The sequence below is a fragment of the Sceloporus occidentalis genome, unplaced genomic scaffold (genome assembly GCF_023333645.1).
Source record: "Sceloporus occidentalis isolate IW3139 unplaced genomic scaffold, rSceOcc1.0.p SCAF_5, whole genome shotgun sequence".
Classification (NCBI taxonomy): domain Eukaryota; kingdom Metazoa; phylum Chordata; class Lepidosauria; order Squamata; family Phrynosomatidae; genus Sceloporus; species Sceloporus occidentalis.
In genome coordinates this window covers 183,332,004-183,574,479 of record NW_028316985.1, presented here as the reverse complement: position 1 = coordinate 183,574,479, position 242,476 = coordinate 183,332,004, and the positions used below count along the sequence as shown (strand labels likewise).

The window sequence follows — 242,476 nt, the reverse complement described above, 5'->3', positions numbered from 1 at the left end:
CCCCAGACTCTACAACATTTAAGTGGTGTCAGACTGAATTATTTCTACAGTGTAGATGCACCTTGAATCCCTTCCGCATCAGACCAAAATGTCCATCTTCTTCCACAGAGAAAATTACAAATACATGAGATACCAAAAGGATCCTGGCAAGTGTTTGTAAGGTGTGACCTAAGTTAGCGGCTGAGGATTTCAATCTTGAAAGCTACCAGTCCAGTCCACCAGTTGCCCCTAAAAGAAATCATAAAGGCAAGAGACGTTTTGCAGAAGTTGTTGCCAGGTTTATTTTCTAAAGAAACAGTCTTTGAGATACACTGAGGAAAAATGACAAAGAAGGTCTCTTCTCTAATGCTCATCTCTTTAGACAAACTCCCTCCGCATCTGCTTCAGATCCCCTTCCTACTCAAATTTATGCTGATGATGCGTGGTATTAAAAATAATCCCTGTGACAATTCAGAAGCAGCTTTAGGGACCTGAGCTTGTCTCGGCACCAAATTGGCTCAATTATTGTGTGCGACTGAGGTTTCGGTTGGGGAGGAGGAGTGCAAGAGAGGGAATAAACAACCCTGGCCATGATGCGGGTGGTGGCATTACGTCGGTGGTGGGAAGAGAAGCCAGGAAGGGTATAAATAGGCAGGTGGTCCAGCCTGGTGCCAGATGCAAACAACTGGAGGCAGCAGCAGCAGCAAACCTTGCAAGACCACCACCATCATGCCTGCAACATCCACCCCAGTTTACTTCTTCTGCCTCCTTGCCTTTGCTTCAGCTTGCTACATCCAGAACTGTCCTCGAGGAGGGAAGAGAGCATACCCAGACACCGAGATCCGACAGGTACCACAGAGGCTGGCTTGATGCATATGTCTGCATGAGAGAGAGAGAGAGAATGAATGAATGAATGAATGAATGAATGAATGAATGAATGAATCTTATTTTATATTTTGGTGCCACTGCTAAAAAGAAAAAGCTGCATCCAACTCCTTTTATCTTTTCCTGGTCAGTGGTCAATGCTAAACCTAGAAGATACTTCCAATTGTTGGCTTCCATGTGGGATTGGGGTGGGAGAAATTGCTCCTGATTTAAATCCAAACTTGCAGGGAACTATCTGGGATCCTGAACAGTGTTGCCAACAAGCCTTAGAGATATTCCCCAGAATGTTTTACCAAAATCCCCGGAATTCCCCAATATTTATTATTATTATTCAGTCAACCTCCCCGGAAAGAAATTAATTAAATTCCCAGATTCCGTGGAATTCCTCGGAAGTTGGCAACACTGATCCTGAACCTGTTTTGCAGGACTGGTTTAACCACCTCAAACAGGTGCAGATTCTTGTATCTGAGGAAAAGAGGCATTGGGGAAAATAAATGAGGAACCCGCATGGGATACGAAAAGAGAGAGGTGCCAACATGAGAAAATCAGATAAAGGTAGAATGGGAATAATATAAATAAATCTTGTTGGTAGAAAAGTTTAGAAGCGATTATATTAAGTAATGATAAAAAATTTGGATAATGGAAAGTTTATCATGGTAATTCTAAAGACAATCTGATTGCTGTTGTATTGTAATGTTACCTGTCTAAAAACAAATGGTGTTTGTACTGTGTTTGGAAAATGAATAAAAGAATCATGTCAAATTATCTATCTATCTATCTATCTATCTATCTATCTATCTATCTGGACAGACAGACAGACAGACAGACAGAGATATATATATGTGCAGATTCTGTTAAGTGTTTTTTTTTCCTTGTATGTTTTTTCTATATAGCAAATTAGTGTCTGTTTGTATATTTGTGGTTTTTCTGTACCATTTCAGGACCACCATGACTCAATGGTATGGGATTCTAGGATTTGTAGCTTTGTGAGATATTTAGCCTTCCCTGTCAGCTGTGGTGCCCCACCAAACTACAAATCCCAGAATCCCACAGCATGGAGCAATGGAAGTTAAAGTGGTGTCAAACTGCTTAATTTCTGCAGTGTGGTAGCAGCCCTCCAACCATAATGGCCACCAGCCTCTGCAAGCAGTGGAGGACTGTTCTTCCGTCAGTCAGGGCACAGTAGGCTGTTGTTTCCATCCTCTTCCTGACAGTGATCTCAAATGCAACAGCTGGAAGCAAATCTCTCTTCCAACTCCTCCTTGCATCAGAGATCGCTGCTGGGAAGGAGACAGAAGCATCAGTCTCAGGTGCCCCAGTCAACAGGAGAACTGACCACTGTCGCTTGCAGTGGCTGGTGGTCAGTTAAGGTAGAACTGGGGGGCTTTTACAATCTTGGCAATAGTGCCAGGATCATGAATCAGTTACGGATCCCTAACACTCGGTTACAAATCTGTAATTGCAGTACAGTTGACCCACCATATCCACAGATATTTTATCCACGGATTCAACCATCCATGGTTTGAAAATATTCCAGAAGAATACAAATTCCAAACAGTAACCTTGATTTTGCCATTTTATATAAGGGACACCATTTGACTAAGCCCTTGTATTTAATGCAACTTGAGCATTCATGGATTTTGGTATCCAAGGGGGGTCCTGGAACCAAACCCCAGCAGATATCAAAGGTCCCACTGTCCTGAATGCCAATCCAAATGCTATGCCACACAATAGATGGAAGAGAGCCAGCCTGGTATAATGCTTTGAGCATTGGACATGACTCTGGAGACCAGGGTTCAAATCCTTTGGAAACCTATTGCATGACTTACGGGAAGTCCTGCTCTCTCAAAATGCAATCTTGATAACATTGCTGATATTATTATTTTTTTACCAAACTTTGTGCATGTCTTCTTGATGTTCTAGTTATTGAAACTCCAACCCACCCACTCCCACGCTCACCTCCTTTTGTTCTGTTAAAGTGTGCCCCTTGACTTGAGACTTGACTCAAAAGTATCTTGCAAGGCTTTAGAAATAGTGGGACGGAAAGAAGGGACTCTCCCAAAGATCTTAGAGCTCTAATGGGTTCATAAATGGATATATGGTCCTTCAAATGGCTTGTCAACTTATGGCAACTCCATGAATTATGGGGGTTTCCCAGGCAAGGAATCCTCAGAGGTGTTTTTGCTAGTTCCTTCCTCTGAAATATAGCCTCCATCACCTGGTATCCATTGATGGTCTCCCGTCCTGGTACTAATCAGCCAGATCAGGTGTCTTTAAAGTATTTAGGCAGTTCCTGGATGCTACCATTCACCCTTCCTCCCAATACTTTATTTTTCCGTTTAGTGTATTCCTTGTGGCCCTGGAAACAAGGGGAACTGCTTTGGCCCCAGCATCTGCTGCGGAGAGGAGCTGGGCTGTTACTTTGGCACCTCCGAAACCCTGCGTTGCCTGGAAGAGAATTATCTGCCTTCTCCTTGTGAGACTGGAGGGAGACCTTGCGGTGCAGGTGGGAGATGCGCTGCATCCGGCATTTGCTGCAATGATGGTAAGCAATGGGGGGGGGGACACATCTATTCATTTAATTTATATCCCACCTTTCTCCCAATAAGGGACCCAAGGCAATTGATAACAAGGTTAAAGCGACATGCAATGAAAATCTTGGGCCCAGATCCCGCATTGTCAGGCAGAACTATGATGATGAAGGGCTATTGAAGGCAATTGCACTGTTTGGGAACAGCCACCAAGAAAGACTTCTCATATGTCCTCACCAGATGGATGGGGTTTGGGGAAAGTGTTTCCCTGATAATCTTAAAACATATGTGGGCTCAAAGCTGGGAGATATGGCCTTTCAGAGAGTCTGGACCTATCCCATATAGAGCTTTATAAGTCACAGCAAGCAGTTTGACTTGTGCTTGGAAATTAACCATCAGCCAATGAAGCTGCTTCAACAAAGAAGTCACACATTCTCTTTAAAACCAGCCCTGGTCAGCATAGTCTATCACTCAAACCACTACACCATGCTGGGTCTCAACATACACATATATATGACCTTTCTTTTTGGTCATTGTGTAGTTGGTATTCTCGTCTTCTTTCCAGAATAATAGAAGCCCTCCCCGCAATCCATAATTTCACTGTCCTTCTGCTTAAGGACCCTTCTGTGGCCAGTGGAAAGCAGAAGGGATCAAAGAAGCACCCGGCTGTGTCCCTGTTAGCCAGATGCAAAATGATGACATCCTCTGAGATCTCCAAAGGTCCCCAGAAGATCTCAGCAAATGATACTAGAGGTCTGCCCCCAGCTATAGCACAGAGCCAGTCATTTTTCCAATCCTACTCAGTTGTTATGGAAGAAGAGACTATTAGAGTAAACTGATCAGTCGAAGAGTGATGAGAAGGGTGATGGTTCTATATATGTAATTGTAACTTTGCTTGGCCATGTAGGATTTTGACCAATTTTGTGCAGAACAGTGATTTTGAGCATAATCTACTACAGGTTGAGTCTCCCAAATCTGAATGCTTGGGACCAGATGTGTTTTGGATTTTGGGGAAGAGCTGGTTTGGGGGTTTCTTTGGATCTTGGACTATTTCCATATACATAATGAGATATCTTGGAGATGGGATCCAGGTTTAAACATGAAATACGTTTATGTTTCATATACACCTTATACACATAGTCTGAAGATAATTTTATACATCATATTTTTAATAATCTTGTGCATAAAACAAAGTTTGTGTACTCTATAATCTGAACCATCAGGAAACAATGGTGCCACTATTTCAGCCACACATGTTGACAATTTTGGATTTGGGAATATTTTGGATTTAAAAATTCTGGATGAGGGAGACTCAGCCTGTAATATCTTATCCCAAGATGGACCTTTTTGAATAAAAACATGTTTTTTGAACAACAACAAAAAAAAAACCCTGTCTTTTTGTATAAACAATTCTCCACTCCAAAAGCATCCAAAATGTGAAAAATCATTTTTAAAAATGTGCAAAATCTCAGCCATTCAGGAAAAAATCTTTTGAAATTATTCATCCTAAATGGTGTCAACCCAAAGATATTCCCCACAGACTCAATGTGTTTACCTTCTGGTACCTTGCCGATTAAAATATCCTTGTTCTGGGTTTCTTTCTTCTCAAGAGAGCTGCACCGCTGATGCCGCCTGCGTGGATGAGAACGGTGAAAGAAGTCGGGGATCCTCCGAAAAGAACCTGACAGTGATGGACAGCTCAACTGGAGACCTGCTCCTCAAACTGATGCACATGGCGAATGCAAACAGGCAACAACAGCAGGGCAAACAGCAGTTTTACTGAGGCTACTAATGCAGAGTTGGTCTGGAATGGCTTGTTATAGTTCTTTTGCATTTCTCCATGCCCTCTGAAAAAGAAATAGAAGGAGGTATCAGTGATATACAGAAGGAGCCATTTGTGAGTAAAATATAAATACACAGCAAATAATAAAAGTCTGTTAATGGCATGGTGTGGTGAAATCTGTTCTCTGTCACTGATGTGTGGAAGCGTGGCACCTTTCAGATTTGTGGGTATAAAGAATGTGGGGAGAAATGCTGGGTTTATTCTTGAGCAAAACTTCAACTTTGTTGTTGTAACGTAGGAAAAAGTAGAGAGATGGTCAATGATGCAGCAAGCAGAAACAGGGCATCATAGAGGGCCATCCAGTCCAACCCCTTGCCATGCAGGAATAGCCCCGAAACAGATGGCCATCCAGCCTCTGTTTGAAACCCTCCAAAGAAGGAGACTCCACTACTCTCTGAGGCATCATATATCCACAGCTATTACACTCAGAAAGTTTTTTCTAATGTTTAGCTGGAATCTCTTTTCCTGTACTTTGAATAAATTGCTCTGGGTCCTACTCTCTGGAGCAGCAGAAAACAAGCTTGCTCCCTCCTTAATATGACATCCCTGCAAAATATCTAAATATCTCACAAAACTACAGTTCCCAGAAATCCATAGCATTGAGCAAGGGCAGTTAAAGTGGTCTCAAACTAGATTACGTCTGCAGTGTGTTTTGGACCAAAGTCTGCAGAGCAGCAGAAAACTATAAAGTAGATAGGCATTCCAGCCCTTTTCCCAATGGGCTCAGCATCGTCACACAGGCAATGGAAGAACTGAGCCCCCAAACTAATTCTACGCAGACTATCCCTCAGTAAACAAATTCCCCATTACTGGATGTATGAGGAGCCTGAGTTGAGGTGCACCACCATAGGCTGAGTCCTATGGAAGCCTCCCAAGGGTTATATAGTGCAGAAGCAAACAAAGAAAATCAAAGTATGTATGGTAAGTGTAACCCATCTCCCCTCCTCCCCACAATAATAATGGGAATTGTGCAAGCACCTTGGCGACAAAGAAAAATTATCTCCCCCCCCCCAAGTCCATTCACAACCTTCCCATCTTTTCCTAGGACTTTATCACACAGGGAGGGGCGTCCTTATCCCATCCAAAAAGCGCGAGTGAAAGTGATCGTGTGAAAGGTGTTCTCACTACATCACGCTGATCCTGTCATGTCCTGTTGGTGCATTAATGGGATGTTCCAATAATACCAAATAATGGGAAATGAGGGGGCAATACCACTTCATACACAGGACAATTCTACTTCCTTCACCGGAGCAGCGTGATGTAGTGAGAAAGCCTTTCGCACGATCACTTTCACTCATGCTTTCTGAATGAGATATTGTCTGGATAAGCATGATTAAGCGGGAAAGTACTTGCTGGGCTCCTATGAGAAGCATAGTATAGGGACAGGACAATGATATCCCATCCCCATATGAGAAAGTAGCTAGCCTTGAACTGCAAAGCAAATCCAAATGTATCCAACAAGGTCATTAATACAAATGAACGCTTTCATTCTACTGCACAGCTGGTAATGTTTGGCTACGATGCCAAGGAGGACTCTAAAACCCATCTGCCTGGTAGCAGAGGTCCAAACCATGACACATAGAATGAACAGTCGCATGGCATATATATATATATCCACAGCAGAATTTGGAAAAATTACATTCTGACTTTACCTTCCAGAACTAGGATTCTGGAATCTGGAATCCAAATGGTGAATATTCCAAACTCTGAATCACAAAACTGACTTAAAATAGTTTCTATCTGTGAAACATGATCCTGAGAGCGGGGAAGGGGTAGGACATTTTTGATTAAATTCTCAGGACTGCACCAACTACAATTCCCAACGCTGCACAACTGAATGAAAAAACAAAGGTGAAAATGATCCAAATGTGAAATGCACATCTGTATATGTAATGAAAAATGTATGTGTGCAATATACAATGGCACCGTGTGTACAATAGAAATGCAAGCACACTTCTGCTTCTACAAGCTTCAACTGAATATGGACATCCATTTTGGGTAAAAATATCCAGCCACTTACGTAAAGGAACCTGCTGTTGGAAAATGTGAGAGACAGTAGTGGGTCTCTCAAGCAAAGTAAGGAACAACAACCGCATCCATCCAAACACAACCAGGGTCTAACAGAGAAAAGAAACAAGCTTAGTGGGTTTTTTGGTAAAATAGATAAAAGTCACTTTACTTACAATAGTGGTTCATAATCAAATGCAAAAGCTAATGGAGGAGAGAGAAGAAAAATGATTTCAGTTAGAGAGATGCAGAAAAAGAGCAAGTGTGGTAAAGCAGACAAAAGAGTTTATCACACTGGGGCTAATTTTGGCATTAAAGAGAGATTAAAGCGCATTTAAAGCATCCTGCAAATAAAGAAAAAATGGTGAGCAATTGGGCGAAGGATTATCACACGTAATTGCACAAATAAAGTGATATCGGAAATGCATTGTCTCTGAAATCCCAAAAGTAAAAAGATGCGTGTTAATGCTTCTTTGTGACCACTTTAATGGCAGGCTTTGTGTGATGTCATGAGAAATCATTTCACGTAATTACGCTATTTTTCAGGGATATTCACAGGATAAACTCCCAATCTCCTTCGTGTGATAAACTCCAAAGAGGAAATGAGTAAACACGTAAACTAGCAGTCAGTGGGTTGTTGTTGTTGTCGTTGTTGTTGTTGTTGTTGTGTGCCTTCAAGTCATCACCACCTTATGGCAAATCTTTTTTGTGTGAGATTGATTCAGAGCAGGTTTGCCATTGCCTTCCTTTTGGGCTGAGAGAAGATGATTTGCCCAGGTTCACCCAGTAGGTTTCCATGGCTGAGTCAGGATCCGAACCCAGGTCTCCAAGGATCCTAGTCCAATACTCATACCATTGCACCATGCTGAGTACAGGCATGAAAATGGTGCAAACTCTTAACATTTATGCAGGAGTAAGTTGCTAACAGGATGCCAGGTACAATTAAACTGCCAGCACAAGCTTCTGTGGGGTGGTATTCCACAAAAGCCACCCTAAAATTTCAGGCTCATGGCATGAATTAGAAGGAGGCAGAATGGTGTAGTGGTTTGAGGGTTGCACTATGACTCTGGAGAACAGGGTTCGAATCCCTGCTTGGTCATAAAAGCCACTTGGTGACCCTGAGCAAATCAGACACTCTCAGCCTCTGAGGATGGCAATGGCAAACTCCCTCTGGACAAACTCTGCTAAGAAAACCTTTGATAGGGTCGCCATAAGTCAGAAATACCTTGAAGACACACCACCACCACCACAACAACAATAACAAAGCATGAATTAGACCAAGGGGGAGTTTTGGACCAGAGGCTGACGGTTGGTAAATTCTGGCCTGAAGTTTTATAACAGTAAGGCTCTTGCTCTGCTGTTCTAGGAGGCAGAAATCTGGAGCAAAGATGCTAAATTAGAATAGAAGATACTCTAAACTAGGTTTTGGAAGACTCCCTCCAGCAAACCGCCTGCCATAGCACTTGGGCTGCCAGTGATTGCTGTCAGGGTTTTGTCTGCCTTATTTTCTACTACAGTGGCCCTTCCGCTTTCGTGGACTTGAAATCTGCGTCCCTCACCCATTCGTGAGCAGCAAACGGGGGAGTGGAGAGACAAAATAAGGTGCACCCCCACAGCGGGTACCCAGGGGTGCCCATAAGAACGCACCACCATTCAAGCCAATAGGGTTTGAAAATCAGCAAGTTTCCGTTTTTGCAGTGGGTTCCGGAACGGATCCCCGACAAAAACGGAGGAGCAACTGTATTAGCTTCGGCTGAATGAAAATACACCCAGAGAGTGGCCAAAACCCTACATCAGTGGTTCCCAAACTTTGGTCCTCTGGGTATTTTGGGACTTTAGTTCCCAGAAGCCCCAGCCAACTTGGCCAACAGCCAAGAATTCTGGGCACTGGAGTCCAAAACATCTGGAGAATCACAGTTTTGGGAAACGTTGTCCCTCCAGATGTTTTGGACTTCAGCTTCCACAATTCCTTACTGTTGGCCAAGCCAGTTGGGGCTTCTGGAAACTGAAGTCCAAAACATCTGGACGATCAAAGTTTGGGGACCACTGCCCTACATCAGTGTGGTGTAGATCTCTTCTGTTCCCTCTCTGCCACCTGGGTGGCTCTGTATGTCCATCTAGTGACTAGGAGAGGGCAGGGGTGACCAGTATTGTCCATCTGGGCTTCTGCAACTTGATATAGGAAGATGACCGAGGAGATCCAGAAGGATGGCTGCTTCTTCATCATACCCTCCAGCATCTCACAGATGAAAACCAGGATTCATGCAGCTGAGCAACATCGCATGAAAGCTAGAAATCAGGAAGAACAGATAAATTAAGGTTGACAAAAAAACCACAATGATAGGTACCTCTTAAGGAATATGACTTGGCACACAACAACAACTAATAGCAGTGAAGATATGGGGACTGGCCAAAGAAATGCCAGGCTAAAAGTTTATATTCTGGTCTAATGGTGTGTGTGTGGGGGGGGGGGGGGGTAAATACTACTTACTGTTGCAGGAAGGAAAGGATGCAGGAAAAACCACAAGAAGGAAGCTTTCAATTAAGATTGCAGGGGACCTATTGCTGAATAAGATATAGTTCTGAATAAACATAATAGAAACTAACCAAGAAAACCTGTCATAAATTTGCCTTAGGGACACCATAAGCCAGAAATGACTTTAAGGCACCCAGCAGCAACAAAAAGTGCTGCATGTTGCCTCCTTTTTCATTCTTCTTCCACCTGAATATGGAAAAGCAATGGACCAGAGAATCATTATTATTGTTATTATTATTAACTGACGTCAAACTGAGTTTAACTTATGGTGAGAGTGAGAGACCTCCAAGTCATCCTCAACAGCCCTGCTCAGGTCTTACAGACTTAGGAGTTTATCAGACCGAGTTTATCCCATGCAGAAACAGGATTTAAAATGTGAAAATCCTGCAAAAGTGGCATCGTTTTCACATGATGTTGCGCATTAATGCACACACAAAGTGGACAAATCCCATAAAAGTGGGATCGTTTTCACACAACATTGGGGGCATTGAGCATTACTCCGGCATTAACCTGCACAGAAAGAGAACAAAATTGGCTGCTTTTTACTTTCAGGATTCTCTTGAAAGTAAAAAGCGGCTGATTTTATCCACTTCCTGTGGGGGTTATTTTCATGTTAATGCTCAGTGCGCCCAATGACTCTGAAAACAATCCCACTTTTGCGGGATCTTTCCGGGATTTAAATCCCGTTTCTGCATGGGATTTAGGCACTTAGCCTCCTGTGTGATAAGCTCCTTAGACCAGTGGCTTCTTCGATTAATTCTCTCCATCTGAAATGTGGTCTTCCTTTTTTCCTAGTGCTTTCTACCTTACCAAGCATTATCGTCTTGTCTAGTGAGTCCTGTCTTCCCGTGATTATGGTCAAGGTATGACAGCCTCACTTTAGTCATCTTGGCTTCTAGAGAAAGTTCAGAACGGATTTGCTCAAGGACCCATTTATTGGTCTTTTTTAGTAGTTCTTGGTATCCGAAGAACTCTTCTCTAGCACAAATTACAAGTTAGTTGCTTCTCTTCCTATCTGCTTCCGTCACTGTCCAGCTTTCACAACCATACATAGCAATGGGAAATACAATGACATGGACAATCCCGACCATACTGTGACGCATACGTCCATATTCACATGTATCATACATAGTATGGTACAAGGAAAACTTTGGAAATGTTACCTTTTTTCAGCTGTAACTTCTACAACTCCTCAACCACAATAGTTCTGAGAATTATACAGTAGGAGTTATTTTTAAGTTGCTTTTCCAAGCTGTGGAAACAATCCTTTAGACAACTGGTAGCAATTGATCGCAACCAGTTGCCCAACCAGATAATTGGTTGAGCAACTGGTAGCCCTCCAAATGTTGCCAGACCCCAGTTTCCTTTTGCCATAAGCAGTACAGCCAAAGGTGAGGAATGATGAGAGCCTGAGTCCAATAATAATGCTTTAAAGTGTTTAAAACACTTTTATCTTTTTTTAACTATATTTCATTCTTTTAACATACAATCTGTTTTAATATTGTAATAATTTAATTCTATTTTAATGTATCACTTTGGTATCTTTTTAATTGTACTACTTTTTAATATTGTAAGCCACTCTGAGTCCCAGTCCTGGGAAAAGGGAGGGATACAAATTAATACTAATACTAATACTAATAATATGTAGGGCCACAGCATGCACACGCCTTCATCTCATGATGAGCTCTTGACCTGATCTTTTTTTATCCTCCTCTGGCTAAGAATGAAGGATTTATGTTCTCCAGCACAATAGCATTTCCCCCCAGTAATTGACCCATTTCAGCCTTAGAAATGAATCTCCTTCCCTCCCAAAGGTTGTTCTGACCAGAATAGTTAGTGCCCCCCCCCCCCACTTTATCTTTCCTTCTTGGTTTCAGGGAAGAAAAGAGAGCCTCCATAAAGTGGAGTCAGACCGAAACACAATGGTATCGAAAAAGAAAGAACAGTAGCTACTGAAAGGGGCTGTGCTCTGCTCTTCATGATATCTGCGCACTTCACACCAATTTCATTTCATTAGTCATTTGGATCTAATATTAGTGTCATTTAAAACAGCCAGAGAGAAATGAAAGTCTCAGATTATATTTTCCTCTGCAAACTGTCTTGGGAGACTTTGGCTGGAATTTGGAGTACGTTGCTTTACAGGAGCAGCTGGGCATTTTCATCGGGTGCAGGATATCTGGATACAGTTCAGTGGAAACCTCATGGTACTTCTGTGCCTTGCGCCAAAACTAAGGTGTAATTCTAGGCTTTCCCAAAAGTTATTTCGTTGCCAGACACTGACATACAGGGTTCAATTTTCCGCTCAGTCTGGGAAACCCACAAGTCACATTCTCTCAGCCTCAGAGGAAGGCAATGGTAAAACCCCTCTGAACAAATACCAGGTGCTGTAGGTTATATTTCAGGGGACAGGGCTAGCAAAACCATCTCTGAGGATCTCTTGCCTAAGAAAACTCTATGAAATTCATGGGGTCACCATAAGTCAACAGGCAAATTGAAGGCACATACACACATAGCCTAACGAAGAGATCTGATGCCAGCTCTGAGTTGCACTCCAACTCATGTTCCTCATATGATAGAGTCCCCTTAGGATCATCATAACTTAAAAGCACACAACAGCAGCAGCAGCAACATCAAAATTTTACCCAGATTTTATCCCTTGGCTGACAATCAAAGTACCCATCAATGGACATATGGGGAACATGAGTTGCGGTGTAACTCAGAACTGGCATCTGATTTCTTCATCATGTGCCTTCAACTTGCCTGATGACTTATGGTGTCCCCATGAATTTCATAGAGTTTCCTTAGGCAAGAGATCCTCAGAGATGGTTTTGCTAGTCCTATCCCCTGAAATATAGCCTACATCACCTGGTATTTGTTCACGGTCTCCCATTCAGGTACTAACCAGGCAGATCTGCTTAGCTTCCAAGATCAGACTGGAACTGGTGCCTTTAGGATATTTAGGCAGCCCAGGCTGGGTCAGGGAGTCAAGATATCTGGCCAGATCTTATAATAACTGGATCTGTAATTAGATTTAAGTCTCAAGATGGAGATGGATTGCAAGGTGGAAGAATCAGCCAGAGGATGGATGGTATCACCTGCTCAGTGTTTCCTAGCTATTTAATGTGAGGTGCATAAGACATAACCATTCATTGCCATTTTAAAAGTAAAGGAAGCAGTGTTGGTCCATAAGGGGAAAAATCTGGCTGGAATTCATTATGACAGCTATGACTAGGATTACACATCTGTAAGTGATTCCTATTAATAGAATCCTAGAGTTGGAAGAGACCTCAAGGGCCATCCAGTCTAACTTTATGGCTTCCATACCATGATATAAGAGTTGAAAGAGAGTACTTGAAGGTGATATGAGAGTTGAGAGAGAATACTCAAAAGCCGCCAAAAGTGGTGGTCCATCGACCAGTGCTGAGACATTGGTTGCTAGGCCCCAAAGAGTTTCCAGGAAAGCAAGAAACAGTTGTAGCCAATGACTACCTCTACACCGCAGAATGAATGCAGTTTGACACTGCTTTAACTGCCATGGCTCAATGCTATGGAAATCTGGGATTTGCAGCTTTGTGAAATATTTAGCCTTCTCTGTCAGAGAGATCTGGTGCCGCACCAAACTGCAAATCCCAGGATTTCATAGGATGGAGCAGAGCCAATTAAAGCGGGGCCAAACTGCATTGTTCCTGCAGTGCAGATTGGACCTAAGAAGTGTTAAAGGGGTCAGATGGACATCCTGCATGGGTGCTTTAGGCATGGATTCCTGCCTTGTGGTTGGATTAGATGGCCCTTGAGTTCCCTTCCAAACTCTATGGTTTTATGATTCTATGAAGTAAGAAACACTCACCACTGCACTCCATTGTTCACATACCATTCAGCCTTGATGGGGATGGCAGCACGGCTTGGCTCACTCACTTGATGCGTCTGTGCTGGAGCTCTCTGTGCAATAAGGATCGACGGATCCTGCTTTATACATGCTTGTGTTTCTGTGCCTAATGGAGATGTGTTCATGCGGTGGCTGGTATACGTGGAAGACTTACCAATGGAGCAATCGGTTGCCCTTGTGACCTCCTTCCTCTCCCATGATCTTCTGCTTCCATCATTCATCAAGCAACAGACATATTCTGCTAATGTCTCTTTTCATTAGTCATCTTTTAAAAAAATAATCTTTATAATGTAATGTCAACCAGTCAACCCTTCTTATCGTCCAGAGCAAGAAAGATTGTTTCTTTGACCTCTCTGCATTGTCTATTGTGTCTTGCTTAAGTGCCAAATCTTAAAGCAAAAGAAGGGAGGTGGCAAAGGCCACCTTCCAGATGATGAATCAGAGCTAGTGGCCAATTAAGTCAGTCAAAGGCAGGAGGCGGCAATATTGCTCATCTGCCATATTCATTACAGTTGAGAGTTTTGGGTTATCTTCTGCAGCTGTTATCTTTGTGAAGAGGTTTATTGGCTCTAACAAAGGTCAGACAAGGAGCAATAGGTACAATGGCCTAGATATGAGTCCTGTCTTGTTTCATTAATAGCTGATATTACTCATCTGTATTCATCTTGGGAGACTTATCTTAGGAGAAGAATTACTTACCTCCGGCAGCTACTGGTGACTCCAAGTCCAGCGCGGTGGTGAATCTGCTCTAGTTTTCCTTCTGAAATTTATTTCATTAATTTTTATTGAATTCTATATATTATTGAATATACATAAATATATATACATGTATATATACAGCATGGTGTAGTGGTTTGAGCACTGGACTATGAGCATTGAACTCTGGAGACCATTGTTCCATTCCCCTCTTGCCCATGGAAAACCATTGAATGGCCTTTGGTAAGTCACAATCTCTCAGTCCCAGAAAACCCTGTGATACGGTCGTCATAAATTGGAAACGATTTGAAGACACACAATCTTCTTCTTGGCTTTACTTTGCGAACGAAGGTTCAGGAAGGACTGATCCATGCTTATCTACGAGCGCGTTGATGACGTTGGATGTATCCTTCGAGCCTGTGCAATGGATTTTTCTGATGGAGCGCAGCGTGCACAGAACTGGCCTCACCCTTTAAACGAGAGGTTTATCTGCTGAGGCCTTGACAAGCATGGACGGTGGCAGCGAGGTCCTCGGGACGTAGGTTTGATTAGAGTTTCCTTCTCTCAGATGGTTGACCTTACAGGGTTAGATGAGCACCATCTGCCCGGGTTTGGGATTAGAGTTTTCCTTCTCCTAAGATGGTTGCCATCAGGCTAGAGAGCCCATCCTGCCCTTTGGCGCTCTTGGTCAGACCCTTCGGTTGTGACCTGTCTGGCATGGGAGGCCCTGCCGGTGGCTATTATACCACTGCTAGCATAGCTCACAACTTCATTAGGGTACCCAAGCCTCTCCCCACACAGTCAGAGCATAGCTGGAGGGGAATAGGAGGCCGGAAGATGACAGTGAAGGAGGGAGGCGCCTCTTCCTTCAGGCTAGCCCTGGTGGAGCTGGGCCTGCCTGATCACTCCCTCTCAGGCCGGAAGATGACAGTGAAGGAGGGAGGCGCCTCTTCCTTCAGGCTAGCCCTGGTGGAGCTGGGCCTGCCTGATCACTCCCTCTCAGGCCGGAAGATGACAGTGAAGGAGGGAGGAGCCTCTTCCTTCAGGCTAGCCCTGGTGGAGCTGGGCCTGCCTGATCACTCCCTCTCAGGCCGGAAGATGACAGTGAAGGAGGGAGGAGCCTCTTCCTTCAGGCTAGAGACACACAATAACAAATATCTATATCTATATCTAAAATCACATGATAACATTTTCAAAAATCCCCTTCTTCTTCTTTCCCTTATTGCAATCACTTGATAGTGGTTTTGGTGACTCCTTGAATCCTTAATTATTTTCCTATTCTTCTATATATACTGTTATTCTACATCTTTCTTTCTATATTACTTACAGTTGGTATCACTGTATTATTCTTCACTTCTTACAGTCAATAATTTCTCTTCTCTTACCCCTGATATTCATATTATTCACTTCTTTCTTTACTTTATCCAACCGTAAATACAGGTTTATATATTGCATCTATATCTATACCTGGTGACTCCAAGTTCAATCTCATGGTGAATCTGCTCCGGCTTTCTACCTGAAATTTAAAGCAGCTGTTGAGTGCTAAGAAAGGTTTATCATTTTGGATAGCAATTTTAACGTTCAAAGTAAAACCTAGACCAGATTCCCTGCCTGATGACATTAGACTGCCAAGCACTCCTCCTACTTACTTTCCCCAACTCTTTAGACCACACTTATATGAAAATGAACAGAGCCAGTCAATGGTTTGGAGCTCCTGGCTTAGAAATTTCTGCAGTTTTGATTGTAAATGGGTATGGGACTGGTCATATGCAACCATAACAATGATTTTATGTAATTAAGGGCCTGAACAGACAGGCCAAAATAAAGCTGCTTCAGGCCACTTTGGAGGTATGCTGTTTAAATGATACACACATCTTAAAAGGCCAGAAGCTGTGCCTCAGTCCTTAGGACGGGAACATGGCTTTGATGCAGCTACCGGCTTCTTAGGACATATGCATCATTTAAACAGCATACCTCAAAAGTGGTCTGAAGCAGCTTTATTTTGGCCTGTCTGTTCAGGCCCATAGACTGGCATCTCATTATTGTTTTATGCATGCCTAGGTTCCTAGGCTGGCTTCAGGGCTAGCAGTGTGCTGGGCAGGACTCAATCCAGCTTCAGAAAATGATGCTTGGAGATGTTTTTTCCTGCCTGTTTGTAAACCACCACCACCCTAAATTTCCAGGACACTCTTATGTTTTTTATTTATGCAATCTGTTGGATAGTCAGAATGAAATTGTTATACTTAAAGTAAAAAGTGTTTGCTACATTATGTGTAAGATACATCTTCAAATGGTTAATAGTCTTTAATGTTAATGATGTCTTTGATGGCAGAGATTAACCATGCTCCATGTTTTGATTATTATATTCATTATTTATATACAATGGATCCTTGTTATCCATTGGAGTTTAGTTCCAGGATCCGCAATGGATGACAAAATCCATGGACGCTGAAGTCCCGTTAAACATAATGGCATAGCAAAATGGTGGCTCTTATATAAAATGAAAAATCAAGGTTTGCTACTTGGAATTTATACTTTTTGGAATATTTTCAAGCCGAGGATACTTGTGGATAAAAAAATCTGTGGATAAAGAGGGCCAACTGTACTGGTCAATGACCTAAATAAATTGTTGTTGTTATGTTTGTCATATAGCTCCTTGAAGAAAGGCTTAACAGTATCCACAGTCTTTTTATCTAATTAAAGACCATAGCTAGAATCCTATCCTAGGTTAGTCCCAACTAGAATAAAACCATCACCCTTCTGAACCTCTGCTATTCTGCCGGCCTCCATACAATATAAGTACTGTACACTGGTGAAGTTTTATATTCCACAAGTGTCAAAGAAGACCTAGCCATTGCTAACACAAATGAAATATACACCAATTCCCTTTGTAAAGATGTTTAGGTCCTTGTTTCTCACTCTTGTGCACCATCTACTGGTCCAGCAAAAGGATACATCCTTCTGTACATAAAAACACTTAGCAGATAAACAAATACTTCCACAACTTATACAACCAGGGACTTTATATTATTCAATAAAATAGTATCTCCTTCCTTTCAGTTTAGGAGCAGTTGTTTAAATGATGCTATAACATCATTTTACAATTCTAATATAGTTTATTGTTTTATATTGTTGTCTTGTGCCCACATTTCCAACTTATGGCAACTCTAAGGCAAACCTGTCATGGGGTTTTCTTAGCAAGATTGGTTCAGAGAGGGGTTTCCTATTGCCTTCTCCTGAGGCTGAGAGCGTGTGACTTGGCCAAAGTCACCAGTGATGTTCCATGGCCAAGTAGGGATTCGAACCCCGGTCTTCAGAGTCATAGCTGAAAGTTCAAACCATTATACAATGCTGGCTGTAGAATTATAGTTTAGCTTGTAATAACTTACTTATCACATGATTGGATCCACTTCATTTTGACTGGCTTGCTGGCTAGGGCATCTGGGAATTGCAGTCAACCACAGATGGCACCCTTTCGATGTTTTATGCACATGTAAGCTCCTTTACACATCCAATTGTAACGTTATGACTGCCCACACTTGCAGCCAGTGCGGTGTAGAGGTTTGAGTGTTGGACTATGACTCTGGAAACTAGGGTTCAATTCCCAGCTTGGCCATGAAACCCACTGGGTGACCATGGGCAAGAAGTCACATTCTCTCAGCCTCAGGGGAAGGCAAGGGCAAACCTCCTCTGAACAAATTTTGCCAAGACAACCTTAAGGCATTAAGAGCTGTCATCAGTTGGAAAGGACTTGAAGGCACACAACGTCAACCATCTTTTTTGTACCATCTGTATTCAGCTCATGGTTGCATAAGCAGAGTTCTGCCAGCATAACTTTGGAGCATGCAGCTGCAAATTCTTGGATATTACATAATTATTCATCAATGCTTTCAATGTACTGTTTGATTCACTGGCATTGTGGACACAGCAAATACTCTTTCAGTTACACAATGGGTTGCACAGTGTTAGTATCCATCTAAAGGGTGGTTCAGTGCAACCACCACTTATCTAGGTCATACCTTCCAACAGTCCCAATTTGGCAAGGACAGTCATGCTTAATCCTTTGTTGTCATCCCTCTGTTTCAGCTGCTTTTAAATGTCCTAGTTTCTCTCTCTTCCTCACACTTTCCTCCTTTGTCCTCAGCTTACTCCAGCTGCTGCAAGCAGAGTTTGAAGGGCAAAAGTAGTCTGCACTCGATTAACACAATAAAGGGGAGAGGAGTGCGCAGAATTGTATCCTTCCCAACAGACTCAGGCAAAAGCAAATTGCTGTAGTTTTTCCTAGCTTTTCTGTTTTTCCTCATTCATAACCTTTGCCATCTTGACCACAGTCTAATGTTGCTTGGCCACATGTAACATATCCTCACGCCTGCTCTGGTTTCCATTTTGAAATATCGGGATATATGTTATGTGAATGTTGATTTACATTACGCAGACATGATGCAAGATCTTGGCTAACATGTGGAGGGTACATGATTCCTATCCCTGCTTTGTAGATTAAGCCAGAGCGTAAAAAGGAAAGGCAACAGCTACCAAACATGGATGTCCTCCTCCTAAATTATAGTCGGCGCTCTTCAAAAATGCCAAATTAAGACCTTTGTCCCAGGCCATTGGTTAACACACTGAACGCTGCCATCCATTCCAGATTTCCTGACAGCCCAAATCAAAGTATTAACATCCTCTTCCTTCACCCTTGGTGACATCAAAAACTTCTTCAATTAAGGTGAATTACTGGCCTTTGATACATCTTCTACCCAAGTTGGGTGGAGCGGGGGGCAAATGTGACAAGAGAAAATTATCCATATTTAGTTGATCTCACGCCTGCGACCTTGGCTTATTAAATGAGACATTTGACGTGAAAAGCAATGTGTTGTATGTTTTAAGAGAAATGCGTAAGAAGGGTGATGGCACGGAGGAGCAGGCCTGTCCATCAGTATATATATACCTGTCATCATCCAGGCAAAAACCTGAAGAGGTTCTCCATTGCCATTCCTCAGAAGAAGCCACTGGCAAAGACTGGGACCATGTCGCACACTACGCTGGCCTTCTGCTTGCTTTGGCTCCTGGCTCTCTCTTCCGCTTGCTACATCCAGAACTGCCCCATCGGAGGGAAGCGCTCCATTCTGGACATGGAAGTCCGAAAGGTAAGACATAAAAGATGGGGTGGCTTTTAAGATGTGAGAAGAAAGAGGTCCAGGAGTTAGAGAGACAAGTATATTTAAGCCACTTATGTGGCCGTCTTTCGGAAATAAAAGCTCCACAGGTGGCTGAGGCTGCTGGCACACTATAGAATTAATGCAGTTTGATGCTGCTTTAAATGTCTCCATCCTATGGCTTCCTGGGATTTGTAGTTTGCTGTGGCACCAAAGTTCTCTGACAGAGAAGACTAAATAGCTCACTAAACTACAAATCCCATAGCATTGAGCCATGTGAGATAAAGATGTCTCCAACTGCATCAATTCCGCAGTCTAGAAGCAGTCCAAGTAAGAAAAAGTGCTCAGGTTCCCTTTGTGGCCACAGATGTTTGAGTTAGTCTCTTCCAGGCTGAATTTATTGGTGCCCCTTGTGTAAAATAAGATGCATCTGTAAATCTAAATAAAGCAGTTCTGGAGAGATCTGGAGAGAGCCAGCATGGTTTGAATACTGGATTAGGGTCCCTTTCACACTACACAGTTATAGTGGTATATTTTACCTTAACTGCCATGGCTACATCCTATGAAATCCTGGGATTTGTAGAACAGAGAGGGGGTATTTATAAGTCTCAGTAAAATTAAGCCATAACAGAATATCGTGCAATAATTGTGTAGTGTGAAAGGGCCCTTAGGAACCGGTGACACTAGATTTTGAATCACTGCTCACCGTTAGCTTTACTTTAAGCTACTTTGGGCATTTTTGGAGAAAAGGAGAGACACAAGTTAATTAACGGTGGTGTGTTGATGAGAATAACAAGTCAGAGTCTGCATCTACACCGCAGAATAAATGCGGTTTGACGCCACTTTAACTGCCATGGCTCCATCCTATGGAATCCAGAGATTTGTAGTTGTTGCAGCACCAGAGCTTCTCTGACAGAGAAGGTTAAATATCTCACAAAACCACAGTTCCTAATATTCCATAGCATTGAGCCATGGCAGTTAAAGTGACGCCAAACTGCATTATTTCTTTTTTTTTTTTTTTTAAATCTTTATTTGAAATATAAAAGACAAATATACATATATGTACAAAAAGACATATATACAAACATAAGTCAAAAATAACACATAATTATACCAATTATTCATCTTACTATCCACCAACTTCCAAATCTCCCTTCCAATACCAGATTACATATATTCCACAAGAGGTTCACTCAAAACTAATAAAAAGAAAAACCCTCCATTGACTACATCATTTTGATTTAAAAAATAACACCAATAATTGCGAAAAGAGGAAAACATTAATAAATAAAAAAGCAAAATTTTTAAATTGCTGGCGTATGCCTATAAAGTACTTATTATATACATATATTCAAATATTGATCTACATGATACCATTCTTCTATCACATTTTCCATCGCCTTATCCTGCAAAGCGGCTGTTAACAAATCAAGATTTCTTGTTTCTTTCAACTTAGATAACCAAACTTCTATTTTTGGACATTGTGGATTTTTCCAACATTGTGCAAATAATAATCTAGCTAATGTAATCATATATAAGATTATCCTAGAGTATTTCTTCTCTATCACATTATCTAATTTATTAGTCATATTAAGCAAAAATAATAACGGATCCAAAGGGATATTGGTACATAATATCTCCACCATTTTCTCATGAATATTTTTCCAGTATTCTATAGATATTGAACAAGCCCACCATATATGAAAGAAAGTGCCTTCTTTAACCCCACATTTCCAACATTTAACGCATCCTGTTTTATAAATCTTATTAATCTTGGTAGGAGTCATATACCACCTGAATAGCATCTTCATATAATTCTCCTTATAATTTTGACAGGCGGTAAATTTTTTTGTTACCCTCCAGGATTTTTCCCAGTCTTCCAATTTGATAGGGCTCCCCACATCTTGAGCCCATCTTATCATTGAGTGTTTTATGATCTCATTCTCTAAGTCCCTTTCTTTAAGAGCTTTATAATACTTTGACATATGTTTCCCTTTTTTATCTTCAACAATGTTATCCAATACGTTCTTCACAGTAGTAAAACCCATTTTATCTGAGTCAGTTTTAAATCTACTACATAATTGGAAATACAAATACCAATCAATCTCGAATCCCAATGAACTTAATTGTTCCCTGGTTTTCATGACCAATACCCTTTTATTATTCATTTCTAATAAATCTCCATATTTTAACCATTCTGTCGAATTAGCCTTGGTCCTATTATAGAAAGCTTCTTGGGGAGATACCCAATAAGGCAATTTAACATAGTACATTTTTTTAATTCTGTTCCATACCCATAACAGGGGCCTTCTAATAAAATGATGTCCAAACTCTCTGTTTTCATTACTTTTTCCAAACCATAAATAAGCGTGTAAACCATATCTCAAGTCACAGCTTTCTAAATTCAGCATTTTATCATTAGTTAAGGAAATCCAATTCTCTAACCAACATAAACATGCAGCAAAATAATATAGTTTGAGATTTGGGAGTGCACAACCCCCTCTTTCCCAATCATCTGTCAAAATTTTCCATTTTACTCTAGCGCGTTTCCCTTCCCACAAAAATTTAGAGAGTTCCTTCTGCCATGTTGCAAAAAAGTTTTCAGCTGAAATAATCGGGAGATTTAGAAAGAGATATATAAATCTTGGGAGAATATTCATTTTTATGGCAGCTATTCTACCAGAAAGAGAAAGGTGCAGCTTAGACCAAGTAATCAAATCACTTTTAATATTCTTCCAAAGTTTACCATAATTATTAGGAAACAGATCAATATTCCTATTAGTCAGGTATATTCCTAAATATTTTGCTTTTTTACTCACTTTAAAACCTGATAAATTAGTTAACACACAGTCCTCCTCAGCTGAAAGATTTTTGGTTATAAATGTGGTTTTTGCCTGATTAATTTTTAAGCCTGAATAGCCTGCAAAGATCTCTAATGTCTTTTTAAGGTGTTCAACACAATATAGCGGATCTTCCAAAAAGCAAATTAAGTCGTCCGCAAATGCCCTTACTTTATACGTGAAATTTTTGATTTTTACTCCCTTTATTAAAGAGTCCTCTCTGATTATATTAAGCAGGACTTCAAAAGCCATAATAAATAAAATAGGAGACAAAGGACATCCCTGTCTAGTGCCACGTTCAATACTGAAAGCTTCTGTTTTTTCATTATTCACAAGGAGTTGAGCTCTTTGTTTCTGATATATTGAGGAGATCCACGTATACATATTTGGCCCCAAATTTATATTATTCAACAATTCAAGTAAAAAAGGCCAACTTAGCCTATCAAAAGCTTTTTCCTCGTCTATTAATAATAATGCTAATTTTTTATCATTGTGACGCTCGAAATAATCTATAATATTTATTACCACCCTCACATTATCTTTAATCTGACGTTTAGGAAGGAACCCACATTGGTCCTCGTGGATGTGATTGACTAATACTTTCTTGAGTCTTTCCGCCAGCACCTTGGTATAAATTTTGTAGTCTGAGTTAGTTAGGGAGATTGGCCTATAATTACCTAATTCAGATTTGTTAACCTCGCTTTTGGAAATTAAAGTGATTGTCGCATCTTTCCAAGAATCAGGTATACCATTTATATGGATATCATTTATGGTCTCTTTTAAATAAGGGACCAGGATCTCTTCCATCTTTTTATAGTAGGTCATTGATAACCCATCAGGTCCGGGGGCTTTATCAGTTTTCATACTCCTAATTACAGAGGAAATTTCTTCTGCTGTAATCTCTAAGTCTAGGTAATTCCTTTCAAATTCATTCAATTTCATCATTTTTTGTTTCTTAATATAATCCTTAATATTCTCTCTTTTACCCTGATCAAATTCAAAGTTACCATAAATTCCTTCATAATAGTTCTTAAACAATTTCTTAATGTCCTCTTGATGTGTATAGGTTTTACCTGAATGCTTAATTTCCGTTATAATTCTATTATCCCTCAATTTTCTTAACTTAGAGGCTAATAACTTCCCAGCTTTATCTCCACTCTCAAAATATTTTTGTCTCACATAGAGTAGCTTTTTCTTTACCTCCTCAATTTCCAATACTTTCAGATCTTGCTTAATTGCTTCAACTTTAATTTTTAGATTTTTATCACCACTAAGTTTCCAGTGTTTCTCAATCTCTTCTAAAGCTTCTTTTAGATCTATAATCCTTTTAAGATTTTTCTTCCTTTTTTCCGAATTTAATTGAATTAAAATACCCCGTATAACCGCCTTGCTAGCATCCCATAAAATATTACTTCTAATGTTCTCCGTCTTATTTTCTTTGAAATATAATTTCAGCGATTGCTTAACCTTCTCATTAACGACCTCATCATTCAATAGATCCCTTGGTAGTTTCCAAAAATATTCTGTTCTTTTTTCAAAAAGTCTCATATTTAATAGATTGTGGTCAGAGAGAGTGTTTGGTTCAATATCCATGGCTTGGATATAAGGAAGAATCTTTTTGGACGCTAACATAAGATCAATTCTAGACCACGAATCGTGTACCTCTGAGTAGTAAGTATAGTTTTTACTTTCTTGATATTTGTACCTCCAAATATCTTCCATCTCGTAATCATCTTTAAGACAAAAAAAAGACTTAGGTAATCTACCTTGATTTTTCTTAATCATATTATTTCTATTTGATTTCCTATCAACCTCTGGACAAATCACAGCATTAAAGTCTCCCAGCATAAGGACATTTTCATAGTCAATTTGCTTCAGGTCTTTATGTAATCTTGCATAAAAGTTATCTTTATTATCGCTTGGGCCATAAACTCCGACAACCAAAGCTGTCATACCCTTTAACTTAACTTCTACGGCTACATACGATCCATTATTATCCTTGAAAATCTCTTTTGATTCTAATTTTTTATTAACAAAGATTGCGATTCCTCTTCTCTTACCATCCAATAAAGAACAAAAACAGCTCCCTAACTTGGGATTTCTTAAAAGTCGTTCTTCCTTCTTTTTAATTTTAATTTCCTGTATACAGATTATATCTCCCTTAAGTTTTTCCAATGCATGAAATACACGGCTTCTTTTAAATTTTGAATTAATTCCTTTAACATTCCACGAAATGATTTTTATCGCCATTTTAGATAATACTTACTAATCAAATAATGACCAGCAAAGGAAAAAAGTAGAAGGGAAAAAAATTTTTTTTATTAGAAAAGTAAAATTACTTATCAACTCAACACAATTCCTTCTTACAGTCTTCTGAGAGCTTCTTTTGGAGAATTAGTTAATTAAATCAAGAATTGAAGATCTAAAAAGTACTTCCTTTAAGTCTCTTATTATTCCTTCTTAAAAGGTTCCTAATAAGTTTCCACTTGTTTCCAATGTGCCTATTTCTTTATTATCCTGACTCTCTTGATCTTTAGTGTTCTCTAGATCGTTTCCTCTGCTACTTCCCTCTTTAGGTTCAGTATTACATACTTCGTTTGGTCTCCATTCTCTCATCCGGAACCGATTAGGTCCAAAATCACCTTTGTTTTCTTTAGAGTCCTTTCTTAATCTTTCTTCCATCTCTTTGGCTCTATCAATATTGTCAATCTTGTGTCTTTTCTGACGATAAGTGAAGGAGAGACCTTCAAGTCTCTCCCACCTAAAGTCAATACCTAGGTTCTTCAAAATATTAACCAAGGTCCTGTATTTTTGACGAGACAACATAACAGCCGGCGGAATATCCTTAAATATCTTAGCTTCTTTATCCTCTATGATCAATTTATTATTGTAACTGTTGTGAATTATTATATCTCTAATCCTGGATCGTACACAACATACCACAATGTCTCTTGGCAAATTCTTATCCTTTGCTTGGCTAGATTGTATTCTGAAGATTTTATCTATCTCCCATTCTGTCCTTTCCAAAGAGAAACCTATAAATTCAGCTAAAGACGGAACAATACGTTCAAACTGCATTATTTCTGCAGTGCAGATGCAGCCAACTTCAGCTGTCAACGTTTGCACAACCAAATGCCCGACTGTGCAAACCAGCCTGGGATGAAATCACATTTCCTTACTGTTTGTGTTTCCCACCAGTGCCTCTCTTGTGGTCCTAGAAACCGGGGCCATTGCTTTGGACCCAACATCTGTTGTGGAGAAGAGCTGGGCTGCTATTTTGGCACAGCGGAAACCATGAGATGCCAAGAGGAAAGCTTCCTGCCAACCCCTTGCGAGTCTGGAAGGAAACCATGTGGCAACAATGGAGGAACCTGCGCAGCATCCGGCATCTGCTGCAACAATGGTGAGACCTTCCTGGTGTCCCATAGCATCCTAAAGATACTTATGTATTTACTTACTTTCTCATTATCCTGGCTTTCTCCCAATCCTGAGGCAGATCAGACCATAGACTGAACAAATATACAGCTAAACACAGAATAAAAGAACAGTTTATTGGGTAGGTGTGGTTGTTGTTCAGCTTCTGCCTTGCCAATTGATTACTCTGCTTGAGAGATCCATTACTATCCCTGACATTTTTCAACAGTAGTGGTTTGAGTGTTGGACTACAACTCTGGAGACCAGGGTTCGAATCCCTGCTTGGCCACGAAATCCAGTGGGTGACTTTGGCCAAGTTAGAAGCTCACATGGAGACCAGATGTCTTAACCGCAAAGGAGGACAAGGCACCTGAACATATAGGACATTCAAGAAAAATGTAGGGCATTACAAAACAAAAGCTACGAACACTAATATAAATATAAATTTACTTCATTTTGGCTTATTTACAACTATATTACAAATACTATATTTTATTATGTATTCAGCCATATTTTTGGGATGACCTTATCTTCATTAAAATGCCTTATTGGCCTGCAATATACTGATAAATCTCCCAGCAAGGCAAAGGCTTAACATTGTACTTTACCAGCAACAAACCACTTGACTGAATCTACATTTAAATTATTCCTTTCGTTTGTGCATTATGCTGAAATTAAAGGGAGGGGGACTTTCAACATTTGCATGGCACTTTTTAGTCATGCTCAAAATGGAGGACAATTTGGGAATTCCTCCTGGACAGAAGGCCAAAATGTAGAATATGTCCCAGAACTGTCACTTTTGTAAGTTTTTTATTGTATTTTTCTAAGTTTTTACTTGTCATTTTTTTGACTGTAAGTCACTTTGCATCCCATTTTGGGGGAAAAGCGGGATACAAATTAATATAAGGAAGGAAGGAAGGAAGGAAGGACAGACATCTGGTCAACCTGGATGCTCTCAGCTTCAGATGAAAGCAATGGCAAATCCTCTCTGAGCAAATCTACGAGGAAAACCCCAGGATAGGGTAGCCTTAAGTCAGAAATGGGAACGCACACAACAACAAAGTACCATATGTACTCGACTACAAGTTGACCTCATGTATAAGTCGAGGGCAGGTTTTAGGGCCATAATTATGGGTTTTGAAATGATCCGTGGATAAATCGAGGCTAAAACTTAGCAGGATATAAAGTATGAAGTAAAGGGAAATAAAGCAGTTCTGGATAGATCTGATCTGGAGAGAGCCAGCATGGTTTGAATACTGGATTAGGGTCCCTTTCACACTACACACAGTTATAGTGCTGTGTAATAGAGAACTAATATATATATATATATATATATATATATATATATTAAATTGATAGGAGATTCGATTCATTGGTTTTGCACCTACTTCTCTCACTGATTGCAAGTAGTTGCAAAACCAGTGAATCAAATCTTCTATCAATGTTATAAATTACGTGCCCATAAGTCACACCACAAACGCAAAGGCAGTGCTGAGAGAGGTGGGTCTACCAAAAACGGAGGAGGATGGTAAACACCCCCCTGCTATTGGTCCCTCTCCTCCAAAACGACGTGATTCAGAGCCATCGTTCCTAGTTGTCCGGTGCTTTTTGCGTTTGTCTCGCTTTATCACAACAGAAATCAATCAAAGTAGGATCAGAACTGGTTTCAAACGGGAATAACAGTCATGTATCCCGATCAGCGATTCGCTTTAAATCATAGTGGGAACGCACCCAAAGTCAAATACTGCTGCATACAAAGTCTCAAGCATGTTTTCTTTCTGTTTCAGAGGGCTGCATGATAGACTCAGAGTGTGATCAAGACTGAGAAGATTCAAGGAACGGGAACCATGGAAAAGTGCTTTTAGATTACGAACTTGTGGGCAACCACTGCGTCTCGAAGGGATGTGTCTTTCCATTGCAAATATGTCTTTTGGGGAAAGTGGCAAAGACACATTTGCAAAATAAAACATGTACAACAAAAGCCTGTAATACGTGGTGTTTTGGCTTCCCAATAAAGTTACTTAAAGATCAATTGCAAATGCAAGTGTCCTTGTGGTTAACAAAGTCATAGATGGAAGGGTTGTATGTTACTTTTATGTGCTTTGTTGTTTGTGTGTACAGCGCTGTGTAAATCTACAGCGCTATATAAATACATAAATAAATAACATTTTTTTTAAAAAAAGCAATACTTCAAGATTGCCATGAAGATCTTTTAAACTTTTAAAAGATATATCTATATCTATATTTTAAAATATTCAGGGTTGGCCATTTAACAAATAAAAGCAAAAATCCATCAGTGATACCTTTTATTGACCAACCAAAATGCACAAAATACTTGTTGCAAGCTTTCTAAGCTCCATGGGCTTCTTCTTCAGGCAAGACGTTACAAACCAAACAGGAGAAGAAGATGGGAGATGTCATAGAATCATAGAGTTGGAAGAGACCCCAAGAAGGGCCATCCAGTCCAACCCCATTCTGCCATGCAGGAAATCCCAATCAAAGCATCCCTGACAGATGGCCATCCAGACTCTGTTTAAAGACCTCCAAAGAAGGAGACTCCACCACAATCTCCAAGGGAATTTGTTCCACTGTCGAACAGCCCTTACTCTCAGGAAGTTCCTCCTGATGTTGAGGCGGAATCTCTTTTCCTGGAGCTTGCATCCATTGTTCCGGATCCTGTTCTCTGGAGCAGCAGAAACCAAGCTTGCTCCCTCCTCAATATGACATCCCTTCAAGTATTTAAACAAGGCTATCATATCACCTGTTAACCTTCTCTTCTCCAGGCTAAACATCCCCAGCTCTCTAAGGCATTCCTCATAGGGCATGGCTTCCAGTCCAGACCCTTCACCATTTTAGTCGCTCTCCTTTGGACACGCTCCAGTTTCTCAATGTCCTTTTTGAATTGTGGCGCCCAGAACTGGACACAATATTCAAGGTGGGGCCAGACAAAGCAGAATACAGTGGCACTGTTACTTCCCTTGATCTAGACACTATACTTCTATTGATGCAGCCTAAAATCGCATTGGCCTTTTTAGCCGCCGCATTGCACTGTTGACTCATGTTCAACTTGTGGTCTACTTGGACTCCCAGATCCCTTTCACACGTAGTTTCATTCAGCCAGGTGTCCCCCATCCTATATCTGTGCATTTCATTTTTCCGCCCTAAGTGCAATACCTTACATTTCTCTGTGTTGAATTTCATTTTGTTAGCTTTGGCCCAGTTTTCTAGTCTGTTCAGGTCATTTTGAATCTGGATCCTGTCCTCTGGAGTATTAGCTACTCCTCCTAGTTTTGTGTCCTCTGCAAATTTGACAAGTGTGCCTTCTGTTCCTTCATCCAAGTCATTGATACAGGTATTGATCAATGGGTCCACAACCAACTCCAACTCCCAGAATTCCATAGCCCTGATCAAGAAAAGAGTTTAAAAGTGGTGTCAAACCGGGTTATTTCTCCAGTGTGGAAGCAGCCCAAGTCTCCATAGTTTTTGCCTCAGGAACATTTAGGTAGCTCTTGAGGTAAAAACATGCGAATAATTCAGCCTAAATTTAAATAAACAAATAAATAAATAAATAATAATAATTTTTTATTCTTCTTATAACGTCTTCTGGGGATTCTGAGAGCTGCAATCCCCAAAAGTAAGTAAGTTAGTAAATAAATCAATAATATTAAATAAATAAACCCTCCACTGTTAGGGAACTACATTTCCCATCGCCCCTCAGTACTACTTCCGGTGCCTTGAATGAAGGCGGAAAAACTTGTCTCCCGTTCCTCCTTTTCGCACTCGAAAGAGGGTTAGGGGACTACACTTCCCAAGGTGCTCCTCTTCTACTTCCGGCCGTACTTCCGCTCTAATCAAGGACAGAAAGACTACGTTTCCCGTCGTGCCCAGGCACCACTTCCGGTGCTCTGTCGCACTTCCGCCCTCCCAGCCACCGAGATGCTGAGGGGCTTCTTGGCCACTTCGGGCCCATCCGCCGCCTTCTTAGGCCGGGCTTCTCCGCTCCTGGCGGTGCCTTCTCGGGGCCGCAAGTCCCGCTCGGACCCTCCGGCCAAGTCCAAGGCCGGAAGGGTCAAAACGCCGCCCTTGGTCGACGCAGCCGAGATGCTGGTGGTCAACGAGCGCTACCGCCAATACAGACGGACCGTCAGCGCCATCCGGTGAGGGGAGTGGGCCACAGGGCTGTCAATCACTCCAGTCGGCCAATCAGAAGGCCGCGTCGGTCGCTGGAGGCGGAGCAAGCTGGGCAGTGTGCTCTTTGAGGGATTTTGGACTTCAGCTCCCAGAATCCCAGGCTATTGGCCTTCGTGGCTGAGGATTCTGGGAAATGAAGTCCAAAATATTTTAACTCCTTTTCATCCTGGAGAGAAGTGACCAGTGGGGTGTCCAGTGGGGCTCTGTCCTGGGCCCAGTGCTATTAGCATCTTTATCAATGACCTGGATGTCAGAACTGGGAGCATTCTTATCAAGATCAAGATTCAGAATGACCTGAGCAGACTAGAAGGCTGGGCCAAAGCTAACAAAATGCACTTCATTCAATAGGGAGAAATGTAAGGTATTGCACTTAGGGCAGAGAAATGAAATGCACAGATATAGGATGCTCTGAGGTCAGGCCCCACTGGAATATTGTGTCCAGTTCTGGGCAGACAATTCAAAAAGGACATTGAGAAACTGGAGCCATGTGTCCAAAGGAGGGTGACTAAAACGGTGAAGGATTTGGAAACCATGCCTTATGAGGAGCGACTTAGGGAGCTGGGTATTTTTACCCTGGAGAAGAGTAAGTTAAGAGGTGATTAGGTAACCCTAGTTAAATATTTGAGGGGGTGTCATATTGAGTATGGAGCAAGTTTGTTTTCTGCTGCTCCAGAGAATAGGACACAGAGCAAAGGATGGTAGTTATAGGAAAAGAGATTCCACTTAAACATTATTAAGAGGAACCTCCTGACGGTAAGAGCTGTTTGAGAGTGGAACACGCATCCCAGGAGAGTGAGGGAGTCTCCTTCTTTGGAGGTCTTTAAACAGAGGCTGGATGGCCATCTGTCAATGGGATGCTTTGATAGAGAGTCCCTGCATGGCAGAAGGGAGTTGGACTGGATCAGGGCCCTTGCAGTCTCTTCCAATTCTATGATTTTAATATAATACACTAGACAAGTGTCATTTTCATCAGCTACTGTCAGCTTGTTTCAAGGTGCACTCATATCCAAGTAGTGCACTGCTGTGGACAGTTCCAGCAAGGCAATTGCAAAAGGATTATCCGCATCCCTAAAAGGAGGAGGGCATGGGGAACCTAAGGGAACTGAAATGCTGGGTAGTAGAGAGAATGAGGCTCCTCTTATATTTTGTAGATTTAGGTGTTTCGTGCCCCTTTCCCCTCTGTTCTGTTGTGGTCTGTGAATGTTTTCACAAGAGTGCTCCACAGAGATTTCCCCCTCTTGGGGCTGGATGTTTGAATTGACATGGGATGCATGAGAACTTTGTCGCTTTGGCTCTGTAAGGAAGATAATGCTTGCAAAGGGCGGTGATACTCCTTTAACATCCCTTTATGTCATTTTTGTAGAGCCGAGTTCAAAGAAGACTTCCTGCGGAAACAGTATGAGGAGAAATTTGGGCACGTGTGGAAGCAAAGAGAGGAAGCTGCGGCGGAGGAACATCGGCGGCTGATGGCATGGAATGACGCGGAAAACAAGCGCCTCCAGGAACGCAGGTGGGAACAGGGCTATTCAAGTCTCTGTCCAAGAGGGACGTGTCTAGATCTGCTCCCCAAACAGTTCACATTCCTTGGAGGGTTTTGTATTGGTCATCAAGAAATATTATCTATTTTGGATACGGAACATCTTGTTTATTTATGGAGGCAAAGCAATAATCCTCAAAAAAATAGTGACCCATCTTCTGTTGTGTAGAAGTATAAGCTTGAGCTATTCTAAATTGTGCTTTGTGGTCTTCAAAAAAGATGTCATGGCTAGCATATTTTTATCATGAAAAGGATAGTGCGTACTATTCCTTTTTGTGTTTCTACCCCAGGGAGGAGCGTCTTCGAAAGGAAGAAACTGCTGAGAGAGAACGCCGGCTGAGAGGAGCAGAGTACCAGGCAACCCTTATGGAGGAATTCATTAAGGAGAAGGAGAAAGAGGTGCTCCAGTTACAGGTAAGGACGCTTGTGTGCTGCAGACTGTGCTCCTTCTTTCATAAACAATCTCTTACTGCTTCCAGCTTGTTATTTGCCATCAAGTTGATTTTGACATGCGGTGACCCTATGAATGGGAGACCTGGATGAGCCCTGGTCATCAACTGCTCTCCTCAGTTCCTGCAAACTGCAGGTAGAGTGTGAACTCCAAGGTTTTCATGGCCGGCCTCCATAGTTTTCTGTGGGTTTTTTGGGGCTGTGTGGCCGTGTTCTGGAAGAATTTATTCCTCATGTTTCGGCTGCAACTATGGCTGGCATCTTCAGAGGGTGGTGACATGGAAGTGTGTGGAGCATATATACCTGTGGGACCCTTGTTTGGGATGAAGTGGCTTAAGTGTTAATGGTGGACTTAGTTTGTGTGTTGTACTGTCTTGGTTCAACACCAAAATCAAGATTCAAGACAAGCAAATGAACAGCATCCAGGCTCAAGGGGTTTCCCTGAAGACAATGAATTACCAATTAAATGGACACAAATTCCCCTTGCGTATCCTCCACACAACACACCTCTAGGCTGGGTACAACACACTGACTTCACCATTTACATGTAAACCACTTCCTCCCAACCAAGGGTCCCACAGGTGTATATACTCCACACACTTCCCTCTGAAGATGCCAGCCACAGTTGCAGCCAAAACACCAGGAATAAATCCCAGAACACAGCCACACGGCCCAAAAAACCCACAGAAAATGACGAGTGGGTTGATTGAATCTACCTCTTTTCCACTTCACCAAACATTATCAGCTTTTCCAGTGAGTCACATCATCTCATGATCATAAAATTTTAGAGTTGGAAGGGATCACAAGGACTGTCTAGTCATATCCCCTACCATGCAGAAATATGCAACTGAAGCCCTCCTGAAAAATGCCCATCCAACCTCTAGTTAAAGAATCCAAAGATGGAAAGTCTACCACACTCCAAGGCAATCTGTTCCACTGTTGAACAGTTAAAAAAACTGTCCTCATATTTCAATGGAATCTCTTTTCTTGTAATTAGAATCTGTTGGTTTGTGTTCGACTAGGATGTGGTGCTGTTCTTTAAGCCTTGTATGTGGTGTTTCAATGAATTTTAATGTTTTTAAAGCTGAATGTTTTAACTTTATAAATTGTTTTATCACTTTTCAAATAAATCCTATATATATTATTAATACCTTTGTATAGTTTTAATCTGTATTGTTTTTAGATATGTTGTTAGCCTTCCTGACAGAGAGGTAATGCCAAAGTGGACTGCTCCCAGTGGTTAGATGCAAAAATACTGTGGCCACTCTAGGTGGTTTGTCTGTTTGTTTGTTGTTGTTTTGTTTTGTTTTTAAAGAGGATCACTATATAAAAGGAGAGGATTCAGATGAGAATAGCTGGCATTTGATTGATGTCCTGTTTCATTATTATTTTAGAAAGCTACTGGGTCTAGAGTTGGTTAAATTTGAGAGAGGAGAGAAGATATCCCCAAAGACCACTCTTCAAATACTGATACAGCCAAGATGAATGTTTGATGTCCGTAATACTGAGCATATCATTGTGACTTTTTAAATCACTTGTCTTAATATAACTCTTCGTTTCCTTCTCTTCTTGATGCAGGAAGATGCCAAGAGCTTCATCACTCCTGAGAACCTGGATGAGCGGATCGAGGAGTGTCTGAACAATCCACGCAACTACAATTATGCCATCGATAAAGAAGGAAGGGTAGCCAAACGAAGCATTTTGCCTTAGGAACTCTGAGGGAGGGACTTACATTTCTGAAATAACCTCTCCTAGCACGGTTGGTCATCCTTTCAACCCAAGCACAGGACTCCTGTTCCCTTTTGAGTGAACAAGGAATATCATCAAAAAGCCTGCCTTGAGATAACGAAGTGGTGTATATTTTGGGGCCTTGCATGTCCAGAACTTTGCAACTCCTTAAAGAGGGATTGCTGCTTTTTTCCAAAAATAAATAAATGGATTTTGTTTAGAATTTTGACTCGCCGTGTCTCAGGTTTGTGATGCCCTGTTCTTGCATTCACAACTATTTCTTCTACCTATTTGAGGTTGTTTTCCCCCCTAGATGTGAACAGATCGTGGTTTTGGTTCCTTTGTGATATGGGTAATGAACCTATTTTCTGCATTTACGGAGCCATCCTATAATACAGATTCTTTGAATGGCTCATAAATGAAATTGTTGTTGTTGTGTGCCTTCAAGTCGTTTTCGAGTTATGGAAGCCCTAAGGCTATCATGCGGGTTTCTTGGCAAATTTCTTCAGAGGGGGTTTGCTATTGTAATCCTCTGAGGCTGACAGAGTGTGACTTAGTGAACCTAATGAACATATAAAAGCACAACTGCCCTGAAATACCATCTTCATTCAACAGAGCCTCTGGAGGAACCCTGTGAGATCCCAGGGGATGCTTCAATGCTCTGTGCATGCTCTGGGATTTCTGAGGGATCCTTTGCTGCCACCGCTCCTTTCTTTACTTCCCACTGTCCACTGTATGTCCATTTTATGTGGTTGCATTGCGTAAAAAAAAGATGACTTTTTTTTTTGCAATGGTTACGATCATTGGTTGTTACGGAAGGAAGTATTTCCTACCTCTTTCTTCAATGATTAAAAAATGACATATGCAAGCATTATGCTGGTGTATGTAACGAACAGGATTCATTATTGCTAAACTCACTAGTGAGATGGTAACAGCTACAACAAAATAGCAATAGCACTCAATTATCTGTAATGTCAAAAAGCAATCAAACTAAATGCCAGCTGAATAGTCCCAGGACAAGTGTTCAAAAGTTTGGCTTTTTGCTACTACAGAGAAGGTTGCTTTCCTGTTCCGAACTCTCATTTCCCTTGCCAAGATGGGTTTCCATTGATGGGCCATGCGAAGAAAAGAATTGCGTGCAAGATTCCACTGGGAAGAGAAAAGAAAGGACATTATCTCTGTCACACTGGGGAGTCCATACTGAAAATTGTTTCTGGTCAACTTTAAAATTTTGAAGAGTAGCCAAAGACACAACTAATGATGCTCAAACAATGATCCCTGACATTCAGCTATGGGACTTAGGTCTATGTAATCTGCACTACAGAATCTGCTGCATCTGCACTACAGAAATAAGGCAGTTTGACACCTCCTTACCTGCCATGGCTCGATGCTATAGAATCTTGGGATTTGTAGTTTGTTATGGCATCAGAGGTCTCTTGACAGAGAAGGCTAAACAAAACTACAAATCCTGGAATGTCATAGCATTGAGCCATGGCAGTTAAAGTAGTGCCAAACTGCATTATTTCTGCAATGCAGAGGCAGCCTTCGTGGCCTTATGTTACATGTGGAAAATTGAACTGGGTAGTGTCACAACATCTAGGGGCTGTTGTGATGTTGCATTGTACAGGCATCCATTGCACAAAGGTAGCTAGTGGAGTGACAGATGGACCATAGCGCAATGGGCACCTGGACACTGTCTAGATCGTGCCAGGAATGCCCAATGTACATCTGAAGTACCTGATGTGCATTGGCACATTCTTGCCAGTGCCCAGACACACATCTTTGCAATTCACTAACAGGATTTTGTTGTGTTTCTGTGACATAGCTACAGACTATGTATATAAGACCTAGAAAGTGACGTAGGATTTTGGCCAATCTATTTATGAGCTGAAAAGACAAAAACATTTTTGGCATATTGGGTACTCATAAGTCTTCCTTAGGGGACCACTTGAAATAAAAACTTCAGAAATTTCTGAGCCTCGAACTCCAAATCCATTTACTAGGAGAAGAAAAACACATGAAAACATTCTCCCATTAAACAGATTTGGAGTTCCCAGCTCAGAATTTTCCAATGTTTTGGTTTTAAGTGGGTATCTTTAGACTATAACCATACTGCTCAAAGTATCTGATGTGTGCAACCAGCAAATCTTTTCCTCCTATGTGCTGGTACCATATTTGTCCTCCTTGGCCACAATTGCTTGTTTTTCTTTCTTGGAAACATGCCATGGAAAAGCACCTGACAACTCACAGACTGGCACTGGTCCACAGACCACCACTTCGAGTAGCGTTGGGCTATAGGCAATGTAATACAATAATAATGTTCTGTAATGCAATGTCTTTTCCTGAGGATGGCATTAGGGACGCCCATAAGCCAAAACATATTAGGCTCTTATAAATAAAAATAAAAATAATCCCATCCTTTGGGCATCTTGAGGTATTTCTGGTATGGGTTTCCTTGGATATGCCCCCAGATTTTGCTTCCCCCCACCCTCCTTTTTACCTTTTTGCAGTGCAAACTTCAGTATCTTCCATATTAAGACAATAATCTTCCTCTCCCTTCTCTCTCTGCCAATATAATCATGCCTGATAAAGAGTTCTGCAAAACTCTAAAGCTTGCCCATTACTTAGTGACTTTTGAATTGGCCTGATAAGGATACAAGGGGGGTGCTGGAAAATTCTTCTCCCAACCCATTTCCCAAAATCTGAACATAATTTCATTGCTGTGTCTTGAAAGAGGATTCTTTTGTATTGCAAATTGCCAATTTGCAATTGAATCTGAATTTTTCAGGTCACTGATAGAACCAGGTCAACGAAAAGTGTGAAATTTTCAAGTGCTGAACTTCGGTCCGTCATTGAAGTTCCTGTTTCGGCAGAAGAAAACTCCAAAGGGAAATCCATGAATATATGATGCAAACACTGAGTGACAAGTGACCATCATGCGAAGAAGTGGTGTCTCAACCGGCAGTAATGTATTCCTTATTGTCCCCTTGGAAGCTGCAGGGAGCTGAAACTAGGTTGTGAGAAGCAACACTCTGACATTCCCTCTTCAACACAATCCTTAAGGGGACAGGAGCCTTGTCCCTTAATTCATTTGGAAACCCTACAAGAAGAAGAAGAAGAAGCAGGTATTGATATCTCTATACAGCAGAGTTGGCAAAGGGAATATCCTGAGCCTAAAAAACACATGGGGGGGGATTAGATTGAGCAGCAATCCCCCATGTTCTCTAGATAGCCTGAGGTTCCTTTTCCAATAACTTCTTAAAGATTAAAGAGGACTTTGTGAGAGATGTAGAAGCTTTTCCCTTTGCTGCATTGTGCGGACTTTCGTACGCATGACTATTCAGTATTTACCTGTTTGGTGCAAACTGTCAGCAGTCGGAGGAGCCTACTTCCTTTGCAAAAAGGCTGCTCCGTCTTCCCTCTTGGCAAACCCAGCCTCCTCCTGGAAGGAGAACAAATGAGCTTTTTTATCTTTTTAATGGTATTATATTTTTAAGCAAATGATCTTTTTAAATATTGCAATAGTTCAATCCCATTTTAATTGTCACTTTTGGAAGTTCGCAGTTGTATTTTTGTACGTCTTCGGACTTTGGGTCCCAATTTTGGGAGAAAAGCCGGACACAAATTAATATAATGGTGTAATATCATATATAAACACAATTCCTCAAAAGAGCAAAGACTCCGCAAAGAGTCTGTTCTGGTATCAAAAGAAAAGGGAGAAGAACAAAAAAGTGTGATACTTTTAGGACAATTTATCTCAGCAGAATCTTTTGTGGAGTCAATTGCAGTCTGTTTATTCAAGTGCATCTGAAGAACAACTCATGATCTGTATCTGAAACAAACTGGCAGCCTTACAGGTGCCATAATTCCAGCATGGAGTTTGATATCAAAGTCCCGTCAGAAGCAAAAGGGCTCCCCCCCATTACAGTAACAGCACACTTTTGAATATCTTATTCCAATACGTTTTGCATTATTCTGGGCCAGCTGATTTAATAGGCAACGTACATCCCTACTGAAGGCTTTTGAGACCGAGGGCAAAGTGGTTGTAATCTGGAAAATATTTAAGACCACTAGTTGACACATATTGTTGTTATGTGCCTTCAGTTCATTCCTAACTTATTGCAACCACATCATGGAGTGAAGTTGAAGGCTTTCATGGCGGGCATCCATAGTTTTTTGTGGGTTTTTCAGGCTATGTGGCCATGTGGTAAAAGAGTTTATTCCTGACGTTTCACCAGCATCTGTGGCTGGCATCTTCAGAGAATGCATCCTCTGAAGACGTCAGCCACAGATCTTGGCGAAACATCAGGAATAAACTCTTCTAGAACATGGCCACATCGCTCGAAAAAAACCCACAAAAAACTACATCATGGAGTGTTTTTGTTGTTGTTCTTGCTGCAAGATTTGTTTCGGGGGGGGGGGTTTGCTTTTGCCTTCCTATGAGACTGAGGGAGTGTGACGTGCCCACATGGGTTTCTATGGTTGAGTGGGGATTCGAACCCTCATCCCCAGAATCGTAGTCCAAGACCCAAACCATTACACCATGCTGGCTCTTAGTTGATACATGAACACATACTGTACAAATCTAGACCCACCTCAGTCGATATTGATCTCTTGCCCCCACGTGGACAGTTCTGGATATAGCATGGCTCCTCTCCCGATTCTTCCTCCTGAGCCAGAGATAGGAAGAAAAGAGACATGAAGATGATTGCAAATACCATCTTTCTCATCATGGTGGACTTGGAAGACTCAGGCGTGCCCTCAGAGACCGGCCTGTTCCTCCAAAGGCTCTTCCAGATTCTCAATTATATCCATCTCTGTATTTGTACCCTTCTGTGGGACCTAATGCCTCTATGGCCACATCAACCAAACTGTTTGAGCTCCTCTTCCACTGTCATGCTAGGCTGCTTTAGAAAAGGAAGGATCAAATTAATTTAGTGTGGCGAGAGACAGGTTCTTCTTTCCAGTCAATCTGTTTAAGATATTCCTTGGAGGTAAAGTCAACCGGAGATATGCAGCATGTGACGGAGATGCAGATGACGTGGGGCTAGAAAGGGCAGTTCATCCTCACCCAGAACGTTTACGGTTTATTCTTAGTTTTTTGCTGGGCGTCCCAGCAGTCTTTGGGACTTCCCCCTTTGGAACATTTCCCCATCCAATGGGTTCTAATAATCCTGGTACCATATGAAGTCAAAGGCTTTCATGGCTGGCATCCATAGTTTTTTGTGGGTTTTTCAGCATGTCAACATTCTCTGTCGGCGAAACGTCAGGAATAAACTCTTCGAGAACTTGGTCACATAGCCCAAAAACTTTGATATCAGACTCCATGCTGGAAGACACCTGAATAGACTAGAAAGCTGGGCCAAAGCTAACAAAATGAAATTGGACATGGAGAAATGTAAGGTACTGCACTTAAGGTGGAAAAACGAAATGCACAGATATAGGATGGGGGACACCTGGCTTAAGGAGACAACATGTGAAAGGGATCTGGGAGTCCAAGTAGACCACAAGTTGAACATGAGTCAACAGTGCGATGCGGCAGCTAACAAGGCCAATGCGATTTTAGGCTGCATCAATAGAAGTATAGTGTCTAGATCAAGCAAAGTAATAGTGCCACTGTATTCTGCTTTGGTCAGGCCCCACCTGGAATACTATGTCCAGTTCTGGGCTCCATAATTCGAAAAGGACATTGAGAAACTGGAGCGTGTCCAAAGGCGGGTGACTAAAATGGTGAAGGGTATGGAAACCATGTCCTATGAGGAAGGACTCAAGGAGCTGGTGATATTTAACCGGTTGAAGAGGAGGTTAAATAGAAGTTTATCGTTCTGGGGAGGGGAGGCAGCGGGGAACGCTGTATATCGCACAGCGAGAACGCTGACGATGAGAGTTTCCTTTCTGTTCTGGGAACGTTCCCCAGGGCCGATTTTCAGGAACACTTTCTCAAGTGTTCTCGAAAATCAGCCCTCTGGAACTCTTCCAGAACAGAAGGAGAATGCTCAGCAGTGACGTTCTCACTGTGCGACATACAGCGTTCCCCACTGCCTCCCGTTCCAGGAACGGTCCCTTTAAGAACGTTCAGGGGCCGTTCTAAGCTATATGTGATAAACTTCGTGATATGATAACCCTGTTTAAATACTCGAAGGAATGTCATATTGAGGAGGGAGCTGACTTGTTTACTGCTGCTCCAGAGACTAGGACCCGGAACAATGGATGCAAGCTCCAGGAAAAGAGATTCCACCTCAACATTAGGAAGAACCTTCTGACAGTAAGGGCTATTCGACAGTGGAAGACACTTCTCCCTTGGAGTGTAGTGGAGTCTCCTTTCTTAGAGGTCTTTAAGCAGAGGATGGCCATCTGTTGGGGATGCTTTGATTGGGATTTCCTGCATGGCAGAATGGGGTTCAACTGGATGGCCCTTGCGGTCTCATCCAACACTGTGATTCTATGACTCTAAGAGATGCCTTGTCACATAGTACCAGAAAAGGCATCCCAGTGGGTTAATTAATTCCCTTATTAAATTCAGTTGTGGAGCAATTTAGATAACAGTGCCTCCTGGTCCTTATCTTGGGTCATCCCATAGTTTTACTCTACCATCAGAATCCATCTCTTTCTTCATATTTGCTTTCTTTGCTGCTGGATACAACTGGACCTACAAAAAAACCCAGTTAACTGTAATGCATTCCTACTTTTTCGGAATAGTAATGGCATAATAACAGCCCTTTGGCAAGTAAGAGAATGGCTGGCATTGTCATTACCATTTTCTGTGTAAGTAACATTTACTCATTGTGCTTAAGGGGCAAAAATGCTTGAAGCGACATTGTGAGACGATTCCCACTTGCCCCCAAATTTAGGCCATTTAAAAACCATTTTAGATAGATCTAAAAAAAAGGAATGGGAACACAATGAGTACATAACAAGTAAATAACAATGGCAGCGATTCTCTATCATGGTCTATGTTGCGTAATTTCACATATAATTAACTACGTAGCAGAAGCAGTAAGAAACCCTGTTAATGAATTGCAAAGATGGCTATCAAGACACTGACAAGAGTCCGTGATGTGTATCAGGACTGATGCACATCAGTCCTATTGTTCATTTGTGCTAATAGAGCATTGGTCCCAATACATATCAGTCACTTTGCTGGCTCTTGTACATAGTAATGTCTGAGCAGCCCCTTATTTCACCCCAGATGCTGCCAAAGTACTTAATTCTATTTCCTGTAAATATACATCCACTTGTTTGTATGTGGCTTTCAGTCACCCGTTGACAATATACACTCCTACTGAAGGCTTGGATGCGCATCAGTCTCATTGTGCATCAGGACACCAGCTAGGTAAGTGACAATGTACATTAGTGGAGTCTAATGCACATGAAGACACTGTTGCTGGTGTCTTATTGGACATCTTCATAACTCACTCACAGGTTTTCTTAGTGTTACCTAAATTACAGGGGTCCCAACAGGGCACCCACAAATTGTACTCAATGTGGAAATTAATTTAGCTCAATAATTTAGTAGCCAGAGGGCTAGGGAAACTCCTGGCTCGGAACTTGCTCCCCAGAACATATAACAAATCCATACGCAGAGAACCCCCAAAGCAGATTCCAAATGAATGTATTTTATTTATACAAAAAGAATCAACTTGCATGCAAACACTCTCATACATACACACAAGAATGAACAAAGCAAAGGTATTTGCAGATAGCAAATTGCAGGGTTCCTATGTAGCAATACCATCCTGATCCTGAAGCATGACTCCAGGCTCAGAGATACTGGGATGAGGCTGGCTCAGCAGCCAACTATGGAACCTGGGTGGCTGACTACTGAGGCACCTGGTCAAAATCAAACAGAGTTTCTGCTCAGTTTCAGACTAGACAGATTTGCTGTTATCTAAGCACATATTTTATAGGCTTAAGGGACTTTTCTCAGGTGCAATATTCCATAACAACCTGACAATTGGCATGAATGCTGATAGACAGAAGGAGTTTCCTTCCCAAAAGGATGTTCCCTTTGGCTGCTATATGTCAACCATCTCCCAGTCCAGCTCACTGCTCCCTTCCCACAGTGAAGGGATTATGCTGACTCTGATCTTGAGAGATCCCATCATGGCTAAGTCCCTTGGGTTTCTCCCATACTGAGCCATCCGGATCAACCTAGTAGAGCTATCTTCCTGAGCTGGGGATCCCTCATTTGGGATAGTTACCTGAGAAATCCCTTTTTTGATATCAAAGGCTACAGAGGGGTGACTGAGAGCTGGATCTTGGACAACATTAGTTTCTCTCCTACGTAGCTAAGTATACGTGAAGTTATGCAACACTGATGAATGGTTTCCATACTTGGGTCTTCAAAGTATTTTGGACTTTTAACTCCCAGAAGTATCTGTCAGCTTGGCCAACAGTCGGGAATACAGGGAGATGAAATCCAAAACATTTAGAGGACCAGTGTTTGGGAAGCAATGCTGTAGACCATGATAGAGGATTCTGGCCAATAATAACAACAGCTATAGTGGGAAGGAGCTCCTTGGACACCCAGCAAAAGCGTTCAGGTGATGGAAAACAGAGCTTTCTAGTCGTCCCACATCATCCTCTTCATATAATACTATAAAACAGTTCTCCCACCGTTCCTGTGGTCTTCGGACTCGCGTTCTTCACTTATGGACGAGGGACAAACGGAGGGGGAATGAATGGGGTGCATGCCAAGAGTGCACCCCTGCACACCCCTGCATGCCCATGCCTAGATTCAAGCCAATGAGACTTGAATATACGCGAAACTCCAGAATGGCTCTCGCATAAAAAAGGAAGGGTGACTATCAATATTATTATTATTATTATTTGCTTCTCCTCACAGCTCAAGGCCGGCTACAACATAGTTAAAACACAATCATTACTTAAAACACATATTTTGGCTCAGTCTTATCACAAGGAATATCTTCAGCAGATTTCCTTAAGAGAAAAATGTGCTTAACTCTGTGATTCTTTTTGTCCCACATGCTAAATTAATTTGATTCTTCCTTTTCCAAATCAGCCTAGCATGAGAAGACCTAATGTTTTCCTGGTTGACATGACCAAAGAGACGTGACGTTGCCTAGAAATATAAATTTTGGAGGACCTCTAGTAAGGAGATGAGTAAAGAAGGCAAATTGGAAGAGGAAACAGAAGACCTGGCTTCTCCTTGGGTGCAACTCTGAGTTTTTCATGTAACAATGAGGAAGACAGTCCTTGTCCTTTGCTCCCTGGCTCTTCTCTCCTTGTTTGTTTCTCCAGGTGCAACGGATCACCATTGTCACGCCAACGGTCTAGTTGTTATTGAATAACGCACCTGAGAAAAGTCTCTTAAGCCCATCAGTTCTGAAAATCCTGCCCTTAAAACCCATTTCTGGTCTGGCAATAAATATATGTGCCCAGACAACAGCAAATCTGTCTAGTCTGAATCTGGACAAACACTCGGTTTGATTTTGACTTGGTGCCTCAGTAGTCAGCCACCCAGGTTCCATAGTTGGCTGCTGAGCCATCTTCATCCCAGTATCCTTGAGACTGGAGTCATGCTTCAGGATCAGTATTGCCACTTAGGAACCCTGTAATTTGCTATCTGCAAATGCCTTTACTTTCTTAGTTCTTGTGTGTATGTGTGAGAGTGTTTGCATGCAAGCTGATACTTTTTGTATAAATAAAATACATTCATTTGCAATCTGCTTTGGGGGTTCTCTGGGTTTGGAACTGTTATATGTTCTGGGGCAGACTGCATCTACATTGCAGCATCAATGCAGTTTGATATTGCTTTAACTGCTATGGTTCAATGCTATGGAGTTCTGGGGTTTGTAGTTTTTGTGAGCTATTTGGCCTTCTCCGTCAGAGAGCTCTGGTGCCCCACCAAACTACCAATCCCAGGATTCCATAGCATTGAGCCAGGGCAGTAAAAGCAGTGTCGAACTGCATTAATTTAGTAGTGTGACAGTCATGCAAACCTCCATGTTGACCTTGGTGCCACAACGTCTGGCTAAATGTTTGGATTTGTCTTTTTCCTCCTTCCATCCCCTGTTTTGGCCTCACCAACCCTGAGGAGCATTCTGGAGAATGTGAAAGTTGTGTAGAGACTTTGGTTGATTTTAGTAAAGACATTTCCATCAAGTGGAGTTAGGATTTATTTTATTATTAATTCTTTCTTTTCTCTCATGGTCCGGCACATTTTATTTTTCAAAATGTGTTTAAACCTAGAAATGGTGATGTATGCTGAGGGATGCCTTTTGGACACAAATGCATACAAATGGGTGTATGTAGCAAAATACGACGTTTTATTCAACATCCTGGGGTTGTGCAATCATCTACAGAAAATTCCTCACGGTCTACGCAAATACATTTCTGCTGCTACTGAAGTTAACGTTTACATACTGAGAAAAACAGGTAGAAGCTGCTACAGCGTTCATGAAACGTTTGCAACTGGTTGGATATATAGCCTTTACAAAAAAGGAACACATAAAGTCGGTGAAAGACGAGGCCTCTCCTTAGGCACACAACATTTGGAAAGCACACAAAGAGGAGTCATTTTTTCTTCTGAAGTTGTCTTGCGAGCATGTCAGCCTGTTAAAAGAAATGAGAGTGGCACACAATCAATGGGCTAGCTCCTTTTCCCAGAATGCCATAGGAGGGGGTAGACAAAATGGTACTCTCCAGATTAGTTTGGTTTGAAAGCCCCGCATTCCTCACCAATGGCTATACCGGCTAGGGCTGCTTGAACTTGTAGTCCAATATCTTAAGAATGGCCTTTTAACAACAACAACAACAACAACAACAACAACAATTTATTTATATGCCGCCCCTCCCGCAGGACCCCCTGTGGATACCAAAATCCATGGATGCGCAAGTCCCATTAAATACAGTGGCATAGTAGAATGGTGTTCCCTATATAAAATGGCAAAATCAAGGTTTGCTTTTTGAAATTTATATTTTTGGAATGTTTTCTATCTGTGGATGATGGAATCTGTGGTTAAAAAAATCTATGAATATGGAGGCCCAACTATAATGTCACAACGTGAAGGCCCCAAAGCGGTGGCTCATGGATATAGCTACAGAGTCTGCAAAATGCTTCAACAAATGTGTATTCTGTCTCCTGCAATGAGATTTCCCTTCAGTCCCCAAATTTCTTGCACTGGAAGAAGTGGGTCATTGAAAACAATTCACACCTTGAACTCTTGGCTGTGTCTGTGTTTCCCTCGGTCACTTTGGCTCTCCCTTTTCTTTTGATGCCTAAACTGTGTTTCTAAATGCTTAGTGGAAGTTTAAGTTACTGTAATGGCAGAAATTGGGGAACTGATGGGGGGAAAATAACCGGGGCAGAATTGTTATTTGGGGTGCCATTGGCCTCAGTCACACACACTCCATAGCTACACCCCTGTAGTGGTTCCCAGATATCTACAATGTCCCCCATGTCTGAATTGGCATCAGTTGCCTTCCCTGAGCCCAGCTGAATGGCAACATACCCAAAGATGGGAAGATCCAGACTGATCTCTCTTCTAGAGATGTTCTCAACCTGAGCGGTGGCTCCCCATTGCTTACCAGGAGGGTCTTCACTATTTGTCTCTTGGGATCTTCACGTAAGTGCAGTCTTCTCCAGCACAAAGTTTGATGTTTTCGGATACCTAGATTAATAGGGAAAGGAGGAGGAGGGAAATGATAGCATCCACCACTGCCACCACCTCTGGGGATGGGGAAGAAACATCATGCAAAACGTGAGTAACCATGCTTAGCTGTTGCGGTTAAGGATGTGTAGCCATCTGATGAAGCCCAAAGGACTGGACTGGGAACCCCAAGGCTTACTATTCCCAAGCCCTGCTTTAAACCAATGATATCAATGTAAAGAGCAAACCCAGGGTACCTCTGCTGCTGGTGGAGATTCTATGTCTCTCTTGCCTCCGGGGTTCCAGCGATGAGACCAATGCTGGGCTCTTGACAGATGCAGACCAACAGTGACCAGAAGGCAGAGGAAAAGTGAGACGGACCTCCTCTGGAACGCCATGGTGTTTCTGAGAGCCCCAATGTTTTAGGGAAGTCTGAAAGGAAAGACAGAGAGAATTGAAAAGCTCAACAAATTTATTTATTTATTTATTTATTTATTTATTTATTTATTTATTTATTTATTTATTGCACTTACATCCCACCTTCTCTGAAAATGGGATCCAAGGTGGCTTATGAGGTTTTCTAGTACTGCATTATTTTCTAGTATTGTGCCATCTCCATGGCCAGCTGAATGTCCATCAGTGGAAATGTGGACCTCTAGACAAGACCCATGATGCCACCCAACCATTCTGGTCATCTGGAGAGGTTCTGTTCCTTCTCCCATCAAAGTGTAATGAATCCATCGCTTCCCCTGCCCAGCTGCCTATCCCTATCCCACCCTTTGTGATATTTCTCTGTGTAAGAATATTTTGAGCCTCAGGGTTTTCTTAAAAGAAAAAAAGGAAAGTCTAACACACATTTTTGTTCAAGTGCACAAAGTGCAAAAGGAATTGCTAATTCTCCTTCAGCAGTCCCACAGAAAGAAGCAAACTGTGGAAGGTGCAACAATCCTATCCCATCTCATCTCCTGCTGATCTGTTGGACTGTAACCTCTGCCATTTCCAGCCCATGCTGACTGAGGGTGATGGGAGTTGTAGTTCAGCCCAACTCCAGGAGCCCTGATGGTGCATGGTTAAATGCCTGTACTGCAGGCACTCACCCATAAACCATAAAGTTGCGAGTTCAAGACCAGAAAAAGGGCTGAAGCTCAACTCAGGCTTGCATCCTTCCGAGGAGGTGGCTAAAATGATTCCCCAGATTGTTGGGGGCAATTAGCTTACAGTTGTAAACCGCTTAGACACTGCTTAGGTGGTATGAAGCAATATATAAATGAAGCTTGCTTGTTTGTTTGTTTTGTGGAAGACTGGACTGGACTGTTGGACATGTACCAGAGAAACAAGTCAAGATCTACATTCAGCTACATTCAGCTGAGTCCTCATGAGAAAGATAGAGTGGAATTTTTGTACAGATATAGGCAAACAGCTACATCCTTCTCTTATGAGCTCCACAAACAACCAGTTACTTTATTTGTATCCTATTTCCCCCAAAAAAGTGGGACTGAAATCATCCTCCAATAATGGTGACCAATAATGGGAACTGTAGTCCAACATTTGGAAGACCCTAGGCCTCTCCGTACCCATTCTTTCTCCTCCATGGAGAATCGATTACTCCATAGCCAAAACAGGAGAATTCCAGGGACATTTTCATGTAACTGCAATTGTTAGAATCTGACCATTGTTCTTCTTGCTTATCAGTTTACCCTCCTAAACTTCAACTGTACACATCTCAGGACAAGAACCTGATTTGTTTAGTTCGTGTCTATTGGTAAAACTATCCAAATAACAAAGAAACCAACATCAAATTTTAAGTAGCAACAAAGGGACTCTCTTTGCTAAGAATGCATGAATCGGGTACCAATAGCTCATGTCAGCTGCCTGATCAATGTTTGTTGTTGTCTGCCTTCAAGTCCACTCTGACTTATGGCAACTCTTCCTCTGCCTTTCTCTGAGGCTGAGATACTGTGACATTCTCAAAGTCACCCAGTGGGATTCGAACTCTGGTCTTCCATTGCTCTGATCACTGAACCCCACTGGCTTCCTTTTATCAGAATCCTTACAGCTTAAAAAAAGATCCTTGCAAATAGTACACCGCTTGTTCTTTTCCTCCTTGCCAATGAAGCTCTGTGTAAAAACACACAGCGTTTAAGCAGCACTACATACTGACTAGAAATCGTTCATATAACTGAGCATGGGATTACCAGGGCAAACGGCAGCCCACCGATGACAAATAAACTATAATGAGAAAAAACAATGATATTGTATGTTTGTATGACTATTTAATTGTTATGACTGTCGAATAATAAATGACTTATTAAAAAAGGAAGAAAAACCAATGGTTTTTATGTTAATAGGAAGTCAATGTATGGTGAAGGTTGGGTGCATATCTATGGGAATGTATATGATAATAGTGTGGAAGAGGAAGAAGGAAAGAATATAATGGATAAAGAATGGATCCCATAAAGAATGAATAAATGAATAAAGAGGAAGATTTGGAGGATGATGAAGGAAAGAGATGGACATCGGGAAATTGAATAAGGAAGATTCGAAAGGACAGAGAAAAGACAATGAAATCTTCCAGAAGAAGAGGAAAATAAGAAATAAGTAAAAGAATGAAATAAGAGATAACATGGAGATTGGTGTAAATGAATATAAGTGTTACTTTTTAAAAATATATGCAATAAAATTAACAATTTTAAACAGTTGTGCTAGATAGTCTCCTTGGTTGAGAAAATCTGCAGTCAATTTCAATGGCTCAAATAAAGACAAGTTTTACCCACTTCTATCTATTTTTTTCTGGTGTGAAAAAGGACCCTAGCACTGCCTCTGAGATATAATAACAGGCATATACAGCATCTTTGCAATTAGCTTCTTTCGAATACATTCCCCCTCCAGAACAACTTTGTGCAATTTTTGCACTCAGCTTGCAAATAATGAAGCTGTCCACATTTCTTGCAAGACACTAAGTGAGAAGAAAAGCATAAGGAAAAGTCTACTCACCTCGACTGAGTTGCTTTGCTCTTTGCCTTCCTCTGTCCTGGAATTCTACTGATACTCAGTCCATGTGTTCTGAGCATTTATGCTACTCCTTGAGCACTTTGGTGCAAGCCACTGGTTTTCCAATTGGCTGAGGCTGCATGCTGACGTTCTCTGCTGCTGCATCATACTATAGGGATGGCAACCTGCCTTTCCAGGTCACACAATATATATACCCAAGTCCTTTCCATGCCAGCATCCTTTGAAGATGCCAGCCACAGATGCTGGTGAAACGTCAGGAATAAACTCTTCTAGAACATGGTCACATAGCCCGAAAAACCCATATCATGGAGTGTTTTTGTTGTTGTTGTTCTTGCTGCAAGATTTGTTCTGGGGGGCTGCTTTGGCCTTCCTCTGAGGCTGAGGGAGTGTGATGTGCCCACATGGGTTTCTATGGTTGAGTGGGGATTCGAACCCTGGTCTCCCCGAATTGTAGTCCAACACCCCTCTGGCTTTTAGTTGATACATGAACATATACAAATCTAGACCCACCTCAGTCGATATTGATCTCTTGCCCCCACGTGGACAGTTCTGGATATAGCATGGCTCCTCTCCCGATTCTTCCTCCTGAGCCAGAGATAGGAAGAAAAGAGACATGAAGATGATTGCAAATACCATCTTTCTCATCATGGTGGACTTGGAAGACTCAGAGGTGCCCTCAGAGACTGTTCCTCCAAAGGCTCTTCCAGATTCTTGGTTATATCAAGTTATCGTCTGTAGACCATGATAGAGGATTCTGGCCAATAATAACAACAGCTATAGTGGGAAGGAGCTCCTTGGACACCCAGCAAAAGCGTTCAGGTGATGGAAAACAGAGCTTTCTAGTCGTCCCACATCATCCTCTTCATATAATACTATAAAACAGTTCTCCCACCGTTCCTGTGGTCTTCGGACTCGCGTTCTTCGCTTATGGACGAGGGACAAACGGAGGGGGAATGAATGGGGTGCATGCCAAGAGTGCACCCCTGCACACCCCTGCATGCCCATGCCTAGATTCAAGCCAATGAGACTTGAATATACGCGAAACTCCAGAATGGCTCTCGCATAAAAAAGGAAGGGTGACTATCAATATTATTATTATTATTATTTGCTTCTCCTCACAGCTCAAGGCCGGCTACAACATAGTTAAAACACAATCATTACTTAAAACACATATTTTGGCTCAGTCTTATCACAAGGAATATCTTCAGCAGATTTCCTTAAGAGAAAAATGTGCTTAACTCTGTGATTCTTTTTGTCCCACATGCTAAATTAATTTGATTCTTCCTTTTCCAAATCAGCCTAGCATGAGAAGACCTAATGTTTTCCTGGTTGACATGACCAAAGAGACGTGACGTTGCCTAGAAATATAAATTTTGGAGGACCTCTAGTAAGGAGATGAGTAAAGAAGGCAAATTGGAAGAGGAAACAGAAGACCTGGCTTCTCCTTGGGTGCAACTCTGAGTTTTTCATGTAACAATGAGGAAGACAGTCCTTGTCCTTTGCTCCCTGGCTCTTCTCTCCTTGTTTGTTTCTCCAGGTGCCAACGGTGTTTATCACACTGAGGTTTTTACAGCTCAGATCAGGGGTGACTCCTGGTTCAGCTATGCGAATGTGTTATCACACTTGGTTGCCCTTCCATTGCCCTTCTGAATCGCGGGGGAATCGAATCCAAGGCAAGTCATGTGATGCGGATTCATGCAAATCGGAGTGAGTGCAAATTGTATTACCACACCGGTGCATACCATGTGGATTCAACTATTCAAATTGGCACCCTTGTGCATGCTCAGTGGGGGTCTGAACACATTGTGACCTTGTATGTTTCTGGGTTGAAAAGGGGTGCAAGTTCTTGTTCCGTTTCACGTAATTGTGTGATTGCGTGAATATTTGCCTCGTGAATATTTCTGTGTCTTCTTCATCCCCCTTTTTTATTTTCCCTTCCATTTCAGCAATTTCAACACATAGATAGATAGACAGACAGACAGACAGACAGACAGACAGACAGACAGACAGACAGACATACATATCTGTATATTCACATTCATGCCCATAGACACATATATATATATACAGTATTCCAAAAAAAATAAAAAATGAGTTGCCCTGAAAGTTGCCCTGAAAGTGAAAGGACCACCGAAAGGAAATGGGGGGAAATTGCAGTGCCGCATCATGGGAAATTTGCAACCGGGGGGTTGCGGTGGTGTACCAGAGCAGAAGCAAAGTTGCGTTCCACACCAGACCAATTCGGAGTGAAATCAAAGTGAGCTTGGAAGCGATTTCTGTGAATTCGCTTGTTACCAATTTCACCAAAATGAAGGGTCACTTTGGAATCACTGCGGAAGTGCCACGGAAGGAGCTGCCATAGAAAGGAATCGCGTCTGATAACATATTCACGTTATGATGTGAATTCACATCGTGGACCCACAGTCATGTCAGATCTGAGCTGCAAAAACCTCTGTGTGATAAACACCTCCGTCACGCGTGTGAGGATAGCACTGATCAAGAACAATGCTATGTTGAAAACTGCCTTCCTGGAGGAAAGAAATCAATTGTGGACGAAGTGGGTATATCACATTTCTCTGTTTCTGAAAGTAACGTATGTACCATTGAAGTTGCCTGTTGTCTCATGACTCCATGGATTTCACAGGGATTTCTCAGGCAAGGAATCCTTAGAAGTGCCTTGTCTTTCCTTGTTGTTGTTGTGTGCCTTCAAGTCATTTCTGATTTATGGCAACCCTAAGGCCAACCTATCCTGGGGTTTTCGTGTCAAGATTTGTTCAGAAGAGGTTTGCCATTGCCTTGCCCTGAGGCTGAGAGCTTGTGACTCACCCAAAGTCACCCAGTGGGTTTCATGGCCAAAGCTGGGAATCGAACCCTGGTCTCTGGAGTCACTGTGCAAAACTCAAACCACTACTGGCTCTACGCTGCCTTCTTCTTCTAATACACACACACACACACACACACACACACACACACACACACAGTTAGTTAGTTCCTGGTATTTCCTGGTGGTCTCCTTCCAACCCTGTTTAGCTGCCAAGAGCCCAGAGAATACAGTTAGTGCCTTCTAGGTATTTAGTCCTCTGTCTGTGTGTATAAATGTATATATTGGTGTTTTATTTTAAAGCCTGAGCAATTTGACCAATGCGTACATTTCAATGTTGTACCTACATTGTTTACTAAGTAAGTGGCAAAATCATACTCTCCAACTGTCCTGCTTTTACAAGGACAGTCCCAATTAATCCGCTGCCATCCCACTTTTCCAGCTCCTTTTAAAATGTCCTGGTTTTTCTCTCCTCCTTCCACTTTCCCCTTTTGTCTTTGGTTTCCTTCAATCGCTGCAAACTGAGTTCAAACTGCAAATGCAGTTTGCACTCAGGCTGCATCCTCACTGCAGAAATAATCCAGTTTGACACCGCTTTAACTGCCATGGCTCAATGCTATCAAATTTTTTGATTTGTGATTTTTCTGAGACATTTAGCCTTCTCTGTCAGAGAGTTCATAAGAAGGAGTCATGACAGTTAAAGCAGGGTCAACCTGGATCATTTCTGCAATGGGGATGCAGCCCCAGTTAAATCAGGGTGCATCTATCAGTAGAAATAGTGCAGTTTGACCCCAAATTAAATTGCTATAACATCCTCATGGGATTTGTAGTTTTCAAGGTCTTTAGCCTTCTTTGCCAAAGAGTGCTGGTGCCCCACAAAAACTACAAATCACAGGATTCTGTATGAAAGGGACAGTTAAAATGTATTATTTCTACATTTTATTCTACTTATGTTCACAATGAACATTGTGAACACAACTCCTTCATGATGGAGTTACTTACTGCAAGGTTAGAAATTTAAAGACTGAACGGAAAATTAATTGGGGGGGGGATTCCATAGGATGGAGTGGTGTCAAAATGCATTATTTCTATAGTGCAGGCCTTGTCTGCATGGGCCGAAAGGCCTGTTCCACCTCCGTTCTGGCAGTGTCCCCTTCGGACGATGGATGGCATATACTCCAATTTTAGTGTGAACAGTCTGGAAAAGTCTGGCACATTCAACACCAGAACAGTCATAGAATCATAGAATGGTAGAACTGGAAGAGATCACAAGGGCCATCCAGTCCAACCCCATTCTGCCATGCAGGAACTCTCCATCAAAGCATCCCCAACAGATGGCCATCCTCTGCTTAAAGACCTCCAAGGAATGAGACTCCACTACACTCCGAGGAAGGAGTGTGTTCCACTGTCGAACAGCCCTTACTTTCAGGAAGTTCCTCCTAATGTTGAGGTGGAATCTCTTTTCCTGTAGCTTGCATCCATTTCTCCTGGTCCTAGTCTCTGGAGTAGCAGAAAACAAGCTTGCTCCCTCCTCAATATGTAAGTATTTAAACAGGGCTATCATCTCTTAACCTTCTCTTGTCCAGGCTAAACATCCCCAGCTCCCTAAGGCGTTCCTCATAGGGACCTTGAAACGGTGGTACATGCTCTGGTAACCTCTCGCTTAGATTTCTGTAATGCGCTCTACATGGGGCTACCCTTGTACCAAGCCCGGAAGCTTCAATTAGTACAAAATATGGCAGCCAGATTGGTCACCGGTGCATCCAGGTTTAACCATATATAACCTATTTTGAAAGATCTTCACTGGCTGCCTATTCGCTTCCAAGCACAATACAAGGTGTTGGTTATTACCTATAAAGCCCTATATGGCTTGGGCCCGAGTTACTTGAGGGACCGCATCTCCCCATATAATCCTCCCCGCAAACTCAGGACGTCCGGGAAGAACCTGTTGGAAATACCATCTTCCAAGTATGTTGCCACATCCCAGATGGCTTTTTCATTAGCAGCCCCGAGGATCTGGAATAGTCTTCCTGATGAGCTCCGTCTTATGACCCTCCTGGAATCATTTAAAAACCTTTCCCTTTTGTCAAGCCTTCGCCCCTGAAGTATGAAGCTTGTATCTCTGATGCCATCGATTCTCTGCCCACCCTGGATATGCATGTTGTATGATTGTCTTTAGAGTTTTTGTACTATTGGATTTTATTTATGAGATTGTTTGTAATGGTTTTTAATAGTCTGTAACCCCACTTCGATCCTATGGGAGAGGCGGGGAAACATAAATAAAATTTATTATTATTATTATTATTATTATTATTATTATTATCAGGGCTTCATGGTTCCCAGACCCTGCACCATTTCAGTCACCCTCCTTTGGACACATGGCTCCAGTTTCTCAATGTCCTTTTTGAATTGTGGTGCCCAGAACTGTGGTATGTTATTCTGTGCCTTCAAGTCGCTTCTGACTTACGGCGACCCTAAAGCAATCCTTTAGGGGTTTTCTTGGCAAGATTTGTTCAGAGGAGTTTTCCCATTGCCTTCTCCTGAGGCTGAGAGCATGTCACTTGCCCAAGGTCATCCAGTGGGTTTATATGGCCAAGCAGGGAACTGAACCCTGGTCTCCAGAGTTGTAGTCCAACACTCAAACCACTACACCTTCAAATGAATGTTAAAAACACGTGAAGATGCAGAGTAAAAGGCTGAGAGAGTGTGACTTGCCAAAGATCTTCCAAGAAGATCCAGAGAGCCAACTAGGGTTGGTGTCACCCGGTGTAGTAAAGCATGGTGTCACCCCCCATTGACCATCTCTTATACCATCCCATACATAATCCTTAATTATATTTTTTTGTGCTAATGTTAGGCCTGGTACAGACGGGCCCTTTGTGGTGCGCCCATGACGTGCTAGGGTTGTTTCCACACACCCCGCAAGCCTAGCACGTCATGGGCGCGCTGCAGCTCTGCTGCACCATGTAGATAGTGCGCACAACAATGATGTGATAGCAGCACAGCATCCAAACGGGGCTGCGTCACTGGCATGTCATCACACCATCGCTGGCGCTTTGGCGCAGTGGAAGTTCACCGCAAAAAAGGAGCCACTTTCCATGTGCTTGATCTGCTGTAACTGCATTCTATGGGGTCCTAGAGTTAACAAGGAAATCAGTAAAATGTAGAGTAGTCAATATGATCAGGTGTTAGATTATATTTTGGAATTACAATATCATACGCACAGCCGAAATGTGTTTACATATACAAGGGGCCCTTTGTATATGCAGGAGATCTGTTCTGGACACATACACATAACCCTTGTGTATGGCAAAAAACATGGAACCCGAAGTCCCGTTTATTTCATTGGCCATGTGCTCCCTGCGCATGCCATTCTCACATCCGGTTGCCATATAGCAGACAAAGGGAGATTCCTTTTCTGTCTGAGAGCATTCATGCCGATTGTCTGGTTGTTATTGAATATTGCACCTGAGAAAAGTCAGGTGCTAAAAATCCTGCCCTTAAGACCCATTTCTTGGTATAAAAATATGTGCGCAGACAACAGCAAATCTGTCTAGTCTGAAACTGGGCAGAAACTCTGTTTGATTTTGTCTCTGCGCCTCAGTAGTCAGCCACCCAGGTTCCATAGTTGGCTGCTGAGCCATCTTCATCCCAGTATCCTTGAGACTGGAGTCATGCTTCAGGATCAGTATTGCCACTTAGGAACCCTGTAATTTGCTATCTGCAAATGCCTTTACTTTCTTAGTTCTTGTGTGTATGTGTGAGAGTGTTTGCTTGCAAGTTGGTTCTTTTTGTATAAATAAAATACATTCATTTGGAATCTGCTTTAGGGGTTCTCTGGGTTTGGAACTGTTATATGTTCTGGAGAACAAGCTCCCAGCCAGGAGTTTCCCTAGCCCTCTGGCTACTAAATTATTAAGCTAAATTAATTTCCCCATTGAGTACAATTTGTGGGTGTCCTGTTGGGACCCCTGTAATTTAGGTAACACTAAGAAAACCGTGTGGGGGAATTGCGAAGATGTGTAACAAGACACCAGCAACAGTGTCCTCATGTGCATCAGGCTCCAATCCACTGGGTTTCCATGGCTGAGAAGTGAATCAAACCTCGATACAGTCTCATAGTCCAATGTTCAAACCACTACATCTTGTTGGTATACGTCTGGGAGATTGTAAATGGCCATTTTTAATAGAAGTGCTCTTGAAGAACGATTGTGCTATACTGAGCCTTACAGGAGGCTCAGGCTGCATCTACATTGCAGCATTAATGCAGTTTCATACTGCTTTAACTGCCATGGTTCAATGCTATGGAGTTCTAGTGTTTGTAGTTTTTGTGAGCTATTTGGCCTTCTCCGTCAGAGAGCTCTGGTGCCCCACCAAACTACCAATCCCAGGATTCCATAGCATTGAGCCAGGGCAGTAAAAGCAGTGTCGAACTGCATTAATTTAGTAGTGTGACAGTCATGCAAACCTCCATGTTGACCTTGGTGCCACAACGTCTGGCTAAATGTTTGGATTTGTCTTTTTCCTCCTTCCATCCCCTGTTTTGGCCTCACCAACCCTGAGGAGCATTCTGGAGAATGTGAAAGTTGTGTAGAGACTTTGGTTGATTTTAGTAAAGACATTTCCATCGAGTGGAGTTAGGATTTATTTTATTATTAATTCTTTCTTTTCTCTCATGGTCCGGCACATTTTATTTTTCAAAATGTGTTTAAACCTAGAAATGGAATTGTATGCTGAGGGATGCCTTTTGGACACAAATGCATACAAATGGGTGTATGTAGCAAAATACAACGTTTTATTCAACATCCTGGGGTTGTGCAATCATCTACAGAGAATTCCTCACAGTCTACGCAAATACATTTCTGCTGCTACTGAAGTTAACGTTTACATACTGAGAAAAACAGGTAGAAGCTGCTACAGCGTTCATGAAACGTTTGCAACTGGTTGGATATATAGCCTTTACAAAAAAGGAACACATAAAGTCGGTGAAAGACGAGGCCTCTCCTTAGGCACACAACATTTGGAAAGCACACAAAGAGGAGTCATTTTTTCTTCTGAAGTTGTCTTGCGAGCATGTCAGCCTGTTAAAAGAAATGAGAGTGGCACACAATCAATGGGCTAGCTCCTTTTCCCAGAATGCCATAGGAGGGGGTAGACAAAATGGTACTCTCCAGATTAGTTTGGTTTGAAAGCCCCGCATTCCTCACCAATGGCTATACCGGCTAGGGCTGCTTGAACTTGTAGTCCAATATCTTAAGAATGGCCTTTTAACAACAACAACAACAACAACAACAACAATTTATTTATATGCCGCCCCTCCCGCAGGACCCCCTGTGGATACCAAAATCCATGGATGCGCAAGTCCCATTAAATACAGTGGCATAGTAGAATGGTGTTCCCTATATAAAATGGCAAAATCAAGGTTTGCTTTTTGAAATTTATATTTTTGGAATGTTTTCTATCTGTGGACGATGGAATCTGTGGTTAAAAAAATCTATGAATATGGAGGCCCAACTATAATGTCACAACGTGAAGGCCCCAAAGCGGTGGCTCATGGATATAGCTACAGAGTCTGCAAAATGCTTCAACAAATGTGTATTCTGTCTCCTGCAATGAGATTTCCCTTCAGTCCCCAAATTTCTTGCACTGGAGGAAGTGGGTCATTGAAAACAATTCACACCTTGAACTCTTGGCTGTGTCTGTGTTTCCCTCGGTCACTTTGGCTCTCCCTTTTCTTTTGATGCCTAAACTGTGGTTCTAAATGCTTAGCGGAAGTTTAAGTTACGGTAATGGCAGAAATTTGGAAACTGATGGGGGGAAAAATCACAGAGGCAGAATTGTTATTTGGGGTGCCATTGGCCCCATTCACACACACTCCATAGCTACACCCCTGTAGTGGTTCCCAGATATCTACAATGCCCCCCATGTTTGGGTCGGCACTAGCTGTCTTCCGTGAGCCCAGCTGAATGGCATCATCATCATCATCATCATCATCATCATCATCATCATCATCATCATCATCCCATTCCCTTCCCTCATTAAAACAAACAACACAATAATTCCAATATAGTAATAATTATAATAAAAGACAATTAAAATTGCTTAAAGCAATCAAAGATAGGGAGCAGAACATCTTGGGGGAGTCACTAAAATAGACCATATCATACTGTATCAGTGGGAGCGAATATGTTAGTTACTCAGGAAACACCTTTCGGAAGAGATCTGTCTTGACAGCCTTTTTAAAGCTGTCAAAATTAGTGATATGTCGGATCTCTTCCGATAGGCCATTCCATAATTTGGGAGTGGCAGATGAAAAAGCCCTCTGGTTGACCATAGCCAACCTGGTCTTTGTTGGAGTACATTTTTCCCAGACAACCTGAGTGTGTGGGGTGGATTATATGGAAGGAGGCGATCCCACAAGTAGGCTGGATCCAAGCCATGAAGGGCTTTAAAGGTACCCAACATACCCAAAGATGGGAAGATCCAGACTGATCTCTCTTCTAGAGATGTTCTCAACCTGAGTGGTGGCTCCCCATTGCTTACCAGGAGGGTCTTCACAATTTTATCTCTTGGGATCTTCAGGTAAGTGCAGTCTTCTCCATCACAAAGCTTGATGTCTTCGGATACCTGGATTAATAGGGAAAGGAGGAGGAGGAAAATGATAGCAACCACCACCTCTGGGGATGGGAAAGCAAAATCATGCAAAACGTGGGAAACTATGCTTAGCTGTCGCGGTTAAGCATGTGTAGCCATCCGATGAAGCCCAATGGGCTGGATTGGGAACCCCAAGGCTTACTATTCCCAAGCCCTGTTTTAGACCAATGATATCAATGTAAAGAGCAAACCCAGTGTGCCTCTGGACTCTGTGCTGCTGGTGGCGACTCTATTTCTCTCTTGCCTCCAGGGTACCAGCCATGGGACCAATGCTGGGCTCTTGACAGATGCAGGCCAACAGTGACCAGAAGGCAGAGGAAAAGCGAGAAGGACCTCCTCTGGAATGCCATGGTGTTTCTGAGAGCCCCAGTGTTTTAGGGAAGTCTGAAAGGAAAGACAGAGAGAATTGAAAAGCTCAACAAATTTATTTATTTAGTGCACTTATAACCCTCCTTTCTCTGAAAATGGGATCCAAGGTGTCTTACAAGGTCTAACCCATGCATTATTTTCTAGTATTGTGCCATCTCCATGGCCAGCTGAATGTCCATCAGTGGAAATGTGGACCGCTAGGCAAGAACCATGATGCAGCCCAACCATTCTGATCATCTGGAGAGGTTCTGTTCCTTCTCCCATCAAAGTGTAATGAATCCGTCGCTTCCCCTGTCCAGCTGCCTATCCCTATCCCACCCTTTGTGATATTTCTCTGTGTAAGAATATTTTGAGCCTCAGGGTTTTCTTAAAAGAAAAAAAGGAAAGTCTAACTCAGTTTTTTGTATAAGTGCACAAAGTGCAAAAGGGAATTGATAATTCTCCTTCAGCAGTCCCACAGAAAGAAGCAAATTGGGGAAGGCTGCATAAATGTGCAACAATCCTGTCCCATCTCATCTCCTGCTGATGTGTTGGACTGTCACCTCTGCCATTTCCATCCCATGCTGACTGAGGGTGATGGGTGTTGTACTTCAACCCTACTCCAAGGTGCCAGGTTGTTGAAGACTGGACCAGACTGTTGGACATGTACCAGAGAAACAAGTCAAGACCTACATTCAGCTACATTCAGCTGAGCCCTCATAAGAAAGATAGAGTGGATTTTTTGTAGCTATATAGACAAACAGCTACATCCTTCTCTTATGAGCTCCACAAACAACCAATTACTTTATTTGTATCCAATTTCCCTCCCAAAAGTGGGACTCAAATCATCCTCCAATAATGGTGACCAATAATGGGAACTGTAGTCCAACATTTGGAAGACCCTAGGCCTCTCTGTACCCATTCTTTCTCCTCCATGGAGAATCGATTACTCCATAGCCAAAACAGGAGTATCCCAGGGACATTTTCATGTAACTGCAATTGTTACAATCCATCCATTGTTCCTCATGCTTATCAGTTTACCCTGCTAAACTTCAACTGTACACATCTCAGGACAAGAACCTGATTTGTTTAGTTCGTGTCTATTGGTAAAACTATCCAAATAACAAAGAAACCAACATCAAATTTTAAGTAGCAACAAAGGGACTCTCTTTGCTAAGAATGCATGAATCGGGTACCAATAGCTCATGTCAGCTGCCTGATCAATGTTTGTTGTTGTCTGCCTTCAAGTCCACTCCGACTTATGGCAACTCTTCCTCTGCCTTTCTCTGAGGCTGAGATACTGTGACATTCTCAAAGTCACCCAGTGGGATTCGAACTCTGGTCTTCCATTGCTCTGATCACTGAACCCCACTGGCTTCCTTTTATCAGAATCCTTACAGCTTAAAAAAAGATCCTTGCAAATAGTACACCGCTTGTTCTTTTCCTCCTTGCCAATGAAGCTCTGTGTAAAAACACACAGCATTTAAGCAGCACTATGCACTGTGAAGAAATCATTCATAAAACCGAGCATGGGATTACCAGGGCAAACGGCATCCCACTGATGCCAAATACACTGTGGAAAAAGTTGTCTACATCATCTCACTACTCCTTGGTTGAGAAAATTTGCAGTCAGTTTCAATGGCTCAAATAAGAACAAGTTTTACCCACTTCCGTCTATTTTTTTCAGTGTGAAAAAGGACCCTAGCACTGCCTCTGAGATATAATAACAGGCATATACAGCATCTTTGCAATTAGCTTCTTTCGAATACATTCCCCTCTGAAATAACTTTGTGCAGTTTTTGCACTTAGCATGCAAATACAGTAATGAAGCTGTCCACATTTTTTGCAAGACACTAAGTGCGAAGAAAAGCATAAGGAAAAGTCTACTCACCTCGACTGAGTTGCTTTGCTCTTTGCCTTCTTCTGTCCTGGAATTCCACTGATGCTCAATCCATTTGCTCTGAGTATTTATGCTACTCCTTGAGCACTTCGGTGCAAGCCACTGGTTTTCCAATTGGCCGAGGCTGCATGCTGACGTTCTCTGCTGCATCATATTATAGGGATGGCAACTGGAGACACCCAAGTTACACCGAAGGCCCCCCCTCACCCAGACTAGACTGCGTTTGTCTATTTTCTGACCTTTTGGCTTGCACTAAACTTGGGAACTCTTCAGTGAAAAATGCAAAACTCAAGTAATATTGCTGGCTTTTTAAAAAACCCATTTATCTGATCCTGTTCAGCAGTTGCAGTTGGCCCTCCTTTACACAGATTTTTTTTTTTAATCCACAGATTCAAGCGTCCAAGGCTTGGAAACATTTTTTAAAAATATATAAATTCCAAAAAGGAAACCTAGATTTTGTCTTTTTATGTAAGGGACACCATCTTATTACGCCACGGTATTTAATGGGACTTGAGCATCCATGGATTTTGGTACCCACAGAGGGGTCCTAAAACCAAACTCCAGCGGATACCCAGAATCCACTGTATAAATTGTTTCTGGTACATTTTTGCAAACTAGAAAACCTTCCTCATAGGACATGGTTTCCAGACCCTTCACCATTTTAGTCTCTCTCCTTTGGACACACTCCGGTTTCTCCACATCCTTTTTGAATTGTGGTGCCCAGAACTGGACACAGTATTCCAGGTGGGGCCTGACCAGAGCAGAATACAGTGGCACTATTACTTCCCTTGATCTATTCTAGACACTATACTTCTATTGATGCAGCCTAAAATTGCATTGGCCTTTTTAGCTGCCGCATCGCACTGTTGACTCATGTTCAACTTGTGGTCTGCTTGGACTCCCAGATCCCTTTCACACATAGAAGTCTCTCATTCAACCAGATGTCCCCCATGCCATATCTGTGCATTTTGTTTTTCCATCACTAGTACATCTCTGCAGTTGATTCAAAATGAAGAAGAGGTTTGGTCTCCAGCATATCTCTCACAATGAAGAGGAGGCTATTGATGTCCATCTTCTGGGAGGGGAGGTGGTGCATCTGTTCTAAGCTGTAGTCCAAACTTTGAAGGATCTATCCCAAGAGCTGGAGCTTACCTGCAAAATAGTTTCTACATGTTGGACAGCTCTTAAGAAGGCCAGACTACAGGTGGATTGACACTGCAGCAATAATGCAATTTGACACCACTTTAACTGCCACTGTTCCTTCCTAATTTGGTGAGAGAAGGCTAAAAACTGGTAAAACTACAGATCTCAAGAGTCCATAGGATGGAGCCACAGCACTTAAAGCAGTATTAAACCTTTTTTACAGCATAGACACACCTTGAAACCAACAGCAGATTTTCTACCTCAGTGCAATAATGGGAAATGTTTTTGTTTTTGTTTTGTTTTTTTAATGTCACAAACACTTCCAGACAACATCTGTTAGCTTCCATCATATATAACATATATACAATAGTAACAAAACATTTGAAAGAAAGAAGGTGGCAGCATGAGCTTTTGTAGATTTAAATCTACTTCCTCAGATGCATTTGAGAAGCCAGTAACATTATATGCAGAAGACAGAAAACGAATCAGACGCTGGCTGTGACTTAGCAAATGCATCTGAGGAAGTAGACTGTAGTTGAGGAACGCTCATGCTGCCAATTTCTTTCTTTCAGTTAGTCTCAAAGGTGCTACAAGATCTCTTTACATACTGATTCTACAGACTAACACAGCTATGTCATGGGAGCTGAACTCCAAAACATTTGGAGGACCAAAGGTTGGGAATCAGACCAAACTCCTACCATGCAGCAATGCACAACTGCTAGCTGTTGTTGCTGTGTGCCTTCAAGTCATTTTTGACTTATGGCAACCCTAAGATGAACCTATCATGGGGTTTTCTTGGAATTATTTGTTCAAAGTAGGTTTGCCATTGCCTTCCTTTGAGGCTGAGAGTATGTGACTTGCCCAAGGTCACCCAGTGGGTTTCCATGGCTGAGCTGGGAATCGAACCCTGGTCTCCAGAACCGTGGTTCACCATTCATACCACTATGCCATGATGGCTCTCCTAGTTTGTGATAGTCCCTAAGTATTACAAAGTTCTCCATCTTACCTTCATCTGTCATCTTCTTTTTATAGTTCTTAATTTTTCAGTCCTTGGAAGCTACGCCCCCCCGCCCCCCCAATTTTCTGTTCTGTTTGGACTTGCCCATTCATTCATCCAGAAATCTTTGACCAATGATATTACAGTTGGCCCTCCACATTTATGGCTTTGACCATTTTGGATTTGATTATTTGTGGTTTAGATTAATATGTTCTCTCTAGGAATCTCTAGGTCCTCCGGCGCAGCTCTACCAGATGCTGACCATAGACTTGTGCTGGAGAACCTAGACGTTCTTCAAGAAAACAGTTCTCTAGGCATTTGTAGGTCCTCTATGATCAACTTCTGGCTGATGTTGACCATAGCGTTGCACTGGAGGCCCTGGAGATTCCCAGAGAAATGTTCTCTTAGGGGAAAGAATAGTGGTTTTTTATTTGTGGTTTGTCCACATTCATGGGGGTCCTTCATCCTTAGCCCCAGTGAAGGTGAAGGGACCACTGTATTGTAAAGGAGAAGGACATTGCTGCTTTTGGATCATTCCACAAGTAAAAATTCAAACCCTCTTAAGTGCAGAACCATCTGGGAAATCTGCAAAAGGACTTTGGAGGTGAAGGAAGCAGAGGAGAGGAGAGATTTTAGGATTTTGTTTCTGCCCAGCTGAAATCCCTGCGGTATTTCTCTGCATTCATGAAGAAAACCCAGAGATCTTAGAATGGAGAAGCTCATTATAAATGCTAAGCCATGCCAATTAATTAACAGCTGGAAGGGATACTGAGATCGCCCAAGATGAAAGGCATAGCAGAAACAAAAGGCGATTAGCTATATTTCTGAATGCAAATCAGCTGCTTGGAGATCGTGGCGATGGATTGAAGTTACCAGCATTTCCTGGGCATCTCAGTTCAATCTGGAAGGATCAAAGTCAGGGAAAAGAACCTCTTTCTCCAAAATAGAAAACTTGCAAATCAAAGTTTAAATAAGGCCGCAACTAATTTTATCCCTCCTTGTATCTTACGGCCTTTGGGTTGTATACACACAGGGCTTTTTAATTGAATGACGCTATTGAGAAATGAAGGGGAATGTATACAAAAGGGCAGCCGAGCTAAAAACAAATTGGATCACTGGTCCAGGGCTACGCAACTCCTCATTTCCTCCGGTGTCGCTGTAAACAATCTAACAAGTCGAGCGCTTGGGAAGTGCTAAGTAAACAGATGCCAGTCCAAACTGGAGACTTTAATGAGACTCGGGCCCTGTTTCAACTTGCAAAGTTATCACCAAACAGGTCAAAGTTTCGACCAGTCGTAATTGTGCTAAGCAAACAGCTGGGATGTTTTGTTTTGTTGACTGTTGTTCAGAATTTATGCCAAACAACATCAGGGGCAAGGTGTTCATGTCGCACATAGCTTTGTTCTTGCTGCATCCAAGCACACATTTAATTTTCAGTCCTCGGCTGGAGAAGACAATGACATTATATGCAGAAAAGCGAAAACGGATCAGACGCAGGGCGTGACTTAGCAAAGTTAGAAACACTTGCTTTGACTTTCATTCTTTCGCCAGTGGGAGACTTCTGCAAACAATAGGCCGGCCCTGCTGTGAGACGCAATGGATCGGCTGTATCACTGGGCAGATGCTATTAGAGAGGTTCGAAGCTTTCTCCACTCCCCATTGCACAAAAAGCAAAGGTGCCTGTCCCGAGTTCACTTTTTAACCCGATCTGTGCTAATGTTAGGAGCTTGAATACTGATATGGGTGATTTTGATTGCCACCTCATTTGTTTGTTGTTAACTGCTTTCAAGTCAACCTTGACTTAAGGTGAGACTTTGACTATGAATGAGAGACCTCCAAGTCCCCCTTTTATTAACCGTCCTGCTCAGGTCTTGCAGACTCAGGGCTGTGGCTTTCCTGATTGAGTCTTTTTGTTGTTGTGTGTCTTCAAGTCACTTCCGACTTATGGTGACCCCAAGGCGACCCTATCATAGTGTCTTCTTGGTGAGTTTCTTCAGAGGGGGTTTGCCATTGCCATCATCCATATTTGAAGAGGTGTCACATTGAGGATGGAGCAAGTTGTTTTCTGCTGCTCCAGAGACTAGGGCAGTGATGGTGAACCTTTTAGGGGCCGAGTGCCCAAAGTGCAACCCAAAACCCACTTATTAATTGCAAAGTGCCATGTCCCTTTGAGCTTCTAGTAACAAACTAGAAGAGGGTTCCGAGTGCCATCTCTGGCACGCATGCCATAGGTTCGCCATCACTGGACTAGGGCATGGAGCAATGGATGCAAGCTACAGGAAAAGAGATTCCAGCTCAACATTAGGAGGAACTTCCTGACAGTAATGGAAGACACTCCCTTAGAGAGTGGCAGAGTCTCCCTCCTTGGAGGTCTTTAAGCAGAGGCTGGGTGGCCATCTCTCAGGAGTGCTTTGATTGTGAGTTCCTGCACGGCAGGGGGTTGGACTGGATGGCTCTTGTTGTCTCTTCCAACTCTATGGTTCTATGACCCTCTGAGGTTGAGAGAGTGTGACCTGCTCAAGATCACCCGGTGGGTTTCTGTGGCCCAGCTGGAATCTGTAACCCTGATCTCCCAGTGTCTTAGCCCAATGCTCAAACCACTCCACCATACTGGCCCTCTATCCCTCCATTGAGTCTATCCATCTGGAACAAGGTGGTCCTTTTTTCCTACTGCCCTCTACTTTGCTAAGAATTATTATCTTTTCATGTGAGTCATGCCTTATGATATAGCCAAAGTATTACAGCCTCAGTTTAGTTATCTTGGCTTCTAGGGAAGAGGCCAGGCTTGATTTTGCTCTAGGACACATTTATTGATCCTTTTGGGCAGTCCAGAGTATCTGCAGAACACTCCTCCAGCACCACTTTTCAAATGAGTTGATTTTCTATGTGGAGTTGAAGGCTTTCATGGCTGGCATCCATAGTTTTTTGTGGGTTTTTCAGGCTCTGTGGCCATGTTCTAGAGGAGTGTATTCCTGACGTTTCACCAGCATCTTCTCTGAAGATGCCAGCCACAGATGCTGGCAAAACGTCAGGAAGAAACTCTTCTAGAACATGGACACAGAGCCCGAAAAACCCACAAAAACTAGAGTTGATTTTCTTTCTATCAACTTCCCTCACTGTCCAGCTTTCACACCCATAGATAGCAACAGGAAATACGATTGCATGGACCATCCGGACTTCAGTATTTAATTATATATCTTTACCCCTCAGGATCTTGTCTAGTCCCTTCACAGCTGCCTTTCCAAGTCTTAATCTTCTTTGGATTTCTTGACTGCAGTCTCTGATTCAAGACTGAGCCAAGGAGTGAAAAATCTTGAACTATTTCAATGTCTTTATAGTCAGAAAAGCCCCGGTTCCCCTGTCAGGCAGATAGCGGACTGACCAAGATAGTCAAAGGTCCGGAGACCAAGCCTTATGAGCAACAGCTGGATATATTTAACTTGGAGAAGAGAAACCTGAGAGGTGACGTGGAAGCCATGTTTAAATATCTGAAGGGATGTCATGGAGAAGATGGAGTGAGGTTGTTTTCTGCTGCTCCAGGGAGTAAGACCCATACCAATGGATTCTAAGTACTTGGAAGTGGATTCTGACTAAATATTAGGAAGAACCTCCTGATGGTAGAATTCAAAGACATAGTGATGAATGAGTTGGTTATATGTGTGACTAGCAACAGAAAAACAAAACTTGTGGATATGGTGATGAGGTGACATGTTTAGTTTTTACAAGTCATAGAGGAACAAAGGCAGAAGGAAAGATGTTGCCTAAAGCCAAGGTGAATAGGTAACCATATGAATGGTGGAGGGAGTTATTGGAATATAGTGTGGTGCTGGCTGGGAACCAGAAAGGAAATGTGATAAACTTGGCAAGAGAGCCCTCATAAATAGCCAGAGTGTTAACTAGTATTATAATATATGTAATGTGCCAGGAAACCGTTGTCTGTGTTCAGTCCACTGTCGATGGACTGGAACTTGTGGATATAGTCTAATTATGCTATTTCCCTTTCTGTTCTTCTGCTGGTTCAAGGACTGCTGTTTGGAGGTCCATGATGGAATGTCCAGCAAGATGGAAGTGTTCGGCAACTGGTTTTTGTGTATTCCTTATGTCTGATTTATGTCCATTTATCTTCTGATGCAGAGACTGGCCCAATGTAGAGTGCTGAAAGGCATTGTTGATAGAGGATGGCATATGGCATATTAGGGGATGAGCAAGTGAAAGTCCCTCTAATATTATGATTAGGTCCTGTGATGACATTTCCTGACTAGATGGGTGGCCAGAGTTGGCATCTGGGTGAGTGGCAAGGTCTTGTATGCATCTTCCAATCCATGTTGCATGTCCTCCTGTAGGTGAGTAACTTTGTGATTGGGAGGTTGTCTATAGGAAGGTAAAATCCTGCAAGGGCAGTGTTATTGTTCAGTCTGAGTTGTCTCAGTTAGGAGCTATATGTGACCACTAATGGGGTTCTGCCATTTCCCGTCTTTAGTTTGTTCTGTAATAGATCAGTCCTGGGTACAAGTCTTGCCCTCCTGGTGATAATTGTTGTTAAAGTGTGGAAAAGTCAAGTGATACTGAAAGTATTGGTCCCTGGACTTGTGTTAGTCCCTGAACCATTGGTCCCTGCTAAGTTTTTAGGAAAGAAAGAAAAAAATGTAGCCAATGGGTACAAATATGGTCTTGGCCCTGGTACATTGGGGAGAAAATATTTGCTTGTCCTCCACTTGGAATAGACTACGTTGGAAGGTGGTAGACTCTCCTTGACTGGACGCTTTTAAAGAGAGGTTGGATGGCCACCCTTCAGGGCCCCCTAAATGTAGATTCCTGCATTAGCAGCAGGCTGGATGCAATTACTCTGGAAGTACCTTTCAATTCTATAGTTCTATGGTTTTATGATAAAGTGATACATTGACGGAACACAAGTTGCTTAGAGGAAAGTGCAGTCCCTGGTTTGTTGGCAGGGCATGATGAAGCCACAAGATTAAGACCATAATCCATGAACTATAAAATGCAGCTTGCTGGATTCTATAACACAATGTTAATTGAGATGCCAGTGACATTTTAATCAGCCTTGGCTTGCAAATGCAGCTTTACTGGCATAGGCCAGCAGGACAACAAAATGCCATGAGATCTCTTGTGTGGAAGGCAGAGACTCAGCCTATCAAATAGCATCCATTTTATAGATGTCAGGGTTTGGTTTGACCATCCATCCGTTAAGAGGCTCTCTTAGGAGGTGCTTATTCAGTACACAGGGAGGGAATCTGGTAGTCTAAAAATGCTGCCAAATCATGATGGAAACATCTAGTCTTCCATTTTCCCCTCATTGTCTTTCAGTATGCTCTATCATTAGACCAAAGATCACCCCTGTGCAGGGTTCCTCTGCTTGTTATAAATCAAACATTAAAGGGATGTTTTAGGCAGGTAGCTGGGAGGCCACTCCAGTGCAGGAAAACTAGCCATGCCATGTAAGGACCATATTTGGAGAACCTGTTGGCTGAGCATGAGGGAAGCCGAGGTACATAGCCAGGATAGATCAATTAATAATCCCTTCACTGATAGAAGTGATGGTAGGGGATAAACATTGGGCTTACACATGAATACAAGTCCAATATTACCTTCTTCTTAGACTCCTTTGACAAGGGACATTCATGCTGACCATCTAGCCATTTACAGACTTCCAATTCTACTCTTATAGAATCATAGATTCATAGGATCGTTGAGCTGGAAGAGACCACAAGGGCCATCCAGTCCAACCCCATTCTGCCATGCAGGAAATCACAATCAAAGCATCCCCATTGACAGATGGCCATCCAGCCTCTGATTAAAGACCTCGAAGGAAGGAGACTCCACTACCCTCCGAGGAAGGAGTGTGTTCCACTGTCTTCCCTCCTGGGAACTTCACCTTAATCCCAAAACTGCCCTGGGATATGTCTTGTCCTATAAAAGTGCCTGCCAAAATATCACCAATATAGTCTCAGTTAAGGTTAGACGGACACCCTGCCAGTATCTTCCTTGCCTCCTCAGCATTGCTGGACCCACAGACAGCTGCTGAGTGATTTCATTTTACAGAATTCCCAATTGGACCAGCTAGGACCATGGACTGCTAAATGGCCAAATGAATGGGTCCTTGAGCAAATCAAGCCTGAACTCTCCCTTGAAGCCAAAATGACTACTGAAATTGTTGTACTTTGGACACATCATGAGCTGACATGACTTACTAGAAAAGATGGTAGAATTCAAAAACGTAGCTGCATTAGTCTGGAAAATCAGTATACAAAAGGATCATGTAGCACTTTTGAGACTACCTAAGAAAAGTTGGTAGCGTGAGCTTTCATAGACTTGAGCTCGATTAATCAGATCTGATGTTCTTTCAGGGAACCAAGAAGGGAGTGAAAAAGTGACAGTCTCCCTTATTGGGAATTCCAAAATCTGAAATACTCCAAAATCTGAAATTGTTTGCATGGTGATAACTGAGATAGTGACACCTTTGCTTTCAGTATACACAAACTTTGTTTCCTGCAAAAAATATTGTATATAGAATTACCATCAGACTATGAGTGTAAGGTGTATATGAAACATAAATGAATTTCATGTTTAGACTTGGGTCCCATCTCCAAGATATCTCATTATGTATATGAAAGTATTCCAAATCTGAAAAACTGCGAAATCCAAAACACTCTGGTCCCAAGTGTTTAGGATGGAGACTCAACCCATATTAGGTTGACTCCTCTCAAGGACACAGAGGAATAATCACCAAAGTGAGGAAGTACAAGAAATATTTTCTTTGGAAAGCCCTTCATGATCACGTTTCTTCCCCGAAAAGAAGTTTTAACATCCATGCCTGACACAGACACAGTATGCTTTGAAAGCTTGTGTAATGATTTTGAACCTTTTGGTTGGCCTAATATAAGTTATCACTACAATATGTTTATTTGGGATTTTGCTAAATTTTGTTGCATGGTTATTTCTTTTGATTCAAAGATGCTAAATTCTGCTGCATTCAGAGGGAGCACACCGACTAGGATTCACTCCCCAATGAAGTTAAAACAATTTGAAATTGGCTGTCATTGGCACATTTTGCCTTTTACAACACCTAAATGAATTGCCAGGTTGGCAAGGTTCCCCAAGACATTCTTGCAAAGAAGCTTATAAAATGTGGGCTAGACAAGGTAACTGTTACATAGATTTGTAATGGGTTGACTGGCCGAACCCAATGCAATTTTAGGCTGCATCAATAGAAGTATAGTGTCTAGATCTAGGGAAATAATAATGTCACTCTATTCTGCTTTGGTCAGGCCTCACCTGAAATACTGTGTTCAGTTCTGGGCAAAACAATTCAAAAAGGATGTCCAGAAGAGGAAAACCAAAATGGTGAAGGGTTTGGAAACTATGCCCTGGAATCCTCATCCAACATTTAAACCACTGCACCACTGCTTGGTCTCATAGAAAGCCCTTGCAAAGTCCAAAAGGATAATTTGGCACCTAAGAAGTAGTGGGTATTGTTCTGGGCTTCTCCCCTCCATCACATATGAAACTAGAATTATGTGTTTTCAAGGGGGAGTGAGTTAATTATCTCATATATTCTTACAAGCAAGTTCTTCAACCCATGCACCTTGCCACTTTCTCACCCTCCCCCCCCCCCCCCATGATTAAAGTTACATCGTTGTAGAAGAAATAGTCGGGCAACTTTAAAAAAAAAAGAAAAGCATTTACTTGGTCAACAAAAAATAAATACATGATATTAAGACATTCAGAATGAGGCAGAATGGAGTTACAGCTACTGAAACAAACAGAAGGGAGAAGCAGCTTTGTCTGGGACTGCGCTGGCAGCCCTGTTATATTCAAGTGGCAGATCCGCAGGGAAGTGCAGGCAGGGGTGAGCGAGTCGTTTTTTGGCACGTGAGGCTTTGCCTCTCAAGCGAAAACACCAACTGTGCTCACTTGTAACTGCAACACCATTGCTCAAACAAAAGAACAGAAGGTTCAGTTTAGGTAGCATACAATACACAAAACACACTTTTGCTTAACTGCGTAGCTTCATTATGGGCAGACGTTTATACTGGGCAGAAGGATAACCTGGCAAGGATTTGTCCCAGGTTATAGAATGAAGGTGAGGATAGTGCTAGCTGATAAGAGCTGCACCACTGGGCCTGGTGTAAGAAGACATCTCTGTCACAAAACCTCTTTTATATATATCCCACCCCCCACCCCTCCACCCTGCTTACAGCTTGTAGATTTTATTGTTGAATATGTCAACTTGACTTACACTGTGCAAGTCATATCAGTGACACATTCAGCCTGGTAGTTTTTGAAGTAGCAGCCTTAGTTAGTCTCTTGCAGCATAAAGAGGAAGAAGGGGAAAGGAGGATGGGGGGAAGGAATGCAGCAGCACCTTTAAGACTGACTGGTTTTTACTTTTGCATGAGCTGCAGTGGATATAACCCCACTTCTTAAAATGCTTACAGAGTAAGCATTCAGCATAACTACTCTGATTGGCAGTAACTCCTGGAGCCCAGGCCTGGTGCCCAAGATGACAGTGTGCCAGAGAATGGACCTGCGACCTCATGAACGCTAAACTTATCTTTTTCCTTTTGCTAATGTATGAAACAATTCCTCTTATTGATTACTTAACAGAGCATGCAACTGATGTTTGCCTTCTTGGAAGAACCACATGGGAGGCTTCCTTTACATGGACACTAACCAAAGGAAAGGCAACTACACTGAATGGCAACATGAACTGGGATCTAAGAAGGCAATCACTCTGATTCTGTTTATGTGTAATAAGGCTGCACATGTTCAATTCAATCTGATACTATAGTAAGAAATCAAGGGGAATCAGACTGGTTGTGGATGTGGCCACTTCTCTTCCTACTTGCACAATTCAGCTTGCTCCCTCAAAATGGCTCTTAGGCAACTAATCATAGGAGCTGCTGAGTGCTGGGCACAAGAGAATTTACAGAGTGCATGGAACCACACACCCACCTACACACACAAAGGCACTTGACACTGCTTGGGGTCACATCCAGTCTTGGGTAAGTCCAGCCTGCTTAAGAAAATTACATGGGCCCTATCCTTGGCAACAGGACTCTGTTGCAGACTCAGCATTCTTTGGCAAGGGTGGATACAGCTAAAATTTGGCTCTCGTGGTGTCTTTTGTGAGGACGATTGAATCGATGGGCAAGGTTTATTCGCTTGCAGGCAAACTCTTGTTTGATCTGACAGCTAAGCACATTTCAAAACAGGGACAGACCAGAGTTTTGAGAGGAGTAGCGAAGTCCTATCATCAGAAGACACCAGCAGGTTTAACAGAAAGTCAATATTTATCATACACCTGGGGAGGGTACAGAGTTGATCATGCAACTTTAGAAGAAGGGTGGCCCTGGTAAACACCAACAGCCTGTGTGACATACAGGTTTCCTGGCATTGTTCAGGCTAAAAACAAAAGAATCCTGCTATAGGGTAACCTAGACCAACATTTTGTTCCTATGAAAAGCTCACCAGGAGCACCTTTGGTCTGATGTATCCCAGAAACTGTTTTTACAAAGGCACACTCCCTCCAACACTGAACGTGATATTTAGTCAATCTGATTCATAGCCACTGCTAGCTTCCCTAACTTCCACAATGGTTCAAACTGCATAGATTTCCCCTTATTCCTTCACTCTCAGGTGCACTGGCATTGCTAAAAACAGGAATAACCCACCTGCTCTCTGTTAAATTTGTCCATCAGATATTTTTCATGGCATGAATGGGCTAATGGCTATAAATAGCCTTTAGTATTAGAGGCTGTGAAGTAGACCTTTTGTCTGATTCAGTACGACTCCTCTTAGGTGTTCAAATGTATCTGGCATATTTTGTCTAGGTTCAAAACAATTAGACACATCTAGTTTCAGCAACATATTGATAAATTTGTGAGTTGTTAAGAGCCGAGTATGCTAATGCATTTATTTTTTAAATAATATCCTGCACAGTTTGCAGATGGAAGAATGTTAGTTGTGGGCAAACATATCTCCCAAAGTTCACCTGGGATTGCCTGCATTTTCTTTTTAGGTCTATGGCACATGCAACTCTCTATCAGAGACAAGTTATTAACATTGGTAGACTATGTATGTTAAACTGTCATTCCAACCTGCATCTGTGTATAGTCATTCATGTTGACCCAAGCTGACAAGAAAAATGTGAGATACTCAGGATAATCCTGGAGCTAAATTCCTACAACCAGACTCCTCACATACCAGCAAGGTAATGGCTATTCATATATTATCAAGATCTGTATCATGTCAATCTGTCTCATATATGCCTATATCCCTATGTGATATATTAACATACAGGTTCATGAGGATGGCAAGTGATCTCTCTACTAGTCCATCACTGCCACCAAGGCACCTGCCTCCAAATCATGGGTGTTCTTTATCCCTTCTTCTTCCATCTTTCTGATCTGAAATTCATGTCCTTTCTACAGTGAGCTCCTGGCCAAGTAGTTCAAAAAGGAGATGGAAGTAAAGTGAGTTAAACATACACATATAAAGAAAGTTGCTCTTACAAAAAGGGGGTGTGGAGAGAAGAGGACCAAGCAAGAATGCAGAAAGGGGCACAGAAATTATCATTTGCTGGAAATAAAGCAGATTTGTTTTGCAAAGATTTTTAAATCTCCCTCCTACCCAACCCATTCCTCCAAAGATAAAGAAACTAGGGCCCTATCCAACAACATGAGTAGCAGGATTGTGCCCCATTTCCATTTAATATTTAAGGGCTTTGCACAGAAGGTTCCTGCAGGCTGTGCCTCTCCCAAACACCTACAGCAAAGATAAGAACCATGTGGTACTCCAGATGACATCATACTGCAACTCCCAGAATTCCTCACTATCAGTTATGTTGGCTAAGACTACAGGGACTTTAGTTCAGCATCATCTGGAGGACTGCCTCTAACCTCTGATCTGGAGGGGAAAGGAGGGCTTCAAGGTGTGGTTTATACTGTATTAGTATAAGTGAGAGGAGTGGTATAGCTGTGAATCAGAGCTGTCAAATAGGAGGCAAGGGAAAGAGAAAAAGAAATGAAGATGATGAAGGGGACATCAGGGACCATTATACTTCCTCTCTCTTCTTCTGACAAGCTGGGGATGCTGTCAGCTGCTGTTCTGACCAGGGATGAGAAGAATACTGGTGGCTGTACAGTCTGTCAGTCATAGGGAGAGTCATGAAAGGAGGAGACAGTGTGTGGACAGGATATTGTATTTATCCCATCCTTGGAAAGCTGCTATAGAAGGAAACAAGGACGGAGAAGTAAGAGGCAGCCAAAAACTTTCCCAGGAAATAAAGTCTTTCTCAGGGAGAGGAGGTCAAGGATGAGCTCTTTAGCAGGCTTTCTCAGTGGCCTTTCCCCAGCTTGCCTGGATCTTTCCTTCTATAGAGCAATTCTGAAGAGCTTGGTGAGGTTGTTCTCCATCTCAGAAATGTCCTGCTTGCCACACCTGTAAAGACTCTGTAAACCAGTCAGGAAAGAACTTGGTCTCAGTCAGGAAGGAACTGGGACTCAACCCTGAGAGAGTCCTCTGTCTGGCCACTCTAGTTGTCCTGACTGGTACTCTGTCATTCATGCAGGCAGTCCCCATCTCCTTCTGTCCATCTGGTTATTCCAGGAAAATATATATATATTTAAGTTCCCTAGCAAAACAAAAAGAGTTACTGCTCTTGAGATCCAAGTTGCCCCCGTCCTTTGTGAGGCTACAAGCTCCTTTGTTAGGCAGAGAGAACTGAATTTCTAAAGATACCCTCCATGTTTTTTGCACTAGGAAACAATTTTTAGATGCTGTTTTGTTAAAACATGCCAAATGTAGTCCATTTTTAAAAAGAAAAATGCTTTACCTTTGTTAAAGGTAAACAAATGTAAAATATTTTTCTAACATATTTGAACTACAAATGGCCAGAAGGAGGAGGGGTCCTGCCTGCATGAATGTCCCTCCAAAATCACCTGAACTGGGAACAGCCACATCTTGACAAAATGTAGACTTGGGACTAACATCAGCTTAATTCCCCCACTCCTGTATGATTTTTAACACATTTGCCTGATGAAGAAGCCAGTGGAGCTTCAAAAGCTTGCAAGTTGTTTTTTGTGCATTTTGGTTGGCCTAATAAAGTACCACTGTTTTGTGAATTTTGAATATGAAAAATGGCAACTCTTGTCAAGTTCCTCTCAGCACATTCAGGTAGCTTTAACCATTGCATTTCTATGTCTGGCAGCCAACAATTCACATCTGGAAGGAAACGCACTGTGGAATGATATGGGTATAGTTGCTTGAGCATCACAGGAAATATGGAGGAAGATCTGTTGCCCTTCTTGGTAGAAGATTTCTACTGAACATTACATGTGGCCTCAGTGCTAGCTGAGGTCCAAGGGAACAGACAGAGGGACAGCAAAACAACTGAAATAGATACAACTTAGTTATTAAGCAGATGGACAAAGCAGGAAGCAGCTTAGCTGGACTTAGGCACTGGAGAGTGCCATTAGAAAAGCTGCTGGTAAAAACTGAGAGTAAGCGAAGCATCAAAGTGATGCGTGGCTTTGCTATTCATAAAACACACAAAATAATCTTTGTGGCTGAGCGAAGACTGACCAAGCTCTCCCCCACAATAGGAAATCCTAATACTGTGTCCTCCATCTACAGGAGTTGGTTGTTTGGACACCCGCTTAACACCCAGAACCCCATGGGGCTCTAGTACAGAGTGGGTGCCACATCTTTTGAAATGGGGAGGAACTGTCTGTGTGCAGAGATACTGGAAGAAAGGCAATAGAGACAGCTTTCCTCCTCTTATTCAAAACCTCTGATAAATATACTTATAAAACAAACAAACTGGAAAATATTAAACCACTTTTCCATGGGCTGGGGTGGTGGTGCTTGTCTTAAAAATAGCATTCATGAGCCATTAAAAAAAAAGAAACAGCTGATATGAACAATCGCATTTGGTTTTTTAAAAAAGGCTTTACTCCCTCAAGGAAAAAAAAAATAGATTTACAAAACAAAAACAGCTTGCATCAACTCTCCAGGAGAGAGATTTGACAATATTAATCCAAATATCACGCTATTTAATTCCCCAATAAAACATTGGAAAAAAAGTGCCTACAATCTCTTTCTAACACTTTTGCTACATATAAAATCTCCAGCTAATAGGAATCTTATGGTACCAACCCTCTAGAACGGTTAAGATATATACACTTTGGGGGGAGGGGGGCAGGGGATATTAACAAACAGAATATTACAAAGTATTAAAGAAGGCAACTCTTCTGTTGTGTGATGTTCGCATTCACTTGAAGTTGGCGTAATCTGAAAAGGCGTCAATATATTCCTGAACCACCTTGTAACAGAATTCGTACTGTTCCTGGGGATTAGACAGAAGAGAAAGGACCAAATTAGTGAAAGAATTAATTGTCATTTATCAAACACACTGGAATGCAATATACCCATCTGCCTGTTAAAGACAGAATAACTAAAACTGTATGTATGAATTTAACAGTTCCTATTTATTCCATTTGTATCTCGTCTTTCTCCTGAAATGGGACCCAACATAGGGCTCATCCAGAAGATGAAAAGATAAAACGTCTCTGGAAGTAACAAGAATTTCCAGGTTTTTTTCTTTTTAATTTTACCTGTATCCCAGGTTTGCATTCAAACTCTTCTGGGAAATATCCCGGGTTTCCCGCCCCCGACCTGTGTTTTTTCTCCTTCTCTAACTGATGATGTGTCATATTGTTAATTGATTCTAGCCATAAAGATGGATGGGCTTAGGTATTGGACAGTCCCTCTCAAGGTTGTGATATGATGGATTTCAATCTGCAAGGTCTTAGTATGACAGAAGGTTCTCCATCCCATTTCCTCCCTTTGCTACAGGAAGTATGAAGAAAGAGACACAATACATGTGAAGAAGGCTCACCTAGTGCCTACAGGACAGAATTATACTACAAAGCAAAACCCACTCATACTCTCTTTTTGGGGTTAAAGCCTACCAGTGTTTGGACCATGTGTGGCCTCTGTAACCTCAAGCTCTTCACCGTCTGAAAGACATCCAGAATCCCTTCAGCCTTGACTCTTTCTAAGACAGTGCCCAGAGCACAGAAGGTGCCTGTTCGTCCTGCTCCAGCGCTGGGGGGGAAGACAAAGAAAGTAAATGAGCAACAAAGTCTTTCTCATCACTCAAGTGATCCCAGCTACAGATGGAAGAATTGTGCAATTCCACATGGGAGCCACAATGGAGTTAAAGCTCTTTCATGTGAGAAAGTCTCTTAAATGAGCCGGTGAAAATGCTGTTCCATTTAAGGATAGAAAGGTTAGGTCAAAACTGATTATTGAACCATAATCTTACCATACCCTATCAAAAATAAAATAAAATACAATATGGCAGATAAGCATTGATAACTGCCTACTGGGAGTCATAGTAGACTATTTATTTATGCTTCTATGTCTGTTACATTGCCTTTCTCCCAGTCTCCCTGGGCAAGAAGGTCTTTGTCGACCAGCAAAAGGGAATGCAGGGAGGGGATCAGACTAGGCCCCCCATGGAAGGGAATTCCCACAGTGTGGAAGCAACCATTGAGAAGGCTCTCTCCCATCTCCTCATCAAATGGGCCTGTGATGGTGGAGCAAATGCAGTCTTGCCTTCTTTAGTCAAATGCAAGCCTTTCCTGTCCTCTGTTTTGTAGACTCTTGGTGTCCAAATGAAGACTTTAAAAAAATTCCCCATATGTTTTACTTTGCAATCCTACAATGTTTCCAACACATTTGCCTCTTCTACTTTTATTTATTTTGAGTTTTATTTTATATTTTTATCGAGTCCTGGTGGCAAAGTGGTTAAATGCCTGTACTGCAGCCACTCACTCACTCACTATTGCAAGTACAATACCAGCCAAAGGCTCAAGCTTGACTCAGGCTTGCATCCTTGCAAGGTTGCTAAAATGAGTACCCAGCTTGTTGGGGGTAATTAGCTTATACATTGTAAACCGCTTAGGGAATGCTTAAGTGCACTGATAAGCGGTATAGAAAGGTACTTGCTATTGCTATATTTAATTTTTAGATGCACTGAATTTTTTAGTTATTGGGCAGTATTCTGATGCTGAAAAAAGTAAATAAACCAATAATGCTATTCAGGGTTTCTTTACAAACCCTGAGGGAAAATGCAAAGTGACCTCACGAAGCTGGTGGCATTTTCACATAATATACTCCTTGCCACTCCAAATACTTCTAGTAGAGCGAGTCTTGCCACTTCCCACTTCCTGGAAATGTGGATGATAATGGGCCAGTAACTCAGGTGGGGTTGTGCATAGTCTGTTTAGTTACCTGCAGTGCACAGTGATTGGATGGTTTCCAGACTGTTGCTGTTGCTTCTGCACAGCTGCAATAATGTTGATCATTCCTTTCCCGTCGGTGGGGATGCCAACCTCTGGCCACCCATGGAAGTGGAACTGCCGGATCTGTCGGCTTTTGTTTTCCTAGTCAGACAATATTTAAAAACATTCAGAAAAGACTACATATGAAATTGAGACATATACTCATCCCCTAAACCCCATTACTCTAGACCCAAAGGAAACAGATCAGTAGGCTCATGGTCTACTAGTAGCAGCTATATCTCATTCCGCCCCCAACTACATTCTGTACAATGTTCTTTCCTTGTAAGAAAGGCAGTTGTAAGGCTGCTATCATACTGAGATGCATTATCAATACAAACAGGGGCAAGAAACTATGGAATGTTGTCCAAGTATAAGAACTGGAATATATAGTAAGGGAAGTGCTTGCCTATGGTGTACAGATACTCCTTGAATAGATGGACCTAAAGGGAATGGTGACTGGAAGAGACTGGGAGACAAGCCCTATGAACTATAGTCATATGAACTACTCAATTTCTCCTGAATAGTGGAAAACAAAATGATTGCATCAATGGCAATTATCCCATAATTTTACAAGTATGGGGTTTTTAAAGTGCAGAACACACATAAGGGAACTGCCTTGTACATGGTAAATAGCCAAGAAAAGGATACTACAAATGCTGTACGGCAGATGAGTACCAAAATGGAAGAAGCAGTATTAGGAGAGCATGACAGTGAAGAGCAGAATCACACATCCTGGAGTATCAAGAACCATCATCATTTTTACTTAACCCCAGCACACCTCAGTGTGGTCTCCCAACACTTACCCTCGTATTCGTCACTAGAAGGTCCCGCACCGTGTAGCTTTCACACTCCTCCTCTTTCTTCAGCTCCACAGTAATATCAACATAGGACACAGACCCATCAGAAGGCCAATACTGGGCACACTTTTCCTAATCAGGCAGAAAATTGATAGGGTAAGAAGGGTAACAAAGATCCATTAACTGCTAGAAGACAAAGCACAAGATCTTCCTGACTTCCTTTCTTATGAGCCCCACTTCTTTCAGAATGGGAAACTTTACTAGCAAAAACAAACAAAAAACAAAACCTGACTAAAAATGTGGACCAAATTTGGACTGGTTTAAATCCCACACCAACTGCTTGCCAAATATATACAAGGCCAGACACTTTGAGTGGATTAACAAGACAGAAAAATTCCCATCTCTTATTCTAAAGTCACAATTTAGGTTTCCCTGACTATTATGGTAATGCTTGGGGATCAAAAAATTACTCAGGTGTGCCCTTGACTTCTTTTCTTTCTTGGATCCTCCCCTTAACATTTGCCTCCACATATATGGACAATTTTGCGGGTGGGGAGAAAGTCTCATACTAATTATTTTCCTGGCCAACAATATTTGTTGATGAGATTTTTGGCTAGTAAGATTATCCAGATGATGGCATTTGGAAACTGTACTGATGCCATCTTCTAGTACAGGAATGGGAGGAGAACCTCTCTCTTCTAGAGTGCCATCAAGAAAACTTCCAGGGACGCAAGACAGTAGTGCCATGGCCACTCTGTTCTCTAACATATTCACAGAGCCCCTTTCTATGTATAACAGTTAAGGATTGGGGAGGCCAGGAGGAAGAACTATTACCCCTACTCAAGAGTTGGGAAAAGAAGCCATTGTTGGTACTGAAGAGGGAACAGCTCAGCTGCTGCTGATCTGAGGCCAAGAGATTTCCCCACCCTGGGGACAGAAGGCAGAGTCTGAGAAAGAAATTGGCAGGCTGAGTGGGAAAGCCCCACAGGTCATATGTGGCCCACAGACCAGAGGTTTCCCATATCTGCTTTAGTGTTAGGCTCTAGCAAGTAGATGGAGTTTCCTAAGTGTATATACAACCCAGTTCTTTGGCCTAACCAACAAAACCTGTCCTTTCACAGCAAACTCTTCCCTATTCTGAGAAGGTTACTGACTCATTTTAAAAAGTCTTGGCCATATAGTGAAGTTGAAAACAAAGATCTGGAGGGTGGATCTAAGCCCTCAGAGGTCTATTAACTGTATGCAGTACTTACCCCCATTTAAGCTCCTGCTGGCTGAAAAGATATTATGAACTTATCAAGCTGCCTTATTTACTTGTTGGATCCCTGGTCCATTCATCCTTACAGTATCTACATACACTTCAACATCTCAGATCTTTCTCAGGCCTGCTACCTGGAATTATTTTTAGTAAGGATTCTAGGAACTGAAGTCAAGACTTTATGCAGACAAAGTATGTGCCAGCTGTGCCCTCCAAGGGCAGTACAGGGCTATATTTTTTTTGTTACCAGGTGCCTCCTATCCATTAAGCAGTGGAAAGAAACCTTTGCCTCTCTAGATGTTGTTGGACTACAATCCCATCATCCTTGATCACAGATTACGCAGGATAGGTCAAAATGAAGGTGGTATGCAACAATGTTTGGAGGGCTGTAAGCTCTCTACCCTTCATTCAACAAATATAGCAACTCCAGTGCTGAGCAAGAGTGAAATTTTGGGAATTCAGAAATCCCATGGGATTGACATTCAGGCCTGGGTATATAATGAATTGCTTAGCACTTTGGAATGTAACTTATCAAGTTATTAAATGTAAGCTTTTATATGGTTTCCTTCGAGACACCTTAAGGGGCTAAATCATCAGAACTGCACCATGAAAGCCAGTTGCTTCCCTAATTTCCTAGATTGCTCACCTGACCCCTTTCTTCCAGTTCAGTCAACATAACAATGGAACAGGATTTCCATTCCCAGATCATCCGCCAGAAGTCCTCTATTGTGTGCTGGAGTGGACCTTGGCTGGCTATGTAGGAGTCCTTCTGACGATAGCCCTGGAATTTCAAGACTTGGTTACTGGGATACAGGATGCAACAACAATGAAAACACCAAAAAACCAGAACAGCTATTGCTTAGCTTAACAGAGATCACTGATAGATTGGTCCGTCCTCGAAGGCTGATGGAACCCACTAGGTTCCAAGAAGCCCTAGGGGGTCTTATGGTTGGCAATGCCAGTGATTCTGTCGAAGCTCAGGTTAAGATGTGGAATAACAATCTTACCAGAGCCACAGACACGATCGCTCCCAAGTGTCCTTTCCAACCTGCTCAAAGCTGCAATCCTTGGCTAACCGAAGATCTTAAACAAATGAAGGGGGACAACAACTAGAGCGCGATTGGCAGAGATCTCAACTCATATCTTCCTTAGGTCCTATCAAGTGGCGATAGATGCCAGCTAAGAAATCTTTCTATTCTGCATCTATCGCATTTGTGAAATCTCATCCAGCTGAGCTGTTCAGGGTGGTGAGGAAATTAACTCAACCATCCCCCACCCAGAACCCTCTATTAGATCCAACTAAAGCCAGCTGTGATGCCTTCAATGAGTATTTCACAGATAAAATCATTCGGATAAGAGCTGACTTGGATGCCAACCTTAAGACTGAAGCAATTAGAGAGGCATCCAGTGCCTTTGCCATTACTGTCAGACTGGATCAATTTGAGTCAGTAGGTACTGATGATGTGGGCAAGCTCCTTAGTAGTATGAAAAAGACGACTTGCCCTCTCAACTCTTGCCCAACTTGGCTGGCCATTCAAGGGGGGACAGAGTCAGGCCAATCTTGGCAAATATAATCAATACATCTTTCAGGAAGGGCACCCTGCCTTCTTGCCTTAAAGAGGCAGTGGTTAGATCATTGTTAAAGAAACCATCCCTGGACCCCCTCAATAGATACAACTATAGGCCAGTCTCTTTGTTACCATTCTTGAGCAAGGTGATTGAGAGGGCAGCTGCCAATCAACTATAAGCTGTCTTGGAGGAAATTGATTTTCTGGATCCATTTCAAACCGGGTTCAGGATGGGATACGGAGTTGAGATTGCCATGGTCGCTTTAGTCGATAATCTCCATCTGGGCATCGACTGGGGAAGTGTGACCCTGTTGGTGCTCTTGGACCTCTCAGTGGCCTTCAATATCATCGACCATAGTATCCTTTTGGAACGCCTGGAGGAGTTGGGTATCGGAGGCACTGCTTTATAGTGGTTCCGTTCCTACCTCTCAGGAAGATTCCAGATGCTGGCGCTGGGAGACAGTTCCTCCTCTAAAAGAGAGCTAAAATTTGGCATCCTCCAGGGCGCCATCCTGTCTCCCATGCTGTTTAACATTTACATGAAGCTGCTGTGCAAGATCATCCGGAGTCATGGGGTGGGGTGTTATCAGTACGCTGATGACACCCAAATATATTTTTCTATGTCTCTGACTGATGCAGTGACTAAGGATGGCATCTCTCCTCTGAATGCCTGTCTTGGGGCAGTAATGGATTGGATAGGGGAAAACTGACTCAAGCTGAATCCAGGTAAGACGGAGGTACTTGCTACTGGAAACCCAAACCCAGGTATGGAGTTATGTCAGCCAGTTCTAGACAAGGTCACACTTCCCCTGAAGGACTCTGTCTGCAGCTTGGGGGTGATCCTTGACTCTTTGCTCCAGCTGTCAGCGCAGGTGGATGCGACAGTCAGGAGCACTTGCTACCAGCTTCGGCTGATACGCCAGCTGTGCCCCTTCCTGGAGCCAGAGGACCTTGAAACAGTAGTACATGCACTGGTAACCTCTCCATTGGACTTCTGTAATGCGCTTTACTTGGGGCTACCTCTTTGCCAAGTTCGGCAACTCAAGATGGTACAAAACATGGCAGCAAGACTAATCACAGGTACTTCTCAGAACGATCATACAACACATGTTCTGAAGTCCCTTCATTGGCTGCCAATCAGTTTCCGGGCAAGGTACAAAGTGTTGGTGATTACCTTTAAAGTCCTACATGGCTTGGGTCTAGAATACTTAAGGGAACACCTTCTTCCATACTGTCTGTCCCGCACATTGAGGTCCTCAAGTAAGAACTTACTTCAGCCAAAAAAAGCTAGGCTAACATCTGTTACCCAAAGGGTCTTCTCTGTTGCTGCACCAAAGTTGTGGAACGACCTGCCGGAAGAGATCCGCCATATCTCCACTCTTACAGACTTCAAAAAGGCTCTTAAAATGGATCTCTTTCGGCAGGCCTTCCCAACCTAGTTAACTCTAGCTTCCTCCCTTGTGTAGGTTTATGAATATGATCTCAATTTTCTGATGTATGTCTTTCCACCCACCAAATTGTTTTTAATTTTAACCTAATGCTGTATTGCATTTTATTGTTTTTAAACTGATTGTTTAATTCTAGTTTTAATATTGGGGAGGGGGTTGGGAAGGGACCATTTAGTATTTTATTGTAATGTATTTTTACTGTTGTAACCCGTCCGGATTCCTAGTGATTGGGCAGGCTATAAATAAATAGTTTCATTTTTGAGGATACAGCTTCCTTTTTTCTCTCTCCATCTACTTCAGAAATTGATACAAAGGAAAAGCAGCGATACCATTTGGAATGTGGTCAGCTGATGGGATATTGAATACTCAGATAAATTGATTTAGATTCTTGAAAAGCAAATCAGGAAGTAAGGATTCCAACACATATTGTGTGTTGATGCTGTATTCAACACCTGTGCAGATTGGCACAACACAGGGATGATTACACACTTACTCCAATCCAAATCACTCTAGAATAAGCAGCCCTATTATTTACAGATTATCACAAATATGGATTAAAATTTCCACCCTACCTATCTGCTCACCTCTTTTATAAAGGAACTCAGATTTCAGGGAAATAATGTATGTGAAGGGGGTAGATAACTCTTCTGTCTTTTTCAGCAAGTAAAACAAATTGGGCTAATAAGGCAGACTGTATTTTCAAAACAACGAGCAGAGCTAAGAAACCTCATTTCCATACACTTCTAATAAAAACCAGGTATCCACAGCAACAATGCCTTCCTTATCATTGGAATGTCTTCTGCATAAAGTCCACTGAAGTGAAAGGGAATGGGCAAAAACACAGATGGACTGTATCATTAAGTTAGCTATGGAAAAGGTTTGCAGGTTTGAGTTTTTTGTTTTTACTAAGGAAAAGCAATTCTCTATATCATCCTGTATAATAGGAAGATAGTACAAAGTACGCCAAAAGTAAATCTTCCCAACACTGGGAGAACAGATTCAGGTCTGCCAGGTTAGAATGATACTATAGGGGGAAAAAATCCTTCCTGCTTACAGAAAGACGGTATGTCTAAGGAAAACAGTACAGTTGGCCCTTCTTATACACTGATTTTTATACATGGATTCAAGCAGCCAGTTTGAAAATGTTCAAAAAAAGTATAAATTTCAAATATCAAACCTTGATTATCCATTTTGTATAAGGGACACCATTTTGCTATGTCATTATATTTAATGGGACTTGAACATACATGGGGGATCTTAGAACCAAACCCCAGCGTATAACAAGGGTCCACTGTACTGAATATAATTTTCTGCATACTGCCTTGAATGGACTGTCAGACTTGTAGCCACACCTGCAATTTTTGAGACACAGTCCAGGGAAAGCTCTCCTACTTAATTCTACTGAATGCATAAATTAACTCCAACAGAATAGCTAAATCAGGGCAGGGGATTTTAGCTGGTTCCATAGACCTGACCTATCCATCATATACAGACCTATCTTCTTGCATTGTTCTCCCTCAAATTTCTCTTAAACTCATGAACTGGAGAAATGCAATGAGAAAATTGTTTGGTGACAACAGCTTTAGCAGCAAAGAGCTTTTATTCACCACAACAAGACAGAGAGTTACCAAAAAAATCTTGAAAAGGGTTCAACTCCAAATCTTTCACTCTATGACAAAGTTTGAACTGAGTTAGTTATGGCAGACTCTGAGAAGTGGTGAAGGTCACGGAAGGATAAATAGCCACTCACGTCAATAAAGGAAGCATTCACGTAATCAGTGTTTTCTTCACCCCGCTTTACTGGAATGATCACCCGGTTGAACTCATCTACAGGCAAACAAGGTAGCAATTTTAGAAATATTTGGCAATATGCATTTAGGTCTGACATGCTGGTACTCAGAAGAGATGAGTTTCTACAGCAATATCTAAAGGGGAAATGTACAACTACAAGCATTCAACCAGTCTAGCTTTATATATATGGTCCCCCACATTCCAATGTTGAAATTAATAAATAGTTTGTAGGTCAATGTTGAAAGGATGTAACTAACTCATTTATTCTCATATAACTGGAAGTCTTGATTCAGTTAAGTAACATGAACGTCCTTCTTCCCGCTTATTCTACTGAAATCACAAAATTCTTGATTTTTCCCTTCCTTACACATTAACACACTCATGTTTTTACTTTCTCCATCCATTCCAGTTACTGACAATACAAAGCTCCTTTGAAGAGTTCTGCCAAATGCTGATATTGCCACCCCAACAAAGATGCCCTTTTCTGGCTTGGCTTTTCTCAGCCATGCAGAACACTCACATGGAATTATCTGGAGCACCCGGTTCTTCTTCATGTTGGCTGGCAAGTTGCCTGTTCTCATCTTATCATTTTGAATTTTGATTGAGGTTAGTTTCTGCAGAAAGAGGTGGGAAGAATTTAAGCCACAAAAGAAACTTTAAGTGCAGATTCAGATGATAAAAAATGTAGAGATACATATGTGTGGTAAGGCACTGGGCCAGCACATGAATTCACACATCTAACCACAAACTTGTTTTACCAGCGCCAATTCTTCCGGGGAAAAAAAAGTTGAAATCATCATAGCCAACAATTACATAGATGAAATGCTCCTCCCTCTTTTTCACTCCCCACAACCTCCAATCCTTTCCATGATCACAGAATTGTGAAGACCAACAGAAATCCAGATTGCTCTCTTCCTGAATAAAAGGCTATTTTCACTTCCATTCTTAGCAGACTATGCAAAAGTTTGTCACATAGACAAACTGTATGTAGATAAGTGCATACAAAGAAATTAGCTCCAGGTGGCTGCTTTAAGTAGTGTGGGGCTAGGAACCACTAAAAGGAGGACGTATGGACTGAAAGGTCCAGACCTTTTCCAAACAGCAATACCAGAACCTAACAGGCATCATACACTTCCAAGTATGTAAAATTCCAGCTGTGTAGTCTCTGAATCACCACTGCCATAGTTCTGTCTGCACATGTTACTATCCACTGATTTATGCTAGGTGGCATGAATCACACTGGTCACTAGATGTTCCTGGATTGAATGATTCTCTGCTGAATCTATGCCTTCAATTCAATGGGAAGGCAGCTTCAGAACCTTTTCTGTAAATAATGCTATGACAATTACGGCTAAAAGAAAATAAATTCATTTTCTGTGATGGATAAAAGTCAGTATCAGGATTGGTACAGATGCCTCATAGATACAAGCCTTCCTCATAACGTAGTACAGGAAATGTACTAATGTACTACAGCTGCCACCTACCTTAAATTCTTCTTCCAATCCATTGCTGCTGGTCCCTGGGATTTTGTTATAAATCTTCTGGAGGTGGATCTCTAGTGATGTCACCTCCAGTTCTGTGTCTCCATACAAATAATGCTCCAAAAGAGCTTGATAGATGAACACATACTGCATCTGAAAGGGCGGGTGGGCGGGGAGAGACAGAGACAAATCTATTATTTTCCTCCATATTCAAATAAGACACTATTTAACCTTGTGTACTACAATAAAATCCCTTGAACTGTTAACAACACTGGATTTTTCCTATTGCAATCACAGTTCATTGTGATGTATAAAAATGTCCCTCAACAAAGGGAGTGTTTGTGTTTGCAGAATCAATTGTGTTTCACCCAGACACTGCATACTAGAGAACACAGGATAAACAAAACAGAACAAAACCAACAGTGACTAATGACTTTTTTTATCCTACTGAGTTGCAATTTCTTCCTCAAATGAAAGGATATTGTTGGGTCCTGTAGCTCTTCTGAATGTGGTTTGCCCCTTAAATCCACCAGATTTTTTTTGTCCTATATAACATTTTTATGTTACATTTATTTTGTCCTGTTACATTGCCTGGAGAAGAAAAATACCCCATATTTCAAGATTTCAATTGGTTTCTGAGTGATAGTTTTGGCCTCAGGTGTTCTTCCAGCCTCTGTTTAAAAAACTCAAAAGAAGGAGACTCCACCACTGTCTGAGGGAGTGTGTTTCACTGTCAAACAGCTCTTACTGCCAGGAGGTTCCTCCTAATGTTGATCTCTTTTTCTGTAGCTTGCATCCATTGGTCTAGGCCCTATTCTCTGGAGCAGCAGAAAGCAAGCTTGCTCCATCCTCAATATGACACCCCTTCAAATACTTAAACAGGACTATCATATAGTAATTCCCAGGCACACATCTACTTCATCAACTGAGGTGTATCTGTATATGAACCCAGAAAATCAGGACAAAGTTGGAAAATTTTTCACCTCTGATTTTAAGAGGCATGTTCTACTTGGTACCCAAGGGCAGACACTTTTGGTTTTGGCTTCGATGATCAACAAACAGACATGTGATTAGCAAGAGCCAACATAAAATTTGGGTTTGATAGTTGCTTCTTTGCAAAAGTTAAAGCAGAAGGAGTGGGAGAAGATAGGATAGCAAATCTTGCCTTCTGCTCCAAACTAAATCCCTGCTGTCTGAAAAACATGATCTGACAACTGCCAAAGTGAGAGCGTGGAAGAGGCCAAAGGCCTAGAACAATGCTTTAAACCAGTGGTTCTCAACCTTCCTAATGGCGTGACCCTTTATTATAGTTCCTCATGTTGTGGTGACCCCCAGCCATAAAATTATTTTCATTGCTATATGCAAATATGTGTTTTCTGATGGTCTTAGGTGACCCCTATGAAAGGGTCATTTGACCCCCAAAGGGGTCCCGACCCACAGATTGGGAACCACTGCTTTAAACAAAAGGCTTCTTTATGGGAGGGGGAGGAGAGAACACAGGGGAATCAATCCTCCCCAAATTCCACTGAAATGTCTGAGAAAAACATCAAGACCACATAATTAAAGCTATGTGTTTTCATGCACACATATAATCTATTTTAGGTGCGTTTACAAACAATAAACTGGAATGCATAGAAATACAAGTTTGAGTCCACAAATGGTGCCGTTTATTCTCTAGTACTAGAAACTTACATCAGTCTGTACCATCTGGCAGCGCTGTGCCCGGATGCGGCTTACAAACCCGTAAACATCCACCTTTCTCTCACTGTTCATCATGTCCAGCATGGCGTCAATGACAATAAAAGTGCCTGTTCGGCCCACACCAGCACTGGACGGGGGGAAGAGAGAGATGTAGAGTTAGAGAGAGAGAAGAGGGAGAGAGAATGGGTCTCTAGTCAGTCAGTCCCAGCAGGCAGTTTAAGCAAAGGGAACTGCACCTGCTGTATCACTCTATGCAGGTGGCAGACAAAGTGCATGTTTAATTAAGAAAATCAAAAATCTGGGTTCAAGTATCTGTTTGCTGATTCATCCTTTCCAAGAGGTGGTTCATGGATCAGTGCCAGTCTATGAGGTATCAGCTGTCAGTCTATGGCAAATTTCCAGGAAAGAAAGAAATAACCAATGAACACAAATACATTACTGGTCCCTAGCACATTAGAGGAGAAAATAGGCTATCATCCATGTCAGACAGCCAGAGAAGCACTGTTCTAGAGTATATAATAGGAGGTGCTAGGAAAGTGGTAGGAATGCATTCTAGCACTTTGTTTCCCAATCTGGCACCATGGTTTAGACCAGAAAGAAGGATATCCTTCCATAGTGGTGACTATGACCCTCATACTTCAGGGATTTTAGGAGTTCATCCTTCTACAAGGATGTCTGTTGACTCCTGGCTGATATCAGGTTCTGTGGCTCTCTTGCATTTATGCTGAACTAGGTTAAACAATTTATTTAGGGCTTTGTTTTTATGAAGCACTTAGATCTTTTCAATAGGCTTCCAGAAAAACTAAATGACTCAGGTCCACAGAATCCAAAAGACCGTATCTCCCTATCTAAATCTGCCCATGCTTAAGATCTCCAATGGAGGGTTTTCTCTCAGTCCCACAATCCTCATAGGCACATCTTGAGGTTTTTACTTGTTTTTTTTAACAGAATTGTTGTTTAATTGTTGTTGACAGAAAAGGAACGGGGAAGGAGAAGGAAAATTATGTTAAGCTTCTGGGGAAAACCCCTATTGCTTGGACAGCCACAAGGCAGCTTGCTTCCTTAGGATATGGTGAAAGAGACTACTAGGGAAGATATCTCTCAGTGGTAGTTCTGCTTACTGAAGAAGCTGGGGAAAAGCACTTATCTCAGCACAGCCTCCCTCGCTGGGCCAGAAATTGTGAGATGGATCCCAGACTGACCTGCAGTGTACAACGATGGGCCCTGCGTACTGGGGGTTACATGCCTTCACTTTCTTCAGGAACTTCAGCATCCCAATGGGAGTGAAAGGGACCCCAAAATCGGGCCAGCTAGTGAAGTGGAATTGTGTCACCAGGCGCTGAGGCTTTTTGTTGGTGACATCGCCTACCTGGGTGAAAGGGCAAGAAGACAGAATGAATGTTAACTGTTAATCATCAGAAATCCAGAACCACATCATCGCTATGAATCCCTTCATTCATTACCTCTTGTCATGAAGTGCATTAATGTTGTTGTTATGGTGGTGATGTGCCTTCAAGTTAACTCGGAATTATGGCAAATCTATCCTAGGGTTTTCTTGCCTAGATTTATTCATAGGAGGTTTGCCAATGCCCTTCTCTAAAGCTCAGAGTGTGTATCCAAAGTCACCCAGTAGGTTTCCACAGCTGAATGGGCAACCAAATCCCACTATCCCAGAGTCCTGGTCTAACACTCAAACTGCTACACCATGCTGGTTCAAAGCCCACTGTAGTGACAGGTGAGACTGGGGTCAGACAGGAAAGTGGTATCAAAAGCAGAGATCAATCTTTTTCCTAGTGCAATCTATCTTGCTTTTTTTTTTTAAAGTAAAATGTGCCTCCTCTTTCCTGAGCAATGTCATTATCTCAACATGGAATCCAGCTTGTCAAATGCTGACTATGAGGTGGACCAGCCTGTATGTGGGTTGTACATCTTCAATATTTGGGAGCAGGAGGAGAAGAGAAAAGTGCTACATGAACAAATTCTCCTTTATTTTAAAAAAGAAATTCCATCCAGAACAACAACAACCAAAAAACCCCCCTAGATTCTGAATCCCAACATAACCATCCCAACCCTAGTGATCCCAAGTTTCTACATTCTGAAATGAACACATATGTATTTAAAAGTGGGTAAGTCTGACACTAGTCAAGACAGAGGTTTCTGCTGTGGGCCAAGAGAAAGGAATGCAATACCTGCTGAATGCAGAATTTCCGCACTGTGTAGTCAACCAGGACTGTGACATCTTCCACAGATACTCTGATGTTTCCATAGGTCCAGCAGCCCTGATCTGGCCAGTACTGAGCACATTTACACTACAGAGATACCATGTGAGAAAAGAATTTTAAAAAATTGGACTGATTTTCTTCTCTCTTTTTTTTTTTACAACAAATTAAATCATTTCTACTTTGTTCAGTCCAATTTAAAATTTAGATTGCACATTTTAAATTCAGTATTACATTTTGAGCTTAACTGACTGTAGTGTTCTATTTGCCAGTTGGACAGTTTTTATCTCCCCCAAACATATACCTATAGCTAGCTGTTCTAATCACATTTATTCTTTATAAATGCTGCACACTCTTTTCTGAGACAGTGGATAAATGGTGGGTATTTAAAAATAAAGAAATAAGTAAGTAAATAGACCATGGGAGAAGGAATTGGGTTTGTTGAAAGACAGATTCTGCAGGGGGTGCCACAATTAGAAGCTTCTACATACTTTTCAACCAAATGCATTTGCTGAGCAGTAAATGTAAAGCTGTCATACGTATTTCTTTACAAATATAATTTATTTCCCCCCTTTCTTCCACCACAAAAAAGAATTTTCCCTCACTTATTATGCTTAATGAAACAGAAGGGTGCCATTGTCTCTGGTATCTCCTAGATAACAGGTGTGCCAATGCCAATGTGAAGGAGCACAACTTCATCAATAGACACATCATTTTGGCTCCACATATATCTCGCTTTCACGCTGATCTCTATCTGGTTGCTACAGTATTAGGCATTCACTTGCCTCTTTCCTTTCTTTCAAGTTGGTCACCATGACAATTGTTGCTGTATTTTGCTCCCAAATCATTCTCCAGAAGTCATTCACAGTTTCTTCTTTTGGTCCTAAAAGACCCCCCCCCCAAAAAAAAAACAAAACAAAAAAAACAAAAAAACAAAACAGTTAACATTATGGAATTTGAAAGAAATCAGTGAAGATTAGCAATTTCCTCCAGTTTCATGAATATATGAAGCTGCTCAGCATTGTCCACTCACACTGGCAACTGCTCTCAAAAGTTCTCAGGCAGCCATGTTTTGCAGCCTTGCCTATTAAAATTCTTTAAGTGTGGATACCTTTATATATGCAAAGTACAAGCTCTCGGATTCAAACCCAAGAAAAACAAAAACAGAAAGAAAGATATGACATTTCTCCCACAAGTCTAAGTGTTACAACCTCTGCTCAACTGATGAAGTTCAGAAGCATAGCACCTTGTAGCACAGACGGAGTGAAAGCTTTGCAGTGGGTTTCATATAACAGTTCAATTTTCAGTAACAATCTTTGCCTTTTTCTAATATATTTCAGCAATCACTCTCCTTCATATGCTCAAACCTTCCTCTTAAAACTTTCTGAGCATCAACCACCTTCCATTTCCCAAGTCCAGAAGATTTTGGAAGACACACTTGTTCTGTTCTAACAGTAGGCTGGCACACAACTTGAAAGGCAATCCCCTATTCACTCAAGTATAAATCGTGGGAAGTTAAACTGCAGTTTTCCTGACCAAAGAAAGAACTTCAATGAACCCCCATGATTCAGTTCTTATAGTATTCTACTGCTAATATCCAGGAAACACTTACTTAAACAATTTATTTCTCAAGTTGGCTGCAAACATAGCAAACAACTTGAAAAGAAAGCAACACTTAAAATTTACAGATAATTCTTATTCAGTTTAGTGTCTTCTAGCCTTTTGACACTGCAGTACCAAAATTGAAAATGAAATTAATGCAATTACCTTGGGCTGCAATGAACTTGTTCTTCTCTTGGTACCCCTGTCAAGACAAAAACAAGAAAGGAATGAGGTGCATGGCTTCCAAATTTTCTTATTCTGGATGAGAAAGGGTGTCCCAACACATTATGAGAGGATTTTATTCCTTCTCCCCAACCCCACATTTTGGATTTTCTTTAAAAAACAATGTTTTGCAGAGAAGTATTTCTCACAAACTGAGAAAGTGACACCACTTCCATAATGGGCCATTATGTGAGTGGTATGTTGCAATACAAAGAGCCAGCATGGTGGAAGTGCTTAGCCCACGGATAAGCAGTATAGAAATGTACTTGCTAATGCTGTTGCTGTAAGAAAACCCCATGACAGGCTCACCTTAGTATTGCCATAAATCAGAAATGACTTGAAGGCACAGAACAAGTAAATGTTTCAATATAATCCTGGCCACAGTGAAAGGAGGGAAAACTGTAAAGTAACAATGCCTGGCAAACCAGACCTATTGCCTGAGAATGTTCTACTGTACATAGAACATAATGATTCTTAAGATTTGAAAGAAATGCCAGATTCTGTTAATATGACATTTGCCATGCATACAGAACATCTGAGCCACTGAGCTTAAAGGAAGAGACAAGAACTGGAAGGAAAGAAAAATGACAACTCTCCTCCTATTCCCTCAACAGATACTGTACTTACATTAATGAATGAGGCATTGATGTAATCAGAGTCTGGAACCCCTTCAAGCGGTGTCAGATGAACCCTGGAATGATCATCTAAGGAAGGAAGGAAAGAAAGACTAAGTAACCCATTGAAACAAACACACTAACATACATACATTTCAGGGCAACTTTTAAACTGAAGGACTCCATTAAGTTGAAATATCCCAAATGAAATTGAATCTTGGCAGAAAAGTATCCAGACCTGAGTAAACATCACAGGGAAACTAAAGAAATGGGATTCTATTCTGAAGTCTGCCAAATGCTCACTGTAGGAAGGGGTACTTTGGACAAATAGTTTTATGCTCTGGTGTGGGAAAGTTTATTTGTCTTCTCCTTGCAGAAGTAGTATGGTTGTCTCATCCCTAAACTTACCTTCCCCTTTCTCCAGATCACCAACTTTGGATAGGATAGGAATTGATAAAAGATGCCAGGCACAGTACATGTTCATTGTATAATGCCTGGCACCTTTTATCCCTTGCTATCCTTTCCGAAGTTGGTGAAAGGGATTGATCACAGATGAGACAGAGGCCACAGAACTTTTGCAAAGGATAGAGAATAACTTGTATTGACATCGGAGCTGTCAGCATTATTCTTCATGGTACTGTTTCCATCCTGATGCTGCGGTAGTGATTTGCTTTTTCTACTGCCTTAACTAAATGCTTATACAGATCTTAGGGTGGTTACCATGCACATCATAAAGTGCATCATGCATTCTACTTGTAGGCACAGAGGGGCCAGATATTTTCCCACAGATCTGGCTATCCTGCTCTCTGATGCCAAAATCAGTGCACTGGAAAGCTAGCTTAGTATGCTTTCTTCCAGACCACAAGTACATCAGCTTCTGGATATGGAAACATTAGTCACACGAAGGTGTCATCTTTGGGATAGAGTTAGGTGCCAGTGTTTTATTCTGGCCACAGCTGAGTCCTCTTTCTCCCCTGGGACAGACGTAGCCCAGGCATGCATGGGAGGCATCCTGGGAGGTGGGCATTAATACGGACCTTCTAGCAAGCAGCTGCTGTTGTGAACAAGTGTGTCTTTTGTCTATAAACTCTTTCTCCCTACTCAACAATTTGTGATCATAGAATCATAGTATCACAGAGTTGGAAGAGACTGCAAGGGCCATCCGGTCCAACCCCCTGCCATGCAGGAAATCTAATGTTCTTTTCCCTTCAGTTTTTAATATGAAGAGATGTTCCCATATATGGGGATTACTGTTCGTATTCTTGCATTTCAGAAACTGTTCCTCCTCTTCAGCACCTCCCTCAGATTGTGCCACTCACTCTCGTTATTCCTCTTGCCACCCACAGGCTACATATCTCCTAGGCAACCCCTTCTCCTCCAATCGTCACTGCATCAACTTTTCCTTCTTGGCACAAAGTAGTGAGAACAGTGAAAAGCTGACAGACATCAGGCTAAAGCATCAGTTCAGCACCTTGACAGTCATGGCATGTACTTACTGGAAGGCACAGCCTCCTTTATAAATGAGGTAATACACTGGAGACTTTCATTAGAAAGCCTTGGCTTCTGCCACAGTTAATGCAACTAACGAGAAACCTAGGGTACCTTTAGCTTAAGAGAATGGTCAGACTAATGTATAGGTTGCTGCCACACAAGCAGAATGAAACAAGAGCTATATGCAGCCCTGTTGCTCCTTCAACAGGCAGACTATGAACTGTATCAGTCACCAAAAGCATCTGAGGAAGCAGACTGAAGTCTACGAAAGCTCATGCTACCAACTTCTTTCTTTCAGTTAGTCTCAAAGGTGCTACATGATCTCTCTACATACTGATTCTATAGACTAACAGGGCTGTATCTTTGATTTGTATCAGGCACAATGGGCTTCTCTTAGTCAGGCTCAGCCAGGATCCAAAGGTGAAGCCTTGCAGCCTGTGTCGATGCAATCCACTTGGGTTTGAATAGTGGGGAGGGAAGGGATAATGTCCTTTGAGATGCCAGGATGATGATTCTGTTGCAACATTTAGGCAGCTTATCATTTTCTCTTGACATAGCCTAACTACCAGGCAGAATCTCGGTATGAATAACAACCAGATTCTGGCCTTTCAGGTCAACCTAAACATTTTCCTGAGCTTTCCCAGCCCTGCCACACCTGAATCTCCACCACCAACTCCTCTCTGTTCCATCAGCATTGTGCACTGTAAATCTGCAGTCTGTTTTCATCCAACCCAGTCCTGATCATCTAAACGAGCCTGAAAGCCTCTGGACACAGTCTGTAGAACCCATTTTTGCACAGTTATTGTCACTGCTTGGCTACACATTTTTTTTATTTAAGAGTGGAAGTTTTTTATAATACAGCTATAGTGAGAACTATCAGAGGGCATGGGAAAGGGCATCAACGCTGGGTGCCAATACTTACAAGGCAAGATGTTGACATATCTGTTCTTCTCCTTGTTTTCTTCCTTAGAGGCAGCTTCACAGGTAGCCTGGATGGGGCATGCTGGGAGAGCCTAGAAGGATGGAGAGACAATGAAGAGATGGAGAACATAAGGCAGCACCCAGTACAACCACTCATCAATGGTTATGCACTACTGTCTGTTTACCACAGCCCATCCAAAAGCCCCAAGGAATGAACTGCCACTCCTGCAGGATTTCAATTCACCCTTTTTCTTGCCAAATGGCACAATTCCTATTAGGCTGACATAACCCAAAAAAATCAAGTATAAAATTGAAAAGCAGTAGTACTGAAGATTCATATTTTAAAATATACTTAAAAGGTTCAACAGTAAAGTCATTTCCCTCAGAGGCCTTGGCATTTGGTAAAGTGGAGAAAATATTCGCTACTTTTTCAGTGGTTGGTGTTCTGATCTGGCAAAAGGTGGCTTTAAATGCTCATTTCTACACAAGGATGAGACTCTCCATTAAAATCTTAAACTTTTACACAGGGGCTCAAGTTATTTTTGGAGGAATAGCTCCAAGACATTCCTCTAGAGCAGTTTGCATCCAATTAAAGAGAAGAGAAAATATTCAATGGGTGAATGAATGTTACCACCTGATCACAGATCTTCAGTCAATCCTATCAATTCTTTGCAAATGGATTAAGAAGGAATTACACAACATTATGCCACAAAGCAACACAAGGTGGCAGCAAAGCCTCCTTCAGCACAAGTTTAAATCCTATGAGTCAAGTCAGAGGAGACTGGCCTCAGTACAAACCTTTTAAAATAGGCAAAACCCAAAATAATGAATTACAAGTGAATTATGAAAGTGAAAATTCAAGAACAGCAGGGGGAAAAACACCCTGTTTAGAGCATTAAAAAGGAAAGGGCGAGGAAACAAAAAAGAGCAAGAGGAATGAAAATATAAGGAAGAAAACATCTCCTTTAGCAAGCTGAGGCCTTAAGCTTCCCATAGAGTGCAAGATGGAGCCAGAAATTAAAATCCAGATCCAGATTTGAACTTGAAGGATCATGATTTGGGGTCAATATGGAGGATCTCCAGGCTCTATGGATGTAACTTGAATCCAGATGTTTCTTCAAAACCTTTCATAGTCGGGCACTGTTTACACTGGCACAATTGTTAAAAAGGATGGAAGAGAAATTGAGGACTAGGATCAGATCTTCAGTTGGCATCAAGCTCACTTAGTGCCTTCTTGTGAGTTACTAACTCTTAGCAATTGTTGGCTTCAAGAGTGAGAGTGTTCCAAAATCCATTTTGGTGTATCTTATCTTTATTAGACTACTCAAAAGGCCACAAAACTGTGTGCAAGTATGTGTACATCCTTGTGTGTTTTGTGTAAGACCATTTGCGACCATTTATTTTGTGTGTAACCATTTACTTTGCTTGAAGACTGTAAATAAAATTGATTGACTGATTTAAAAAGGAGAGAATTATAGAGCCCTTGTATACTGAAGGAATCCCCAAAATATTTTACTAATTACTCAGTGCACTGAGTTTCCCAGTCAAGTAGATACATTTATCACCATTTCACAGATGGTTGATTATTATTATTATTATTATTATTATTATTATTTCCTGCTTTTCTCCCAATACAGGGGCTCAAGGCGGCTGTGTGATGGTTACAATTCCAGTAGTCTAATTATTCACATATAATCATCTTGGATTCCTAGCAGTACAGTTAACATGAAATCCCAAGCAAACTCCAGCACAGCACAGATCCTATTCCTAGAGTATGGCAACAGGACAAACAAATAGTCGTGCGACAAGCTATAGACTAACAAATTCATTGTCACAGGTGCTTTTGCGGACATTCATATAGTTCAAGTTACAGCTAAGAATCTAAGAAAACCTGAAGGGTAGAATTCAAGTGAAAGATGAATCAAGCTCCCAAATGTTGGTCAGGTTGAGATCAATAATGCAGGAACAGATTTCCACCAGCAAAACAGGAAGAGGGTGTGAAGGAGCCTGGAAGGGGTCCCAAGGAGCAGGGTCAACTGAGGACAAGGCAGCAGCATTGTTGCTCTAGAAAGATTTGACTGGGTGGTGGAGCACAGCAGGGACGCAAGAGTTAAGCCTCAGACATTTCAGCACAAGGCAACACCCATTCCTGTCACTTCCTAGATTTTCAAATGTAAGCCAGAAACATTTTTTAAGAAATGCTCATGTTTATCCTGCAACTGGTACAGGGAGGCAAGACAGAGCAGATCACTTTACTGCCTTATGTGTACTATACAAGTCTTGAGTTCTGTACTACAAGCAGCAAACTGGAATGTTTTTGTACATTATGAAGGACAAATCTTACAATCCATATTGTCATATTATCGTATATATCTTTAGTTGACTTTAAGAATTAACGTAGCAGAGCTGGTAAACTACAGGAGATCTCTAGTTACTTATGTGTTTTATTTTGGAGCTCTAGAGAAGAAACTGAGAAGAAGAGAAACAACTGCCTGGACTGGTATGGGCTTGATTTGATATAGTTGGCAGTCTACCTTTGTAAACAATCTTTTCTGTTTTTAGCATAACCTCAAAATGTAACAGGAATGCATAGAGCAGCTGGGTGTGGGGAGAAAAGCAGGTTAGTAAAAGGAAAGCACTCACGTTAAATTCCTCGCGGAAAAGTTTGTTGTCATCTGCCATTCGCCGATTAATTTCCTCCTCTAGTTTATCAACAGGCAGAGGTGGGTACTTTCTGTTGGTACTGGGAGATCTGGCAAGCAATGGCATGCTCTGAGGCTCTGCATCACAAATACAAAGAACAACATGATCTTTATTTTGTTATGAAGGACTATGGCCCTTTCCACATGGTTTCCTTTACATCTCACAAAGAGAACCCAGGAGTCACCTCTTTAAACCAACTAAACACAATCATAAAAAAGATCAGGAGTACAGTAGTGTTTACAGAGTAATCATGAATGTATAAATGCACTAATATGAGAGCCAGAATTTTGTAGCAGTCTGAGTGTTGGATTACCACTCTGGAGACCAGGGTTTGACTCCTGGCTTGGCCATGTAAAAACCCATGGGTTACCTTGGGCAAGTCACACTCTCTCAGCCTCAAAGGATGGCAACAACAAACCCCCTCTGAAGAAACTTGCCAAGAAAACCCTGTGATAGGTTTGCCTTAAAGTCACCTTAACAAGACACTTTAGAACACTATAAATTGACCAGTTGATGGTATCACGAAAAGGAACATACAATTCACAATGTGGTTATGCAATAAAATAATGATCAATATGATATGAGCATATAGTATGATCAAATGATCAATAACACTAGAGTATTAGTATTATCACACATCTAATCTTGCATAAAGACCCAAAGCTCATAATATACCCAAAGCTCTGAAAAGTTCTACTGCATCCTAATTCAACTGCACACAACGAGTTCCTGGCTAGCTGTGCAAAGAAATGATCCAGAAGGACATCACTTAATGCATAGGAAAAGAGAGGCAGTAAGGAAATGGGGTACTGCAGTCCTAACTGGCCCAATAAGACAGGGATGGGTAACTGAGTTGGGGGCAGGGCTTAAGAGACTGCCATCTCTCAAATAACAACAAATGATCTGCAAAAGAAAATAAAACAGAAAAGCAGTTGGCTTTTTTAATGTACAGTTGGCCCTCCACTTTTGCAGCTTTTGACTTTTGTAGATTTGATTACTTGTGGTTTTGATTAAAATGTTCTCTCTAGGAATCTCTAAGTACTCTTGCGCAATTTTGCTGGAGGTTGACTATAGAGTTGTGCTGGAAGACCTAGAAGATCCTAGAGAAAACACTTCTCTAGGTATTTGTAGATCCTCAAGCATGATTCTCACAGATGTTGACCACAGAGTTGCACTGGAGGACCAGGAGATTCCCAGAGAGGTGTTCTCTTAGGGAAAAACAATAGTATTTGTTTTATTTGCCATTTTCCCACATTCACGGGGGTCCTTCACTTCTAACCCCAGTGAATGTAGAGGGACGAGCGTATATAGCAAGGAGGAACTACAGCATATCTTAGTGGCCTCCAATTCACCCTTTATTGGGACCAGAAAAAGAATGGTTTGAGGAATCTGTGAGCCACAAAAACAGCCTTGAGGGGAAGGGGTGCATGTGGTCCCATGACTTCACTTTGCCCATCCTAGTAATAAGAGGTAGCTGTATGATTGGCTCATATTCAGTAGTTTTCTGAATTTAAACACCAGTGCAAATTTGTAGGGCATAAAGAGGCCATTTATCCACCCAATCTTTCTAGAAAATGATGTACTAACAGAAGTGGAAAGAGGGACATTTTTTGATTTCAGCTTATGGGCTAGACTCACCCATGTCATCTGTCCGACCATTCGACAAGTGAAAGGAATTGGAATGACTCCCAGCTTGTTTGTACTTTTTGAACCTATGAGTAAAAAGGTACAAAAGAGTAGATTAGGCAATTATCTAACATGTATATAATCTCAAAGTAGTTTGTTTCTTTGTTTACTATCCTACCTATCTTCTCCCAAATATTTCCCCTCAGGGATCTAAACATGATACTTCACCAGCGTATGCCACCAAAAGTCTTAATAAGTCATTAGGCCTGCTGGCAAGAAATTTTTAACAAATCAATTAAGCCTGGGATAGTAAGCTATCTCTGGGACCGCCTTCTCCCCTACAATCCTCCCCGCGCACTCCGCTCCTCTGGGAGAGGCCTACTTCAGCCACAAAAATCTAGGCTTTCAACTACCTCCCAGAGGGCATTTTCCATCATCGCCCCCAGACTGTGGAACGGCCTGCCGGATGAGAGCCGTCTGCTTACATCCTTAGACAGCTTTAAAAAGGCTGTTAAGACGAATCTGTTCCAGCAGGCCTTCCCAGAATAGAGAACCCGGCCTCAGAAAAAACGTCTGGGAATAAGATACTGCCGCTCCCATTGATGGTTTGCTGATGTGATGTTGTTGACCTTTTGGTCAGTTTTTAATTTGTATGTTTTTCGTTGTTTTTTGCTTGTTTTTAATTCTGCATTGGATTTAATATTTTTTTAAGGAGGGGAGGGCACCAGGGATTTTATATGTGCTGTATTTTTAACTTTGTTAGCCGCCCCGATTGTTCTCAGAGGGGCGGGATACAAATTATTATTATTATTATTATTATTATTATTATTATTATTATTATTATTATCCCAGACAAAGGTTTATATCATATTCCAAATCCTGGGATATTTATTATGTATAAGCTTGACATTATGTTTGAGACAGAATGCGTGAAGGATATTAAAAGCAAGCCTATTACCATCACATCCTTAAGACAGAACATTCATTTCCTCAAACTGCATTCTTATACAGACTAGAAACCCAGCGGGACTTACTTTCAAGCTAACACACATAGGACTGTATTTGCAGGAGCTCAGAAGGTGAGAACGATCCCCGAACCTTCCAAGGGTTGGGACATTCACTTTCAGAAGAGGAAATTTAATTGATTAAATCCTAGTTCCTCCTCATAAATCCACTATGCAACTGTCATCTTTGCACAGTTGGCAAGGGGGTGCAAAGCAAGGAGTACATGCCGTTTGGAGTCACTGCTTTGGTAATATGAGAAAAGTTTCTCTTCATGCCAAGTACCAGCTGCACCTCAATGCAGATGGTACTAAGGCACTGATGCCAGACTGTGTTGGCAAACTAGCCAGGCCATGGTTATGGCCCAAGAAGCAAGCAGAAAAATCCAGCTCAAGCAAGATGGTTTCTCAGAGGTTGCTCAGGCCAGGGTCATCACAGGAAGAAGAGAGAAAGCTGTGTGCTACGTCTTTTTAGAATAGCCGTGGCTGCTCTACCTGTTTGTTTGTCTCCCCGCTGCCTCTTTCTAGGCAGGTAAGTGGGAAGCAAGGCTGATAGTATCTGGCTTCACTTTTCCTTAACATACTCAGATGTACTCTCTCCTACTTACTGCTGTTGCTGTTAGTTGCCTTTGAGTTGGCTTTGACTCATGGTAACCCTGTGAATGAGAGATCTCCATGTCTCCTTATTTTCAACTTCTCTGTTCAAGTCCTACAGGATGAGGCCTGTGACCTCCCTGATTGAATCCATCCATCTGGCATGTGGTCTTCCTCTCTTTCTAATGCCTTCTGTTCAACTGTGTATCTTTTGCACTTTAATTTTTCTTCTAGTTCTTTCACAGCTGTCCTCCCCATTCTTAAGTCCTCTTCCGATTTCTTCACTGCAGTATACACCCTGATCAATGTTTAATCCAAGAAATCTTTAAATATTTTGATTTCTTCATTATCTAGGTTGAATTTATGTAAAACCTCCATGGTCATTATTTCTGTTTTCTTTAGGTGTAGGAATAGGCTTGGCTTTTTACTTTCTTCTTTGACTTCCTTTAGTAATTGTTCCAAGTCTATGATGTTTTCCACTAGTAGTATGTTGTCATTTGCATGTTTTAGATTGTTGATGTTCCTTTCTCCTATCTTAATTCCTCCTTCTACCGAGTCTAAGCCTGTTCTGCGTACAAGTTGAACAGATAGGGTGATAAAATACATCCCTGCGCAACCCCTTTACCAATATTAAATAATAATAATAATAATAATAATAATTATTATTATTATTATTATTTATACCCCACTCTTCAGCCAAGGCTATCAGAGTGGCTTACAATTTGTAAATGAGACACCACTGTTTCCTACTCACTACCCCAGTAGAAAAACATCCTAGAATGCCTCAACTGTTTTGCAACCCAATCACAGAAGAGATAGAAGGAAGGAAGGTAACAGCCAAGGAATCTAGTAGTTGTGTCAGATTAAGTTGATGGCTACATATTTAAATCTAATAAATAGGTTAAGGCTGAAGCCCTAAAAGAAACACGCTGTTTAGCCAAAGCCCAAGAAAGAGAACTGAGAGGTTTCTCAAGTACTACTTACCTTAACATGTACAGGACAATAATAATAAATACTATGACTAGCAAGGAAGATAATGCCACCATAACAGCTATGATGGGCGTCTCATCTAAAAGGGAGAGAAAAGATTTTGGAGGGCTCATTCCAGAAATCGTGAAATCAAGTATTTCAAAACACTTATATTTTGTGCCCTTGCAACAGGACCAAATTTCTGGTTGCCAAGTACCAGTCCTCTATGAAACTGAATCCCTTGCCTCCCACACCTAGGATATATTGGCAGAAGCCCAATCAGAGTGTGTTTTTCCCAGCAAGTAGCCCAGTGCCCTTAGGTACAAAAAACACATGAAGAAGTGCTAGTCTTTTGCAAAGTGGCCATCCCAGGCAAATTATTTAGACCTCTTGTATTTCAACAGCTCAGTCATCCCTTTGCATAACAAACACTGAAGCCTAGACTTTAAGCTCATAAAAGAACCTGAAATGGGAAACGTCACAGAAAATTCTCCACTGTCATCTGACTGATGACATCTTTGAGACCATTGGCTGAACTGAAACCAGCATTTACAGTGGCTCAGCAAAGTGACTGGGCAAGTGCCCCAGGGACTCCTATCCTCATTTCTGAAATCTGGGGGTCACAGTGGTGGAGACCTTTTACTTATGGAAACTGTCAGCACTCATATGTCTGCCTTAGCAGTCAGATTCCTACTTGCTTGTATGAGAAATTCTGATTTATTTCAGTCACAAGATTCTGTCCTCCTGCTACCAATCCTTTATATACTGATAATAGCTAATGCAGATATCTCTTTAGGAGAAATTCAGTTTACTGAAAGATGTATGCCTGAATAGTATTTAAGAAAGTGTACATGCCACCCATGCAAGCCTACGTGTACATGTTGGCTCATTTATCTCTGGATTCCTTTTATATAAATAACCTGTCACTCTCTGATGCTTTCCCATTGTGTTGTGATTAAAAAAAAATAACTTCTCACTATTTCAATTGTGCTCAGCTGGTATGAATGAGGCTCTTAGGTTACATCTACACTGTAGAAACAATACAGTTTGACAGCATTTTAAGTGCTGTAGCTCCATCCTGTAGAGTACTGGGATTTGTAGTTTTGCAATGTTTTTAGCCTTCTCTGCCAAAGAGTGCCATCAGTGCCTCATGAAATTACAAATCCCAGGGTTCTGTAAAATGGAGCCTTGGCAGTTAAAGTGGTGCTGAACTGCATTATTTCTAAGTCCCATAACCCCACATGCCTGGCTGTTTTGTAATGGTAAGAAGAGTAGCTGAACAGATCCACACTAAAGAAAATTAAGGTGGCCTAAAGATTGTTTGTTGAAATACTTTCTCTTCAAACACATTGACAAGGATGGCTTTTCTTATGATGGAAACTATAACTTTCTTAGTTGTGCTGATGAGAACATAAGAAACTCAAGAAAGGGGAGAGCCCAACAGTATAAGTCAGTGGTTCTCAAACAAAAGTGGTTCTCATGCACTTCTGTTTAGTATTTTAGCAATTTAGTCAAGTACTGGTACAGTAACTACTGTTGTCAGTTAAATTAATTTTGCCTAATTATGGTTGTTACTTTTTGTAAATGAGTACATGATTGTAATTTTCATGTTATTCTTTGGTTTGTGCAATTTCAGTTCATTATATTATGTGTACTTAGTTTCTGTATGTTCTCTAATTATTTTTTGTTCATCTGTTCTATTATATTTGGTACCTACATGGTTTCCCCCTTGTTTGTTAGGCATATCCACTTTCTGAGACCCTCCTGTGTTTCTTTGGTCTCAAACATTTTACCTTTGTGATCCCCTTTACATCAACATGCAGATATCAAAAAACAAAACAAAACAAAAACAAAAAAAACCCAATATAGTAGTATATTAATACAAAAATATCATTATTCTTTATTAATGTTCACACATCCATATATATTCATATTTTAATATCTTATAAGGAAATATATTTCCGCTTCCTCCTCCTCCTTCAGACATAGGCTCCAAGCACCCTCCTTGCCTTTCTCTTCCCCTCTAGGACAGAAAATGTTTGGGAAGAGGAAAGGGAAAAGGAGGGATCAGGGTCACTAAGCCTCTTGCCCCCCTTGAGAAACTAATGTGCCTCCCCTTGTGGTCCCACATCACAATGTGTGAGCCACTGTGAATCTCCAAAAATCCCTCAATAAGCCTCTTCCTGGCTTCTGTAATAGACCCTAGCAAGCATCCTAAGCCAGTGATGGAGAACCTTTTAGAGACTGAGTAGGCATTCCTACACTGGGTGTTACCTGGTGCTAGGGAGGGGGGGGGCATCCACCTTCTGGGTCAGGACTTCTGTCTTCTAGGGGCGGGACTTCCCCAGAGACAGCTAAAGGCCCAGGAAGGCAAGGGGAAGAGGAGTGCCTTCCGTCTTTCCACATGCCCTCAGAAATGGCTTCACGTGCCAGAGAAGGCAAGCATGCCATAGGTTTGCCATGATCTCAGAATTTTGTAGTACATCTTCAAACCATTAAGTTTTACTTGTACACAAGAAGCAGGGCATAGGTTAAAGGGGGTTAATATATATATATATATATATATATATATATATATATATATATATGAGAGATATTCTGACCACTTACCTCATGTCCAACACACATACTCACACTTTCTTTCACTCACACAGACACACAGCAGGCATCATTTTAAAAAGGCAGTTACCTCCTGCTAGAACCCAAAGGCTGCAGAATGAGGTTGCAGAATGGATAGTACCACTTCAAGATGCAGGTGAAGGATCACATTTTTAATGGCTCTACATGGTTTTAAAAGCCCTCCCTGCAAGAAGCAGAATTATACAATAGGCAGTACAGTTCTACCCTGGTTTTATGGTCTAGCTTTCTACTTGCAGGTGTGTCCCTCCCCCTCCAAAAAATACATTAGATAGTATACAAAAATGTGATACCCTCATCTGTTGTGGTTCAGTCCATTTTACCTCCTTAGGACTTTATCACCCTATTCTACAGATGAAGCTTAAGCAGCAAATATCCCATCAATTATTAGTTACTGCCTTCAGCCATCTCTGTGCATGCTCATTCATAATAATTTTCTTTTTAAAAAGCAACAGTTGTCATTTATAGAGTGCTTTACATCTCTAAGGCATTCCACATATGCTCCCATAGATCCAAAGCACACTGTAGAAATAATCTAGTTTGAGACTGCTTTATCTGACTGTCTCAATGCTAGGGAATTCTGGGCCTTCTCTTAGCCTCCTCTGTTGCCACAAGAGCTACAATTCCCAAAATTCCCTAGCACTGAGCTGTGGCAGTCAAAGCGGTCTCCAACTGGATTATTTCTGCAGTATGTTTGGGACTATAATCCTCTGAACACCTTTTAAAGAATTTAGTAGTCTCATTCCTCATCTTTTAAATTGACTGACAGGAGACACTGAACGAGACAAAAAGGGCCTCCTTAGGAACACTCAAGCAAAAGTGAATGGCATTTAGGCCATCACTGACCAATTTGTTATGGATTCCGTAATGCCAGGGTGGAGAATAAATAGGTGAGTGGAGATTTTACGTTGCAGATCAGAAGGTAGATTTGAATCTATTGACAAATCTCTGGATGATTTACAGTACCATCAGCAAGATCTTGGAATCACCATTGTTTTAAGCAGCAGACACCTCCTCACCTGTAATTATACTGCTGAAATTAGTCTGGGGTCAGCAGGAATATATTTTTGTATGTATTGCAAGTCTATGAGAAGGGAAAACTGTGAGTTATCTATAATGGTGGGACTTTGCCTTCAGCAGGTGCTGATCAAGATGGAGTCTACATCCAAAGTACTGTATCTAGAGCTGGGATACTTGCTGAAGAACACCAGGGTAGATGAATCTTGTTCTCATCTAGTCAGAGACATACAGTGAGTCCTTGGTATCTGCTAGGGTTTGGTTCCAGGACCCTCATGGATACCAAAATCTGTGGATATTCAAGTCCCACTGAATACAATGGATAGTAAAATGGTGTTTGCGGATGAAGAATTCATGGATATGGATGGCTGACTGTATTTTTTTGTTCTTAAGGAAGAATTCACATTCAAGATCACATAATGAAGTGAATATCCCAAGAGTGTGTTTTTAATTGCAAATGACACAGACAGACAGACACATACACAGAGGAAGGTCAGGGAGATGCACGGATAGGGATTAAGGAGTAGACCATGCCATCCTACCTTGGAGCTCTTTTGAAGAGGAATGTACTCTACAATAGATTAGTGCTCACCTACACCACACAAAAGCATACACCAACAAGATGTGCTCTCCCCATTCTTTGCACTACCTTGAATCTCTTATTTCTAGTTCCTTTTGTGATCACATTCTTACAGGCTGCTGCTGTGACCTATTTGGGGGTTAACCACATGTCTGAACTAGTGGTTTACACACTATTAAACAAAATAATGCTCAATGTCATTTTACAAGATAAAGTTGATTAGCTGTTGACTGGCAGAACAGACATGTTAAGATCAAAAAATACATTTATTTATGACTGCATTTATATTCTGCCTCTCTTTCAAAAACACAAGAATTATTATCTGATTCATCTCAACAGTACTTTAAAGACGGAGAGGCTGAGAGAGAAGCAACCAATTAACTTCACTGTTGAATAGGGATTTTGAACCCAGGTTCAAAAGTCTGTCTGCATTATGTAAAAGAAAAAGAAAAAGAAAAAAAGAATAACCAGACAGAATGCTAACATCAAGAAGAAGGAAAACTAGATATGTTAAAGGGGAACCATATCAACCATCAAATCTGAGATTTCTTCCTTGGTAGAGAATAAGTGAGATGCCTGACTTAATCTCTTCTCTGATGCAGTCCAATGAGTTGGTGGAGGTTGGGAGTACGAGTTGGCTGCCATTTCATCTCTCCAAAGATTTCTTTCACACACGATTTAAGATTCCAGGCAAGCCAACGTTACATGCTGAGACTGTACAATGCAAGGTTGTCTGGTGCATACTTAAAGCAGTTGCAACCACATTTTCCTACATGTTTTCTGTGAAAGGGAAAAAACAACAACCCACAGGCCCTAAGCAAACCCTTTGCAAACCCACAGCAGACAGTAGTGGTGCACACAGAGCACGTCTCCCATCCTTTGAAATATGCAACAGGTTTACAAATGAGCCGTGGGCTGGCTGCTTGCGCCCTTGAGAGCCGATGGGTTTGTACCTTGCCCTAGCCTGGAAAGAGGAAGGCAAAAGAGAGAATAGGCGGGAGAGGGTGGGAGAGAAATGACAGCAGGCAGAAAATAAGAGAGGAACACGAAGAAAGCAGTTGGGAGCTCACCATTCTGCTTCCTGTCTGTGGCTAACTGTTGCCATGGAAAAAGCACCGGCTCTGAATCAGACGTGTCAAAAAGCGAAGGTATAAAACCTCAAGGCTTCACATCTCTATTCCAGCTGCATCCCCTGGAAGGGCTGCTGTCAAAGATTCTTGCCTTGCTGATGGTTCCTTTCCATAACTTGCTAACAATGTATGCAGCTGCTATGGCCACAGCACAGGAAACAATTTGCCACAAGCAATGACTCTCGCTCAGTGCAACTGCCTGCAGCATCAGGCTATCCGTATATTCTCAGAATCCCCACCTCTGACATAAAAGGCAAGTGTAAAGTTTTTCCAGGCAAAGCATTCTCTGAAGATGCCAGCCACAGATGCTGGCGAAACGTCAGAAAGAAACTCTGCTAGAACATGGCCACATAGCCCGAAAAACCCACAAAAACCTACAAAAGGCAAGGCTTTCTATCACGCTTCTTCAGGTTCAGGAGACTGGCAATCAATTTGCAGTGTAACTCAGTATTGTGAATTCTAGCTCACCGTATATACTTGACTGTAAGTTGACCTCATGTACAAGTCGTGGGCAGGTTTGGGGCCAAAATTATGGATTTTGATATGACAGGCTTAACTGTTTGGGCTTATCCTAAAGGCTGGATGGATGAGAGGAGACGGAGGTCTGTGCTTCCAGGACACATTACGCTCTTGCCTTTCACTAGGGGATGGTTCCCTTTTTTATTAGAGTTAAAGTACAGTCTTTACATTAACCCTTTGGTAAGTCGACCCAGGTTTTTGGGGTCAATTTTTTGACTAAAATTTCTAGATTTATACACAAGTATATACAGTAGTGTTTAAGACCAGTGTGCCCAGTGTTGTGACTGTTTAATAATAATAATAATAGATTTTATTTGTATACCGCTTTTCCACAGATCAAAGCGGTTTACAGCCATAGAAAACCATTACAACCATAAAAAACCGTTACAAAACATCTCTAGATAAAAACCAATTATACAAAATTTAAAACACAGTCATACAGCAAGGTAAGGCAGGGAATCAATGGCATCAACATACACAACTTCATTTATCAGGGGAGAAGGCTTGACAAAAAAGGAAGGTTCTAAGTCTTTTAAAAAATGTTTCTAGGGGGGTAGTCAAACGGAGCTCCTCGGGAAGGCTATTCCAGATTTGCGGGGCCATCACTGAAAAGGCCATCTGGGATGTAGAAACATGTTTGGAAGATGGAATTTCCATACGATTCTTCCTGGATGTTCTGAGTTTGCGGGGCGGATTATATGGGGAGATGTGGTCCCTCAAGTAACTCGGGCCCAAGCCATGTAGGGCTTTATAGGTAATAACCACCTTGTATTGCGCTCGGAAGTGAATAGGCAACCAGTGAAGATCTTTTAAAATAGGTGTTATATGGTCAAACTTAGATGTACCGGTGACCAGTCTGGCTGCCATATTTTGTACTAACTGAAGCTTCCAGGCTTGGTACAAGAGTAGCCCCATGTAGAGCACATTACAGAAATCTAGACGAGAGGTTACCAGATCATGTACCACAGTTTCAAGGTCCTTTTGGCCCAGGTAGGGTCACAGTTGGCGTATCAACCGAAGTTGATAGCAAGCACTTCTGACCATTGCATCTACTTGAGATGACAACTGCAGGGACAAGTCCAGAAGTACTCCTAGACTACGAACTTCGTCCTTCAGGGGAAGTGTGACCCCGTTCAGGACAGGTAGATAAATTTCCTTCCAGTGTCCAGTGCTTGTCCAGTGTTGTGACTGTGGCTCCTTCTCACCAGTGTAAGCAACTGTACAAATCAAGAAACCTGCAATGCTGGTTTATTCAGTGAATTGGAATTCCTCATTTGTCATTCCCAAACAAGCTAGAAACTTGAAGCCCAAATCAACTCTGTTGTCAGATTCAAGCATATTAGAAAGCAACATGCTAAGAATCCCAGGTTTGTTTCACTAAACAAACCAGTGTTAAGAGTTCAAAGGGATCTTGTAGCACCTTTGAGACTAACTGAAAGAAAGAAACTGGCAGCATGAGCTTTCCTAGATTCAAGTCCACAAAAGTTTATGCTGCCAGATTCTCTCTGTTATTGTAACAGGTGCTGCAAGATCCCTTTGCACACTGATTTTCCAGACTAACATGATAATGTCTTTGAATTCTACCATCAGTGTTAGCATGATTCTGGTTTCTTTAACTACTCCCATAGGAAAGGAAAACCAAGTAAAAGTGATCAGGAAGTGAATGCTATCATTCTACTCCCTGCTATTTATAGTCATTCTGACTTATCATTTATATATGAAGCAGACAGGCATGTGTCACAGAACTGGTTACTCTGAGTAGAGGATCCAACTACCCTCCTGAATTTCCTGCCCAGGGAGCCCTATGCTCTCTCTACCATCATAAAACATTTTTAGATATAAAAATGTTAGTTACAGCTTCCTGTAACTAGTACAGCTGCAAAATGACAACAGTTGCACAGTTGGGTATATACAGCACAGATCAGCTAGATATAAATCCATTCTAGAACACAGTTTAAATAAGCCCACATTTATAAGACAACAAATGTGAGTTCATATTGTCATCTGTGGCTGCTCTTAAATCATGGCTTGTAAGCAAAAGATGGGTTTGCATATTACAAGACAGATTTCAGTAAAGCAAACAATGGTATGGCATACAAATGTGGTCATTTCTCCCCCCCCACCTTTTTTTTTGGGGGGGGGGAGATATTCCAAGTTTGCCAAGCATCAGCTATATGTGAAAACAGTTTCATGAATCCACATACAAAAAACAGGAAGACTGAACATCTGTGACAAGATACTGTTTAATGCTCTTCAAAAACTTCCCACAGATGGAGGAAAGGCAAAGCAATATTTCCTATATAAAGAGGAAAGAAGTATCAATGGGTAAATAGACTGGTTACTGTTACAATGCGCAGAGAGGAAACTGGTAGTGGGTTTATAAGAGCCTATTTAAAAACATGGCTAGCCTACTTGTCCCCGCACAACTATCATTTGTGACCTAAAAAGAGACAATATTTATTTTGTAAAGCTTTCCTATCTGGTGGTCTAGAGGAGACTCTTGCTTGCTGGAAGCAAGAAGACACATTTGTATTCGTAGCATGCAACCAACCACATACATGGTTTTGCATGAATCAGTACTGCAACTATTCAGGCTGAGCTGGTGGGGTGGAAGGGGGTGAGACATTTTGCAAACTCCCTCCATCCCTGTCCTAAAACAGTCATGAGAACCACTTGCCAGCCAGCTGACACATGCTTACTGCTTCCTCTGCAAAGTTACTCAGCCACAGACCACATTGCTTGGGTGGAGTGTGGGAACGGGGAATTCTACTACCAGGTGTATTCTGTTTGGACATCTCAGCTGAATAGGCTGCATTGACACTAACAGGCAGGACAGCAGAGGCAGGGCCAAAAACAACAGCAACCCATCACTGTCAAGCAGTTCTGTTTTATAAAAAAGAAGGACTGCAAACTACCTTGTGTTTCTCCTCCACTACTGGGTGTTGCATGCATGCGCACATGCACACACACAAAGAAAGAGAGTTACTTGCTTCTTGCTAGTAACTGTAGTGATTACAATATAGGTACTGTAAGCACAATCACCAAAACATCAGGTTAAAATATGTATCTGTACAGTGGTCCCTTCACCTTTGCTGGGGTTAAGGGTGAAGGACCCCCATGAATGTGGAAAAAATGTAAGTAAAACCCCCCACAATTCTTCTTACCAAAGAAAACACCAGGTCCTCCAGTGCAATTCTATGGTCAACATCTGTCAGAGGTTGATCACAGATTCATGCTGGAGGACCTACAAATGCCTACAGAAGTTTTTCTCTCTCTAGGAATATTTAAGTTCTCCATCACAGCTCTATGGTCAACTTCTGGCAGAGTTGTAGTAGAGGACCTGGAGATTCCTAGAGAGAACGTATTAATCAAAATTGCAAATAATCAAATCCGCAAAAGTCAGAGCCGCAATTGTGGAGGGCCAACTGTATAGTTGTCTAAAAATTCCAGAGTGTAAGATTACCACATTGTTTCCTTTTTTTAAAAAAAATGCTCTGAAATATAAAAGCGGGGAGAAGATATCCAGAAATGGACTGCATGCAGTTTGTGAGAAAAAAGTGCAACCTGCCTCCCTCCAATTTTGAATGAGCTAAAGCAGAAGCTAGGGAATTATTTCAGCCCCTCAAATGCAACTCCCAAGGTGAAGAGGACAGGAAAAGGCTGGGGACTGAGAGAAGACTTACATCTTTGTAATTAAGAAGGAAATCTATTTTAAAACCCAAGTACACCAACCACAACCTCTATCTTCAAGTAACTTCCAGCAATCTTCCAGTATATGGAAATCTAAGGAAGCAGTCTCTTTCCAGAGTTCAGCACAAAACGAATCCACAACACTGAATAATGGCATCCTTTTGTATTATTTTCCAACTGTCTGGGGTCTTGGAAATCTTGCTGTGAGAGTCAGGACTACATTCCGACCATTGTCACGACACTGGCACACTGATCTATCCCCTCTAGTTCTCAATAAAAGAAACTCACTGAAGAACATCAGGCTGATTAGAAGAAAACAGCAGGTGAAATTAATTATACAGAGCAAAAGGCAAAATACAGCTTTTGCACAGCAAGTTACTCCTTCGTTGTTTAAAACAAGCTGGCATGACGTAGTGGATAGAAGGTTGGCAGTGCTCAAGAGGGAGACCTGGGTTCAAATGCCTCATCCACATAACTAGGGTTGTTGTGAGGATAAGACTAATTACACATTTGCATCCTACCTTTCCACCAACTTTCAAGGCGGCAAACAATGTAATAAAGGGGCAAAACAGACCAGCAGCTTCAGCTGGCTTTGGGGTGGTGTGGCCTTCAAATGACGCCTGCCCTGATGCTGCTCCCAAGCAGGCATCACACTGCTTGCTTGACCCAATGGTGGTGTGCAGTGTGTGGTTGTTGCGGCCCCAATCCAGCATTCAAAGGGGCGGCATCAAGCCACCCCTATATGGATGTATGTTTCAACCCAAAAATACAATGAAGTAGCAAAGTGGAATGAACTAAAGCATTCTGCTCTAAGACCCTTGAAGCAGCAGCTAGATGCAAATGTCAAATGAGGTCTGCAATAGGGCACAAGAGCCTCAAGAAATGCTGATGTATTGAAGAAAATATAATTTCACAATCAAGGGCAAAAGCACCACAGTTTACCAGAGAACATACAATGCAAGAATGCTAGATCACAATAAAATCCACCATTCCAAGCCAACCAATTGCCTCTGAAACCTGAGCATGACAGCATCCTCTCACTTGTGTTCCCCAGCAACTGGTATAATGAGGCATTCTGTTTCTAATATTGGAGGTAGCATATGGTCATTCTGACTTGTATCTATCAACACTATTTCCTCAAGAAATTTGCCCAATTCTTGTTCAAAATTGTCCATGTTGGCAGGCATCATTGTACATGTAAAAGAAGAATGGCTTACCTCGTCTGGTATCACTATTATCTGTAAAAAAAAAAAAAAAAGGGGGGGGGGGGAGGGAGACACAAATATAGTCAGAATGTGAGCCCTCCTGGATCTGACTGAAATTTTTATCTATTCCAACATCCTGTTTCCAATTATGGTGACCAGGTGGGTATGGGAAATGGATCATGAAGGCAAACAGCCCTTTCCTAGGGTAGTTGCACTGTCATTGTTGTTAACTGCCCTCGAGTCAACTTCAACTCAAGGCGACACCATGAAAGAGACACCCCCAAGACACCTTATCCTCTACTTCTCTGCTTAGGTCCTGCAGGGTCAGGGTTTCCTTCGTTGAGTCTATCCATTTGGTGTGTGATCTACTTCTTTTCCTATTGCCCTCCACCATCTTTAGCATTATAGTATTTTCTATACTGCCTTCTCATGATGTGGCCAAAGCATGACAGTCTCAGTTTAGTTACCTTGGCTTCAAGGGAGACTTTTTTTACTATGGAGGCCAAAATGACAAACAAATGGGTCCTACAACAGATCAAGCCTGAACTCTCCCTTCATATCTGCTCATTCAGACCTTAAGTGTCCACAGGAATTCAAAAATGTGGCTGGTTTTTTGTGTTTTCATACACATAGATTCTTATGTGCTTATGTCTGCCTGTTTCTGTCATGTAAATCCCTATTCATATGGTTTTTAAAAAATCAAGAATTGTTAACACATATTTTCTACTTCCACTTCTCCCTCTTGCTTTGCTCTCCTTGCCCAAAACTGGGGAGAACCTTTTCATTTCTGACTCTTTTCCATTCATGTTGGTTATATCTTTTGATAAGTTCAAATGTTTTATTGTGTCTTGGGAAACCTATGCTGACAAAGGCTGGAAATCTCTAGCTTGGAAGTGGAAAGAAAGAAAACGTAAAGAAATATGCTTACCTGGGTCTCTGGTTATCTCAGCTAAAAAAAAAATGTGCATGGGAACATTAGTTAATAATAATCATCAGAATATGACATCATCTCAGTTTCCTTATAGACTTCCCCCATTTTCCATAAGTACATTTTGTTTTATCTTAAACATTTTTGATAAACAGCCATTCTCAAAATATCTTTGGGACCCATTTTAATGGGTCTGGGGGCAATCTGCACAAACTGCAAACCATGCAATAAAACTCAGCGCATCAAAAGCTAAATTGATTATCTACTCCAATTTTCTAGAACAAAGCGGGAGCAATGTAATCATCTCATATTTTTGCATGCTACAGATAGGGACGATGAAAGTACAAGGTATATAACATCTGATAAAATTCCAAGACCGAAATAGTTTGGTAAACAGATCTTAGCTAACTGAACTAAGTCAGATGCTACTCACAGAAGCCATCAAATACACACAATATCTCATTGATTATATTATCATATGAATAGGAGCAATTGAAATATAACAAAGCTCTTCCATACTTGAGGTGTCAAAAACTTTTGGAGTTGATACTGCCGTTGTGGTGTTGGCCTCCAAAGGAACCAGGTCGGTATCTACAGGAGTTGTTTGTGGAACAGAGGATGTGGCATTTTGTGGAAAGGAAGTGGTCCCAGAAGTGAGCACAGCTGGCTTTGCAGTCGTAGCCTCTGTGCCTTTTGAAGTGATGGTTGTGGCAGCAGTGAGTTCAGTGGCCTTTGGCATAGTATAGTTCTGTACCACAGTGGGAGTCACAGTTGGAAAAGTTGCATTTCTACTGACTGGACTTGTGGGCTTCCTGATGCTTGGCTGTGTCCTGGCAATTTTCACAGAACTTGTGGGCCAGGAAGAGTTGATCGAGGGCCGTACTAGAAATAAAAGAACAACAACAACAGAATTGCCAGAATATGCTACCTGTTCAAAGAACATCATGCTTGTTCTACAAAAGTGAAAAAGTTCCATTTCAGAGAATATGAGCAGATTTGTTTTCAGCATAGCAAATAAGCTAACAAGTCAAACAAATAAGCCCAGAACTGAGCACGCAGTTTTTCAGTATCATGTTGTCTACAATGAGTATGTAAAGATCTAATCTGAGCCAAAGGTTTCAAACATCAACCTCCTATTTCTATGGCTTATCTCTCTCCCTGCAAAATAACAAAATACCCCCCACCCATACACATCTTTCTTCTTTTTCTCATGTCTAGAACTCCTTGTCCTCATATTTTACAGAGCTGTATAAGAATACAAAAAAATTATTTACTGATTTAAAGTATTTCTGTATTGTCTACCAGCCCACAAGGGCTCACTTCCCTTTTATAAAGTTGCTCTGCCTGAGGTCACATAAACCGTTGCTTCCTTACAACATCATACTACACTGGTGCTTTCATACCCACTGGCATCCCTTGATCTATGAAGTCACTTTAACTTTGCCCCATCACCAAGCCCTGGCACAGGAGCATGGGGTGAGTTAGCTGCTTCCTTGTTCCTTAGGACCATTGAGCGGGATGTTTTTAAAGCCTCTTTAACTCAGCAGTGCTAAAGAGGATTGCTGAGATAAGGGAGAGCTTAAAGCCTCCCACCACTTCCTGGCACCACTATGTATGAGAACCATAAAGGGTCCTATACAGCTCAGATCCAGGTTATCTGAAAGGCCATATTCTCCCATATGAGCCTGTCCATGTTTTAAGACCTTTTGGAGAGGCCATCCTTTCTGCCTCTACACCACCCTTATAGTTATATCTGGTGGAAATATGGAAGAGACAGGCTGCTCCCAGGTTCTGGAACTCCCTTCCAAGACATTTTGACTGGTGCCTTCCTTGCTGTTCTAAGCATATAATGAACAGGCTGATGGCTATTCTAAACTTATTTTCACATATTATGATCATGTATGTTCTGCCTATGTGTTTGTGCCAATGTTTATCTACTCCTATGGACATAGGGTACACTCTTCTGAACAATACCTGGGAATACTGGCATTTTTATATACTAAAAATTTTAATTTGGTAAAAAGTACCCTAGGCCAGGGCCAAGGCTTTCAATTGAAGGTTTTTTTAAAACCTGCCTGGATAAATAATTTACTTGAATTAAGATTAAATCCAATCCAAACTACATGTGTGTGTGTGCAAAATAACAACACTTCAAACTCACTGTCCAATCACATTACATTAGGACAGAGTATGCTAACAGAACAGATACAACAAAAGAACACAAAACCATGCCAGGCATTTAAAAATTTTTTTACTGTCTGTTCACATATTATTTAAGGTGCAAAGTTAAGAAAATACCTAAAGTATATAACAATGCCTATCAAAGGCTCACACACATAAGGGAACCAGAGTACTCTGATCCAGATATAAGGTGCCCAAATCTCCTAACCACACTGAGGAGAAAGGGAGCAATGTACCAGCTTGGTTGCAAATCCTTCTTTTTCCATGATTTGCTTTAACATGTCTTAACAAGAGGGTCTGTAATGGTGTGAACTATATGATTATAAAGCCATGGTTATCAGGGCAATCTTGGTGTTAAGGATCTGAGAGTGAAGTTTGGTAAATACAGGATCAGGCAACATATTCCTGACCCCCTAACTATGGTTAAAGGATTCTGCTGAGCTTCTGCAAAAAGCATTCCAGGAGAACATGTCAGTGCCTTACCTGTGGCCATGCTGGCAGATCCTAGGCACGTCAGGTAGCTGCTGAGCAGAATGATGAGAAAGCATGAACCCATGTTGGCTTGGAGATGAAAAAGAGAGACAAAACACAAAAGAAAGGGTTCATTAACAATCCAAGGAAAAGAAGAAGAACCTAACCACTGATATCTATCATGTGTTCCAAACTTAAAAGCAATTGTTACCAAAAGCACTATTTACACTAGTTTGTCATTCAGAGCAATTACACAAACACTCTAAACAGCTCATTGTTAAAATGCACAAATAAAACCTCCCTATTTTATTCTTAAATCTAATACCTGAGACACTGAATTCTTAGGAGAGGTTGAAGAAGCACAGAAGGCCTGTAAAGATACATTAGTATGGAAGGGGAATGAGGGTTGTGTTGATGGAATTCACTGGCAGCTCAGCAGGTCATAAAGACTAAGCTTGTGAAGTAGTGTAACTTTAAAGGCATTTCTGTGCTTGTAGGGCAGAGTACACATGCTAAATCTTCAGTTCAATTCCCCACCCCCAGCTATGAACTCAAGAGATCGTTTTAGGCAAGGTATATCTCTTAATCTTGCCTCTCTTGTCTCTAATGTGGAGAATAAGAAATATAAGCATATTGTGAAGGGCTATTGCAGGGTTGTGATTCCTGCATCCACACCTCAAGTGTCAGTCACATCATTCAACTGTCTAGCAAGGTTTTGAACTAGATACAAAACTGGTTTACAGCAGCTGAGGATAAGAAGGTATTTGCCAGTTTGATGCTCTGGCCAATAAGAGTTGAAAGGCTATAATAACGTATACTGCAAGGTCGATCGCCTGGATCTCCTACTCTTTCGGATTCCAACATTCACAAAAATGTGGTACAAAAGATCTGGAAAGCGCCAGTTTGCCTACTCCTACTGTCACCCAGATATACATTTCATAGAATCATAGAATCATAGAATCATAGAATCATAGAGTTGGAAGAGACCACTAGGGCCATCCAGTCCAACCCCCTGCCATGCAGGAAATCCAATTCAAAGCATCCCTGACAGATGGCCATCCAGCCTCTGTTTAAAGACCTCCAAGGAAGGAGACTCTATCACCCTCCGAGGGAGTGCATTCCACTGTCGAACAGCCCTTACTGTCAGGAAGTTCCTCCTAATGTTCAGGTGGAATCTCTTTTCCTGTAGCTTGCATCCATTGTTCCGGGTCCTGTTCTCTGGAGCAACAGAGAACAAGCTTGCTCCCTCTTCAATATGACATCCTTTCAAATATTTAAACAGGGCTATCATATCACCTCTTAACCTTCTTTTCTCCAGGCTAAACATCCCCAGCTCCCTAAGTCGTTCCTCATAGGGCATGGTTTCCAGACCCTTCACCATTTTTGTCGCCCTCCTTTGGACACGCTCCAGTTTCTCAATGTCCTTTCTGAATTGTGGCGCCCAGAACTGGACACAATATTCTAGGTGGGGCCTGACCAAAGCAGAATACAGTGGCACTATTACTTCTCTTGATCTAGACACTATACTTCTATTGATGCAGCCTAAAATAGCATTGGCCTTTTTAGCTGCCGCATCACACTGTTCACTCATGTTCTACTTGTTTCCACAGCCAAAATCAAGTTACAGTAGTTGGTATATCTTCTTGCTTTTTAAAAGAGACTCAGTCTTACAAAATTTGAGAGCCACCGTATGACCACAGACTATTGAGGTCCGCCAGCAAAATAAAATTTCAGGTGGCTCCCCACAGGAGGCAAGTCAAGGATGGAGGGCAAGTTACATAACAATATGGCATTTGGGATCTTTTAGTCTTTTAAGTCTTCCCCACAAGTTTCATCAACTTCTTTCTCTAGTCTAGAGAACTCCCTGACGGGTCAACTACAACACTGTCAAAACAGCACATCTGTGGTTAAAACTAAGGCACTTTTCCTGTTATTGTGCTTTGTTTCTGTCTATTTCAACCAGGCCCTTCCCAGACTCCAGACACATGGACAAGAATGAAGTCATAAGAATCCCCAGCTTAATGTCCCAGTTAAAAGGTCCTCCAAGATGCAACCAAACAGCTTTCTTTCTTTTAAAGAAAGAAAGAAAAAAAATAAGGAAACTGTCTAATGGGAGATGCTAGGGCCAAACTAGATGCAATGCTACACACATCATTGGGAAGCCGGCCAGGATGGTTGTTTAACAGCAGGCATGGGTGGGTCAGTTTCCAGCATGAAGACTACAGTGCTTGGGGAAGGGAAGTTTAACCCTTCCATCCTCAGATTGACCTTAAGGGGAAAAATCTAACCCGCTTCCCTCAACTGGCCCTAGGGAAAACCAGTAAGTAAAGAAGAATTTAACCTTTGTGCTGTGTATAATGCAGTCTTGATGATAAAAACCAAGCCCATCCATGCCTGCTATTAAACAGTCACCCTGAGACATGAAGGAGAAAAATTCAGAAAATGACCTAAAGGAGCTGGAAAGCCCTGTTGAAGGGAACTGTTTGCTTAGACATATAAAATGTAAGTTTCTAGTGACTTCGCGTTAAGTTAAACATGTTTAAAACATTCTGAGCCATGTTCCCAAATATCTAGACATATTCTACTGATATGACAGTATCTAGAACATCAGAAGAGGTTAACGAAAAACAAGTGTGATGTACATAGTTAGGAAACTATGCTTCCTTCATATCAGTGATTTTGTTCATATGTCACAGTCTTTTGCTGTTGAACTGCTGCCAGTGCATGTTTTTGTAAGAATCCAATGTAACTTGGTAATAATCTTATGTAACAGGGCTGTGTTGTTAAACTGCTGAGTTCAATTTACTATCAGACTCCTTGCATGAACATAAAAGGGTTTCTAAAAATTCCCTTCACATTCTTTCTAATGACTTGTTGAGCATCACATCTCATTTTGCTCTTAAAGATGACCACATCAGGACTTAGTTAGACCAATAATGGAAGCATGGATTCTTAGAACTACTATGTAGAATATGCTATGGATGCCTTGGACTTATTTTCCTGTGTGATAAGTCACTTCTTATGTTTTTGGAGATCTGGGATGACTTCAAAGTCACATATATATGTAAACATAGCCAGCTGCTTGACAGATCTTCTGCAATCTTCAGTCTATTGACAAGCAGTTCAAAGGTCCACCAAAATGCAAGTTTAACACAGCAAGATATGTTTACATACATACAAGCAAGGGAGTTACATTTTCTTTGATAGCAGTAACCAGAAACACCCCCAGCCCAATTTTAAAGAGATTATATCAAGTAAATATACAACAATTCTCCAAAATACATAATGGAATCCTCCGTTAGAGAAATTGACTCATTGGAAATCAACCTCTCTGGGGTCTGTTCAACACACTGGAGAATCTTAACACTCAGAATATAACTCCACAGAAAAGAGAAAAACATTATAAGCACTATCTATTCATAAAAATAATTACAATTCTTTGTTCCCCTGACAGAGATGCACAACCATCCTTGATATTTCTAAACTCTAAAATGCCCACATCAGGTTTGGACATACCTAGAGTGATTTTTGTTGTGTTTCTTTGGATGGTAGACTCCAAAGGCCATACCACAAACTCCCTCCCTTGCTTTTTTTTGGAAACTCCTACCATGTTTGCACTACGTCATGGCCAGCTGCTATTCCAAGAAATAAATGACTCCACAACACCCTAAACGTAGTCAGTCTTGTCTGACTTTGGAAGCTAAGCTGGGCTAGACCTGGTTAGTACTTACATAGGAGGCCACCATGGATCTCCATATCGGTCTAGGAATGAAAACTGCCTGAAGAGAGTGTAGTTGACATCATGGGACTAGATTGGTGTGTTTATGTATAATCCATATGTGTCTAAAACCAGTAGGTATTGTGCCATGGTTCTTATAATTCAGTCTACTGTGTACAAGAAACAAATCAAAAGAAATACAAGGATGACTAAACAAAGGAAAAGCCAGAACAATCACATTATGCCTGAACTATGGAAGGACACTGCTGTTATATTTTGTATTCTATGGTTTGAAGCTGTCAGAGATTATTTCTTGTATTCAGGAGCCCTGGTGGCACAGTGGTTAAATGCCTGTACTGCAGCCACACACTCACAAAAACTAGAACGTTGTGAGTTCAATCCCAGCCAGGGGCTCAGGGTCAACTCAGCCTTGCATCCTTCTCTAGCTTGCTAAAATGAGTACCCAGCTTGTTGGGGGCAATGAGCTTACACATTGTAAATTGCTTAGGAAGTGATTCAGTGCACTGATAAGTGGTATAGAAATGTACTTGCTATTGCTATTGTACTTCATTGCTATAATCAATCCACGCTGATGTGCCTTCATGTCTGAATATGTGGGGTTACACTGGACGGACTTGACGGCTGACATCCTTGCAGAGTATTTTCTCTACATCTGTACCACTGGCAATGATATCACACCTATGCAGCACCTGACAAACAAGATCAAATAGGCAAGCAAACTAAATGGTTTATTTCAGATTTCACCCCTCCCCAGGATTTTTAATGAGAGGTTTTACTCTCTTCCTGACAGAGAATCTGTAGCGGGGTACAGACCACAGAAAAAGGGCGGTCTGCTGGCACCTTGTTTTGCTACACGGGGAAGTCGCAGTGGACAAACCGTGTGGCTTCCTCACGCAGCAAAAAGAACCCGCAAAAAGCAGGTTCTTTCTGCGGCGCCCTTGTGATGCCACAGTGCGCCAATGGCATATTCGCGAAATCACAAGGGGCGTGACGTGCGGATGCTAAGCGTCCATTGCATCACAACGGCGGCACCTGTGTGTACAGGGCGTCGCCATTTTTACACCCTCGTCACGTGCTAGGGGTGAGGCACGTATGGGCAGTGCGCCCTCGGCCAACCCCTAGAACGTGACGAGGGCGCCCTATAGGCCTGTCTGTCCAGGACCTGTGTCTTCAAAAAGGGTATAGCTTCCTTCAGTTTAAGGATAGTGAGGTGGGACCACTTTTGTGGCATCACCCAAGGGTGAAGAAGCTTCTGTAATGAAAAGGGATGAGTACAGCCAGCACCCCACATTTGCAGCTTTGACTTTTCAGCTTTGAGTATTCAAGGATTTGATTAATATGTTCTCTCCAGGTATCTCTACTTCCTCCAGCGCAATTCTATGGGGAACCTATGCCAGACGTCATGCTTGAGGACCTAGAGATCCCTAGAGAGAATTATTTCTCTAGGCATCTGTAGGTCCTCCAGCACAATTCTATGGTTAACTTCTGGCAGATGTTGACCAAGAAGTTTCACTGGAGGATCTAGAAATTTCTAGAGAGGTGTTCTCTCAGGTCAAAAAAGATTGTGTTCTTTTTTATTTGTGGTTTTTCCACTTTCATAGGTGACTTGCCACCCTAATCCCAACAAATGTGGGGCTCCCACTGTACTCTTTAAAAAAAACAACACCAACCTCATATGGTGTAGCTTTGCATTTATAAAGATGTTCTTGTCATATGCAAACTGTTCTGGGTTCTGATGTTTGCCTCCTTTCAAGCAGAATGTGAGATCTAGACGAATCTCTTGATTATGGCAGTATAGCAATAATAGATGCCAGTTAAATAACAGAATTATTTCAGGCTGATAACCAAGTCAGTAATCAAGGTAATATGGAGTTCCTTATTTATGTAGGGAACAGTTGAATGTTGTTGTGTTTTTACAAGAAGGAATAGCCCAGAGGCAATGGAATCCAGTTCTTCATTCTAATCTACATTCTAATCTACACACAGCAGAACAATTTTACTGTTTCTAGCAATAGCATCAAAAAGACAACTATATAATGAAAATACTCAATTTTAATATTTATATTAAGATACTGAATATTACAAAGGAGTTTATCACACAGGAGGAATTTCTCTTAATTTTGAATGAAAAGAAAGTGAGGCCAGAACGCATTCACTAGTTCAGCAAATTTACGTGAATTCGAACTGCATTCGAACTGACTTCCCAATGCCCGAAAATAGCTTGCCATTGCCCAAAATTGTGTGTGGTAGTCTATCACGCAATAACGTTAAACTCTATGATTGCGTTCAGGTTGCCAATGGATTATACTCCCAATTTCCCTTGTCTGATAAACTCCAAACAGTGCTACCCTCAACTGAGGATAGGATTTTCCCTCCAATAGCCCTAAAAGTGGAAGAAAAACCATCTGAAAATGAAGTGGTCATACTGGTGATGACCCTGGGGCTTGCAGGGGAGAAAAATGGCCTATGCCCCTTCCGTAGTTACCCTCCTGTGCTCCAAACAAAGCCACAGTGCAATTTCATCTCTTCCTGTATTTGCCTCCCCTTCCTTTCTTTCTTACTGCTGACAGATTATATAGTCCTTTGGACATGGAACTCTGTTTCATTATCATTTTGCAACGCAAAATATGCACTGACAGGGCACTATTGTTAGCAGCTGTAGCTTCAGTTCAGTTTGTTGTATATATTTGTTAACAGTAGAATGGTGTGTACATTATTCATCTAGAAGCTGCAGTGTACTCAGCACTTCCCAGGTCCACAACTAATAACCCCAAAATGGATATATGGGCCTCCTGTTTTCCTGTTTCCCCCTTTTTATCTCAGCAATCTTACCAGCACTACCTCGGAGAACCAGATCCAATTTCTCCACCTTGTTTTTAACCTCAGAAATTTTAGCTCTTTCCTTCACATTTTCCTCCTTGCTTAACTGTATGCGGCCCTACCCAGAACCTGTATCTCATACCCCAAGAGGAATCCTTGGAGACCTCTTTCTCCCTTCCTACCCATACCTTTAACCTCAGTCCCTGGAGGACTCTTCCCCCCATTTTCACATCTTTTTTAATCCTGAGAGATCAAGTGTGCTTTAACCTTCTTTTTTCTCATCCTTACCTCTCTTTCAGGCATTTTGGCAAGAGTCACTTAGGGAGCCCTCTTTCATTTTCTAGTCCTTTTGAGCTATGGTATCTCATCCCATTTCATTGGTTTCTAGAAAACCCGTTAGGATAAGCCATGAAAACGAACTCCACCAGTTGGAAGACCAAACACAAAAAAGCAAAACACAACAACAAAACCTCTCAACATTCTTGAGATTTTGAGGTGTCTATAGTGATGTCCTGATGAAAGATGTTGTTGTGTGCCTTCAAGTCATTTCAGACCTATGCCAATTCTAAGGCAAACCTATTACTGGGTTTTGTTGGCAATATTTATTTAGAGGGAGCTTTCCTTAGCCTTCTCTAAGGCTGAGAGAGTGTGACTTGCCCAAGATTACCAGGATTCAAATCCCTGTTTGGCCATGGAAACCCAGTGGGTTTCCATGGCCAAACAGGGATTTGATTCCTGGTCTCCAGAGTTGTAGTCCGACATTCAAATTGGCTCTCTTGATGAGTTATGACAAGACTCCTGTTTTGTTTTTGCAATTTTGACTTGAAACTCAACACTGCAACTTGGACAATAATCCAAAAGCCTGTGTCAATTCTGGAGGCATCTAGCAGAGGGCCCTGGTGAGTTAAGGCTGCCACATACATGTAGATATTCTCTTTTATTATTATAGATGTGAAAAGGAGTCTACAGTCCACCTGTACAAATTATCTTCAGAAGAGCACTTCTTTCTTAAAAAGAATGCTAAAATGTGCTAAGTGAAATCTATGCTGTGATCATTCTGGCAGATCTTAAAAAATCTGATGAGACACCAAGGAAAACAACAAATTAACTGTATACAGGCTGGAATAAAAAGTTTATAAGATTTTTCCAGTCCTCTTTGGAAGTGTCCTGGAAGAGGTCGAAAAGGATCTGGACACTCTACAACATTATGATGATTTCATGCTCCCCAAAAAGGAAAAGGAAAAAACATTTTCATCTTTATTTTAACTCTTAAGGATACCAAGAAAAATTTCTAGACTGACTATTTTTGAAGATGGGGGAGGAGAGTTGGCAAAGGGTACATTCTTACTTAATAGACATTTTAGGTAATGCAGTAAAGTGACTCAAGTCCCTTTTTGGCTAACTAGTTGGCTAATACAGCCCTGACATATTTTAAAATTACATCAGTTTTAAACACAGCTGCCTGCTCTGACAGCCCCCTTGACATGAACATTTTAAGAAGCCATTGCCTCTTGGTGGAAATTATAAACTACACAAAGCAGATAGATGGGCTTGAGGTGAGGAAAGGACTTACAATTCAAAAAGGAGATAGTAACACAGAGACATTTTTCCAACGTTCTGGTGACAGTCATAACACAGATGCAAAAACCTAGGCTGTGGTTGCGTATTGCAAGATGACAACAAACATCAAGTGGAAACTAACTAGAAGTTCTGATACAGATTATTAAAGCCCTTAGGGATCCTCTGCTTAAGGAAAAATGGTCAATACTGTTGTAGGACTGCAAAAAAATAATTTGGGGCACAAGATGACAAAACTCAATTGGTAAAAAAAAAAAGAAGATAACTGCTAATTAAAACTGATCTTTTGCCAGCTAATGGTAGAACATGACAGAGGTCTCTGACTATTTCAGCATTAACACTTAAGGTACAGCATCATCACACTCTGGACTTCTCTCTACTTGGCACATTCTTCTAAGGTACTGCTGTTATGTTTTACCACTCAATGATGAAAGAGGAGAAATGCTCATAATGCAATAAACATATGCATAATGTTTGGCTAGCTACAGCATCCTGTGTGCTTTACAGAGTAACACTCTTAGTACCATTCTTCAGGATTTAAGGAAGGGGGGGATGAGAGATTATTGCAAGATCCCTTTTAAAAAAATAAAATTCAACAATACACACCAGCAAGACTATACAGGAAAAGTGCAGTGGTTTGTTTCTTCAAGAACACTGCCAGGTTATTTGACATTTGTATTTTGACTTGGAAATTCTATCAGCTGCTTCCAGATGTTGTTCCTCAAGCATACACCCTTTCGCTCTGCTCAGAAGCACTACTTTTGAAAAAGGATTTTGAAAGCTTAGTGTAAATTATTTTAAAAGCTTAGCGTAACTGAATATTGAAACTGCTTCCAAATTGCCAAAATACAAAATCTGATAAGCCTCAGGTGGATGAGGACTTGAATCAAAGGGTAGAAACTGCAAGGAAGCAGATTTGGACAAACTTTCAGGGGGAAAAAAACATTTAAACCATGTTGCTCAGAGACAGAACAGACTGCCTCAGGAGATGGGTTCTCCTTTGCTGGAGATATTTAAGTAGAGGTTGGATGGCCATATCTTAGAAATGCTGCTGCTGCGTTTTGTATTGCAGAATCTGCAATGAGAAAGGGCCTCAATGAGATGAGCTCTATAGTGCCTTCCAGCTCTATGATTCTATGCCCAAATCTCACTGTTGTAAACCAGTCTCTTGTTTACACACAAGTCAGAACCACAGTTGTTTACTGGTGTGTGGAAAGCAAATTTACCTGCTGTAACTACTGTGCTTTAGTCACTTAAGGTAGTAGTTTTCATCAAAGTACCACAGCATAATGCTTTGAATGTTCCAAGTGACCATATACATTTTGTAGTTGTGATACCCACTAATCTATCACCCTGTAAATTGTGAGCATTATTAGTTATGACAGATGGGGTGAGCTGTAAGGAGCTCACCTAAGACCATTTAGTGAAGCCATGGGTAGAGATAGAGTTCTGACTTTCAACCTTCAGAGAATCTCTGTGTCTGCTACACTATTCTCTATCCTTTTAACTACTCTCCCCAAATACGGGAAGTATGATATATTTGTACGTTTAAAGGTGCTAGATCTCATTGCACTTGATTGCGACCTATGGAGGCCTCAACATAAGAATGACTTCAATGGAGGGACGTGTGAAGAGAAGCTGGGCCAGCCTGGTTAGAGCTATCAGTCACAGCTAAGGAAATGCTGTGAAGGAGGGTCTGTGGGATGTGTGCATGGGATACAAACTATGGGTTTTGTCTGTAAAAAGGGAAAAGGTGGAAGAGATATATCATGGGTACAAATAAGATTTTTGACTTTCAACTTTCAGAGAATCTGTGTCTGTTCCACTGTCCTGTGTCTTTTGAATTTCCCTCTCCCAGTAAAAATACACCTAACAGTGGCCCGGAACAGCCAGGCCTTTGCGGTGCCCTCGTCACATACGAGGGTTGCCTGGTGGGTGGAGCGCCCACATGCCCGGCAACCCTTGCATGTCATGGATGTGCCGCAGCTGCAGCACGCCCACCAGACGGGGCATGTAACGGCAACATCGCAGCTGCGCCGTATCCAGACGGGGGTGCGCATGGCTGCGATGTCACTGCGCTGTCTCTGGCGGTTTGAGGCGTTGCAATGGCGCCGCAAAAAGCAGCAGCTTCCGGGCGCACCTTTTTTGCTCCACAGCAGCACCATGCAATTTGGTTGCTGCAGCACTCCTGCCAAGCAAAGAGAGGTGCCGAGGAGGCACTTCTTTTTGGTGTTCTGTACCATGCCAGTGATACCTTTATTGGCCAACCCTCTCCCAGTAGATTATATTAGAAGAAATCTGCTTAATGTGAACCAGAAGGTTTGGGGACTGAATGGCATCTGACTCTAGATTTCTCAAATCTTATCTAAACTCATGTCCAGCATTTATTTAAAAACAAAAGGTATATTTCCAATCCTCAGTATTATGAAGACTTCTTTGAAAATGTGATCATCAAATCCTTTGGAAGATTAGGCCCATACATTTGATTAGCATCCTGGTAAAATTGAGGAGCAGTTGTGATGGGAAAGGAACAGGATGCAAAGGTCACCACAAAGCACACACTGCACTGGGTGTTCCTGAAGCAGACAACCCACATCCCAGTCTTCCCCGCTTTGGGATACCAACTGGCCCTCACCCATTCTGAAGTCTTTTGTAGCAGAAATGAAAGCAATTTTGCACACTATTAATTTAGAAACCCACTGCACTCCTTGCTCGTTCTTTTGGATATGCCATTCAGTGCTTTAGGACAAAGATACCTAAAGGACTGTCAGCCACCACAGGAACCTCCCTGCTCTGGGGTAATTGAACTTCCACATTTCTTCTGAAGTTTAGAGGGTAGGCCTCTTCTTATTGTGGCATCAAAAATTTGGAATTAATCTCCTTGTCTCCTATTTCAAAGATGACCCACTACTATCTATAGAACCTATTTTGTGTATGTATGTGTGGCCTTCAAAGTTGCTAGCTGACTTATGGCGACCTTATGCCTTTCATAGGGCTTTATTAGGCAAGGAATATTCTGAGATGGTTTTGCCAGTTCCTTTTTTTTTTAATATAGCCTATACAGCACAGATGTATTTTTCAGGCTCTTTCTAGACCTCTTCTTTTTAGAGCTTTACTCCTATCCTGTGGTGTTTTAGTGACAGCTCTGCTTTTGCTGATAAAAGTTTAATTTTATAAACCATTTGGAGGAGAAACAAGGGGGTATTAATTCCAATAAATAATTAAATAAAGAGGCACAGATCCCTCCTCAGCATTTCTATATTCCTCAGCATGCTTGGAGGTTTTGTAACCTTTCTTTTTATTGTTAATCCTTTAGTACACTTTATATGTGCATCGAAATGGATTGGTGCCAAATCCCTGCTTGGGTCTTTCTGGCTTAGAGACAGCCTTTGATGTGTTGCCCATAATCGTCCTTTAACTCCCCTGACCCATTTTTTGCAGTTAAACAAAAAGGATGAGTCATAATGACACTCTTTAGCATTTTTTGTGGGGGGCGGGGGAACAGAAGAACATGCATACAATTCTCCAGTATTTCCGGACATTTTGCATTCACAACCAAGGTTACAACCCTCTGCTGACTTGTGTATTTAATTTTAATACAAAGAGCTTTCTGAACAGGCCACCAGTGACTATGAACATCTGCACCTTTAACCAAGTTGTCTCTAGTTACCCAGGATTTAGTTACTATTTCCTTCTGTGTAATTCAACCACCTGTACATTTCTACACTGGTAAGGCTGAAAGGATTAGGAAGTTCTAACTGAGAGGGGCAGGCAATCCTAAGACATGCATCCCAATGCATCCCAAAGCTTGACCAGTGGAGGTCCCTTCAGAGTTGGCAGAGAAACAAAGGTTCCCATGCCGCTAAGCCATCTTAAAAACATTTCATTTTTACAGCAGAAGAGCACCAGTGTGGTGTATTGGTTTGAGCATTGGACTATGACTCGAGATCAGGATTTGATTCCCTGCTTGGCCATGGAAACCCACTACATGATCTTGGGCAACTAACACACTCTGTATACCCCACGCTGTATTTTGGGGACCTCATATTTCATCTCCTATCTGGAAACAGCATGTTTTTGACAGACTGATGGCCTTTCAGGAATACTAGCTCAGGTTCTCGGGTGAAAAGGAGGTACTTGTTATAGGAAACCCAAGCCCAGGTATGGAATTATGTCAGCCAGTTCTGGATGGGGTCACACTTCCCCTGAAAGACTCTGTCCGCAGCTTAGGGGTGCTCCTTGACTCGTCGCTTCACCTGACAGCTCAGGTAGATGCGACAGTCAGGAGCACTTGTTATCAGTTTCGGCTGATACGCCAGCTGCGCCCCTTCCTGGAGCAGGGAGACCTTGAAACAGTTGTACATGCGCTGGTCACCTCTCGATTGGACTTCTGTAATGCGCTGTATATGGGGCTACCCTTGTGCCAAGTTCAGAAACTTCAACTTGTACAAAATATGGCAGCCAGGTTAATTACAGGTACTCGTCGTACCAATCACATAACACCGGTTTTGAAATCCCTTCACTGGCTGCCAATTAGTTTCCGGGCAAGGTACAAGGTGTTGGTGATTACCTTCAAAGCCCTACATGGCTTGGGTCCAGAATACTTAAGAGATCACCTACTTCCATACTGTCCGTCCCGCACTCTAAGGTCCTTGGGGAAGAATCTACTTCAGCCAATAAAATCTAGGCTAACTTCAGTCACCCAGAGGGCCTTTTCCATCGCAGCTCCGAAGCTATGGAATGACCTGCCGAAGGAGATCCGTGACATTTCTACTCTTACAGCCTTTAAGAAGGCTCTTAAAACGGATCTCTTCCGGCAGGCCTTCCCTACCTAGTTCTACTCCCCATTTACTGTGACTTATGTCACTCTGTCCACCAATTCTTCTCTTAAATTTAATGAGAAGAATTAAATTAAAATTAATTAAAATAAAATCCTTGCCTCAAGAAGAAGAGCCCTCCCTCCATGACATCATCATCAGACCTGGGAGGGAATGAAAAAGAGAGGCCCAACTTCCATCAGGCCTAACTATGAATGTACTCACTTCGCTCTCTGTAATTTTGTTGTATTTTATTTATTTATTGTATTTTATTTTATTATCTTTATTTTTACTGTTGTAACCCACCTGGATTCCTTGTGATTGGGCGGGCTATAAATAAATTATTATTATTATTATTATTATTATTATTATTATTATTATTATTATTATTATTATTATGTCCTGACTGAGAAATGTGCACATCAGTTAATATGGCCCTCAAATCTAAATGGGTGTACATTGAACCCTCCATATCCACTGTGATCAGGGGCACAAGACCCCATGAATATGGAAAAAACACAAATAACACCCCCCACTATTTTTTTTAACCTGGAAAAACACCTCTTCAGGAATCTGTAGGTCCTTCAGCACAACTCTATGGTCAACATCTGCCAGAAGTTGAACATAAAATCACACATATAAACATTAAAGCTAAGAGAAGACTGAGAACTGTTGTGGTATAGTGGTTTGAGTGTTGGGACTAGGGTTCCAGAAAATCAGGGTTCAAATCTCTGCTCATCCATGGAAACATACTGCTTGACTTTGGGCAAAGTTACACTTTCTCAGCCTTAGAAGAAGGTTATAGCAAATCTCCTCAGACTAAATCTTGCCATGAAAACTCCAGTGAAAAAGTTGACTTAAGTCAGAGTTGACTTGAAGGCACGTAAAAACAATCAACTTTCCCCATCTTAAGGACGAGGTTAGACTATTGCACCTGTTGAATTTCTGTATGATGCAAAAGCACCAGAGGGTGCAGAAGCTTCTAAAAGGAAAAAAGGTGCATATTCTAACAAATGTTGTATCTTTTCCACTTGTGTAGTTTTTCTTGATATGTACAACCTATTCTAGTCTCTGATGTTTGCTTCCATTCTAGCAGAATGTGAGCCTTGGGTGAATCTTTTGATGATGGTAGTATAGCAACACCAGTCACCAGTTATAACATGACAACAACAACAGAAGACAGTTTGCTCTTTCAGCACCTCTCAAACCATAATACAAGAACATGTTCCAATGAATTGGGAGTTGTTTTTAAGGCAAAAGATGCTTCACTTTGACTCCACAGATCTATCCTGTTTGGGGAGAAAGGCTCCTCACTTCCTTGTGCCAGCAGTTGTCGCAAAGCCGCAGAGCATACGCAGAGAAGCAGTCAGCGGATCATCTCTGTTTTGTTGCCACAGCAACTGTTCAGAAGTAACAGGCTGCTAATTATGATGCTGGGAAATCACAATTCAATAATTAAGATACCACCATCCCAGGCGGCACCAAGGAACACATTTTGATATGTGAGCCGGAGGGTTTTGCCATGATAGCAAGAGCATCTCAAGATGTGCAGCCATGACAATCGCTTACCCTGACTAATGAGGAATGGGACATGTGCATCCTTCACAAGGCAGCATGATATATATCTCTACTGGTCAGGGCAGGGGCTTTAAGTCTTAGCTTATTTTAATTATTAGCCTCAAAATTGTTATTGCCACTTCTAACTTGACTAGGGCTCCATCAACATTGCATAAATAATGCAGTCTGACATCACTTTAACTGCTGTGTTTCACTGTTATGGAATTTGGGGATTAGGAGTTTTGTGAGATATTTAGTCTTCTCTGTCAGAGCACTCTGGTGCCATAACAAATGACAGATCCGAGGAATCCATAGCATTTAGCCATGGCAGTTAAAGCGCTATCATATTGCATTAATTCTGCAGTGTGGCAGCAGCCTTGGAAAAAAGGCAAGGTTTGTTTTTAGTCAGTTGACCGGTGCTAGAGATGCAGGAAATTCCTTATAACATGGAATTCTTGCTGTTATTGTTGTTGTGTGCCTTCAAGTTGTTTCCTACTTATGACAAACCTAAAGTGACCTTATCATTTCTTGCGGCTAACAACGTGTAACTTGCTCTAGGTCACCCAGTGGGTTTCCATGGCTGAGCAGGGAATCGAACTCTGGTCATAGTCCAACACTCAAACCATTACATCATGCTGGCTCTTGTAACATGTGTAGTGAGTGGTCACTGGCTGCTACTCTATCTCCAGACACAAGTCAAAGTGTTTGTTATGACCTAGGACTCATTCACACTACACACTTATGGTGATATTATTCCACTTTAATTGCCATGGCTCCATCCTATGGAATCCTGGGATTGGCAGCTGAAGGAGGGACATTTAGACTGCTCAGCCAGGGAACTTACCAGGCTACCGAGTCATGACAGTTGTGGAACAATAGCACTATAACTGTATAATACAAATGGGCCCTCAGAAAGTGTTTGTTATGCAGCCAATCTATTTAAATGATTGTATTCTCCCTTAAATTCCAGGTAGCCTCATTTCTTCTTCTTATTATTATTATTATTGGAGGGAGGAAAGAAGCTCTTCTCTCAGTCCTATCACCCTCTAAGGTATGTTGGACTGGGTCCAAGAAAAGGATCTCCGATGAGCACTCCCAAGTTCTGGGACACCCCTGCCAAACGTTCGCCTGCCACTTCTTATCATCCTTCTGTTAGCAAGCAAATATATATTTTTTAAAATCAGGCCAGGCACTGGCACCTAAAGTGGGATGTTGCTGAAGTGGTGATTTTCTTCCTTGAGAGACATTTTTAATAGGTTCTAGGTAGGACTGGGAAGGGCAGGTATGGAAGAACTGGACAAGATCCTAAAGTGCAAAGATATAACTTAGTGACTTAGGGTGCTCGGTATGTTTAACTTGGAAAAGGAACCATTAAGAGGTGACGTGATAGCCCTGTTTAAGTATTTGAAGGGGTATCACAATAAGGATGAAGCAAGCTTCTTTTCTGCTGCTCTAAAGAATAGGACCCAGAAGAATAGTTGCAAGCTACAGGAAAAGAGGAAGAACTTTCTGACAGTAAGAGTTACTCAGCAGTGGAAGATACTGGGAGTGCTTGGGTTGTGTTCCTGCATTTCAATTGCTATTCTTTTTTTCTTTTTGTTACCACTAAGCCTTTTCAAAACACTACAATCTCTTGAGTGAGTTGCAACTCTTACTTAAATATTGCACTATTTTGCCAGAACACAACACCTCTAAATTAGATATCTAAGATTAAAGGGCTTTCAAGGTGCCGAAGAAAGTGTATACAAAATACTGACATGTTCTAAACACAAAGGAGTGAATACAGTCCCAAAGCTGAATACACCATTTATGGATTATGAGAACACACTGCAATGTAGGATACCTCAGGCATTCATGATTAGACTCAGAAATGAATTTTCCTGCAAGCAATGCTTTGAAGTTTACGAATAATTTCAGCTCTCAAATTGGAATTCAACATGAGGTAACACCTGATATATGCATCCACCTATGATTGTAGTGCATAATGTGAGCAAAGATAATATCCATGGATGTGTTTTCTGTATTATAGTATTCACTAATTATGGTGGCATGTGTATATAAGCAATAATTATTGCATCCCATGATTGCTTAAGATTTCTTTATTCCAAGTCAATTTAAGAAATTTAGGATCTCAACATGTTCAGTAGCAGGGGCACTGAAGATTTTAACTAGGGTGCAGAAAGCAGGAAGAGGCAATCTATTGCTAGCTATGGTTGGAGAAACTAGTTCATGGGGAATAAGGATGACAATGGATACTATCCATAATGGGTTTATATTAACTCCAGCAATAGAGGAAGTACAGTGGGCCCTTGTTTTTTGTTGGGGTTTGGTTCCAGGACCCCCTGTGGATAACAAAATCCATGGATACTCAAGTCTCATTAAATACAATGCAAAAGGAAAATGGTGTATCTAATATAAAATGGAAAATCAAGGTTTCCTATCTGGAATTTATTCTTTTCTGAATATTTTCAAGCCATGGATGCTTGAATCCGTAGATTAAAACATCAGTGAATAAGGAGGGCAGACTGTATGCCTCTGGGCAGCAGTTGCTGGGGAACACAAGAGAGAGGACACAACTGTGCTCATTTTCTGGTTGCAAGTTTCCCACATACATCTGGTTGGCCCCCCAAAAAACAAAATATCAGACAAAATATGCCTTTCTTGTGATCCAGTATGTTTCTTTCCAAGTTTTTAGAGCTTCTTCCCACCCAGATCCATTTTCTCTGTTCTCTTGGCATGACTACAAACATACATTAGGACTCCCCACTACCAAATGAAGAAGATCTCTGCTTGTTCCCAGGCTTCACTGCTGTATTCCTATTCTTATGGATCTGTAGACCACAGTTAAGAGTTGGACAAAGTCATCCATGTTGAGTTTAATGGATGTGTGGAGACTTGGAACCCAATACTTCACACAAGCCCATTCCAGTCCTATAGAACTCATCAAGAAGCATCTATATATGCGAGGATTCAGTGCCATAAAAGAACAATTAAATTTGCTCAGTCATGGCTAGTTTCCGAAATCTGTCTCTCTGCTCAGTGAAAGGAAACAGCAACAGCCTTTGTGGAATGATCTGGTTGTTCCCAAGATGACAAAGGGAGGCACATTCAAAATCAACACCTTTCTCTTTTAGAACCGAAACTGCTGCTTACAGTAGCAATTGCAGGGAAGAGGAGGAGAAATGCAGAGAAACAGAAAACAAGGCAGGTTTGGACAAAGCTACCCATTGAAACACTGAGGAACTGAAAAAAACATCATATGATGAGAAAGAGGTTAAAATGCCCAGCACCACTTTAAACAGGGTGCCATTTAGACAGGCATTTAAAAAAAAAACTTTAAGCAATGTGCCAAACCCATGGGAAAACACTGTTAAACCCACTGTAACTCTTCGACTCCCAGCAAAAAGTCACAAGATCCACTATTAACATCAAGTCAACCAATTAGCACTTTAATTATTGAAGGAAATGACTCCACAGATTAAGGTAGACAACTAGACAGTTTGCTTGCAACTGAGAGCCACACTTTCTCTGCCAAATCCAGAAAAATGGGAATTTAACAAGTAGCTACAAAGGGTTTAAACAGACTCTACAGCAGTCATTTCCAAACCACGTTCTTGTAACCAGAACTTCATTAGAAGCTCCTTAATCAGAATTATAAAGACTGTGGACAAGCTTCACGTATTCCTCTACAATAAAGTGCCACATTGGGACATGTGACTACCCACATGAACCAAGCATCCACATTATAATCTGTCCTGCAATCCTCTCCAACATACTGGGATGCCTGAGGGCACAAACAGATGTGGAAATTATTAAGCACAGATGCCTTTCCATCATACTGCTTCCCTATGGCTGCAACAATCCCCACCACCAAAGAGTCTCTTTTGGAATTAAGCTTGGTCCAACCTACATGTAGTTCTCCTCTTTCCAGCTTCTCTGCCATACTTGAGGTAACAGTTTCCTTTTTATTTGCCAATATGGTCATCCCACCATCTGTCTCCTACAATCTATCTTTATTTGCTGTTTAGTTATGTAGCTTTTGGACAGAGAATACAGTATCCATCTGCAGTGCTTACAACAACTGACTTTCATATTATTCCTCTTGAGGTAAAATGTGGACACAGAGCACTTATACTACTGTAAAACAGCCATTTGCAGGGAGAGGTTAATATGACTTAAGACATGAGTATGCAAAGAGATCTTGTAGTACCTTTGAGACTAACTGAGCAAAAACCATAGCATTAGCTTTCATAGATTTAGTCTACTTTCTCTGACTTAGAACTTCTTTCTTTCTGCTGGTCTCAAAGGTAGTACAGAATCCCTTTGCATACTGATATTCTAGTATGGCTATCTTTCTGAATTCTGCAAGACACAAGGTACACCTTGTAAGATGTACCATATATATGGTCCCCATGAAAGGAACTAACTAAGCACAGCTGTGGGGAAGGAAGCAACAAAGAGACTGATACAGCTCTATTTACCTTAAGCTCAAAAACGAAAAGTATAAGAATCAAATTTTTCTTGACCCCAAGAATAAATCCATTTCTGCCTAAGTTAAAATTAGGTTGCACTTGGGCCAAGCTTCTGCAAGAATGTGGCCAACTTCCTTCCAGAAACTTGGCACTTGTAAGCGGAGGAATAAACAACTCTCTGGCCACAGCCAAGGTCACAACTTCTTTGCCACCAAGCCAATCTGACCTCCTCATGCTATATCCAATACCTTAAGAGACAGATCCCAAGGCAATCTACATTTTGCTAATATTTTGGAGGCAGATTTATTTTTGTGTCTCTAGCACAGTCTGCTGCTTGTTCAGTTTCCTCTATATCCTCCTTTATATTCTAAAACCCTATCATAGTAGGTGTACAGTGGTATAAATGCTGCCAGCAAAGTTGTCTTTGCTTTAGGTAACCATAAACATTGCATTCCCAAAGGTTTTGAGTTCACCTGAAATCTCATGAATAAGTAAAACAAATGTTGGCACACACTAAGATTATTTTCAGTTACACAGGAAGCAGCCCAAACCATTTTCTTCTTGAGCTAAGAAGGTTCAATGAAGAAGAAAGAACATGTCTAGAAAAACAGGTGCCATGCTCAACTGATTGGAGGGAGACGCTACTCTTCCCCCGAGGAAATGTCTTATCTTTCAGGTGGCGAAACAGAAGGACTACCTTTTTTGGCAAAGTATTTTGGAGACAGCCAGCCAAAATAAAGCTGCTTCGAGTCACAGTGAAGGTATGGTATTTCAATGATGCATGCATCCTAAAAGTCCAGAAGCCACACCAAAGCCATGCTCCAGTCTGGAGCGTGGCTTTGGTGTGACTTCTGGACTCTTAGGATGCATGCATCATTGAAATACCATACCTCCACTGTGACTCGAAGCAGCTTTATTTTGGCTGTCTGTAACAGGCCAGAATTTGCTGATGAAGACCACTGATGACAACTGTGCTCACCAATATATATATATATTTGAAAATTGTATTTTCTTGTTGGTATGTTTAATTGTGAAAGATGTTGGCTATAATTTTGGTCAACTAAACCTTATCTGGCTCCACATTTCAATTCTAAAATCTGGAAATAGCCTGTCCACTTGCAGGAGCAAGTGTACATATAGTCTTTTTATGAATTGGGCTTTCTATTACTTCCAGAAATGTCCTAAACTTTTCTGGTATATCCGATTACATTTAAAAATATATAAAGGCTTAAAAGAGCACTTGGTCATCTTTGGCAGATGAATGTATGGGAATGTATGAATGGGACAATGCCTAACAGGTACTTAATTTAAATTTACTGTAAGCAGAGCTTAGAATGGCATCATTGTATCTCTTTGCTTTATACAAAGCTTTTATCCTACAAACCATGAGGGAGCTGGAGTGGCTTTCGTCCAAAAGGGGTTGATCCTTCCTTTCTCCAGTAAACTGGTTCTGTCTATTGTAAATGGCAGATATTTAAGGGAGGGGCTTTTCTTTTTTAAAAGGGTCTTTATGTGCCAGATAACTTCCTCTCTGGCACAAGAAATCATGCGTGATCTTCCTTTATATTCCTCATCCTTTAACCTTAAATACTTTCTCTTTCCCTTTACCATAAATAATCTGTGCCTCAGATTCATTTACACTTGTCATTCCACACCTAATTGACTGATACTACCATAAGGTTTCATCTTATCCAGAATGATTAGGGATTTTTACACAATAACAGGCTATTACCTAAAATATAGCTAAAAATGAATATGGGGGGGGGGGGGATAAATCTTTGAAGGTTTATTAAATTCTCTATAAAATATTATCCATAGATTTGCCATCAACAAATCATAGCACAAGGGTACTGCAGCAGAAAATGCCATTTATGACTTGCATAAATTCATTAGTGTGGATGGCCAGACTGACAAAACAAGACTAAAAAATAACCCAGCAGTGAAACTGAGAGGAAGCCGGCAGACCATGCTGCCTTCATTTAGCTTTCTGAAGATCTTATAAATAAGATTATTCTCAAGATTAGGAGGGGAATGAAATGAGGTCAGAATGTGGCCCATGGGCCCTTTGATTTTATTAACACAACATCTACAAGCAAAACATAAGACACTCTTTCAGTTGTGTTTGGCTGCTGCAGCCCCATTTTCAGTGAGAGCTAACCCTATAATTGGATGCTAAGCCTTGCCAGCGATTTTTGCAAAACTATGGGTTTGAATGTAAATGAAATATAACCGTGTTTGGATTTCACTGTCCATAATTCATAACCACAGTGCTTCCTTCCTTAACCAGTAGTTTCACTATGCTGTTTACAAATGGGACTTTTGGCTTTGAATGACTCTGAGAGTACTAATGAATAGAAATGTCTGCTGTAGATTTAAAGGGATAGACTGGAAGCCAGCAGAAGAATACCAGCTGAGTACACGGCTCCTGGAAGTAGTAGGTTGTGACACAGCCCAGCAGCTACACAATTCAGTGCCATTGCATACAGGAGATGGCATAATCAGAAAGTGAGGAAGTCCCAGGATTTGATACTAGGAAATTTATTCTCCAGATCTACCATCAAGACATACACTTGGACGAAGAGTTTCCAAAGAGGCAGCAGTCTTAGTCTGTTCCAATTCTTTTGGAGATGAACAATGGCACATTTCCAACTCACTTGTCAGAAGGGAAGAAAGATGCTGGATTTTTAATGAGTTGGCAAGTGTGGGAACAGAGTTCAGTGAAATTTCTGCAGGGTAGAAACTACTGGATGTTTTAGGGCACAGAGTGTAGTGGATACAGGAAAGTAGAGGCAATTTTAAAAGGTTATCGTTTTCCCCCGCAGCAGATTTTATTCCTGAGCTACAGAACTTGTACTCCTAGATCCAACATGATGGGAGTTATTATTTGAGTTATTCCCAAAGGCCTGCTATCCTCATAATTAGGATTAGTTACCAACGCATCCTGGATTTTCTTAGCTGTCGTATGAGAGAAACAGATCAGGTTTGCTGCCCTGTCATTAGGTACACTCTGTCTGTATTTAGTGTCAACACTACTAGGTATAGCACTTGAAAAATCAGGTTGCTGCCCAAAGGGCATATGACCCATGGCTGTCCAACTGGTTAAGAGAAGAATGATCATCCTTTACTTGAGGCACATTAGCAATACTGGAATTTGCAAAACAGAGGCTGAAGGAGATAGCATTCCCATTTCTACCATTCCACCTGGCTCTCAGAGATATACTACTATTGAAAACAGCTACCTACCATGATTAATAACAATGAATAGATCTGTGTTTTATCAATTTTCTAAAAAAAAGTAAATAAATCTAAATCACTTGCCAACAGCACCTTTTAAGGAAACGGCAGATGTTGTGTGCTGAATGAAATCTCTCTTTTTGCGTGTTTTCAACATGCCATAAATAACTCCCTTGTATCAGGGAGCCCTAGTATTGTGAAATAAGAATCTTCCCAAAGTTGTAGTTCCCTATTAGTTTTATTTTTTATAGGAAGTTGGGGGGAGGGGAAGACTGTCAATGTATGTTTACAAACACATAGATAGGCAGACACCTTTACCAGCCTCTCCCTTGCCACAAGGGAGCTAAATCTCAAACATTTCTAAGAACAACCGGTGTGAAATTCAAAACTGGAATGTCTTTTTTGGTACTTCAGTCTTTGTTGTTCTTGTTGTTATGTGCCTTCAACTAGTTTCTGACTTACAGTGACCCCAAGGCAACTCTATCACAGAGTTTTATTGGCATCATTTGTTCAGAGGGAGAGTTCGCATTTGCTTCCCTCTGAGGCTGAGAGAGTGTGACTTGCCTAAAGACATCCAGTGGGTTTTCAAGACTGAGCAGGGATTTGGTCTCCAAAACTGTAGTCCAATGCTCAAACAAATACATCACACTGGCTCCACATTTCAGTCTTAATGTCTTTAAAAGGGGCATCAGATCTATTAACACTAGAGGCTTTTCTATTTCTTCCTTCAGGTCTCTTGCTATACATAAAATTCTTCAGGACTGTCTATTAATTAAAACACTGATTGTCCAATTAAAAAGTAAAGAGTGTAAGAATAATTAAAGTAGAGTAGTTCCCACTGTTATACTGCACTCATACACACACACAAAAAGTCAGAGTTATAATTCTGGAAACAGAAAATATTCTGTTTTTGTGCGGGTATCGGTTATGTAGACTTAATTCAGTTTTGACACCTCAAAAATGAATGTAGGGCAGATTTCATTCAACACTTTTATTTTCTTTGCTTTTTCCTAGTCAGAAGCAGTGTACTTCTGAATATCAAATACTGAGGCCATCTTAGAGTAAATGCTTGTAGGCACATGTCTCTAAGTAAGCCAGGACACCAGAATGCTGAATTAGACGTATCATTGTTTCAATGGTACTAACTCTATGCTTGGCGTTAGCTGACTGATCCTAAAGTAGTGTGTGTTCAGAACTGGGAGAGGGGCCAAATCCTACTTGTATTTCCTTTGCTAATAGTGTTGGTAAGCCTTCATAAGATAAACATTCTCAAGATGAAACATACAAATGACCTATGTTTCAAAGTGCTTCCCATCCCAGCATGTCTGAATTTCTTCTACTGGGAAATTGCAGCAGCATGCAATCTTACTCTGTAGCACAGTGGGCCCTTGATATCCGCTGGGGGTTGGTGTCAGGATTCCCCCATGGACACAAAACTCCATGGCTGGCTGTAGTAGGTCCCAATCAAGAACTGTGATAACCAAACACTTAGAGTAAGTGCTTCATGAGAGGAGCATATGAAGGGGGCTTAATTACTTTTGTGCTGCTGTGATGTAATGAGATGTGGTACTGGAGAAGAGTGCTGAGAATGCCATGAACAGCCAAAAAGACAAACAAATGGATCCTAGAACAGATCAAGTCTGAAATCTCCTTGGAAGCCAAGATGATAAAGTTGAGGTTGTTGTACTTTGGTCATATCATGAGAATGAATTACTCATTGGAAAAGACAATGCTAGGAAAGATGGAAGGTGGTAGAAGAAAGAGGAAGACTGCATGCCAGATGGCTAGACTCAACCAATGAGGACGCAGGCCTGAGCCTACAGGACCTAAGCAGAACAGAGGAGGACAGGGGGACTTGGAGAGGCCTCATCCACAGAGTCACCTTGAGTAGGGGTCAACGCAAGAGCAGTTAACAACAACATTGCTTTTGACAATAATGGACTATTGAAATATTCAGTATTTTCAATGCTATGTTGTATTTTATATGCAAAACATTCTGCCTGTCTGTCTACCTACACTTTCTATCCTGCTAGCCCATTTCTTAAGATTATATCAACATGACATCCAAATAATTCACCTGAGTATCACAAAATCCGTGGTTCCTGCTTTTGTTTTCCCTTACTTCACTAGTGGCAAGAAATAAGATAACTGTGTTTAGGGTGCAACTGTCTGTGGAGAGTATACTCTCAACTTTCCCTATGTAAAATTAAAGCTTTTATATATTTGTATTTCATAAATATGACTAATAGAACAATTTTATATAGTAATTGGGTTAAGCATGAAACTTAAAATAAATTTAGGTTTGATATGAAATTAAAGATTGTATATATTTCTTTTTTTATATATGAAAACATTTGTTTCCCCGGGGGCGGGGAATCCAAAGCAAAGCCAAAAAATACTTTTCCCTTCCATGGCTCCAAACTTTTCAGAAATTTTGCATCTCTAGATAGAGGCATTTATGAAATGCAGCTTCAACTAATGATGCAATTACTTCTGGAATTTTCTGGAAAATGTGGAATTCATGAAACATGAAACTCACATAGTGAATGGAATGGGAGCAGCTAATATTGTATGAATATTAAAGCTAAACAATAGGGTCATAATTAATACCTGCATGATAGACCATCGGCAGCCCAAATAAATAACTCTGGGCTTTCAAAGAAAAGCAGAATCTATTGAGACGGATCAATTAACTCATGAAACTTAATCAATGCTAGTTTTTTAAAATCTTGAAGTAATGAGGAAAAGAAAGACAAAATGTGACCAAGTTACCTTGCAGTACCCCACTGTTCTGTCTGGTGTCCTGAATGAGAACTGTCAGGCAGGCAGCCAAAACAATGCTGTTCTGCAAGCCATTCCATGTTTGAAATTGCTTTTTAAAACTGTCCCAAAACTGGATTCTAGAGTTGTTTTAGACTGCTTTTAAGAGTTTTTAAAGGGTATTTTAACTTGCTTTTTAAATGTTTTTATTTTTGTACACTGGGACCTTGCTATCTGCTGGGTTTTGCTTCCAGAACCTCTGTTGATACTCAAGTCCCATTAAATACAATGGCATAGTAAAATGGTGTCCCTTATATAAAATGGTCAAACATGGGCGGGTTACAGACCGCCATGAAAGTATGCGCAGAGCGCGTACTAGGGTTAGGAAGGGGCGGTGCTTCCGCACCCCCTAACCCTAGCACGCGCTCCGCGTGCGCAAAATAGCGGTGGCTGTTCCACACGGCCACCACCATGATGGCGTGACAAACGCACCGCCTCCAAACGAGGCGGCGCGGACATGACTCCATCGCTCCGCGTGAGGGCGCTTAACGTGCCCTTTCCGCGGAGCAGGAAGGAGCTCCAAAACGGAGCTCCTTCCTGGTTTGCGTTGCTGGGCGCAGCCTTCAGACGGCTGTGCCCAGCAACGCAAGGGAGAAAGGGGCTAAGCGGCCCCTTTCTTCTCCTCCCCACCACCGCGGGGTGTCCTTGGGGCTTGAAGCCCCAAGGACACCCCTTTCCAGGCTGCGGGGGAGTGCCCTTTTGCCGCTTCCCCGCGGCCCGGAAAGCAGCGGATCGGGGCCTCGGAGGCTGCCGGTCTGGCAGCTGAGGCCCCGATACACCGGGGAAAGGCGCACCTACAGGCCGCCCCAAAGGGGTGGTCTGTAACACGCCTTTGTTTGCTTTTTGGAATGAATATATATATATGAATATGTTCAAGCCATGGATGGTCGAATCTGTAGATAAAAAAATCCATAGATATGGAGAGTTGACTGTATGGATTTAATTGTGGGTTGAGAGGCGATATAGAAATAACTTTAAATGAATTTCATGTTCTCTTTTAAATGTGACAAGCTATTATTTACTACTATGGAGTATCTAAATCTGATACTGACTTCAAAAGAATAATGATTTAAAAAATGTCCACCTATGTATAGAAATTTAAAACATTTTCCTAGCTATGTTTACTGACAGTAGGGGAAACAGCCTAAAACTAGAGGAAGATTTTAACTCCATTTTTTTCTAATTCACTCTATGGACAGCATCAGTAGACATTTCAAATACCTCATATCAAATATACAGTTGGCCCTTCTTATACACGGATTTTTTATACACGGATTTAAGCATACACGGTTTGAAAATGTTCAAAAAAAGTGTAAATTTCAGATACCAAACCTTGATTTTCCATTGGGACACCATTTTGCTATACCATTATATTTAATGGGACTTGAGCATACACGGATTTTGTTATACATGGGGGAATCTTGGAATCAAACCCCAGCGTATAACAAGGGTCCACTGTATTCAGAAAACATGATGCTATCAAACTCCAAAGGTGAGAGTAAGTATATACTGTTAAGTATATCAGCCCTGCAAGGAGTGCAAGGCTCTATACCTATCAATTTATTTATTTTTAAATATGAACAGCATGTCAAACAACTATCAACCTGTGACTCCCAGAATGAAAATAACACTTGGGGGGTGAATAAATGGATACGGTGGGAAACATTTATTGAAGCCACTAACAATATGAAGTTTCTCTAATTTGTATTTACTTTTTGTTCAGCTGCTAATGGAGAAATACCTTATACACAGTAGGACAGACAGAAGAATGTATCTGCAAAGCACTGGAGGAAGAAAGCCAGGGCTTCTTGTACCACATCCCAGTCTCATACAATGCAATTCAGACAAACACATGGGAACACATACTTCAGTGAACCCCCACCTTTAAAAAGCTGATTACAGCTGCCCAATATAAATAGATGCATATCTATTCTTTTATTATTAAACTTTATGAAAAGACATTTTCAGATATTTCAAGTTCTCCAAGGAAAAACATAGTAAGAGAAAGGTCACCAAAACATTTTCTACTCCCAGATCACCAGATACAGATCCTAGGAATATGTATATGGAATCTAACTATGGGAACGACATTGGCTCTCACAAACTCCACTATGGGAATACCATCCTAGCCTAGTGTTTCCTTTGGTAGAGATGGGGCTGTCCTTTATATCTTTGGTGGGGAAACATGGCAAGTATGGGTTCACAACAGTGATAAATTTTAGTGCAGTGTTTGTGAGCCACAGCTAGTAGCAATGGTGAGGCATAGGATATTATTGGGATTCCTCTTCTCTGTGATGCTAGGTAGTTGGAAACTGAGTGAGTCTATCACATGTACTCTTATACTGTACATGGATACAGGAAAATGAAATGGACTTAAGATAGCTTCTTGTCCACATTGCCAGCTGGAGAAACAACAATATCTCATAATTTAGAAGTGGGTATAAATCTAGCAGAGTTATGTACTTTTCTACTCCTTCCATTCCAGACTGGAAGCTGGGATCAGGCAAGCGTGAGCAGGCCCAAGGGTGTGTGTCAGGGGGGCCTTTATTCTTCACAATGTGCCCGTGGCAGTCTGGCAGTCACAAGAGAGTCAATAAAACTCATGAAAGGGCCTTTCATACCACATCCAGTGTACAAGGAAAAGGGAGAGGGGAACGTCAAATGACCCAGTTTAAGGCGCAGCTATTAGCAACAGGCTTTAACTCTTCTCATCCCAGATTACCCTCTTTGAAATTCACAGCTTCAAAGGTTAAAAAATGATGCTTCCTTTGCTGGAAAATTACTGGGTTTTGTCCAACCGCAGCTAGCTGCATTTTTTAAAAAAATGATACACAGGAGGTCTGTGAAATGGTACATGAAACAAGTGTGCATGCTTACTTTTGCTCATGAGGAAGGAGTGCAATTGCCTCATATTGTTTCCTACATTTGAGGGTAAGTACTCAAACTGGAGTCTCACACATGTGATCCTGGAATGCTATGCAGTGCATGGATATTATCAGAAAGCCACAGGCTTACCATGTTTGATGTCCACTAGCAGCATTGTTGCTTCTCAAATGCTAAAGAGTATGATATATGCTATCAAACTAAAAAGCAGGCATTATGATAGGATATGGACAGCTCAAGAGTGGGCTATGAAACATTTTCCATCCCCAGATCACCAGACCCTAGGAATGGGGATATGGAATCTAACCATGGGAACAACACTGGCTTCCACCACCCACATCTATCGCAAATGATTTCACTGGAGGGCCAAATTTACATGAAGCAATTCCAACAATGGGATCATTGCAGGGGGTTTCTATCAGTATATCACAGTCAATTGCATCATCAGTCAAGAGGAGATCAGAATGGCACTCCGGAAGAACAATGGATATAAAAATGAAATGAAGTTTCAGATGAATAAATATACATATTACACTGGACCCTTGTTATCCGCTGGGGTTTGGTTCCAGGAACCCCCGTGAATAACTAAATTTGTGTATGCTCAAGTCCCATTAAATACAATGGCATAGCAAAATGGTGTCCCTTATATAAAATGGAAAAATCAAGGTTTGATACTTGAAATTTATACTTGTTTTTGAATATTTTCAAGCCATGGATGTTTGAATCTGTGTATAAAAAAAATCTGTGGATAAGGAGGGCCAATTGTACTAACAAAAAACGGTGTATTTTAGGAGTGGGTGTGTTTTAGGTGGCTTCTTGGAGCACAAAACAGTCCCCAAATATTAAACAGAGTTTGCAGGGGGTTTGTGGCATGCTAGAGGATCCTGGGGTGCTCTTCATCTTTTGGAACTTGAAATATTTCTTCACTGCTTATAGTGCTAGCTTCCAGAATTTTTCTGCAAACTGCATGGAATCTAAAGTAGTTTTGCAGGCCAACCTAACATTGTATTCTGGCTTTTTCCATAAAAATTTATAACTGGAAGAGGCAACTGAAAAATAAGTTCATGAACAGTACAGCGGGAAACACTAAGAGTTAGGCAACAACAAAAAAGAGAAATATAAGAAAGGCTCTGGCAGAGAAGCAAAGCTGAGAGAAGAGCCAATTTATGTTTACAACAAAGAAGCTGCACAAAGCAACAGATGAGTTTTGGTACCATTAGGTTGTCCAACTAACCTACATTTCCTTTTACTATGTCACTGAAAGGACAACAATGAACCCCCCCCCCCAAATTTCCCTACATCTAAAAGCTACACTTGCATAAAGTATCTTTTTGTGTTTACCCAGATCGTAGTAATTTAAAATCTTGTAGCATCTTTGTTCCCTTGACCCATTTATAAACCCTTACAACCATACAAAATCACAGAACTGGAAAGCCATTCAAGATGGCCTGAAAGTATAGGATGATACCCACAACATCCAAAGTGGCAGGAGAAATATCCTCCCTCAAGCTTTTCCTTTTCTTTTAGTGTTAGTTAACAGTGAAACAGAATCAGGAGACTGGACACAAATGCTTCAGGAGCTCCCATTGTGAACAAAATATGTATGGCAGCTATTATAAACAGGCAGCAGTTTAAAAGATTTGTTTTAAGAAAATTTTGATTCAACCCCAGTTTGTGTTGAGGAAACTTCCTGCTTGGTTTCTGTGAAGTCATCTGTTAAAATGTGGAGTGCTTACAAACAGTGTTGCTGTTGTTTTGTTTTTTTAACAGAGATATGCCCAGATATCCTAAAATACCACATCCTCCAACTGTCTTGTTTTGGCAGGGACAGTCTGGAATAATCTCTTTCATCCCACTTTTTCAGCTGCTTTCAAAATGTCCCAGTTTCAATCTCCTTCCACTTTCTCCTCAGTTTACCATACTTCAACTGATGCAAACTGAATTCAATGTCTTTTAATTTTCCCCTTCCTGTATGGTTATTAATATCTTGACTTTTGAAGGAGCCAGTAGAGCTTCAAAAGCTTGCAATGTCTACATTGTACATTCTGGTTGGCCAAGAATATTGCCTTTCTCTATAGACTCAGGCAAAAGCTTATGGCTACTGCCCCTCCCAGTTTATGTTCTCTTGCCCATTAGTAACATTTGCTATCTGGACACCATTTGATATTGCTTGTCCTCATGTGTTCCAGTTTTCATAAATAAAATATTGGATGGTACAGAAAATTCTTTCTGGTGTTAGAGGCAAGCACAATAATATTGCTCCAATACTGCAGGGTGCGATTCCCAGCTCAGTCATGAAACCCACTGAAACAGAGCAATTACAGTTGGAATATGAATTACATGGGATTATATGCATGGGATTATTTTACATGGAATTATACTACTGTACATGGGATTATACCAAATGCACAGATTGCTAAAAGTGTTCAAATAAAGGAGAGCTAGTGTGGCATATTGGTTTGAGTGTTGGATTACGACTCTGGAGACTGGGGTGCGATTCTCACCTCAACCATGAAACTCACTGGGTGACTTTGGGCAAGCCACATACTTTCAGCCTCAGGGAGAGACAATGGCAAACCACCTCTGAACAAATCTTGCCAAGAAAACCTAATGATAAATTTGCCTTAGGGTCGCCATAAGCCAGAAATGACTTGAAGGCACCCAACAACTCAATAATATTATGACATTTTTAATACCATTGCAATAGAAGCGGTGTCAGTAGAAGAGAAATTTACCCATTTATTTATTCAGGTCAGCATACAGAGTTGTACCACAAGACTGCGAGACAATAAATTTGATGGCTGAGCAAGGAATGTTAAGACTCATCTCCTTAGTCTTAACCTGACCCTCTACCACAATGTCTCTTACTTAACAGTTAATTTTAACACTTGCCAAGTATCTACTGCACAACTTTGAGTATCGAAACAGACTGAAAAGCTGATGTTTCCTTTATGTCTCAAATGATCCCAGGATTTGTCCAAACATGTTGTCATCACAAGGGAGAGGAAAGTGGGGCTTACAAGCAACTGAGGGCCCAGCACTTAAAAAAATAATAATTGGGGGGGGGGGGAGTTTTATCCTCAAAGTATGTCTAAATCCAAGGGGGTGTGGGGGCATTTTAGTCACTTTCTGACTGCCCTCCTTGACTATTTGAGAACCAGGAGAAGTTCTTTTTTTCTGAACACGAAGTTACTCTAAAGTTGACTTCTTAGTTATTATCCGTTGGATAAAGGGCCTCTCCTAGCAATAGGAATAATAAGTACATTTCTATATTGCTTCTCTTTCTAAGAGGCTTACAATCTGTAAGCCAATTGTCCCCAACAAGCTTGGGACTCATTTTACTGACCTATGAAAGGATGGAAGGCCGAGTCAACCTTGGAGCCCTGGGATCGAACTCACAACCTTGTGGCTGAAGTAATGGCATTCTCCTAGGTCCAAAATGGCACAGAGAAGGTCCAAAATGTGGTGAAATTGCCCCCACACCACCCAGGAGAGACATTTAGGACCCCCCAAATGTAAGGAGGGCAAGAGGTATAGTCTTCCAAAACCTCCAAGGGTGGCTATCAAAGTCCCCTAAACCCCAATGCTTCTCACTACTACCTTATCCATTTGGGCTACAAGGCTAGTCAGAAAGGACTCAAGCTGGAAAAACAAGAGTAGGTGCCTCCTATAAAAATGTCTTCTGTAGTCCAAGGGACCTATTATATTTAATGTAAATCCACATCTATGAAATATTGAAGCATGGTAGGTATGATATTTTCAAGCTTTTGTTCTGTAAATTATGGAAAGCTGGCCCACCTTACACTGAACTAATCGATTTTCACATCCACTGGGAGTCTATTCGTAGCTCTGCTTCCGGACAAACACATACGAATGCAAACTCAGTAGAAAGCATCACATCTGTTTCTCTGATTGGAAACATTCAGATTACATCTGAATTATTTTATTTAGCATAATTTATCCAACTCCCATGATCAGCTTGGTTAAGATAGTATGCCTGCATTCTGGAAGTATCTGGCAGCAATACACAGGAGAAAGGAAGTACTGCAACCAAATAAATCATACATGATTATACATTTCTATGACACTTTATTTCACTATATTTGAACACAGCAACCTACAGAATTCTATGTATGTGAGAAACGAACAAAAACAAGTCCTATTATTCCATGACTTTTATCACAAAAAAAGAGGAGACCCTACAAAGCTAACAAGGGCTTCAGTTAGCTGGCAGGAGCGTGTGGTGTCACGTTCTCAGAAAGTCCCTTTGACAAGGCTTGGCCCAAATGAGGTCCCCTGGGACTGGTTTGCTTGGAAAGGGCAACAGCTCTAATGGGATTCTCAGCTTTATGTGCGGAGAGTGAGAAGACAGGGGAGTAATTTGACTAGATCACCGTCTCATAAAATTATGGAACTGGGGGAAATTTTGACAAGATGCTGTAGGTGCTCTCAGAAAATGGCTACCACAGGAGGGGAGACCTGGCCACCCACAAAATGGCATCATGGCCATAAAATATCAGTTTCTCAAAGGACAAACCAGTGAGGTCAAAAGTAAAACCATTTGCCCGCCAACAAAAGTAAAACACAAGAGATGAGGAAGCCAACAACTACTCTTTTGAATCACAGCTTTCAGCTCCACAAAAGGCAAACTGACGAGGCTCAGAAACAAGGAACGTGGCCAAGAAACTGAGTATGCATCAGAGGCGGGAATCCCAAATATCAGATATTTGACCCCAGTATACGTAATAAAACATGATTTTACTGAAAGCAACTGGTGACGCTCAGAGGAATACTGTCATGCCTCCAGAGCATCTTTGATGCTCTTGAGACATATATTTAGTTGACATTATATTAGGCTTTCTGTGTATCAGTTTAGGAGGGGAAATAGAGATCTACAGCTTTAAGAAAGACAAGGATTGTGGGAAATTCCAGGGTCTTCATTAACACAAAGAGCCATTTAATTTTAACCATAAAATAGGATGTCAACATCTCCATCCGTCTTCCTACCCATCTGAAATGCGGTAATAAGCCATTCCAAAGCAGGCTACCGGACAGTTGTGTGTTGCATGCCTCCAAGTCGTTTCCAATTTATGGCAACCCTAAGGCGGATCTATCATTGGGTTTTCCTGGCCAGATTTGTTCAGAGGAGGTTTGCCATTGCCTTCCCCTGAGGCTGAGAGCATGTGACTTACCTAAGGTCACCTAGTGGGTTTCATGGTTCAGCTGGAAATAGAACCCTGGTCTCCAGAGTCATAGTCCAACACTCAAATCACTATGCCATGCTGGCTCTCCATTACTGAACACTTTTAGTGACCTGTGCATTTGGTGTAACTCCATATACTGTGTTTCCCTGAAAATAAGACACTGTTTTATATTTATTTTTCCTTAAGAAGACACACTATGGCTTATTTTCAGGGGATGTCTTGTTTGTATTAAGTATGGTACAACAATCTACATTTATTCAAATACAGTTAAGTTGTCTTCTTCCGAAACATTGTCATAACTCTCCAAACGCAGAATTCAATCCTGAATTTCTTGCGACTCCATTTATTTGGAACCACTGGCCTCAATCTTTCTGCTCCCTTCCCGTCCCCTTCTGTTCTAGGCCTATCACTATGTCTTATTTTCTAGGTATGGCTTATATTGCACAAATGCTTAGAAATCCTACTACAGCTTATTTTATGGGTATGTCTTATTTTGGGGGAAACAAGGTAGTATAATTCCACATAAGATAATTCCATACATATCTGTTGTTGTTGTTAACCACCCTTGTGTCGAACTTAACCCATGGTGATCCTGCTGAGACATCTCCAAGGCCCATGGAAACCTGCCAGGTGACCTGGGGCAAATCACATTCTCTCAAATTATCCTTGGAAGCTGAGAGAGTGTGACCTGCCCAGGGTCGCTCAGTGGTTTTATATGGCCGAGCTGTGATTCAAACCCTAGTCTCGAGAATCATAGTCCAACATTCAAACCACTACACCATGCTGGCTCTCTAGGTTCACCTTAGGGTCACCACAAGTGGGAAATGACTTGCAGGCACACAACAACAACATCCTGAGAGCCATTTTGGCTGAGTGGCAGAGTATAAATATTCAAAATAAATAAATAAATAGCCCCCTTATGACTCTCCTACAAACTGGGACACAGTGTGAATAAATGTTCTTGAACAACTACAAAAAGAGGACTCCAATGCCATACAGGGGACAGCATTCTTTCCAGACTCTTTCCATTATATACTACAGATCACAAAGCTTTTCCACGTGAAAAAGGACAAGAGATTTTAATAGCAATTCCACATTAACACAGTACAATAAGGCACACTGAGACATTACACAGCTTGTGTTCTTCAAGATGCAATCTGGGGTGCATCTAATTCATCACCTCTTCATCTAGATTCACCTTAGGTTACCATATGACTTGAAGACACCCCAACACCACCACAATGCCATCCTGAGAGCCATTTTGACTGAAGGGCAGGATATAAATAATCTAAATAAATAAATAAATAAATAAATAAAGAGCTACCTTATGACTTCCCCACAAACTGACTAAATGTTTTTGAACAACTGCAGGGGACAGCAGTCCTACCAGACTCTTTCCAAAATACACTTCACAAAGCTTTTTCGACAAGAGATTCCACATTACAGTAAACCATACTGAGACATTCATTACACAGCTTGTGTTCTTCAAGATGCAATCGGGGAGCATCTAATTCATCATCTCTTCATTTACAATGACCTCATGTTAAAAGTAATGGATCTGAAGAACACGTTTTCCTAACTAATTTTCCAGGGATCACCCTCATGCAGACAGCTCCAAATGAATGCATCACTTTCCACATAAGGAAAGTGACAATGGGATGGTGGGAGGTGGATCTAGACCCTCCCTTGTTCAAATACCAAAGAAATCAAGGTGAGTTAACTCCTGAAATACAGCAAAAGATGGCTTGGAATGAACATTTTTCTGCATTCAGAGGCTGGAATTGCTTCTTGTTCTGTTAACTTGTATGTTTTTAACTGATGCATGTTGTTGTTCCCCGCCTTGATCCATGGGGAGATACAGGTAATAAATAAATAATAATAATAATAATAATAATTATTATTATTATTATTACCACCTCATTTTTGAAGCCTAGTTCTTGGGTACTATTCCTTTTCCTTTTGATCAAACTTCAAAAACAAACAGGCATTTTAATTATTCTAAAAACCTCCTGAAAGCAGCTTTTTCATAGAATCATAGAGTTGGAAGAGACCACAAGGGTCATCCAGTCCAACCCCCTGCCATGCAGGAACCCACAATCAAAGCATCTCTGACAGATGGCCATCCAGCCTCTGCTGAAGGGCCTCAGCCGCTTAAAGACATCTTGGCCACAGAAGCACAGAGAAACACAATGAGGCTAAGGGAGAGTAGTTACAAGCTGATGAAGCAGAATGTGAGACATGCTTAAACATCTGTGGTCTGAAGTGTACCAAAGGTAGTGGTGGGGAACCCAGGACCACATGCATGCAAAGAGCTTCTGATACATGTATATTTCACCCGCTCAACAGAATTCACACCCACACAACATAATCCATCAGAACATCTAACAATCTGTCAGGGGATGGGACGACGACGACGACAATATGCAGAACAAATTCTGTGTTTCCTACAAAGTTCTTTCCTACACACTTTTTAAAAACTGAATTTGGGAAACAGAAACAGTCTTAACAGGGGCTTTTACTGCATAAAGCAAATGTTGGAAGTTATAAATCCAGATTCAACCAGGCAACCAGCCATCCCTTTCAAAATGCTATCAGAAGTAGCATGAGTGCGATTCCAGCCATTGATCCTTTTCTTTGCCCTGTCAGTCAGCAAATCACTCACCAGAAGTTAAAGGGAATGCACGCAAATTTTACACATAACCCTATATGCTTAGCATTTCAGTTCTACTTTCAATTGCTGCTTCAGACAATGTCTGAATCTGGGGAAAACATCCTGATCAATTTTCTGTTAATATACTGAAACCAGGTAATGCAATACTGTTGGTTGGATCGAGATTTCTAGATGGTCATGATATTTATTCTAGTTTAGATTGAGAAATTATTTCACAGAGGAAAAGTTTCAAACACATTTTGGTGCCAGCACAAAGTAACCCCTTTCCCTTCCTTCCCCTCCTGCCTGCAGTACTTGAGCTGCCATGAACCAGGTCCAGAGGATTCCCAGCCTTCTAGAGTAGATTTTTAGGATGTATAGAATTCGGCAGTGCAAAGGGAAGACTTCCTGACTCTCCTTGATTTCAGCTGTGGATCATGCCCATTGTTTCTTGAAGAGAAGATTTTGCATAGGAAGGCCCTGAGGAATATCCCTGTAGAATTTAAAACTAACATATTTATGGATCACTCTTAAAGAAACAGGTATGCCGCAACACTAGATTGTCCTAATGCATAACCTATACTCAGCACAAGAGGCTATTGTTAGGACAAAATATGAAGATTGAATTGGTTTCAAATGGCAAGAGAGTCAGGCAGCGCTGCATTTTATCACCCTGTTTAACTTGTATATATCATATCATACGTAAAGCAGGATAAGTGCTTTGAAACTGCGAAAATTGAAAGAAGGTATGACAACAATTTAAAATCTGCAGATGACATCATACTACTAGCAGAAAGTAGCAAAGACTTGGAACAATTACCGAAGCACGTCAGAAAGTACAGTGGGCCCGCATTTTACATGGGCGTGCCATATGCGGCTTTCAGCATATGCTGAAAGCCATGCTGGAAGAGCCTGTCGCGCATCCTGGAAGAACTAATGGGGTGCGTACCCACAGCATGCACACGAGCCCCATTACTTCCTATGGGGCTCCAGCATACGCTGATTTCCCCTTATGTAGAGGGATCCGGAAGGGGATGGCCCATTGTACAAAGGAAGGTTTGACCACAGATAATTATACATAACTTTAAAGAAGACGATGAAGACATTGGAAACAGTACGAAATTTTCCATACCTTGGCTCAATCATTAAAGACAATGGAGAGTGCAGTCAAAACTAGGACTTGAAAGGGCAGCTATTAAGGAACCAGACAAGATCCTGAAGTCTAAAGGTCTATCATTGAACACTAAAGTTAGGATTCTCCATGCCATCATATTTCCCAATTCTCTATATGTTTGTAGAAACTGGGCAGTAAAGAAAGCTGTTAGGAAGAACATTTGAAATATGGTGCTAGAGCAGAGTTCTACAAATACTGTAGACTACTAAAAAGAGCAACATATGGGTTCTAGACCAAATTAAGCCTGAGGACTCCCCAAAAGCCAAGATGACTAAACTCAGGCTGTGGCACTGTGGCCACATCATGAGAAGAAACGATTCACTAGAACAGACAATAATGCTTGGTAATGTAGAAGACAGCAGAAAAAGAGGAAAACCTGAGTAGGGCTGTTGATGATAAGATGACTTGGAGGTCTCTCATTTATGGGATTGTCATAAATCAAAGTAGATGTGACAGCAGATTCCCCTTTATTATTGTGCATGGTGACCAACTATTTAAATTAAGTGTCATGAGTTCGGATGCACATTAGCCCATATCGGTAGATGTAATAACCCAGTTTTTTAGTAAATTAAGAAGCACAGAAAGAAACTGTCTAATTAAAAAGACTGTATGTACAGTGCTGTGCACATTTACAGCACTCTATAAATAAAGGTTAATAATAATAATAACTGTAGGCTCCAAAGCATAGGAGCCTAAAAGCTGAATAGCTAACGATAGGCACTGAAGGGTATTCTGGGTATGACCCAACCAGAGAATATGTCAGTGGAACTACTTTCACACCAGGCTTGAGATCTTCACTTTATAGTGTAGGGCAGGGAAAGAGTTCTCACTGAAACTCCAGAACAAAGAAGTGGTACAAGTGGTCCTCCAGATGTTGTTAGTCTACCAGCACTAACCAGCATAGCCTATGGTGAGAGATTACAAAATCTGCACTCTGATAATGTCTGGAAGACCACATATTCCTTACATCTGTCCTAGAGTCACTGCCACCCTGTCCCCCAATGGACTGGACATCTATTTTCTCCTAACCTTTGTGACAGAGTGTCGAGCTACAATCTGTGTGAATAGAAAATCAGAAGCCATTTGCCTTCGCAATAAATTTTGTAACCCAGTCTGCAGTTCTAGAAAAGTTAGGTGAATAAGAGCTAAGGGCCAATCTCTGCATCAATGTGGATGGTTTTACATCCACATGTGCCTTTTTGAAAGTGTTTATTTAACCTGCTACATGAAGAATGCTCCATCGGTTGCAGTGCCTTGTATTTCTGTCTTTTATTTCCTGCCCCTGGGCTATATTTGTACAGCCCTATAGTATGAAAAGATCATAGTACTTCAAAGAGTTCATCACAGAAGACTGAGTCTATGGGCACGGACTGCTTACATTTCTGTCTCTCAGGCACTCGATCAAACATTCAGTATTATTAACACAAGTCCTATTTCGCTGGCAGAAATTTTGTTCCAGTTTGCAAGCTAATCAAGGACTATTGTCACAACCATTTTTGCAACCACTTTTTTCAATGAATGAATCGAGGGGAGGCAACAAGCTAACACCTCTTCCCTTACTGATTTTAAACTACCTGCCTCAAAAGTAAAGGGTCTTGGAAAAAAATATGTCTAGTGTCCCATGAACTGGTCAATTCAAACAACTACCATCAGCAACTTCCATGATCACAGTAAATGGAGAAATGGACACCATCATGAAAAGGTGCTGTCAGCAAATTTCACACTCATTTGTGTGCATGTGTGGGGCTGAGAAAAATATTAAATTGCCAAGTCTCTACAAAAGTAGGCTTCACAAACTTGCTTGGGGGGAAAAGGAACACATATATAAATCAAAGCATGACTCTGTGAAAACACCTGTAAATAATACTTTACAGAAAATGGCCACATTTTGCATAAGGTAGAGGCAACACATGGAAGAGCTAGGAGTTTCTGTTCCATGTGGTGTAAAGATTCTTATTTTATGGAAGTGTGACATTTTAGCTATTCAAGCTACAGACAACATAGCCTGAGGTATTTGAAAGCATTTCCATCTCATTATGACCCATGTAATTCAGTGGGCACACTTTCCACTCAAATTTATGTATATGTTCCTACATACTTGGTGCAGTGAGAAATGCTTACATATTTTAATACAAATTTGATGCTATCTTTCTTCCTTACCTTAATTACCACAGACACGTCATCCATTCAGCAGACATTTGGATCCCATAAAAGGTTCACGTTCTGGCTCCTGTAAAAGGGAAATACTTTTTTTTCCAGTTGAGCTAAAAATTCACCATGCAGTTTATTTAGGCCAGATATGAATGACCAATACTAAGCCAATCCACATTCTCTTTGTCTACTGCCCTAGTGCAAATACTGACAGCTATAAGCAACATATAGCATGAGAAGGAGAACCTTCTAGGTTCTATTTCTTATTTTATTCTGAAACATGCACCAGAAAATGCCTGTTTGTGTTGTAACTGCAATGGAATACTAGTTTAACAATCTCCAAAAAATGGGAGGTGTGAAAAATATGAGTCATTGGAACCCTTCATAGAAAATTACTTTAAGTGCCCCCCCTTCCTTAAAAATAAACACATCTCACAAATTCATTATTATTGGTCATGACAGTTTCAATGACCTAGGCTGGCAAATATGAGAATCATATCATGTCATTCTTCCAACAGCCCCATTAGGGAGGTTGGCTAAGAGAGTTGCCCAAGACAATGCAAGTAAACATCATGAGATTATGAATAGTACCACATGAGCCAGTTTACATATAACACTACACTGGCTTGCACAGCAAAAAAATAACATATGGGATTTAATAATTTTTGTAGTATGAGTGAGCCCCGTAATAGGCTTTTGGAGTACATTAACACTAGAAATCATTATTCTTAATTGAAGTGACACTCTATGAACATGATTATCCAATTACAATATCTGGGTGTTAGATCTGTTTTCTGGAAGACTCTCATTTCAAACTAGTGAATTACTGAGCATCCCACTATATAATGCAGAAGTATTAGCTCTTACATAAAATACATCACTCTTCAACAAAGGTTCTAGGTTTGTTTACAAAACACATGCAACACATGAGAACAATGAAAGAGAAGATTATAGCTACAGGAGAAAGACTTTGAAAAGGACCTCTTTGATCTGGGCCAGAAAGTAAGAATGAAAGAAATAGAGGGAGGGAGGGCAGACACTGTAGGAAAGCCTTTGCAAGGAGCTAATTTCATTGTTAGGCCACCATAACTGAAAATCCCCTCTCTCTGGTTGCCATCCATCTCATTGCCAATGGGAGCAGCACCTAAAGGAGAATGCTGGCACAATATAAAGGAAGACGGAGGCTGCATCTGCACTGCAAAAATAATCCAGTTTGACACCGCTTTAACTGCCATGGGTCCATGCTGTGGAATCCTGGAATTGTAGTTTGTTGTGGCACCAGAGCTTTCTGAAAGAGAAGGCAAAATATCTGACAAAACTACAAATCCCACAATTTCATAGCATGGAGCCATGGAGCAATTAAAGAAGTGTCAAACTGGATTATTTCTGCAGTGCAGATGCAGCTTGATGGCAAAGCAAGTGTTTCTTCAGCTCCCTGGGTGCCAGGCCTCTGCATTTGCTTACTGCAGGTGTAACTTCTCTCACGAGCACCGGGTTTTAAGAATACAAAATTGGCAACACCTGAAGAAACACACTGTGCCCTCACCGTCTTTATCACCATGCTGGCATGTGATTGAGAATCTGCAGGAAAAATAATAATAGTAATAATAATAATAATAATAATAATAATAATAATAATAATTTATATCCTGCCTCTCTACAAAATGCAATTGGGGCGGCTTACAAGATTAAAATATACAGTCTGAACCCTTAACACACCCTCTTAAGTGATGTGTTTAGGAGTCAGGTGGGCATGGCCATTACTGGAGGAACAGTGTGGCTCTTTGCTCTGATCTAAGGAGCACATGCTCATGATCTTAAACTCTCTTGGAGTGTGATGGAGTCTGTGATGGAGTCTCCTTCTAGGGCAGTTTTGAGGCTGGATGGCCATCTGTCAGAGATACTCTGATTGTGAGTTCCTGCATGACAGAATGGGGTTGGATTTGATGGTCTTTGAGGTCTCTTCCAACTCTAAGATTCTATGATTCCCATCCTAATGGACACTGGTCTCATTTATGTGACTTTTGGTGACATCATAGAATGTGCAAGAAAAGTCTGTCCACCCTCCAAAAACACTCCTGCAGCATTATATAATTCCCCATTGTAATAAATAGGGAAAGAGGGATTTACTTACATTGGCTATTGCTAATGATTAAATTTTGGGTGTGACTTCCTGTGGCAGTTTCTGGTCATGCCCATTCCCACCATCAAAACATACAAACGCTTGCAGAATACCGAGCTTTAAAAGCTTGCCTCAGTCTGTTCCCTCTCGGTATTCGGTCTGCTCCCTCCTCTTCCAGAATTAGCTCCACTCCCCCTCTTCCTCTGATCTGCCAAGGAGATCAGACACAAGAGATCCCACTTGCACGTTGTGTACAGAACTAACAAGCGTGCTCTGAACTAGTACATGACAGCCTGCCAGAGAGAATCAGGGCTGTTTGCTTACTGATATTTCTTGCCGTCTCCACATGAGAGAGACTTCCAAGCAAAGCAAGCAGGGGAAACTGTGCATCAAAGAAAACTGCCACTACCTAGGGGCATAGAAAAAGATACAAAAATAAGATGGAGAGAAGTGAGAATAGATACAAACAAAAATATTTAATTGCTTCCTTTTAGTGCCAGTTTCCTTTGGCTCAGAATAATCATTTATATCCCTTTTCAATGTGCCCCTTCATTCAACTTGTGAAATATGCAGCTGCAATGCTCAGCTATTTGTTGAACCGGAACTAGGCCTCTCTCAGAACAGACTGTGGATACATGACAAAGGAGGAAGCAGAACCCGTATCCCTTTGAGTCCAAGTCCAACATACTGTCCGCTAAATGAAACCATATGCATGGCTGCAAAAATGCAGCAAGGCTGCAAAAAAGTAGGCTGGTCCCAAAACACTCCTTCACACAGTTCAGAAGTAACAACAAAACAAAACAAAAAGCCCAGTTTCTAGCCCATTAACTTAAATGTTAAGTCTCAAAGGGGTGCGCTTTAAATGGAGACAATCTTCAATGAATTTCATAAATCAGAAAAACTGATGAACAATAATTTGTAGTGCCACCCCCCCCCCCCCAAATGATTTGATAAGCACATTTCTACAGCACAACTTTATGGGGATCTGAAGGTCTGGGGGAAAGCAACAAGAACAAATTAGAAACCTCCTCCCTTCCCAAGGAGAATTCTATTTCCCCCTCAAAGTCTTTGCCCTCTCCCCAAAAATATTGCAAAAAATGAGTTACTGGATTATTTTCTTCTAGAATCACGAATATGTCCATCTACTAACTCAATTATTAAAAGCTATGTAACATGAGGTCATTTATGTAAAGACTATGTACAGTCAGCTTTCTGTATCCACAAAACCTGGGCTTGAAAATATTTTTTAAAATACATACATTCCAAAAAGCAAACCCTGATTTTACCATTTTACCCTAATGTCCTGGAGTCCTAATGCAACGCTGGCTCCAATAAAAAGACATTTATCCAGAGAGTTGCCACTGCCTTCTTCTGCGGCTGGGAAGTGTAACTTGCCCAAGGTTACCCAGGGGTTTCCATGAGTGGGGATTAGAACAGTGATCTCCCAGAGTCCCAGTCCAACATTCAAACTACTACACCACACACCATTCCATAAATCAATAATCAGATCAAAGAAGCAGACTGGGTACCTCATACCAACATACAAGTACTAAAAAAAGATTTGTACAAGCTAAATTGTACAAAGTGGACGGGCTCAGTTTTTGCTCACCATTATCCTGAAACTCTTCCAATTGATTTATACTGTAGGTGATATATTTATTTTTGTCTTGTTCTGATAGTTTAGAAAGTTACTATGACTTCTTTAAAACTGATTGACTACAATTTTAATTGCCTGAATGTAGTCTACTTTTTAATTATCCACAGTTTGGGTTACATTTATAATATATTCACAAAATACGCCCAGAAATCAGAAAACTGAGCCACAAAATAGGACAAAAGGTCTTTGGATCAGGGTTCATAGGAATGCTACAGCTCTAGATGAAGTGTCTAGAGATGTAAGTTTTAGCCAGAAGTCATGCACAATACATATCCACAGACGGAAAGGGACCTACCTCAAGCAAAACTCCAGATGTTGGACACAGCTGCAGCTTCTCACTTTAAATCACCATTGGACATATGCGCGCAACTAATGTTTCCTTAAGGCATGTCCCCACATTTAAGAATTCTGTCTTTTGTTATGAATGTATGCATGTAATTACAATGTTCTACGCAGAACTGATTAAAGACCTAGGTTAAAAACCCAGGCTAAATGGATATTGTCTCAATTTAACTTATCCAGAACAAAGAACGTGCTTAAAAGGTGCTCTAACAACTCTAATCTAAAAAACTAGTCCCCACATTGATGATGCAAGGATATAGTCCCCAGCTACTCTGAAGAGAGATTTATTTCAGTCTTTTCATATCATACAGCCTTACTACTATTACTAAAAGAAGATGGCTATGTATTTTGCGACCCATTCATCAGTGTAGATATTTTACCCACCTCAAGAATTAGGAGTGAATCACTTCAAAGTAGAAAATGTACAAAAGGAATTAATCTTAATCAAAAAGAAAGAGAAAGACAGAGACAGATCAACACTCAATAAGACTTATGAGACAATTCATAAAATTGTGTGTGTACACAAGTTGGTTGCCATAACTATTATGTATGGGGTCACTCGCTCAAATAGACAATACACACAAAGAATCTAGTAAGGCTATGGGTGTCCAATCTATGGCAACATATTTTTAATTATTAATTTCACATGTCAGGATTGAGAGATGGAATAGTAAAGTCAGGATTGTCCATGCCATCATATTTCCCATGTCTATGTATGGTTGTGAGAGCTGGAAAGTGAAAAAAACTGGTAAGAAGAGAATCAACTGACTTGAAATGTGGACTTGGAATAAGGTTATCAAAAAAGGCCAGTTAATGGGTCCTAGAGCACATCAATCCTGAACTCTCCCTAAAAGCCAAGATGACTAAACTGAGACTGTGGTACTTTAGACGTATCTGAGAAGACATGACTCACTGGGGGAAAAAACATTTGGCAAGGTAAAAGGCAATAGGACTACATTGCAGATACAGTAGATAGATTCAGTCATGGAAACCACAGCTGCCCTGAGTCTGCAAGACCTGAGCAGGGCTGTGGATGATAGGGTGCGTTGGAGAGCTCTCATTCATGTGGGTAGGATTGCCATTTCCCACTTTTGGGCAGGACTTTCCCAGGTTTTAGACCTTTGGGAAGGTGCCGTCCTGGCTTTTCAGGTTTCCTGGGTTTTGGCTGCTGTGGCGGCCAAAACCCAATGCAAGGCTTCCTTCTCCCTCGGCTCCGTCCCAGACGGCGCGGAGCTGAAGGAGAAGGCAGCCTCGTGGGCCTCCTTCTCCTTCGGCTCCGCACTGCCCCCGGGACAGAGCCGAGGGAGAAGGAAGCTTTGTCGCAGCGAGACCTCCTTTTCCTTCGGCTCCGCACCGCCCACAACAAGCCAAGGGACCTGGCCGGCTAGCTAGGCCCCCGGAGAAGGCCGCTACCGCAGCAAAGGTCTTCTCTGGTAGCTCGAGAGCCACACAGGGCCTGGCTGGTTGGCTAGGCCCCCAGAAAAGGCCGCTACCGTGGCAAAGGCCTCCTCCAGCGGCTCTAGGGCCATGAGGGGCCTGGCCGGCTGGCTAGGCCACCAGAGAAGGCCACTGCCTTGGCAAAGGCCTTCTCTGGTAGCTCAAGAGCCATGAGGGACCTGGCCGGCAGGCTAGGCCCTCAGAGAAGGCAGCTGCCACGGCAAAGGCCTTCTCCGGCGGCGGGAGAGCAGTGTGGGGCCTAGCCGGCTGACTAGGCCCCACAAAAGGAGGCCACCATGGCAAGGCCTTCTCTGGGGGCAGCGAGACCGCCACAGGCTGCAGCAACTAGTTGGCAGCATGAGCTTTCCTGACTAAAGTCCACTTCCTCAGATGCATCAGTCTCACAGGTACGATCTCGATATCTTTGAATTCTACTGTTGCGTACCCTTTTTCAATAATTAATGTTTTTGGATTGTAGTTGATTGTGTCCTCAATTTTTCTTGAATGTCCTACATTTACAGGCAAATTTTGTCATACATTTTACCCTACATTTTTTCTATGTTTTGTCCCGGTTTGGTGGTGGCAAATTATGGCAACCCTACATGGGGGTCACCATAAGTCAAAGTCAACTTGATAGCAGTTAATAACAACAAGGATGTACTACTTAAAGCAATGTTTAATTTAATGAATTAATTCCCAAAGGCAAGTGGTGGCCACTAACTTAAATGGATTTTAACACAGATTTGAAAAGCCATGGGGGAAAGGACTGTCAAGAAATATTAGTCAGACTAACTAAATGGAAAGTGAGTGTTAGAAGCCTGAATAGGTTTGAAAAACAGCTGGGGGGGGGGAGCAGGTAAAAACTGTTCCCTTGTTTACCATGTTTTGGATTTTAAACTACAATTAGAAATGGCAGGTTCTTCCAGTACAGGCTGAAGAATGCTAACTTGCCACTTCCTTACTAGTTAACATGCTTGCATTCACAAATCGACTGACAAGGCTGAGGTCTGGTTGGGCACCACTAATTTTAAATGCACCTATGCTATCCTGAGCTTTGTGCTTCAAGAAATCTAAAGCATTTCTGGACTATGTGCAATTTCAGGACTGTATCCTAAGAGATTTGTACTGGTTTGGCTTAACTTTTCTCTTTCAGCCTAACCAGTTCAACTGGCTTTGGATGACTGTTTTTAATCTATAGCATGTAATTAATTTAGGGCACTCTGTGGCCTTAAAGGATGCAGCAAAATAGCAGACAAAAATTCTTTCAACAGCTATTTAGCGGTGGTAAGAAATCTTTATAGTTAGAATGATTGTTGTTGTTGTTGTTACCTGCCCTTGAGTCGACTCTGATTCATGGAGACTTGTGGATGAGACATCTCCAAGAATCCCTGTCTTCTACTGCCTTGCCCAGATCCTGCAAGCCCTTGCCCATAACCCTCCTGATCAAGTCTATCCATCTAGTTTGTGGTCTTCGTCTCTTTCTTCATCCCTTTACCTTTCCTAGCATTATTGTTTTTTCTAGTGGTCCATGTCTTCTGTTCAAGAATCCATCTATTTGTCTTCTTGGCTGTCCACAGTATCCTAAGTACTCTTCTCAGCAGCACATTTCAAATGAGTTGGTTTTCTTTCTGCCAGCTACCTTCACTGTCCAACTCTCACATCTGTACATGGTAATTGGGAACACAATGGCATGGACAATTCTGAATTTAGTGCTCAGTTGTATGTCTTTGCTCTTCAGTATATTTTCCAGTATAGAGTACAGTGGAACTATACTTTGAGAGAAATAGCAGGTGATGGATGCTCCAGTTCCCAAAGCCTGGTGTAATGTCAAGGTTTATTTCTTGTGCTTTCCAAATGTGGAAACACATCATTCAGAGCAAGCTAACAGTGTGCACAGCAAGCTTCCCTTTGTACCCAGCCTCTTCCCTCCAGCCAGCTCATCACTTTGTATTCTTGGTAACGGGATGATGTGCAGCTATTGGGGTATGGAGGATATTGCTGATGGCAGCCCGAATGGATGATGAACAGACAGTTCCTAGCATCCTGAGTTCTAAAAGCCAGATTCAATTTCTACATAGTGGGCAGTCTACTTTAACCCTTTTGCTGTCACACTGTGTATTGAGGTAATCATGACAAGGTGACAGCATCAAGCTAGCAGGATTTTGGTCCAAGGGAAAATTGTTGTTTTTTCTCTGTGACTTTCAGGTCCCACCTATAAAACTCTTGTTACCCTTTCCTTTTAATCTTCCATCCATCCAGTTTGAGGAGCATTTTCTCTGCATCCTGCCCCCAGACAAGCCAAATCCTGTGATAAGAAAATACCAGGCAGCCTGTATACTTTATGCAAGATAACTGTTTGTGTGTGTGTGCGCATGCCTTCTAGTCGGCCGACAACTTATGGCAACCCCATGAATTTCATAGGGTTTTCTTAGGCAAGGAATACTCAAGAGGTAGTTTTGTCAGAGAACCTTCTCAGTGGCTGCTCTTACCTTTTGGAACTCTTTCCCTCAAGAGGCCAGGCTGGCCCCTTCCCTGCTCTCCTTTTGCCAACTGGTAAAAACATTTGTCTTCAAGAAGGCTTTTAAGAGGTGACTGCATCCAGGGAGGCTTCTTGTTGGGGTGTTTGCTTGTGCATGTCTTTAATGGTTTAATTTTTTAAACTTAGTATGCTCTTAATGGTTTTATATTTTTAACTTGTTACATTAATGTGATGTTTTTAAAATCTGTACTGTTTTTAAACATGTTCTGTGAGCCAACTTGGGTCCAGCTTAGGAGAAGGGTGGCATATAAATGATAATTGGTTCCCTCCTCTGAAACATAGCCTACAGCACCTGGTATTTGTCGGTGCTCTCCTATCCAAGTACTAACTAGGACTGACCCTGCTTAGCTTCCAAGAACAGACAGGATCTGGTGCATTGAACAGTACACTGCCCTAATTAAATTTCTCTTTACTGAGTATGCTCCTGGTTTTGCTAGTTGCAGAAACTTAACAGAAGTCTCATCTCATTAGAAAACGCTGTTTGCCATGTCACCAGCACTTTAGACTTCAGACTCCATTGTCCATATACTTTGAAGCATATTTGTATATCCATAAGCAATGGATGTGCATTTTAAAGAAAGGAAATACAGTACACATTCCAAAAACTGAGATTCTGTTCAGGAAGAATTCTCTGTCTAGTAGTATATTCTATGCTTCAAAGAAGTCCATTATGTATACAATTCCTGTTGAAGAGCTGCCTTCAGGTGGATGCAGAAATTGGTAATGCCATGAAGGAGCTTTGAACTAATTTTAATGAACTAGATTTTTTAATTTTCAAATATTTTCCCACAAGCTTTATATTACAGAGGATGTAATATATTATGTATATTATGTATGTGCTTCCTGAAGTCATCTGTGAATCTATGGGTCTGTCTGCCATTTATGGGAGATGCTATGCTCTCCTAAGTAGACCATGGATTCAACTACTGTAGTATTTTTGCTTCTCCACAAGGAGATTAATCTCTCAGAACTTCAGGAGTATTAGTCTAGTATTTCTAGACTACTCACTGATTAGTCACATTGACTCAAGCCAGACTGGGAAGCTTATAAAGTCAGGGAAGTCATTAAATGAACAGTAGGTGTTTGCTGGTAGGTGAAAATTCTTAAGTGCCAAAACTAACTTGCTACCTACCTGCACTATGTTTATAGAACAGCCAGGGATAACAAGGAATGGTCATTACAAGAACTAGTTGTATGATGGGACAAAAAGAGACAAACCTGCAAGTAAAAACAAAAAAGATCCCTCTATAATTTTACCAAAGTTTCATGCTGCTAAAGTACACCATTTATTTTGCAGAAAGTCTGAAAATGCTATCTCACCTAGACTAGACCTACTGAAACAATGGGGTATGCATAAATCCTGATTTACCATTCAACTAACCATTCAGTGGGTCTACACTAGTTGAGTCTAGCAATGGAATTTAGGCCAAATAGCCTCATTATACCTACCATTATTAAGACCAAGTTTAAAATTACTTTTTTGAAGATTAAACAGCATAGTTTTATTCATAACATAGAGTTTTTAATGTCCTAACAATTTTTATTCTGGTCCATTGTGCACACCAAGGAACTCAGAAGAGAATGCAAGGGGCTGGCCTGTTTTATCTTCACAGCCACTAAGGAAAGAATGTCACCCAGAGATAAGGAGGTCACACAGTTAGCTTTATGAAACTCAGCTACAACTCCCAACACAGGGACATACAGGACTTCACCTCCAACAGCCTATGGGAAGATGCAGCAAAACAACGTAAGTTATTTCAAAATTACTACGACAATAATCAAATAGTTCCTGAAGTAAAAGAGAAGACTTCACAGAAAGTAAGCCCTACAATGAAAACAGAGTTGGGGAACACACTCCTTTCACTCCTTAAGACATGAACAAATGTAGATAAAGGATTGTCCTCTTTTGGAAGGGAGAGCGCCATCTCTCTGAAATGCTAGACAGGATGAGTAGTAGCAGGCCCCATCTCCCCTTGGCCCCAAGCACCCCAGCCCTCCAGTCCCTCATTGCCACCAAATTTAATGTTATACTGGCCAACAAATTAATCAAGCCCATCACACTCTGAAGGGCCACTGGTTATGCAACACCACAATAAATGAGATGAAGATGTGGGACTACAAGAATAGCACAAAGAAAAATAGATATCCAGTGCTCAGAAGTATTTATATGTAATCTTTTCTAGCATAGTAGCTTCTTACACTTTCAGTGCATAAAATGATGGGGAACAGCCATTTCACATGTGGTGATATGTTGGGCCCTACTTCATCTCTTGATACATAGCAGATCCTAAGTGTGAGAACTCAGAAGTCCTTCAACACCATAACATATCACAACTGGCAGGCATTTCCCTGAGAAATAAGGAGACAGAATCATAGAATTATTGAGTCAGAAAGAACCATTGGTCATCTATCCCAATCTCCCGCCATAATGAAACCAAGAACTAAAACATTCCTGAGAGATGGCCATCCAACCTCTGTTTAAAAACCTCCAAGGGAGGAGATTCCACCACAGTACTCTCTGAGGTAGTCTATCCCACTGTTGAACAGCTAACAGGACATTCTTCCTAATGTTTAGTGACAATCTCTTTTCTTATAATTTGAACCCACTGGTGCATGTTCCAGGAGGTCGTCAATTAAAAACCAGAAAAAATAAATATCTGTACCTTTTTTGAGCAGTAGCAGTGCTCTATTAGCACATTACTCCATTTTATTTTATTAGCTGCCATTTGGAAGAAAAGTCAGGGCAGGAGACAAATAAAATACAAAGTAAGACTGTTTGGTTGTTTTAACAGGATCCCAGTTTCGCAGTGGTAACTTATCAAACATGATGCCCTCCAGTTGTAGTGGATGATAGTTCCATGATTTCTGGCCAACACGGTCAATTCTTGGCATGTTTGAAAATGTAAATTGCACTAGGCATGGATTTCACATCAGTTTTGCATATGTTAAATCATATGCAAAACTGTTTTATTCTGTCGCATTCCATTCTGTTTCCACACGAGGCTTCATTTTTCAAAAATGAAAAAAGAATCCCATTTAAACTGAAATATTTCCTCCAAAACTATGCTGCTGCTACTTTTTTAAAGCAGAGAACTGAATCATAAAATTTTAAGTGCACAATCCAAAGGAATCAATTAGTCCAGGAAGTGGTTGGCTCACTTAAATATGTACACCATGCGAAATTCTCTCCAGTTTATACCTTTCTGAGGTTTATACTATTGTTGCCAAAAATATTTATAAACTGACTTTGCACACTCTGATAGTTATGCTCTTTTCCAAGGTTCTCACCTGCCATAACCTCCCCTCTGTCATGATCTTATAGGTCAGTGATGGTGACCCTTTTAGAGACCAAGCGACCAAATTCAAAGGCATTCCCACACTGGGTATTACTCAGTGCCGGGGGGTGGGACTTCTGGGGGACGGGACTTCTGCCTTCTGGGGGCAGGATTTCTACCTCCCGGGGGAAGGACTTCAGGGGTGGGACTTCCCCGGATACAGCTCAAAGGCCAGGAGGGCAAGGGGAAGAGAAGGAAAAGGTGTGTGCCATTCCTCCTCCTCCCCTGCCGCCCTCCTGTGCTTTTAGCTGTCTCCAGAGAGGCAGCTAAAGGCATGGGAGGACAGGGGAAGAGGAAGAACAAGCATGCGCCTGTTCCTACTCTTCCCCTGCACTCCCATCTCTCCGTGTGCCCTCAGAAATGGCTTCACATGTCTGAGAGGGCACGCGTGCCATAGGTTTACCACCATGGTTATACGTTATAAGTGGTTCAAGCAAGGCACCCATCTTCCGTCCTTCCCTCTTTTTAACACTTGTTAAACAGCAAGCCATTTTTAATTTTTTTAAATTTTGTTGGCACTTAGTAGTTCAGTTTATCATTACCGAGATAACTATGTTTAATTTAAAAATCTCATTAAGTACCATATGCTTATTAAATTCCTTCCACTTGGTTGAACAAGAAAGAAAAGATGATGTGACCCACTGCACTGTTTTGACTCCCATCTCTATCCCAGTTGGTCACTGTAAGAATAAGTACATAACTTTAAAAAACAGTATCTAAGTTGCCCTTTGTATTAGTGGCTCTCAACCACTGAAATCTTATATCTCACCAATCACTCTGTCAAAGAATGTGAGTATCACCACGATAGAAAAAAACACCAATTTTTCCTAAGGACATTAAAATGTTTATAGGAATTATGTAATTCTATTTATAATTTAGCATTATATCTTGGTGGACAATAGAAGGGAGGGTATGGAGAAACATTAGTACAGTGTCCCCTTGGTATCCGCCACTGGGGTTTGGTTCTAGGACCCCTCCCCATGGATACCAAAATCTGTGGATGCTCAAATCCCATTATATACAATGATATAGTGAAATGGTATCCCTTATATAAAATGGCAAAAGCAAGGTTTGCTTTTGGAATTTATATTGTTTTTAAAATATGTTCAAGCTATGGATGGTTGAATCCATGGATAAAAAAAAATCTATGAATACAGAGGACAAACTGCAGTATGACAGGTTACCAATGGATAACTGTGACAGGTAGATCAGTAGGAGATGACACATCACCTTTGCAGGATGACATAGGAAAACAGCAAAATTATTGTTATGAAAAGCCAGTGTTTTCTGGACTACTATTTTGTGTTCTACTACTGATACATATTAGAAAGCTGGGCCAAAACTAACAAAATATATTTCAACAGGGGGAAATGTAGGATTCTATGCTTGAACAATGAAAATGAAGTACAGAGATATAGGATGGATTACACCTGGCTTGACAGCAATACATGCAAAAAGGAACTAGGTATCTTAGTGGGCCACAGGCTGAACATAATTCAGCAATGTGATGCAGCAACTAAGAAATCCAATGCAATTCTAGGCTACATGAATGTGAATATAGTGTCTAGATCGAGGGAAGTAGTAGTAGTGTCAATATATTCTGCTTTGGTCAGGCTTCACCTGAAATACTGTGTCCAGAGGAGGACAACTAAAATGGTGAAAGGTCTGGAAACCATCAAGCCCTATGAGGAGCAGCTTAAGGAGCTGGGTCTATTTAGCCTGGGGAAGAGAAGGTTAAGGGATGACATAATAGCCATGTTTCAATCATTGAAGGGGTGTCATGTTGAAGATGGAGCAAGCTTTTTTCCCCTGCCGCTCCAGAGTCTAGGACACAGAGCAATGGCTTCAAGCTACAGGAAAAGAGATTCTACCTAAACATTAGGAAAACCTTCCTGATGTTAAGAGCTTTTGGAGAGTGGAACATGCTGCCTCAGAGAGTGGTGGAGTCTACTTCTTTGGAAGTGTTTAAACAGAGGCTGTATGACCATCTGTTGGGAGCACAATGAATCTGTATGCCTGCATGTCAAAGGGTTGGATTGGATGGCCCTTCAGATTGTAAATTTGGGATTAGGGGTGGTCTTTTTAAAATAATAAGTACAGCACCTAGAAATTTTATTGGAATTTAGATAAACGTCCATATGGTACACAAAAGGAAAGTGGGTAATTAAACTTTAATGGGCTTTTGAGGTCTCTCATGACCACTGCTGAAGACAAAATGCTGCATTAGATGGAACACTGCTCTGATCCGCAGAACCGTTCTTGTATGCTATTACATCAGGCTCTTTTATGCATTTCCTCTGAACTTTCCATAACTGACTGCTGTCAAAGACAGGATGTTTAGCTGGAAGGATCATAGTTCTGACCCATGAGATGCAGTTCTATTTTTGACCTAATTCCATTGTTTAAGAGCTATGTGCTTCCCTTCTGTATTCTTCCATTTCCACACCAGATCTTCACAAGTTTTGGCTGTTCCTATATCCATTCTGTGATCCCCTATATTTTGAAAACCAAGACTTTCTCCCTAAATTCAAGCTGAGTCCTTATACTACACCATTATTAAAGCAGTACTGAAATCATAGGCTGGGGTTGGCCCTTACCATAATGTGAAAGGAAGTTGTGTTATTAAAAATGCTGGTCAACTTATTATAAAATGAAAATAAAATGCATGTTACATGTACATATAGCAATCAAATTTGTTTGCAACAACATGACTAGCTTCTCTAGCAACCTTATGGGATGCAGTGGCTTAGTGGTTAAGATACCAATCCTGACAATTGGAAGATTGGCAGTTTGAGACCTGAGTGCTGCATGATGGGATGAGCTCCTGTCACTAGTCCCAGCTTCTGCCAACCTAGCTGTTCGAAAGCATGCAAATGCAAGTAGTTAGATAGGTACCACCTCAGTGGGAAGGTAATGGCGTTTGGTGCAGTCATGCTGGCCACATGACCCCCAGAGTCATCCTTGAGCAATGCTGGCTCTTTGGCTTACTAACGGATATGAGCACCCTCTACAGACATTCATGTCAAGGGACTACCTTTACCTTTAACCATATGGATAAGCTTCTAGGTTAGCAATTTACACTGCCAGAATTGACCTACAAACAGAAGGTTTCCTTATGTTAGTAGAGGGGTTGCCGATTCTGCTGGAAGAACTGCTCAGGTGTTACTTTTCCCTGGTACTTCTCCCTGTCTCTCAGTTGAACACACCACCACACACACTGTTATGAAGGGTCGCCTCACTGTCCACTACAGTTCCCCTGGAGCATATGTCAGCAGAAAACTTGTCTCCCCTGGCTTCCACTTGTGGGATCTTCCATTTTATGGAGTTCTGTTCCATGCAACTCTGGATCCAAAATGAAGTCTGCATAATTTTTCATGAAAAGCCACATTCTCTGTTACATCAAAACTCAGGCAATGTACAGCTGCTTAATTACGCCCATATTCCAGGTTTTGGGTGGAGAGACCCGAAGGCAGGGACCCATTCAAAATGTTTGAATTATGCAACTGTTTAATTGTATCTCCCACTTAACTATGTGCAATTAATTATTATTATTCTGTTTAATTAATTACAATTTTATACCTGTTTTTCCTAACCTAGGTTAGTGGTAATCATATGAGCAGGTTAGGTGAACTGACACTTGTCACTTAGGGCATTTCATGGTGGTAGGAGAATTCAATTTCTCCTCCTTCCAAACTCTCTAATCCAATTCTCTCTTGGACACTACATCACTGCTTATAAAGCCAAATAGGTTAAAATCCTGTTTCATTAACATTCAGAGGTATCAAATCATGCCCTTTTCAAAATCTGGATTCTAAGATGATATTCAGCATCTTCTGAATAGGTTGTTCTCCCTCTAAATCATATGCACAGTTTCAAATACTCTTATATCCAACCCAGTTTTTTAGAGGCACAAGTGGCTTTCATCCAAAGCACCACTCATTAGCTGAAATGGTGCCCCAATTGTGTCTCCTCTTGGGCAGAGATAGTCCACCTGAAATTATCCATGGATTGGTGCCTTCTGGTTTGGACTACTCCAAAGTTTTGTACATTTTGCTGCTTTTGAACATCGTTACTAACGCCAGTTACTGAACAATGTTTTTCACTAACTGGAACCAGACACATGGAACAAATTATGAAAGTTTAGAAATAGCTACAGAAAATTGCTCCTGGAAAGGAACTGGCAGATAGAGTTCTGGTTTTAACTTGCCATGCCTTTAGCAGCTTGGCACCAAGGCAGCAGCTCTAACATGAGCTTGGCTGGCCATTAACGGCAGAGTCTGAAAGCAGGCAGATTGTGACAGGGTCCTTTTAGGGCACCTGCCTTTTGAACTCCTCAGAGATAGTCACCTGGTAGTGTCTGTATACTTCTTGTGGTGAAAAATGAACATCTTCCTTTTTTTTGCTTTTATGCTGGATTTTTACCATCTGCTATGATCTGTTTACTTTGTCTGATTTTTCTTACATACTTCCATTTTATTTTTTGTTTTATCTACAAACTGTCCTGGAAGCTGGAGAGTAACCAATACATTTTTGAAAGGTAAACAATCTTCCTCTTTCCCCATACTGTCCGCCAAGTGGAAGTTTAGTTCTCAAGCAACACAAGTTTACTCTAAGGTTCCCTGCTACTCTGTTGCCTGACTTTTCCCGTAAAACCAAATATGGCGTTTACTGCTTTATTTCCTGCATTAATGTACTAATCCTATGAGAAGGACACAGCCAAGTGTGTGTGGCAGCAGTCATAAGGCAGAGCTGTTTCAATGTTCGGTTCCTAAAACTTCTCAGTTCCTATTTCCCAACTACTTCTACCTATAAAAGGCTTGGCTCAGATCTCCTTGTCAACCTATAAATCTTAGTTTTATTTATTGACCTCTCCCCTCCACTCCTCCCTTATGCTTGTGAGCATTTTGGAAGGCATGTCACTGTAGAACAGAGATGGGAAACATCTGAGCGTCCAGGGACCCTCTTGAGATATCCTTAAAAATGGAGAGGGCAAATATAGCTAACTACACCCCCAGAATGCAATTCTGTCCCCCTTGTATTTTTTTATTTTTATGTTTAGGTCAACCTTAACATACTTGTGATGTCTCACTACACTACAGAAAGCCTAAGCAGAAGGACTATGAGACTGACAGGTTTTATTCAAACACATAATGTGCATATCATTCTCGCCTCTTAATAATAAACTTAGGCCCTATACAGATTGGCCTGAAAGGCCGGCCTGTGGGTGGAGTCAGGGTGCAACGTCCTGATGATGCACACCCCAGGGCAACATGGTGCTGCGTGCTGCTCCAGATGGCACGCAGCATCATGATGCACCTCCGGCACTGCACCCAGATGACACAGCACCAAAGGGCCGCCATACAGCCACGCTGCCATGGGTATAGCACCCTTTGGAGGACGCAAAAAGGAGTTGCTTTTTGTAGCTCCTTTTTGCACCCTCCAAAGATCAGATCAGAGCCACGGCATGAGGTTGCCGTGGCCCAATCCGGCCAAGAAAGAGGCAGCCTCCCACCGCCCCTTAGGGGCAATCTGTATAGCCCCTTAGTTCTCCTGTGCCAACAGGAATAAAGTCAGAATAAACTGAGAAACAAATGGAAGGTTATATAATGTATGGTGCACCCGCGCTATAGGCGGGCACTCCAGATGTGGCGACAGGGGAAAGACTGGTGCGCACGCCCGCGGCACACACACTCTCCTGTGCTGCAAGCACAAGCCCCATTCAATTGAATGGGACTTGAGCATGCACATTTTTCGGCTTATACGGGGGGGGGGGAGGGGGCAGGCGGAACGGATCCTCCACGTAAACCAAGAGACCACTGTAACTTATAGGTTACTCAATTTTAAAAAGGTAAATTCCAAAGATTAAATGTAACATGTTGTCAAAAGTCCCACCTGGCTACATCTCAGCCTAACTGAATCAAGAATGTCTAGATGAAGAAAGAGGAAACTGAAAATCTGCAGAATTAAAAGAAAAGTCAGTAGCAACAGACACACACACACACACACACACACAATCTTTGGATCAGAGTAGTACAAAAGAGTGATCTAAAGAAGCTTCTCATACTTTCAAGCAAACATTTTAAAAGGACAAAGACAGATTTGTAAGTAATTTTTAAAAAGATGCCCTTTAGAAAAGGGTAATTCTTGCACCCATTTGAACAGCATTAACATATTTCTGTTGCTGTGTGCCTCCAAATCATTTCAGACTTATGGTGACCCTAAGACAACCTTTCATAGGGTCTTCTTGGCAAGAAGCTTCAGAGGGGGTTTGCCATTGCCATCCTCTGAGGCTGAGAGAGTGTGACTTACCCAGGGCATTTACATGGCCAAGTCAGGATTTGAATCCTGATCTCCAGAGCTGGAGTCCAATACTCAAACCACTACACCATGCACTAGCTCTCAGTGAGAGTGAGTAAGTAAGTAAATAAATAAATTAATTAAATAAATTGACTTATTTACATCTATTTTAATAGATGCCTTACTGACAAGTTGGGAAATCTAGGCCAGTGCAGGGAGACAGGAGGATGTACCCAGTTTATTACAATCGATATCTAAAGTTATTAATGTCAAAAGCAAAAGAAAGCTGGCAAATGTTACTGGCAAGCTCAGTGCAGCTGTGAGCAGAGCTTCACCTGCCAACAATGACAAAACTCAAGCAAAAGCCAGCAAGGGGATTTGAGGATATCTAAGACATAGAAGAGCAGGGTACAGTACTGTGCACTTGTGCCTTTGTGGTGGAAATAAGCAGGGGGAAGCAGTCAGAAAAGTCCTCCAAAGCATATTGCTACAGCCATCTGCTCAGAAATGACAACTATAATGCGGCCTTTATATATTCTTCAACCACCCTGAAAACAACTCTCCTTCTAAATCCTTGGCCTAAGACAAGTTATTAAGGATGAAGTAAGTGACAGTTTATTCAAGCAGATGGATTCATTCTAAACTCATTGGTCTCTAGTTCAGTGATGTTAGAGGGTTGCCACCACATCCTTCCTCCCACACACATGTATGACAACCTATAAACTCCAAAGGTTCTGCAGTATTAAAAGGATATTTAACTCATCATTTTGATTGTTTCTTCAGGGATTGATTTGCTGATTTTTTTTTGCAACATTCCTGAGTAGTCATCCCCAAATTAGAACTTACCTAAATTAAATGTGTGTGTCTACAAGATCATCTATTATTCTCTAAACTTTGCATGATTTTTTAAAATTTTACATAAAGTACTGCAAACCACTCAGCCAGATCAAGCTTTAATGCAGGGGTGAGGATTGTGTATCCTCCAGATGTTGCTGAACTACAACTTCCATCAGCCCTAGGAGAATAGCCAATGGTGAGGGAAGTTAGAAGTTCCAGTCCAAAAACATCTAAAGGGCTACAAGTTGCCACCCCTGCTTTAAAGCAGCTGTCATAAACCTGTTCTCTTCGCACCATGCCCACCTTCTCTCTGTAGACAAAAAAAAAATCCTTCTACTTGGATGATGTTGTAAAGTCAGCTTTGATTTATGGTGACCCTATGGTGACTAGATACCTAGTCACTGATTACCCTGTTCAGGTCTTCCAAACTGAGGGCTTCCTTGATTGAATCAATCCACCTGAAGTGTGGTCTCCCTTATCAAATATTATCTTTACTAATGAGTTACATCATCTCATATTATGTCCAAATTAACCTCAGTTTAGTCATCTTTAGCCATTTTTGCTTCTAGTGAGAGTTCAGACTTGATTTGCTCTCTTTTTAGCAGTCCATAGTATCCGTAGAACTCCACTTAGGTTAACAGTTCTTCAAATCAACTCACAACATTTTTCATGCAACAGACTAACACTGATGTTCCACTAGAAGTGGTCAGAGTAACAGCTACCAATAAAACTTTCCAAATTTTCCCAGTGTTTCATTCCAGGACCCACTGTGGATACCAAAATCCATGGATGCTCAAGTCCTATTAAATATAGTAGCATACTAAAATGGTGTCCCTTATATAAAATGGCCAAAGCAAGCTTTGCTTTCTGGAATATTTAATATAAGCCATTGATGCTTGAATCCATGGATAAAGAATCCACAAATACAGAGGGCTGACAGCAGTAGGGGAGAAACCAGTCTTGCCAAGCCTTTAATATTCCAGTTACCATATATACTCATGTAAAAGTCGACCTCATGAATGAGTTGAGAGAAGGTTGAAGGGCCAAAATCATGGATTTTTATATGACCTGAGGATGTCGACGGTAAAACTTAGGGGAGGAGAAGGTTTTAACATTGGCTTGAGAAGGGAAATGAGTGGAGGGAAGTGGGATGTTTGGTGATCACAGAGATCCAGAGAAGGAGGAGGATGAGGAGAGAAGGTTTTAGTATCGGACTGAGAAGACAGTAATCTCTTGCATACACACAAACATACACATGTGCAGACATAGACACACTCCTGGCTGGGCAGCTTTTTCAGAAATCACTGCCAACACAGGGAGAGTGGCGCATCGGAGTGCTTTTTAGGACCTTTCTAAGCAGTATTACTATACTGACTTGTATATAAGACAACCCCAGATTTTAGGGTCAATTTTTGGGCATAATTTTTTTCAATTTACCAAGTTGATTATATATGGTATATATAAGACGACAGCTGCCTTACAGTAGTACCACTGGTCCATCTAGCTCAGAGTCAGTTCTGTTTGGGCTCACCAGCAGCATCTCTTCAGGATTTCAGAGAGGATTTTTTCAAGACTTACCTGGAGACTGAATCTGGAACTTCCAACATGTGAAGCATGCAAAGCGTTGGTCTTAGCACCAAGCTATTGTCCTTCCTGTAACCTAGAAAAACAAAACAAAAAGGGGGATTTTATTGTACAGAATGACTAGACAGAGGCCCAACTGTACTGAAAATTTGTGGCATGACTGTGTTGCAACACACTGGGTCAAAAACCCATGGAGAAGCTGTGCATTCATGAAGTAAAATCCTGAAGGGCTGTGTGTTTAATTGCTATAGTCTAAGGATGAACGGTTTTGTTATCATGGGCACATATGGCCTACTCAGTGAGAGCTGCTTCCCACACATTGGTTTTCATGCGATTGCAAAGCATTCCAATTGACACTGAACACACAGTAACCTTTAAGAATCTTTCCCCACACTTATTTCCACTGGTAAGCATTGTTCCATGACATGGACACATATTTAGCAATACTTGCACAAATTACCTTTCCATTTCAGTTGGCTTATGAGTGGGTAACAGAAGTTGCTCAGCTCTTATGTTTGCAGGAGTGGCAAGACTTTTCAGTTAAGTCTTTTGCTCCTTCTGTTTCTTTCACGAGGCCATCAGATGCTATCACATATAAAGAAGCCATCAGAGAAAACAGTAACCAAATTGATCATGCTGTGAAAGAAAGCCCTTCCAAAAAAACAAGAACAAAAAAACAAGTCTCTCTCACGCAAAATTAAGACAAAATGGCTTACAGGAGAGTGGATACAATCCTGGCATATTTAAACTGAATTTTATGGCACAATTCTAACCATGTATATTAGGAGCCAAGTTCTGTTTAATCCAAAGGAATCCAATAGTGCACAGAACTGCAGTTCTATATTTCATTTACTTGAAAGACTTGAGCATATGCCTATCATTGTTCTATAGCTGGCAGGATTGTTCTTTTCTTTTCTTAAATCTGATATTGTGTTTTAATTTTGAATAAGCATTCTTCCCCTCCGCCAACTATTTTCCTCCTCTGTTTCAGGCTATTCACACACTTTTTCAACTGGCTAAACCATCCATAATCTTCAGGCCCAGGCAGAGTAACAGCCAATGTGATCTTTCTTGCTCCATTTCCAAGAGACTATTTCCGTTTTAAAAGCTGACACTAGACACTATCTAATGTAAAACACAGTTGTACATGCTAGTCACTCTAATCTCATACAATTGTAAAGTCAGGACTCCAAAACCCCAGCTTCCTCTTGCATATATTTTAGTGCATAGCTAGGCTACAATTTGACCCCACCACAAATAACAGTGCGGCCAGAATCCTCAATCATCCCATTAATTCTCAACACTTTTAACTACTGAGAAATGAGAGACTGCACCCTTCCCCACTCCTGCTTTCCCAGCTGTGAGTCCACAGCAAGCGGTGTCAGAATAAATCAATGTTTGGAAAATGCAGGCACCCAAAAGAACTAGGAGAACAGATGCATTCCTATGCAGATTTGTTTAAACAAAAGAAGAAAACTGACTGTCCTGTAACTGTCAATCTATATGTAAGCGTCTTAATAGAAACCCATGTTCATATTACTTGAAAAGCTCAACAAACGAAACACAAAACATGCAGGCTTTGCAGATTGCTTTCCAAAATAATCTACAGGAAATTTCTGCTGCAGAAGGAGCAGAGTGCATTCTGTATGCAGCACAGGCCCAAATCCTCATGGAAATGACCGCCTAGACTTCAGTTTCCTAGAAACACCAGCCAGAAGAGCCAAAGATAAGGAAAGGCTACAATCAAAATATCTGGAGGGCCCAGGATTCCCCACTGAGGCCTTTTTAAAAAACACAAAACTGAGTTTTTGAAGCGATGCAGGCTCATCAATTAAGCAAAAAGAGCAGCCCAGCATGTGCATACAATTTACACATACTTTCTCTGTGAAAAGAGGTGTATATCCATTACAAATATTTTATGATATCTTTCTTAATTTCCTAGAGAATTATATAGGGGCAACATCTACTGATCTTTCTTACTTTCATGTGAACAGAAACAGAAATGCTAGTACAGTGATTCCCAAACTGGACATCCAGGTGTTTTGGACTTCAGTTCCCAGAATCCCATACTCTAGGCCAAGGGTCCCCTCTTTATGGGATTTTGGACTTCAGCTCCCAGAATCCCAGACTATTGGCCAACAGGGCTGAGGCTTCTGGGAGCTGAAGTCCAACATCTCATAAAGGGCACAGTTTGGGGACCACTGCTCTAGGCCAAGATGGCAGAAGCTTCTGGGAGCTGAAGTCCAAAACACTTGGAAGGCTGGAGTTTGGGAATGTGCTAGCTAGCGTATTTAGAGCCCAACTACAGAATAAAAAGTACTATGGGAAATAAAGAATCACAGAATCATAGAATCATAGAGTTGGAAGAGACTGCAAGGGCCATCCAGTCCAACCCCCTGCCATGCAGGAAATCCAGATCAAAGCATCGCCGACAGATGGCCATCCAGCCTCCGTTTGAAGACCTCCAAGGAGGGAGACTCCACTACACTCCGAGGTATATACTTTTATATCTGTAAAATTTTTAATAAAACACTGAAGCTATAGACTTCAAAGAAGTCTTTTCTTCTCTGAAGATGCCAGCTACAGATGCTGGCGAAACAGCAGGAATAAATTCTTTCAGAACACAGCCACATAGCCTGAAACCCCCCCCCCCCAAAAAAAAAAGTCTTTCCCCCCTTTTAAACAACCTTTGGGTTTCTATGAAACTCAGAAGTGAACACCATAAAAAAGCAATGAGTCAGGGCAAAACCTACATACTGTGTGACAAACAAATTGTCCCAATACCAGAAAGCCCCTGCTTATTTGATGGGTTAAGGACTGCAGCACTGTCAGAAACTGCCATTGGTTGAAAAGCAGAATCCATGCAGGGAACATGAGTGAATTATAGTGGCTTGCTTGGGGTTTTCCATGCGTGCTGCTTGAAATATCTCCAAGCAGACTTGGTGCCTTTTCCCCTCCTCTCATACAAGCAGTGCAAATGCGGCTGATTCCAAGCAAGCCTCTGCAGGCAAGAAGAACTGATAAAAGAGTGGATCCCTCCTGGGAGTAATGGAACTTAATTTGCAAGCGTTGAAAGTGTGTTGTCATATAATGGGGCGTCTAAAAGCGGGGGATTCTTGTGTAACAATCTTGACAGTCTACTGACATCAGAACACAGTTATGTCTCATTTATCCAAAATATAACCTCTAGTATTTAAAAGTCAGTTTTAATGAATTTTTAAACAAAGCATTTATTGAATGCATCATTTAAAAATCAATGAATCACCATTTAACCAATTAACTGTTTTAGCTGATCTAAATGCCATAGCTGAAAGGTCATGTATTTTAAATAGATACGCATGTCTTGTGAACACTATTTGTGAAATTCAAACATATCCATGGGGAGCATTCAATGGGCTACTTTAGCACCAACAAGTCTTGAGCATGGCCAGTGGGATTTTTTTTTAAATAGTGATAGATTACTTATTTATAGGTGCTATATTCCAGGCTAGTTTTTGCAAGTTCCTTTGTTCCAAAAAGCAGGGACTGGGGAAGTAGTTCAAGAAACACATTTCCAAAGTATGTTGAATTGTACAGCTCTCTGCATATACCAACCAGAGCATCTCCTACAACTTGTGAAATTGTCATGACAATACTTGTCATGCTCAGTCTAAGCACAATTCCTAAGATCAGTTCTTGGTAAACCTTATTACAAATGAGCAGGAGTATCTCTGTCTTTTGAGGGAAACACACAGGAATAAAAGCACTTGGTCCTCACAGGATGATTGTGCCTTGGTTGTATTTCTCATCACAGTGTTTTACACTAAAATAGACATACTGAAGTTCCTGTTAAGCCCAGTGAGGTTCCTTGGCAGAATTTGTTTAGAGGTGGCTTTCCCCTGAGGCTGAGAGAATATGACTTGCCCAAGGTCCTCCAGTGGGCTTCCATGGCCAAGCAGAAATTTGAGTCCCCATCCAATACTCAATACAACTACTACACCATGTGAGCTCTATTACAAGGAGGGTCTCTAAAACCCAAAACAATTAGTATCTTCTCCCCCAGTTATAAATGTTTTGTTTATTTTATATGCTGGCTTTCTCCTGGGTTGGAGAATTTTGTACACTAAAGCCCCGGTCCTGAGAGTAAGCTATTTGGAATACCATTTTACAGGCTGTAAATTAAATCTTACTTAATAACTGAATAAATTAATATGCTTAGTTCAGTTCAAAAGGATTTCTTTTTGAGAGGACACATATAGGATTGTGCTGCAAAGTGTTCAGAAAATCTGACATAAAAGCCTATAAAGAGCATTCAAATCTCCCAAATAGGGAAAGCTGAATTACAGGGGGGTTTTCTTCCCACTGAAAGGGGCTTTTTTGTCATTTTTTAAATTTCCACCCCATACGGAATTTGATCCATTGAAAGGAAACTCTCTTTCAGCTGGAAAAAAGAAAAAGAAAAACCATAAGCAATGTTTAATACCTGCTGCACATCCTCAAGCTATAATCTATGAGTACAAGGAAAAGAATTCCCCAGACATGCTATCTATTACTTGCCTCAAAACTAATATGGAAAGGGAAGCATTTTATTGCAGATAGCAATGATGTTGCTGAAAGTTTCTCATCAAAAATAATAACATTAATGAGTGCCTTTGTCTGTTCCTAATATCAAACTAAGCAGCTATACCTTTTCCTCCTCATATCCGGCTTGTGTAAGAACAGGGCTCTCTTTTAGCCAGTTAAACCTGTTGCAGCTGGACTCTCCAGCTAATTGAAGGCAGAAGCAAAGCTTTCCAAGTCCAGCCTTTTTTGCTGCCAAGGAAAAGTCGCATTCTTAACCACTCATTAGAGTGTCACTGTCATATACAAAGACTGCTTCAGTGGATGGCAAAGAAATGTTGCCTCTCATCACTGATACCTCAATTAAAAGCAGGGTCAAACAACAAATGTTTTGGGATACAGGGCCTGGAAGAGACACCAAGACGCATTTTTAAAAAACATTTGGGAACAATCCTGGCTTCAAGTAGTTATCTTCTATTTTTCTGCTCATCTCCAATTTGAACTGCCAGAATCACAAATAATAAATCTATTGTGGTCAGAATACTGGCCTCAGACTACTGAATATTAATATCACATAGTTAATGGGTACTTCTATAATCACCATAAGCTGATTTTGACTATAGTCGCCCACATAAAAACTTTGGGGGTTTCTGGGGATCATACCAATCATGAGATGGTGACAGTTTGCTTTAACATGACACCGGGGCGGCGGCGGGGGGGGGGGGGGGATTTTAATAAAATTACCATGCACAGACCAAATATATGACAATGCCAACTTTTATCAGCCACCACAGAAATAGTTGGCAATGGTAACATCCATGAGAATGTGTCCTTCACATGCTCTTGAGCAGTTTCCATTTATTGCTGCCAGCCTGGCACAGAAGGCTTTCTCTGTAGGATGAATCTGTGAAGTACAGTAAAACTTAGCACATTAACTTTGTTTGAATACCACCTACTAAACCCAGCCATCTGACACTCAGCATGCTTCAAAAACTATGAGGAAACAAACATCACTTTACATATAATGTATAAAATCATAAATATATATTATATAGGAGAAATAAGCAATGGAATTTGTAAAAGCACTTGTGCTTTTCTTTCTGGCAATGTATATGCATCTTTTATCCTGGCTAGCCATCCCACAGATTGGAGCATCTGTGGATGGCCTGACCTCATTATCGTCAATGGTGGTGTGTGCATGTAACCATGTCGACACGGGATATGCACATCAACGTCCATTGAAGGTAATGGGACTTGAGGTACCACAATTTTTGGCACCTGTGGGGGTATCTAGAACCAAGCACCAGACAATACAGAGGGTCAACTGTAAAAGCTCTATATGACCAAACCAAGCACAGACATACCCTTTCAACCTCTGATGAATTCTGGGGAGGCGGTACTGTTGTGAAAAATGGCATAGAAAGAATATCAGGGAGAAACTGACTATGTAATAAACTATATCACAACAATGTCCCAAAGGAACTCCAACATATATATCATGATCATGTATTTATATGGAGAACCACACGAAGGTAATACTGCAAAACACAGAATACAAAATCCAAAGTGCTATAGAAAACTATACAGTGAACCCTTCCGTTCTGCGGAGGATTCCCTCCTCTGCCGCATCCCTCGCCCGCATAAGGGGAAAAGCGTGTATGCCCATGCCCCACTGGAAATAATGCGTCGTGAGTCTGCGACGCAGGGCAAGCACCATCATTTTTACCCTTGCGTAGTTCTGCGTAGGCTGAAAGTCGTGTATGGCATGCCCGCATATGGCGCTGGCTAACTGTATATCCCAAACTATGTCCATGTGCTTCCTTTTGTTCTGACAACCTCTGTTCCAGTAAAATGATTTCCACAAGCAGTAAATGGCAAAATGATCCAGCAAGATCATTTCCACAAATGGTAGATAGGTAGCAGATGCAAGTGGAATGTGCTCTTTCTGATCTTCACAACCTCTGATTCAGAAATATTATTTCCACAAGTTCATAGGCAATACCCCACACATTGATGGTTGCAGCAATACAGCAAACAGGTTGTGGAAGCTGTAGGTAGTAAATGGATAGCAATGGTGGTGGAAAGACAACTATCTCCAGAGTTTTTTGAAGCCATTTTGATATTTCTTCATCAGTAGTAATAAACTATATATTCCAGTTAAGTATCAACTCCCAAAATCAATATCCAAGATGCAGTTTTTCCAAAAACTTTCCAACAAACTCTCTCTTGGAAATAAGCTTTTCCTCAATGGATATAATAAGATTTAATAAGAAAAATGGCATCACATTTCATTTCTCAAATATTATCTAATCCCAAGACAACAGAGGAATGCTGCCATATTCAAAGCAGAGCAACTCTTTCCCATATAATATTATCAAATAATGGGAGCTTGATACCTGGATCCTATCTGAACTTGTAAGATAAGCAGAGTCAGCTCTGGTTAGTATTGGATGGGAGACCACCAATGAATACAGGTGCTGTAGGCTATATTTCAGGGAAAGAAACTGGCAGAACCACCTCTGAATATTCCTTGCCTAAGAAAACCCTATGAAATTCATGAGGTTGCCACATGTTTACTGGCAACTTGAAGGCAAGCAAGCATGCATGCATGCATTGAGAGAGAGAAAGAGAGAGAGAGAGAGAGAGAGAGAAAGGCAAATATTCTTTTTTCAAAAGTATACAGAAAAATGAGGGGAAATGAGGCACAAACAAGCTTTGTATCAGAACTATGAGGAAGGACATTTACACCTCATTTTCACTGGTCAAAATGGAAAACGTAACGTTTTTTAAATAGGAATTCATTTCCTAGAATGTGGTGGTCTTTGTGAGTTATAGTCAAGTCTTTCCACTTGAATTTTTAGTTGAAGCTCAACATTCCTGTCTGCAGTTTATTATGGTTCAATTATGGAAAGCAAAAGTACCATTTCTGTACCTACGTGGTGACATACATTATTTTTGGCTACACAAGGAAGTCCCAAAAGATTAAGATAGAAACCTCAACCTACTGCATTTCATTGTGTATAAACAAATAAATAACAGTACTAAATAGCACTGGTAATAATGAGTTGTTATCCAGAAACTAGGGAAGGGGCTATTGTTCTTCTCTCCTGTCTGTGGACTTCCCATAGGCATCTGATAGTTACTGCAGAGATATTGGTTTGATCCAGCAAGACTTTTATTTCAGCTTTCTTTAAAAAAAAAAATCTTATGGTGCTGGGTTTTGTATGCAATGAAAGTTTCACATTTGCACAGGGAATTAGATGCGTTTCCAGGTGGTTGGGAGAGAAGAGGACAGATGTACTCCCAGATGGATGGATTTCTCTACTATTAGGAGCTTGGATCCTTTCTCACTCATATGGCTGACAATTCAGCAGGCCTCCCCCTCACCACACACACACACACACACACACACACACACACACACACACTCACTGCAGGAACGTTCTGAATAAAAAGATTTTCCAAAGGTACTTTAAAGGGATTTTTCATGTTTCCTTTATTGTAATTGTGTTCTACCACTGACTATGCATTTTACGTAGTACCAGGCAAAGAACACCACTTTTTTCTGCACACAAACGATAAAGTGATCCTGAACACAGAATTGCAACCTCATGGAGATGGCGGCATTGGATCAACCAAAAACAATCCCAGACTGATCTGGGATAATACAGTAAATGGATCAATGCACCAATTAGAAACCATTCTGTGCAAACATGTGTTGAAAAACTTTACACTTTACTATTTTTATACACTTTATTATTACTAGTACTGGTAAAACCTACACTTCACGTTTTAGTACTTATAACTATTTTCGGTTAGTTCACTTTTGTGGGAGAGATTCCTTGCATTTAGGAAACAACAACAGGGCTTGGGGGAAATGTCATATTATTAAAATGACTGGGCCCAACTCACACTATGAAAATAATTTGGGATGAATCCAGGTTGAATCTCAGGGAGGGAGGGCAAAAAACCCACTTAACCTGGGATATTTGATACTGTTCCCCCCCGCCCCAGTTTTCTGAAAAGATCTGCAGCGATCCGCATTGTAGGCAGTGTGAATAAGCATCCGAATCGATTCAGATTGCTCCATATCATTAAAGGAAGGGAGGTGGCTCCAATTTAATCCAAAACAATGGCATGTATGAATAGCACAAGGGTTAAAATGACTCAAACAGATTCGTGAACCCAAAACACAATGGAAACAACAAACCCGATATGAATCACCATTGCGATCTGCATCTCCCCGAGACAAAAAAAATGAGTATGAACGCTCCTTGCGTAAATGTAAACCAATCAGAAAAAACTCTGAACTGCAGGAGCAAATACACTGGAACCACTAAAGGTAGAGGTAATTTTGATATCATAAAATGATGTCCAGAATCTGCTACTTAAGCACCGTGAAACCATTGCCAGTATAACAGTAGATAAAACAAAGCATCATGGAGATGCCAAGGTCAGCCAGTGGATTTCATGGCTGAGCTGGGAACTGAACCCTGGCATCCAGAGTTGTCCCAACACTCAAATCATGACACCATGCTGGCTCATCCTAAATATATCCATCAAACTGTGAGTATCTACCGACAAAGCTGCCTTGCGCTTAAGCACAAGCCTGGTAGTCCTTAGGTGGCCAGGAAAGTCATGGAAACAAACACATGGAAGTCCATACCGGCAATGAAATGAGCTGCTGGAGGAGGCATGGAGCACTTTGTAATCAACACAAAACAGGATACTATATAATGTTACAAGCTTGTTATTTTTGTGTGCTTACTGTACTTACAAGGCAGCAATAAGCTATAGCCTTAAAAAGTGATTATATCACAATGTTTGAATTCAAAGATATAGCCAAACATGTTAGTTTGTAGAATCAGTCCGTAGAGAGATCTTGTAGCACCTTTGAGACTAACAGAAAGAAAGAAACTGGCATGACACCCTCACCTGCCAACGGCATATATATGTCTATGCCTGGCTTCCACTCCACCAAATGCATCTGAGGAAGTAGACTGCAGTCTAGGAAAGCTCATGCTGCCAATTTCTTTCTTTCAGTTAGTCTCAAAGGTGCTACAAGATCTCTATATCACAATGAGTTGAAACAAAAAAATCATGGCTGCCTCAGGGATCACTGGCCAATTTCCAACAACTCTTGCAGCACCCACCAGTTGTGCTCCTGAGTGGACTTCAGGCTAATCTTTGTCCTTGAGCCACGCTATAGGATCAGGATCACTAAACACCAATTAAGTATTATTAATTTTTTATGAAATTATTTTTGCTTCTTCGAATGGCTGACAAATATTAATAAATTGGTGAAACATGGAGATCCTAAGTTTTTGTAATTTTTAAAAAATTGTTAAGGCAGGTATTAGCTTATTACCACCATAACAGAAGAACTGGCTCAGGATCAGCATTATATTATGGTGCCATTTATTACCCTACGTACTGTCACCAGAAAGTGAACTCAGATGAGGACAGTACTACTGGATTAGTAATACAATATCATACATGCTAAAGCGTCTCAGAGACATATGTCTCATTCTTACCCCAAATCACACACCTGACAGGCCATCTGCTATAAGCAAATATTTGTAAAGCAAGGATCACTTAATTCACTGAAGAATGTCAGAAGAAAATAATATTTTATTTATTAATTAAAATATTCTTAATCTCTTTCATCCTTGTGGTATATAACAATATGATGAAAATGGTTATGCAACACTAGCATCAGAGTAAAATCCACTAACAGGCAGTAAATACAATAAAATTGATGGATCAATTAGTTTCTAGAGCCACCAGATAACCTCTTTATCTTTACAGATCTCTGTGGGGAAAAAGAGATAGACTGACAGCAAGCATAGTAGATAGGAAAGGTGGCACCAGCCTTCCCAAGAGTCAGTTTGCCTGCTGCACACTTCATCTTCCCAAGAGTCTTGCTAATAATTTAAGGTTTGGGTTTGAACACAACTGTCAAAAGCAAGGCTCCAAGACAAATTTGGTAAACATCTGAGAAGTAGGCAGATGTTGTACAAGATCACAAGTACCACACAATCTTACTAGTTTTTGTAGATCACCTACCAATCCAAGTGCATTTAGAGATTGTGTTGTATAAAGGCTTGAGCCAACGTTCTGATTTGAAACCTACATTCCTCAGGCATACAATCCTTTTCCTGTCTGAATTTTAAACCCTTGGAAAAGAACACATCAAACTATAGAACAAACTGCTCACAGCATTAAAAAGGCCAAGGCTATGTAACCTGCAAGTTAGTAAGATACACATCTGAGTTAATACAAGCAGCTCTTTGGCTGTTTGAACTGAAGACTGCAAACATTTGAATTAAGTGAATCATACATATTTTTCTTAAAATATTCATAGGCAATCTTTCAACTCAAATGCCAGATCCTGCTGGCATACTGTGCTGCCATAGGCAGTGGAGATAGATGGGAAAAAGGTTACAAAAGAAAGAAGACACTGGGGGGGGGGGGGGGAAGACTGCTCAGAGCAGACAGGTGTGTCTTCCTACACCACCACTGTACAACCATGGAAAACGTGAAGCCAAAATGATTCTGGATGAAGTCTCATTTTTAAAAAACCCAATCCCACCATCACTAATCACAAGAGCACCCACATGAAAATTATAGTGTTACCATCATCTATTGTCGTCATCATCATCATCTTGTCCAGTTCTGGGCACCACAATTCAAAATGGCTTTTGAGAAAAGCTGGAGAAGAGAAGGGTAACCAAAGTGGTGATGGGTCTGGAAAGCATGCCTTAGGAGGAAAGACTTAGGGTGTTCAATGTGTTTAGCCTGGAGAAGAGACAGTTAAGAGGTGATATGATAGCCCTGTATTTGAAGAGGATGGAGCAAGCTTGTTTTCTGCTGCTCCAAAGAATAGGACACAGAACAATTGAAGAAAGCTACAGGAAAAGAGAGTCTTCAACATTAAAAAGAACTTCCTGACAGTAAAATTCTGTTTGACAGTGGAAGACGCTCCCTGGGAGAGTGTTGGAGCCTCCTTCTTTGGAAGTCTTTAGACAGAGGCTGGATGGCCATCTGTCAGGAGTGCTATGACTGTGAGTTCCTGCATGGCAAGGGGTTGGACTGGATGGCCCTTGGGGTCTCTTCCAACTCTAGGATTCTATCATCAACACCACCACCACCACCACCATCATCATCATCCATAGCTGATCATTTCCCCCAAACTAGGGTTCAAGTCAGCTTACAAACTATGGCTACTGAAACCTAAAAGCTTTCACCAAGGGTCTAAAAGTAAATGAAGAAGGGATGTAGCAGACCTTTTCGAATGAGAGCTCCATAAGCTTAGGATCACTGCAAAGGCTCTCCTCCTGCATTGCCACCCACTGTCCTTTCCACAGGGTTTTATCTTGATTTGTAATTCTGTTCCTCATGTTCATCCTCAAAACAATTCAGTGGAATTAACTTCTATTTCCATTTAGAGATAAAGTGCTAGGGCTATAACTGTCAACTGGCATGTACTACACTGAAGAAATCTGAATTGAACCCAGGTTACTGTGGGGGCTATCTACATTGTAAATGTTATTACTTTAGCTAATAAAAGGGAACATTTGCACTATCTGTACAGTCAGGACAAAAATGTTAAAGAAGCTGTTACGCTTGAATAGAATGCTGTTAAAGTTTAGGAACTGCAAACACCTTGTTGCAGAGACCTGTTTTTGCTATGCAAAACTCAATTTATCCGAATAGAACTATGAAATACAGTTAGCCCAGCTGTCAGTTTTCAATGCCTACCAGTCCTATAGGAGCTGAGGTATCAGAGAATCCCTTCAACCTCAGGGGATAAGTGCTAATTTTACTTATTCTCAAAAATGTCCCCCTTTGCCTTCCTATCTTTCTTGATAAAGAAAAGAAAAGATCTGGAATCTGGCTGGCTTGTTTACTGTGATGTCTGCAGTTACTTTCATTTATTTGCAAAAACCAGGCTTTCAAACAAAAAACCAATAACCCATTTCTTGCATTATAAATATCTATATAAAAGGCAGCCAAAAAGAAGTCATTTCCTGCTGCAATCCCAGCTGTTATTTACAGAACTTGAAATGCCCTGGAAAAGAAGATAAAAATGTTTAGTGGTCTGGTAAACACCATTTTCTTGTCTGCTTCCATTTTCAAAGCAGGAACCAAACCAACAAACCTTTAGGGGAGGATAGCATATGCATGCATAACTATGGACACATGGGCTCTTCCGCCTTCCTTCAGTCTTCAAAAGCAGTTAGATAGGAAGGCCCAACAAAGACAACTGGGGAAACTCTACAGGGATTCACCTCATTCCTGCACTGTTTGCTCAGTGTCAGCAATTCATTACCACCTGCTGGATCTCAACAAGGCAACTATCAATTCCAATACTATCAACAAGGCAGAAAACAACTCAACTTAGGCATTTAAAAAATATGTTTTGTATTTGGATATGCCTTCAAAAGTGTCTGCTCCACTGCCAACCAAGGGGCAAAAAGGTATTATGAGAGTGGTATTTCTAGACACACTTCTTGCCAGCAAGTAGTGTATATGTGCATGTTAAATTGAAATCTAGTACAGTACCTTAATTTTTATCTCAAGCCATAAAGAAAACCATGCCTCCTGCCCACAAATTGCCTTAGTTCACCGGGGGCTCCAATATAAAATCATAAGGCCGCAGTTAACAAATAAAGAGGGAAAGATTCACATTAAGCTAACACTTTACTGACAGCCACAGCACAATCTCCCAGATTTTCCTTGTCCTGCAGGTTGTTTAGTTCTCTCCTTTGAAAGAGAGGAGTTATTTACACATTCTCACTTTATAAGCAAAACATCTGCTGAAAGCATAGAGCAGAAAATGGATCTTGAAGAAAAGACTCTTAAGCAGATCATTCAATTATTCTGCACAGAAATGACTGCAAAGTATGCAACAGATCTCCAACAGAAAACAACATTGCCATTCCTAATGAGCAACTTCCCAAGGTTCTCAGAAGCAACTTTAGAGGAATCCGCACCCCATTCCACAAAAATAAATTAACAATTCTAGATTATGGGGTTGGATTAGTTAATGGAAGGCTGAATGCTATGAAAAACTGGAGCTTTAAAGAGGCGCCCAACAAAATAAAGTTCCATATCTGTTTTACCTGGCCAAGAATCACGTATGCGTTCTACCACTTCTGACACAGGCACTTTCTGCTTAATGGAACATTTCAGGTGATGTTTGAAAGTTGAACAAAAAGGGAACAACAAGAGATATGTATAATTACTAGACTATGTCTATTCACAAGATATATATATCAAGATACAAATTACAAGAAACATCAATAATAGCCAATATATATCTGAAGAGTGAAGTGGTAACAGTCCAAGTACACAATGTTGCTGATTTTAGCAGTGAAAGAGGTTCTACTGCTGTAACATAATATTAGAGTCCAAAATCTGAAAAGCAATGATGATGGATGATGCTTGGAACAAATCAACATGAAGTTGGAACTAATAATATTGGCTGGTAGCAGGGTCCTTATAAGTAGAATTCAGATGGGACGGCTACCTCCGGAGTCCTGTGTGGCCGTTTCGACTCACCAAGGTCTTCATCAGCATATTAATTTCATAACCGGAATAATATAGTACATTGTGTGTTCCATACTTCCACAATATTAAACAGCTTGGCTTGACTGATAAAAAGGATGCTGTATCTTGATATATATATCTTGTGAATAGACATAGTCTAGTAATTATACATATCTCTTGTTGTTCCCTTTTTGTTCAGTTTGTCTAAGTGTAAGCCTGCTGCTCGTTGGTTGATGTTTGAAAGTTGCAAGACTGCCCAAAAACATTATATTACTATATAATGTTGTTCATAAGAAATACACCAAGACAAACCAAAGAATTGTTCAGCTATCCTTATAGTTAAAGCTGATATAAAAATATAGATCTGCTAAGCAGCCACACCCAATTATACTTACTGCCTGTTTATTCATCTTTGCTTTCCATTGAGTTTTGGTGAAGAAAATTAAAATGAAGCTTGTGCTCCTAGTGAACTCCTTGTTTAGGTTTTGGCTCTCCCCTTGCCTGACTATTCCGGAGACTCTCAGAACATGAATGGATGTCAGAGGTAAGATATAAAGCGCACTAAATAGAAGCTTGTGTGGTCAAATGATGAAAGCTTAGGTGAATGGATCTTCTCTCTCCAAACTGGTTAGCCTGAACTTCATCTGTTTTTCAGTTCGTTCTGTTAATCAACCATCACATGAAACCCTGGGAGGGGAGGCAGATGACCAGACAAGTTCCCCCTCAAAAGGGGTGAATGCAACAAACTTGTATGGAGACTGAATGAAAGCCACTTTCATAATACCTTTGCAGTTATTACTGCCTTGATTTTTCTGACACTAAGAAGTAAGCAGAACTGGTCGTGGTGCCTGCCAGAGCAGCTATAGTACAGGTCTTTCCTCCCCAAGCCAGCCTCAAAAGTCGTCTTTACATTCCTTCTCTGTCATGCCATTTTCATCTCAGCTCCAGTTACCTCGGGAGCCAGGAACGTGAAATTATTCTCGGTTTCCTCAGAAAAGCTTAGCTCATGTCATTTGTACTTTAAATATTTAATCACTAGGAATTCAGCATCCGTTTTGCTGTAAGGCATTCCACTTTGAACAGTTGGTTTCTTAAAAATACTGTAAATACCTACTGATCTGTCCTACCAGGAAGAACAAAGCACAGACCTACTATAAAGCTCTCCTACAATGTTTAATTTCGGGGTGCAAATTATTATTATTTTTTGTGGGAGGTGGGAAAGCAAAGAGGATCTCTTGGGGAAAACCCTACAAGAACCTAAGAGTCAAACTGGCCATTTGCCAGGTGCCACATCTAATTAACAAAGCAAGCAGTGAAGACATATATATGCTTTCAAGTCGCCTGTCAACTTATGGCAACGTGAGAAATTTCATAGGGTTTTCTTAGGCAAGGAATACTCAGAGCTGGTTTTGCCAGTAGCTAAGATAAATGCAGTTGCAAAGAGTTGACAAATGTCACCATGCAGTTGTGATCAGGAACTCGATACACCATACAACTACATCCCAATTTTACACAGAATAAACTGAGCTAGAGTCATGCAATGGTTTGGCTGCTGGACAAAGACTCCAACAGACCAGGTTTCAAATCTTCACTCAGCCATGGAAATCCCCCTCAGTGACTTTAGGCAAGTCATACTTTCTTAGCCTCAGAGGAAGGAAAAAGCAACCCCTTTTTGAAAAAACCTTGCCAAGAAAATCCCATTATAGGTTCACTTTAGGATTGCCATAGATCAGAAACAACTTGAAGATACACAACAGTACTTTCAAAGTATATACTGTGTATTTCATTTAAAATCAGTTCTAATTGGCAAGTCAAACAAATGCAATCAAGCACATTATCCTGAATGTGATATATGCAGTATGAGTTCAAGAAATGGGACAATATGCTGGACTATCTCCCATTGTTACTACCACCAATCTATAAAGCACTATTGTACAAAGGCAGGTATGCATAACTGAAGTGCAAGAAAAGTATGGATGACCAAAGATTATTATTGTCTGGTGAGCTACAGATGGAGTGGTCATGGCTTAGGTATAGGGCATGTTTCTCAATATAAACAAACACTCCATCAAGAGCAGTTCACTTCTGCACTTAGGAGTATCAGCATATAATTGCTCTACATTGTGGATTCTTCTTCTATTGGTTAGGGAAAAAACATGCCTGACAGCTATTGTAAATCATACTTCAGAAAATATCTAGAATTTCATCAAGTATGGCCCATGTGTCTTCAAGTGCCGCTTTACACCCAGAAGGGTTATAACAGTATACAATAAAGTTTAATGATTCTCAAGGCACAAAGGTCTGTATCCAATCCTTGTTCTATTCTTGTATAATAAGACTGCAGAAGGCAGAGAAGTCTAGTCTAAGGAAGACCCAGGCTAAAATCTCTGAACGCTCCTCTCCCTCCTGTCTCCTACTTTTCTACTTTCTTCTTGATCTTTAGAAAAGGGGGCAATACTCAACCATTCTCAACTCTATAGTGTGGTGATACTTTTAGTAGACAAACCAAAAAGGCACAAAATCTCTGTGCACACTTTCAGGGCCATATGCCTTTTTTGTAAGATTTTTTCCCCCAAAGAACATAGGCAGAGAAAGGGAGGATGATGATTAAAGTCACACAGTCTGCATGCTGTACTGAGTTGTTGTAGAAAGATGTGTGAGCAAACTATCAAATTAAGTTTATCAGGTTACACCCTAATAGTCCCTAGGTTCATTTGGAACAGGAAAGGCAATAAAATGCAGTGCAATTTGTTTCTTCCCTTTGAAGATCTGTTTTCTTCCCCTTGAAAATTGTCTCTACCTAGTGATAAGATCACAGGCATCTTTGTGGAGAGTTCCTTAGGCAGTTTATATTGGGTGGCAAATGTGCAGCTTGCAGGCCACATGCAAATGCCCCAGGGCCCCTCAGGGCTCAAAAATGATCTCTGGGGGTGTGGAGACAGTTTCCACCATATTTTGAGCCCTGTGGACCTCCCTGGACACCAAACTAAAATTTCTGTGTTGTGTGTCTTCAAGTCCTTTTTAACTTATGTCAACCCTAAGGGGAACCTATCATGGGGCTTTCTTGGCAAGATTCATTCAGAGGAAGTTTGCTGCTGCCCTCCCCTGGGGTTGAGAGCATGCCACTTACTTACATTCACCCAGTAGGTTCCAATGGCCAAGCTGGGAATTGAATCCTCATCTTCAGAGTTGTAGTCCAACATTCAAACCAGTACACCATGGTGAGATGTCCCAAAGTTCCCACATGCCTTTGTGTCCTTTAGAAGTTGTCTGGGAGCATTTGGGCAGAAATGTTTGATATCTGATTTTGCGTTTTTAATTTTATGTACAGGGGCAGGTGAAATGGGAGTGTGTGTGCAGCCCACTAAGTTCTCCTGAAGGACGAATGTGGCCTCCTAGTCCCACAGTCGCCCACTCCTGCTCTTTACAATGGCCCTAGAAATAAATTTAGGTTTCCAACCAACCGAAATTAGTCAATAGCAGCAAAACTGGATAGTTTTTCATTTGACTGCAGGGAATGATCCCCTGAGAAAATAAGTCTATTTTCTAAGGGGTATAAACTCTTTCTCTGGTGTCATACTAATGAATAGCTACATTAGGCATTCTTCAATTCATACAAAACACAGAGGCAGCCATAATGAGGTAAGGCAACTTCCGAAAACTATACAATAAGTAATTCCTTTATCAGGCCGATCAAAGAGACACAGGAATATTTTTAAAAAGCAAAAAGAAGGGCAGTAGGGAAGAAGGGAGATGACAATTTTGAAGTTACATAATCTGGGTACTGACAGAGCCAATGTGGTATAGTGGTTTGAGCACTGCACTACGACTCTATAGAGGCCAGGATTCGTATCTCACTCAGCCATGGAAACCCACTGAATAGCCTTTGGCAAGTCACACTCCCTCAGCCTCAGATGAAGGCAAAGGCAAACCCCCTTTGGAAAAAAAAATCTTGCTGGAAAGTGTTGTGATAAGTTCTTCTTAGTGTCAGCAAAATAAGTCAGGAATGACTTGAATACATACAACAACAAAAAATCTGGGTGTTGTGATATTATAGGATAAAGGGTTAGCAGAATAATTGGACTCTTTCTCCTCTCCTATGTATCTACACAAGCAAACACATACAATATAAGCACACTGGGACCAACCACAATACTTTTCAAGCTATGGTCTGGTAGTGGCCATGTTCATTAAATGCCTGGACCTTCCCACAAGTTGCCGCACACATTGTTCCACTTGTGCCCAGTCAGTCTTCCTCAACGTCCTGCAAGTACCAAGACATTCAACAATCTGACAACACTTCTCAAAACAGCAAGATCTCAAATAAGATACACAACCCAACATCTGTTTTATATTAGACACAAGCTATTTGCAAATGCATACAACTTACTCCTGTGGAAACTCATGGGATTTTTTTATCACAACAGCTTAGCCTGATATCTCATGGAGAGATACAAATATTAAACAAATAACAAGTACGGTTCACAGATTTCCTCCTCCCGAAAAGAGTGTCATAGAATATCAAAGTGATAATCAGTAATGCTAAGGCAGTCTGTCAGCTGCCGCATTCATCCCCAGGCATCAGAAAAAAACTCTGAGTGCAACATTTATTTATTCCTGAGCCACAAAAGCCCAAAGCCCCTCATAGCCCAAGAAAGAGGATGCTGACTAACCAGCAGCAGGAAGTGCTGGGCACACCAAGGGGTTCAATTAACGTAAGCACCAAGATTGTCTGGACAGGGACAGGGCTGTCAGCACACAAAAGGATGTGCCACCCAAGAGGTGAAAAGATACCCTTTGAAGAGAAGAAACAGATGGAAATGCTTTAGGAGCACAGGATTGGCTTATTACTCATTCCTTTAGCAAAAAATTGGGAAGTAGGGAGGGAAATAATGATCAGTCACTGTTTAAAGTTCTGCATACCAACTGTGCCCTGGTGCCTTGACTATGTATGCTTACTGGGGTTGTCAAACTCCAGCTAATTAAAAAAAGGTTCCCTGCTCCACATGATGCTATTTCCCAGTTACTGCAATGTCACATCTTTGCAGAAAATTCTTTCTTTTAAATAAACTATGGTGGGTTACAGACCGCCGAAAAGCGGCGCTCTGCCGCCGCCAGTTGCTGCATCTGGGAACCGCAGCAGCCAAACCGCATGGTTCCCGGACGCAGCGAAGAAGAAGCACCAAAATGGCGCTTCATCTTGCGCCCCGGATGGGACGCCGCGAGGTGCTACTCGCGCACTCGCGGCGTCACAGCCGGGGTGCAACGTACGGACGCTATGCGTCCGATACGTCAAAATGGCAGCACCCGTGTGTATAGGGCACCGCCATTATTACGCCCCCATCACGGGCTAGGGGTGAGGCCGGTATGGATGCTAGGTCCTCGGCCAACCCCAGCATGTGACGGGGGCGCCACAAAGGCCTGTTTATTACCATGCACAGCTTCTCGTTCTTTTCAGTGCTTCAGGCTTTCTCTCAGGCAAACATGCATCCTGTTCCATGGCCCTCAAGTGAAACCTTAAGTGAAATCTTAAGGACCTAAGACAACAGATAATGCTCATGTTGGAGAAAGACTAGCACATATTTCCAGATAGGAGTGCTCTCAGCAGAACTGGGAATAGGGATTTAGCCTGTGTTCAATGGGGTTAGACTCCCCCTGAAGACATAGGTTTGCAGTTCAGGGATATTCTTGGACTCAGCTTTGAACCTGGAGGCCAAGGTTATTGTGGTGGCTGGGAGTGCCTTTGCACATTTAAAGTTTGTGCAGCAACTGCACCTGTTCCTTGAGAGGCCAGATCTGACCACAGTGGTAGATGTCTATAGTTACATCCCATTTGGACTACTGTAATGTGCTCTACTTGGGGCTTCTTTTGAAGGAAGTTTGGAAACTTCAACTGATCCAAAGAGTCGCAGCTAGACTGTTAACTGGGACAGGTTACAGAGACCATACTATACCCTGCTGAAACATCTTCACTCATTGCCAGTTTCTTTCTGGGCACCATTCAAAGTACTGGTAGTGCTGGGTATGACCTATAAAGCCCCATATACCTCAGGTCCAGGCTTTCTGGCAAACCATATAGCCCTGTAAGAGCCAGTTTGGGCTAAGAGTTTATCAGGAGAGGTCCTTTTCTTGGTCCCACCACCATCCTAAGCACAACTGATGGGGACATGAGAGAGGGCATTATCAGTAGCTGCCCCAAACCCTGTAAATCCATATTCAGAGAGGCCAGAATGCTCCTCTTCTTCCTGTCCTTCCATTGGCAGCTTAAAACCTTTTTACTCAGACAGGCTTTTAAAACAGAAAGGTAGGATGTGCTGCATTGTTTTAAATGAATTGCTTTTAAGAGCTTTTCATCTTTTTAATTGCATTTTATTCTTTTTAACTTGAGTGAATTGTTTTAATGCTGTAAATAGTTTAAATCTATTGTGATGTTCACTTTTTGTATGTCTTTAATTGTATTGTTCTTTTAAATTGTGAGCTGCTTTGAATACCAATATTGGGAGGGAAAGCAGGATACAAACAAGCAAACAACAAGGTCCATCTGGTTCATAACTGTGCTTCTCTGTGATGGCCAACCTGCTATATCTAAAAAGCCCTGAAGCACAGCTTGAAAGTAATGCCCTGTCAGCACATTCTGTGGAGGGAAGGTATACAACCTTGTAGAACATCAATAAGACTTGGGTAATACTTGCCACAAGGAAGCTTGCTTCCATCCCTAGAGAGTCAGTGTGAGCAATGAAATGGAAGAATTGATTTCAAAAGAGGAAGGGAAACTTGCTGACTTTTGATAGAAAATCTAGTTAATGAAGCACAAATGCAACATAAGCTAGTTAGTTCTCTGCCATCGTCTCCCACCACCACTTTGACTTAAATAAGCCCATGCCCATGAATGCAAGGAAAACTTTCCAAGAAATCCTCTCCACAGTGTGATGAGCTATGAACAAGTCACATAGGAAATTCCCCTTCTATCACACATGCCCTCTCTCTCAGAATGCTAGATTTATGACAGGAAGAATGTGACATTTTGCAGAAGGAATGGGAAAAGATGACAACAGCTAAGTGTATACACACTATAGTGGGAATGATTTATCTTTAAAAAAGTCATACTCTGCCTTTCATGTCTTAATGCATCTTTCAATGTAGCTGAGCTACAACAACAAATCAATTTAACACATGTTAACAAGCAGAACCATCACTGTGCATTTGCTTTCAACTATAACTAACAGATAAAGGGTTTAGGATTTCAAGCATAAGTCAACACTGAGACAGCACACCCTATCTATGTACACATAGTTCAAAGGGATTCATAAGCATCTCTATAATAACACTTAATCAGGAACTTTAATTGGAGATGACAACATGTATTGCTAAAATACAATGATGTTTTCCCATTTAAGTAAATTTTGATACCCCCTCCCAAAAAAACCATCTAGGGGTAGCTGTTTTGGCTATATGGCAAATCCAATAACACCCAAACAATGATACCTTTATTAAACCAACCAAAATGCACAAGCTTTCAAAGTCACACTGGTTGCTTCATCAGACAAACAGGAGTCATAGGCCTGTATTTTCTGTTTCTGGTCTTAGTTCAGATGGTAGGGAGGGCTATCTGCAGGCTGGTACCTCCCCCTTTTTTGGCCATGCGGTCACTGGTAGATTTTCAAAGTCAAGGAAATGTAATGTCCATTCGCAATTCAAAGATGATGTTTCTTTGGAATACAGCATGTCTCTTTCCTTTGTGAAGCCACCGGCTCCTATGTAGGTAGAGAACACTGAAACCCTGTGGCTACCAGGATAGAGCAAGAGCTAATTAGTACAATGACTAATTAAAACCCTTGGCTCTTCTTTCACAGCTCTGTAATGGACTAGATGAAGAGTTCCTCATTTAAACGGCTGAAAATTTTCCACCTCATCCATTCTAATGTGGTAAGCATACCAAGAATGTTCATTTATCCCATGGATGCCTGCAATGTGATGCTCTCCAGCTTGCACTAGGATTGGTGAATAGCCAGAATAGGATTTGTGATAGTGGTGCCACCGTTTTGGAATTCCATTCTTAGGAAACTCTTATCATTCCCTTTTTACTGTCTTCAGGTAAAAACTGAAGGTGTTAGGGCCCCCCCTTCTCATGAAAGGCCTTATTCAGTTTAAATGTATGATGATGAAATGTTTATACGATAATTACCCTCTGTTCCAGCCCCAACCCCAGGGTTTGTGTATGTTTCCTTAATGGATTTTTTAACTGTCCCTGTGCAAATTTAAAATAAAACAGGGGAAAAAACAGTAAAATCCAACAATTGGAAATGAAAACACTGATGAAATGCAAAACATGGAAGCTTCTAAAATCAACAAGCAGCATTTAGTGTTTTTTAAATAAACAAAAACAAAACAAAAATCAGTGCAACTGTATTGTTTTCAATAGCTGTCTGCCAATAAAAAAGAGCAACCCTCTTAACCTGCTAAGTAAATTTCCACAACTGGATACCAATATGCTAGAAGGATCTACATTGAGTCTAGAAGCGTCTCCCCTTGCATGTGACAAGGGTGCCCTATCGCACCCGTCTGTCCCGCGCCTATAAAACACTGGACAGACAAAAATGTGGCTGCTGAATTTTGCACTAACTATAGTTTTCTTAATAAGTTTTCAAATGCAACCCTATATTGGCCATATGATAGTAAACTAAACATAGATGATTACAACATGGATCACTGTGGACATGTCCAACATGCCCAGGAAGATAAAAAGGCAGTGCAACAGTCAAAACTGTTTAAATGCAGAGGACTTTTAGGATCTTGTTTTATATGGTGCCACTGTGGAAATTTGCCACGCAAGACAAAGTATGGAAAAGGTCAGGCAAAAGAGTGATACAATACTGGTTTTACAAATTGATTCATATCCATTTCGCAAACAGAGAATGTTGCTTCAGTTCCTCCATTACTATCCCTGTCCCTATGTAACAGCTTGCCCAAATATCATATGACTGAAAAGAGGAAGTTGCAGCAAAAACACATACAGTTTCTGACTGGAACACTCTTGTATCAGAGTAATGTTTTAACCATAACATGTGTCTTAGCAATGGAAAATGTGTCAGAAAATACAAGAAATAAAGTACGCAGACCACAAGGGATAACAGGTAGCAGACAGAGTAGAGACTAGCAGCCATTCACACAACACTGCCAAGCTTGCATACTGTACTATGAAACTATTTTAGTTGAGACTTGCATATCTGGAATTCAGAAATACAAAACCTTCCAAAAACCAAAAATTTCTTCATGGATGGCTGAATACATTTTTGCTTTCTGGTGGTTCATTTGGCCAAATGGGGGTTTTACTTTTTAACTACCTTGTCACTTCCTTTTTGGAAAGAAATAGAGGTAAAAAATGAACTCAAACAGAGAGGAATGGCCAAACATGCTACCCTTCCCAAAGCTTTGGGAGTGCTACTGGGAGAGAAATTGGTGCTATTTTGGGATGTATGCTGAAAATGGTGGAATGCCCCCCTAGAGTTCAGTGTGGGGCTGATGCACCCCACACTTGCTTTGGCTAAAAGTTTAAGGGTCCTTTCAAGTCCCTGCCAGTTAAGCATTTTGCAAGGAATAAAAGGATACTCATGAAAGTAGATGCCTTCTGGCCTACTTCTCTTCTGCAAGTTTACAGGTTATTAACCCAAGCTGTCAGGATCCAATAAGTTATGGAGAATTATCTTGTGAATTCTTAGGGCATACAGTGGGCTCTTGGTGGGGTTTTGTTCAAGGATCCCCCATAGATACCGAAATCCATGTATATGCAAGTCCCATTATATGCAATGCCGTAGTAAAATGGCAAAATCAAGGTTTCTTTTTGTTTTTTTAAAATATTTTCAAGCAGTGGATGATTGAATCAGTGGATGCCAAATCTATGGATATGGACAGCAGACTGTGTATGTCTTGCTTAGAGAGAAAGAACCCCGATGATAGTAATTTCTCAGCACACCCATAACTCACAGACTTCTCTCCCATTTCTCTTCTAGTTGGTTGCACCGTAAGATAGATATGCACTAAATCATTTCCTTTTTTAATAGAGGCCTACTTTACTTATTGCTATGGTACACATCTATGAGACCAAAATGGTACAGTGATCATGCTGGCATTCTTTTTAAAAACAAATTAAAGCATTCTGGCAGCTAGCAAAGCAAGACAGTGGTAGTGTACTGAAAGAGGTGGAGGAGAATTCAGGGGGCATTGTATGTAGCCCCAAGAACTCATACTTTCAATCCTAGGAAGTACAACCTCAGCAGCAACAATAAAAAACAGTTTTTAAAAAAATGAACAAACAGGGAGCTACATGTGGAAGACAGAGGACAGAACAAATTCCTATGGCTGTAAATGTAATACCAAACTTTTGCTAATGGCATGCCTTGGTGCAGATCTGGAAAAGGGTACTCTTCCATCCTCAGGGACCACCAATGAGTAAAATAAATTTGGTTGATTCCTCTCAAGAAGGAAATGTTCCAACCCAGGAAAATCTAAGTCCATCACAGAAGCATAAGAATACCTTAGAAGAAAGGAGGGGGATCCTAAGTTTCATATAATTAGCATTTGAACACGTCAACACCACCCCACAAAGCAGACCCCTGATTCAGCTTTATCATGTTTAAAAAACCCTAATCTAAAATCTAAAACAAAGTCTTCATTAAGTTTTATGTTTTTTTTTTAAAAAACTATATACTTACATGGCTTTTTTAGCAGCTAGGAAAAAAGGAAGAAAAAATAATAAAAGCTGAAAATAGAAAGGATAAACTTTGTGGTAAACAGGGAAGGAAGGTCCATTTATTTCACTTGGAAATAGTACACAAACCTCAACTTTGTAATGAATAAAATATAAGAGACTCTTGTTACTAGAAAAAGGGGTGGAAGAGGAAACTCAGACAAACATCAGAGGAATGTTATGAACATTTTCATTGATCATCCTGAAAGTACAGTGATTTTCCAAAAAAAAAGGTTGATGTACTCCTACAGATCTGGTCTTCTGTGTATCTCAGCTGGCAAAGGACTGCTCCATTAGAGTAATCTTCTCTCTCTCTCTCTCTTTGTATACCTGAAATTCGGTTTCTGTTGCATATTAGATCTGGTTCTTCTTGTACCCAGTCCTGTTCTGTTGGCACTGACAAGCAGCTGCTTTTTGGAGTTTCGGGCAGCAATAAGGTTTTTTCCTATCACCTGTCACTCAGCTTTTTAACTGGAGATACCTGAGACAAAATCAACACTCCTCTCCATTCCTCATATATGGTGAACTGGATGTTTGTGTGGTAGAGGAAGTGTGAAGAAAAAAGGGGAAGGTTCACGTCTTCCTTGATCTGGGGAAGATCACCATCAGGTTTTGGAGAACAACAGTAACCTGAGATGCCAAGAGTGTAAGAACAGAGCAAAATATAGACAAAGCATGCCCCAATAGCAAGATGTGGCAATCCTCAAGATGCAGCCTGTATAACATGCTGTAGTGCAGAGTTACACAGCTCTGCTGGGAAAAAAAGTCATTTCCTGATTCCTCAAACAAACATTTCTTTCTCATCCGTCAGAACACAGGATGTGATATAGACCGCTAAGAAAATGAAACTGCTGCTCCACATAATCCAACACACAAAATAACTCATGCAGGAGTAGAACGCTGATTAGCTGGTACTACATTTACACTTATTTTCAGTATCCTGCCCTAACCAAAGAAGAACATTATGTTTTGCAGAACAACATGTGTGTGGCTTTTTTTTAAAAAAGTTTTTCAAGGGAGACAATTTTGTTAGAGTCCAGAGACTAAGTCCCAGTAATTTCAGGACTTCCTGGAAAATGTTCTTGCTCAAGCAGCTGCAAGATTGTGAAGAGGTTACAGCATGGTAATGGAAAGCAATCCTGGCAAAATCTTCTGAAAGAGAAAATTGTTGTTGTTGTTGTTGTTGTGTGCCTTCAAGTTATTTCCAACTTACAGTGATCCCAAGTCTTAAGCAGACAAATGGCTTCTATAGTGACAATAAGGGAGCCAGGATGCATGGGAGGATGAAATGCTTAACACATGTGTACTGATCACATAGATTAGGCAGATGAGCCAAATAGTAGCATTAGGCTGGGCTGAGGAAAAGACAGTAAACATTAGCAGGGCATTTTTGTATTTGAGAAAAGCAACAAATGCATATGACCACTATACACTTCATTACATTACTGCATCTGATAAAGTAGATTAAGTCTATGAAAGCTTATACCAAGTTTTTCCCAGTTAGTCTCAAAGGTGCTACAAGATGCCTCTGCATACTGATCAAGTCTCACATGGTCATGTCTTTTAGTCATGCTTGTTAGTAGATTCAGGTCCAAAACACACTGCAGAAATAATCCAGTTTGAGACCGCTTTAACTGTCCTGGCTCAGTGCTAAGGAAACCTGGGAATTGTAGTTTATTGTGGCACCAGAGCTCTCTGACAGAAGGCTAAATGTCTCACAGAACTACAGTTCCAAGAATTCTCTAGCATTGGGACAGGGCAGTAAAAGCGGTCTAAAGCTGGATGATTTCTGCAGTGTGTTTTGGATCTCGGCTAAACAGTAATGCTTTAAGAAAGTCAGTAAGCATTAAACAAGTTATCACATCTCAGTCTGCTTACACAGGAAATGCAAGTGGCTTTCGTATTCTGATGTACATGGTTCAGAGCACCAGCTTTCCTCGTTACACTTACTTATTTTTAATATCTATCCCACCTTTCTCCTTATACAGGATCCAGGTTGGCTTGTGGTTTAAGTAAAGCAAACTCCAGTGTATCCATTTGCCATGCCAGGTATAATAGCTTGTTCTTATAAAAAGGCCATGCTCTCCAAGCAGAGTAACTTCAACAGGGCGATCAGAACCAGTTCAAATTTTGAAGCCGGAAGAAAAGATTTACATTTCTTTCTTGTTTATTTACATACTTCCCCAGCACATCTCTCTTTGAGAGAGACAAGAAATGGCAAACTCCTTCTTTCTGCTCCCATACTCGGATATTGTATAGGCATAGGCCAGGAAGCCATAATTAGAACAACATTTATTTTGTTTATTTTGTTGAGTGGAACTTACTTGGAATAGGTCTGCATAGTCTTGCAGCTTTAGGGTCACACTAGCCACCAGAAGCCACCACAATCTTCTACTTCTATGTAAAAGAATTGGGAAGTAATGGAAAGGGCAGGGAAAGATTAGTCTTTTCCCTTCAATACCTCAACCATATCTCAAAAGGTGCTATTAGCTTAGTTGAAATGCTATGTTTAAGACACATAGAATTGGAAAAGACCACAAGGGCCATCCTGTCCATCCCCATTTGCCATGCAGGAACTCTCAATCAAAGCATCCCTGACAGATGCCCATCCGTTTAAAGACTTCCAAGGAAGGAGACTCCACTGCACTCCGATATTTAACAATCAAGACGCAAAACTGAATGGAACAAAAGAAGAATAAATGCAGCCAATCAATTCTACTTCAAGGGGAAAGCCAATACGATGAGAAACAATTAAACATCATTAGAAGCTTGTGAAAATAGAATAGAAACTGCCAGGCATCTAACAAATAATGACAATGAAATTATAATGGCGTATTATAATCCAGTTAACAAATATGTTAATTAAAAAGAGTAATCCTAAAGCCATTCTCCAACTTTGAGAGCAATACATGGAAGATATATAGATCTGAATAGCAGTAAAGTGGTTGCAACATCTGAAATATATAATTAAAGGATACTTGACATGTCTAAAACAAACCATATTGGATGCATCCATACATTTCAGGAAATGTGTCTGAATTTTTAAGAAACAGGCTGGATTAGTTTGGCATAGTATCAAGGAAAATTAACGTTTTATTGAGGAGGCATAGAAGAACTGGAATATTCTTTGGACTTTCAAGTTCAACATAGGTTCATCTGGTTTGCTCCTATTAATTTGGTGGTAAGGAGGCTATGGAATGGATGTTTCAAACATGGAGGCTTCTGATGCAGTACAATTACCCAATACAAGCAACTCATAAATCCTGGCAGGGCCAGACCTACAATTACTGTTATGCATTAAAGGAGGCAGTTTTCAAAATGAATAATTAGCAGGAAGAGTTCACAGATGGGCAAACGGCTCCTTTGAAAGTTCAGCACAACTTGCAATAGCAGAAGGAACTACCAGCTGTTTGTTAGCTACTGCCTCTTGAAAACAAGACACATTTTCTAGCTCAGTGCCAGGTAGGACATTTAATACCCATCTATTTCATTCCATTATCCAGTTTAATTTTTTTTTTTGTTGACACAACATTAGACACAAAATGCTTGACCCTAAAATGATGTACAAATCAGGTCCAATGGCATTCATAGGATTCTTGATCCCCAGAATTCAGGGTCTCTTATGTGCACACATCCCATATTTTGAGGCACGCACTCTCGGTGGTCCAACTATCACTAAATAACTTGTTTTGTCTTTTCCCACCAAGATAAGTCAATTGGCCTGGTTTTTCTCATTGACATGTTGTAACTGCAGGCCTTTCTCACAAGAGACAAAAAACAGAGGGTTTAGAAGAAACTATGAAGTACTTGTCCAGCATTCAGAAAGATCAAGTCCATTGCATCTGCTGAGAAGAAGGGGCACCCCTCTGAAAAGAAATGGCTTTCTGCTTCTTGGAAGCCTTCTGAAAGTCTACAACAAATGTGGGCCATTGAAAGCTATAGTAACAGGCAGTGTGATCCATCATGCGCATCAATAATCTGAGGCTTCCATTTTATTATGTATACCTTAAATGTAGGAAAGAAATCCTAACAACAATTATACAAGTGAAGTCAAAGGCTTTCATGGCCCCAGCATCCATAGTTTTTTGTGGATTTTTCGGACTTTGTGGCCATGTTCTAGAAGTTTCTTCCTGATGTTTTGCCAGCATTCTCTGAAGATGCCAGCCACAGAGGCTGGCGAAACATCAGGAAAAAACTCTTCTAGAACATGGCCACACAGCCCGAAAAACCCACAAAAAACTAATTATACAAGTGTGTACTATAAAGATCATTGCTTTTGAATAGCCTGTAAACCAGCACAGCTTGTAACGTTAGTTTACAAAGGGTGGCTATAAAAAGAATATAAAATCATGCTGTAGCCATTCGTAACCGAGTAGCGGTAGAGTAATGCTCTGCATCCCAGAGCATCATCCTACCACTGCTCAGTTATGGATGGCTTCAACTTGTCATTATTATTTTTTCTTCTTAAAAGTAATATTTCCAGCTCTGCATCAGTGATACACAAGAACATCTTATTTGTAATGCACAGCAGCTCACCACAGATAAGTCAAAGCAGAAAATTTTAACGACACTGACCTCAAAGAAACACCACAATAAAACCCTACATTTATACATCAAACCTGACATCCCAAGGCACCTGAGAAGATCCAGTTAGTTTTAATCAGGAGTGGGTATGCTTGGAGTCTAGAGAGCTGTACTGCCCAATTTTCAGTGAATTGTTTTTGAAGCAATGCCGCATCGTTCCTGGTTAGGCCAAGGAGGTTCGGTTCAATGTGATCTGCAAAACTGTACTTTTGAGTTTTCTATCAGTGTTTTTTCTTTTTACAGCTGAAAAATAACTGGGGAGTGCCTATATCAGAGTCAGTGGGGGCCCCAAGGTTAGAGGTTTCTAAATACATGAACAAGGCTCCCATATAGGAAATACTGGAAGAGACAGAGCGCCCCCCTTTGAAAAACGCAGCTGTAAGGGAAATGGGAAAGGGTACCAGAATGGCAAATAATGTTGGACAATTGTGGCAGCAGCCAAATTTCACACCTGTGCCTTCCTCATTCCCATTCCCACCCCTTGTGGGTTGCAATGCCTCTGCAAACTCAGCCAGAAATCACTTAGCAGTTTCCATGGAAATTATTTTTAAAAGCTTCATCACCACATTCTCTGTATGGATAAACTGGCTCACGAATACTGCTGGAAGGATAAAGTTTTAGACTGCTGGAATGTTATTAGGAGGATAGATTTTTGGGACAATGTTAAACATAATGCTTCATGACTGTGAACAGCCCAAAGATTTCACAATGGAAAAGCAGCAAGCCCCTCCTGAAGAATTTGACCAAGGACATTCAGCTTGCCAGTTGCACAGCTGGACCAAGGACAGCCATGCTATCACACCCTCCTGTCTAGTCAAGAGCAGTAATAAAAATCTACAAAACCCTGTTCTATATATGATGAGTAACACAGGATCATCGCTGTACATCTAGAAGGACATGGCACAGCTTAGTGGAAAAGCACATGATTTGTGTTGAACAAGTTCATGGTTCAAACCCTAGCAATATTAACCAGGGTCGAGAAAGGCTGTTTCAAACTATGGAGAGAGGCTGCCAGTCAGAGCCAAACAGAAAGAGGCAACTGTGTTGGGACTACAGGCCAATTCCACCCTGCACCCCATCCACCTTGCAAGTTTCATGCACACACTTCACACAAATATAGCAAATAAATACCACCATCCTCAACAACAGTCCCTCTGCTTAGTGGCTTTGGAGCAAAAAGTGCATTAAAATCATGCCAATATTTTTCTTTTTCATGAGGGAGCTGTGGGAGTTTAGGAAAACTGGTAGGAAGCTTCAGGCATCACATTAATGAGGTCTAGGGTTGCATGCAGCCTCTGGGCTGCAACTTGTCCACCCCTGGTGTAAACATTGCTGACATTCTGTATAAAGCAGATTCCTATGTTCTATGGTCCTTGAACAGATAAGAAAAAATGGCAAAAGAGCCACACCAGACAAGAGAAGATAATAAAGGACAGACAGAGAACAAATGGTGGCTCAATTGCAGGTATTGCAACTGCTGGTTCTGGAAAGATAGAAAAGGCTTCATAGAATCATAGAGTTGACAGAGACCACAAGGGCCATCCAGTCCAACGCCCCTGCCATGCAGGAACTCCCAATCAAAGCATTTCCATCCAGCCTCTGCTTAAAGACCTCCAAAGAAGGAGACTCCACCATTCTCTGAGGGAGTGCGTTCCACTGTCGAACAGCTCTTACTGTCAAGAAGTTCCTCCTAATGTTAAGATGGAATCTCTTTTCTTGTAGACCTGTGTTCCAGTCTAGAAAGGGCATGATAGCCATGGTGCCGCAGCATTAAAGTGTTCCTTTGGCGCTGCGTCATGTAAACGTGACCTTGTGGAGTGGCACATGGCATCACACTGCCATGGGATGGAATCGGGATATGTGTCTTATGGACATCATTCCCCGACTCCCTCTCCAGGCTGGCCTTAACAGCCAGTCTGCAGAGCCCCTAAGTCTTTCCTCATAAGGCATGGTTTCCAGGCCCTTCACCATTTTGATCACCCTCCTTTGGACACACTCCAGCTTGACAACATCTTTTTTTGAATTGTGGTGCCCAGAACTGGACACAGGATTTCAGGTGGGGCCTGACCAAAGCAGAACAGAGTGGTACTATTACTTCCCTTGATCTAGACACTATACTTCTATTGACGCAGCCTAAAATTGCATTGGCCTTTTTAGCTGCCTCATCACACTGTTGACTCATGTTCAACTTGTGGTCTACTTGGACTCCTAGATCCCTTTCACATGCAGTCTCCTTAAGCCAAGTGTCCCCCATCCAATATCTATGCATTTCATTCCGTTGCATATGTTGGTATCAGCTATTCCATCTTCATCTACAGATTCATCCTTGTACTCTCTCACCACAGTTGCCTAAGAAAGCAATTCCCCAGTTGCTTTGTCAACAGATGGAAAAGTATATATAATGACCAGGAAGAACTCAATCAGCGCACTAGCAACCATGATGAACACAGTGGGATGTAGAAGCATCTAGTGCTACAAATATTGGGGGTGGGGAAGAGAATTAAGAGTATTAGCACCAACTTAATCTCTAGAATCAGATGTTTAATTTTAAAGAGACTGCATATTTTTAACTCTTGCGACTTTGAAAGAATAGCACACAAACAAGACTGTTAGGATACATTAGGAAAGGGCTAAAATTAGAGAGTCACCAGTATCATAACCTTTAAAAAATACAGTAAGAGCACACTAGGAATGGGATATAAAATTTTAAGTGCCATTTCTCCAAAAAGATTACTGTACAGCAGGGATGGAGAAAGTACAATCTCCAAATTCATTTTTGAGGACCTGCATTCCTTAAAAATATTATTTAAAAAACAAACAAACAAAGGAGTTTGTTTTTACTTTATTTAAAAAAAATAGTTTATTTTCTAGTTAGAAACAGCTGAAGCATCTGAGGGACAACATGCGATCCTTGGAGAAGTGAGAGCCACCCTGGACCCTTGCACTTCTTGGCTCTTGAAATCAGCTAGAGGGGGACTGACCGAGTGGGTAAAGGAAGTGGTGAATGCTTCACTGCAGCAAGGCAAATTTCCATCCTGCCTAAAGGAAGCTGTGGTGAAGCCATTACTGAAAAAGACCTCCCTGGATCTCGCCATTCTTGACAACTATCGGCCAGTGTCTAATATTCCATTCCTGGGCAAGGTTCTGGAACGAGTGGTGGCCTCCCAGCTCCAGGGATTTCTAGATGAAATGGATTATCTAGATCCATTTCAATCTGGCTTCAGGCCTGGCTATGGCACAGAGATGGCTCTGGTCGCCTTGGTGGATGACTTTCGCAGGGAACTGGACAGGGGGAGTGTGTCCCTGTTAGTCCTGTTAGATCTCTCAGCGGCTTTCGATACCATCGACCATAGTATCCTTCTGAGCCGCCTCTCTGGGATGGGGCTTGGGGGCACTGTTATGCAGTGGCTTCGGTCTTTCTTGGAGGGGCGGGCCCAGAAGATGGTGTTGGGGGACTCCTGTTCGATTCCTTGGCCACTGGCCTGTGGAGTCCCTCAGGGTTCTGTTTTGTCCCCCATGTTGTTTAACACCGCTGAGAGAGGTCATCCGGAGTTTTGGGGTGCGATGTCATCGGTATGCAGATGACACAACAAATTGAAGTTTAATCCAGACAAGACAGAGGCGCTCCTGGTCAGTCATAATGCAGATCAGGGAATTGGGGCTATGCCTGAGCTGGATGGGGTTACACTCCCCTTGAAATCTCAGGCTCGCAGCTTGGGTGTGCTCCTGGACTCCAGTCTGAATCTGGATGCCCAGGTCTTAGCAGTGGCCAGAAGTGCATTTGCACAATTAAAACTTGTGCGCCAGCTGTGCCTGTTCCTTGAGACGTCAGATCTGGCTACAGTGACACATGCTTTGGTTACATCCCGTTTGGACTACTGTAACGTGCTCTACGTGGGGCTGCCTTTGGAAACTGTTCAGAAACTTCAGTGAGTCCAAAATGCTGCGGCCAGAATGCTGACCGGAGCCAGTTACAGGGAGCATATAACTCCTGTATTGAAACAGCTTCACTGGCTACCGGTTCGTTTCCGAGCACAGTTCAAAGTGCTGGTCATGACTTATAAAGCCCTACACGGCTTAGGTCCAGACTATTTGAAAGACCGTATCTTCCCATATGAACCACCTAGAGCCCTAAGATCTTCAGGAGGAGGCTTTCTCTCGGTCCCACCACCATCCCAGGCTCGCCTGGTGAGGACCCGAGAGAGAGCCTTCTCTGTGGCTGCTCCTTCCCTATGGAACTCCCTTAATTCCACGGGAAACGAGGCTGGCCCCCTCACTGCTGGCCTTTCATAGGCAGGCAAAGACATTTTTATTTAAACAGGCCTTTTGAGATTTGGCAGGCTTGGTTTACTGGGAGATGAGAGGGTTGGACTTGGACTTTTTCATTTCAACTCTGTACGTTTTAAAATTTTTATATTTGAAATTTTTATATTTTTATGATTTTAATTGTACAATTTTAACTTATGTTTATATATGTTCGCCACCATTTTGGGAGAAAGGTGGGATAAAAATAAAATAAATAAATAAGAAATAAATAAACTGTCCACTTGAGCCCTGTAAAGCAATGGTTTATAAGTTATGTTGAACCCATTTCCTTAAGCATGGAAGGGTGATCTTATAGCTACAGAATGTCCGAATACTGGGTTTCATTCTTTTATGTGACAGGATTCGGAAACTTTATTGCATTTTATTTAATTCTGATACTGTATTACATATATTCGTTCATTTAATGGTTATTTGCAATTGTTATTATTGCTCCAAATAGCTATATATACTGCCAGTTGACCAGGTCTATTCTGCTTTGGTGAGACCCCACCTGGATTACTGTGTCCAGTTCTGGGCACCACAATTTAAAAAGGATTTTGAGAAACTGGAGCATGTCCAAAGGAGGGCGACTAAGATGGTGAAGGGTCTGCAAACCATCCCCTATGAGAATGACTTAGGGAGCTGGAGATGTTTAGCCTGGAGAAGAGAAGGTTAAGGAGTGATATCCCTGCTTAAATACTTGAATGGATGCCATATTGAGGACGGAGCAAGCTTGTTTTCAGCTGCTCCAGAGACTAAGACCCGGAACAATGGCTGCAAGCTCCAGGAAAAGAGATTCAACCTCAACATTATGAGGAACTTCTTGAAAGTAAGGGCTGTTAGACAGTGGAACACACTCCCTCGGAGGGTGATAGAGTCTCCTTCCTTGGAGGTCTTTAAGCAGAGGCTGGATGGACATCTGTCAGGGATGCTTTGATTGGGATTTCCTGCATGGCAGAATGGGGTTGGACTGGATGGTCCTTGCGGTCTCTTCCAATTCTATCATTCTATGATTCTAGGTCTAACAAGCCAGAATTCCTGTGAAATACCATGCTATTTACAGGGCAACCTAGAGCAGTTCATTTCCCATGGGTAAAAGTTAACTGCCTATGTTCTATAGAATATGATAATATTAAAAGCTGAGAAATTATCTAACTGTTCTTCTGCACAGAAAAATCCTTCTTCAACTCAGGATTACAGTAGACAAGGGCAACATGCATTTGGTGCTGTTGAACTCTCAAACTCATCAGCTCTAGACCACATGGCCAGCCATGAGATAAGAGGAGTTTTAGTCATGCTGAATGGCCACAGGATATTCATGTTTGTGCTCCAGGCCCCATCCCATTTAGAGACTAATTTTAGGGCTTGTGCAGCTATATTCAAATAGAATATTCAAGTAGTTGCTATTCAGGAAAAGCAGAACATTTACCATTCTTTTAAAAGATAGGACTCTTAAAAAGTAAAAACAGATTTTATTCTATGTAGTTGTGAAGCAATGGAACACTCTCCTTGGTATTTGCAGAAGGCAAGAGGGACTGCAGCATGAATCAAGTAGCAATCTTTAGACCTGATTATTGTTTGTATGTTTCCTGTCTGGAATAAAAAGATATACTAGAATATAACAGCTTTGCTGTTCTTCATGTTTCAGCCAAAAGTGCTTGAAGGACAAGACACCTTTATTCCTCTTCCATAATTAAAAATAAATGAAATGAAAGAGAGGAGATTATGACCTATCCAGAAACATTTGTGGAATGATCACATTTAAACTATGGACTGTCAATTGAGAGGTGTGTCAATGCTAATCTCTGAGTATGCCTAAAGGTATAAAAAAGGCAATGTTAGAACAATGTAGTAGCATTTGAAAAATCAGGTTAGGATAGTGGAACAAAATAGGCACCAATACTGCCAGTAAATAAAATGTGGATCATTCCGTAAGACATTAAACCTGTTGTTTAATTTTGAAAACTAATGACAAATGAATTTTTCTTTTTCAGTCCTTGGATGAAAGCAGTTAATATTTGGTTAACTGAACAATAGAGCTAGTATGTTGTAGTTTGAGCGTTGGACTATGATTCTGGAGTACAGGGTTCGAATCCTTGCTTGGCCATGAAAACCCACTGGATGAGCCTGGGCAAGTCACCCTCGCTAGGCATCAAAGGAAAGCAAAGGTAAACCCCCTCTGAACAAATATTGCCCCCCAAAAACCATGATAGGTTTAACTTAGGGTTGTCATAAGTCAGAAATGACTTGAAGGCACACACCAGCACCACTGTTAACACTGATCCTCATCACACAGCAGTGTTCATTCTGGGGATTTAAGTTTCACATTTTCAAAAACTAGAAAACAAAAACTTTCATTTATTTCCATGATAAGAAACATGCAACTTTTCATCCCCTTCTGTAGGATATGCAACACTTCATGCTCTTCTGTAGGACATTTTTACCTGGATTTTTCAAAACCCAGAGGCTTCACAATAACAGTGTGAAATATTGTCAATAAATTTAATTTTGCAGGCCTGTAGTGTTATTGAGTACCAAACTAAATAAGCCCTTGAGGGAGCCCACTGGGTCCTTTCACTACCAGTTTACAGCGTCCTACTTATCTTTGCAGGCCTTTGTGGAAAAAATCTGGGAGTTTGAGTGGGCTGGGAGGAACCATTTTATTATTGCCCTTTGATTGACTGATAAACACTGAATCAACATGTTAAAACATTGCTCTTGCTATTAGATGAGTAGGTTTCCTTTTGGAAAACTATGCATGCTACTTTCTCTTTTTAAAACAAGAATGCTGTATTAACTGCTGGTAGCAAACACACACACTTTGCAACAGCAGACACCACCCCTTGCGAGGGAAGGGGGACTATTCCAAAAATCCCGGCTGGATGTATAAAATTACATCTTTTTCCTCTTTTTTGAAACACATTTTACCTCCCCCCCCCCTTACTCAACACACACCCTTTCCCCAAAGGCTTGACAACTAAGATTCTCCAACAGAACAAAACTACACACACAAGAATTCCACAAAGTCATCTAAGCTTAGGAGATTCAACAAACAATTCTAGTGACCCAATTCTTTCTTTTTTATTCAGCCAACAAGTCCTCAAATCTTAAACATATACCTTAATTTTTCATTACATCTTTTAAAAAATGAACAAGAAACATCAAGAAATCATCATCATCGTCCAATGTAGTTATAATTATCTCAATTGCTCATTTATATCTTATCAAACTTATTTAGTTTATATCAAACCTTATAATTACTTTAAATGACATTTTTATAGTTAAACTACTTCCTTCTTGTTTTTGTTGTTAATCTCCTTTAATTATTCATTATTAAAATTTTCTAAAGCCATTTATTGTATATTCTACCTATATATTCCCATTTTCCAATATACAAGCTAGTTTCTCTGACCTCTTCTGTTTATACCAGATCAAGTAGGCCTAACAAGGGTGCAAAACACACTGCAGAAACAATCCAGTTTGAGACCACTTTAACTGCCCTGACTTAGTACTAGGGAATCTTAGGAATTGTAGTTTATTGTGGCACCAGAGATCTTGGACAGAAAAGGCTAAATGTGTTGGAATTATCACTTTCTTGAGAATTGTTAGAGACTCAGGAAAGTGGGAGAGATTGTTTAATCTCACTAGCAGAGTAAAACACAGAGGAATATAAGCAAGCAGGAAAAGTAGGCCCACTATATCTCCCAGTCCCACATGTCCCCAATAAAACACAGTCACTTGGTTAAAGGGAATAATAAAACAAGTTTACTTACAAAAATATGTAGTATGAAGTAACACACAGGTCTAGCTTCATGTTGCAGAAAAAATAAGGTAAGAAAAGGTAGGTTACATACATCTTAGAAAAGTTTCTTCTCAGTATGCAAGGAAGGCATCTTCTCCTGAGCAAGGAGAGGGCAAGAGAGAGCTAATGGTGGTGGCTCCTTCTCTCAGGGACAACAGGCAAGGTGTGCTCTTGGGTAAACAGGAAATGGAGGAGGGGCTGTGAGTAAACAATAAACTACCATAGACATGCATTACTAGAAGGTCTCAGCATGCGAAGTTTCCAGAATTCCCGAGCATTGAACAAGTCTGAAACTGGATTATTTCTCCAGTGTGTTTTATATCATGGTTCATCACTGACCTAATGTATCTACTGACCCAATTCTATGGCCTAGGAACCAAGTTCCAAAGAACACAGTGCAAGGGACTTATTTCCAAGGCCTAGTTCTAAGGACAAAAACAAACTGGAAAGAGATTTTTAAGAACTCAAATGCAGTTGTGAAAGGCTACCTCTGTGTGAGGAACAGCAAGGGGAAGAGAAGGTATATTGCTTCTCCTGAACTAGACGGCTGTCAAACTGTTTGATGGAAGGGAATATAAGCCCAAAGGACAAGCATTAATTTGGAGACCAACTCTAAATGGCAAAATCATGGGATGGAAAAGATCATAAAAAGAAAACATTATGGGAGACTATGGGCCTGAACAGACAGGCCTACATAAAGCTGCTTCGGGTCACTTTGGAGGCATGCTGTTTAGATGATGCATATGTCCTAAGAGGTCGGAAGCCACACCAAATACACGCTCTACTCCTAAGGACTGCAGCATAGCTATGGCACAGCTTCTGGCTTCTTAAGTTGTGTGTGTCATTTAAACAGCATACCTCCAAAGTGACCCGAAGCATCTTTATTTTGGCCTGTCTGTTTGGGCCCTATTTTATTTTATTTATATCCCACCTTTCTCCTGGGATGGGACCTATTACAATTCCTCCCCCGCCTCAGTGTTACATAGAGTTTGGCCCTTAGTTAGGTTACCACTTGTTACTGAGCTGTATCACTTAATAATAGTGGGTTTACATTAATTAATCATCATTCACAACAAGATTTTAAAAGTCTCTCATATGTCAAAAAGTAACCATCAGTGAGAAATCTCAGCTGAGCCTTTGCACTGATTTCTAGTTTTCTGGGGTTTTGTTTATTTATTTTGTATAGCAGCATTTAGTCATGGGAGCCATAGTCTGGGGTCAGGACTACTGCTCCAGTCTAGGTAAAAGTTGATCACATCAGTAAGAATGAAACCAATGGGAACAGAAACAAGATCATGGTGTAAAACAATCATCAAAATTACAGGTCAGTATCACTGCAGGATACAAGATTCCTGAAGAGAAAGGGGTTACAAATACCCAGTTCACACAAGCCTGAAAAAATTCAGCTCTCGTGATTTCTTTGCCATTGTTTACAAAATGATATTCAAGACAACAACATGTGTGTTGCTAAATTATTCATAAAACAAATCAGGTACACCATGTTGGCAGAGGAGGAAAGAGTTAGAAGGCAGAATCATGTAAAACCTCCCCTCCATGTTCTGAAATTTAACACTCCTTTCCACATATATTTAGTATATATGTTGCTGTAGGACACATATACATGTTTTGAGGAGGCATCAAGATGCTTACAAAAACTCTGCCTTGCAACAACTAGGAAGATTCATCCTGATTCACTGGGTTCACACAGAAGATACTCAGGACTGAATGCAATGGCAAACTAGACAAGTTTTTACATTGGATTAATATTCATGTGATCTGTAACAAAATCTGCTTCATAAAGATCCCATTCATAGAGTACTTCCACAATGGAAAACAAAAGAAAAGCAACACTATTTTCCAACACTCAGCAACCCTAGAGCCAGTGTAGTGTAGTGGTTTGAGCGTTGGACTACTACTCTGAAAACCAGGGTTCGAATCCCCACTCAGCCATGGAAATCCACTGGGTTACCTTGGGTAAGTCACACTCTCAAAGGAAGGCAAAGGCAAACAAATCAAAAAACGCTGTAAAGTCACCTACGTAAGTCACATAAAGGCACTAGATCCCATCTGATCTTGGAAGCTAAGCAGGGTCAGTCCTGGTTAGTACTCGGGATGGCAGACAGACAAAGAAAACCAGGTGCTGTAGGCTATATTTCAGAGGAAGGAACTCGCAAAACCACCTCTTGTTCCTTACCTAAGAAAACACTATGAAATTGATAGAGTTGCTGTAAGTCAATAGGTGCCTTGCATGCAAGTTCCAAAAAGAGGGAAAGAAAGTACAACTTGAAAGAGCCGTATCACTGGGAAAACACTTTGTTGTATCGCCACAACAATACTGGCAAATATGACACAGATTGATAAAAATGGGAGGGTTTTTTATTTTAAAAAGTCAAGTATTCATCTATTAATGGCTAAGAATTAAGCATTCCTGACCCCAAGTCTTAAGGTACACAGTTTCCCTTGGTTTGAGTCTCATAGCTGAGTAATGAAGGCTATGGTGCGTTACACACCGCCCTAAAGCGGGCGGCCTGCCGCCGCCGCCATTCGCTGTGGAGGGAAGCCCCAGCAGCCAGACTGCGAGGCTTCCGGCCACAGTGAAAAAGGAGCGCTGAAATGGCACTCCTTTTCAAAACGTGGAAGTGGTGCCGCGAGGGGCGAAGTGCGCCCTTGCAGCATCACTTCCGGTGCGCCACATCTGGACGCTGTGCGTCCAAGACGTAAAAATGGCAGCGCCCATGTAGATGGGCGCTGCCATTTAGGACACGCTCCGCGCGTATTGGGAACAGGGCTGGTTAGGAAGGGGCAACCCTTCCTAACCCTAGGACGCGCGGAGTGAGTCTGTAACCCGCCTAAGTTTCCTCAGTTATTTCATTAGCAAAGTATCAGGTCCAGGAACCTGACTGCTCTTTCTGCCAGCTGCAACATCCACTGGAAAGTGGACACTATCTGCATCAGTTCAGAGGTATTCCTATTTAACTCTAAAACCCATTTATCTTTCTCAGGCAGCTGGAATGGTGGCTGCTATCCATGCTCTACAAAATTTAAGGCAACTTTTTTCTAGCTAGCAGATTTCAAGCACCTCCTCTGTAGTAAAAATACAAAACACAAAACCCAGGAACTGAAGCTTTTTTTTCCTGCACAAGCAACAAACTGTGGCTGCATCAGCTGGATTGCTTTGTATCACTATGTGTGGCAGATTCTAGTGATCCACACATGCCATCTGCTCCCTTCCTCTTAGCCTTTTCTCTGTTCCAGAAATCTGCAGACAGCCCCACCCTCAAAAAAGAAAAACAAAGCCATCAATATTTTTGGTACATGATCAAACTTTTCCCAAGGTTTTTTTGGGGGGAAAAGGGGGGGAGAAAGTTATTTCCCCTTATGACAAATTTACACATCAGGAGAGTATGGCATATAGCACTGGATTCAGCTCCGAAGACCCTACCATGGTGAAACCTTCTCAATTTACAACAAATAAGCACCTTTGCAGAAATGAAAAAAGAAGCCAAAGGTCAATGAAAATATAAGACATCAAACTGGGCCAGGATTCCTTTCACACTAATATCTGCTGTTCCCAAGTTTTAATGTCATTCTATATTTAGCATGAGAAAGAGAGAAAACAATCACTCCCTTCCTGTCACTTTTTCCATCCCTGGATGACACCCCAGAACATCAACAAAAATGTTCATATGAACTGGATTCTGTTCATATGAACTGACCAGCTACATATGAAGTGGATTCCCCCCCCCACCTCCTAGCCAGTCTTAAGCTGAAAGAAATACAGGGCTGAACGTTTGAAGAAATAATAAGATTGGAGGAGATGGGCAAATGCTCCTATGCAGATGGACACGCAGAGAGAGAGAGAGAGAGAGAGCGAGAGAGAGAGAGAGAGAGAACAGTGGCTTTTAAAATCTCATGCCTTCCAAGAAATCTAATATACCTCCAACAGTTTTATTGTACTTTCCAATGAAAAGTTGAATAAAGCAAGGTTCTAAGAAAAGGAGACAATCTGTGCTGAAGAAGAGCAGCTAGGATGCACAAAAACCAAACGAAACCAGCAGATAATCCATAGCACTGGTTGAGTCTCCCTTATTCGGAATTCCAAAATGCAAAATACTCCAAAAAACAAAGCTTTCTGATGGGTAGCTGAGACAGCAACACCTTTGCTTTCTGGTGGTTCAGTGCACACAAGGTTTGTTTGATGAACAGAAGTATTAAAATTTTGTATAAAATGACCTTCAGGCTATGTATGTAAGGAGTACATGAAATGTAATGAATTTTGTGTTTAGATCCAAGGGATATTGTTATGTACATGTAAGTAAATACAAGTATCCCAAAATGAGAAATATGGAACACTTACAAAGCATTCTGAAGAGCAGTTGGAAGCCTCCAGAATATTGTGGCCCAACTGTGGATTGGGGCTGGTTACAGGGAAGATATATATAATTCCATCTTTACAGTACTTGCTACTAGTCCATTTACAGACACAATTCAAAGTGCCGGTTATGACTATAAAGCGCTGAGCAACTTGAGCCAAGGCTACCTGAAAGACCATGTTCTCCCATAAAAACCGGTCCCAGGCTCTGAGATCTCCATGAAAAGCTCATCTCTCAGTCCCATTGCTTTCAGAGAAATGTTTCTGAGGACAGGAGAGAGAGCCTTCTTGGTGGTCAAACCCAGAGATAAACTCCCTTCAGAGGCAGGCTAGGCTAGATGCTTACCTGTTATCCTTCCACCAGAAGGCCAAGAATTTCTTATTCAGACAGCCTTTCAGCCATTACCTACATATTAGGGATGGAGGCTTTCAATGAATTAACTGGACTTCAATACAGTACTTATCATTACTGAAGAGTTTTAAACTATTTTAACAATGCATTTTAATGCTATGAGCAATTAAATTTGTATTTTATGATGTCTATGTTTATTTAATAAATATTCTGCTTTTTGCCCCAAATAGGATTCAAGGTGGTTTACAGCCATTTAAAACACAGTACAACTTATAAACTATTAATACCAAAGTTAAAGCACAACTCAACTTGAGTTCTCTTTAAAAAAAAACACAAATTAAAGACACAAGTTAAAACACATTCAAAACAAAATAAAAATAGAAACAACACACACTCACCCTCTGAAAGCTCCATCTGCTGCAGCATATTAAAAACCAAATGCCTCCCTAAATTAAGAAGTCTTTATCTGCAAGTGAAAAGACAGCCTCCCAGGGAAGGGAGTTCCAAAACTTGGGAGCAGCTACTGAGAAGGCTCTCCCCTGTGTACCCACTAAAAATGCAGTGACAGAAGCAAAGCCAAGAGAAAGACCTTCCCCTGAAGGTCTCCAACCTCAGGCAGGCTCATATAGGGGCATATGGTCTTTCAGATAGTACAAACCCAAGTCATGTAGGGCTTTAAAGGACATAACCAGCACTTGGAATTCTGCCCAGAAACAGATTGGCAGCCAGTGAAGGTATTTCAGCAAGGGGTTACATGCTCCTTATAACCTACTCCTGTCAGCAGATTGGCTGCACCACTTTAGATCCACTGAGGTTTCCAAACAGTTTCCAAAGGCAGCTCCACATAAAGTGTGTTTCAGTAACCTAAACAGGATATAATCAAAGTATTTTTCACCATTGCCTGATTGGATATCTCAAGGAATGGGTGCACCAATTTTAGTTGTGCAAATGCATTTTTGGCCACTGCTGAAACCTGGGTATCCAGGCTCAGATGTGAATCAAGGAATACATCCAAGCTGAGAACCTGAGTCTACTGTGTTTTTATAGATAGTTGTTTAATTACTTTAGAAGCCAACCAGATCTCAGCCTTTAGGGGGGAAGTGGGATATAAAGCTAATAAAGAAATAAATCCATTGTCTCGCATGCAAAGATATGTAGACATTATAAGGATGGTGTCAATATCAGACTGTAGCAGCTTGAGTTGAGTTTAAAAATTCCAGGATGCCTGGCCTACCTGAACTGTATGGTGATGGCTGTTCTAAATGTTAATGATTTACCAAAGCCCAAAGCCTAGGGCATCTACATTTCAATAAAGTAAAGTAAAATTTACACCTGAATATGAATGAGGGGAAGCAGCATTTGGCTATGCTGAGACAGAACAAGTTCTGGACAGATAGTCTGGTTTTGCACCTGTTGCAATATCAACAATAATTACTTTAAAAAGAACATTGCAGGGAAAATTCATGTTTAACTACTTCTTTAAAGGGTTTATAAATTGCTTTTCTTCCCACTAGGGCCCTCAGAACAATTTACAGCAAGATGTAGTACTGAGCAAGACTAAAATTAGCATAATTATATCCCATCCCCTCCCCTCTATCACTTTCTGCAAGTTATGTACATGCACCAAACACTAACAGTTTCATTTCTTCAAAATGCAAGAAATCTGCAAAGTATATTTAAAACACTAATTTAACCATACTTATTTGACACATTGCCATAAACCTGAGTATTCCTCTGTAAATGATATCTATTCACAATAATACTTTCAAAAACCCAAGACATGTCAATAAATATTTTAGTTACTGACTCGGAACTGGAACCAAAACCAAACTATTTATTTAGGGGTAAAAAGATGGAGTCTTTTTTTTCTTTTTTAGGAGGGGGTGCAGGAGTGGATATGACAGGGAATGCATCCATCCAAGATCTTCTGAATGGGGTCCCTTCCAGAGTTGCCCACTCCAGCAACAGACACATTCACCACAAAAGACAGAAAACCAAGTTCTTCTCAGTCCCTCCAGGACTGGTTGCTTTCTACCTGCTCAAGAATGACTTCTTCTAATCACATACACAGTCCTCCCCCAGGATTACAGGATGAAAGGCCACAATCCCTGTACAAAGAGAAATTTTCTGGGACATATAGACTCCTGCAAATGCTCAGTGGAGTAAAATCTTTAGATCTAGGCCTTTGAAGCTACTACGTTTATTGCATATTGGATGCGATAAAGTCAAAAGTCAAGCTTTATTCATTCACCTGGTCATCAATGGTAAGTTAAGAGGTACCTTCAGGTAAACAGATAGCAGGGCTTTCTTGTCTTTCTGTCAATCCACCAATGTTTCATTAGGCCATTTAGCCATTTGTAAAAACTGATGAGATAGTAACTTCAGTGGATTTGCAAATCAAGCCCTAATTAGACTTTGTACATCATTTCAAAAGCCCCATAACTAGGGTTTTACCAGCACATGATGGGAGATCAAAACTCTCAGAGGCAATCTAAAGAGCACTAGAGTTATGGTACCTACTCCTATTCTTTCCACCTTTAAATATGTAATCCAGAAGAAGCAAGCAAATTTAGATAACTGTAGATAACCACTCCCATGGTCTACTGCCTTCAACAGCATACTTTCATTAGTGCTTTAAATGTTGATTTATTTTTTGTTTAAACTGCAATTGCTTCTCTGCCCCTTTTGTTTATCCCCCCCAATACTGATGGTGTTCTTGGTTCATTAGCAAAAACTAGCCTCCCCATCAATTCACAAGCCACTTTGTCAAGCAGGAAAATCCACAATTTCTCTCTGACAGATCCATGCACAGCCCTGCACCCCACAGTACCCATCATGCAGAAGGAACAGCTTCCCACTGTAATCCCTTTGCTCCATCATTCTTTTAGATCTGACAGAAAAGGATACTTCCATAGTGCTGGAAGGAGTAACACACATTAACACCATTAGGGCTTATTCCTGAATTGACCTTGCATTGTAAGGCATAAAAGTTTCAAAGGACTAGAAGTAACTGAAAGGTAAGTCTCTCTCCACCCTCTCCCCCCCCCCCTCTACCTTTCGAAGCTGCCCTGATGTCCAATGACCCTAACCTCTCCCGTTTTAAGAGAACCAGTAAAAAAGCAAGTAAACTAGAGGCCAGAAAAAGGACCTTTTTTGAGAAATAATATGAACAGCTACATCAATTAACAAGAAATAGGCCAAACTCTCCCCCAAAGCACTCACAACTATACAAAATACATCATAGACTGTTTGGATTAACCCACAATCTTTTGACACACATTCAAGGGCTTTGTACTGCCAAAATCCTCTTTCTAGAACTACACAGTACAGTCTACCTATCTTTCATGTAAGGAGATAGCAACCCTGAGTTCCACAGTTCTGCTAGATCATGCATTTATGTTCAAATCAGAAAATAAATAACTTGCAAACCATTGTAGTTCTTCATAACATTGTGAAGTAGCAAAAAGCTCCTTAAACCACATCTACAAAATGGAATTAAGGACTAGAGTACCTCTAAAAAGAATCAGCTTGGTAAAGCGGTTTGGATTAAGACTCTGGAGACCAGGCTTCAAATCCCTGTTTGGCCACAGAAACCCACAGGGTGACCTTGAGCAAGTCACACTCTCTCGGCCTCAGAGGAAGGCAAAAACAAACCCCTCCGATGGGTTACTGTGATGGGTTAACGGTACCTTAGAGTCTCCAAAAGTCAGGAACAACTTGAAGGCACACAACACCACCTCTAAAAAGGATATGAAGGCAAAAAAGAAAAGAAGGGGAAAAAAAGAAAGAGACAGTTTGTATTTTGTCATTTTGAATCTGCAATATGTCTTCAGAACTTAGACCATTTCCGAGCCCAAGCTGGATTTCATCCTGCTATAAAATGCAGACTGCCTCAACCGCTACTCTTCAAAGAATAGGGATGAGGAAAGGCAACCTTTTTCTTAATCTACTCTAGCTCATTCCATAAATATTGTGTTTAAGGAATTAATGTAAGATGAGGCCAAGAAGGAAGAATGTTTACTTCCACTAAATGGAAATATCCCTTTATGGAAAAAGGTGGTTATGGCCAATATACATTATTCGAACATTTTGCCCACTTCCTCATATATGAGCATGCTTACTTCTAAAAGCATTTGCTCATTTATTTCTGCAAACCCAAGTCTGTTATGATCTGTCTGATGGGTGACTTAGTGCGTATCATCAAAGCACAGCTCAGATATATGCTTCCTCTTATCTTCTCTGAGCTTTCTTTCAGATACAAAGAAAGCAAACCTTCCAATTTTAATCTGTCCTTCCCTAGAACATATTCATGTGACAGGCTGCCACTACCAACATTGTAAAGGAGTCAGGCTTGCAAATAATCCCACATGCATTTTTGTTAGTTCATACTCAATTAATTAGCAATGTGCGGCAGATCTGGAGGCCTTGAAGAGAAATAAACCAGCTCTCTCTCTCAGTTTGTAAAATCCTCTGTATTTGATCACCTGGAGGCCTGCCTTACTTGTTACTCAGCAGCAAATAACTAAATGAAAAACCCCAATAACCAGTATTCAGTGCTACTGTTAAGACACGATCCATACACTACCTCAACATTTTTTTTCCACCTGCTCTTCATACAATTGCTATCAGCTACAATTTCTGATTTGCTAAACATGCAGAGACAGTATTTTTGATATGTGAGGGGGTAGTACAGGGAGATGGTCAAGAAAAATGAAGGCTGGGCAAGTACTGAAATATATGCAACACTGAGTCTGAACTTCAATTTTTTAACTATGCAATACTAAACATTTAATGCTGCTGTTGTTGTTGTGTATCTTCAAGTCTTTTCTGGCTTATGGCGACCCTAAGGCAATCCTATAACTGGCTTTTCTTGGCACATTTCTTCAGAGGGGGGTTGTCATTGCCATCATCTGAGGCTGAGACAGTACAACTTACCCAAGGTCACCCAGTGGGTTTACATGGCTGAGCCAGGATTCGAATCCTGGTTTCCAGAGTCCTAATCCAACACTCAAATCACTACATCAATCAGAAGGACTAAATATAAAAATGCTTAAGAATGAGCCATAATATAATGTACATGTTGTATCAGTCTGTGCAATTCAGGAATGTAAATACCTTACTTTTACTGAAACATGTATATTCTTACATGTATCAACTCACTAATAAATTCAATTGCATTTAACAGGGCTTGCATCCAGGAAAGTATGCAGAGAATTGCAGCCTACATGTAATCTAGGGTTTGTCCACTCCGGCCAGAATACTCCAGAGGCTGCTCTCAGTTATTCTGGCCCCAGACTCCCTGATACCCCCACATTCTGGAGAAACGCTAGACAGTTGTCTACACATATGTCCCACTGTGCCAGCCAGTGCCACAGGCGTTAGGTGCTCCCTCTCAGGTCAGAAATGAGGCGCCCAGCACTGATCACATGGCCAGGTGCTAAAAAGGCCAATGCAATTTTAGGCTGCATCAATAAAAGTATAGTTTCTAGATCAAGGGAAGCAACAGTGCCACTCTATTCTGCTTTGGTCAGGCTTCACTTGGAATACTGTGTCCAGTTCTGGGCACCACAATTCAAAAAGGATGTTGAGAAACTGGAGCATGTAAAAAGGAGGGCCACCAAAATGGTGAAGGGTCTGGAAACTATGCCTTATCAGGAGATACTTAGGGAGCTGGGGATGTTTAGCCTGGAGAAGAAAAGGTTAAGAGGTGATATGATAGCCCTGTTTAAATATTTGGAGGGATGGATGGCAATCTGTCGGGGATGCTTTGATTTGGATTTCCTGCATGGCGGTGGGTTGGACTGGATGGCCCTTGCGGTCTCTTCCAACTCTATTATTCTATGATTCTACAAGTATTTGAAGGGGTGTCACACTGAGGATGGAGCAAGCTTGTTTTCTGCTGCTCCAGAAATAGGAACAATGGATGCAAGCTCCAGGAACAGAGATTCCACCTCAACATTAGGAGGAACTTCCTAACAGTGAGAGCTGTTTGACAATGGAACACACTCCCTTCTTCTTTGGAGATTTTAAACAGAGGCTGGATGGCTGTCTGTCCGAGGTGCTTCTATTCTGTGTTCTTGCACAGCAGAATGGGATTGAAGTGGTTGGTCCTTGTGGTCTCTTCCAACATTCTGTGATTCTATGATTCATGCCAGCAGCAGCAGCAGGTGGCAAAGCAGAATGCGCATGTAAACAGACACCTGGCATCACTCCAGAATGCCCTGAATTTTCCTGCAAAAACCGGAGCAAAAACTGGGATCCAGTTTAGCCAAGGATAGGGCAGATGCAGTACAGAACTGGCCTTCCCTCATGAAGACAGTCTGGACTCGATTCAAGGATTTGGCCCTGCATTGAGTAGACTGGTCATGGCGAGGGTGGGGGTACACCAGTGTACCTGACTCAGGCAGACTTCATGAAAATGTGAAGACTGAAAGCAATCTAGGTTTTTTCACCAGACTTTAGAAACTCTCTCTCTCTCTCTCTCTCCAGTATTATCACACAGAATGAGAGAAGCCTCAGAATTTTAGTGAAAGCTTAAAAGAAAAGGCCATTACTATACTGTTAAAAAACAGCAATGAGGCTGATATTAGTATACCATCTTCAGTGACTGGAGCATTACTAGAAAAGGCTGCATGCATTGCATTAATATGTTAGGAAGCACAACAATCTAATCCATTTCTGTTAACACTGAGCAGGGATAAGTTTAAACACATTAGGGTGGTATGTTATTTGTTAACTTTAAATTTAGAAACTATAGGATTGACAGTGAAAAAGGCATATAACACTTGTTGCCTGCAAGTGTTACATTTCATTGCTGCTTTCAAAATGCTCTTTTGGAAGTCTACATTGGCCACGTGGTACTATTCAAAAACATACATTCCCAGAACTGTATTACTAAATGGGGATGATGGGAATTGTAGTTCAATCCATCCAGACTGATCCAAGATGGGGAAAGCTGTCCTAAAGAATAGCAGCTAACAATGTGTATAATTAATTTTTGTCACCAATCTCCCCATCTCTATTCTCTTCTTTCCGCCCCAATCTATGACCAGCCATACATTATGCAGTTCACTTACCCTTTCAACAGGATTATTTGAGAAAAGTTTAGAAAGGCTTTAAAAAAAAAAACCTGTCAAAATATCCTTTAAAATGCTCTTAAAAGTAACTAGAATACATTATTTGACATACCCAGAACTGGGTAATATTGTTGCCAGCCAATGCATTGTTTGAATTTAAAAGAGCATTGGAGACTAGCTTATTCTGGCAGGCTTCTCTGGATGATTTTTAAACTGTAAATTTTAAATGTTGTGGATTATTTTAATATGCACACATCTTATTTGGCCTTTTAAATTGATGTGTGTTTTAGATAATGTTGTTTGTTAATTGTTGTTGTCCCCTGCCTCAACCTATGGGAGGGGTGGGTAATAAATAAATATTATTACTATTACTATTACTATTGAAACAGAACTACGCTATGCCCTTGTTGTTAACCAAGAAAAGTAACTCTGTACAGGTAACCACACTCATGTGTTGCTTCTTATCCCCGACCATCTTTTGAACAAAGTAAAGCCACAAGCCTGCCCCTCCCTTCAACAGCAAATTCAGGTGGCTGAGCAAAGACAAAAGTAGAGCTAACAGAAGGCCAGTGAGAAACCAGAGAGTGTGTCAGCATGCTTGAGCTTTGTCAATGCAAAAGAGTTTTTTAAAAAGAGAAAAGAGAAACTCAAACACACAGAGGCCTCCAGAACCACAAAACATTCAGCTGCATTTGGAAGGTAGATGGAACAGTAAAGCATAGGAGAGGTGTGTGAGAAACTGACTTGTCCTGCTTGAGCCCCTTTATAGCATCACAGAGGAGAGCAAAGTGCATGGCAACTTCTGTAAGCAAATTGTTGTAGTTTGTTGTTGTGTGCCTTCTAGTCATTTCCAACTAATGGTGACCCTAAAGTGAGTTTAGCATGGGGTTTTCTTGGCACGTTTTTTTTCCAGAGGGGGTTTGCCATTGCCATCCTCTGAGGCTGAGAGAGTGTGACTTGGCCAAGGTCACCCAGTGGGTATAGCTGGCTGAGCTGGGTTTCCAGTCCTGGTCTCCAGAGCTGCAGTCCAATGCTCAAGCCATTTCACCACACTGGATCCTTGTAAGTTGATTAAGCTATACTAACGTCACAGCTCCAATTTAGCCCCACTAGGGTTAGCTTCTCAGCACTCTTGCATAAGACCAAAGGGCAATTATGATAGTAACTGGAGTTTGCTGTTTTGAACTTGTGTCCCAGTGTGGCCTAGTGAATGTTGAATTGTTGAACTGAATGCTGGACTTTGACTCTGGAGACCTGAGTTCAACTCCCAGCTTAGCCATGAAACCCGCTGGGTGACTCTGGGCAAGTCACATACACTCAGGGAAAGGTAATAGCAACCCGAAGATAAGTCAAGGGTAAAACTTAGGGGCATATAAGAAAGGATCTAAAGGATGAAGCAAAGGAAAACAATGCCAAAGAATTTATACAATTCAACACTAAAGGCTGGATGGATGAAAGAGTAGAGGGGGCTTAGTGCTTTCAGGACAGATTGCACTCTTGCCTTTCACCAGGGGATGGTTCCCCATTTTTATGAGATACAAGTACAGTACCTACATTGACCCATGGACAAGTCGACCCAGGGTTTTGAGGTCAATTTTAACTAAAGTTTCTAGACTTATACATGAGTATATACAGTAACAAAAAAAATGCAAATAATCAAATCTGCGAAAGTCAAAGGTGCAAATGTGGAGGGAAAACTGTATTGCTTCTTTAGCAATCCAGACAAAACAGCAAGTCATTGCTACCTCCATTATGCTGAAGAGCTAAGAATAAGAACGTAACAGACTGTAACAATATATTTTTTAAAAAACTAGGACATTATTTCTCTTGTTACTCAGAAAAGTATCCTATAGGAAGCTGCCCCATACAAGGTCAGATCACTGGTTCATCTATCTCAGGGGTGGGAACCATGGGATGCTCCAAATACTATAGGATTGCCAAGCCTAGCATCCTAATTATCCAAGTGGAAGGGCTGGATGGTCTTCACCAGGGTTCCCTCCATCACTGTTATTCTGCAAGAGTCTGCTAAGGGTTTCACAAAAGATTTGAGTTTTTGTTTTTTTCTTTTAAACTGAGGCATATAGTTTTTATGAAGGGGTTCTCCAAGACCTGAAAATTAAAATTATTTTGCCTTCCAGGGTTAAAAGGGTTGGAAAGGGCTGGACTACATAGACTGTTGATGGAGTTCCTGCAATTCAGATGGTGATCTCTTCCAGATCAAAACCTGAGGATGTATAATGCTGTTTAGAATCACAGAATAGTAGAGTTGGAAGAGACTGCAAGGGCCATCCAGTCCAACCCCATTCTGCCATACAGGAACTCTCTATCAAAGCATCCCTGACAGATGGCCATCCATCTTCTGCTTAAAGACCTCCAAGGAGGGAGACTACACTACACTCCGAGGGAATTTGTTCCACTGTCGGACAGCCCTTACTCTCAGGAAGTTCCTCCTAATGTTGAGCTGGAATCTCTTTTCCTGGAGCTTGCATCCATTGCTCCGGGTCCTAGTCTCTGGAGCAGCAGAAAACACGCTTACTCCCTCCTCAATATGACATCCCTTCAAGTATTTAAACAGGGCTATCATATCACCTCTTAATCTTCTTTTCTCTAGGCTAAACATCCCCAACTCATTAGGTTGTTCCTCACAGGACATGGTTTCCAGACCCTTCACCATTTTAGTCGCCCTCCTTTGGACACGCTCCAGTTTCTCAACATCCTTTTTGAATTGTGGTGCCCAGAACTGGACACAGTATTCCAGGTGAGGCCTGACCAGAGCAGATTTTGTGGCACTATGACTTCCCTTGATCTAGACACTATACTTTTATTCCACCTTATTTACTTAAGGTGGAGTAGTCTAATAACACCCCCTATGTATTTATAAAGATATTTGTGAAAGCTATTCTCTGTGGATAGTAACAGTACTGCCCCACAGAGCTGTGGATTTTTCCACACCATTCCCAGACTCTTATGAGGAACAGACAGAACTGCTACTTAAAAAAGGTTTAAGCAAGTACACTTGCTCAGCACCTCTGGATTTAGACTCCCACTACTGTATATGCATAGTGACAAGTTAAGGTACATACAACCCTTGTTGCTATAGTATTGTACTTGACAGTGGTTGCTATAAAGACTCAACAGAAAGGGGGAGGACTACCTAAAGAATAGGAGACATTTATGTATTCACTTCAGAATATGTGTATTTATGGGAATGAATGTACAGCACTGCAGGAGAATGCACTACATTTTCTATTTTTCATCTCTGATATACAGTAGGCCCTCCACATTTGCTGGGGTTAGGGATGCAGGACCCCCATGAAAGTGGGGAAAAACAAAATAAAAATAAACAGTATTATTATTATTATTATTATTATTATTATGTTGTTGTTGTTGTTGTTGTTGTTGTTGTTATTCATTTACCCGAGAGAACACCCCTCTAGGTCCTCCAGAGCAATTCTATGGTCAACATCCACTGGACGTTGATCACAGCATTATGCTGGAGGACCAACAAATGTCTACAGAAGTGTTTTCTCTAGGAATCTCTAGATCCTTCAATATCAATAGCAGCTTCATTTATATACCGCTTCACCCCAACAATCTGGGTACTCATTTTAGCAACCTCCGACGGATGCAAGCCCGAGTTGAGCTTGAGCCCTGGCTAGTATTGAACTCGCAACCTTATGGTTTTGGGTGAGTGGCTGCAGTACAGGCATTTAACCACTTTGCCACAATCTCTGTCAAACATTGGCCATAGAGTCACGCTGGAGGACCTAGAGAATCCTAGAGAGAACATAGTATAATCAAATTCATGAATAATCAAATCTGCAAAAGTAAATTCCACAAATGTGGAGAGCAGACTGTATTTATGAGGTATCTATTTAATCGAGAACAGCAAGGCAGAATGCTCATTTTGCAGTGTCTCTGGGCAATGGCCTAAATAACCTAAAAGCACTATATCCTATCTGATTTTGGAAGCTAAACAGGGTCAATACTTGGATGGGAAACCACCAACGTGTACCAGGTACTGTAGGCTGTATTTCAGGAGAAGGAACTGACAAACCCACAGAGTGCAAGCCAGATGGATAGATTCAATCAGGGAAATCACAGGCCTGAATCTGCAAGACCTAAGCAGAGTGATGGAGAATTGGCGGGGGGGGGGGGGGGGGCTTGGAGATGTCTCATCCACAGGGCTGCTATGACTCGGGGTTGACTTGGGGGCAACTAAGCAAAAAACCTGGCAAAACCAGCTCTGAGCATTGCCTAAGGAAACCCTGTGACTTTCATGGGGTCATCATAAGTCAACCAGCAGCCTGAAAACCCATAAACACACATAAACTCTCGCTGGGAAACTAGGGGAGGCAACATCTGCCTCAGTACTCTAAAGGCACCTGATCCCATCTGATCTTGGAAGCTAAGAAGGGTCATTACTTGGATGGGAGACCTCCAATGAACACCAGGTGCTGTAGGCTATATTTGAAAGAACGAACTGGCGAACGCACCTCTGAGTATTCCCTGCCTAAAAAAAAAAGGGGGGGGGGAATCTTATGAAATTAATGGAGTTGCCATAACTCAACAAGTGACTTGAAAGTGTGCGTGTGCACGCACACACACACCATGTGCTCTATGCAGAGAAATACACATAATATCTGCTGCATGGAGAGAAATCACAGCTGAGTGGCAGAATGTGCATGGAGAAAGTTTCAAGCTCAGTTGCTGGCATCTCCAGCGACAAGGACCAGGCCGAAGGTGATCTGCTCAACATCTTGCAAAGCTGCTGTCAATCAAAGGAGACAATTTTTGTCTGCAAGAACAATACTTTGTCCTTCTGGTGTCTATGAGATTAACAGACTCTCCTCCATTAGCCCAAGTCCTTACATATACACATCAACAGGTGTTAAAGGAAATCAGAAAGGAAGGGTTCGATGTGTATGATCAGTGCTCTTCTGTTCTAAAAGTGTTTTAATATGGTACAGGAAACTAGGTTCCAAAACACACTGCAGAAATAATCCAGTTTGAGACCACTTTAACTGCCCTGGCTCAGTGCTAGGGAATCCTGGGATTTGTAGTTTATTGTGGCCCCAGAGCCCTCTCAAAGAGAAGGCTAAATGTCTCACAAAACTACAGTTCCCAGAATTCTCTAGCAGTGAGCCAGGGAAAGCTGTCTCAAACCGGATCATTTCTGCAGTGTATTTTGGACCACATGTCAGCATTGCAAATAAAGATGGAGTCAATGATGTGGATGTATTTGAAACATGTTCAAGGCATGCAGAGCTTTATCCCGGTTTATCCCGGGTCTATTTGCATGGGTTATTCACGCAACAGACAACGCAAATCTTTTATGAAAAAACAAACTCATGACTGATTCCCCAGGTTAAGTGGGTTTTTTTTTTTGTTGGCAGCACCCCAAAACATGCCCAGGTGCATTCAAAATGCATGTAAACAGCAAAGATTTAACCCACATTCTACTGGGATTGTTTTCATCATCTGAATAACCACCCCTGAATAGCATACTTAATACAGTTTTGTCATCTATTTGTGCATCTTAAATACCTGAAATTGTTTGTCTTGTATTGACAGAGAGAAAGAGCGTTCACAACTCACACAGCTTGTCCCAGTAAGTGCATTAGCCAGACAGTCCCTTCCAGGCCAAAGCCTCATTCCAATCCTTCCCAACATCCACTTGCCAAATCCTGTTCTACAGAGGAAAGTCTCCTTTTCCAGCCCCTTTTCTTACTTCTTGGCTGGCAACCGGGTCGAGGGAGACAGGCCAGACAACAACATCCAAGAGGGAGCCGGATCTGGCTGGGTCGGAGGACTCCGTTTCCCACAATATTCTCACAATACACACTTAACATTCTGCATAAATACTGGGTTGGGGGAGTGGGATCATGGCTTCGTTTGAGGATGGATGCTTTGCAGTTAAGGACTGACAACACAGAGAGAGGTGGAAAGTAGAGGACTGGAAGGGCTCTTAAGGAGAGAGGAGAGTTCTAGATTGAACCCCAATTCTCTTCCATCCTCAACCCCAAAATTAAACTGGAGAAAGGAGGCGGCCAAAGAGACTTCCAAGATCCTGGAAGCAAGGAAAAAAGAACCAAGATGCATCATGTAAAGGGGAAGGGCTCTCCCTCCCAAAATCAACATCTGGAAAAAAAACATCCATCCAAAGTTATCACTTTTCTATGTTTCTAACTGTATTGTTCTCTTAATGTTTCTGAGCCGCTCTCGGTCCCAGTTCTGGGAAAAGGACGGGATATAAGTAAATATAACAACAACAACATCCATTTTGGAAGGGCGGGGATTGTGAAATGGGGGTCCAACCCACAAAAGTCAAAACAATTGAAAAATAAAACAAAACCTATTAGGAATAGCCTTTTTCAGGCAGCTTCCTTGAAATAAGATAACCACCAACCTTTAAACAGTAATAATAATAATAATAATAATGTGGAATGTTGTTTGTTTTTTGTGAGGGAGACACACTTTAAAAACAGCAACAACCCTGCAATCCTACATACACTTTCCTAAGAGCAAGCAGTATTTGCTCTAATACTAGACTTTTCCTTGAACTCTCCCCTGCTAACAAACACATGGACTTTAACTTGAAATAGCTTTGCCTATTTTCCCCCCACCCCAAATTTAAATTTAAAAACAAATCAAGAAAGGACCAAAAGGAACGTAATTGCCTTTGCCTCCCAATTTGCCGGTTAAAAAATAATTTCCATTTAGAAAATTGAGGGGGGAGAGAAAAGGAAGGCGGTCTCTTGCCCCACCATTTGCCAGATACTCTTCAAATTGAGTTGAGAAGGGAGGAAAGTGAGAGCCCTCTTCCTTATCTTCCTCCGCATTTGCCAACGTCTTTTAAACAATTAAAGTTCAATTTAATAAAATATAATAAAAATCAAGTTGGGGAGGGAAGAAACATCTGGAACAAAAGTATCAGACTATCCTAAAACCAGGTTGAAACTATCTCTTGCAGAACATTTTCTGCGATGGCCCCTAGACTTTGGGACAACTTACTGGAAGAGATCCATCTTATCACTTCTTTGGAAGCCTTTAAAAAGGCGCTTAAGAGGGATCTCTTCCGGAGGATCTTTCCAACTGATCGATCTCCTTTAATCTGATTCTGAATACTATTTTACACCTGAATATCATGACTCCATCCTCATGATTGTGAGCAATACTGCAACAACGCTTCCTTTTGGTTTTATTGATGTATTTCACATTATATATGTCTTTTTATGACCTTTTTACTTGCTGTATCCCGCTTCGATCGGAAGGGAGAAGCAGGAATATTCCTTGTCCTCCCCATTTGCCAACGAAGATGTTCTTAAACAGGCAATGTGGACCAGCAAGAGGCATTGCCATTGGGGTGCAGTGGGGCACGGAGACCGGATGCCCTGAGGATGGCGTCACGCTGCCTGACCAATCGGAGGGCGGCCGGCCTCACGACGCTTCTGCAGCGCAGCTTTTAGACGCTGCGCCAAAGAAATGGGGGAAAGCTGCCGCCGTGGGAGGCTTTTTGCCTGTTCCAAAAGGAGCACTTTATGCTGCTTCTTTTGGAGCCAGCAAACGGCCAGATTGGGGCTGCGGCATGAGGTTGATCCGTTGGGGCTCAGAGGTGGCAGCAAGGCATTCCTTAGGGGCTGTCTGTTTACCCCCCAAAAGTAGCTGCTCCAAGGAGGAAGGAATTAAATGGGAGCCAGGTTCCTGGAGCCCCAATGGCCCAGTGGCTAAAGGCCTGCTCCGCAAACCCCAAAAGGCTGGGAGTTGGATGCCAGCTGGGGCTCTGCCTGGACTCAGCCCTGCATCCTTCTGTCTGCCCAGATTCTGGGGGCAATTGGCTTACGCTCTGCAAAGCCCTCAGGGGCTGCTCTGCTCACTGGGGAGGGATGCAGAAACGTAGCCGCTATTGCCTTCTCCGCTTCCCTGTCTCTCTCTATATATATATTTACTTAAAAATGAAGTTGAGAAAGTGTTTCTTTGCCAATTCATGTCGTTGTTTGTCGTTGTTCTAAGACTAAAAGCTTACCTTCTTTGCCCAGATGGAAGGGAGCGGCCCTGTTCCTCCCTCCCTTCAGCCCTGGCTCAGGCCAGGGGCTGCTGCTCTTCTCTGCCTTCGGCTCCAGACGAGAGGGGCGCTGCTCTTCTCCCCTCCGGCAGCAGGGGGCGCCCTTCTCCCTGGGCAGCGGGCGAGAGGGGCGCCGCTCTTCCTCCCTCCCTTCGCTCCGTCCGAGGGGCGCCTCCAGACTCAGCCCCGGCGGCTCCTCCCCTTCCTCAGCGGCAGCAGCAGCAGCAGCAGCAGCGGCGGCTCCCTCGCCTGCTCCCCGCCGCCCTGGAACGCTCCGCGCCGCCGCCGCCGCTGCTCCTCCATCCACAGAGGGAAGGCGGCGGGCGGCGGAGGCCACGGAGGACGCCCTTCCCCTTGAGGCGACCCTGAGGCAAGAACCCCGACCGGAGCGGGCTGCTTCTCCTCGGCTTGCCTTTGCCCGCCTTCCTTCCTTCCCTTTTCCCTCAGAGAGAGAGAGAGAGACAGAGAGAGGCTGCTGCTGCTGCGGCGACGCCTCGCGCCTTTCCCCGCCCCTTTCGCCTCCGCCGCGTGGAAGCCGCCTCGCCATTGGTCCGCTGAAAGGGCGGCTCTGGTTGGCTAAGGCGCGCCAAGAGGCCCCGCCCCTCCTCCCTCTTCCTGCCTCCGAGGGGCCTTTGCCGTCATCTGCGCTGCGGGAATCACCCGCTTCTGACGCCGCTTTGGCCGCCAGCGCTGCTCTGGGACCCGGGCCTGCTATCAGGAATTCGGCCTTCCCTCTGAGAGAGAGAGAGAGAGCGCTCCGGAACCCCGACAAGTTACAACTGCCCTGGCTCCATCCATGCTAGGGAATTCTGGGAACTGTAGTTTTGTGAGACATTCAGCCTTCTCTCTCACAGAGCTCTGGGCCGCAGCAAACTAAGTTCCCAGGATTCCCTGGCACTGAGCCGGGGCAGTTAAAGCAGCCCTAAAGTGGGCTCTTTCAGCTGGCAAGAGCCAGGCCCAGTCCTGGAGGCTTCTTCTGCAATGTCTGGGACCCAGGCTCCCTGATGGCTCTGGGGAGCTCACAGCGCGGGCTCCTGGATGGCCATCGCTATCGCAATCCCAATTCGGAGCCACGTGAGACTTCGTCCACCTGCAGTCAGTGGCTTTTGTTCTGCGGCGGCTGTGGCCACGCTGCGCTCTGCAGTGCTGCTCTGCCTGCCTCCTCTTGCCTTCTGGCATTGGCAGTTCAAGGGGGCTCCTAGGCCTCACTGAACTACAAACCCTAGAATGCAACAGGAGGCAGACAGAGCACTTCAAGGGGGACCGTGACTCCGGGGAGCAGAGTTCGTTGTTTTCTGCTGCTCCAGAGACTAGGACCCGATGGAGCAATGGATGCAAGATTCCAGCTCAACATTAGGAGGAACCTCCTGAGAGTAAGCGCTGTTCGACAGTGGAACACACTCTTTCCTCAGAGTGTAGTGGAGTCTCCTTCCTTGGAGGTCTTTAAGCAGAGGCTGGATAGCCATCTGTCAGGGATTTCCTGCATGGCAGAATGGGGTTGGACTGGATCAGGGCCCTTGCGGTCTCTTCCAACTCTGTGATTCTGTAATTCTGTGATTCCCAGCTTGGCTGTGAAACCCACTGGATGACTTTGGGCAAGTCACGCACTCTCAGCCTCAGAGGAATGCAACGGCAAACCTCTTCTGAACAATTCTTGCCAATCTCGCATCCATACATGGCAGTGGGAAATGCTATGGCTTTGACAGTACTAATTTTAGCACTCAGGTTTTACATCTTTGCACTTGAGGGATTCATAGAATCATAGAGTTGGAAGAGACCCCAAGGGCCCTGATCCAGTCCAACCCCATTCTGCCATGCAGGAACTCTCAGTCAAAGCATCCCTGACAGATAGACATCTAGCCTCTGTTTAAAGACCTCCAAGGAGGGAGATTCCACTACACTGAGGAAGGAGTGTGTCCCACTGTTGAACAGCCCTTACTCTCAGGAAGTTCCTTCTAATGTTGAGCTGGAATCTCTTTATGGAGCTTGCATCCATTGCTCCATTGTGTCATATTCTCTGGAGCAGCAGAAAACAAGCTTGCTCCCTCCTCAATATGACACCCCTTCAAGTATTTAAACAGGGCTCTCATATCACCTCTTAACCTTCTCTTCTCCAGGCTAAGCATCCCCAGCTCCCTAAGTCTCTCCTGATAAGGCAGTTTCCAGACCCTTCACCATTTTAGTCGCTCTCCTTTGGACACATGGCTCCAGTTTCTCGACATCCTTTTAAAATTGTGGTGCCCAGAACTGGACACAAAATTCCAGGTGGATTCTGACCAAAGCAGAATATAGTGGCACTATGACTTCCATTGATCTAATCTAGACACTATACTTCTATGCAGCCTAGAATCACATTGGCCTTTTTAGCTGCCACATTGTACTGTTGACTCATGTTGAACTTGTAGTCTACTAGACTCTTAGATCCCTTTCACATGTTGTCTTGTTAAGGCATCCTGTATGCATTTCATTTTTTTTGCCCTAAGTGTAGTACCTTACATTACTCCATGTTGAAATTCATTTTGTTAGCTTTAGCCCAGCTTTCTAATCTATTTTGAATTTTGATCCTGTCCTCAGGGGTATTAGCTACTCCTCCTAATTTGTTGTCATCTGAAAATTTGATAAGCATGCCCCCTATTCTTCCATCCAAGGCACTGGTAAAGATGTTAATGAAGTTCTTTCATGGCTGCCCTTTCCATTCCTAGCCTCCTTCTGCTTTCATGATGTCAGTGGTTTGGCTGTCAGCTATTAGGGTTCAAATATGGGAAAGCAGCATTGGGAAGTGAATCCACATGATCTCTTGATGGTAGCAACAGCAGAATCTAGATAATCGGAAGGGAAGCCTGAGTGAAGTTCCCAAGGCATTGTCACACTGGAGCATCATGTGGGGTTTAGCCACAAGGCCAGGGTGCAACATGTGAGTTGTCTTGAACTGCCAACCCTGCAGCTGTTTTGGAGGAGTGGAAGGGAAAGGATGACGTGCTTTGATGTTCCAGTTAATATTTAATATCTATGAGAAACCTTTCCACGGGAACCGTTATCACTGTATCCCAATGTATCCCATGAGAACCCTTATCACTGTAGGGTCAAATTTGGCCCTAGGGCTGTATGCAGCCCTCAAGAGTCTTCAAATATCCTGGACCCCCGATCTTTAGGGCTTTACAGGGCTTTGAATTGTACCCAGAAACAGACTAGCAGCCAGTGGAGCGGCTGCAGCAAGGGAGTTGCATGCTCCCTGTCGCTTCCCTATTGCATAGATAGTTACATAGAGATATTGCATAGAGATATTTGCATAGATAGATGTTTGTTGATAAAGAAATAAATGCGAGTGAGATCATATAAACATCAAATGGAGACAAGTTGCTCCTTTTAAAACAAAAATCACCTTGTACCAAGAATATAATAATACAGCCTTTCCCACAGTACCTTCTGGATGTAATGGACTCAAACTGGCATCATCCCCAACAAACGAGGTTGCATACTCTCCAGATTTCACACATGGAAGTGAGGACACTTGTGGGCAAACAACATCAGAAAGAAAAGTGATTGAGGAAACACAGACAAGCTAGGAGAAGGTGCAGGGGTTTACTTTTGCTTAAGCCTGCTGGGAAGGGTAAAGTTATGCACCTCCTTTGCCCCCTTCTGTTGTTGTTGTTAACCACCTCTCAGTCCCAACTCATGATGACTCTGTGGATCAGACATCTCCTTGTCCTCTATTGCTCTGCTTAGGTCCTGTAAATTCAGGCCCATGGCCTCCCTGACTAAGTCTAACCATCATGCCTGTAGTTTTCCTCCCTTTCTGCAGCATCCTACCTTTATTATAGTCTTTTCCCAATGATTTATGTGCCTTCTTATGATGTGACCAAAGTACGACAGCCTCAATTTAGCCATCATGGCTTCCTAGGTGTTTTCAGGGTTGATCTGCTTTAGGGCCCATTTGTTTGCCTTTTTAGCTGTCCATGGGATCCTCAGCCCTCCTCTCCAGCACCACATCTCCAGTGAATTTCTTTTTGTCTTACCTGCTTTCTTCACTGTCCAGCTCTTGTGCCTTTATGTGGGGATGAGGAATACGATGGCTTAGACAATTCTACCTTTCGTGCTCAGTTATGTATCTTTGCCCTTTAGGATCTTTTCTAAGTTCTTTCATAGCTGCCTTTCCCTTCTCAGTGTTCTTCCAGTTTCCTGACTGCATTCTGATCAATGCTTGACCCAAGAGAGAGGAACTGAACTATTTAGATTTCTTCATTGTCTAGGTTGAGTGTATGTATTACATGTATTCGTTGTTTGATAGGATTGTAATTTGTTTGTAGGTATTGTCTAGTTTTATATTTTATTGTCTTAAATTGTATGCCATCGGCAGGATTTAATGTCTTGAATTTATTGTATATGTAAAGTGCCATGGACATTTATGGAGCTATATAAATAAGTAGTGGTGATGATGATGATGATGATGATGATGTATGGCAGCTGTGATTAGACCCACTAAGTATAAAGGGACAGTTAGAGTTGAGTTAGATAGGGTTAGATTTAGCAACTTCCATGACTCTTGTATTATTGCAGACAATTTTATTTTGGGGAATTTGATGACATGTATATTTTGATTGAATGTGTAAATTTTGGGTCTATGGACAGTAATAAATTATGTCTCACTGACTGTATGTAGCTCCTCCAAGTTCATTATTTTTGTTTTCTTTATGTTCAGCGACAAGCCTGCTTTTGCACTTTCTTCTTTGACCTTTCTCAATAATTGTTCCAAGTCTGTGATGTTTTACTAATTAATTTTGCTCTTTTGAGCTCAGTAAAGCTGAGAACAAATGGAGAAAGCGGGAAGAGGAGAGAGAAACTGGGACATCTTAACTGTGGCTGAAAAGTGGGGAGGCAGAGGATTAACTGGGACAGTTAACTGGCTGAAAGAGATAGCAGTTACAGTTCAGGACATCTGGAATGGTTGGGAAACTCTGGCTCTAGCGTTCTCTTTTATCAACGTTATTAAACATCTATGGTTATTAGAGCAACACATGATGCTAGTAATGGTGGTTTCTATGTTTCCAGTCTACATTTTGTGATGCTTTGGTTTTTCTCCTAGTCTGGGGGAACTATGTTAGATTATTATTTTTGTATTTTATTTAACGTGAAACCTGCGAGCATCAAACCCAGAAACGCCACAAAGAGCCTGCTTCCTGAGCGTCACTTTCTAAACATCGCCTCCCCAACGTTGGCTGGAAGTCATTTGAAAACCTCTAGGAGCATTGTGCCATCTGGTGCCAGCATAGAAAACTTCAGAGAGATAGAGAAACCCAGAACCTCTTGGATTTGAGTCTCCTGCTCAGGTCTGCGGGTGGCATGCAAACAAAACCAATCAAGTATAATGGAGAGCAATTTCAATTTCAGTTCTTAGAACATGTTTAAAAATTTGAACATTTAAATCATTGAACAGGTCAGAATTTATTTCAGAACAACTTGTTTCTTTCTTTGTTTGTTTATATCCCACCTTTCTCCAAGTATAGGATTTGAGTCTTCGGCTGCATCCACACTGCAGAAATAATCCGGTTTGAGCTCTCTGACCGAGAAGGCTAAATGTCTCACAAAATTGCAATTCCCAGACATCCATAGCACTGAGCCACGGCAGTTAAAGTGATGTCTAACTGGATTATTTCTGCAGTGTGGATGTGACCATTGAGGAAGGCCCTTCTAGAAGGTCTTAGTCCCTAGCCACCAAGAACTTTAAATGTCATCACAAAAGCCTTGAATTCAGATGAGATGTATATTGGCAGCCAATGCAATTCCTTTAAAACGGATGGCTATATGGTTCTGTTGATCAGTCAGCAATCCATCCGCTGCCTTTTACACTAAGTGTAGCTGCTGAGTTGTCTTCAAGGGGAGACCTACATAGAGCACATTGCAGTAGTTTAACTGGGAAATTACCAATACACGAGGTACTATGACTAGCTACCTCTTCATATGTAGGACCTGCAAGAACCCTGGGGGTGAAAAATGGCTCAAATTATCAAGTGTTCAGTGTTTCACATGCATTTCTCCAGCGGCAATCTTTATGTTAGCTTTGTCCACCAACCCTTTCAAGATGAACATCTTCTTGCTGTAAAACCAATACAGAGTCCTGCAGCACCTTAAAGACTAACAGATCTGTTGTGCTGCACGTTTTTTCGGACTGCCGTCCTCTTCATCTCATTCTTGCATCTACAGAAGTGGACTCTGGACTTAAAGAGTATACATGCGCTGTAATAAATGCATTAATCTTTAAGTCTCCAGATAAATATCTGTGCTGACTCTTTTTCAAGTACAGTCCCTCAGCATAGCCATCCCTGTGGCTGCATCCCAAGGAAAAGTATTAAAATAAAAATAAAAATGCAGAGCTGGGACCTATTTAAACTGCAGAGTTATAGTGCTATTATTTCACTTTAATGGCAATGGAAAGAAAAGATAAAAATAAAAATTCATATAGTTGTGTTGATCCATATAAGCAAAGCTGGGACCCATTCAAACTGCAGAATTATAGTGCTACTATTCCACTTTAATGGGCATGCCTCCAGCCTTTGGTATCCTGGAATTGTGTTGTCAGTGTGTTTTGCCCTCAAGTTGCCTGTCAACTTATGGTGACTCCATGAATATCCCAGAGTATTCTTAGGCAAGGAAACCTCATTGGTGGTTTTGCCATTGCTGCCTTCTGAAATATAGCCTATAGCTCCTGGTTTTTCTCAGCGGTCTCCCTTCCAAGTCCTAACCAGAGCTGACCCTGTTTACCTTCCAAGGTCAGACCATACCTAGTGCTTTCAGGTACTATTGTCAGCCAGCATGGCATAGCGTTAGAGTGTTGGACTATGACTCTGGAGGCCAGGGTTCAATTCCTCGCTCGGCAGTGAAAACCACTTGGGCAAGTCACATACTCTCAACCTCAGGGGACGGCAATGGCAAATCTCCTTCTACCAAATCTTAGAACTCTTGTATCTAGTCTGTTTGCATTCCCTGAGCCACTTTGCCTGCCTTTCTTCTCTGGAAGCCTAAAATCTATTTCTAAATGTTCAACTGAACTTTAAAATGCCTTTAGTGTGCTGAGCACTGATAACAGTTCACACGCATTTGCTATTATTGCTTTCCCTTGATCATGTTGCCAGTATCTTTGGATGCCTAAACTGTATTTCTAAACATGCGACCTACTTTTTTTTCTTGCTGCAATGTTAAAAATTTGGGAACTGAAGGAAACTTTCAGGGAGGCGGATTTTGCCCACCATCCCCTTTGTAAAGGTACTTGGTCGCTTGTTTAGAGAAGTAAGTGGTAGTTTCTTGAAAGTCAAGCCACTTTTCTGGAATTGCGAGATCAAAATGTTGCAAATGAAACACTGCAGCATTTGCTCACATTTGGAAAGTTCAAAGCAGCTGGGTTGTGCTGAAAATATTAGAAACCTTCAGTTATGTTTTCTGGTGTTGCTGTGACATCCTGGAGCGGGATCGAGTCTTCCAAATGATAGGAAGCCTCTATAAATACAAAGCCCTTGAATGGGAGTGGCTGTGTATGTATTGTGCAAACAGTCCTAATACCATCTTCTCTGTAAGAGCTTAGAAGTTATGGCCACACCAAACAGATCCTTGCGGTAGGGATTAGGCTTTTCTGCTGTGCATTTATTAAAAGGGAACTAGCAGGATGTAGTGATTTGAGCATTGGACTGTGGGATCGTCTGCACTGGCCAAATAAAGCAGCGTCAACATGTGAAGTCGAAGGCTTTCATGGCTGGCATCCATAGTTTTTTTGTGGGTTTTTCGGGCTATGTAGCCGTGTTCTAGAAGAGTTTATAGGAATGGCCACATAGCCTGAAAAACCCACAAAAAACTTCAACATGACTTGAAGCCTAACTGTTCAGACGACGCAAGGGGCGAAGCTAGGTGGCAGTCGATGCGACGCCACCACACTCCAGGGCTAAGAATTGGAGCAAAAAGAAGCTCTATTCTCCAACATAACATGGAAAATGTGCATCATCCTACCGGCATATAAACAGCGCCAATGCAGGAATGCAAGGCAGCATAGAGAAGGGTCTGGACTCTGGAGCATGTGCCCTGGGAGTAATGAGACACAGCCATCGGCTCCATTGCTTGCGATATGGGGCTTTCGTTTGAGTGTACTTATGCACGTGTGGCAGCTGCACCATCGTCACACACCTCAAAGCTAACGTATGACAAATGCGGCAGGTCCTCCACAGCAGGTTGGTAGTTTGAGGCCCGAGTCCTGCATGATGGGGTGAGCTCCTGTCACTAGTCCCAGCTTCCGTCAATCTAGCAGTTTGAAAGCATGCAAATGCAAGTAGATAGATAGGTATCACTTCTCAGTGAGAAGGTAACAGTGTTTGATGGAGTCATGCTGGCCACTTGACCACCAGAGCAGTCCTCAGATAACGCTGGCTCTTTGGCTTAGAAACAGAGATGAACACCGCTCCCCTACAGTTGGTTACGATTAGACATTCATGTCAAGGGATTACCTTTACCTTTACTTCCACATTTATGGCTTTGACTTTTGTGGTTTTGATTATTTGCAGATTTGATTAATAGGTCCTCCAAGATAAATTCTGCTGGAAATTGACCATAGAGTTGCACTGGAAGATCTAGAGATTACTAGAGAAAACACTTCTTTAGGCATCTGTAGGTCCTCCAGCATGATTCTGTGATCAGCTTCTGGCAAATGTTGACCATGGAGTTGTGCTGGAGGACATAGAGATTCCTAGAAAAGTGGTCTCTTGGGTAAAAAGTAGTGGTTTTTTATATGCTTCCCCCCACTTTCATGGGGGTCCTGTGCCCCTAAGTCCAGCGAATGTGGAGGGACCACTGTATTCTGACAAAATTAGGGAGATGGGGTAAGGAATATTTAATCTCTTCTATGGGCCGGGATTTGGATGATGAACAGAGTGGAAGGTGAGTCCTGGCACCGCAAGGACTAGGAAGGAAGGAGAAAGCAACTAAGTATATAGTTAGATACTGGGAGTGGGTGGGTTGCAACAACAACTCAAGCCTTGCAAGTTGTAGTTTAATTATGTTGCAGCCATGTTGGGAGTTTGGGTGTAAGAGGAGGAAGATGAGCAGCTGTCAAGGATTGCTGTGTGTGAATCATGGAGTTGGAAGAGGCCCCAAGGGTTGCCATAATTGGCCACTAAAACCCGGGACAAAATGTGGAACAAATTCGAGACCAAACTGTAGGACAACTGCAGGACACAACTCAGCCCAAAATGGAGGACCTTAAATGTCCTACATTTTGGGCTGAGTTTTGTCCTGCAGTTGTCCTAGTTTGGTCTCGAATTTGGTAATAGTGGACAATTATGGCAACCCTGCCATCCAGCCCAACCCATTCTGCCATGCGGGAACTCTCCATCCAAGCACCCCTGGCAGATATACTGTGGGCCCTCCACATTCATTGGGGCTGCTGGGGTGAGAAGGACCCCATGAAAATGTAGCGGGGGAACCCCAAATCCACGAACCCGAAGGCCCGTGGCCTGCCAGAGGACAAGCAGAGACAAGGAGACCGAACTGGCTAGGATAAACAACGCTTTATTCTCTTGGCCAAGGGCAGCAGCCCGCACAGCAAGGTGGGCGTTATCAAAACTGCAGCCCCGAGGGAGGGCCTCTTGCCATCTTCTTTTATGCCCTTCTAACTCTACTTTTCCCAGCGTAAGCCAATCACAAAAGCGAAGCAGCATTATGTCCTACATTTTCTTTTTTGGCATTACATTTGCTTGCTTGCTTGGAGCCTGGAATGTGCAGAGATAACTGTACTCTGGCTAAGCTAGGCTCTTCAAGGCCGCTGGTTAAACACAGGCCATTGTGTTCAGAGTCCTCCAGAGGAAGGAGGGGGTGATTATGTGAGTGTGTATACTACTGCCACACATACAGAAAGAAAGGGTGGGGGCCAGCATAGCCCATTTGCACTTTACTCTGTAGGC

General features: G+C 41.6%; 5 protein-coding genes and 1 pseudogene across 10 annotated transcripts; 3 read left to right on the top strand and 3 right to left on the bottom strand.

The window, feature by feature from the left end:
* The first annotated feature begins 478 nt into the window (after positions 1-478).
* On the top strand, positions 479-5,335 carry LOC149313262 (vasotocin-neurophysin VT-like). Its single transcript, XM_089527138.1, has 3 exons — positions 479-828; positions 3,208-3,409; positions 5,006-5,335. Exons 1-3 carry the CDS (start codon positions 655-657, stop codon positions 5,176-5,178), a joined length of 549 nt encoding a protein of 182 aa, XP_089383264.1. The 5' UTR covers positions 479-654; the 3' UTR covers positions 5,179-5,335.
* Positions 5,336-19,387: 14,052 nt separating this feature from the next.
* LOC149313261 (neurophysin 1-like) lies at positions 19,388-27,595 on the top strand. The gene is made up of 3 exons (XM_089527136.1): positions 19,388-19,507; positions 25,555-25,759; positions 27,558-27,595. Exons 1-3 carry the CDS (start codon positions 19,388-19,390, stop codon positions 27,593-27,595), a joined length of 363 nt encoding a protein of 120 aa, XP_089383262.1.
* Positions 27,596-29,666: 2,071 nt separating this feature from the next.
* MRPS26 (mitochondrial ribosomal protein S26) lies at positions 29,667-33,899 on the top strand. Its single transcript, XM_089527135.1, has 4 exons — positions 29,667-29,927; positions 31,325-31,471; positions 31,789-31,912; positions 33,527-33,899. The coding sequence occupies exons 1-4, from the start codon at positions 29,707-29,709 to the stop codon at positions 33,656-33,658; spliced, it is 624 nt and encodes a 207-aa protein (XP_089383261.1). The 5' UTR covers positions 29,667-29,706; the 3' UTR covers positions 33,659-33,899.
* A 10,214-nt stretch (positions 33,900-44,113) lies between these two features.
* LOC149313259 (progonadoliberin-2-like) lies at positions 44,114-45,686 on the bottom strand (annotated as a pseudogene).
* A 10,378-nt stretch (positions 45,687-56,064) lies between these two features.
* On the bottom strand, positions 56,065-64,392 carry LOC149313258 (progonadoliberin-2). Of its 2 annotated transcripts, none has more exons than XM_089527134.1 (4): positions 64,384-64,392; positions 57,976-58,113; positions 57,665-57,748; positions 56,065-56,202 (listed from the first exon to the last, which is right to left on the bottom strand). In XM_089527134.1, exons 1-4 carry the CDS (start codon positions 64,390-64,392, stop codon positions 56,164-56,166), a joined length of 270 nt encoding a protein of 89 aa, XP_089383260.1. In that variant the 3' UTR covers positions 56,065-56,163. The 2 variants fall into 2 exon arrangements, with proteins under 2 accessions (XP_089383260.1, XP_089383259.1); XM_089527133.1 differs by lacking the exon at positions 64,384-64,392 and adding an exon at positions 60,015-60,084 and having other exon boundaries at positions 57,976-58,159.
* A 5,449-nt stretch (positions 64,393-69,841) lies between these two features.
* On the bottom strand, positions 69,842-232,992 carry LOC149313257 (receptor-type tyrosine-protein phosphatase alpha-like). 5 transcript variants are annotated; one of them, XM_089526368.1, is made up of 25 exons: positions 232,500-232,992; positions 175,139-175,220; positions 155,004-155,073; positions 115,908-115,985; positions 113,763-114,125; positions 113,244-113,264; positions 112,328-112,348; positions 101,553-101,637; positions 98,986-99,059; positions 97,288-97,424; positions 94,646-94,736; positions 92,246-92,322; positions 91,562-91,598; positions 90,580-90,677; positions 89,765-89,884; positions 88,778-88,944; positions 87,567-87,702; positions 85,878-86,027; positions 84,914-85,007; positions 84,353-84,429; positions 80,233-80,367; positions 78,335-78,460; positions 77,482-77,633; positions 76,155-76,290; positions 69,842-75,529 (listed from the first exon to the last, which is right to left on the bottom strand). In XM_089526368.1, the coding sequence occupies exons 4-25, from the start codon at positions 115,978-115,980 to the stop codon at positions 75,455-75,457; spliced, it is 2,445 nt and encodes an 814-aa protein (XP_089382494.1). In that variant the 5' UTR covers positions 115,981-115,985; positions 155,004-155,073; positions 175,139-175,220; positions 232,500-232,992; the 3' UTR covers positions 69,842-75,454. The 5 variants fall into 5 exon arrangements, with proteins under 5 accessions (XP_089382494.1, XP_089382496.1, XP_089382495.1 ...); XM_089526370.1 differs by lacking the exon at positions 232,500-232,992 and adding an exon at positions 212,726-212,743; XM_089526369.1 differs by lacking the exon at positions 232,500-232,992 and adding an exon at positions 202,307-202,324.
* Between the last annotated feature and the right edge of the window lie 9,484 nt (positions 232,993-242,476).

Excerpts from the sequence above, each read along its gene's own strand:
- LOC149313262 (XM_089527138.1), top strand. The coding sequence starts at position 655 with ATGCAAACAACTGGAGGCAGCAGCAGCAGCAAACCTTGCAAGACCACC. Across the intron at positions 829-3,207 it reads CAGACACCGAGATCCGACAG|TGTATTCCTTGTGGCCCTGG; the intron begins GTACCACAGAGG and ends TTTTCCGTTTAG. Across the intron at positions 3,410-5,005 it reads CGGCATTTGCTGCAATGATG|AGAGCTGCACCGCTGATGCC; the intron begins GTAAGCAATGGG and ends TTTCTTCTCAAG.
- LOC149313261 (XM_089527136.1), top strand. The coding sequence starts at position 19,388 with ATGTCGCACACTACGCTGGCCTTCTGCTTGCTTTGGCTCCTGGCTCTC. Across the intron at positions 19,508-25,554 it reads TGGACATGGAAGTCCGAAAG|TGCCTCTCTTGTGGTCCTAG; the intron begins GTAAGACATAAA and ends GTTTCCCACCAG. Across the intron at positions 25,760-27,557 it reads CGGCATCTGCTGCAACAATG|AGGGCTGCATGATAGACTCA; the intron begins GTGAGACCTTCC and ends TTTCTGTTTCAG.
- MRPS26 (XM_089527135.1), top strand. The coding sequence starts at position 29,707 with ATGCTGAGGGGCTTCTTGGCCACTTCGGGCCCATCCGCCGCCTTCTTA. Across the intron at positions 31,472-31,788 it reads AAGCGCCTCCAGGAACGCAG|GGAGGAGCGTCTTCGAAAGG; the intron begins GTGGGAACAGGG and ends TTTCTACCCCAG. Across the intron at positions 31,913-33,526 it reads AAGAGGTGCTCCAGTTACAG|GAAGATGCCAAGAGCTTCAT; the intron begins GTAAGGACGCTT and ends TTCTTGATGCAG.
- LOC149313258 (XM_089527133.1), bottom strand. The coding sequence starts at position 58,125 with ATGGCATTCCAGAGGAGGTCCTTCTCGCTTTTCCTCTGCCTTCTGGTC. Across the intron at positions 57,749-57,975 it reads CAGCAGCACAGAGTCCAGAG|GTATCCGAAGACATCAAGCT; the intron begins GCACACTGGGTT and ends CTATTAATCCAG. Across the intron at positions 56,203-57,664 it reads AAATTGTGAAGACCCTCCTG|GCTGACATGCTCGCAAGACA; the intron begins GTAAGCAATGGG and ends TTCTTTTAACAG.
- LOC149313257 (XM_089526368.1), bottom strand. The coding sequence starts at position 115,980 with ATGGGTTCATGCTTTCTCATCATTCTGCTCAGCAGCTACCTGACGTGC. Across the intron at positions 113,265-113,762 it reads AAAAGTTTTTGACACCTCAA|CTGAGATAACCAGAGACCCA; the intron begins GTATGGAAGAGC and ends TTTTTTTTTTAG. Across the intron at positions 85,008-85,877 it reads GATTGGAAGAAGAATTTAAG|AAACTAACCTCAATCAAAAT; the intron begins GTAGGTGGCAGC and ends CTCTTTCTGCAG.